This window comes from Ceratotherium simum, chromosome 4, assembly GCF_057802395.1.
Source record: "Ceratotherium simum simum isolate JZ-2026a chromosome 4, ASM5780239v1, whole genome shotgun sequence".
In the NCBI taxonomy this organism is placed as follows: Eukaryota; Metazoa; Chordata; class Mammalia; order Perissodactyla; family Rhinocerotidae; genus Ceratotherium; species Ceratotherium simum.
Genome location: NC_141903.1, coordinates 56,494,295 through 56,782,652, shown reverse-complemented (window position 1 = coordinate 56,782,652; position 288,358 = coordinate 56,494,295). Strand labels below are relative to the sequence as shown.

Here is a 288,358-nt window from a genome sequence, read left to right as displayed (position 1 = left end):
TCTCCTCTTTTTTTTTTTTTTTTTTTGTGAGGAAGATCAGCCCTGAGCTAACATCCGATGTCAATCCTCCTCTTTTTGCTGAGGAAGACTGGCCCTGGGCTAACATCCATGCCCATCTTCCTCCACTTTATATGGGAGGCTGCCACAGCATGGTTTGACAAGCGATGCGTCAGTGCATGCCCAGGATCCGAACCCTGGCCGCTGCAGTGGAGAGCGCGCACTTAACTGCTATGCCTCCAGATGTTCTGGCCCGCATGTTCTCTTTTTTCAGAGACAGAAGAGTAAAAGGAAAGAGAGGAGACCCAAACCTCTTTCTTTGTGAGCCTAGAGTGAAAGAAACAGCGGTTAGAAGATAGTTGTGTCTCATACCCCATTCTAGGTTGTAATCTACTATCAGGATTTACATCATATCCAAGAGAAGCTCTCTCCCCGGAGTGGAGACCAGAAATTGGTCAATTAATAAAGGAAAAAAAAATCAGTTAAATGGGAGATTATAAAAAACAATACACACATACCTTAAACATATTTTAACTCAAAACATGTAACTGCATATTCATTTGCAAATCTTTTGAGGTAGGCCTGACGCCTTTTCTTTGAATATAGAATCATTGCTGGGGCTAGCCTGGTGGGGTAGCGGTTAAATTCCCATGCTCACTTTGGCAGTCTGGGGTTTGCAGGTTCAGATCCTGGCGCAGACAGACGCACCGCTTATCAAGCCATGCTGTGGGGGCATCCCATATAAAGTAGAGGAAGATGGGCATGGTTGTTAGCCCGGGGCCAATCTTCCTCAGCGGAAAAAGAAAGGGATTGGCAATGGATGTTAGCTCAGGGCTAATCTTCCTCACACAAAAAAAGAATCATTGCTTGGTGTTCTGCTTCATGTTTCTTGCCTAAAGCACATCCATTTTCTATGATCTTCAGATTTGGTTTATTTAAAGTGAAATGAACATTTAAAGACTGAGGGCAAAACACTAGATGTTTAGTACTTTTTCTCCCTATTTCAAGAACATGTTTTAGTGACTTGTCCTCATTGAGTGTTTCTAAAAAAGATTCAATTTAGTTTCCATAGAAATAACAACTCTCTTCCTTTTTGCCCGGTAAATGTAATAATTAATTAAAATATGTAAATAGAATGACAAGTACAACTGGCATAAACAGGTGTGGGAGTAAAGCCAGCAGTCTCTTGGTAAGGCTACAACTCAGCTGGTGAGAGTGAAGTTGCCCTGTGCACAGGAGCAGTATTTTGCAAACTTTAGTGTGCATCAGAATCACCTGGTGGGCTTGTTAAAACACAAATTGTAGAACTTCAGCTGATCTGGTCTTGCATTTCTAACAAGTTATCAGAAGATGCTGATGCTTCTTGTTTAGGGGGCCATACTTTGAGAACCACTGTTCTAGAGAGTGACCTGGTAGCCAGAGTGGGCAACAGTTTGGATGTTTTCAGAGTGATTGTAGAGGGACGGATAATCCAGTAGGCTGATTAAATGAAGTTTGACTATGAGAGCTGTTCCTTTACTTCTCTATCAGTTGATCAAATTGCTTATCCAAGTGTTCCATGTTTAGCTGTAGAAGGTCAGTCACCCTTGGCTCTGGTGTTGTGTCTTCACGTAAATGACCATGAGATCTGAGATGGTCACTTAATTTCAACAATCCTCAGTTTATTTATCTGTAGAAAATGGGTATGATAATGTTTTTCCAGAGACAAAGGACTTTATTAGTCATTCCACAACATGCAGCACGAGCATCAACATGTTTGTGTTGGTCTCCTTTGCCACCAAGTCCCATAGGGGTGACACAATATGGGCCAGATGGATGCTATGCACACAGTGGGTTTGTGTTACAGCTGAGGAACACTGAGTTTGGAGAATCCACTGCTTTCATAGCAAGCACTAAACAAGCCTCCTCTTGAGCTAGAGAAAGGCATTAACTTATTTCTCAAGTTTACCAGCTATATAAAATAATCCTGAGACATGGTCCCACTAAAAGGGTGGGCAGGGTCTTGCAGTCTTGGCACACACAGCAAGAGGAGTACAAGAAGCCCAGGAAGGACTGTCTCTCCCAACACTGTGCACTTGTACAAAGTGCATAATTGCTGTATCCAAGCATATTCACATTTTACGACTTGATAGCTATTGTCAGAGAACCTGTACTAAGTTACATTCTCACCAAGACTGCACAAGAGGGCCCATTTCCCAACATTCTTACTAACACTGGACATTACCAACTTTTTACTCTCTGCTAGTTTTATAGGTAAAAGGCAAATTCTTGTTTCATTTGTGTCTCTTTGATCAATAGTGAGGTTGAACATCTTTTCATACTTACTGGCCATTTGTATCTCTTCTGCTGTGAACTGCATGTGCTTGTTTTCTTAAGACTAGTTGGCTTGGTTCTTCTTCTTGGACCCAGGAAAAGTGCATCCTGGACCATCAGTTTTAAGCATTGAGCATCTACCGTGAGCAAGATTCTGGATCTGTCTTTGAGCTTCCCCAGAGTAGTTGGGGAAATGAACCACACTCCAATAAGAAGGGAATTACAAAAACAATGCCAGCCTCTAAAAGCTAAGGATCAAAGTTGTAACACAATCATTTAGTCACTCAGCCATCACAGAGCCTCTTCTGGTGCCAGGTGTTTCTCCAGGCAATGGAAATATAAGCACCAAACAGACATAGCCACTATCCTCAAGGCACTCTCCCAGTCTAGTGGAGAACAGGCCAGTAGAATAGTGTGAGGAGAGCTATGATAATAAAGTCATACATAGGGTGTTGTGGCAGCAAATTAGGAGATCACAATTTTTATCTTTTCTAACTTAGGTAGCTGTTGTGTGTAATACATAAGAAAATATTATACAAATGTACAGCTCTAAAAAAAGATATCCTATATATTCTTGCCCTATGATTTTTGTTTGTATTTGGGTTTGGGTTTCAAGATCCCTAGTAGGAGACCAGAGGGGGAGAGAAGAGTACACTTGAGGTATTTATTCCCCTAGCTACCTCTCTTCAGGGTTGCCATGGGCTGGGGGCAGCATCTCTTGCTCAAAGATCTTATTTCCTCTCAGGCAACTCTCTAAACTAGGTTCTGCTGACTGCTCCCTCTCCTTGCCTCTTCAAGAATGAACCTCTACTGTTTATAGTCCCAGAGCATTACACTATATCTTGTGGTTTGCTTTACTCTGCCTGCACTTCTTTAAATAGTTCTTTTATAAACTCTCTTTACATTACCCAATTTGAGCGTGCCATCTTTTTCCTGCTGGGACTCTGATTGGCAGGGTAATAATTCTCTAACTGGCCCCAGGAAACAAACTAGAATCTTTAAAATGGTATCAGAACTGGATTGTGCAATATTTGAAGAGTATGGAGCAAATGGAGCTATGGGTAATCCTTGACATACAATAGTATCATGCTTACACAACCTGTCACTGGCGATGACGTGGAAGGGCAAGGTATTGGGAAATCAAGTAGCTGTGGAACTTGGTTGCTATGACAACAATAATGATTGTAGGGATTATGGTGTCCTTTGGGTTATTCTGATGGCCCTAGAGGGTAGAAGTAAGAAAAAGGAGAAATGAAATAACCAGATAAAAACTCCTGTGGACAATCAGAAAAGTTTGATAGCAGCTTTAAAAGAGTATCTTATTTCCTATAGTTGCAGGAAGATGTGGCTGAGGACCAAGCCTAGGGTCTGACTGTAAGGATTGCAGCGACAATTAAATGCTCAAACCCATGAAATCTGTTACATTAAAATAGGGGCACTTATGAGGAAATGAGTGGGACCTTGACCACTGAGTTATAGTGTGGAGACACACTTTACAGCAAAGAAAGTATGACAATGAGTTCACACTGCTGTAATTCACAGGTCTTGCCATGTGCCCCATCTCCAAGAAGTACCCGGATCACTAGAAGAGTGGAGTGGCCTACTGGAGACAAAATTTTGGCATCAACTTAAAGAAAGCATCCTCAAAGTGAGAGCACTAACCTGCAGGATATGGCATATGCCTTATATAGTGCATCTTCCTCCGCAGTTAGAATGTGTGGGTCTGGGAACCAAGCAACATGTAACATTCGCAACAATTCATCATGTACTAGGCCACAAAGTAGGGCTTAATAAATTCCTAGTAATTGATGTCATACAACTTGTTCTCCAAAAAGAGTGCAACAAAATTAGAAACTAACAACAAAAAGAGAGCAGAAACCCTTACATGTTTTGGAATTTTTACAAACATGTTACAAAGAAATTCATGGGTGCTGTAAGGCAAGAAGAAGAAATAAAAGGCATAGAGTTTGGAAAGGAAGCAATAAAATTGTCATTATTTGCACATAATGAGTGTGTATGTAGAAAATCCAAACTATCTTCCCCCCAACAAAAACCTATTTAAGTTCCTATGTGAATTTAGTAAAGTCACTGGATGCAAGGTGAATATGCAAAAACCAACTGTATTTGTATATATTAGCAATGACTATCAGAACAAAAAAATTTTTTAAATACCATTTTTGATAGCTAAAAAAATTCAAATATCCAGAAATGAACTCTGGAAAAAAATAAAACATCAGTGAGAAATTTAAAGTAGATCTAAATAAACAGGGAGATATGACATTTTCATGGATTGGAAGACTCAATATTGATTAAATGTCGATTCTATCCAAATTGATCTATAGATTCCATGAAATCCCAATCAAAATCTCAACAAGTTTTTCTTGTGGAAATTGACAAAGCTGATTTAAAAATCATATGGTAATGAAAAGAATCTAGAATGACCAAATCAATCTTGAAGAAGAAAAAAAGAGTTTGATGACTTAGACTACCAGATTTTAAGACTTGTCATAAAACAAATTAATTAAGAAATGTGATATAGGCACAAGAATAGTCAATTAAACCAATGGAACAAAATAGAGTCCAGAACAGACTCACAGATAAATACCACTGCAGTCATTTAAGGGAAAGGATTATCTTCTCAATATTCTTTTCAACAAGTGGTGTTGGATCAGTTGAATATCCATATGGAAAAGAAAATGAGCTTTGATTCCTATATATTACCATAACCAAAAATTAATATGAAGTGGATCATAAACAAATGTAAAAGGTAAAATAATGAAGCCTTTTTAGAATATAAGAGAATATCTTCATGACCTTGAGGTAGGCAAAAATTTCTTAAACAGGACACAAGAAGCACTATTATTGAAAGACAAAAAAATAGATTTAATTGAGTTATAAATTTTAATTCATCAAAAGATATCATTTAGAGACTGAAAAGACTGAAAGAAATTCACAGTACATATATCTGATAAAGAACTCATATCCAGAATGTATGAAGAACTCTTACAATTCAACGATAGAAAGACAATCCAATTCAGAAACAGGCAAAAGGTTTGTATAAACAGTTCATAAAAGAAGATATGCAAATGGCCAACAAGCGTATGAAAAAGGTGTTCAACATCATAGTCAGCAGGGAAATGCAGACTAAAATGACTTTGAGGTACTACACACAACCAAAATAGCTAAAATTTAAAACAAGGAAAAGAAAAACTGACAATACCAAATATTGATGGGATGTGGAACAATGAGAAGTCTCACATATTACTTGTGGAAGTGTAAGTTGGGAAAAACCACTATGGAAAACTGGAAGTATCCAATAAAGCTAAATATATGTCTACCCTATGACCTGGCAATTCTCCTGCTAGCTATATATCCAGAAGAAATGAGTACATATGTCCACCAAAAGACATTTAGAAGAACATTCATAATAGTTTTAGTCTTAATAGCCCCAAGCTAGAAACAATCCAAATATACATCAACAGTGGAATGGACAAACAATTATAATCTTTCCCAGTAAGAGAGAGAAAAGAAAAATCAACTGTTGCTATAACGTGAATAAATCTCACAGTCACAAAATGGGATACACGATTCTAATTTAGATGATGTTCAGAAGGAGGTAAAACTAATCTGTGATATTAAAGTCAATAGTGGTTACCACTAGGGAAGTATTTATTGGGAAGGGGCATAGGGAGCCCTTTGGGATGCTGGAAATGTTCTATATCTAGATCTAGGCAATGGCTACATAGGTGTATACATATGTAAAATTTGTTGGGTTGCTCACTTAAGAGTTGTGCACTTTATGTATAGTACACCTCCGTATCAATTTTTTTTAGAAGTCATGGGTTAAAGAAGAAATTATAATGAGAATTATAAGATATTTGCAACTGAATGACACAGAAAGCACTACATGTCAAAACTTGTGGGATACAGCTAATGCAGAACTTAGATGGTAATTTACAGCCTTAATTGTATATATTAGAATATAAGAAGGATGGAAAATTCATGAGATATTCAACTAAAAAATTGCTGCAAAAAGAACCATAGAGAAATTCTAAAGAAAATTGAAGGAAATATGTTGAAAGCATAAATTAATGTAATAGAAAACAAAATTAACAGCACAGAAGAGGAGAAATGCATAGAGAGAAAGCAATAAACAAAAGCCATTAGAAAAAGAGACAAAATGAAGAGCAGAAATGAGTTAGTAGCTACAGAGCAGAAGAAACAGAAGCACCAAAATGGACAAGTCTTACAAAGAAGGAGCATACCATAATCTACTCTATGACTCTGCAATGTGGCAATTTCTAGAGTGGCTGTTTTGTTCCAGAGTTGCAGTCAGACCACTGGAGCAACAGCTGTATCAGGAACTATGCTTAATTTCTCCATAAAGACTATCGAGACTGTTTTCTGCTTTCTCTTATTTCCACATGAATTCTTGCAATAAATAGTATCATTAGAGGTAACTTGAACTTTTCTCTAATTCTTACAACCTGCTGTGTTTATCTGACCAACATCCTTTCCCTCTTCGTTTGCTAACAACATACCCTTTAGCCTTCTGGGAGCCACTCCTCACACATTCTGATTCCATATGGTTTTGTTTGATGCTGACCCAATCCCCCAGTTCTGTGTTGGGTCCATGATCCAGGCATGGTTAAGTAAACACAACCTTACAGGAGGTTGGTGTAGGGATGGGCACCTCCACAGCCAGGCCAGTCAATGTCATTCCAGTGACTTTTCCTGAAACCATTGAGAAGAAGGCAATCTCTTTCCTTGAGGTTACCAGCCTTGTTGAATTAAGCCTGGAGTTGCTGATGACCATCTTTCCAACACAATGGAAAGAATGCCTTGCTTGAGAATGAAGCCAACATAGAGGAAAACAGAGCAGAGATGGAGAGTAAGAGAAGGTATAAGAGAGATTGCTAACAATATTGCTGGAGGTCCTGGATCCACCAGTGGCTGGATCCATAATCAATTGCTTTTGTGCTTAAACTAATTTGTTCTAGAGTTCTGCACTTGCAACTCAATATCCTAACAGCAACAGTTGACCAACACATTTAAAAAAAAATATCACTGCTCCTTCAGCAACCCACAGGATTTGTATACAGGTTTTCTCTTAATGTCACACTTATTTTTTTTCCTTTCAAATTAGTGCTTATAAGATGGTTTCTATATTATGCATCAACATGTATAAAATTTTTGCCGATTGCATAAGTTTTTATTGGAACTTTCAGAAGATTCAGCCAGTGGTTTAAGTTTAAATTTGGGAGATGAATAAAATAATTTGACAGAGCCCGTGTACATTTGGTAGTTGTAACACAAATATAGCTTCCCTGAAGAGTCATACTCCTCTCTTCTGTGGAGCCTCTTGGGCATAGGCTGTTAAGATGAGATTTATAATTACTGACACACTTAAAATGCTGAAAAGGATCAGGGCTCTTAGAAACTGTGTTGTGCTCTCATGATTTTTCAAATACTTGGAGTTCAACCCTTCTGAGTGTTATCCTCAATTTCCCCACAGAATCCATGAGTAAAGGAACTAAAATCTCAGCAATACGAACAGAGCCAACAGAATTAAGTGCTGAGCTAATCTCCCTTTCATCCTGTGTTCTGCTCCCAGGCCGAGCCCTCGGCTAATACTCGCACTGTGTGTGCCCTGTCTCACGAATGTGCTCTCCTCCAGAGAAAAGCCCGCATTCCTACACCATAGACGCTGAAAGAATTCTCTAGTGCTTTCAAAGAACACAACATGGCACTAAGAAAGCTTGCAGTTTTCATTGTTATGGTTTTCAATTCCAGTTGTAATAGAGTGAATTTTGACAGCAGATCTTTCTTCTTAATGCTAATTGGTGGTAATTGGACAGAACTTCAGAGACTGCAGATAACTGGATTATTCTTCCCTCTAAGTTAGAGTCTTAACTAATGAAATGTACAGCTTCCAGAAGAAGGCTATTCAAAAAACAATCCTGCAGTCCCAGAGCAAACAGACTCTCTCACAATGGCTTTGACGGGTCTTGTGTATAGATTTTCCCCCTCTGACTGGACTAAGCAAGATGCATTCCCATTTTAAGAGATGCTGAAAATGAACCACTTTTCAGCAAACAAGCAATAGGACTATTTCTTTTGACTTGCTGCCTTGCTCGTTTGATTTCTAAACACTGATACTGTTATATCAATGTAAGGCGATACACTGAATCAGATTTACAAATATTTGATTATCAGAATAAATTCAGATAAGATTACATCTAAATTTCTCTGAAGAACTGAAAAACAAGAGACATATCTGCCTCCTATCAGGAGTATCCAGGACTTAATAATTTGCAAGTAACTTTAGCTAAAAATACATTTTTTTCTTTTTATTAATGCTCATCATTACATCTCCGGTGTCTAACATAAATATATCTTGAATAAAAGAATAAATGAAAGGATGACTTCTAGTTCATCGTGGAAATTTTTTTTCTCTCTTTTTTAATCATACTCTGGGATTTAAAACAAAGTTTTCATTGTCTGTACAATTTTAACAACTGTAGTGTCAAGTAGTTTGTCATTAAACCGTTGCTGCTTGAGGTCATGAGCAGAAACCTTTGGTTTATCACGTGTCCAGATATCTTCCTTTTAAGGAATTGTTCCTTAGATTTTGTCCTAGAAACCTAAAGAGTGGCAACTGAGAGAGAAAATACAACATTCATCTTCTTTCTTAGGATTGGCAAGTAATTGCACAGCCTGAGAGAATTTCCATATTTTTTGATTGCTGGAACTCTTACCAATGGGTAAACAGTTCTTTGTAAAATGCTGATCTGCAAAATCAAGTCAGACACACAGTGTCAAATTAGAGGCAAAATTCCATTTCCTGAGAGGGACAATGTGTTCTGAAGAAATAGCAAAAGTTTCCAGAGCTTTTACATTGCTCTACACATCATGTCCAAGTATGCTCTCCTCTATAATTTATCTCATTAATTCCACTATGAATTTTTAATATAGAAAGAAAACTTTTTTCAAGCACTTTTAAGTTATTTGTTTCAATCATCTGTCTCTTTTGCATGGTAATTGCCTTTTAGAGTGAGGATTATGCCAATGGGGTGTGTGTATCTGTGTGTGTGTGTGTGTGTGTGTGTGTGTGGTTTTCAATGAAGGCATTTGTTTACTCGGTTTAGAGCAGCATTCCTTGCTTTAACAGTTTCAGTACCTTCCAACATCCATCACTACAAGGTTTTGCAAGACCTCAACTGTTGCTTGCAGACACTTGACCAATTGTCTTTTTAGCCTTTACTAAAAAAGCAAAATCTGGACACACCAGCATATCAGGCTTTAGAGATATGTCTTGATCTTTTTGAAGCATCAGAGTCAACTGTGGTAGTGATCAACTTTTCTCTCTGCTGCTATGCCACAAGCTCCACATTTTCTCTCAGCTGTCCTCACTCGAGAATCAACTCTGATTCCTATACAAAATGAGTGTTTTTTGGTATTTATTCCATGTAAACTATAACTTCATTTTAAGAATTAAAATTACTTTTATGAAATATTAAAGTGTTTCTTCTCCTCCACCACAACTTTGTTTCTGCCACATTCCGGCCTCCTGGTCACTCTCCCATGAGGTTTGTGCACTTGGCTCAGTCTTCCTCTTCATCCCTAGCTGACCACATTCTGACACATCTAACTCTCCATCGCCAATGAAATATCTTAGCTTCTGAATTCATCGACCTTCTCAATGCCAGTGATTTTCATCTATAGTTCACAAAAATAATTCCCATGGGGCACACTCTGGACCATGTCATAATTTAACGCTGATCTTTAACTGATGTCCTAAATATTAATAGTGTAACCTCTGTCAGCAATCTCATATTCTTCTAGCTCACTCTTTTGTTCCCAGTATATCTAATCTTTATTGGTGTCCAGTTCTTTGAGCCAGTTAATTTTCTTCCAATTTACCACCTCCCCTTAGATAACATTTTTGATCCATCACTGTATTTGCTGACTGGTCTTCATGTCCTTTTGTTTTACTGGACTCACAATACCACAGCCCAGGATCCATGCCATCATATTTCTCATCTACTCCTACTCATAGATGGGTGCATATTGTGGACAAGATTGTACAACACTATAGAGTAGAAACACTGGTAATGAATGGTCTCCAGTTACAATGCTGAGCCCTCTCCTACCTCTGGTCTCAGTCAGTAGATGACTTTGTTTCTGTCTTCATTGAAAAAATCCAAGCCATCGCACAAGCATGCCCTCAACTGACCACTCTTGCCACCTACAAATGCATCTTTCCTGCACCCCCCTTATCGCTTTCATCCTGTCTCAGTAAAAGAGGTGTCTTTCCTCCTAAAAAAGGATATTCTCTCCACTTAAGTTTTTTTATCCTGTCCCATCTCCCCTCTTTCCCTTAATTTGCCTGCTCCACTAGCTTATTCTTCCTCAGCAAATATTTACTAAACACTTAGTTCTGGCTTTATACCACATTTCCACCACCTTCTTCTGGGAAAATCACTGCCTTTCCTGAGAAATGCTTTTGCCCTGCTGTCTAACCAGGTAGCTCAACATCACTTGCCATGTTCTCACGTAATCCCATGTGCCAGTCACGGTTGATTCCCAAGGAAAAGTTCCTAGATCAGCACTGGGAACAACGAAGGTGAGACCCCAAGCGCCTGAGTATTCATTCACAGGTGCCATGTCTTCAGAGAAGTATTAAAGCTCTTCTCTCTGAGAGGATGGGGTGAATTGGTTTGTTGTTCTAAACAGGAGAGAGAAGAAAACCGAAAACAGAGAGAATAGGAGAATCAAGAGGGCAGAGTGGAGACCGGCTGGGACTAGGTGAGGAGTGTTGGTGAAACTCCAAAGGTGGGGAGGAGGGGGCAAGCAGAAGGGGAAAGAAGAGGGTGGAGGGAGAGGGAGGTGAGGGATATTTTAAGAATGGGAAACCTGTCCCTTTATTTGAATGTGTTCATGTTGCTGTATTTCACTCCTCATACATCTTTCCACACATCTTTCTGGGGGGATTTTGTTGTTGATGCTGGATTTATAGAGGGGACTGAGTTTCACATCTGCATTGCTGTGATGCAGCATAGAGACCTCTTGTATGGAAGAGAGAATCAAAAGAGATTATGAGACTGTAAAATGTGCCCACCCCTGAGACTTACAGAAATTATGAGGAAAGTTTTGGAATTCCATGTGATTGGGGCTCAAGTCAACTTTACCATTTTTTCTGAAAGGACAGGAAGATGGCCCTGTTGACACTGGGTTATGTGTTATATGCCCAAGTAGATAAATGGCAATCCAGGTACAGTTGCAAAGCAATGATTCTCAAAATAAGATTTGCCAAACACTAATGGGATTTGGGACTCCTCTTTGTGCAAGTCCCTTGTTTGTTATTATGGGTGACTAAAGCACAATTATATAGACTTATTTCACTAAGTGAATACTAAAATTAGCCAGTTAGCAGAGTTTACTGAAGACTCTAATACAAGACATCTGGCTACCACTGAATGCTGTAAAATTCCCGTTGAGACTAATGCACAGAAAGAGCAGAATTTCCATAATTTTCAGACTGAACGGTATTATCTGTATCATCAATGCTGGCATGAGTGGGTCATGATTTCAATTGCTGCTGTTCCTAATATAATAAATATAAATTAATGATGTTTTGCTTTTGTAGATCATTTTGTTTTTATGTAATTGCAATTTTGTGTGTAATTGCTGTAATGTTACCATTTTTATTTTAATTTGGGCCCTCTCTAAGTCTTTGTGTCACCAAGTTCTTTTTTCCAGTGGGAGGTGGGAACAGCTTGGGTAGTAGGCTGCAGTGCCTTTCGTCCTGACTATGTTGGCAGAAGTCCGAGGAATTTTAAAACTACTAAACTTAGAGGCTTTCAGTAATGCCTTTGTAAGCAGTTTTTCATTCTGAGCTTCAAAGAGACTGATACTAGAGGATAGGAAAGCTGTGCCCACTTTCACTTTGAGAAGATTGGCAGCCCCCTTCTGATGCATCCTTTTATTTGTATTTCTCTAGGGTCAGTAGTGATGTCTCCTCTTTTATTTCTAATTTTAGTAATTTAAGTCTTCTCTGTTCTTTTCTTGATCAGTCTAACTAAAGATTTACCAATTTTTCTTAAACTTTTCTAAGAAATAACTTTTGGTTTTGTTGATTTTCTGTATTGTTGTTCTATTTTCTATTTCATTAATTTCCACTCTAATCTTTATTATTTCCTTCCTTCCTGCTGCCTGCTTTAGGTTTAGTTTGCTCTTAAGTATCTTAAAGTGGAAGGTTAGGCTATTGATGTAAGATCTTATTTATTTTTTAATATAGGCATTTACCCTATAAATTTCTAAGTATTACTTTAGCGGCATCCCATAAGTTTTAGTATGTTATGTCTTCATTTTCATTCATCTCAATGTATTTTTAAGTTTCTCTTGTGACTTTTTTGACCCATAGGCTATTTAGGACTTACGCTGTTTAATTTCCATATATTTGTGGATTTTCCCAGTTGTTTCTGTTATTGATTTCTAATTTCATTCCACTGTGACTGGAGAATATGCTTTGTATGGTTTCAATCCTTTTAAATTTATTGAAGCTTATTTTATGGCCTAGTATATGGTTTATACTATAGAATATTCCATGGACACTTGAGAAGAATATATATTCTGCTGCTGTTGGGTGGAGTATTCAATAGATATATATTAGGTGTAGTTGGTTTTTAGTGTTGTTCAAGTCTTTTATTTTCTATTGATCTTCTGCTGAGTTTTTCTGTCCATTATTTTTTTTCAGAGACAAATGACTTCATTATTCACAGCACAGCAAGCAGCATAAGCATCAGGGAACTGGGGTTCCCTGAGCCTCAGCTCCCAAAGGACAATGTGAAGAAGGTCATGTGATACCTGTAGAGGTAATAGGGTGCATTATAATAGAGGAACCTCAAACTTAGGGAACCTGGATCTTTTATAATGGGCAGTAAGTCAGTCTGACCTTTGTCCCAGATGGAGGCATTATCTTGTTTACTCGAGAGTAAACAAATCTGTCTTTTGCTCCAAGGAAAACGTTATCTCTATCTTCCAAGACTATTCACTCTACAAACATTCTTGAAGAGATAGTTCTGAACAAAGGTAGTTAGTACCTCTGCAAGACATGTAGAAATGTGAGAGACTCATGAAGAATTGTTTCTCAACACTTACCTGTCTTTCTCATCGCTAAAAAAGGAAACACTCCTTGGCTTCCTTTCCCCTCCAGTTACTACCTTATCTCTATCCTTTCTTCCACAACCAAATATCTCAAAGTGTTTCCATTTTGTCATCACCCAGTCATTTCTCAAGCCATTGAATTTTGAATTTCACTGTCACTCCTGAATGCAAGAGACCTTTTGCCATTCCCATCTAATTTGTACTCTTAGCAACTTTCACACTTATGACAACTCTCTCCTTTTTGAGACTCTTTCTTGCCCTTGCTTTCCTAAAATGAAATGCTTGCACCTTTCTTTTTCCTCCTTCTCTTTATTCTCCCCTTCTCCTGCTTTTATTGAGATATAATTCACATCAAAAATTCACCATTTTAAAGCGTACAATTTAGTGGTTTTTGGTACATTCGCTGTATTGTACAATTATCACCACTATTTAATTCCAGAACATGTCCATTATTCTAAAAAGAAACCCCCCATCTATTAGCAGTCAGTCTCAATTCCTTCCACCCCCATCCCTGGAAACCACTCATCTGCTTCCAGTCTCTGTGTATTTGCCTATTCTGGACATTGCATATAAATGCAATCATGCAATATATAGATATGATCTTTTGTGACTGGCTTCTTTCAATTAGCAAGATGCTTTTAAAGTTTACCAAAGTTGTAGCATGTATTGATATTCGTTCCTTTTATGGCTGCATTGTATGGATATACCACATTTTGTTTATCCATTCATAAGTTGATGGATACTTGGGTTGTTTCCTTTTTTGGCTGTTATGAATAATGCTGCTATGAACATTTGTGTACAAATTTTTATGTGAACATATTTTCAATTTTCTTGGGTTGTACTCATTATTGAAGTCTCTAACTATTATTGTTGAATTGTTTATTTCTCCCTTCAATTCTTTCAGTGTTTGCTGTATATATTTTGGTCTCTGTTAGGTGCATATATATTTATAATTTTATATCTTCCTGATGGATTGACCTATTTATCATTATAAAATGTCCATCTTTATCTCTAGTAACATTTTTTTGTTTTACTGTCTATTTTGTCTGATATTATTTTAGTCACTCCAGCATTTTTTGATTGCTATTTTCATGGTACATCTTTTTCTGTCCTTTCACTTTCAACTTTATATCTTTGAATCTAAAGTATGTTTACTATGATAGCATATAGTTGGATCTTGTTTTTTTTTAATCCAGTTTGACAATCTCTGCCTTTTGATTGGATTGTTTGATCTGCTTATTTTTAATGCTATTACTGATATAGTTGGATTTACATCTGATATTTTACTTTTGTTTTTTATATGCCTCATGTCTTCTTTGTTTCACTATTTCTCCTTTACTGCTTTCTTTTGCATTAAGTAAATATTTTTAGTATAATATTTTAATTCTTTTAATGATTTTTTCACAATTTTTGGAATTATTTTCATAATGGCAGACTTACTGTATACATTTTAACTTATCAGCATCTACTTTAGATTTATACTAACTTAATCCCACTGAGATACAGAAATGTTATCCTATATAGTTCTCTTCTTCTTCCCCCCTTTTGTGCTATTATTGTTATATATGTTATATCTACATAAGTCACAAACCCAACAATACATTGTCATATTTGTTACTTTGTGTAATTTTATGTCTTTTAAATTAGTTTAGGGAAGAAAGGAGAGGAAGTATATATTTATACAGTTTGTTATATTAATTTTCTTATTTACCATATGTAGTTCTCTTCATTTGTTCCTGTGGAGGAACATTTGTTCCTGTGTTCCAGTTACCATCTGTTTTATTTTCTTATTCCAGCACAGCTTTACTCCAACCTGTGTACTTTGTGCTGTTATTGTCAAATAAATTACATTTCCATAAGTTATACTCCCCAAAATACAATTATATACATATTGTTTTATACAAGTGCTTTTTAAAAAGAATTTTCTTTTAGAGTAGGTTCACAGCAAAATTAAGGGGAAAGTACAAATATTTCCCTTTATATCCCCAATCCTCACACATGCATAGCCTTTCCCATTATCAACATTCCCCTACCAGAGTGATACATTTGTTGCAATTGATGAACCTACATTGACACATCATTATCACCCGAAGTCCATAGTTTACATTAAAGTTCACTCTTGGTGTTGTATATTCTATGAGTTTGGACAAATGTGTAATGACTTATATCCATCATTATGGTATCATACAGAGTATTTTCACTGCTCTAAAAATACTCTGTGCTCCACTTATTCATCCTTTCCTGCCTTATGCCCCCAACCCTTGGCAACCATTGATCTTTTTACTGTCTCCTTCTAGTTTTGCCTTTTCCAAACTGCCATATAGTTGGAATCAGTATGTAGCCTTTTCAGATTGGCTTCTTTCATTTAGTAATATGTATTAAGGTTCTTCCATGTCTTTTCATGGCATAAGTTTTTTAACTTCATTTATTTTTAGTGCTGAATAATATTCCATTATCTGGATGTGTCAAAGATTATTTATCCATTCACCTATTGAAGGACATCTTGGTTGCTTCTAAGTTTTGGCAATTATTAATAAGGCTGCTATAAACATCCATGTGCAGGCTTCGTGTGGACATAAGTTTTCAGTTCCTTTGGGTAAACACCAAGGAACATGATTGCAAGATCGTATGGCAAGAGTATATTTAGTTTTGTAAGAAACTGCCATACTGTTTTCCAAAGTGGCTTTACCATTTTGTATTCCCATCAGCAATGAATGAGAATTCCTGTTGCTCTATGTTCTCACCAATATTTGGTGTTGTCAGTGTTCTGTATTTTGGCCAGAAAATTCTAATACGTGTGTAGTGGTTTCTCACTGTTATTTTAATTTGCATTTCCTCACTGAGATCTGATGTGCAGCATCTTTTAGTATGCTTTTGCCCTCTGTACATCTTCTTTGGTGAGGTGTCTGTTGAGGTCTTTGGCCCATTTTTTAATTGAGTTTTTTGTTTTCTTATTGTTGAGTTTTAAGAGTTCTTTGTATATTTTGAATGACAGTACTTTATCAGATGTGACAATGCAAATATTTTTTTCCCAATCTGTGGCTTGTCTTCTCATTCTCTTGACATTGCCTTTCACAGAGCATAAGTTTTTAATTTTAATGAAATTCAGTTTATTGATCACTTCTTTCAAGGATTGTGTCTTTGGTGTGGTATCTAAAAAGTCATTGCCATACCCAAGGTCATCTAAGTTTTCTCCTATATTTTCTTCTAGGAGTTCTACGGGTTTGTTTTTTAACATTTAGGTCTATGAACCATTTTGAGTTAATTTTTGTGAAGGGTAGAAGTTCTGTGTCTAGATTTGCTTTTTCGCATGTGGATGTCCAGTTGTTCCAGCATCATTTGTTGAAAAGACTATCTTTTTGTGTGTGTGTGTGAGGAAGATCAGCCCTGAGCTAACATCCATGCCAATCCTCCTCTTTTTGCTGAGGAAGACCTGCCCTGAGCTAACATCTATTGCCAATCCTCCTCCTTTTTTTTTTCCCTTTTTCTCCCCAAAGCGCCAGTAGATAGTTGTATGTCATAGTTGCACATCCTTCTAGTTGCTGTATGTGGGACGCTGCCTCAGCATGGCGGGACAAGCAGTGCGTCGGTGTGCGCCCGGATCTGAACCCGGGCTGCCAGTAGCGGAGCGCGCGCACTTAACCGCTAAGCCACGGGGGCCAGCCCTGAAAAGACTATCTTTGCTCTATTGTATTAACATCCCCAGAGTAAGATATACAATATAAAGTTAATTAATTCTGATTGTACACTCAGAAGTCCCATAGTTTCTATTTGAATTTTACAAATAATTTAAGGGAAAGTTATTTTTGTCTTAAAGTATCCAGATTGGGTTTCTAATGGGACTATCCCTCTGTAAGTAGTTAAGAGTGTATGTTTTAGAGTCAAACTTGACTCTACCATTTCCCAGTTGTGTGGCCTTGGACAAGTTGATTAACTTTTTTGGATCTTAGTTTCCTCATCTTTAAATGGGGTCAATATTTTTCATACAGGATTGCTGCGAAGATTAAATAAGGTGCTTTTTGTAAAGTGCTTTTTACATTAGTAAATACTTAGCAAATGAGAACTATTGCTATTACTTATACTAGGAGAATGCTTCTTTAGCAAAGGATGTTTAAATATTGTTTTCTTCCCCTAGACACTGTAATAATTATGAATTTCAGAGTAACCTAATATTACATTTGAGCCTTAATCCATGGGAACCATGAATGTTCCAGAGAACTCTGGCAGGGGAACAACATCCTTTTGGAAGACAGGAGATATTGTGTGGAAGTTAAGGGTGGTGTATGTGCACAAAATATTTTGATGGCACTCTCTGTACCAAATAAAGGTAGGAGATGAGTATGATGAAAAATAAGAGCCCAGTATTTCTGAAGTTTATTTCTGGTGATCATATCATTCTGTTATTTTGCCTCTGACCTCGCTACCTCAGTCCTCCCTTTTCTGACTGCTTTGTTACTCTGGTAGTGCTATACTAGGGTTTCCTATAAAGAAGAGGTAATTGTAACTGCAGGAGAAATATTCCACTTTCCACTCTCAATTAGATTAAAAATATGGATCAACTTTGAAATTTATCCATACACTGAGGAGTTGGAATCTATTTAAAAAAGTCTCTATATTTAAGGAAATGCATATATACCAATTAGTTAATTAAATGAGAACTTAATGGGGCAGGATTGTTCAAGGCATTGGAGATAAATTGGTGAACAAGCTGGACAAAGAGTCCATGAAGCTTCTATGAGTTAATGTTATGAAATCATTAGAGTTGTTACAAATAGTTTCTTTGAAAATTTTTATTATTATGGAAATTGTCAAACATACAAAAGCAGGGAGAAACTGCAATATTCCTATCACTTGGTTTAACAATTATTAACACATGGCCAAACTTGTTTAATCCGTAGCTCCCATACTTGAAGATTTTTTGAAAGGCACCATGAAGATGCTTTGATTTTAGCTTATATGACCACCTTCTCTGGTTTGAGATTTAAAAAATCAGGACACAGCTCTTAATTCTTCCACCTTGGCATTATGAAAATAGCCTTTCATTATTCTCAGTAGGCCAGCCTCTCATGAGAAGGCCAGGAATATCCAGGGCTTAATCATCCAACCCTGCGGTGAAAGCCACTAGAAAACTGGATTGGCCTTATTCTCTGCTGCCTTGCCCCTGCCACGTGATAAACTTTGGGAATGAAATTAAACTTGGTAACCCAACAATCTGGTATGATCCTGGCCTTAGGGTATGACTCTCTCCATGCAGTTAATTCTAGACATAGGAACTAGTCCTTAAAAACTCATCATAAATAAATATATATATGTCATGCACTCCACCCACCACAGTGAGCATGACCATGGCACAAACATGAAGGATTTCACTCCCTTTGGGCCTTGACTCTGCTTTCTTCTCTAGTAATCCAGCATTTTACCATCTCAGTTGCTCCGGGTCACTTTCCTGAACGCAAGCCTGCCATCTCAATGGCTGCACTGGCTTAGGTCCTGACATGTCCTGCTTCATGCAAAACAGCCGCCCTTTGACCATCATGTCTTTCTGCACCTCTGAGGTGGAGGTAGTACTGCCCCTATAACTCCTAGGCCCACCCCCATTTTTTTCTCTAGGTGAGTGACGCTTCTTTTAAGGGTAAAATTACTCTGTTAGATGAAATAGATTGAAGAAGAAAAATTTATTTAAAAAACAGCATACTTTGATGTCAGCTTTTTAAAGAAAAAAAGAAGTGAAAAGCCTAATAGGAAATATACCAGAACATCAGCACGATTTGTTCAAGAATGTTAAGATTTGGGATATTATTTCTAATCACTTCTTTACTAAATTATGTAATTTTCCAAAATTAACATATATTATTTTAACAGTCAGAAAACAATAAGGCAAAACACTAAAAATCTCTCCAAAGTTATAGCATTAAAAATTGTAGAAAAATTGAAATGGTATTAAATCATTTTATAAGACTTATTGGCCAGAGGCTTGGTCAAAAATCTATTATAATAGACATCTCACTGTGAAACGGTATGGTGATAAAAAACTAAACATAAAACACTTTTGGAATATGATTGTGCCTGTGTTTTGTTTGTTTGTTTCTAATTTTAGAGGTAATATATGTCCACTTTAGAAGATTTGGAAAATACAGAAAAGCACTAGAAAAAAATAAACATCACCCTTAGTAAACATACTGTTGCAATCATGACACTGTGCCTCCCCAACTGACAGCCTCCAGTGGCCACACTTGCAGGATTCCCGGCAGCATCTACCCAAGGTCACTCCCCCCAGCCCCCTCCCAGCCAGTGACTGTGACGCAAGATTCCCCTAATTGACCAGAATATTCCTTTACAGTTTGCCCCAGGACTGTGTTAACTCCTCTGCCTGTGGTCATGATACAGTCTAAAGTGATCTGGACTTCATGGACATCCCACAGAACATTACACTGATCCACTACATTGATGACATCATGCTGAATGGACAGGTTGAGCAAGGGGAGGCTAATCTGCTAGAGGCTTTGCTGAGACAACTGCGCTCCATGGGGTGGGAGGCAAGCCCTAGGAGACTCAGAATTAAAGTTTTTAGAGGTCCAGTAGTCAGGAGTTTGCCAAAACATTCTCTCCAAAGTAAAAGACAAATTTCTGAATCTTGCATTCTCTACTTCAAAGACAGAAACATAATGCTTGGTGAGCCATTTTGGGTTCTGAAGGCAACATATTACACATCTGGGAATACTTCTCTAGCCCATATACTGAGTAATGAGGAAGGCTGCCAACTCTGAGTGGTGCCCAGAGCAGCAATGAGCTCTGCGGCAAATCCAGGCTGCAGTGCAAGCAGCTACATTGCTTGGGCCATGTGATTCAGGAGACCCTGTGGTGTTGGTGATGTCAGGGATGGAAAAAGTTGCAGCATGGCAAGCCCCAGTGAGAGAATCATAATGCAAGCCCTTGGGGTTCTGGAGCAAGGCCCTGCTACTTGCAGTGAAGAATTATATGCCTTTTGAGAAGTAGCTCCCGACATGTTAACTGGGCCCTGTTAGAGCCGGAATGCTTGACCATAGGACACCAAGAAACCATGCATCCAGAATTGCCCATTATGATGTGGGTTTTGTTAGACCTACCAAGTCATCAGGTGGAATAGGCCCAGCAGCATTCCACGGTGAGATGGAAATGGAATGTCTGGGATTGAGGCCAAGTGGGAACAGAGGGCATGAGTTAGCTGCATGAGCAGGTAGCCCAGATACCCATGTCACCCACCATGGTTAAACCAATGCACCACCCTTCAGCTTGCACATATGGCCACCTTTATGGGACTCTCATACAGCCAGATGAAGAAGGAGGAAAAAGCCAGGTTTTTGGATGAGTTGGCTTGGTATGTGAATGTAAGCTGAAAGTGGACAGCAAGTGCATTACAGACATTCAGGGCTGGCCTTGAAAGAAAGTGGAGACAAAAAGCTTCACAGTGGGCAGAGCTGGAACAGTGTATCTGGTCATTGTCTTTATGTGGAAGAAAAAGTAGCCCACAGTGAGATTCCTAGGCAGGTGCTAATGGCCCAGTTAATTGGATAGGGGCCTGGAAGGAAAAAAACTGGAGGACTAGAGGCAAGGGGATCTGGGGTAACAACATTTGGATGGAGTGAGCATGAAGTGTGAAGATTTTTGGATCACATGTTAATGTCCATCAGAAACCACCCATGGAAGAGATACTCAACAACCAACTAGACACAAGGACTTAGCCAGTTGACATCAGCCAGCCTTCCTCATTGACCATCCTAGAACTGGTACATTGTGCACCTGAATGGAGTGGCCACAAGGGCAGAGACACAGGCTATGCATGAACTCAACAGCATATATGCCCATCACTAAGGCTGATTTAGCTACTGCCACCTCTGAAGTTCCAACCTGCCAGCAATAGTGACCAAGCTGAGTTCCCTAAATGGCACTATTCTTTGAGGAGACCAACCCATCATTTTGTGACAAGTAAACTATACTGGGCCCCTTCCATGCTGGAAGAGCCAGTGGTTCATCTTCAAAGGGAAAGATAACTATTTGGGGTATGGGTTTGTTTTTCTTTCCCACAGAGCCTCAGTCAACGCCACTATCTAGGGACTTATAGAACGCCTGATCCACGAGCATAAAATCCCATACAACCCAGCATCCAACCAGGGACCCATTTCACAGCAAAGGAGGTGTGTGAATGGGCCCATGACCACATGATCCATTCATTATATCATATATAGCACCATCCAAAAGCAGTGGCCTTCCATTGGTGGCCTTCCAAAGGTGCAACTGAAGTGCCATCTTGAAGACAATACTATGCAAAAATGGGGTGCCTTCCTTTGTGATGCAGTATAAACACTAAATCAGAGAATTTTATATGGTGATGTTTCTCCTGTAGGAAACATACAAGCATCTGACACCCAAGGGGTGGAAGCAGGAGAGGCCTCACTTACCATTACTCCCAGTGACCCACTGAGGGACTTTGTGCTTCCTGAGCAACTCTGGGCTCAGAGGGGTTAGAAGTCAGTACCCAAAGGGGCACACTCTTGCCAGGGGTCACAGCAAAGTTCCCATTGAACTTCATGCTATGGCTACTTCCAGGGCCCTTTGAACTCCTTGTACCCGTGGACCAGCAGGTGAGAAGAAGAACCACCCTTGTCGCAGGGATAATTGACCCTGACCAGTATGGAGCATGAGGTAGAACTTCTCACCTCAGTCTCATACATTAGAGCAGAGCAAAACTAATGCGCAACCCAGGTAATCCGCTTAGGTTCTTCTTGGTATATGTTGCCAAGTTGGAACAGTGAACGAACATATGCAGCAATGCCAGCCTGAGGTTCTTCTTGGTATATCTTGCCAAGTTGGAACAGTGAACGAACATGTGCAGCAACGCCAGCATGAAATAGGTACAATTTCCAAGGGTTCAGTCCCTGCAGGTATGAGGGTTTGGGTCACAGCACCAGGTAAATCATCAAGACTTTCCCTCAGGATATTTGCAAACCATACTTCTGATAAGGGCTTAATCTCCAAAATATATAAAGAACTCATGCATCTCAACAACAAAAAAACTAACAACCCAATCAAAAAATGGGCAAAAGACCTGAACAGACATTTCTCCAAAGAAGATATACAGATGGCCAACAGACACATGAAAAGATGTTCAAAATTACTAACTATCAGGGAAATGCAAATCAAAACTACAATGAGATATCACCTCACGCCCGTCAGAATGGCTATAATTAACAAGACAGGAAACAACATGTGTTGGAGAGGATGTAGAGAGAAGGGAACTCTCATACACTGCTGGTGGGAGTGCAAACTGGTGCAGCCACTATGGAAAACAGTATGGAGATTCCTCAAAAAATCAAGGATAGAACTACCATATGATCCAGCTATTCCACTGTTGGGTATTTATCCAAAGAACTTGAAAACACCAATTTGTAAAGGTACATGCACCCCTGTGTTCATTGCAGCGTTATTCACAATAGCCAAGACTTGGAAACAACCTAAGTGCCCATCAAGGGACAAATGGATAAAGAAGATGTGGTATATATACACAATGGAATACTACTCAGCCATAAGAAACGATGAAATCCAGCCATTTGTGACAACATGGATGGACATTGAGGGTATAATGCAAAGTGAAATAAGTCAGAGGGAGAAGGTCAAATACCGTATGATTTCCTTCATTAAGTAGTAGATAATAACAACAATAAACAAACACATAGGGACAGAGATTGGATTGGTGGTTACCAGAGGGGAAGAGGGGAGGGAGGAGGGTGAAATGGATAATTCGGCACATGTGTGTGGTGATGGGTTGTAATTAGTATTTTGGTGGTGAACATGATGTAATCTATGCAGAAATAGAAGTACAATGATGTACACCTGAAATTTTTACAATGTTATAATCCAATGTTACTGCAATAAACAAAAAATTAAAAAAAAAAAAAAAGACTTTCCCTCAGGAAGAGAGGCCTGCAGTTCCTTGATTATATGTAGCAAAGGATCTGTGCAGCACAAGGGATGGGCTGCAGCAGTCATGAGGGTGCACTGCTCATATCTCTCTTCAAGGAAACCTGAGGCAATGAGCGTAGTTAACTGTCCAAGCTGGGGCAACGCCCTCCCCAGGCTGCACCCAGCCAGTGACTGACACAGTGAGGGTAGTAGAGACCATCCATTTCTGCTTGATGCAGGACTCATCTAACAGGCAACCTTTGCTCTAGGGTAACTGACTTTCTCAGAACTGTCCCGTAGTCTAAGGCTCTTCCACCCAATCTTCCTTCTCTGTCTCCTTTCACAGGTGTCGGACCTGCATCACAGTCTGAAGTCTCTCCCTGTGTATTCCAACTGCCTCTCCCTTTTATCTGCCACAGAAATTTCCCCCAATAAATCTCTTGAAGTTCTAATTTCATCTGGCATCTGCTTCCCAGAGGACCTAAATGACATACTGGTGTACAAGAATAAACATTATCAGTACTGTCAAGTGTTTGCTTTGAGTCATAAAGTATTTATTTATTTGGTGCCACACTGTATTGCTGAATTTATGCCCATAAACGAAAGATTCCTGATTCTAGAGGTCATTTAGGCTGGGCACATAAAACCACCCTAATTCCAGTGATACTACATGGTTGAGGTATCAGTTTCCATATTTGCCTTAGCTCTCTTGCCAGTGCCACATATTTAGTATTTCAGGGTAGATCTTTTCATACTTCTAATATTTGGGTCTCTAGTGTCACAATATCTGAGTTATTGGGCCAGAATCTACGTCTAAAGTTGATCTTACATTAAATAATGCAGAACTGGGAATAGCAAGAGCTGTAGTCACAAGTATGTGATATTTTACATTCATTCCTGGTTCTTGATGCTAAAAAGACAAGATTCTACTTTCACTTTTTAAAAGTTATCAAGTTACTAACTTGGGGCTCAAGGCTGGGATGCAGTTCAGGGATAGACGTGGAATCTGGGAAGGAGCAAGAGGTGGGCAAGAATCAGAGATTCACACGCTGGCCGGGGGTGGAAGTAGGAACTGAGTGCAGGATGATGAGGGTATCTATTGTGCACATTGTCTGGTAACTTAAAATAAAGGTGAAGTTTAACAGATTGTTTTTTTTAATTGCAAAGCTTTTCACACACACTGAGTTAGGATTGCTACAATTTTCAGATGAAATGCTTTTAACTGTGCATTATCGATGTTGGTTTGAATGGGCCAAGGATTTCAATTAATATGTAAGGTTTACATTAACAATATATTTGTAGGATTACTAATAGGTTTTACGTCTGTTGATCATTTTGGTTTCTTTTTTTTCCAATTACCATGTTAATTATAATTTTGGCCCTCTCCTAATTCTTTGTAATCCACAAGTTCTTTTCCCAGTGGGAGGTTGATCTAGGTAGACAATGGTCTCTCTTGTCTGAACAGAGTTCATTGAGGTCAAAAAAGTTTGAGAATATTGATCCAAGATACTTTCAATTATGCCTTTCTAAGTATTTTTGTCACTGCTCTTTAAAGAGACTTGTACTGGAAGAGGATTAAGTTGAACTCACTGTTATTTTGGGAAGCTCCGTTAAGATGCCCTCTTTCCTTCAAAACCCTGCTGTGTTTGTGATTGGTCTCCTCTGTGGTAGCCTTCAGGCACCTATTGCTGGAGGGACCTGTAATCATACACCACATCCATCGCGCTGTAAGACTTCCTCTGATGTCCATTTTCTAACACGAGAATATCTTTCACCCACTGTGGCCTGCCCGTAATCTACCCTTGTCAGAATCATCAGGAAACTGGGAAGTCTCATCAGTCCTGTTTTACCACCAAGGCTGAGGCCTCTAACTGCCCAAATGCCTTGTTCCCACCAGAAGATGAATTTTGGGGTGAACTGATATCCGGTGACCTGACAGTCTGATGATGTCCCTGTCCCCTCTTAGGCTCAGTCTTCTTTGTGCAGACACCTGGATCTCATGAACAAGCCCCTTGAACACTGTTCATGTGCGGAAGTCGTAGGGCGTTGTTCCTCCCATCCTAGCCCCCCAGCTTTTGGCACAAAGACTTCTGATGTTCACTTTTCGAGGGCCTGGGCTTAGCCCTGCTCTGTCTTTGAATTATTCATGCTCACAGTCATTTCCCCAGGGCACAGCCCATACCAATGTGTCTGGATTACAGGGAAAACGGGTGGTCTCCATCTTAAGTACTCAGAACCACAGTTCTTTAACCTCCATTTCCCTCCTCCAGACTCTGAGGGCAGAGGCATTGTCTTCCTCTCTCAGTCATTAGCGAGACTTCTTTCAGGTGAAAACCCTACACAGTCAGATGATACAATTACTGATAAATGAAAAAACAATCAAAGTACAAAATTGCATTTACAATTTAATCTGAGCTAGGTAAAGAGAAGAAGTGTAGAGAGAAAGTTCTGGAAGGAAACATACCAAAATATGAACCAATGTTCCTCTTGGGTGATGGGATTGTGGGTAATATTTTTACTACCTGTTAACAGCATTATGTACTTTCCAAATTTTATACAATGGCCACATATCTTTGATAAGCAGGAAAAAATGCTATAAAATTCTAGGGAACAACATGAAATATAGTGTTACAAATCATTGTCAACCAGGTAAAGCTGTAGTGGCAGAAAATGCACACAGTTCCTGGCATAAAGTCCCTTGCAGCCAGGTGTGGTCATATAACTACAATGTGGCCAATGGAAAGTGAAGAGGGGTGCACATTTTCCAGGGGTCATCTTTAAAGGACGCCTTTTCCCCTCCCTCTCTCTTGATGGCTGTAAGGTGACAGTAAGAGAGTGAGGGTCATAGACGGGAGTGGGAGTCAATGGTGGGTGAATCACAGAGAAGAGGGTGGAGCTCAGGGATAGGAGGAAGGATAGGGTACAACTCATGAATGAGGTGAGCCCCAGAGATGGGGTGGGGCTCAGGGGTAGAGAGAGGCTGAGATGTGGGCTGGAAGTAGTGAAGAGATGTGTAGAAACAGATCTCTCCATACACGGTTTCATACACTGAGATATGTTTCATGCACTACCTACTAATGAGAAAAACAAAATATAAAGTATATGTTTTAGGCCCACATTTTGACAAGGCTGTAACTCATTAAAATAAAAGTCTTATCAGTTGACTGTTTCTTGTCTAAAAGAGTATCTCAGGTATCCCTCAGAGGAGGATGAGAACCCTGCTTGGCCTGGGATAATGCCAAATTCTCAGCAAGGAGTCAAGATTGGAGAAAAGGAGAAGAGTGCAGGCAGAGGCTGGCAGGAATTATTCCACGGAAAAAGGAAGCATTGTTTTCTTCTTTGAAAAATGACAGGAATAGGGAAATAATATCATGTTTTCAAGAGAAGAAAAATTGGTCAAGTCCTCTAGCAGTGTTAGAGCTATTCTTAAACATACCTGCCTTTCACTGCAGTCATGTGTTAATTAATGACGGGGCTACGTTCTGAGAAATGAGTTATTAGGTGAAGTTGTTGTTGTGCGAACATCATAGAGTATACTTACACAAACCTAGATGGTATAGCCTACTACACACCTACACTATATGGTACTAATCTTATGGGACCACCTCCATGCATGCAGTCCGTTGTTGACCGAAATGTCCTTATGTGGCACATGACTGTATTTCCCCCAACCCTGTTCTAATTTCTATGTCTATTTTTATTAAATGATTTTATGAGTTCATGTTAGTTTCCTCTTCCATCATTAGCAGCATGAAAAGGAATATTAGTATCTTAATCAAGCAACCTATTAATATACATGGTTAAATAAAACCAAAGTGACATATAACGTGCAATATTGATGATACTTTAGTGGTAAATTAGGATTTTGAATGTATATTAACTTTGTTAATATAGGCAGCTACTTAATATGCTAAAACAATAACTTTCTAATACCAGAGTAATATTGTAAAGCAAAGAGTAATACCATGTTGAGTTTTATGCAAAAATACATGAATGTATCTCCATCCTCCCCACCTCCATATCCATAGCTGGTTAGCCAATGGTTTAGTGGTAATGAAAAATAATAATAGTAACAATAACTATATGTATTGAGTTCTTAGAGTCTTACTTAATTCTTTCATCAACTGTATGAAGTAAATATTATTACCTCTAGTTTGTAGATGAGGAATGTGAAACATAGAGATTAAGTAGCATGCCCAAAGGCTCAGTAATTAGTAATTAGTAGATGGAAATCAAAGGCAGAGCTGGCTGACTCCAAAGCCTGGACCATTAACTTCTACAGCTATGGTATCTGAAACTTACTCTCTCACCTAGAACTCCTTAAAAGAGATAACATGCAACAATGATGATAATCCTTTATATTTACAAAGTGTTTTATGGTTCACAAAGGGCTTTCAATTGTATCATCCTTGGTATTATTCTTTATATGAGGGCCACCAGGTCAGATATGATCATGTTCCCGTTTTCCAGGTGAGTTAACTGAAGACCAGAAAGGTCATCTGACTTTTCTAGAATTAATAATGAGAACTGCAAAGCTAGCAAAGTGCACAAGACCACTTCTGACAACAATTGCAAGTTCAGAGGTCTGAAAGGACACTCTCAGTTTCAATAATTCACCAGAAGGACTCATAGAGTTCACTGTAAGCTGTTATACTCATGGTTATGGTTTATTACAGTGAAAGGAAACAGATTAGAATCAGCTAAGAGAAGAGGTGAATGGGGCAGAGTCCAGGAGAGTTCTACACATGGAGCTTCCAGTTGTCCTCTCCCAGCAGAGCTGTGAATAGTGCTAATATGTTCTGGAAACAATGTGTGACCACACACACAGTACTGCCAATGAAGGCAGAGTCTTGACATTCAGAGTTTTTTGGGGGACTTGGTCACATAGATATCATTGACTGCCAAAGTGGCTGACCTTTACTCTCCAGTCCCTCTGGAGGTCGAGCTAATACCATGTGGCCCAAAATCCCCACCATAAATCACCTTGTTAGACCACCCAGTGTGGCCCATGACCCCCAGGTAAGCAAATACTCACTTCTCAGGCAGAATATTCCAAGGGCTTAGAGATCACCTTCCAGAAGCTCAGGGAAAAAATTAGACCCCTATTTGAGTAAAGTTAACTCTTTACTGCACAGAACACTGATGCTAATTCTGTGGTTTCCAGTCCAGGTTCTTGCTGTTGCAATTCATTGGCCTGGAGACTTAGTGCTATTAGATCCTTCTTAATCTACTGAGCTAAACAGTACCTAATTGACAGTGATATCTGTGTTCAGAGCCCCTTCTATGTATTTCAAAGTCATCCTGTGCTTTCCCTGTCACAGAGTTTGTCACTCCGTGTTGCAGCTGTGTGTTTAGTTGTCATAGTTACCCACCCAGCTATAAACTTCAGGAAGGCAGGGACCGTGTCTGTAGTGTTTACTACAGCCACAGAGCTCCAACACTCAATGAACCTCAGGCAGGAACACAGAGTGGTTAAAAGTGCCACATGGAGTCTGGCAGACCTGGACTTGCAGAATGTCTTTGCTACCTGTTAGCATTGTAAAACTGGGCATTTTACTTAACTTTTCTGTGCCTCATTTTCCTCCTCCATCTGTGGTGTCGTAATGTTGTAGTTCTTAGCACTTGCCTGGCACGTGACTAGTATTTGACAGGGTTCTCTTTTCTCTTTATCAGTTGGAGAAGTAACCAAAGCTTATGGACAATCTGGTCCATTGTTTTACTTTTATGCAATGAACTCTTGGAATCTTCATCATTTTTTGTCTTTAATTTAGTACTCCTTTTACATTAAAAACAAAAACAGAATTAAGGTTTCAGAGAGAGAGAATTTATGATGAGATCAGTTTTCAGCTTTTTAGTGGCCTTTTGGTCACAACCAGAAAAGCTCACACTCACAGCCCATCTGTGGTCACTGACAGAACCCGTATCAGGCAGCTTGGTCTCCCTCAGGCCTGAATCTGGTCCGTGGAAGGTTTCACTCCTTCACTCCAACTGAGAGCAAGGCTGCCTTATGATTTGTTCCTTTGTATGGGGGGTGGGAAAGGGATACAGAACCAGACTGATTGAAGCTACTTTTGAGAGCGTGTCTCTGTGCGTGTTGTGCAAAATACTGAGATAGAGAGAGTGCTGAGATGAAGAGATTGCCGAATGTGAGGTATTGTGGTGGGAGCAGCTCGGAAAGCACCATAGAAATGTCCCAAAACGAAGTCCAGTGTCCTGCTATCGTAACCAAACCCCATCTGATGTGCTGAGTAAAAATTAGAATCTTGTCACGTTCATATGCATTCTCTGACTATTAATGAGATTGAGTATATTTTCATATATTTATTGGCCATATTTTCTCTGCTGTGAATTATCTGTTTGTATTCTTTTATTCTTGCTCATTTTTTTTCTGTTGTTTTGTTACTAATTATGAACATTTTCAGAGTATTCCTTTTTCTGATCTATAAAATATAAATATTTTCTTTGTCATCTAACCTTTAACTTTTTTTGTCAAGCAGACCTCTAAATTTTAATCTGGTCAAAGTTATCAGTCTTTTATTTTAGGTTTTTTGTTGTTTTGGGCTTACTAGGACTTTCTTATCAAAAGGATATTTTCTTCTAATTTGTAAAATAATTCTGTTTTTCATGTTTAATTCTTTAGTTCTTCTAGTATTTGTTTGTGTTTATGGTGAGGGAGAAAGTGAATGCTTTTTTTCTTCCAAAATGGACAGGAAATTGCCCTAATACTATTTTATTAAATAGTCTTTCATGATTTGAGATTGATCTTTATTTTATATTAAACTCTCGTAGGTCTGCTTTTTAATCCTATTCTGTTTCACTGTTTTATATGTTTATTTTGTGTCAACAATGCACTATTTGATTCCTATAGCATTATGGTATATCATAATATCTGGCAGGACAATTCAAACTTCCTAGCTCTTTTTTTCAAAATTGACTTGACTATACTTGCAGACATTTTCCCCTATCAATTTTAGAAGAGGCTGTCAAGTTCCCCCCCAAAAAATTGTTGAGGTTTTGGTTGATATCACACTATATTTATGGATTAATTTAGGGATAAGTTGATACTTTTATAATATTGAATGTTTCCATTCATATTATGAATATGGTTTACTGGTCTATTTTCTTCAAAATTTTTTTCCTCAGTAAAGTTTACAGTTTTCGCCATTTAGACCTTACACAGTTCTTGTTAGGTCTATACCTAGGTGTAGTGCTATCGTGAATGTATTTTTCAATTATATTTCAATTACGTTTTCTAATTTGTCATTTCTGGTGTATAGCAGAGCTATTGAAGTTTTTTAAATGATCTTTTATTCAGCAAACTTGCTGAGCTTTCTTATTATTTCTAACCATTTTTCAGTTTATTCTTTTGAGTTGGCAATGTAGTCAACCATATTATTTGAAAATAACAAGAATTTTACTTCTTCCTTTATATGCTTTATTTATTTTTCTCATCCTTTGGCATATGATGAACTTCCAGAACACTGCTGAATAGTGTTCGGCAGAGATAGTGGGTCTCCGAGGCTTATTCCTGACTCTAATGGGAATGTTTGTATGTTTCACTATCAAATATAACACTTGCTGTGTGTTTCTAGTAAACACTTTAAAAAATATCTATACTAATACATGGTCTGACCCCTCTACCCCTCAAAAATAATCTGTTTATTCCTTATGTAACTTCTATTAGACAAATGCAGGAATTTTTTTTCTCTCTCCTCCTTACCTCAACTTTTCTTTCAAGTTTTATCTCTATTTGTACAGTTTCCTAGAAAATACCATCAGCACAATATTTCAGCTCACTGTTGTTTTTTATTTATCTGTGTCCATTCTTCTGTTTATATTTAGCGCCTCTAGTAGTTTTTTACTGTGATGTCCAGCCTTTGAATTTCTAAAATTTTTAGATGAATCTTCTTAAAAAAATGAATATACACCCTTTTGAATTTCCCTGAGGATATTATTAATACTAATTCTAAATCTCACTTAATTTGCTTTGTTAACTACTTTTACTCTGGAGAGCAAATCTAACGTTTGAATTTGCTCTTGGCTTTTTGTAGATATTGGATGACTCTCTGCTGTGTATCTTTTTCTTTGAGAGCCCCTTTTATTCCCTCTAAGTTCTGCCCCTGCAGTCCCAGCCTCCCTTCACTGACTGTGGGGAGGGGTGGGACTCACTGCAGGTGGGGTGCACTATGAGCTGTCTTCTAGATGAGGATGCTTCCCTACCTTCCTGGATGTCACCAACTCCCAGGCACTGTCCAGACTCTGCAGCTGAAGAGTCCCTACTATCTCCTCACACCTGGGCACACATTTCTGTTGTTTGCTTCTGGTCCTGGGGAGTAGGGAAGAATGGAAGGAAAAGCTGAGCAGGTTGGTTACTCCTCCTCGTGCTCCTGGGTAATCACCCTCTTGGCTGTGTCAGGGTCCTCCTGCTCCACCATCTGCCACCTTTGGGCTTGGAGAATCTCAGGAGCCCCTGCATCGTTTGGATCAGTCCTCTTTTGCATAGATTTTGGGGTGTGGCTCCTTCTGCCTTCCATCTTTCAGGAATTATTTAGTCTCTGGTCCACTAAGAAACCCCTTCTTTCGTTCCAGCATAAGTGTAGAGTTTTCAAAAAATATCTCTTGTCATGTCTAGGAATTTCAGGCACAAGACAGACTTTTCTGCTTTACATATTTTCTGGAATAGTTCCTTCCTTGATCATCTAATATTTTTATTCTAACCCACGAGAACTGTCCTTGGGTTGGCTTAGGCAGCTTAAGTGGTCTATGGGTTCTCTGAAATTATAAAGCAAAATATCATACGTCTGGAAACGTGCATTTTCCTAGAGCATGGGCCAATAATTCTTACTTTCAAAGAAAGCCACGAACCAAAAAATGTTTAATGACTGTGCAAAAACAAAAGGCAGTAAGATAATAATTTCAGAATTTTAGATCTGGTCTGGAATTTTAGATTTCCTTTTAAGTTTTATTTTAAGATCTGAGCACCTTTGATCTACAGAGGAAAAGAAAGCAGAAATCTCAACTGGTTTTCACATAGATTTGGAGCTGCTTTATGGGACAAACAATCTATGTTATCACTTTTAGTCAAAACTAGAGGAGAAAGGAAAGAAAAAGAAGTTAAGAATTGAGTCAGTGAAGGCTGAGCCGGAGCAGCTCTCCTGGAATCCCTCCGCATGCACTCAGCCTGGACAGTAGCGAGCAGCTGGGTGCTAGTTGCTTTGCCTTTTCAATCTTTGGTTTCCTTTAACAATGATTTCTTCAAGAGGTCACTCTGCAGGAGTGATCAAAGTTGTAAATAAAGAAAATGGATGAGAGAAAATAATTTGTTTTCTTCCCTTCTTCAAATAAGGCACAGAGTTTAAGTTTATGAGAAGATAGAACGGTCTCAGCATGTCGATGAACACATCTGTTTTAATAATTGCAATCAAGGTTCTGTAAACACAGTGAATATGGGGTCAAGTAGCGTGTAGCTTTTTGGAAACTGTTTAATGGATCTTTAGCAGCAGCCTACAAACAGATTCTGAATGGTGACAACGGTGGATAATGAGATACAGTTGGATTGAGGGAGAAATTAACTTTGCTAATCTCTACAACAATCAAGAAAATGTGTGGAATTCATAAATAACAGTGGAGACAAAGCATGAATGACCAGAAAGCTATTATTCTTCTGCTTGGCTTTTAGCAGTCTGAGGAATTTGCTTGGGTTATTTGAGAAATTCTTATGGTACTTATGATATAATCAGGCAATTTCTCAGAGCTCTGCTTGCCTTCCAGATGCTAATGACTGCTGGATGCGAGTTGTGTCCAGAAGTTATAAAATGAGTTTTCCTCACATCATCTAGGGGGCTGTTTGGAAGTGCGAGTAGCCTATCAAGAAGTATGCTGCAGGGGGACATCAAATCCCCAACCTCTTTTCTACTCTGGAGGCACTGAGATTAATCCCCAGGCCCCATTTACCTCCCTGATGCTGCCCAGAACTTTAGAGAAGTTCCAGCATCTTCAGTGGCATGACCACAGGCTCTGGTTTGGAGGCTGAGCTAGGCCCAAGAAAGCTTTGTCAACACAAGGACTTTTGCCTCTCCCACCCTTCCCATTTCTCAAGGGCTTTGCCCACAGTTTGCTTGGCCTCTTAGCAGCCTCAGAAGCAGCCAGCAGAAAAGCTCAGCACAGCAGAGCTTCCGCTATATGTGGAGAAACTCAGCCAACTACACAGCCTGGAGAGTACTAAGCATGCCTCTGTGCCTCCTAGAACTCACCCGCCTGGCCTGCCCCTGAGTACCCCTCTTCTCAAGGTTCTACACCAGGAGTCAACTTTGACTACAGAGAGGAAGTGAGCCTCTGAAAACACATCCTTCTGATGCCAGAGGTGTAGGCTGGGATAGTGAGAAAAGAAGACCTGGGGTGGTGTTTTAAAAGCCATCATTGTGATAAGCACTGTGCCCAGTGGTTCTCAGTCTTGACTGCACATTACAATCCCCCAGAGAGCCTAAACACTAAACAAAAACTATGCCTAGATCTCACCCCCAGAGACTCAGATTTAATCAGCCTGGCATGGGGTACTGGCACTGGTAGGTTATTAGAGCACTGCGGGTGATTCTAATCAGCAACCAGGACTGAGAGTCTCTGATTTAGACCTAGACCGTGGCCGAATTTTTTGGTTATAGAAACTAATTCATTGAGGTAACATCAGTCCCTGTTCTCTCATTTATGCTTGGGGAAAAGAACACAGGTAAACATGTTTGGGAGGACAGTGTATGCTGGGGAGGTAGAAAGGATGCCTCATCCTCAAGAGGCAGGTAAGGGGGCCTGCAGCTGCCCTCTGCCTGCAGCTCTACACGCAGGAGTTGGTTGAGGTGTTCAAATGCTTCAACATGTTATAGGGTTTTTTATTTTTTATTGAAAGTTTTATTCAGACAATTGTGGCTTCACATGCCAGTTGTAAGAAATGATACAGAGAGATTTTGTGTATCCTTTACCCAGTTTTCCTCCATGATAACATCTTGCAAAACTATAGTACAGTAGCACAACCAGGATATTGAAATAGACACAATTCAGATTTCTCCACTTTCACTTGTACTCCTGTGTATGTATTTAGTTGTATCCAGTTTTTTTTGGGTTTTTTTGGTGAGGAAGATTGGCCCTGAGCTAACATCTGTACCAATCTTCCTCTATTTTTTTGTATATAGGTTGCCGCCACAGCATGGCTTGATGAGCAGTGTCTAGGTCTGCGCTTGGGGTCAAACCCGCAAACCCCGGGCTGTGGAAGTGGAATGTGCGAACTTAACACTACGCACTACGCACTACGCTAAGGTCAGCCCCTAGTTGTATCCAGTTTTATCACCTGTGAATTCATGTGTCCATGGCCAGTCAAAATGCAGAGTGGTTCCATTACCACAAGGATCCCTGTGTTGCCCTTTTAGAGCCACACCGCCCCCCCACCATCCGGCATCCCTAACCCCTGGCAACCACTAATTTGTTCTTCATTTCTAAAACTTTGTCATTTCAAAACTGTTATATAAATGGAATCATACAGTATACAACCTTTTGGGATTGGCTTTTTTCACTCAGCATAATTCCCTGAAAAGTCATCCAAGTTGTTGCGTGTATCAATATTACATGGAATGGATGCACCACTGTTTATTCACCCATCAAAGCATCTCTGGGCTGTTTCCAGTTCTTAGCTATCACAAATAAAGCTTCTATGAATATTCATTTTCGTGTGAATGTAAGTTTTCATTTCTTTGGAATAAATACTCAAGAGTACCAATGTTAGAACACAAGGTTTAGTTTTATAAGAAATTGCCAAACTATTTTCCAGTGCTGCTGTAACATTTTATGTTCCTACCAGCAGTGGGATCCAGCTTTTATGCATCCTTATCAGAATTTGGTGTCTTCACTATTCTTTATTTTTGCCATTCTCATTGGTGTGTAATGACATTTAATTGTGATTTTAATTTTTACTTTTCTTATGTTTAATGACATCGAACGCCTTTTCATGTGCTATCTGTCATCTGGATGTCCTCCCCAGTGAAATGTCTGTTATGTCTTTTTCACATTTTCTAATTGGATTGGTTGTTTTTACTGTTGCGTTTTGAGAGTACTTTATGTATTCTAGATACTACTAGTCCTTTGTTGAATGATGTAACTTTTAACATGTTACTCATGAAATACATGATTACATTTTACGGTAAAAATAATACAACAGAATGGTATTTAGCATAAAAATATGGAAGTCCCCCTCACACCCCACTGTCTAATCTCACTCATGCCCCTAAGGGTAACCATTTTTAACAGTTTACTTCAAACCTTTTTTAAAGATGCACATACACAAAGTACTTGATTTGTATATATTTTTCTGCAACTTGCCTCTTTTTTTACTTAATATCTTGATGGTGTGTCTTTAAAAGGGAAGAAGGAAAAGAGATCTTTAAAGTATCTGTTAACTAACTTTTTTATTGAGATACCAGCTCATTTGGGAAATTCTGGATACAGAAAAAGTACTCATGTTAATGCCACCGCCATTTCCATTTCCAGAATGTGCAATGAGTTCGCACTTTTAATTCAAGGTCAAAAAAATGTTTGAATGTTTTTCCTTATTGTTTCCTAGGGTTTACCAATTTCGAATCCTCCTCTTATATTAGCTACCTCTAAATCTAGAGCTTCTAACAAGGCATTTTACATGAGAATTTCTATAAAAAATAAAATATAAAGAAATCAAGAGGACGAGGGCCAGTTGGCTCAGAATAAAAAGGGGAAATTATTGTGAATGATTATTCCTAAGAATCAATTGCAAAGAGAAACAGACTTTTTGTTGCTATTGTTTCCTAGAAAGTAATTCAACAGCATTTAATAAGTATCTAATTACTTCAAACAACCCTTTCCCCGTTTTCACTTGTTAAAATTGATCTGTTCTTCAAGGCCTTTTTCCTGATTGTTTCTTCCTCTCCTGTGGCACACAGATGCCTTGTGTAGGCAGATTTTTAAAAAAACCTTACCTGCTGCAAAGTAAGTTCCATGAGACCTCATCTATCTTGTTCACTGCTGTAGTCTCAGGGCCTAGAATATGTGCTTAGAAAATAATTGTTCCCCCACTTGCTGGTCTTTCTCATCAAACTGGTACAGGTACATCTTGTTTAGAGTTGCCCCACTGACTGCCGAATCATTAAAGCCCTGCTCAGCTAGCCCAAAAACATCTCCAAACTGCGTTGGATATACCCCAGGTATGCTCAGGATGGTCCACTGGAATAAGGGAATGTGATGGTTAATTTTATATGTCAGTGTAGCTAGGCTATGGTGGCCAGATGTTTGGTCAAACATCAGTCCAGATATTGCTATAAAGGTATTTTTTAGACCTGATTAACTTCTAAATCAGTAGACTTTGAGTAAGGAAGATCGTCCTCCATAATGTAGATGGCCTCATCCAATCAGTTGAAGGCCTTAAAAGAAAAAACTGGAGTTCCCCTGAGGAAGAAGGAATTCTGCCTCCAGACTGCCTTTGAACTCAAGACTGCACCATCATCTCTTCCCTGGGTCTCCAGCCTGCTGGCGTCCTGCCATACAAAATTCAGACCTGTCAACCCCCTCAATCACATGAGCCAAATCCCTAAAATTTTAATCTCTCAGATAGATAGATAGATAGATATAGATTATAGATATAGAGATAGATAGATATAGATTATAGATATAGATATAGATAGATATAGATATAGATATAGATCTCTCTCTCTCTCAATATACACACACACACCCGGTATTCATCCTATTTCTCTGGAGAACCCTGATTGATACAGGAAAGAAGGCAGAGGGGGAGATTGGCAGTGATGCTTTTATTTGTTCACTTGTTTTCCTTATCTTGCAACCTAGACAATTTTATGTGCACCCAACTGAGCAGGTTACGTTGAAATGATGGAGAGTGAACACAAAAATCTTTTGTGCCACATAAAAGTTCACCTTATGGCAAAAGCAAGTATATTGAAAGAGTTTTCACACTTAAAGGTAAGACCAAAAGGCAAAGGTTACAAATCTGACCTCTTCAGTGAGGACAAATTAGCTGGCAGAAGGATGCCATCTACAATATTTTAAAAAAGACAGACATGCAGTCTGTTGCTTCAAGGTAAAGGTGGTAGTTTAACACAGAGCAAGAAAGTAATAGTTCAATCATGCTACAGAAAGAGCATCTTGAAAGCAAACATTTGAAAATAATTTTTCTTACTGAAAGTAACTTAAAAGTTACCTATAGGGGCTGGCTTCATGGCCTAGTAGTTAAGTTTGACACACTCTGCTTCGGCAGCCCAGGTTCAGTTTCTGGGCACAGACCTACCCCACCTGTCAGCAGCCATGCTGTGGCAGTGACCCACATACAAAATAGAGGAAGATCAGCACAGATGTTAGCTCAGGGCGAATCTTCCTCAAGCAAAAAGAGGAAGATTGGCAACAAGTGTTAGCTCAGGGTGAATCTTCTCCAGCAAAAAAAAAAAAAAAAAAAAGGTTTATCTATAAAACCTGCATATCTATACACTTAAAAAGTTGGAAATAGAATGTTAAAATGCAGTATCTTTCAATTAGTTTGCAAGAAAAACTGGCTGTTTAATATCTCGATTTCAATAGCAACAAAACATTAGCATAACAGCTGCATGAAATTTAAAAAATGAGTTTCATTATTTTGAAAGCATTTCTTCCAACTAAGTCTAAGTCCTTTTTAAAAAACATCTTTTTCTGCTATGACAGCCATTAAAACTAAATCTCAAACCAAACCCAGTACTGCTGCATCATAATATCTTGAACTAAGACTGAAAAAAATAACAATGCCTATTCAGTTACATTGCTCTTATTTAAAATGTGATTAATAATGATGATGAATTTTTAGTGGTAACAGAGATGTTATAAATAAAATAATATACATTTTAAAGTCATTTACAATGTGTATTTCATTTTAAATGATTCTCTTTTATTTGCTATTTTGTGCATGTTTTATGATGTATGTGCCATACTAGTATAATAGCACATTATGAAGTTTATAAATAAGTGTACATACAATGGGGCCATATGCTCACAACATTTTGCAGACAAGGATTCAAATTGCTCCAGGTCGAATGAGGGCCAGTGGACATTCCACACAGTTCTCAGTGTGAGTGATACCCACAAATCCGCTCACTCAAACGAGATTCTTTGCCCATCTTCAAGTGTTTTCAGGATTTATTTTAATGGACAAAGTACCCACTGGATATTGAGATGTAAATATTATGAAGGTTAGAGTTGAGGGACAGTCAGATGATGGATGTTAAGTTACAGGCTTAGTTGCTTCCACCATTAAAACAATTATGAAGATTGCTGAGAAAATAAAGACAACTAATAAAACTGCAACTTGCATGTCAATCAGAAGTAATCAGTGATGTGACACCACGTCCTTAGAATGACTATGCTCTTATGATTCTACTTATTATGCTGAACAGGTGGTTTCATTTTCAAGAATGGATGCCCAATGCGAGGGGGGATTCCTTTGGAGAGAAGTATCAGTAATATGTATAGGTGTTAAGAATCCACTTAGCTAATTTTAAAGGGGAATTTCTACACAAAACCCTAAAAAATGTTTTTCTTCATCAGATTAGTTCTAGCTTATATGGGAGAGCTCACGGACTAGAAAAAGTAGGGCGAGATTTCAACATAGCTAGATGTTACTGTGTCATTAAAAAGAGGAAGTTTTTTTTTTTAATTAGAAACCTAACAATGTAGGAATTTCCCAATTGTAATATGCAGTTATGTCCCAGAAGAGACTCCCAGAGACAGCAGGAAAGAAAAGTTTTTCTCTGCCACATAGTGTTTATGATATATTCATGCGTAAATTAAGTCAAAGTCTTTTCAGGCATGTTCGTATTTTCTGCTGGGACTATTTCTTGAGGATAATGAGATCCATACATTAACTGTCAGTTTTGTCCCAAACGTATCATGCTTATAATTTCAATAATGAACTCTTACTCTAGAAAAATTAACACTTATGAAAATGCAGTGTAGTGAAAAGAGCATGAACTTTGAAGTTAGAGTAGTCTGGATTGAAATTCCAGCTTCACCACTTACCTACTATATAATCTTGGACACATTATCTAACCTCTGTGAATCTAGGTGCCCTCATGGTGATGAAACTACTAACCTTATTGTTTGTTTGTTTTTTTCATTGAGATAAAATATGCACAATTTGGCTCATAAATAAAGTAGCCTCCTCACTTCAATTAAAATTTTAACCTCCAAACATGATCTATCTTTCTATGCTTCTTCATGTTTTTCTCCATTGTATTTATCATTTACTTACTTTATTGTCCATCTCTTTGACTAGATTGGATGTAAAATGGTGCAGCCACTTTGGAAATAGTTTGGCACTTCCACAAATAGTTAAACATAGAGTTACCTTACGACACAGCAATTCCACTCCTAGGTGTATACCCAAGAGAAATCAAAATGTGTCCACACAAAAATCCACAAATGTTTGTTGTAGCATTATTCATAATAGCCAAAAAGTGAAAACAACACAAATCAATCAATGAATTGATGAAAGACTAAACAAAACATTGCATATCCACACGATGGAACATTATTCAGCAATTAAAAGGAATGAAATACTGATACATGCTACAATATGGATTAACATAGAAAACATTATGCTACCTTATTAGAAAGACTAAAATCTGAAACACTGACAACACCAAGTGCTGGTGAAAATGTGGAGTAACAGGAACTCTCATTCATTGCTGGTGGGAATGCAAAATGGTACAGCCACTTTGGAAAACAGTTTGGCAGTTTCTTATAAAATTAAATATGCTATCCAGTATCTATCCAGCAACTATCCAGCAATCACACTCTTTGGTATTTACCCAAAGGAGTTGAAAACTTATATCCACACAAAAACCTGCACATGGATGTTTATAGCAGCTTTACTCATAATTGCCAGAACTTGGAAGCAACAAAAATGTCATTCACAGGTAAATGGATAAATAAACTTTGGTACACCCAGACAACAGCCTATTATTCAGCACTTAAAAGAAATGAGCTATCAAGCCATGAAAAGACATGGAGGAACCATAAATGCATGTTACTAAGTGAAAGAAACCAATCTGAAAAAGCTACATGGTGTATGGTTCCAAATATATGACATTCTGGAAAAGCAAACTATGGAGACAGTAAAAAATAAAAGTTGTCAGGGTTTAGGGTGGGGAGAGGGATGAATAGGTGGAGCACAGAGAATTTTTAAGGCAGTGGAAATACTCTGTGTGATACTATAATGTTGGATATGTGTCATTATACATTTGTCTAACCCCACAGAATTTATAACACTGAGAGAGAACCCTAATGTATACTATGGACTTTGGGTGATGATGATGTGTCAATGTAGGTTCATCAGTTGTGACAAGTGTACCACTCTGGTGGGATGTTGATAATGGGGAAGGCTATGCATGTGTAGGTGCAGGGGGCGTATGGGAAATCTCTGTACCTTTCTTTCCATTCTGCTGTAAATCTAAAACTGTTCTGAAAAATAAAGTTTTTTAAAAATATTATGCTAAGTGAAATAAGCCAACCATGGAAGACCACATATTATATGATTCCAGTTACATGAAAAGTACAGAACGGGCCAATCCATAGAGACATCAAGTAGATTAGTGTTTGCTTAGGTCTTGGGGGGATGAGCAACGGGGTGAGGGGGCGTGGTAGCTAAAGGGTTTGGGGTTTCTTTTTGAGGTGATGAAAATGTTCTAAAATTGACTGTGGTGATGGTTGCACATAACTGTGAGTATACTACAAATCATTGAATGACACACTTTAAATTGGTGAACTGTAGGGTATATGAATTATATCTTAACAAAGCTGTTAAAGAAAGCTACATGTCCTCTGGCTGATTTTATTACAATAAAATGTGAAATAAGGTTGAAGTGTACATTCTCTTTTCTGTATGACTTGGGGTTTGGCTATTCCTGAAAAGACCTACTTAATCAAACTTTCTAAATTTCTTGATAGTTTAATGGGTCAGATAAGTTGTTTTTTCCACAAAATATTTAAGGTCACAAAAATACAAACGTGTTTGACTAAATTAAATTGTAATAATTATTGTACGTAAAGCTCCAATTACGTTGATAAATTTGATGTACTATATTCATAGTCATATAAATTAATGACAGTTAATATATCTGAAAGCTAAAATTAAAGCTTTAGAAGTTTCATCTTATTTTTATGTTTGTCTGTGTTTAAACTTACATATAGAGTTATATTAGAATTGTGAAACTCCAGAACCTATGAATAATAAGGAGGAAAAGGTAACAATTCAGGGGGAAATAGTCCTTGAATATTCAGTCTGTTCTTTAAAAAAAGCAAAAAAAAAAAAAATCATGTCTTCTTATTTGGTGGCTTTTATGGAGAACAGAACTTTGTTATCTCATAGAGAGAGAACTTCTGGAGAAGCTCCTAAATCTTTGTGGTTTTGTGTTGATTTCTTTTTTTTTTTTAATTATTTTATTGAGGTCATATTGGCTCACAACATTGTTTAATTTCAGGTGTACATTATTATATATCAGTTCCTATATAGACTGCATTGTGTTCACCACCAATAATCTAGTTTTTATCCGTCACCATACATATGTGCCCCTTTACCCCTTTCACCCTCCCCCCACCCCCTTCCCCTCTAGTAACCACTAATCTGTTCTCTTTATTCATATGCTTATCTTCCACATGTGAGTGAAATCATATGGTGTTTGTCGTCCTCTGTCTGGCTTATTTCGCTTAGCATTAATACCTTCAAGGTCCGTCTATGTTGTCACAAACGGCATGATTTTGTCTTTTTTTATGGCTGAGTGGTATTCCATTGTATATACATATACCACATCTTCTTTATCCATTCATCTGGTGATGGGCACTTGGGTTGCTTCCACATCTTGGCTATTGTGAATAATGCTGCATTGTGCTGATTTCTCACTTTGCTTTTTGACTAAAATCTTTTATTTCTGAAAATGTTAAAATTTCTATTAATCGTAACTTATGCTATGATTAATTTAAATGTTATTTCTGATTATTTGTATAGCTAAGACTTTAATCAATTTTTGTCTTTAGACACCTATGACTTATGTTTATATACTAATGCTATAAAATGCTTCTTTGATAATTATTTTTGTGTGTGTGTATGTGAGGAAGATCTGCCCTGAGCTAACATCTGCCAATCCTCCTCTTTTTGCTGAGGAAGACTGGCCCGGGGCTAACATCCCTGCCCATCTTCCTCCACTTTATGTGGGATGCCACCACAGCATGGCTTGACAAGCGGTGCGTCCATGCGCACTCGGGATCTGAGCCGGCAAACCCAGGGCCGCCGCAGCTGAACGCGCGCACTTAACCGCTTGCGCCACCAGGCCGGCCTGATAATTATTTTTGATATTGATTTTCCCAAATCTAGCCTCTAAATATTGCATAATGAAAATGTTAAGATGTTACTCTGTCTAAACTATCTCTGTAGTTTCCCAGGAGGCTTCTAGGAAAGGCTAAAAACACACCAAAGATTTCTTCTAGGAATTTATAAAATGAATAACATTAGAAATAATTAAGAATATGTGTTGTATGTGAATTTGTGAATTGTGTAGAGTTATATTTTTAATTAGCTCTACACAACTGTGAGAGCTGTCCTGTTACCAGTCTTACAATGTGGGGGGAAAATCCCTCTCAAATCAGACACTCAACCTCTCCAGGTTAATCACATGCAGGTGAAATATTATGAATATAAATATATTCTTATTTTTGGTACTTATAAATCACATATATTAATAGAGGATTCTACTTTTCTTCATTCTAGTAATTCTCACTAATATATTAACCAGAGCCATTCAATTTTGTCATCAATAGATGATTTCTGCTTTTCCCTTGAACTTGCCTCAAGAATCCTCCTATAGACCACAGATCAGAGATTCTGGACAAAATTTCAAAAGATCTTCAGAAAAGAACTGTTGGGTATTTGAGTCACCTGTTTTAGACAGCTGTTGCTGTGAAGGTATTTTGTACACGTGGTTAATAATATCTATAATCATTTGACTTTTTAAGTAAAGAAGATTACCTTGGATAATATGGTAGGCCTCATTTAATCGGTTGAAGGCTTTAAGAGCAAAATCTGAGGTTTTCCAGGAAGAAGAAATTCTGCCTCAAAACCGCAGCATCAGCTCCTATCTGAGTTTCAAGCAGGGCTGGCTGCCCTACAAATTTGAAACTTGCCTGTCCCCCCCAGTCACATGAGTCAATTTCTTAAAATAAATTTCTTTGTATCTGTATCTATATCTGTCTTGGTGTGTATCTCCCTACCTACTTACCTACATACTTACCTACCCATGTATTCTATTGCTTTTATTTCTCTGGAGAAGCCTAACTGACACAGGAATGGATTTGCATAGAAGTTGGCTAAGGTTAGGAGTACTGCCTGTGCCTGTAGAGAGGAGGGTTTCTCTATGGAAAGCAGACTAAAGCCATTTCAGGATCAAATCCACTAACTTGATCTCATAGGACCACCATCTTGTACAATAAGGACCTGAAGTGATGAGCCCAGACCAGACTTATCTTTTTTTAATAAAGCATTTTATTCTTTCATTGAATGATATATATTTGTTTTGAGGTCAGGACATGAGAACTCAGAAGGCTGTGAGTTATCACAGTGGACCTCTCTTTACCCCATGCAGCTTAATAACTGACCAGATAACTTTTCCAGTGACAGATCAGGCTGTTTGATGTGTCACCTGCCAGGGAGTGGACCTTATTTTCTATATTCTCTTCAAATATTGAATGTTCCAGAGAAACAAGCATTCCAAAATTACCAAGGCAGAACCAGAAAAACGTATTTCTTTTAAAATCATAACCATATGTGACCACAACACAGTTTTGTCTTCTTTTGGAGACCACATCTATTTCTGCTCCAACCACCAACACCAGTTGAAATGCTATTTCCTCTGTTCTCAGTGGAAAAAGCATTTCAATTTCATATTCATGTATATTCAAAGTCTTCACATAACAAGTTTTATTTAGAAAACTTTTTCTCACAACAAGGTTGTAAAATTAGTTAATTCCACTAAATACATGGAGGAAAGGGGGCAGGAGTTTGAATGACTTTTCCAGGAACAGTTACGAAGACTAACAAAGGATTTCCATCTCTCAAAGAGTGCTCAGTGCCCGGTAGAACAAGACTTCATTTCTAGCCTGCTATTTTGTTTATGTTGTTATTTGCATTTAAAATACACTTTTCTTTATTGTTTGAATTTAAGTATGAGACAATTAGTATATCCATTTCCTATGTGTTTTCTCATCTATTAGTTTCCCAGATCTGTGTGAGCATTTTGAAACAAAATCAGAAAAATGTGTTCCCTGCATTAATATCCCCTAGGACTTTGGTTCTGCTGCTTTGAACATCAACTACTACAGAAGCTTCTCTATGTAGAACATACTTTATCCTTTCCAGGGTACACAAATGCTAAATTAAACCTTCTACATATTGTCATAAAAGATCCCCAAATCAGATTGTTACATGAATAAAAGCAAGGTGCCCAACAATATTTATATTGTTATATAATGTATGTATTGTATGTGTATTTATTTAAACAGGAAAAATCCGGAAGGATGCAGAAGAGTTATCAGTGGTTATCTCAAAGGAGGGTACTAAGATGAGGGTAAAAGGAGATTTTTAGCTCCAGATTTTACCCTGGGGCTGAGGGTAAAAGGAGATTTCTTTTTTAATTCCATGTCAAAAACAATTAGGGGATAACTAATTAATACTCTTCAAAAGAGTCAAGATCATGAAAGATAAGACCACGGTACTGTTACAGTTTGAAGGAGGTTAAGGAGAAATGACAACAAAATGTAACTAAGTATCCTAGATTGGATCCTAGAACAGAAAAAAGACATTAGTGTAGGGCTGGCCCCGTGGCTTAGTGGTTAAGTGTGCGCACTCCGCTGCTGGCGGCCCCGGTTCGGATCCCGGGCGCGCACTGATGCACCGCATCTCCCGCCATGCTGAGGCTGCGTCCCACATACAGCGACTAGAAGGATGTGCAGCTATGACATACAACTATCTACTGGGGCTTTGGGGGGAAAAAATAAATAAATAAAATCTTTAAAAAAAAAAAGACATTAGTTTAGAAAATGTGAAATCCAAATAAAGTCTGTAGTTTAATTAACAGTGTTGTACGAATGTTAATTTCTTAGTTTTGATTAAGTGTACCGTGGTTACATAAGATGTTTGAAGCCAGATGAAGGGTATAGGGGAATTCTCTGCAACTCTTCTGGAAATATAAACTTATTTCAAAATAAAAACTTACATAAAAAAGGAAAAAGGAGGAGCTTGTCAAAAATACACATTCCTAGATTCCACCTCACACTTAATGATTCAGATCAAGCATGGAAATCTGCATGTTAAATATGCTCTCAGGTGATTCTGCAGCATGTTAGATTTTAAGAACTCTATTCCATGTATTTTGAAAAATGTTCTCAAAATTAAGAACCACGTTTGAAAAAAATTAACAAGAATGTACTTATGCGTTATTTGTTTAACTAAAAAGAACATGAGAACTGCCTAAGTCAGTGGTTCTCAACTTTTGCTGGATGTTAGAATCACCTGGGGAATTTTTAAAAACCCCAACCACCAGGGCACACCCCAAATCAATTGTGTCAGAATCTCTGAGGGTGGGACCCAGGCATGAGTAGTTTTAAAAGCTCCCCGGGTGATCCTAAAATGTGGTCAAGGGTGATTACCACTGACTTACATGTTCAAACCCAGATAGTCAAACGAAAAAAACGAGAAGAAAGTACGACCCACAGTGTTGGCGAGGGTTATCTTAAAGAGCAGGGAGATATTTTACTGCTGTATTGCACTTTAAAAATTTTCCAAAATTCTCAGTCTAAATTATGCATTACTTTTTATTCAGAAAAAGTAACATGGAGGTTATTTTCAAAGAAAATGAGCTATTGGTCCTTGATCATAACAAAGGAAGAGGGGAGCCTAATTCTCTCATTCTCCATGCAGGTCTCCATTCTGTTTCAGGCTGAGGACAAAGTGCTGTCACCCTTCTAAAGGTCGGTTGGTAGAGACATCTGCTCAGTTCTTTTTGAAGAACAAAATTGCTCAACTACATATTTACACAGTTGCAGCAGAAGCACCCATGTATTAACTTGATCCAACGCTGTACTCATCCCAGCCAGGTGACTGGACCAAGAGTTGGCATCTGACCCACGGTGGGTCTAAGAGAACTTTCCCAGGATTTTTTGCATGTGAGAGAAAATATAGCTAATCTTTCTTTGGGGACCTGAACATAAGATATTAAACTTCTTGAAATAAATTGAGTACTTTCTTTTTTCCCAGTTACTGCTAAGTACAATAATACATCCATGTTCTCACTGGCATATGAAGATCAGAAAATTATAATGTATCACACATAAATGCATTGTCAACAGTAATTCCCTTCTTGGCAAGACAATGGAAGTGGGGAGGGAGAGAAAACCTTTTATTTCACATTTAGTATATATACTTCAGTGTTGTCTAGAGAATTTTCAAAGACTTTGGATACCTGAATAATTAAAACTCCACAACCATCAGAGTCTTTGATTAATACAGTTTCTAGAATTCCATAGGAAGCCTAGAAGTGTTCCCCACAATAGGATGATAGCTTCCATTCACTAAAGGCTGTCTGATGCACAGAAATCCTTTTTTTTTTTTTTTGTGAGGAAGATCAGCCCTGAGCTAGCATCCATGCTAATCTTCCTCTTTTTGCTGAGGAAGACTGGCTCTGAGCTAACATCTATTGCCAATCCTCCTCCTTTCCCCCCCCCCAAAGCCCCAGTAGATAGTTGTATGTCATAGTTGCACATCCTTCTAGTTGCTGTATGTGGGACGCAGCCTCAGCATGGCCAGAGAAGCGGTGCGTCCCTGCGTGCCCGGGATCCGAATCCCAGGCCGCCAGTAGCGGAGCGCACGCACTTAACCGCTAAGCCACGGGCCGGACCAGAAATCCTTTTCTTGAATTCACTAAAATTTAGAGTTTATGAAAAGAAGCTCAGAAAAGGGGGGACAAAGTCAGCAGTGGTTTAGGCAGATTTTCTAAACCTGTAGTCCATTGACCCACAAGGATATCTATGGATAGAATTCAGGGAGTCTATGGACCTGGATGGGAATAATTGTATCTTTATTTTGATTAAACTCTATCTGAAATTTAGAATTTCCTTCAATTAAGAATGTAGACAGCAAACAACAGTAATAGACAACTGTGTCTTTATCTCCAATAGAAATCACGGACATATTCATACATACTACAGTTGCTGCAAATATCTCAAAATACTGTTTCTGCTCATCACTACTTTAAAATTACAGGAGGTAGTGGCCTGCTGCTAGACCATAATTAATGCATTATTAAAGAAGCACGTGTACTACTATATCACAAATTTGACTTAATATTTAGGTAATTATATTTGTAGCCTTAAATATGGTATTTTTAATGTATTTAAAACATTCTTAGAAGGGGTCTGTAGGCATTACCAGATTTCCAAAGAGGTTAATGGCACAAAATAAGAATCCCTGCTTTAGAGCAAAACAAAATGAAATCATTTAACAAATGAAAGCAATAATGGTCTTTTACTCCTGTTAAAAGAGATTTACAGTCCATATGTCAAACAAGTCTTTTTCATTTTGCAGAGATCTAGCACAAAGGAAATAACATTACTACAGTTATCTGGAGATACACCATCTTCCTACAGATCTAGAAAGATCTTTTGTTTAGAAAGAGGACCTAAGTAAAAACCGATTTCTACAACAAAGACGATATTTTTCCTTTTAATCAAGTAATTAATATTTGACAAAGACCTGATTTATGACACTTATGCTCTTTCAAATGATGCAGAGGATGCTTTGGAATTTCAACTGGATTTTTTGAAACAATAGATTCAAATCCCATTTTATCAGAGGAACCAGGATCCATACAGCCAATCAAAGTGATGTGATATGTACACATACTCAACTTAGGAATTCAATATTATTGCCTGGAATCACTGTATTGAGGTTTATGGCCATTTCATAGCTCAGATAAAAGATCTTTAGGAGGACAGAGCAGTAAGTCATTAGAAGTTGTCAGTGTCAATACATCCCAGTGTATCCTTTGACTTGAAGAGGGTTCACAGAAGGATGGCAGTGAAGGAAATAGAGAACAACAGAATTCCACGAGGGGATATTAACAGAGGTTGGGGGTGGGGAGAGGCTGCAATATCATGTGATGCCCTCAGTGTCCACAGAGCACATTGTGTAATTACCCTGCTTGTCCCTCAGTGGGACACATGGTTTGTCCTCGTGCCAAATTGCATAAGTAGACATTTCAGTGTTTTGTTTTTGACCTTACCAGTGAGGGTGCTGTTTATGATGGCAAAGGCATCAGGCCCCTTTGGACTTATGGGCTAGGGAAATACCACTCACTCTCCTCTCCTCTCATTTCTCAGTGGTCTGAGTTTGTGGCCAGTTTCAAGGCACCCCAGGTTACCATAGGAAGGCAGGGAAGTTCTGTCTGAGAACAAAAATGGGAGGGACCAGGGTGGTGGACTATTAGGGCTCAAGTATTCAGAAGTATGGCCCCAACTGTCAGACATGCTACATGTTTTTGAGGTTTGTCTGCTTCTGACCATCTTGGCTCCATTAGCCATATTTATCAACAAATAAGGAGTGATCCACCAAGGATACTCAAAGTGTGGCCTGTGGACAGGAAGCATCATCTGGGAGCTGGTTAGAAATTCAGATTCTCAGGCCCCAACCCAGACCTACTGAATCAGAATCTCTGGGGGCGGGGACCAGGAAGCTGTGTTTTAATAAACCTTCCAGATGATTCTTAGGCACACCATGATTTGGGAAGCTCTGGCCTATGAAACCCTCTCCAGTCTGCTCTTCTGAGGAAGAAGAATGTCACTGTGCCATTGGCAGCAGCAGTGTGATGTGGGTGTTTATTAAGTGGCCAAAGCCCCACAGCAAAGGGCACCAAAGCCATGATCTCATTGGACAAAGACCAAGGGGAAAAAAACATTACTTTTTCTTTAACTTGCCCATGCTGCATCCATGCCAATGAGCTTGCAAAACAGGACACACCCCCACTGTGACTAGTTGTTTTGAAATTGTACGCAAGAGGTTGAGTAGTTCAGAGAATTAAGGCAGAACAAGCTGTTTAGAGTCTGAAACCCTTTTCTGGTTCTTCCACTGACTTTCTGTAAATATGCTGAGAGTGGGGACAGGATCTTACTCATGCTTTAACTATTAGCAACCGGCTCAGTGCCTGGTTCACTATAGCTGCTCAGTGAATGTTTGAAAAATGGATAAATAATCCAATAAATGAATGAATGAAACTAAATGAAGCTTTTGTCTTTACCTCTGAGTATTAGTTTTATATTGCTGCCAAAACAAATTACCACTAACTTAGGGGCTTAAACAACAAAAATTTATTATTTTACAGCTCACCATGTCAGAAGTCTGGCATGGGTCTCGCTGGGCTAAAATCAAGGTGTCACAAAGGCTATATTTCTCTCTGGACATTCTAGAGGATAATCCATTTCCTTGATCATAGGGGTTGTTGGCAGAATTCATTTCCTTGCAGTTATAGGACTGAAGTCCCCATTTACTTGCTGGCTATCAGCTGAGGGCCTTATCCAGGTTCTAGAGGTTGCCTACATTCCTTAGTTCATGGCCTCCTTCCTCCATCTTCAAAGCCAGCAATAGGTTGAGTACCTCTCAGCTATTAAATCTCTCCTCTTTCTTATTCTGCCACATCTCTCCAACTGACTCTTCTGCCTTCCTGTTTTGCTTTTAAGGACTTACATGGTTAGATGGGTCTTACTCAGATAAACCAGGATAATTTCTCTATAACAACGTTCATAATCTTTATTACATCTGCAAAGTCCCTTTTGCTATGTAAGGTAACATATTTATAGATTCTGGAAATTATGACATGGACAACTTTGGTGGGCTATTATTTTGCCTACCACACTCTAATAGATGAAGTATATTAAAAGCATCTGAACCCTAGGAATTTGGTGGGGAACAGGTATGATGTTCTTGTAGAATGCATTAGCACAAGGTATCCACATCCATAGCTGGCCCTTTGCAAGATGATGTGTTTAGAGAAATACGTAGCTTTCCATTATCACCACTTTTAAAACTCTCCCTCCTGAACCTCCTCCCTCTTCCACAGAGTGCTAGACAGCACCCAAGCTCTTAATCCTTCCTCCTCTTTCCTTTTCCTGTCTCCCAATCAAAACAAAATAGTTAATAATTATTGATTGTTTTACTGTATGCTGAGTATTTTCACACAAACCATCTCATCAAGTTATCATATTATCTCAATTAAGTAATTGTATTCTCATTTTAGAGGAAGAAGAGGCTTAGAAAGTTTAGATTACCTGTTCAAGACAGTAACTAGTAGAGCTCAGATTCTATCACAAGCCCCTCTTGTTAACTGTTATAAGCCCTGCCTCCTGATGACGTCTTGTTTTCACGTTTCATCCACTCCAAGAAATAAATAGCAAACCTAACTCAGGCTTACATGTTCACTAGCTGACATGCAAAGAAGCCTGTAATAGTCAGGGTTCTCCAGAGAAACAGAATCAATAGGATATACATAGATATATATAAGAGGAGATTTATTATAGGAAGTGGTTCACACAATTATGGAGGCAGAGAAGTCCCACGATATGCCATCTGCAAGCTAAAAAACCAGGAAAGATGATGGTGTAATTCAATCTGAGTCCAAAGGCCTGGGAATCGTGGGGGCTGATGGTGTAAATCCTGGTCAGAGACTGAAGGCCCAAACTCTGGGAAAGCCAGGATCACCGATGTCTGAGGGCAAGAGAAGATGGATCTCCCAGCTCAGGCAGAAAGAGCAAATTCACCCCTCCTCCACAATTTGGATCTATTCAAGCCCTCAGTGGATTGGATGATGCCCACTCACACTGGTGGGGCAGATCTTCTTTACTCAGTTTACCATTCAAATGGTAATCTCTTCTGGAAACACCCTCATAGACACACCTAGAAATAAAGTTTTACCAGCTATCTGGGCATCCCTTAGCTCAGGCAAGTTATAAAATTAACCATCACAGGGCCTTTCATAACAAGATGTCAAGCTATAAAGAACAACCCCAATGGCAGAAATGGAGGTGACTTGTGATAGGCGAGGAGAGGAAATCCAAACATTTGGTTTCACTTGGTACACAAACATTTATAAAGCCTGGCAGAGTAGGAGTTTAGGAGAAGAGCATTGGGGAATTCTTTTTCATTCTTTCTATGCCAGAAAAACAAAGCACTTTGTGTGGAGTAGTTAGAAGGTCTAGGGGAGGTCTCAAGAAACTGGCTATTGCTATAGATACAATATGGGAACAAAGCCTCTCACTTCTAGATTGAAATTCTATTCCTACCCATATTGTATCCAAATTGGTCAAAATGTTCCCTCAATGTAGGAACCTGCAAATAGGAATAAGAACTGTTGAGTAAAGAGATATTTTGCCCCTCTTTTGAATATTTAACCATTTTTTGTCTAGTTTTATTAATTAGCATTCATTGACTCATTACTTAGTAAATACAGATAGAATATTTTGCTATTTGCAGGAACCATGGTAGGCACAGATCTAAAAAGAAGACATACAAAGTCCCACCACTGATTGAGACATACTCACTAGCAACCAATTATAATATGACATGATCTTATAAGGGTACCGTCTCATTTTTGCCCTTATCCTGGATACCTTAATCAAGAAACCCCAAGGAAACATGGCTTTAATTCTGAATAGCTTGCTCGTTTGGAGGCCAAGGCTTGTCCCTAAGAGATTCATTTTTAACAACAGGTCCATGCAGGGTGGGGCAGCCTGCTTCCCCCTTGCTCCTGGGAATCTTTGCTCCATCATGTTCCACTCACAAACAGGAACTGTGTTCCCAGGGAACGGGGACCAGATTGTAGTCCCAGCTCTCCACTCCTGCCTACCACTGGAGACTGTTTCACCCTTAGATTTCCCATTTGCTTTCCCAAAAGAAGAACAAGCAAATCTACTTCCCTTCAATGTATACTTTTATTGAAGCCATAAATAAGCATTTATTGTACCCTGTATTTACTATGTATATAATTTTCCATGAATAAAATCCTATGGGTATGGTGAGTGTTCATTGTTTAATTTTTTTGCATTAGCAGGACTGACCCTGTGAAAATGATAATTTTGGTGGCGTTTGTCTTCACCCATTTCTTCTGTTTCAGCACTAACTGACTCCTGAGACATCAAGAGGACATGGGCTGTTGTTGGATCCATCTTTTATAACTCCTACCTCCAGACTTCATCCACCTAGATTGTGCTTTTCCAGCATGTGTTATGTGGCTCTGGAATTTGTATTGCTGCTTTCAAGCCTCTACTCCATAACACTTCCCGTCTTGTTCGCCTTTCTTTGCAGAACTTAGACAGAATCTCCAACAGATAGAATAGGAACCAGCTACAGGGCAGGGTCTGTTTCTTGCACATATCTGTATTCCCTATGTCTAGGTCACTGCCTGTGCTGTAATAATAAACAACAATACCACAAACCATATCAATAATAATTGCATAGATTTGCATAGTATTTACAAAGTGTTAAGCAATTATTTACACAATTTATATATATTAACTCATTTCCTCTCATGACAACTGCCTGAGATAGGTACTATTATTATACTCATTTCATAGATGAGGAAATTAAATCTGTTTATTGAGCTAATGAATGAAAGAATGGAAAGTTATCAAATGTAATTAAATGGACTACCTTGAGATAATTCCTCCAATAGTGAGAATTTGGGATCTGGAAAGGTACTTGAGAGTTAGGGGGCTGGGATGGGAGAAGACAAATCTTTCAAGTCTCTTCAGTTACAAAGTGCCCAACTTATACAGTTTTTTAGTGATCTCTCCTTGTCTATCTCTCTTGAAGCAAGAGAGTGATCTCTCTTGCTTCAGACAACTCTGCTCCATCGTTTTTCTGATATTAAGGAGTTCCAGGAGTCAGGGAGGTTGTAAACACATTTGCCCAGGTCAGGGAAGTTCTGTGGAGAAGTTAGAACTCTGCAATCCAAGGATCCTAAGAAACATATGAATACGGGAAGCCAGCCTAGCCAGCTACAGGAGCTTGTGGGACAGTGCTGGGCCAGGTTACTCCTCTCGTCCATGAGGTCTCTGTAGTAGTTTTCTACACTACATAACAAATTACCTCAATCTTAGCAGCTTAAAACAACACACATATATTATCTCACAGTTTCTATGAGTCAGGAGTCTAGGAATGGCTTATCTGGATCTCATAAGAATGCAGTCAGAGTGTCAACCAGCCTGTGTTCTCATCTGGAGGCTTGACTGGGGAAGACTTCACCTCCAAGTGCACTCAGGTTGTTGGCAGAATTCAGTTCCTTGCAGCTGTAGGCCTGAGGGCCCTGGCTGCTTGCTGGTTAATGGCTGGCAGTTGCCCTCAGCACCTTATCACATGAACCTCCCAACATAGCCCCTTACTTCTTCACAGTCAGCTAGGGTGTATCTAGAGCAAATATGCAAGCAAGATGGAATCTTATATATTCTATTGTAATCACTGAAGTGACATTCCATCACCTTTGCCACATTCTAGTGCTAGAAGTTGCAAGTCTAGCTCACACTCAAGCGGACTCACCCTAGAGTCCACTTGCCACAGTCTCTCAGGACCCTCTTGAAGGAAGCTCCATGAGGTTAGGCAGAACTGTTATGTGCACTACATTCACCTAGCTGTGAAGGGGTGAGATCAGGGACCCTGGCTGACTTGTTCTTAGAGGTATCTCAAGTCTGAAACTCTGCCTCCTCCTCAATAAACAACTGTCCATGAATGAATGAGTAAATGACTTCCGGTATCATGCCTGTTGTAAAGAAAGGGAATAAACAGGATGGGCAGTAATGAGGCTATAAAACGTGGTTTCCACTAATCCAATGTGTAAAAGATGGCTCTTTATTACTATTTACTTCTGGGTAACTAGACGATTTTCTATTATAGAAGGCCATACATGAGGAAGTTGTTTAGAAAATTGGGCCAAGAATTAAGAGAAGAGGAAAAAGATCCTCTGTGAGGGCACCTTTTCTGGTGAACAGAAACGCAACCTGTTCTCAGGAAGGCTTGGCACCCAGGCTCCTGGGTCCTTCTGGTTGGTTCTGCTCTTCATAGACAAGCTTTGGAAGAGCTACAAAAAATGTTAGCAAGGGTGCTATGCCTTTCTTTTTCATAGTACTTACAAATTATAAACCCTCAGGCATAATTTTGAGTCTCGATCTCCAGGTGGCAACACTAGACACAAAGCAAAAACAAATGGAAAGACAGAGAGACTGAAATAAGAAGGGAAAATTTTAGCATTAAAATGGCCTCCAAGGGCTGACCCCGTGGCTTAGCGGTTAAGTGCGCGGGCTCCGCTGCTGGCGGCCTGGGTTTGGATCCCGAGCGTGCACCGACGCACCGCTTCTCCGGCCATGCTGAGGCTGTGTCCCACACACAGCAACTAGAAGGATGTGCAGCTATGACATACAACTATCTACTGGGGCTTTGGGGGGAAAAAAATAAATAAATAAAATTATTAAAAAAAAAAAAAAAGGCCTCCAAGATCCAGCCAAAGATTCAAGCCAGATGTTATTTGGAGCCACTGAGTACTTGACTGTTCTTCCTAGAGCATTTCCTGATGGGGCCTGTCACATTGTACTAAATTTGATCTAGGTGGTGAGGCCATGGGCACGGAAACATGTAGAGGCAGGGAAACAAAGACAAGAGCACAGTAGACATTCAAGATGTGACAGTTGCCGTTAATTTAAAACATGTAGAAATAGGACAGAGCTTGGTTGACAAATGGCCACACGCCAGCCAAGTTCAAGGGTTAAAACGTTGGTGGTTGTTGTGCCCATGTGCGAGTGTGTGTGTACAGGGGTAGATACAGGCATTAGGGAGGGCATGTCCAGCCTCACTTTCTATAAATCACATAGTTATAAAGGAGAGGAATAAGAAGCACTTTAAGAAGGAAGAGAAAACATTGGACTTCCCTGGCAAGAAAATCCAAGGTGTGTGAGGAGAAGTACAGGGATCAGAACTTGGAAACTGCCTTTGGCCTCCCCTTCAGTAGATTTTCTAAACTCCAACAGCACAGAAACTTTCAAAAGGGATAAAGAATCTATTCACAGGCTGAGCGTTCACAAAAATTTATGAATCAGAACATATTGTGTAACAAAGAGGTAGGCCCTGAAATCAGGCCAGGAAAAACTCTAAGAGGGAAGCATTTATTCCCAAGAAGAAACAGTGGCCACAGAAAAAAAAAGCAAAAAACCAGTGAGTAACCACCGTCACCTTTGCACCCAGGACTCTGAGCTGCTATTTGTACTAGGGGTTTCCAACATGCAATTCTTGTCTTCTGTGTCACTGGCAGATCACACTAATTTACCAGAGGCTCTAGGGACTTGAATGACCCACTATTTATCCGGAGGTCTGAGGTCTTTCTTTGTCTTGTTCCTTTTCCTCCTGTATCTGTCTCATGGTTGATGATGTGACATGTTTCTTATCTCTAACACTCACCCATTACTCCTGGATGAACTGGTTGGATGCAAGGCCTCAAAATACTTGTTCTCCTTCCACAAAACACTCAAACATCTTCCTGGCTTAACTAACCAAGTTGTTAGCCAAGAGGCGCTTAGAGCATCCTTCAGCACTGGCCTATCTGGTCAATGTTTGTGATCATAGGTGATACTCAAAGAAGTCATATTTGAACTTTGAACATATGGGGCTAGGAGAGCTTTTCTCAAGAGACAGAATGTACAATGGCAAACATTTTACACACTAATTAGGGACAGTCAGAATTCTTGGAGCTAGCTACAAAGATACACAGTCACAAAGAGAATTTCCCCTTAGCCCTAGGTAGGACAGCCTTTGAGATTCTGGCTCTGCTGCATTCTTTGGGTACACCATGAGCAGAAAGACTATATAATGAATTTAATGGACTTGAACATTAACCAGCACTTTAGTAGAGGGCTATGCACAAGAGTAGTGGGGAAGATGATGGTCAGAGCTTTAAGTTAGAGCCTTTAGTTGACACAACGATGATAAAAAGGAGGGAGAAGAAAAAGTGGGAAAAGAGAAAAGACACAAAAATGAAAAGCAGGTAAGTGTCGCCTCAGGACTTATGGACAAGACAGAGCTTCAACAAAGTTGAAATGTTGTTTTTGTGCTTGAGGAATAAAAGTGAGGAAAAGGTCAAAAGAGGGGGGGAGAAAAGGTTATCTGGGACTTGAGCAGGCTAAGAAACAGAATTTTATTTTATTTATTTATTTTTTTGAGGAAGATTAGCCCTGAGCTAACATCTGTTGCCAATCCTCCTCTTTTTGTGCTGAGGAAGATTGGCGCCGGGCTAACATCCATGCCCATCTTCCTCTACTTTATATGGGACACCGCGACAGCATGGTTTGACAAGCGGTGCATAGGTCTTCACCCAGGATCCAAACCTGCAAATGCCAGGCCAAACCCCAGGTCGCCGAAGCACAGCATGTGAACTTAACCACTACGCCTCCAGGCCAGCCCCCAGAATTCTATTTTGATGTTTAAGATAATCCAACTCATCAAGATTATATAAAACTTACTAAAATTCGTCCTCTAAGCTGACAAAATAACCCAGTATTTTCTAGACTTTTTTTTTCCCACTGAAGAATCTGGAGAGCCAGACTGAAAGGATGGTAAATAAGAAAACACATGCACAAAGTCAGATCATCTTGGCTCTCTCAAACACACCAGCCTGTGCGTGACATTGGAAGTCATTGCCATGAGTGATGAACTAGGTATTCAGCCCTTATCCCCTTCATTCAGATGGGAAGAATTGACTCTATATTAGTCTGCTAGGGCTGCTATAACAAAGTACCACAGAGTGGGTGACTCAAAAAACAGAAATTAATTTTCTCACAATTCTGGAAGCTAGACGTCCAAGATCAAGGTGTTGGCAGGGTTGCTTTCTTCTGAGGCCTCTCTCCTTGGCTTGTAGATGACCGTCTTCTCCCTATGTCTTCACATGGTCTTCCCTCTGTCTGTGTCTTGTCTTAACCTCCTCTTCTTGTAAAACACAAGTCATATTGGATTCGGACCCACCCTAATGACCTCATTTTAACCTAATTACCTCTTTAAAGACTCTATCTCTAAGTACAGTTACATTCTGAGGTGCTGGGGGTTATTCAGCCCATAACAGACTCTAAGGAGGTAGAGACCAGGAGGTGAGTTTTCAACAGGATTTTCCTTTCCAGTTTCTCCCAAAATTTGCAGAACACCACTCCTAGCTGAGAGCTCTGTAGATGAGCAAGAGTCCCCAGCCTCCCCTGAGGCCAGAAATGATTTCTCAATTTGAGAACTCACTGTTGGATCTGGGGTTTGACCTCAGGGTCCTTTGTGGAAACTCACGCAGTAGTCAGAGTGAGCCTACAGTCTCTCCTTTCCTTTCTTCTATGTCAAAACTGCACTTTCCAGGTAGACATTGTGCCTGTACATGATCCAGTACAGCTGCATCTTCGAGTTGCATCTGTCATTTCAGTAAGAAACACAAAATTTTATCTCAGCTTTCTAAAATGTGACACACATGCTATCGGTGATACGTACGACAATATTATGTGGCACATAAGCAGGGTATTAAGTTACATTGAATCAAATAGTAAAAATGTTATTCCCTTTTGATTCAGTTCTCTTGATTAAATAAAAAAGAAAGTGTCAGGTTGGGGCTAATATAACTTTAATACCTGACAGTAGTCTTTCTTTTCAACCAAGAGAGTAGACCTTAGGTCAGAGACTTTAGCAGGCAAAAATATCCAGCTGAAACTTAATAACATTGTCTAGTATCCATTATATTTATTTTTTTACTTAAATTCTATCAGCAGGGAGGTGATAACAATGTTCATTTACTGTTCAAAATTAATTTATATTAAAAATTGAGTTAATTTAAAGAAAACAATAAGGGAATAATAGAACAGATGGTATTTGAACATGGCAAAAGTTGTGCAGACAAATTGCAAATGGTTGAAATTTGGGAAAATCTGCTCTACTTCAATTAATTCTTCCAGCAACTCTATAAGGTAGGTTTTAGTCAGCACATTTTAGTGAAGAAGAAACTGAGATTCAGAGAGTTTGTGGTTCAGGATCACCCATCTAGTTATTTGCAGAGCCAGAGTTCACATGCAGGGGTGTTTGACTGCAAAGCTTATGCTCTGAACTACTAAACAACACTACTCATTCATCAGTCCCATAACAGCTTTTTGAGTAAAAGAAGGTAAGTGCTTAAAAGAAAACACTCGGGTATGAGAATGTGATAAAGGAGGGCTTGGGGTTTGACTGGTATGTGAATAATCATTTCTTTAGTCAGTCAATAAACTTTCACTGAGTGTCTGTCATCTGCCAGCCCATAAAATTGGTACTGAATTATGATTTTTCTGGGAGTAACCAAAGACATTATTTCCCAGACAAGAAAAACAAAAATCAAATAAAGCAAAACTAAACACAATACAGGGAGATTTCTTTCTCCACGGAGATCACTAAATGGCTTGAGAATGATAGAACTACCAAAGGAGCACCAAGACTTGTCTGCAGCAAAGTGTACTGACCTTCTGCTCTGGACCAGACAGGAAATATTAATGATTTCCTCTATAAAGGAGCATTGCACCCTAACTATTTTAAGGCATGGGACTTTAAAGAAAAAGGTAGGAGTTTCTCTCATATCCAATCTCTGCTAGAATGAGTTTCTTAGTGTTGGCAATAGTCCCAGTAATTTTGCCAAAAAAGTCACTGCAGTCTTTTAAAGATTTTACCTAGGAGGACAGCCAAGACAGAACATTCAAACTGGGACAGGGACCAAATCCAATCACTCATGATTCCCCACCCCCCACACACACATACTGCCATCCATTATAAAAGGAGGTCTTCTAAGAACTTATACTTGCTGGTTGGCAACTGACCATATAAGGATGAACAATTCCGTAATTTCTGTAGTACCAGGACAGCATCAGGGAGAAGAGAATCAAAGGCTTCTCTGCGACCTTCGTCCCTTTGGTGGGAGCTCCATCAGTAGCCACACCCAGGAGGCATCCACAGAAGCCTAGCATTAGCAACCACAGGTTACCCCCTCCGTTCTTGGGGATCTTGGAGAGCTTCTCCCTCTTTAGCTGGATCAGAGAAATAGCAGTTTGCTCTTGAACAGAAGGCCTTTCTGTGGGGTCAATTTGGGAGTTTCCCTCTACCTCTTTCTTCTTTGTGAAGGGTTCCCAAGCTTTTCGGGAGCACCTAGAATCTCTTTTGGTTAAATATTCCCTGAGAATCAATCTCCACCCTGCAGGATCTTGGTACTGACTGCCACTCTTCAGGAGCAGAATTTCCTCTTTGCCTAAGCACACATGATTATTTGGGTTTCTATCAGACTGCACTGTCCACTCAATCAGTAGATCCAGCCAATTTGACCATAAGAAGCTATTTTTAATATCCTCCAAAAAATGTTGGGGACCACCACATGATCACATTTGTTACCTTAACATTGGTTGAGATGATATGTAATGACAAAAAATCTGAAATAAGGAACACTTCTAAATGATTTATTAATCCAAAAGTAACTACATATGTTTTTAAAATGAAGTATATATGTGCAGGCAGATTATGTATTCAGTCTAAAGAACAAATAGATTCTCAGAAAAAGGCTTCCCCAGGAATCTCCAGTTTACAGATTGAAATATATCACATTATGTTATGAGCTCCTTGAGGAAAAAGCTGTGTTTTGTTCAGCTTTGTATCCTTAATGCCTAACCCAGTACCTAGCCCACAGCAGGTTCTTAATGAGAAATAGATTTCTGGAAGGTGTTTTCTTTTAGCTGACATTGTGACATTCATGGAGCACTCAGCATGTGCCGCACACTGTTCTAAGCACTGGACGTGTGTTAACTCACTTAACCAACAAACAGCCCTGGGGGTCGATGGTATTACCATCCATGTTTTACAGATGACAAAACTGAGGCTCAGAGATCTTCAGTGATTTAGTCAAGGTCACACTGCAAAGAATTTTATTTTATTTATTTTTATTTTTTTAAAGATTTTATTTATTTATTTTTTTCCCCCCAAAGCCATAGTAGATAGTTGTATGTCATAGCTGCACATCCTTCTAGTTGCTGTATGTGGGACTCGGCCTCAGCATGGCCGGAGAAGCGGTGCCTCGGTGCGTGCCCTGGATCCGAACCCGGGCCAACAGCAGCGGAGCGCACGCACTTAACCACCAAGCCACGGGACTGGCCCTGCAGAGAATTTTAAAAGCTAGGATACAAACTAGGATTTTATTGTTTTTCAAGTCTTTAAGCGCAACTTCATGGAGTCCACAGCTGTGGGTGTTCAGTGGGGCCTTGGGCACTGCCGACTGCCCATAATTCCAGAATGTTACTTGGGCAACTCTGCCCCATATGAGGAGGAATGAGTGCCCTTCATGAAGAGGCATTAATCTCCTTGTCTCTAGGCTACTAAGAAACAGTTGCACAAACATGTATCACCGTGTGTATACCCTGCAAGTTCCAACCTGATGTATTTTACACAGTAAGTGCTCACCTGATTTTTGAGAGAATGAGAGATTACATGAATGAGTGATTGAATAAATGAATGAATGTCCATTCCTGGAGGGAAGACTTTAAACAACATCGATAAATTTTCTGGCTGGGAGAGTTGTGGCTACAGTGTAAGCCCTTCCATGAAAGAAAAATTATGTCAGGGCTATTTATAGTGTTTGAAGAATTAGAATCCAGCAGTAAAAGAGACAAAGACATGAGGCAGAGAGGGGTGGGGAGGCAGAGGCCAGCACAACCCAGTCATTCTGAATCTATGGCATCCCCTTAGCTCTGTGTACACCAGAGTGCAGGTACTATGGGAGATGCAGAGAGAAACATGGCAGTGTCCTGCCCACGATGGAGTAGAGAAGGTGAAAAGGTACATCAATAAACACAATACAAGGCAAATGTGACCTGTGCTTAAATAAAACAGAGAAAGATTTGAACCAAGTGTTCTGGAAGCAGAGAGAGGGGCCAGATGACTTCCAGCTAGAGGAAGCAGGAAATGCCAGCCTCTGAACTAGCTGTCTTTTGATTAATAGAGATTAGAGGGAAAGGACTTTCTGCATAAGGCAACTCTCTGGAGATGCAGCAGGGGAGGGTGGGAGGAGGAGAACTGGCAGTTCCTTCAGGTTGATTAAATAGCGGTTGCACACTGGCCAACTCTGGGCTAATCTTCATTTGGCAAGTACATTACTGTATTTTTTTTAAGAGAAACAAATGTTGTGTTGGATACCCTGAGGGAAGACATGGATTTGTCTCAGTCATTGTTCTCCACTGTCTGATTCCCCTGCCCATTCTCATATTCATGATCCTTGATGTCTCCACAGGTTTTAGGACGAGTGACTCCTGCACTCAAGCCAAGTGTGTCTTGGGGCTTGTTGGGGAACTAGGGAATAGGCAGGAGTTCTTAACCCGGAATTAAGGCAGGGAAGGAGTGGGTGGGGGGCGGCGTGTGTGTGTATGGAGGGAGGTTGAATTTGATGGGGGAAAAAATACATCTTTATTTTCACTAACTTCTAACTGAAATTTAGCGTTCCCTTCCATTTTGAATGTGGACAAAAGAATCACAATAGTATTAGCAGTACGTGTGACTTGGTCACCCATAAAACTCACAGATGACTTCATTTCACATTACAGTTGTTGAGGATATTTTAAACTACTATTTACACTCATCAATACTTTGAAATTATGGTAGTTATGAGACATGCTAGCTCTTGTTATTGAATGTTAATAAAGAAGAACATATGATACTATATCACAAATTTTATGAGTATTGTGATATAATTGCCATATAATCGGTTTCTTTTGTACCCCAACACATATATGTTCTATTTTTTGCATTTAAAAACACTACCCTGATGGGGCCAGCCTGGTGGCACAAGCGGTTAAGTGCGTGCACTCCACTGTGCCAGCCCGGGGTTCGCTGGTTCAGATCCCGGGTGCGCACTGACACACCACTTGTCAGGCCGTGCTGTGGTGGCGTCCCATATAAAGTGGAGGAAGATGGGCATGGATGTTAGCCCAGGCCCAGTCTTCCTCAGCAAAAAGAGGAGGATTGGCAGATGTTAGCTCAGGGCCAATCTTCCTCACAAAACAAACAAACAAATAAATAAATAAATAAAATAAAATAAAATAAAAACACTACCCTGAGAAAGTCCATAGTTTTCACCAGACCACCAAAAGCGTCCAGGACACAAAATAGGTTAAAAACCTTTGCTGAAGGTAACTGGGGACCATATAGCAGAGAGCTTTAAATATCTTCTTTAGCAGTGTGAATTTAATCTTAATAGGCAAATGGGAGCCACTGAAGGGTTTTTTCTTTGTTTTGGGTTTTTTTTTAATGTCAATTATACCTTTTTAATAATCTGATTGGAGCATAATTATTTAAATCAATTTTATTGAGGTATAATTAAATCAAGGTATAATTATAATTAAGTGCACCCTTTTTAAGTGTAAGGTTCAGTGAGTTTTGACAGATATGTATTGTTAAAAAAGAAATAACATGCCCCAAATGGAATAACTTGTCCCCAGGACAGCAAATCAAGACTTAATTACAGTTGCAACCTCTCTGAGGAATGTGACCTTTAAACAGTCCATCTGAAGTTTCCCAATTAGCACTAGTGAGGTCATCTGTATGATAAGACCCCTGACTTCCCTTTCCCACGAGAAGGTAATCTTGCCTGAAACAATCCTTTCTTTTTTGATAATGACTTCCTCGCGCCCCACCCTTCTGCCTACAAAAACCTCCCATTTTGTACACCTCCTCAGGCTATCTCTCTACTTGCTAGATGGGATGCTGCCCTATTCATGAATTGCTCAATGAAGCCAATAAAATCTTCAAATTTACTCAGTTGAATTTTGTTTTTTAGCAATATACACTCACAACTACCACTACAATCAAGATACATTTTGAGTAGTAGGAAGCAAAATTCCAAAATTGTACATCCCGCTCTCCCATCATTAGGCTCCCCACACTGGGCTCACAAGTGCACCAGCACCTCACTGAGGGATCTGGAACCTGAGCTCTAGGGAGGCAGAACAGTCTCCAAAATGTTACCACACAAAAATGGGGTTCTCCTACCCGATGTGCATAAACAAGCCAATTAATTATGGCATCTGCTTTTTGGAAAAGAGATCAGCTTTATTCTGCAAGATAGATGTGCAGGAAGACGGGGGGCCGGTGCCATCGGATCTGTCTCCCCAATTCAGGATTTGGAGCAAAATTTAAGAGGTTAGAGGGAACAGGCTGACACATGGAAATGCTGGCAGGACAGGTTTTGATTGGTGGGCTTCAAGCATTTATGGTAATGTTCTAAACATTTATGGTAAGGTGGGGAAGGAATTTTAACACTGGATCTTCCTGAATGAGGGACCCTTCACTTCTGATAAGAGTCAACTTTTAAGTTCCAGTCGTGTCCTGGTCCTCTGGTTCCGTGGGGAAGAGAATCTTTGGTTCCACAGTCATTTCGGGTCTAGATTTCTTCTTCTGCGCATGCTTTGGCTATGTGACTTTGCAAATTTTCTGAAAGATAATTCTTAATCACTCTGTTGTTAAAAGATAGGGTCGGTTGAACTGGTCCTGGAGGGCCTGCAGTTACAAAAGCAGTTCAGGTGTACAAAGGGACGGCATATTGAACATCAAGGACTTAAGTATAGATATGTTACATACATGAACAGTCTAATTTCAGTCTTCAAATATCTACCTATATGATAATTTATGTAACGACTATCAAGGATTACAACTTTTTACTGGTTAAGAAAGGGCCGGAATCTGATCATCCATTCTTATTGGCTGATGGCATACAATGCTTCTCACCATATTGGCACATGGATTGATGATACCTGTTTTATATTAGCCACAACTTAAGCTATATCTGACTGAAACTCCTGAAAATTAAAAAAATTCTCACATCACCCTCTGTGACTCTGGGAAATCAGCCCAATTTGGTTTGTCAGGTTGGACAACATTTACCAAGATGGCATTAAGACAAAAGAAAATCATGAACGGTTTGCATTAGGAGTTGTTACTTTAGTGTGTCTCCATCACCGTAAAATAAACTAGCGTTTTCCCTTTTAAAGACAGAGAAGCTACGAAAAAAATCATTCAAATTTAGAACAGCTCTCCTAACCTTTTTAAGGAATTTTGAAGTTATTATTGAAACCCTCCAAACATATTTCAAAAATAAAATTGAAGAGGTAATTTTCTAGGAAGGTATGCATGAAGGTCTTTCCCCGACTGTTATACATGTCTTCTGTCATGTGCTTCCCTCTGTTATTCATGTTAGGCAAGCAAATTACACTAAATAAATACATTCATTCCAATATAAATTTTCTGCAAGAATGTTCATAAGCCTGTCATCGCACAATAATGATGACAACAGAGATAAGTAATATAATGATGCAAATGATTTTTTTCCCCAATGCAGATGGCGAGCCTTTTAGCATTTACTTTAATGACAATATTTCTCATTTATTGGGTGTGGGCTATGGCCCAACATTGTATAAGACACTTTATTTACATGTATGTTCTCATTTAATCCATACAACAATCCTAAAAGCAGTATTAACATCCATATTTTTTGCAGATGAGGAAACTGAGATAGTCAGAGCCATAGGGGGACATCTCACTATCTTACACGATTATATTCCTTCCATTTCTTTACCTTCTTCAACCATGCATTACTAGTTATCTCACTTATTGGAGTTTGTTAATTGTGCTTCAATATCTCATTTTACAACATCTGATTGAAAGGTATGAATAAAGAGGATGGATTTCATTTTGCAAGGGAGAATCTCATCGCTTGTAACTTGTGCGGGGTAAATTCTCACAGAAGGGATAAACCCCACTACTAAGCTCCCCAGGACTAGTTGGCTCCATTCTTCCTTCCAAGACCTTTACTCTGAGCTCCTTCATTTCTTGCTATAGGCTGAATTTTTGTGTTCCCTCAAAACTCATGTGTGAAACCCTAATCCCCAATGTGATGGTATGAGGAGATGGAGCCTTTGGGAGGTAATTAGATCATGAGAGTGGAACCCTATGATGGGATTCATGCCCTTTTAGGAAGAGACAGGAGAGACCTTGCTTCTTCTCTGCTTTCTCCACCAGTTAAGGATACAACTAGTAGAGACCCATCTGCCCTCACCAGATACCAGATCTGCTGGTGCCTTGATCTTGGATTTCCCAGCCTCCAGTACTGAAAGATAAATCTTTGTTATTTAAACTACTCCAGTGATGGTATTCTGTTATAGCAGCCTGAACTAAAAAACTTCTTTAACTCTCAGTTGCTACACAGCCATACAAACACACCTAAGACTATACCTGATCATCTTTTCTTTTCACTCTTACTAAGCTGTTCTTACTAGTTATTCTTCATAAGAGCAGATTTTCTAGATAATTTAACAATAATTGCAGAGACAGGCCATAGGATTGTTGCAGGGTCTGCTTTAGCTCTCAGTAATTGGTACATTGAACAAGCATATCCACGAGATGTGATCAAAAGGAAACTTGAACTTTGCCTCTCTCTGTCTCTTTAAAATTTGTTTAGTTTCCCCTTCCCCTGAATGAAATCCAGCATGTTCCATGACTTTTCTGCTCACTTTTAGAAATAGACCATTCTAGATCACTTTATGTCACAAAACAGTCTCCAGTCAATAATGAGAATGTCCAGGCCCATGTGATATGCAGAAATATTTCTTTGAATTAATGTTGAATCTATCCCTCCCCTAGCAAGAGCAGGCTTCAAGGAAGAGTGGTGGTGGGCCTTTCTCTCTCTCTCAACCTGCTAAGCAAGGCTCCTAGGCCCCTGGGGCCAGAGGGAAGTGGGTAGAGGAGTACAGAAAGTTCTTTCTTGACTAGTGTCATTCTAAAGGGCTTCAAGCTATCTGGCATGGCAGATGCTTAAAGCTGATTCTCCCACAAGGACTATTGTGGGTTCTTTAGACATTCCCCTGATAGATCCCTCCCGCTGCAACTCCGCTTGAGAAACCAGTTTTCCAATAATTCCTTGAACAGTTTATATTTTGATCTGCCTCATTATTCCCATTATGCCCTGATAGCTATCATACCTCAGAACCTTGGTCCAAATTTCTTGTTTAACAATCTATAACATTTTCCACTACATTAATCCTCTACTTTACAGCTCATTGTCACTTTGGTGGGTATGAGTGCAGAGTGATATTCCTTTCAGCCAGTAAAACTATACATAAAAAATGTTCGCTGGCCCTTGTTACAACACCTGAAAAATTTCTTATAATTATTACTTTTCATTCAAACTTTTTTTTTTTAATGGAGACTTTGAACTTTTTTTTTTTCTTTTGTGAGGAAGATCAGCCCTGAGCTAACATCCATGCTAATCCTCCTCTTTTTGCTGAGGAAGACCAGCTCTGAGCTAACATCTATTGCCAATCCTCCTCCTTTTTTTCCCCCAAAGCCCCAGTAGATAGTTGTATGTCATAGTTGCACATCCTTCTAGTTGCTGTATGTGGGACGCGGCCTCAGCATGGCCAGAGAAGCGGTGCTTCGGTGCGTGCCTGGGATCCGAACCCCGGGTTGCCAGTAGCAGAGTGTGCGCACCCAACCGCTAAGCCATGGGGCCTGCTCGAAACTTTTGTTTTGACTTCAATTTGAAAATAGTTTATAATATCTCTTCCATAGACATTAATTGTCTTTTCAATTTTTTCTACAGTTTAGTGGTTTTCAATAAAGAGATACCCTCAACCCTCATCCTGTTCCTAGACTTGAAGTCAGCTCTGTTTCTCCCTGCTGATGGAAAATTTTCATAAAGCTCATCATGTTTAACATTTTTCCATGTAAAAATGCAACAGAGAGCATAAACTCAAATTCCCATTCCCCAGAAGATTTGCATTCTAACTGAACTGCGCCATTCTTGGTCAATGCCAGCCGTACTGTTTCCCTCTCTCTTGCTCTCTCTTTCCCTCTTTCTCACCCTGCCTCAGGATTATGTCCGAGACCACTACGGCAATTGCATTAGCATGGCAGCGACTATGGTGAGGAGAAGACGGTATCTGAGGACACAAAATTTAAGGAGGTGCTCTCGCCCGTGGCCATATAAGCTCAGCGCCTGCTTACATTGTGCACCTCAGGTGCCTCCCTAGCCTTACCCTAATCCTGTCTCTGTGTATCACACCTGCACATATTCAACAACATTCTTGAGTACCTTCTGTGGGCCAAAACTGTTCTTGATGCTGGACATCCAGAAGAGGAGCAATCAGATGAAAGTTTCTGCTCTCAGTATTGGACAGCAGTCAGTGCTATAGAGAAAGACAAAGCAGAGAAAGGGAATAAGGAAGTGCCAAAGTGGCACAGGGGGTGTCATTTAAAATAGGGTGGTCAGGGAAATTCTAACTAAGAAGGTGACATTTGAGCAAAGAATTGAGCAAACACTTGACAAAGTGTTTGAAATATTTTATGAATTTGTTGCCAATAGTTTCTAATGAATAGATTTCACATAAATATAAGGCTTCTTGACAAATGCAAAGATCTGGCGACATGGAGCCACATTCCTGTATGACAACAACTAGATGGAGCTAAGAGGGGCTGGCACTGGAAACCAAGCCAGGGCCTTTATATTGAGCAAGAGTTCTCCAGTTCTGTGAGTCTCCATCTGCCTGCCTTGCTCAATTACATTACCTGTCTGTCCCCTGGAAGCATTTGAGTTTGCAGACTGTGGCTGGATTCCTTAAGAGAGACTTCAAATACTGCCACCCTCCCTCCAAGCAGTAACTCAGAGGCTTGGTGGCTACTGCAAGGAGATGGTCTGCTCACCAGACCACAGTGAAGTCACTCTACTAGTGAGGCAAGGAAGGCCTTGACTCCGGACCCCAGAAATGGTACTTAGTTGCTTAAAGCTAGGGGAGATAGATACCATTGGGCTGTTCTCTTGCACAGTGACTGAATTACCAGAATTTTGTTAAAACCCTGCTGTCCTAGTCCACATGTGTTCTAACCTTCAACTAGTCCTTTTCTTGGAGCAAAAGAAATAAATAAATTCCAGAATGTGCAAGGCACAATTTTTTTCTCTCTCAGCAGAATTTCAATACAACAAGCAGTCTCAGGCCTTTGAAACCCCACCTACCTGCTGGCACATGTCAAGGACAGGAATTTTCCACTTAGGTGAGATGCTCATTCCATTTACTGAAACCACCCTGAGGAAGAGATCTGTGGTGGCAGGCAGCACTGACAGATTCATCTGTGAGGCGATGACAGAGCGCCTTTCCCAACATAGCCAGGAGATGCAAAGGTGCATTACCATAGCAACTATCACTTATACTTTCCATCTTTAGGTGGATTTTTGTTTCTGCAACTATCTGCCTAAATTATAAGATTTTATGAAGCCAAGTAGGTGAGAACAAGTTAAGATTTCTCAACGTCAACTTATGCAAAAATCTCAGCTGTGAAATTGCACGAAACCAGTTTTGTTGTAAAATGAAAATTGCTGGCAGCACTCACTTTGAAGCAGAAGACATGGCATGAGTATCTGTTTGACAAACGATGTAAGGTTCTGGATATGTTTCAATCAACTTACTATATTTGCACTGGATGAAAACCCTGCCTAGGGTACAGAGTACATTATGTTTTTGCTTTATTTCACAATCAGTTGGGAAAAAAAAAAAAGAAAGGGAGGGGGTGAAACATATTTTCAATCTTGACTCCAAGAGGGGTATTGAAAAATTGAACTTTAATGTTAGTAAAAATGAAAACCATGGAAAAAAAATTAGAACTATTTTTAAAACAAGTTTGCAAGTAACTACCGGGCGATTCATGTAACTTGAATACTAAACTCACATGAATTGAAGGAAAACATTTTAGGGTGACCCTAAGAAAACTTGTGAAACAAGAGAAATTTCTCTTTCCTATGCAAAATCTCCATTTTCTATACTTTTCCTTCACTTGAGCAACTTCTCCCTACTGCTCGGCACACAGTTCCCATAACATACTCTCTCCCACCCTTCTGCCCCCTGTATCAACATGTGGGCCAAAGGGAAGACACAAACTTTTTTCTTTCTCTTTAACAAAGTTCTGGTTCAAAAGACCGCTTCAGATTTTAAGAGCATGAGGGAAAGAAGGTCAAGGGAAGGAAGACTGTCTCCTCTACAAATTCTAGGACATGTTTCTCCTCTTGAGCAAATTTTTCAAAGGAGGCCAATCATTTTTACAATGAAAGGTTTTTGTGGTTTTCTTTTGAAAATCAAACATGAAGCAGCAGCATCTGGCCTGCAGATTGTTCTGTTAACTCACATACCTTTTTGTTACATCCCTTGCATCAATAGAGGCACTTCGCAAATATTTTCTTGTGATAGCCTGAAAAAGCATATGCTTTAATTATGTAGTAGAACTGGGCTTAGCGAAAGAAAAAATAAATGAAACCCTATTTTAATAATTCCATAAAAAACTCTTCAGAGTTCTTTTTTAGCCTGTATCCCTTCTCATTTTTTTTGGTTTTACCTGTAAAACAAATTTACAAATAACTACTGGCCCATGCACATAGCTTGAATACTAAATTCATAGTATTTCAGGAAAACTTAATTTTATTGTGACCTTCCACTTTAAGAAAACCACACGTGAGATATTATTTAAAATATTACTTAAGATGCAATAAAGCCATTTAATAAGAAAAAGACTTTTTAGAGATTGAGGAAACAACTTTGGGTAAGAGTTTCTTTCCAGTGCCCCAGAAGTCACAACAATAGCAAGGGATAATTCTGCTTTTGCTAAGGTTCACCTTGCTCACCTGTTTCCTTCCATGAATCATTACTAAGGTGCAGCAGTGTCTTAGGATGGTCCAAAAATAGATAATGGAGACCAGCCCCTGTCCTCAAGGCTGCGCAGTATACAGGTGTGCACTGCACCTCCCTCTCCACTCCTCACATCCTTCCTTCCTGCTGAAGGAGGAACTTCTCTCCTCCGACTCCTGGTTCCATCCACTTCCCTTCTTCATCAGCTCTCTTCTCCTTTTGAGCATCTTCCTCCTGTCTCTTCCTTTCTGACAAAAAACCTGTGCGCATCTCCCCTGTTCTGAAAAACCCTGATTTAGCCTGTGCTGTCATCTCAAGATACCACCGTCAGCTTTCTTTCCCTACCTTTCCCCCTGAATAAGTACCCTGCAGCTTCTCAAACATTATTGTGCATGTGAATCACCTGGGGAATGGTGATAGAATGCAGGTTCTGATTCAGGAAGGGCCTGAGAGCTACACTTTTAATGAGCCCCGGGTGATGCCCATGCTAGAGGACGCTCATCAATACCATCACTCATGATGGGTCACTCTTCCCTCGCCAGCTGACGTCCGTTTCTCCCACTTCACTGAAATGGTTCCTAAATGTCACCATTGATCTTATCCTCAAACCCAATCGCTCTTTCCTTTGTCCCCACCTTTAATCTTTGTCCTCATCCTGCCATTCTTTTCTTGAAATTTTGTTCTCTTGAGCTCCCTGACACCATACTCTGGGCTCTTCTTCCACAGGCAACGCCCGTTTCCTTTCACTGCAGCTCTGCCTCCTCTCGCCACCTGAAGGAGCCTGATTACCACTCAGGTGCTGATCCTCAGAATCAGTATTTACTCTTTGGCTTATCCTTGTCTCTGTCCTTTCCCTCAGGAATTATCCAATTTCATGGCTTCAGTGTGCATTCTTCACATGTGTATTTCCAAAGGGACTTTTAACCCCAATTTACATTCCAACCTCCCATCAGCTATTAGTTATCCCCACCCAGATAATCCGCTCACGCCTGAAACTTAAGTTTTAAACCAAACTCGAGAACTAATTTCTTTTTTTTTTAATTTTTTTATTTGTTTTTATTTATTTTTCCCCCAAAGCCCCAGTAGATAGTTGTAGGTCATAGCTGCACATCCTTCTAGTTGCTGTATGTGGGACGTAGCCTCAGCATGGCTGAGGAGAAGCAGTGCGTCGGGGCGCGCCTGGGATCCGAACCCGCGCCTCCAGCAGCGGAGCGCGGGCACTTAACTGCTAAGCCACGAGGCCGGCCCGAGACCTAACTAATTTCTATGCCTAGCTTTTCTATTTCCATGAAAGGTGTCATCATTACTCCAGTCACACAAGCTCTCGGCCTCTGAGTTATCCTTGGTTTCTCCTGCCCCTTCACAATCCATCACTAAAATCTAAGCCAGAAGGACAGGAAAGGTGGCTCACAAGATCCAGCAAGGAGTGAGCTGAGAGCACTGTGAGACTTGCTAACTCTACTTCCAGCTTGAATTTAGTGACGGTTTTATGTCCTGATGATATTCTGGGTATACCTTAACTCACCTACTAGCTTAAACTCCTGCCTGTTCTTTGCTTCTGCTTTTTCTTCTTTCTCTTTTAATTTTCTTTTGCATCCACATCTCCTATTTCCTTTTCATTTCTTTCTTGTCTGCTTTCTTTGTTTTTCTTTCTCTTTCATTGGTGATCAATCATACTTTTTAAGAAGCATCACATTCCCTTTGCCTCTCCTTGTGAGCACTCATATATTAAACAATATCTACCCAATCCTATCCATCTCTCATCTATCTATTATCTATCTATCTATAATCTATCTGTCTCACAATATTTTCTGTCACCATACTCATTCTTGTCATGCTTCTTAACCTTAAAACAGTTCCAGGAGAACAAAGACCATTCCTATGTTATTCAATTATTTTATCTTGTATCCCATGGTGTCTGGCACTGAGTAGGCATTCAGTAAGTGTTTGTTAAAGGAAGGAAGGAAGGAAGGAAAGGGAAGAAGGAAGAGAGAGAATATGATCCCCATTTTGCAGATCAGTAATTAAGGCTCTAAGGGGTTAAGCAACTCGCCTACAGTCATACAGTTAATTGGTAGTGGAGTCAGGTTTCTACGCCCATTCTGCCTAAAGCTAAAGCCTGTATTAAGAACACTGCCTTTCTGTGTCCCCACCTCTGCACTAGGTGCCCCAGGAGGAGACAAATATGTGCAGGACAAAGGCTCTGCCCTCAAGGAGTACATAATTTAATAAGGGAGCTAAATACACAAATAACTGTAATATAAAGTAGCGTATAATCACGAGTTCGCAAAAAAGACTGTTTGGTACTTAGCTTCTGGGTAAATAATTTTAGTGTGTGACAGAATAAAACAAGTTAATAAACAGTGTTCAGACGGAAGGCTCTTCTTTCCACTGGAGTCTTGTGGTTGACATTACTAAGAGTCTTGAAATCCAAGCAAAGAGAACTCTCCATCGCATGTCAAACCCAGAGGCCCAAGTTAACGGAGATTCCTGTATAGTTCCCAGCCTAAAATCAGATCCAAGGTGCTTAGGAGCAGTTCTGAACTGCTGGCTGGCAAGAGCAGAAACAGTGTCATGAAAAGCTGTTGCCAGCTTATTGTCTTTTACAAGTTGCTACAAAAGAGAAAATTTCTCTAAGGCTTGGAAGAAACAGAAAGTGAATTCTTTTTTTTTTTTTTAAGTCTAGTGTAGACAAACAATGTAGGTCTCTCATAATTTTTTCATTTTTAAATGGTTTATCGCAAAACTGTTTGGTCTTCAGAAATAAAATTGGGCATGACCTTCTGGCTACTTAGTGAACAGACTATAAGGGTAGTATGCTCAAAATTATGCAAGGCTACTAGGGTATAATAAAAATAGCAAGCACGTATTACAGTGGGGTTAGTGTAGAGCGCAGCCCCTGGAATGCAAAACTTTGATATAATAAGGGTAGCATTAGCTGTGGACAGCTAGCTTCCATATGTGTTTCTTACGCTTCTCAGTCTCCACTAGTCTGAGGTCAAAATGAGATTGTCATAAATTAGATACTTCAAATCAGAGGGGATGATGGTTTTGGGACAACTGGCTAGCTATTTGCAAAAAAAATAAAGTTAAATCATTGCCTTAACCTTCTAGGAAGAAAATACATCAGGTATATTTAAAATTTTAAGTAAAATATCAAACTATAGAAGTGTTAGAAAAAATGTGGAATACGTGAATAATTTTATATTCTTTGGGTGAAAAAAGGTCTTGTAGTGTGACCCAAAGGCAGAATCACGAGTCACAAGATTATATGTGTTTGTTCAAAAAGGAAACAGGAAAAACTTTTATATTGCCAAAAAAATGCAATAAAGCAATGTCAAAATAAAAAATTGAAAGAACAGGGGCTGGCCCCGTGGCCTAGTGGTTAAGTTTGGCATGCTCCACTTCAGCAGCCCGGGTTTGGTTCTGGGGCATGGACCTACATCGCTCATTGGAGGCCATGCTGTGGCAGCAACCCACGTACAAAATAGAGGAAGATTGGCACAGATGTTAGCTCAGTGTGAATCCTCCTCAGCAAAAAAAAAAAAAAAAAAAAAACTGAAAGAACATTTAAATATATGTGATAAAGAATTTATATTTATACAGTCATTAAATTCAAAAAGGAGGAAATACATTCTTGCTATAATCAGATAAGTAAAAAATTTTTTAAAAAGATCTACAATTTCTCAGCTAACAGATTGCCAAAAATATGTAAGAATCATTACATCCAATGACAGCAAGCATATAGGAAAATGAGCCCTCATGCAGGATTAGTGGGAGAATAATTGCTACCATTTTTGTGAAGGACACTTTGGTAATTCTTACCACAAAACCTTTAAAATGGACATACTCTATGACCCAGCAATCTTAATTCTAGGAATTTATCCTAGAAAGTTATTAGAAAAATATAAATCAATATATGTGTAAAACATTTATTGTGGCATTGTTTATAATAGTGAAAAACTGAAATAATCTAAATGTTCAATCATGGAAGAGTTAAATATATTATGACCCATTCATATAGTAGAATATCATGCTGCTATTAAAAAAATCAGGATCTGGGTATGTTTTTGTTGACACAGAAAGTTAAGATATGCTGTTAAGTGAAAAAGAAATCACATTATATAACAATTTATATAATAATTTCTCTTTTAAAAAACACATCACACAACACGACTTATAATTTCTTTTAAAATTATATAGATAGACATATATCTATTATTAATATATACATATATATGTATTAATATATAAATATACACAGAGAGAGAGCAAGAGAGCGAGCCAGATAGCAGGTAAGGTCCCCATTGGGGTTGAATTGGCTTTGGATCTGGTGAAAGCTGGATTAGATTAACACCAACTCCAACACCTCTGAGAGTTCCACACCCTCCCCTGAGGTTTACTTCATGTTTCCATCTGCCTCTGCACTTCTGTACCCCTGTGGTCGGGTCTTGTTTCACCTCATAAAACTGAGATGTAAAACTTAGTCCTTTCCCAACAAATCCATTCCCAGTAAGCCTATTGGGAGTTTTTGCTGACTTGATTGAAGGTTTAAGGAGCACGGTGGTGATCACTTAGATTCCCAGCTCAATAGCTCTTCAGTCTCTCCTGCCTGATTCCTGGGAATTGTTGGTGCCAGCCAACATCCAGCCCTGAGTGGAGGGTAACAGAATAAGATTTTCTCTGTATCATTAGACATGTGTATTTACACTGATGTAATATGTGTATGTGTCTATGTACATGCATATGTGTGTATTTATAATGATGCATGTGTAAAACATCCCCTGGCTCCCTGGATATTTAAAAATCCGGGAAGCCATTATTCAAAAGTTAACAGTGGCTATTTTCATGCAGTGGAAGCTCAAATAACTTTTATATTCTTCTTCATACTTTTCTAAATTTTCTGAAATTTTTACAAGCATGTGCTACTATTATAATGAGAGAAAAAACAAAGTTATTTCCATTTTAAAGGATAGAGGCATAGTACGGATGACAAAGGAGTATTTTTCTGGATCTGTCTATACTTGCTCTGCAGAAGCCTGGCCGCTTCAAATTCACTCCAAATTGTTTGAGGAGCCTGGAGGGGGTGTTTCACATGCACCCTGAAACCAGCCGTCTTGGCTACCATGTGAGTCTCCCATTTGCTGCCTTTGCTGCAGTGACATCCCCTGCCAGTACCCAAAGGACAGCTCTCCTCACGTGGCCCTCACATGGCCCCACACAACTGCCAGCATCTCAGCCAAGGGACTGAAGGTCTCACAAGGCCACCACTCCCTATCTTTGCCTAAGTTGACCTTCTTCTATTGACTTTTCCTCTGCAGCTACCACAGATGACACTGCTACCCTCCAGAGCCATAGTGACCTCTTTTCCCCTTTTTCTACCTTTGATAAAAGGGAAAGATAAAAATAAAAAAACAGGGCTTAATGTCCAAACCAGTCCTGCAGTTTTCCCTCCTTCTCAGATCAGAGAATACAAAGGATCCCTGTATTCCTGCCTTCCTGGAAATCTCACTGCAAGGCCCTGTTAGGAGGCCACCTGGAGCAGCTAAGAAACCAGCTGGACCACCCACACAGAAATGATAGAAGCCTGTCTGACTCTCAGTCTGCTTATCTGGTGGAGTGATGGGGGACCAGACAGAAGTATCCCAAGTAAGCATCCCAAGTAGACTTATGACAACTGTCCTGCCAGTTCCAGTCCATTGGAGAAGATGTGCCAATATGTCCTTTCACCCTCCCAGAACCCAACCTTGCTATGGAAGGGTCAACCCCTTACAGTTGACTCCTGCCAAGGGTCCCAGGTCAGAGAAACACTATCAAGTCCATAAATTATGGCCTCCTATCATGGTCTCCACATGACTCAATAACCTCAAGTTGGTGAATACACAAAATCTGGGGTCAAGTCTCAAAGGGCCAGTGTAGCCAAAGAACCACGCTAGATACATGTGTTTCCAAAGAGAAAAACATAGAATCTCAGCATCTCTGGCAAACTGGCTGGCCACAGGCTGGATCTGGCTTGCAGCTATGTTTTGTCTTAGGCCACTCACCCGAATGGGTGAGAGAATGAGTCATGCACTGCATAATGATGTTTCGGTCAATGACGGACAACATATACAATGGTGGTCCCATAAGATTAGTACCATATAGCCTAGATGTGTAGTAGGCTATGCTATCTAGGTTTGTATAAGTACTGTAAGGGAGGAAGAAATTTTCCTCTACCCTTTTAGGTTCTTCTGGTTCGTCTAAGAATTAAATTGACATGACAGATTAGTAGGAGAAAAATAAACAAAAGTTTAATAACATGTATACATGGCAGAAACCTAGGAAAACCCAGAAGAGACTCACCAAAATGGCTGAAGCCCTCACCTTAAATACCATCCTCAGCTAAAGACAAATGAAGATGTTGGGGGTGAAGAGAGTCAAGGACTTCAATGGGAGGGAAGGCAATTCACAGGTAGGTGAAAAGGAGCAAATGTTTAGAAAACAAATGTTTGGCCACACAGAAATAGAAGAACACAGAGGGGAGGCAACAAACAGGCTTTTCTGGGTTCCTCTCTGTCTGCCACTTAGTTCATGTTATGCTAAGGTGATAGTTCACTTCCTGAGACAGGTATTTTAATCTGAATTCTTTTAGGCAGTTAAGAGAGAAGCAATAAGAAAACTTTCTGAGTCTTTTGTTCCTGAAAAATAATCAGCCTAAAATAATCTTCATGTAAAGAGACATATTTTGGGGTAGCAAACTTTGTTCCCCTTTAGCACACTCTATGATGTTTGCACAAGGACAAAATTTTCTAACGACACATTTCTCGGAACATATCCCTAAGTGACACACGACTATATACATCCCAGGAAAGAACATTCTAGCCAGAGGCAACAGTCCAGGGGAAGATTCTGAGTAAGGGAGGTTGCCCAATATCTTCAATCAAAAGCTAATCTGGCTTGGAGCAGAGTACATAAAATATGATATCAGAGAGATACCCAGATAGAGATGGTGTGGGGTCCTATAGACTATCGACAGGAGTTTGTCATTTACTAGGTAAGATGGGAAGCTATTGGAGGGTTTCGTTAATTATAATCATGCTAGAGTTATTGATTTTATTATAGTAGAGCTAAGAAGAAAGGGAAATATTTTTTATAACCATGTCATCACCGTGGCCCCTGTTGACATCTGAGTTTGCAATTCCTATCATAGTTTATCTTCATATCATGATACAGGACAAAATATCTGGCTTTCTCCACCCTGATAGGCAAGGTCAGTCATGTTGACTCACTTTCAGGAATATGTCACCTTTGGTGGCCTTCTTTCTCTAGCCTTGGGGCTTTGACCACACCATTCTGCTCTCTCACCCCTTAGAGCACACTCTTCCCTCCCTTTTCTTGTCATCCCCTAGCCCCCTCATCACCTGGGGTCTTCCCCAATCCCTTTTGCCAAAGCCATCACTCTAGAAGCCCCATCCAGGCACATATTCTAGGTCCTCAACTTGGAGCTGCCTTACTTTAGGATCCACATCATTGATAGAAAGACTTATGAAAGGGGACTTGCAACACCCCGAAATTTACTCAGCAAAGACACCTCATAGGTAAACTCTATAAATGGAGCCCATATTTGAAATGAGCTTTGAGATTAGAGGAAGCAGTTTCACTTCTAAACCCAAAGCAAACTTTTCTGAAATTATCTCACCAATTAGGAAAAAAGTAAATCCTCACTCAGGAGGTTAGAGACTAGAGACTTAGCTTGAAGAGTTACATATGATTTGGGAAAAGAAAGAAATTGGCCAAAAGTAATCTGGCAGAATGCAATTTGGAAAAGCAAATTTGACCAAAGTAACTGAGTTAATGTAAATTTGCTCCTAAATTAATATCCCCAGTCACAAATGACAACTCAAATTCAAGTGAATAGTTGATGGAACCAGTTGAACCAGGGATCCACATACCCACTCTGTTATAGAATTTTCTGGAGCTCAGTTATTTCAAAATATTTGGACCCTGAGGGCACATCAAAAGAATTCAAAATTATGACTGGAAGATAGAGTAGACGTACTTCTACTTCTTCCTGTAGGTACAGCTAGATCCCTGTACACTGTACATAAAACAAGCATAAGAACACTCTGAAAGGTTGAGAGGAGAAAACACACCAGGTAAGGACCTTGGAACCTTAGAAACAACATGGCAGTGAATTCTCTGGATTTTCTTTTGCTTTATATATCCTGGAGTGGGTGCTGGAGAAGGCTGGAACCCAGAAACACCAACAGGCACAGATAAAAAAAAAAGCCCCAAGAAAAATCTGTTCTCTAGTCAAAGGACCAAGAAAGGGTCAGCCTAGCAAGATAATTTTTTTGTGTGCGTGTGTGAGGAAGATCAGCCCTGAGCTACCATCCAATGTCAATCCTCTTCTTTTTGCTGAGGAAGACTGGCCGTGGGCTAACATCCGTGCCCATCTTCCTCTGCACTATATGGGATGGCGCCACAGCTTGGCTTGACAAGCAGGGTGTAGGTGCGTGCCTGAGTTTCGAAACTGCGAACTCCAGGCCCCTGAAGCAGAGCACGGGCACTTAACCGCCGTGCCACCGAGTAGGTCCGCAAGATAGAGAGTTTTTGATGATAACCACCCAACTCCAGCCAAACACTATGGGGTAGCTGTAACCCCACCCCAACTGCTGTCAGCAAAGGCCGAGTGGGGAGCCTCCTGGGCGTGTCAGTGGAGGCTGAATTAGGAACCTACACCTCCAACCCTATGTGGCAGGATCTGGGCAGCACCCCCTTTTCCCTGCTGGCATGATGTCAGGGGCCTGTTGAAACAGAAGGCTTCAAAAGGATGCAGATTTTTTTATATGCTATGTATTATCTTATAGCATAATACCCAAAATGTCTAGATACAATAAAAAAAATCACTCTTCATAACAAAAAACAGGAAAATCTCAACTTGAATGAGAAACGTGTCAAAACTGAGATGACACAAATGTTGTTAGAATTATCTGACAAGGATTTTAAAACAGCTATCATCAAATTGCTTCAATGAGATTTACAAACATACTTGAAACAAATGGAAAAAAACAGAAAGTCTCATCAAAAAAAAAAAAAAAAAGAAAGAAAAAGAAGAAAATATAAAGAAGACCAAATGGAAATTTTAGAGCTGAAAGATACAATAACCAAAATAAAAACTCAATTGATAGGCTCAACAGCCCAATGAAGAGGAAAGAGGAAGGAATCAGTGAACTTGAAGATAGAACAATAGAAATTACTAACTTGATCTACAGAGAAAATAGACTGAAAAAAAAATGAACAGAGCCTCAGGGACTGATGAGACTATAACAAAATATCTAAAATTCATATTGTTGGAGTCCTGGAAGGAGAGGAAAAAGAGGATAGGAATGAAAAAGGATTTGAAGAATAATGGCTGAAAAATTTCCCAATTTTGGCAAGAGACATACACCTACATATTGAAGAGGCAGCATGAATTCTAAATAGGATAAATCTAAAGAAATCCCCACCAAGACACAGATTACATGAACTTCTGAAAACTAAAGACAAGAGAACAACCAGAGAGAAATGACACCTCACCAATAAGAGAAAAACAATTTGACTGACATTAGATTTCTCATCAGAAACCATGGAGGGCAGAAGGAAGTGACTAACATTTCTCAAATGCTAAAAGAACTGTCAACACAGAATCCTACATTCAGCAAAAATATCCTTCAGAAATGACAGGGAAATCAAGACATTCTCAGATGAAGGAAAACTAAGAGAATTTGTCACCAGAACTACCCTAAAAATGGCTACAAGAAGTTCTTGAAACAGAAAGGGAATGATAGAAAAACATCTCTTGGAACACCAAGCAGGCAAGAAGAACAACAGAAAGAGTAAAAATACGGGTAAATACGATAGACTTTCCTTCTCTCGAGCTCCTAAATTATGTTTGACCATTGAAGCAAAAGTTATAACATCGTCTTATACGGTTTTCGATGTTTATAGAGGAAATGTTTAGGATAATTATGTTATAAATTAAGGAAATGTTTAGGATAATTATGTTATAAATTGGAGAGAGTAAAGGAAAATAAGGTTTTTACACTTCACTTGAACTGGTAAAATGTTGATACCAGGAGACCATGATAATTTATGCAGGTGTAATGTGATAACTAGAACAACCACAAAAAAACCTATATAGAAAGATACATTCAAAAATGCTAAATAAATCAAAATGGAATTCCAAAAAATGTTAAAGTAACTTATACGAAGGTAAGAAAAAGAAAACAGAAATGAAAAAACACAGGGAAAAAACAATATACAAATTCCAAAATGGCTTACTTAAGCCCTAATATATAAATAAATTTTAAAAAATGATTATGGAGGGACTGGGTGCTGTCTTATATTCCTCAGAACCCTAGCATTTTGTGCTCTAAACATTCATTTGTTAAAATGAAGGCTTGTATTTTCAGATACTCCCATAATGGTTCAATCATTTTTCCCCATGATTTTCCATTCCTTTGACTGGTTACATGCTCAAAAATGTTCTTCAAGACCACAGACCTTAGAAACTAGAGCAGTAATTAGTTGGGTAGGGTTTACAATTAACTAAAGCTATGGTATAATATTCAGCACTTCCTCCAAATCAAGGCTTTCCAAATATTTCAGAATTAAATTAAAACTTTATTTTTCTACCCTACCTTTGCCCCTTGACCAGGTGTGAGGAGAATGTTACCAGAAAGAGGTACTCTAGCTGGCTGTATCATACTGACACACGTTGTGGTTGCAAATGGGCTGAAAGAATCTAACATAGTCCATTTGTGGTACAAAACTTTTTTCTTTCCTTCTGTCATCTCTGAGGTTCGTGAGCTAATTCTTGGAGACTCCGTTTACATAAAAGGGAATTATATCTTTCTTGAGAATTAAACAAGTTTGGTAAATGTGAATGTATCTACTATATAGCAAAGTAAACAGTAGGTACTTAACATTAGTTTTCCTCCTTTCATCTTAGTTTTCTGTTGGGCAGACAAATCTAGAAATCTTCAGAATAGAAGTCTACCATATATTTTCATGTTCTCTTTTTAATTTTTTGTGAACTCGAGTATAATCCTGATATATACATCACTTGGAGAAGAAATTAGTACAGTGTTTAATCATGTTGATGCTATCACTCATCGGTAGGGTGACCATTTATTCTATTATTCTATCTGGAACACTTTAGAAAATGAAAAGGTACACTATCAATACATTATTCCCACTGTCAGGGAAAAATCAAGATGGATAGTCACAAATTGGAGATTCTGCTGTGACCCAAGAGATAAATCACGAAGTCATCAGAGCAGCCAAAATGAAGACCCCAAAATAAAGACTCCCCAAATTCACTCAAGGTCATGCATTGCATTAGTGGGAAAATTCCAATAGTTCTCTGCAAGCCCATTTACTCTTGTTTTACACCTAATTTATCAAGATTTCTTTTCTCTTTTCTAATTCACAAGGATGTTGGCTACAACAAGACATGATAAGGGATAGGAAGGCAGCAAGGGAGGGACTATAAACGTGAATAGAAGACATAGGATACCCAAAAGTACAGCACTTTAGGAGAGGGGCAAACAGTTACACACCTCAGCAGGCAGGAAATAGCTGGATTATAGAATAGTGCCAGCAATTATGTTCATAATGTTGACCCTGAGTCATAAAGGAAAGTTTGAGTCATGTTCAGATTATATTGTTTAAGGTGTTCATGAAGAATTAACTGCATTACTATCCAAAACTTTTTTGAAATTTTATTTTTCAATGAACAAACGTTTAATCATTTGAAACTCAGTCAATTAGAAAGTGTAATGGGGACCTTAGCTTGAACCCCAGCTGGGCCTGGCCTAGGACTCAGAGCTATGTGATCATGACAAGAAGGCCCATGGAGAGGACCACAGGGCTCCTTGAGAAGGAACTCACCTAAGGAAAAGCGAACACTTACAAGAGAAGGTGCCAGGAGAGTGGTGACTGAATGAGAGAGGGGGCATTTCTGACAAACTATGTTTCTTACCACTATCTCATCCACTTCCTCCCTCTCCCATGCACTCCTCCATGCTGCCGCCCCATCTGCAGATCTGTGGAGAGCCCTAGAGTGTGGAATTCTAACAAATACCCATTAGGTGGTACCTGAAAGCACTCTGTCTGAGCAACACATGAGACACCTCTGAGATTTGGAAAGGTCTAGAAACCCCAAAATAGTGGGTAGAAGCCAGAGCCAATGAAATCATGTGCTACCTTCCTGGAGCCCTGGACTGATAGAGACTAAGACATGCGGATCTCAGACTCACTGGGGATCTGGAGAGCTGAGATTTTTACTGTGCATTGTTAAATGGATCCTACTTCCCCTATGCTACTGTTTTTCACATGGGCAACACTTGAAGATTTTACATATAAACTTTTCTTCTGATGATAAGAGGAATATATCTGCAACTACCTGATATAAAAGTAAAATCACAGTATTAATTGTGAGGAAAAAAGAAAGATATAAATATATATTATATATGTATGTGTATGTGTATATATATGTAAATATGTATATGTGTATATATGTATATGTGTGTACATATACGTATATATGTGTGTATGTATGTATATAATGTATATTCTCTTAAGTAATGTGGGGAAATGTAGGAGGATAAAAGTAGAGCAAATAGCTTAAAAAACAAAAATCATAGAGATAATAGGATCTGAAAAACTGGTTACAGTGTTCTGAATCTGTAATTGAATTTTTTATTCATGCAGTTATGTGATTATGTGTACATGTTCAGTTTTTTGTGTCTCACTATAAGGGAAGTTATTTGGTGAATAATGTCTTTGGAGACTAAGACTCCAACAAAATTGTTATAATGTAGATGAATTTTGCTTAAATCACCATCCTGAGACCTTACACAAGGTTAATTTTTCTACAAAGCTATTATTTTTCTCGAGTAAATTATTAAAATATTTCCTAAGTTAGCTCTCATTCAAATATTGAAAACAAATGTATGGTGTACTTGTGTGTGTGTGTGTGTGTGTGTGTGTATGTATGGACACACCCTGGTTCTGGGATTAATTTTAGATTTAAAAGACTGATTTGGAATGTGATTGATTTATTTTGAATAATCAAGAGATAGTTTTAAATAAAACATTTATCATTAAATAGTAATGTACCATATTGGGATATGAGGAAAGTCCAAAAATGACACACTTCTCCTTAAGTTTTGAAATCAGATTAAAAAAACAGATGTGAGATCCAAATATTACCTTTATTACTGATAAAATGAGAAGGAGGCTTGTATCTGTGGAAAAGCAAGCTTCCTGATATTGGAACCAGAATTAGACAGCCCCTTTCCCAACAGCACTGGACAGGGCCATCCTCTGCACATGGAGGAGGAAGGCACATGTTCTCTTTTGAGCAGCTTGCTCTCAGAAGGAAGGGAAAATGAAGAGTCTATACTATCCACCCCCATTTTCTCCTGCCAAACTCATGGGTCTGATAAGTGAGGGGTTGGAGAAAGTGTTACCTAATGAATGGTCTTCACATAGAAAGAAACATCAGGAGTGTTTCCCAACCATATTCTCTAGTTTTGTGTTCTATTAGCCATTAATCTTGGGGTGCAGCCACCCCCTTAGGGGGAAAATATCAGCAGTCTGTCAGTATAGTCCCACGCTCCCCATCATGAGTTCTTCCCAATACCAATGTCTTCCCCTTTGAATAGCATCCTGGAACCATTGGTAGGCAGTTTTGATTCTGCCTCTAGAAGGCTCATAAATGCATCAGAACAATACACTAAGTAGATTAAGGCCAAGGCCACTTTCTACCCAATTATAGAACTTGACTCCCTATTTTGTTTCTCATCACAAATCCGGAGCAGCCTCGTTGCCCAAGATAGTTTGTTAGAGGTTCACAACGGTAGCAAATGACAACATTAAGGTAGTCCAACAGAAAATGTTCAACATAGAAATATGAATATAAACACTCTTCCATTAACAGTTCTCAAAGAACAATAGAGGTCCATAAACAAAGGCTTGCTTACAAGGTGAATCTAAAGCCATTATGGTCCAAAGAAATTACAAGTCCAGCATCAATTTCCCTTGCTTTTCAGTGTTAAAGTACAAAGACATTAAAGTTCAAAATTCATCCTTCCCAATTTCTTATCTTGCTCAGTTTTGATAGAGGGATTCTCCATTGTGGGGAAAATTGTGATTCTTTTGGCAGCTATGGCTTAGGCCGCTAATACCGTAATTAAAGTAGTCCATAAGAAATGGTATTACTTAATGCCAAATCTTTCACAAACCACTCTGGAAAAAAGTCCAGAGTTAATTATTAGTAGGACATACAAGATTATCATAGCACTGGCCCCACATCTACAAAGTTTAGAAAATAACTCAGTCCCTGGGGCAGTTATTGCAGAACAAAATTATATTCCCAGAACTCAGTACGTAAGCTAAACCAAAAAGGGTTGGCAAAGACCACAGCAGAGACTCAGCGGCATTGAGGGAAGGAGGATACCTCCTTGGTTTGAGCTGTGCCAGTGTACTAGAGTTTATGTCAGTTGTCCAGAGGCCATGACCTGTGAACTTCAAATCAATTGGGAAATATCTCTTGGCACGAGATTATTTTGGGAACTATGAATTTTCTAGATTGGGAGAGAAATCTTCCTATGCATACCATCTCCTCTCAGAAAAGGGCATTTAAAATATTGCTGCTTTAAGCAAAGTCTAGAAATTTGACCTGGTAGCATCCCCAGTCTTATTTGAGGTGCTTTTTTTCCCCATCTAGTATATGTAAAACCTCCTAAATTTCCATTTCTCCTATGAACTCCATGTTTCTAGTGTTAAAAGATATTTTCAGAAGAAGCAAAATCATGATTCACATACAAATATAAAATGAACATGTGTTAAAGATTTTATTTAACTGATTGATTAAATGGAAGAACCAGGCAACTGGTTCAAAGGAGAAGTCAAAGACGCACAAATTTTTATGGAGTAAGGAAATTTGAAATAAATGTGCAAATCGATGTAAAACTGGCTTTTGCACAGGGTAGGGGGTGGTGGGTAAGGGTTGTCGCTCCAGAGAAGGAATCATTTCCGTGTCTGTAGACAAGAATTATTTTGCACCACCATTAGTTATTTTCAACTTCCAGAGTTGTAAAACAGCTCCCATAGAATCAGAATCAGATAACCATGAAGATTGTGTGCTAGTCTACATGTGACATAGTTACATAGTTTTCCACTGGAGCACACATTTTCCCTCACTAGCACCCCAGTATTGAATTGAATGTAGGCCCTAGCCAGTTACACAGCATTCACATGCTTATGTGAGCAGGCTTTTCTGTCTTTGGCCACAGAGGTGGTTTCCACTACCTCTTGCTGCTCGTTCACTAGTCCTGACAACCCTGCCTTCTAATCTGAGCCATACTAAGATGACATGGTGGGGAGTGATGCTCAATCTGTGCACAAGCCCTGTGAATCCAAGGTTAGCTCCTTCACAGCTCACTCCTTGGTCCTGGGTGCAGAATGGAACTGAGGCAGCTCAGCTTGTGCTCCCTACCAACGTCTGGCACTCACAATTGAAACCTCCTACATCTGTGCACACATGCACACACACGCACACACACACGCAACTCAGCTGCATTGCATTTTAAAAGCAGCAAAAGAATGCTGCTTTAAAAGTATGTCCAAAAAAATCTTTTCCCTAAAACTGATGACTGCCTCAGCTCCTCCAGCTATTAATCCCTCTGAGGCCCACTGATATTGCAAGAAGCCCAAGAGGCCAGAGCACATATGCCTGTGTAACCCAAGGACAAGCTGCAGCCCGCACAGTGAAGCCACCACTTGGGGACAGTACCTTTGCTGAAGACAGCAAGGCCAGTGTCTGTTTCCTCACCAGACGCCTCATGGCTGTCTTTTGAGGCCAACTGTAGTTCCCACACACTTGCTGGGCCGCCTCCATAAAAGACAGCCACTGGCCTGCGGATAAAGCCTCATAAGCAGCAGTAACCAGCAAGTTCAAAATATCGCATGGCTGGAGGGAAAGAGACTCTGGCCTGGGCTGCAGCAGCTAAAAGTTAATTGTACAGCTCTTCAGACTGACTGCATCAAACCACCAATGTAAAAATATCTGTGTGACCTGGCCTCACCTAAATCTTCCATCTTGCTGCCATTTTGCTACCCAAATTATTTCTCCAGGTTTGCTGCAAATGCACCAAAGCCCAACACTCCTCTGGATTCAAGTCACCCCCTCCATTCTGCAGTCCCACGAGAACCAGGCAAAGAAGGGTGGGTCTCTGAAGCCCAGCTTCTACCATACTCTTCAGCTGGAGATGCTTTCCTCTGGAGGGGAGGAGGAAGAGAGGGGTAGAGAGGCCAGAAGCATCCATTCACATCCTTCACAGGAAATACAAGAGTGGGAAATAACTACTCACCCAACACAAAGGAATACCATCGGCGTAAGATGCATTTCTGTTTCATGTATCACCAAGAAAGAAAAAAGGGCTGTCCATTAAGCCTTGTCACACCATCTAATGCAAGATACATCCCAGTTAGAAAGAAGTGACAAATTAGAGAGAGAGAAAAAATGAGTCTTAGAATCAATGAAGTAAAGTAGCAAGAGTAATAATAGATAAAACTTGGGGGTAGTTACTATGTACTAGGCACTGTTGAAGCTCTTTACTTGTATTGTCTCATTTAATCCTTACAAGAGCCTATTATTAGTATCATTATCTGCATGTTACAGAAAGAAATGGCAGTAGAGTGAGATTAGTAACTTCCCCAAGGCCACATAGGTATTAGATAGCGGAGCCAGTCAGTTTGAGTCTAAATTCCTACTCTTGCATCATTGTAGCTCATTTGGAAATTACAGAAAATATGTAGAAGCAGAAAAAAGTCACTTGTCTTTCTACTACTGAAAGACAACATCACAGATTTGACACTGTTCCTTCCAGTAATAAAAATAACAAAAAATTTTCTGAGATTTTTAATGATCAGTATTTTTGAAGCAATAGTTTTTATAGGAACCAAATGGAACTATGTTTTGTTTTTTTTTTGTGAGGAAGATCAGCCCTGTGCTAACATCTGCCAATCCTCCTCTTTTTTTGCTGAGGAAGACTGGCCCTGGGCTAACATCTGTGCCCATCTTCCTGCACTTTATATGGGACGCCGCCACAGCATGGCTTGACAAGCAGTTCGTCGGTGTGCGCCCGGGATCCGAACCGGTGAACCCTGGGCCACCACAGCGGAACACACCGCACTTAACCACTTGCGTCACCGGGCCGGCCCCCCAAATGGAACTATTAATAAATATCACCTTGAAATTTCTGTCCAACATTTTAGAACAGTCCTACTATGAGTCCTCTGAGCTACAAAGTTTTTGTTGGGAGTCCCAGCCAATTCTCTTCTTGCTTTGCCCATTAATAGGTTAATCCAAGCCTTCCCATGGTTTGCCCCATTTCCATATGGTGCCCATGAAGGTCACCCAATAGTGTGTTTCTAGTGACAGTGCCAAGTGCCTCTCCTAGACCCTGGACACTGTAACATGATTCTGCTGAATTCTTGCAGAAAATGATTCCAGACCCCTTGAGACGCCAGATGGCAAGGAACCAGATGTCATCACAAAAGCATGCCTCAGATTGCAGGGCAGCCAGCAGCCTCAGAGGACAAAGCTCTTCCAAGGCTTTGGAGCTCTTGCAACTCCGATAACTGGATGGAATGGGCATCTCCAGGTCAGAGAACCACCCCCCAGAGGAATTCTGACACTTGAGAATGCAAGTGGGCATAAAAACTTGTGCAAAACATCTTGAAGACCTAGCATGTACCTATGACATCAGCCATTCACATACCCAGCAAACCCAGACAAATGGAGCGCAGATTAACTATTTTTTATAGGAACAAATTGAAAGCATTATGCTGGGATATTTTTCCCCTTCAGCCTGCGCAGAAGGAAATAGATGTGGCCCTTACACTTCCAGGGCCTCCAGAGACCCCATATGTGATTGGGAATGGTTTTGTATGGAAATAAACTTGTGGCTGGTATAGGTTTTCTCAAACTGGGTAGGGACTTGTGAGAGGGACTTGCTGCATTCTTAGAGGTTCGGGAGTTTTGTGAGGAATTTTAAATGTTGAGTTTTCATTTTAAAGATGGTATAAAAATCATCTTACTTGTTATAAAGAGATAATTCATTTGCAGTGATAATGTACATCTGAAAAATTCTTTCTGTAGAATAGGACTTTTGTTTCTTAATGTTTCTCCCATTGAAGTAAATAGACATATTCTTGGGACTTTATGAGAATTTTTTCTCTTTAAAAGGTTAATATAGTTCTCAAATTCAAGAAACATTGGTCTGGTACATTAAAAAAAAATTTAAAGTACAACACCTAACTATAATTCGGAATTAATCCCTCTTTATCTCAGTTTCTCTGTTACATGACTTCCTTCCACTGGTTCCCTTAAATGAGATATAAAATCAGGTGAAATTAATATGCTATAGCTCTCTCAGTGGAAAGGTAGGGATTTCACGGAGGTCATTAATTGTTTTAGGTGTAAATACAGCTCTAGGGTAGGAAAGCAAAGCACTATACAGATAAGAAAGAAATATATTCTTACTCAGAAGACTTCTGTGGGAGCGAGGGTGAGACAAGGGAACACGTGCTCAGAGCCAACTGGTCTGCTCCTTTGCAGGGGGAGAACACCCTGGGTGTGTTCAGCCTGGGATGGCTCCACAGGAGCAGCAGTGGGGGTTCATTTTGGCCAGATGAGCAAAGTAAATCTCCATGGAGAGGACTGTTGCAAAAAGGTGTGAGTGCACATAAAAGTACCTAGCACAGAGCCAGCCCTGACGGCCTAGCGGTTAAAGTTCCACTTCGGTGGCCTGGTTTGGTTTCCCGGCGTGAAACCACAACACTCGTCTGTCAGTAGCCATGTGGTGGCAGTGGCTCACATAGAAGAACTGGGACTTACAACTAGAATATACAACTACGTACTGGGGCTTTGGGGAGAAAAGAAAAAAAAGAGAGAGGAGGATTGGCAACAGATGTTAGCTCAGGGCAAATCTTTCCCAGCAAAAAAAAAAAAAAGAAAAGAAATGCTACATTAAAAAAAAAAAAAACTAAACTAAAAATTAAAAAAAAAAAAACAAAAAAGTACCGAGCACAGTGCCTGGCACAAAGCAGATGCTACATAAGTGTTTGTTCATTCTGAATCTTTTGTGTGTGTGTGTGAGGAAGATCAGCCCTGAGCCAACATCTGCCAATCATCCTCTTTTTTTTCACTGAGGAAGACTGGCCCTGGGCTAACATCCATGCTCATCTTCCTCTACTTTATGTGAGACGCCACCACAGCATGGCCTGACAAGCGGTGCTTCGGTGCACACCCGGAATCCGAACCCTGACCGCCAGCTGCAGAGCATGCGCACTCAATGGCTACGCCACGGGGCCAGGCCCCATTCTGAATCTTTAATTCCAGTTCTGGAGTTTTATACAGAACAATTTGGCTTGATGGAGCTGTTGTTTTAATTTATATTCTGCAGAAGCTTTTGTATTACACTGATGCTTACCTTGGATATAGGCCAAATGAACATATTCACATTTGGACAAGCCTACAATGGATATCTACCACGTGCCAGACACACATGCTAGGTGATTTACAGATGCGACTCCAGTCCTTCCCAAATCCTCCAAGGTCCTCGGGTCAACCCATCCATTAACACCCAAATAAGTAACTACAGTGCCATCCTGTATTACTCTGGAAGCCCAAAGCCCAAAGTTTCTGGGAGGAAACTCCCATTCTCCTAGTAGTTTTCTGTCCAGTTCACTTTATGCCACAATGTGGATGCAGCCTTTTCTCCATCATTCCCCAAAGCACACTACAGAAGGCTAGCGTGCTGCTAAAATGGATTCGGCTGCTTCTCTAGAAAACTGCCTCTGCATCAGGGTTCATATCTCAAACTCCAAGAGTGTCTTTCCGTTCCTTACTCTATCTTTAATTCCTGACCCCAAAGAAATCACCCTGCCTAGAAGGAGAGAAGCTCTCTCAGGCCAGCCCCCTGACTATTGACTCTGTGCCTAGATTCAGAATGCTGGATAAACAGATTTATTCTGATGCATATAAATGCCTAAATAGAAGCTAAGGATTATCAGAGAAGAGGAAGTTGCCTAACATTTGAGATTTTACAAAGTCTTTCTATTATAAGGCCCTATCTCAGTTATTTCATTTTGGAAATCAAAGTACTATTTGGGTAAGCGCTCTCTCAATACTGATTTTGGCTGCTAATAGCAGTCACCCAATGGACTTGCTGTCTTGCTGTTATGTGAATGTGTGCTTGTGGCTTGCTTGGGGATTGTGTTCAGCTGCATGTAATAGAAGCCTAACTACAATGGCTCCATCAAAAGAGATTGAATTCTTCTCACATGACAAGAAGTTTGGATATAAATATTCCAAGTCTGGTATGGCAGTACCACAATCTCATTAGGAGCACAAGCTCCTTTTCACTTTCCCTTCACCATCCTCATTGTATGGTTTTAGCCCTTGTGATTACAAGATGACAGCTCCACCTTCCAGTTTCACGTCCACATTCCAGGAAGAAACAAAAGGAAGGGTTAGGATCAGAAGGCAAAAGCCATAAAGTGCATGCGACCTGAGCACCCCTTATATGAAGAATTTTTCCTGAAGCCCCACCTAGCAATTTCTGCTTACTTCTCACTGGTCAGAAGTTGAACTGCGTTATGTGGTCAAGCCTAGCTGCAAGGGAGTCTGGGAAGCTGAGTATTTCTAACTGTGCACAATGTTCCACCCAGACAAAATTGGAGTTCCGTAGCTAAGGTGAAAAATAATGGTGATTCGAAGAGCAATGAGCAGTGTCTGCCATAGCATCATATGGAGGTTCAAATCATGCTATATTGCAAGCAGCTTACATGGAAGTGAAGATTGTGTATTCTGGAAAACAGATGACACTAGTGATTACATGACACTTATGTAGACCAGTGCATCTCAAACCTTAATGTGCAAACCAATCACCTGGGGATCTTGTTAAAATGCATATTTTGATTCAGTTGGTCTGGGGCAGAACTTGAGATTCTGCATGTCTAACAAGCTCCCAGGGGATGCCAATGCTGCTGATCTGTGGGTATTTGTAGCAAGGATGTAAAAGATGCACATGAAGAGTATGAAAAAAATGGTTTATTGATATGTTAGAGTGGGGAAAAATAACATTTCTAAATTAGTACACTATTTTATATAATACATAATTTAAAATACGTATCGCAAATTTAAAAAGTGAAATTGTATAACTAAACATTTAAAATTTTCGTCTACTTCAGTAAAAGTTTATAGGCTCAAGATAGCCCCTTAAAGTTTTTAAAAAATGAGAAATTAGGAAAATCTTTTATTTGGAGTTGCTTTCTATCTGGGGATATCGAGTAATTTTAGAATCTTGTACTATGTCCTATAAGTCAAAAACTCTTCCATACCTGATCCTGGGGTCACTGTTTGGGTCACACTCAATAAGATAAGCCATTTTTATCAGAGGTAGTGAAGGAAAAAAAGATTAAGGGATATGGTTCTCAAGTCAGACAAATCTGAGTTCTAATCTCAACTGTATTAATGATCTATTCCTACATCCTAAATTAACCCAAACTTTAATAGCTTACCACAACCACAATCATTAATTATCTCTTGTACTTTCCGTGGGTCTGGAATTCAGCTGTAGCTTGGCTGGGCAGTTCTGGTTTGGGGTCTCTTATGAAGTTGCTGTCAGATGTCGGCTGGGGCTGAAGTCATCTGAAGGCTTGGCTGGGGCTGGAGAATCTACTTCCAGGGTAGCTTGCTCAGTTGGTGCTGGCTCTTCATGGGAGGCCTCAGCTCTCTCCACAAGGAACTTTCCGCAGTGTTGCTTGAGTGTCTTCACAGCAGAGCGGCTGTCTTCACTCAGCATGAGGAATTCAAAAGATCAAGGTTGAAGCTGCAAAGTTGTTTATAACCTAGCCTCTGAAGTCACGTACCGTCACTTGTACCGTATTTTATTGGACACACAGACCAACTCCCATTTCAATATGGGAGTAGACTACACATGGGTGGGAATATCAGGAGGTAAAGATGATTGAGGCCTTAGAATCTGGCTACCGTAGTTCAGCTCTGTCACTTACTTGGAGAAGGTCGCATAACCCCTCTGAGCACCAATGTCCTTATCTATAAAATGGGAATTAATAATAGTCTCTAACTCATGAAGTGGTTTGAAGATGAGATAATATATGTTAAGTGTTTTTCATTTAGTAAGAACACAGTGTACATTAACCATGATCATAATGATACTGTCATCAACATTATTAGATGATGGCTGTGATATTGTGACTTATAACAAAAAATATAAATTTGGTCTTCCTCCCCTACACACAGCTCCTAAACCCTTGTAATTTCCTAAGGAATCAGAGGAATGGGAGTATCTTTTGTTCTTTTGTGCTGCTTCCTAAAATAGCAGCACAAAGGTGCTGCTTTTCACCTTTACATGATTGATTAAGACCACAGCAATAAAGGTGAAAGGAGTGTCTTTTGTTATGCGTACAGAGCCACTTTCAACCATACCTGAGTTTAATTTTTGAAACCCTCCAGACATCTACAGGATGGGGGGCTGGTTGCCAGGGAAACCATCCACATGATTAGAGGGTTTGAACTTTCAGTCCCACCCTCCAATCTCCAGGGAGGGGGGAGGGGCTGGAGTTTGAGCTAATCACCCATGGCCAATGATTTAATCAATCATGCCTATGTAATGAGGCCTCCATAAAAATCCCTAAAGTGTGGAGCTCAGGGCTCATAAAGCTTCTGGGTTGGTGAACACGTGGAGGTGCTGAGAGGGTAGTATGTCTGATGAGGGCATGGAAACTACATCCCTTTCCACATACCTTGCCCTATGCATCTCTGAGTTGGCTGTTCCTGAGTTTTATCCTTTCATAATAGACCAATAATCTAGTAGGTAAACTCTTTTCCTGAGCTCTGTGAACCATTCTAACAAATTATCAAACTTGAGGAGAGAGTTGTGGGGACCTCCAATTTATAGCCAGGCAGTCAGAAGCACAGGTGACAACTCAGATTTGCAATTGGTGTCTAAAGTGAGGAGGCAGTCTTGTGGGACTGATCCCTTTAACCTGTGGGATCTGATGCCAACTCCAGGTAGATAGTGTCAGAATTGATTTAAATTGTAAGACACCAGCTGGGGTTGAAGAATCGGTCAATGTGAGAAAAACTCCACAGATCTGGTGGCCAAAAGTGAAGTATTGAGAGTAGTGTTGTGTGTAGAGAAGGGAAACAGTAGAGTTTTTCCTTTCAATGGCTAAAAACCTTCTCACACTAAAACTATGTAAGTCCAGTTCACAGAGAATTCCACATTGCTTAGGTAGTAAAGTGGAAGGTGGCACAAAGCTGCCCATTCCTTCATAGATTCACAGACTGTTAGAGCTGCCCATCTCTTACACCCCTCCGCCTGCCCCTTAGATCACACACTTAGCTCTGTATTGAACAACTTACAATTCCATGTTATTCCACACTTTAAGTCTTTGTTCATGCTCCTCCCTCTGCCTGGAATACTCTTTCTGTCTCCCCAATACTTCACCTAACACAACTCAGCCTTCTTTTCTCAATAAATATATTGATTTGTTTTCCTATGCATTCTCTTTCTTTTTCTTTTTCTTCCCCCATATATGTATTTACTTTCTTCTTTTCCCTTTTTTCTTTCATTCATTCAACAAATAGTTACTGAATGTCAACCATGTGCTGAGAAAAACATTGGTCAACAAAAGTCCCTGTCCTCCTGGAACTTAGAGTTTAGAGAGGAAGATAGATAATAAGTACACTTCCCAAAATAAATACCTAAATATATAGTATAGTATAGTACATCATGTGATGAAAGTGCGATGAAGAAATATTTAACAGGGTAAAGAGATAAAAAGTTGTGCACGTGGGGAGCTATTTTAAGTCAGAGTAACTTAAATAATTTAAATATATTTATCTTCCTCATAGTCTGTGAATATCTCAGAGTCAGACATTAGGTCATTTGCCTCTAAATCTCCAGTACTTCATGTGTCTGGATCCAAGGATATTTGTTGAATAAAAGAAAGACAGAATGAATAAATATATGAATATTTGTTGAGTAAAAGAAAGAATGAATGAATAAATGTATGAATGTATGTTAGATTCCAGTATAAACACTGGATGAGAAAACTGCAACCCAAGATCAAATAGAAAGCAAAAAAGTAGAAATCTTGGGCTGGCCCAGTGGCGTAGTGGTTAAGTTCCCATGCTCTTCTTCAGCTGCCCAGGGTTCACAGGTTCAGATCCCAGGTGTGGACCTACACACCGTTTATCAAACCATGCTGTGGCAGGCATCCCACGTATAAAGTAGAGGAAGATGAACACAGATGGTAGCCCAGGGCCAATCTTCCTCAACAAAACAAGGAAGATTGGCAGCAGGTGTTAGCTCAGGGCTAGTCTTCCTCACCAAAAAAAAAAAAAAGAAAGAGAAAAGAAAGAAGTAGAAATCTTAACTCCAAGAGTGCTTGCTTCAAGGGCTACTGTTTTTACTATGTCATATTATGCATGCCTGAGACATCTTTCTTTTAATAAAGCCCCATCTGTTCCTCTTTCAGTGTTGACTAGACTTGGCTGCTTGAATGGAATTCTGAGAGCTTGTTTTTCTAGTTCTTACTTAGTCTTCATGGAACCATCACTGTTCACTCTTGAATAGACAAAGGACCTTACCAAAGTCCCAACAGTATATTTGCTCACCCGCTCAAGCAGTTGGTTGGTCATAAATCACAAGGATTCAGAACGTGCAGCAGATCAAGGACCAGGAAAGAGCTCCCATTGAGATCCCCTGAGATTCTTTTATAGAAGGAAAATAAATCCGGGACAACAGTTCTCAAAATTTTCGGCTCAGGGCAATTGTCTGAAAAATTATTGAACACCCCAAACAGCTTTTGTTTATATGAATTATATCTATTGATATTGACCATATTAGAAATTAAAACTAAGTAATTTTAAAAATATTTATTAATTTATTTTAAAATAACAATATAAGATGTATTACATGTGAACATAACATATTTTATGAAAAATAACTATACTTTTCAAAACAAAAAATATATAATGTAAAGAGTGGCATTGTTTTATGTTTTGAGACTCTCTTTAATGTCTAGCTTAACAGAAGAAAGCTAGATCCTCCTATCTGCTTCTGAATTCAGTTTGTTGTGCTAGCACTCATCATTTAGTCTCTGGAAAACTCCACTGCACATCCATGACAGAATGAATATGAAAAATTCAAATAATGTCTTAGTATTATAACAAAAGTAGTTTTGATCTGTGGACTCCATGCAAAGGTCTTGGGGATCTTAGGGGTCCCCTGGACCACACTTTGAAAACTGCTAGTTTCAAGAGCCATAAATTTATATAACAAACAAACAAGGAAATGAAATTAAATTATGTTTTGAGTTTTTATGCTAAAAATGTATGTATTTTCATATTCTTATAGCAGTGGTCCTCAACTTTTAATGCACGGCTTAAGAATCATTTAGGAGGCATATACAAAATCCTGATTCTGGGCTTCCATCCCCAAAGTTGCTGATGCACTAAGTTTCAACCAGGACATAGGAATGTGTACTTTTTTTTTTTTTAACAAATCCCCACTCTAGTTCCTCTGCCTCCAAGGAATATTAATCCATGGTGGATTGTTTGAGAAAAATTGTTGTAGAGAAAAAAAAAAATAGGTTGGGTATTTTGCAAAACTGAAACACATTTTGGGGAGACGAAATTGTAAAATTTGAAATGAAAGCAAATATCTGACCTAAAACATAGGGAGAAATCAAGAAAAGGGAAACCCATTTCTTGCAATACACCTGGGCCCATTCTGTGGTTATCGCACTAAGAATATATATTCTTGGTAGCATGTGGCATGTGGAATTTTCCTGTCTGCTGGATTTCACTGTAGCTAAAAGTCTCGTAAAGTCATCCAAACACAGTTTTGTAACCTACTAACAAGATATTTACTTTATACAATGAAAGTAAAAAAAAAAAAATGCTTTTTCCCTCAAAGGAGCTAAAGATATTATTAAAGCTTATGAAAAATAATTGAGAAAGTAAACAAACATGTTTTAAAATAAGGACTTTAAAAATCAAGGAACATTAAGATAGCTGCCTTCTGCTAAACACAGTGATGGCAATTAAATTCATCATTTCATTCATTCATTTATCAATAAGTCATAAAGCTTGCGTGCTAGGTCCTGGAAACAGCAATATCTTTACCCCGTAGGCTCTCCCATTTCTGCCACTGGCACCGTGATCTACCTAGTTGTTCAGGCTGGAAACCTATGAGTTACCTGACTTCTTCCTTTCCTTTATACCCCACTTCTCCTCTATCAACCAGTATTATTGACTCTAACTCCAAAAGATACCTCAAATCCGTTGACCCTTCTCTATCGCCATCACCTCCACTTTAACCAAGGAACCATCATTTTTAGCCTGGACTCCTGCAATTGTTCCTAACTGTCTTGAATATTCACTCATTCATCTATTGATTTGATTTTTATGCGTTCCTGCTAAGTACCAGGAACTTTTCAGCATTCTGAAGACAGAGCAGGGAAACAAAACAGACAAAATCCCTGTCTTTATGGAACTTTCATTTTAGTGGAGGGAGACAGACAAAAATCCAATTATAAAAATAAATGTGAATATATCAAATAGATAATCAGTGTACTCGCAGGGTTTCAAGGGAGAGGTCAGAATGTTTGTTACATTTCAGTCTTCTGGCCATTCCAGGAGTAGGTCCAGCACTCATCTGCTCCCAGGGCCTTCGCACATACTGTTCCCTCTGTCTCAGATGCTCTTCTCTTTAGATTTTTCAGGATTGATATCCTTTCACACTTCAACTTATATGACCTCTCCCTAGAGAGGCCATCTCTGACCACCTGATTTAAATTAGGTCCCTCCTGTAATTTCCTCTCCATAACCTGTTTATTTTCCTTCCTGGGACATACCACAATTTGCAAATATATGTTGCTTGCCTATTTATCGTTTCTCCCAATACTAAACTGTAAATTAGGTCTTTGTTTTGTTTGTCATTGAATATTTAGTGCCCATCCCATCATGGACTTGTATATCAGTCAAATTTCTACCAGGGAATAGACTCAGTAGGAGATTATATATATGACATATATGATCTCATATATATCTATATGTATGAGATTTATCATATATATCTGATATATATGTGATGCATATGATATAAATATCATGTCATATATATGTATATATGAGATTTATTGCAAGGAATTGGCTTATGCATTGTGAGTGCTGCTTAGGCAACTCTGAAATCCACGGGGCAGGGCGGTAGACTGGAAACTCTCTGGCAGATGCTTAAGCTGCAGTCTCAGAAACAGAATTTCTTTTTCCTCAGGAAAACCTCAGTTTTGCTCTTGAGGCCTTTCAACTGTTTGGATGAGGCCTACCCAGATTGTTGAGGATAATCCCCTTTGATTTATGGTCAACTGATTGTAGATGTTAATCGCATCTACAAAATACCTTCATAGCAATGCCTAGATTAATTTTGATTGAATAACTGGATACTATAGCCTAGCCAAGTTGACACATAAAACTAACCATCACAAGATGCAATAAATATTTGCTGGATGAAAACATGAATGAGTGAATTGTCCCTGCTTGCAGGGAGTAAATAGTCTCACAGGAGAGATGAACATATAAATAGACTATTACAAAACAGCAAAGCAACTATGACATCTTAAGGAATAAACTCAGTGCCATGGCACCCTGAATAGGGACAAAAAAAGTCACATATACTAAAGCTGCAATGCTAGTACTTATTTAATTAGCTATAAGATTAGCAAGAACTCCCACTAGTGTCAGGGGAAGTTGGAAGTCATTTATTTCTGGAATCATCTGGAGACTTTCAACTTGCTCTGAAACATTTTCCAGCATAACTTTGGTTCGTGGTGTTTTCTGGTTTTATTCACACTATCGATCAGTGAAAGAGTCCATAGGCCTGGAATCCACATCTTCCTTATCCTACAGTATTATACGTTAGGATCAAAGCCAATGAATAGACAGATCTTATGGTCAGAGACTAGTGTTTATAGAAAATATAGAATCTTTCTTGGAGAAAAGCGTTAGTGATTGTCAACTACATTGAATATCTTTGAAATGTTCTCTGTCACCACTTATTAAAAGAAAGGGAAAAAAATAAATATTTCTTCTTACAGACTTAAGAAGTCTTACATAAAAGTTATGAAAAAAGTAAAATTACAAGAAGAATCAATTATGCAGCTTTGCGTAGTATAATGAATGGTGCATTTTCTTAACACAAGATTAATTATGGCTTCATTTACATTGTGAAATATTCAAGAAATACATAATTATGAAAAATAAAACATAAAACTGGGCTCTTTCACTTCCGCCCTCACAATCCCACTTTCTTTCCCAGAGCTGTGTATCCTTCCAGTTCTACTTTTATGCGCTTGAATACAAATGTTTACATATACATAATTTTTTAAACATCAATGGGATTATGTACTACATGTATTGTTTCAAGATTTGCTTTATTCACTTATCAATGTCTTGAAGAATTTTGCAAATCCATGCACACAGATCTACCTTATTTATTTTAGTGAGAGCCTAATATTCCACAGTACGGATGCTATAATTAACATAACCACTCCTCTCCTTATAATCATTTAGGGGGTTGGCTATTTTTATCTGTTATTAACAGTGCTGCAGTGTGCATTGCATCAATTAGGATGCATTTGGCTGAGAGTGATAGAATCTCTGACTCAAACTGCTTTAACAATAAAGAAACTTTTAGCTCACATAACTAGAAATCCAGAGACAAAGCAGACTTTATTGCTGGTTGATTTATTGGCTCAAAACTGCCATCGTGGAGTGAGGTCCTTTCCACCTCTCTGCCCTGCCATTCTCAGCATGCATTTCATCCCAAGGCTGGTTCACCTCTGGACATAAAATGACTGACAATAGCAATCTGAGCTATATGCTTTCTTATTTGCATAGCCAAATGGAGCAAGATTTGCTTCCTTCGGTTCTCTCATAAATCAAAGAACTTTCCCAAAAGCTTCACTAAAGATTCCTCACATCTCATTGACTAAATTTAGGTCACATGCCCATTTCTGAACCAATCAGTGGCAATGGGGTTGGCATTACTCTTAGACCATTCAGGCTCACCATTTGTGCTGAGATCAGTTTGCAAATTGCTCTGCGGCTTTCAATAGTAGAGAGATGGAAGGGATGTTGTAAAAAGTGAATAAAAATCTCCACGTTTTCAAACTGTTACCTCACTGAAATACACCTTTGAGAACCTGTGCAATTAGAATTTTTTTAGGAGAGATCCCTGTAAGTGTAGTTGGTGACTTAAAAGGAATGCACATTTAATATGTTAATAGATTCAGCTAAATTGCCCTAAAAACAACAAAAAACCAACACTTGACTCAATTTAAACTCTCATCAAAAGGATAAGAGAAGTTAAGATGTCCATACTTCCTAAAGCCATCTATAGATTCAATGCAATCCCTATCAAAGTTCCAACAACATTTTTCACAGAAATAGAACAAAGAATCCTAAAATTTATATGGAACAACAAAAGACCCAGAATAGCTAAAGGAATCCTGAGAAAAAAGAACAAAGCTGGAGGTATCACACTCCCTGATTTCAAAATATACTACAAAGCTATAGTAACCAAAACAGCATGGTACTGGCACAAAAACAGACACACAGATCAATGGAATAGAATCGAAAGCCCAGAAATAAACCCACACATCTATGGACAGCTAATCTTTGACAAAGGAGCCAAGAACATACAACGGGGAAAAGAAAGTCTCTTCAACAAATGGTGTTGGGAAAACTGGATAGCCACATGCAAAAAAATGAAAGTAGACCCTTACCTTACACCATACACAAAAATTAACTCCAAATGGATTAAAGACTTGAATGTAAGACCTCAAACTATGAAACTTCTAGAAGCAAACATAGGCAGTTCGCTCTTCCACATCGGTCTTAGCAACATCTTTTCAAACACCACATCTGACTGGGCAAGAGAAACAATAGAAAAAATAAACAAATGGGACTACATCAAACTAAAAAGCTTCTGCACAACAAAGGAAACCATCAACAAAACGAAAAGACAACCTAACAATTGGGAGAAGATATTTGCAAACCATACATCTGATAAGGGCTTAATCTCCAAAATATATAAAGAACTCATGCATCTCAACAACAAAAAAACTACCAACCCAATTAAAAAATGGGCAAAAGACCTGAACAGACATTTCTCCAAAGAAGATGTACAGATGGCCAACAGACACATGAAAAGATATTCAAAATCACTATCAGGGAAATGCAAATCAAAACTACAATGAGATATCACCTCACGCCTGTCAGAATGGCTATAATTAACAAGACAGGAAACAATATGTGTTGGAGAGGATGTGGAGAAAAGGGAACTCTCATACACTGCTGGTGGGAGTGCAAACTGGTGCAGCCACTATGGAGGAAAACAGTATGGAGATTCCTCAAAAAATCAAGGATAGAACTACCATATGATCCAGCTATTCCACTTCTGGGTATTTATCCAAAGAACTTGAAAACACCAATTTGCAAAGGTACATGCACCCCTGTGTTCATTGCAGCGTTATTCACAACAGCCAAGACTTGGAAGCAACCTAAGTGCCCATCAAGGGACGAATGGATAAAGAAGCTGTGGTATATATACACAATGGAATACTACTCAGCCATAAGAAACGATGAAATCCAGCCATTTGTGACAACATGGATGGACATTGAGGGTACTATGCAAAGTGAAATAAGTCAGAGGGAGAAGGTCAAATACCGTATGATTTCCTTCATTAAGTAGTAGATAATAACAACAATAAACAAACACATAGGGACAGAGATTGGATTGGTGGTTACCAGAGGGGAAGGGGGGAGGGAGGAGGGTGAAATGGATAATTCGGCACATGTGTGTGGTGATGGGTTGTAATTAGTATTTTGGTGGTGAACATGATGTAGTCCATGCAGAAATAGAAGTACAATGATGTACACCTGAAATTTTTACAACGTCATAAACCAATGTTACTGCAATAAACAAAAAATTAAAAAAAAAAAGGATAAGAGAATAATTCTTACTCCATGTACTTGCCAAAATGGTCCTTTCCCTACTTTTCTGTCAGTCTTGGGAATGAAGAATACATCGGTTTTAATATGCATTTTGCTGATTATTGATGAAGTTGACCATCTTTTCATTTTCTCTTAGTCTCCCTTTGAATTTCTTCTGTGACTTGCTAATTCAGTTTCATTGTCTTTTTCTTACTTATTTTAGGAACTCCTTATATATTTGAGATATTAATCCTATGTTTCAGATATTTTCTGATTATCTGAAACATCTGTTGGTTGTTGTCTTTTACCTGTTTATGGTGACGTTTGTCCTGTAGAGTTTTAAAATGTTTATAGTTTAAATCTATTTTCTTTTTAATCTTCATGGTTTCTAAGCTTTGAGTCTTGCCTGAGTCATGTCTTTGTCACCTCAAGATCATAAAATTTATTCTCTATGATCTCTTACTGTTGTAAATAACATTAATATATTGTCTAACATGGAATTATCCCTGCATTTCTGAAATAAACACTATTTGCTAATGCACTGATGAGTTTCATTTGCTAATATTTTATTTATGATTTTTACAGCTGGGTACCCAGCGGACGTTGGCCTATATTTTTGTTTGTTTTTTGGTGGTGATGGTCGTTGTGGTATTCGGGCCTAATAGAATGAGATAGGAAACTTTTCATCTCTGTGTATGCCTAGAACACTTTCCATAATCTGAATTATCTGTTCTTTCCAGTTTTGGAATAATTTGTCCACAGAGTAATGTAGCTGGGTGACACTTCTGTGATGAATGCCTGACTATTTTTTTCTATGTTTCCTGTAGATACTGGTCTATTCAGATATTCTATGTTTCTACGATTTCTTCTGTTTTCTATAAACATTAGATTTTAAAATTTAATGTTATAAAATTATATATGGTATTCTCATAAAATATAAAATATCCTTTATATATATAATTAAAAGTCCCAAAACTTATTTCTATATTTTTTCCTTTTTTTCTTTATCAGATTTTTTAAAGTTGGATTCTTTTTCAATTTTTTTTTCTCTCTCTCCCTTATTTGCTTTCTTATTAAAAAGCATAAACACGGGCCAGCCAGGTGGTGTAGCGGTTAAGTTTGCGCGCTCTGCTTCCAAGGCCCAGGGTTCACAAGTTCGGATCCCCGGTGCGTACTGAAGCACCACTTGTCAAGCCATGCTGTGGCAGGGTCCCATATAAGGTAGAGGGAGATGGGCACAGATGTTAGCCCAGGGCCAATCTTCCTCAGCAAAAAGAGGAGGATTGGCATTGTATGTTAGCACAGAGCTAATCTTCCTCACGAAAAAAAAACGGCATAAACAAAACAAACAAATAAAACTTTAGCTATTTTTCCCCAAGGACCAGCTGGGCCTGGTTTTATCTGACCATTTTATCCATTAAATGTGAATGTGTCACCAATAATATGAAAACTATGCCTGTTAACTTATACATGTTGTCACTGAGAGGTGGGGGGTTATAGTATGTCTAAGATTACAGCATTTCTGATTATTTATTTTCTTAATCTTTTATAAACTAAGCTTTGAGTTTCTGAATCACATAATGTTATAAACTCTTATCACCTATATTGAACTAAATTCAATATATTAAAATGTTTATAAAAACTGTATTTTTTGGATGGTTTTACCTAATCAGAAATCTAAAAGTTTTGGTATCTCAAAAAATGACTGAACCATTGGTAAGAACAGTGAGAGACTGTAGAAGAAATGAGAATGCAACACTAGAGGGAAGGTTTGGTAGTAGACTGTAAGATTGAAATGAATGCTTCAGTAATGAAGGTAAGCAAGAGAATCCTGAAGAAAGAGAAAAAACATTAGAAAGGAGACCCATGTTAGAACCCATCAAATAGAAGTACAGGATGGAGATAGTCAATATGAAAGGGTGAAGATATGAAATAACTGTTCCATCTGTGATCACTCAAGGCTTTTGAATCTGTTTTCACATAACACATACCTCTCATTTCATCTGATCTGTATATTTCCCCGATTCAAATAAAGCGTTCCCTACATATATTTAGACTTCAACATCTATCAACAAGTCATAGAGGCACAGTTTGACAGAATCTTCTCATCCCTATCCAAAATGCCTTATTTTTAGATAATTGTATGTTACTCTTGCATAAGTCTGGTCATTTGACTTGTCTATTTATCTGAGAAGAAGATGATGTTATGTTACAATGAAGTCTATGAATAAATATATAAAATGTGTTAATATTTACTAAAATCTACTAAAGACCTGTTATTTCATTATTTTATTTTTATTAATTCTTTACTTAAATCTTTTTTTAAAGACTTGATTTTTTAGAGCCTCTCTCCTTCTCCCACTGCCCCCTCCCTTCTCCCTCTCCAACCCTCCTCTGAGGCAGACATCAGAACTTCTGGACTGTGCTAAGTTATAAGAAAATTCTTCATCTAGATCTTCTAACCAATATTTAATGTTCAATTTTGTCCATTTTTCTATGGAACTTATTTACTGAGCTTTTAAGTTTTCTCTGGTCATATTTTTAATTTGTAAGAATTTGGGTTTTTTTTCACAATTACCTATCTTGTTATATATGAACATGTATCTATATTCCTCTTTTATCACACAAGGATATTAATTATAACTATTTTGAAATCTTTTCTATTTGTTCTGTTAACTCTGTTTCTTTGAGTGTTGGTTTTTTGTTGAGGTTGCTGCCTCTCTTTCACAGTATTCCTCAAAAGGTGATTCTTGGTTGTGTGCTTATCTTTGTATCTGCGGCTCTGTGTATACATGTCTGTGGATTTGGCTTCTGTTTACTACAACTTGCCTCCAGGGATTCTGGGGTGGAGCAGGACATGTGGCTGGGAGGAAGTGTTCCAATAGGGGTCTTCTGTGTGAGAGGTTTTCCTAGTGCTCTCTTAAGTCAGCAGCTCTGTGGGGCACTGCTGTGCTGTTTCATCCCCCGAGTCCATTGTGGGTGTCAAAAGAGCCACTGCTTTGTGTGAGTGAGAGAAAGGGGAGGGGCTGACCTGCCCAGCTGCTCTGCACAGGATTCCCTAATCAATAACCATGGCTTCCTTCTGCTCCGTTGCATCTGTTGAATGGGCTTGCAGGTTCCTGGAACTACAGAGAGGTTTCAAAAAGTTACTTATAATAGATTTCCTTTAAACAACAACAATGATTCTAGAGAATTTACATATAGCATAAAATGAAGCACATTTATATCAATATTATTATTATGATTTGATCTCTATTAAGAGATCTATGAGAGATTTCTTGAAGCCTCTTTAAGAATGCCTTTGCTTTATGATCTGCATAAATTGTTTTAAGAAAACTTCTAAAGAAATACGAAATTCTCAACCTGCTGTTTTAAAAAGGTGACACTAGCCATTAATTACATTCCTGGTGATATTTATTGATCTCATAGAGAAAGGTGTAATTATAGCTTTGAATAAAGCAAAGAGGTAAGCAAAAGCCAAAAGGTTAAACACAGACTCAGACCTTATTGTAAGAATTTTTTTAGTGGGAAATTATTACCATCATCAACAAAAGAAAAACTAAGCACCTCCTTTAACAGAATAGATCTTAAATATCTCCGTATAGGGGAGATTAAATGAGAAAGAAAAAAAAAAGGCATAAGCTCAATTTAATTTGATGTTTTTAAAGAAACCCAGGTCATTCAAATGATCTTAAAAAAAAAAAAAAAACTAGGGGGCCGGCCCTATGGCTTAGCAGTTAAGTGCGCACGCTCCGCTACTGGTGGCCCAGGTTCGGATCCCAGCGCGTACCGATGCACCGCTTCTCTGGCCATGCTGAGGCGGCGTCCCACATACAGCAATTGGCAGGATGTGCAACTATGACATACAACTATCTACTGGGGCTTTGGGGAGAAAAAGGGGGAAGAAAAAAAGGAGGAGGATTGGCAATAGATGTTAGCTCAGGGCTGGTCTTCCTCAGCAAAAAAAAAAAAGAGGAAGATTGGCATGGATGTTAGCTTAGGGCTGATCTTTCTCACCAAAAAAACCCTAAAATTTTAGAAAGCAAATCTTTTCACTGTTACATAAAATATTTAATGTTTTTTATAGCTAGAATATTATATTAAAGTAGTGTTGTCAGTCATCCTGAATATACAGGACATGCCCTGTATTTAATTATGTTGTCCTTTGTCTGGGATTGACTTTGTCAGGACAACTTAAAGGCCCCGTATTTGGCTTTTTTCAAGAAATTACAAAAATTCAGCAGTTAAAGCTATTTTTCTGCTATAGTAAGTGGTGCTTAAATCACTTAAATAGCAATACCAGCTGAAAACCACACCTCCACAAACAAACACCTGGACAATCTCTTATTGTCTCTCCTGCAGGTTTGGCTGAGGGGAGACCAACAGGGGAACTGAGAATTAAAAGTATTTATTTTTCATACTCAAGAAAACAAAAGACTATTCTTCAGTCAAATTCCCAAGCTACGAACAAGAAACTACTGTTAACTCAAGATAATTTTGTATCAGGACACATGCTCTGAAAACCAGCCAAACAGCTAGCACTTCACTCCTGTGGCCCCGCTTCTGGAAATCAGCCAGTCAACAGCCTCACTCCAAGCATCTGAAAGTGAGCAAATTAGCAACAGCCCTGAGCTTCTGAAAGGCAATCAGTGATAAACCCCCAGTCCTGAAAGTCAGTAATCTGTGACAGCACATGCTTCTAGACAACAGCCGGTCAGAAAGTGCCTCACTCCGAGAGCCATGCTTCTGGAGATTATGGTCAGTTGGTCAACAGCAGCCCTCCTCCAGGGACCACACTAATGCAGCCGAACATCCTTCAGTCTCTACAGACTCCCCCTTCTGCAAGTCCACAAATCCCTGAATGTCACGCTTCTCAAAACCTTGTGTAAGATCGACTCTGGTTTTGTTCAAAGACACAGTGTCTTACAAGTATAGATCTCCCTTGCAGGCAAACAGGAAGTTTACCTTTTTGTCTCAGATATTGAGTTCAATTATTGTGAGTTGGCAAGCTAGCACCCCTTTGGTCCCTGTTTACGCTCATTATGAGTTCAGATTTGTGAGTGACTGATGGCACTGACATGGCCATAAGATGATCACATTCCATCATTTCAAATTTTGCAGTGATTGCTAATAGCAAGTTGCTAATTTCTTATTCGTGTATATTTGAAACTCCAAATGCCCAAACACAAGAGTAAGTTTTGTGATGAATTTCTCAACAGTGGACACCTTAAATGAGAAAAAAAGTCCTTTCGAAGCTCTTTGTGTAATATGCAACTGTCCATTCAATATAAAAACTGTTGGCTATACTGACAGCTGAGCATTAGAGATGTATCATTTCCTCAACTAGTACCAAAGAAAAAGATAAAATAATTTTTTTTGATTTAGAGAAATTCAGATAGAGGGAAAATAATCACAGCAGAAGTTGTAATGGCCTTCCACAGTCAGTCTTTCAATGCGAATGACTGTTTAGATGTACTGCTACCAGAAGTATTTTCTGATCCAAAACTGCAAGCAAATACCCAAGTGCCAGGACTTGAGTCTGGCTACAACAATAATAAAAAGTGTAATAGCTGCATTTACTGCTGCAGATTATCAAAGATCTAAATGCCTTCTCACCTTTTTTTGCAGCATAGCCACAGATGCAAATGATCACAGTCAGAAAAAATGTTCCTTTTGCTTGTACAATATTTTTCTTGTAAAAAAGTCTTGCTTATAAGGACATTGTGAGTAAAATCTCTTCCAGATGAGGCTTGAGAAACAGCAAATGTTAGCAAGGACTCTCTTATAAGCTAGGAATTAACGAGATCCATTGTATTGCTCTTGATATAGACCATGCAGATATTTGCATAAATATGCAGAAAAAGTTTATCCAAAGTTGAAGCAAAGCATGAATGATTCCATAGAAAGTGTTGGCTGTCTGACCATATTCTGCATACTGCTGCTCAAATAGCATATGATGTTCTTTCTGTTGACATTGCCATGAAATTGTTCTTCAGTGTTTATAGTTGCTAACAGCATTATACTGTTTGTACTGAGCAATTAAAAAATTTTATGAATTTATTGGCATTATTCAATTTTCTCAAAAAATCTACTGGCTCTCTTTAACAAATACATTTGAAGGAATCCTCAGTTTATCACTTAAAGTATGGAATCATGCTTTAATTATGAAGAAAAGGCCCCCAAAATTCTTGTTGAGTTTTTAATAATTTATTAAGTAAAGGCTACTTACTTCTTGTTCATAGTTTTCATTTTTGCAAGAAGATTGTGCAAATCAAAAGAAGAGCAATGTTTTTGAAGTACTCCATTGTTTAAAGGAAACTTTTGAATGTATTAAAGAAAGAATTGATGAAAAATTTATCCCTTTCATTATCAAAGCTGTTCTTAAAAGGGGCAACAGTACTTTTGAGCAGGTAAAGAAATTCCAACATGAAGTAGGTAATTACTATGGCATTTATAACCAAGCTTTGAAATCAATATCATGCTTTGAAGAATTTGAGTCTTTTACTGGATGGAACAAAATATTCTTCCAGGTTGGGAACAAGTGGAATCATGGGTATTTTTGGAGAAGAAAGAAATAAAAATGGACAACAATTCTCTTTCATACCAATAGACAACATTTTAAAAAGTTATTGAGGGACCGGCCCAGTGGCACAAGCGGTTAGGTGCGAGCGCTCCATTGTGGCGGCCCGGGGTTCGCCGGTTCGGATCCCAGGTCTGCACCGACGCACTGCTTGTAGAGCCATGCTATGGTGGCATCCCATATAAATTAGAGGAAGATGGGCACGGATGTTAGCCCAGGGCCAATCTTCCTCAGCAAAAAAAAGAGGAGGATTGGCATCAGATGTTAGCTCAGTGCTGATCTTCCTCACAAAAAATTAAAAAATTTAAAAAAAAGTTATTGATTAAGAGATGCAACATTATCTTAAAGAATAGAAAAGCAAGTTACGCCATGAAAGATGGTATATGCTTCAACAAATGAAATTTGAAGAGCAATTATCTGAATTTTAGCTTTATGCCAGTATATGTTTAGCATACTGGCTTATAATGCTAATATTGAGCATGTTTTCTCATTGATGAATGTTAAATGGACAAAAGAACAAAATAAGTTGAATGTGACCACTGTAGATTGTATGTTACAATGTAAATGGAACCACAGGAATTTTATAAGCAAATAAGGCAAAACAAGGAACTGTTAAGGAGAGCCAAGATATCAGGAAAATAAAATTAAAGCAAATCGTATGTAATTTAGATGGTTACAATTTATTTCAGATAAATAACACTTATTTTTCTAGTAAAATATGTCCCATGCAATATTTTGCATTTATCTGAATGTATATATGCATAGGCAATTAGAAATAAATCAAATTTAACTGGGCTTCCTGTATTTTTATTTGCTAAATCTGTAACCCTATATTTAGGTCAAATTTAAATTTTAATGAAGTTTAATTTTTATGAGTTATATTTATATATTATAATAAATTGTGGCATTTTGTATACCAATGTGTATATTGTAATTTGCCCATTTTACAAGGCTTTGGAACATTACTTATCTTTTTATTGGTTACACAGGCTTGGGGTAATTTTAATCTTTGTTCTTATGCAACACCATTAGCAATATTATCATTTTTCTCATAATAGTGTATTTTTTGTGTGTGTGTGAGGAGGACTAGCCCTGAGCTAACATCCGATGCTAATCCTCCCCTGTTTTCTTGAGGAAGAGTGGCCCTAAGCTAACATCCGTGCCCATCTTCCTCTACTTTATATGGGATGCCGCCACAGCATGGCTTACCAAGCGGTGCATCGGTGCGCACCTGGGATCCGAACCTGTGAACCCTAGGCCTCTGAAGCCGAGTGCACGCACTTAACCGCTTGTGCCACAGGGCCGGCCCCATAATAGTGTATTTTTTATAAAAGCTTTGTTGAGAGATAATTACCATATAATCCACTCATTTAAAGTGTACAATTCAGTGGTTTTTACTATATTCACAGATATGTGCAACCATGACTACAATCAATTTTAGAACATTTTTACCATCTCAAAAAGAAACTTGTACCCTTTGGTGATTTGCTTTTTTCCCCCATCTTCCCTCTCCAGTCACTCCCACTACCACCCAGCCCTAAGTACCACCAATCTATTTCTGTCTGTAGATTTGCTGATTCTGTACATTTTGTATAAATGGAATCACATAATATGTGGTCTTTTGTAACTGTATTCTTTCAATTAGCATAATATTTTCAAGGTCATCCATGCTGTAGCGAGTATTAGTACTTCATTCCTTTTCACAGTCAAATAATATTCCATTGTATGGATATATCACATTTTGTTTATCCATTCATCAGTTGATGAACATTTGGGTTGTTTCCGTTTAGGTTGTTACTTAGGACTGGAATTGCTGTGTCAAATGGAAACTCTAAGTTTGACTGTTTGAGGAACCACCAGACTGTTTTCCAAAGAGGTTGTATCATTTTACATTCCCACCAGTGGTGTATGAGGGTTCCATTTTCTCCACATCTTCACCAGCACTTGTTATTATCTGACTTTTTGAATCTAGTCATCCTAGTGGGTGCGAAGTGGTATCTCATTGTGGTTTTGATTTGCATTTCTCTGATGACTAATGATGCCCAGCATCTTTTCATGTTTATTGGTCATTTGTATATCTTCTTTGGAGGTATGTCTATTCAGATCACTTACTCATTTAAAAAATCATGTTATTTGTCTTTTTATTATTGAGTTGTAAAAGCTCTTTATATAATCCAGATACAAGTCTCTTTTTTTTTTTTTTTGAAATTCATCAAATACATTTTAAAAATGCATGAGTCCATAATAATACTAAAAAGAAAATAAATCATTAGTTTCCTCTAGAAGATGCTAGGAAACCAATTCATTCTGAAAACTGGTCAACAAAGAAAATCAATCCTGCCTCCTCTATACAAGTTGTACTTCAGGATACCAAAGAGTGATGAAGGCAGGTTCTTCTTTTTTTTTTTTTTTTTTTCCCAGAGATCACATCTTTATTTTCTTTTTCTTTTTATTTTTTTTAATTTTTTGTTTATTGCAGTAACATTGGTTTATAACATTGTAAAAATTTCAGGTGTAAATCATTGTACTTCTATTTCTGCATGGACTACATCATGTTCACCACCAAAATACTAATTACAACCCATCACCACACACATGTACCGAATTATCCCTTTCACCCTCCTCCCTCCCCCCTTTCCCTCTGGTAACCACCAATCCAATCTCTGTCCCTATGTATTTGTTTATTGTTGTTATTATCTACTACTTAATGAAGGAAATCATACGGTATTTGACCTTCTCCCTCTGACTTATTTCACTTTGCATTATACCCTCAATGTCCATCCATGTTGTCACAAATGGCTGGATTTCGTCGTTTCTTATGGCTGAGTAGTATTCCATTGTGTATATATACCACAGCTTCTTTATCCATTCGTCCCTTGATAGGCACTTAGGTTGCTTCCAAGTCTTGGCTATTGTGAATAAGGCTGCAATGAACACAGGGGTGCATGTACCTTTGCAAATTGGTGTTTTTAAGTTCTTTGGATAAATACCCAACAGTGGAATAGCTGGATCATATGGTAGTTCTATCCTTGATTTTTTGAGGAATCTCCATACTGTTTTCCATAGTGGCTGCACCAGTTTGCACTCCCACCAGCAGTGTATGAGAGTTCCCTTCTCTCCACATCCTCTCCAACACATGTTGTTTCCTGTCTTCTTAATTATAGCCATTCTGACGGGCGTGAGGTGATATCTCATTGTAGTTTTGATTTGCATTTCCCTGATAGTTAGTGATTTTGAACATCTTTTCATGTGTCTGTTGGCCATCTGTATATCTTCTTTGGAGAAATGTCTGTTCAGGTCTTTTGCCCATTTTTTAATTGGGTTGGTAGTTTTTTTGTTGTTGAGATGCATGAGTTCTTTATATATTTTGGAGATTAAGCCCTTATCAGATGTATGGTTTGCAAATATCTTCTCCCAATTTTTAGGTTGTCTTTTCGTTTTGTTGATGGTTTCCTTTGCTGTGCAGAAGCTTTTTAGTTTGATGTAGTCCCATTTGTTTATTTTTTCTATTGTTTCTCTTGCCCAGTCAGATGTGGTGTTTGAAAAGATGTTGCTAAGACCGATGTCGAAGAGCGTACTGCCTATGTTTTCTTCTAGAAGTTTCATAGTTTCAGGTCTTACATTCAAGTCTTTAATCCATTTGGAGTTAATTTTTGTGTATGGTGTAAGGTAAGGATCTACTTTCATTTTTTTGCATGTGGCTATCCAGTTTTCCCAACACAATTTGTTGAAGAGACTTTCTTTTCCCCATTGTATGTTCTTGGCTCCTTTGTCAAAGATTAGCTGTCCATAGATGTGTGGGTTTATTTCTGGGCTTTCGATTCTATTCCATTGATCTGTGTGTCTGTTTTTGTGCCAGTACCATGCTGTTTTGGTTACTATAGCTTTGTAGTATATTTTGAAATCAGGGAGTGTGATACCTCCAGCTTTGTTCTTTTTTCTCAGGATTCCTTTAGCTATTCGGGGTCTTTTGTTGTTCCATATAAATTTTAGGATTCTTTGTTCTATTTCTGTGAAAAATGTTGTTGGAATCTTGATAGGGATTGCATTGAATCTATAGATGGCTTTAGGAAGTATGGACATCTTAACTATGTTAATTCTTCCAATCCAAGAGCACGGAATATCTTTCCATTTCTTTGTGTCTTCTTCAATTTCTTTCAGAAATGTTTTATAGTTTTCGGTGTACAGATCTTTCACCTCTTTGGTTAAGTTTATTCCTAGGTATTTTATTCTTTTTGTTGCAATTGTAAATGGGATGGTATTCTTAATTTCTCTTTCTGCTACTTCGTTGTTAGTGTACAGAAATGCAACTGATTTTTGTATGTTGATTTTGTATCCTGCAACTTTACCATATTTGTTTATTACTTCTAAAAGTTTTCTGGTGGATTCTTTAGGGTTTTCTATATATAAAGTCATGTCATCTGCAAATAGTGACAGTTTCACTTCTTCCTTTCCAATTTGGATCCCTTTTATTTCTTTCTCTTGCCTGATTGCTCTGGCTAGGACTTCCAATACTATGTTAAATAGGAGTGGTGACAGTGGGCATCCTTGTCTGGTTCCTGTTCTTAGAGGGATAGCTTTCAGTTTTTCACCATTGAGGATGATATTAGCTGTGGGTTTCTCATATATGGTCTTTATTATGTTGAGGTACTTTCCTTCTATCCCCATTTTATTCAGAGTTTTTGTCATAAATGGATGCTGGATCTTGTCAAATGATTTCTCTGCATCTATTGAGATGATCATGTGATTTTTGTTCTTCATTTTATTAATGTGGTGTATTACGTTGATTGATTTGCGAATGTTAAACCATGCCTGCATACCTGGAATAAATCCCACTTGATCATGGTGTATAATCTTTTTAACGTATTGTTGTATGCGATTTGCTCGTATTTTGTTGAGGATTTTCGCATCGATGTTCATCAGTGATATTGGCCTGTAATTTTCTTTTTTTGTGTTGTCCTTGTCTGGTTTTGGCATCAGGGTAATGTCAGCTTCGTAGAATGAGTTAGGGAGCTTCCCCCCCTCCTCAATTTTTTGGAAGAGTTTGAGAAGGATAGGTATTAAGTCTTCTTTGAATGTTTGGTAGAATTCACCAGGGAAGCCGTCTGGTCCTGGACTTTTATTTTTGGGGAGGTTTTTGATTACTGTTTCGATCTCCTTACTGGTGATTGGTCTATTCAAATTCTCTACTTCTTCTTGATCCAGTTTTGGAAGGTTGTATGATTCTAAGAATTTATCCATTTCTTCCAGATTGTCGAATTGGTTGGCATATAGTTTTTCATAGTATTCTCTTATAATCTTTTGTATTTCTGAGGTGTCTGTTGTAACCTCTCCTCTTTCATTTCTGATTTTACTTATTTGTGCCTTCTCTTTTTCTTGGTGAGTCTAGCTAAAGGTTTGTCTATTTTGTTGATCTTTTCAAAGAACCAGCTCTTGGTTTTATTAATTTTTTCTATTGTTTTTTGGGTCTCCATTTCATTTATTTCTGCTCTGATTTTTATTATTTCCCTTCTTCTACTGATTTTGGGCTTTGTTTGTTCTTCTTTTTCCAGTTCCTTTAGGTGCATTGTTAGATTGTTTATTTGAGATTTTTCTTGTTTGTTGAGATAGGCCTGTATTGCTATAAACTTCCCTCTTAGAACCGCTTTTGCTGTATCCCATAAATTCTGGCATGTCGTATTTTCATTTTCATTTGTCTCCAGGTATTTTTTGATTTCTTCTTTGATTTCTTCGTTAACCCAGTCGTTGTTCAGTAACATTTTGTTTAATCTCCATGTATTTGTGGCTTTTCTGATTTTCTTCCTATGGTTGATTTCTAGTTTCATACCGTTGTGGTCAGAAAAGATGCTTGGTATTATTTCAGTCTTCTTAAATTTATGGAGACTTGTTTTGTGGCCTAATATGTGATCAATCCTGGAGAATGTTCCATGTGCATTTGAAAAGAACGTGTATTCTTCGGTTTTTGGATGGAATGCTCTGTATATATCTACTAGGTCCATCTGTTCTAGTGTGTCGTTTAAGGCCAATGTTTCCTTATCGATCTTCTGTTTGGATGATCTATCTGTTGGTGTAAGTGGAGTGTTCAAGTCCCCTACTATTATTGTGTTACTGTCTATTTCTCTTTTTATGTCTGTTAATAATTGCTTTATATATTTAGGTGCACCTACGTTGGGTGCATAGATATTTACAAGTGTTATATCCTCTTGTTGGATTGTCCCCTTGATCATTATGTAATGCCCTTCTTTGTCTCTTTTTACAGTTTTTGTTTTAAAGTCTATTTTGTCTGATATGAGTACTGCTACCCCAGCTTTCTTTTCATTGCCATTTGCGTGGAGTATCTTTTTCCATCCCTTCACTTTCAGTTTGTGAGTGTCTTTAGGTCTGAAGTGTGTCTCTTGTATGCAACATATATATGGGTCTTGTTTTTTTATCCAGTCAGCCACCCTATGCCTTTTAATTGGAGCATTTAGTCCATTGACGTTTAAAGTAGCTATTGATAAGTATGTACTTATTGCCATTTTTTAACTTTTTTTTTCCCCTCAGTGTTTTAGTAGTCCTTCTCTGTTCCTTACTTCTTCTATACAGAATTGATGGTCACTTTAGTTTGACCTCTGTCTGAAAGCTGTACTCTTTAACTACCCTCCTCCCTCCTTTTATGTTTTTTATATCATATCTAACCTCTTTTTTGTGCATTTGTATCCATTACGTTCTAATCATGGAAATAGATAATTTTTCCTATTTGTGGTCTTCTCTTTTCCCCTTAAATCAGTCCCTTTAACATTTCTTGTAACACTGGTTTCTTGGTGACAAACTCCTTTAATTTTTGCTTATCTGGGAAAATTTTGATCTCTCCTTCCATTTTGAATGATAACCTTGCTGGGTAGAGTATTCTTGGCTGTAAGTTTTTTCCTTTTAGCACTTTAAATATATTGTGCCATTCTCTTCTAGCCTGTAAGGTTTCTGCTGAGAAGTCAGCTGATAGCCTTATGGGGTTTCCTTTGTATGTAACTTGACATTCTCTTGCGGCTTTTAGGATCCTCTCTTTATCTTTAATTCTGGACATTTTGATTATGATGTGTCTTGGTGTGGGCCTCTTTGGGTTTATCTTGTTTGGGGCTCTCTGTGCCTCCTGTACCTGGATGTCTGTTTCCTTCCTTAGGTTAGGGAAGTTTTCATCTATTATTTCTTGAAATAGATTCTCTGCCCCCTTGTCTCGCTCTTCTCCTTCCAGGACACCTATAACACGGATGTTAGTGCGCTTGATGTTGTCCCAGAGGTCCCTTAGACTGTCCTCACTCTTTTTAATTCTTTTCTCTTTTACCTGTTCACCTTGGGTAATTTCTTCTAGTCTTTCGTCCAGCTCACAGATCCGTTCTTCTGTATCCTCTACTCTGCTTTTGAGTCCCTCTAATGAGTTTTTCATTTCCAGTATTGTATTCTTCATTTCTGATTGGTTCTTTTTTATATCTTCCATTTCTTTGTTGACATTCTCACTGAGTTCATCTATTATTCTCCCCAGATCAGTGAGCATCCTTAACACTCTTAGTTTGAACTCTCTGTTGGGTAGGTTGCTCATTTCTGTTTCACTTAGTTCCTTTTCTGGGGTTTTGTCCTGTTCCCTTACTTGGAATGTATTCTTTTGCCTCCTCATTTTGCCTCTTTCCCTGTGCTTGTGTCTACGTATTAGGTAGGTCAGCTACGTCTCCTGCTCTTGGATAGGTGACCTTATGTAAGCGATGCCTTAGGAGGCTTCCAGTGTGCTTCCCTCAGTTCTCAATGTTCCAGGGGTGGCCCCTATGTGGGCTACGTGTGTCCTTCTATTGTGGCCTATTAGCTCTCCCTATAGGTGCCCAGGGAGGCTGAGTTATGCTCCTGGCCAGCTGTTGTAATGCTCAGCTGCTTGTAGTTGTTGTGGGCCCTTCAGTCTCTTTATCAGGTGTGGGGAGCCCCAGCACATTTGGCTGTAAGTTCTAATACCACATTTGTGTTGCAGTATTTCTTTTAAGTGAGTAGGCCCCCAGTGTGGCAGGTTGTTAGGCTCAGGGCCTTACAATTGCTGTAAACCTCTAGCCTATTAGGTCTCTTGTCAGCTCTCTGAGGATTGCAGCTGGGTGGGGCTGCCCTCAGGCACAGGAGCACCCAATTGTTTCAGGCTTTGGAAGGTGGGGCAAACCTCCTATGTGGGTCTTTGAGAAGCACAAGTCTTCTGCAGCTGACAATCCCTGTTACCCACAGGTCCACACACACAGTCAACACAGTCCTGCCCCGTGTGAGCGCCCCAACCTCCCCCAAGCGGACCCAGTCTCTCCACAGCAGGAGCCCCACACACTCCGCCACCACCCCACACTCTCCACCCGCTCCTTGTGCACACCCTGCCCCGCTCAAGTCAGCTCAGTTGCCAGGCTGCAGAGAATCCAGTCACCAATCTATGCAGGCCCACAAGTTGCCTGAGGGCTTGTTGTTGGGTGGGGCCAGTCTCTAGGGTGGGCTGCCTGCCCTGGCTGAGCTGGATTAAATCGGTGCTCTAGCGGGTGGAGCAGACCCTGGGCTAGCAGGTCTCAGGGAGAACTCCAATGGTGTCTGTGTCAGCACACTCACACCAGGCCACAACAATGGCCGCCGCCAATGTCCCAGTCCCTGGAGAGGTCCCACCCCTCACCAAGATGCACTCAGGGCCTATTAGGTGAGTCTCTTGTCACCGAAGCACTGTGTACCTTTCTTTCTGGTGATTTTAGGATGCTTTCTGGAACGGGTGAGTTTGTGCGCGGGCCCTTTAAGAGCCAGTTTTAGTTTCTTTGTGAACCGGGTTTTCTGGGGGTGCTCCCCAATGTTTTAGTAGCAGGCAAAGTCAGATATTATGCCACTGGTGTCGATTGTGCTGGGTCCACAATATGCCCACAGCGGGGGCGCTCCCCGGCTCAGGGCCCCGCGCCTCCAGGGAGGCTGCGTACCTGTGAGCTGCTCCCGGCGGCCGTGACGCGGGCGGCTTGTGAAGGCGGCGTTTTTCCTCTCCGGAAGGGAGTCTCTGCCTCTTCTACCCCAGTTAGGATTGTCCGTTGTTGCAGGAGTTCCTCTTATCCAGTTTTCAGCTCTGTCTCAGGGGTAGTTTTTCCACGAGTAGTTGTAAATTGGCTGTGTCCGCGGGAGGAGGTGAGTTCAGAGTCTGCCTACGCCGCCATCTTGACTCCCTAAGCCCAGATACAAGTCTCTTATCAGATATATGATTTGCAAATATTTTTTTCCCATTCTGTGTGTTGTCTTTTCACTTTATTGATAGTGTCCCTGGAAGCATAGAAGTTTTTAATTTTGATTAAATTTAATGTATGTATTTTTTCATTTGTTGCTTTTGCTTTTAGTGTTATATCTAAGAATCCATTGCTCAATCCAAGGTATTACAGATTTACCCCTATATTTCCTTCTAAGAATTTTATAGTTTCAGCTTTTACATTTAGGTCTTTGATCCATTTTGGGTTAATTTTTTTATATTGTGTGAGATAAGCATTCAATTTCATTCTTTTGCATGTGGCTATCCAGTTGCTCTGCACTATTTGTTGGAAAGATTATTCTTTTCCAGTTGAATAGTCTTGGTACCCTTGTTGAGAATCAGACCACATCCTGAGAAATATGGAGGAAGAATACTTGGATGAGGATTGGATCTTAGGGAGAGACTGCCTTGAGGAGATCTGTAGATCTCCACCTGGGAGGACAGACGGTGCCAACCTGCCTCCAAGTGGCCCAGGAAAAACCACTGGACTCCTTGGGGCAGCTGAACAGGGGCACATCCTCCCCTCTTTCCCTGAGGAACACCAGCCTTTACTGGTGAGAAGAATGGGAGCAGAAAGCTCCTCTCTGGTCCTTGACCAAGGAAGGAGTCATGGTTTGCCTGCTTGTCCATCACAGGCCCACCATGGCAGAGAACACTGCCTCTGAGTATCTCTCACGGCTTCACCTCTGCTTAACGCACCTCCATAGCTTGACTAAACCTCAGGGGCAGATAGAGCCAAGAGTAGACAAAGGAATGGTCTCAGGCAACCCAGCAACCAAAAAAGAATAAGGAGCAACCGGAACACCCAGAATTGGGTTAGCTTCCACTGTAGTGATTGCTAAAGGAGACAGAAGACAGTTTTAACAATAAACAAACAAACAATAAATAAGCACTCATTCAAGGAGATCCTATTACAGTGTTAAAAGGACTTTCTTGGCCTAAAATGCATTATTTGAAGCTAAATAATTCAGTGAAAAAATGGAAAAAGGAAAGATGAAACTGAGAATGCAATTAATGGTGTGATAATTAAGCAGAAGAAAAATTTCAAGACAAAGGACAAAAGTTCTTATTTAAATATACTGAAGTCATCACGTTGAAAAGATTTACTGAGTTCTAGGCAGGATTAGAAAAATAAATAATATGTATTTTCCTGGATATATCCCGGTAAGTTTTCTGAATTGCAAGCATAGAGAAAAATCTTACATGCTTCCGGACAAAAGAGAAAATATCACACTGGTACAAGACTACTGCTCACCTGCAATAATGGAAGCCAGGAGATGGTGGAATCACACCTATGGGCATCAGAAGGAAGGAATGCAATCTGAAAAGTCTACTTTCAGCCAACTTGCCATTCACCTCCCAGAGTAAAGAGAAACCTATTGAAGAAATGTGATGATTTAGATTATATATCCCACATATATTCTAGCTGAGGAAAATACTAAGAAAGAATGTTTCAAGCTCAGATAAGCTCAAGAGAAGATGCAAGATTGACGAGCAATGAACCTTGAAGCACATATTGTTAACTCTAAATAAATAGTAGTAGAGAGATCGGGAATTTGTAATGTAAGTGTCAAATAAAGAGCTCAAAATTGAAGAATTTGAAGACATATATGACAAGAGAAATATTAATAATAATTTAGAACAAAAAGTACCAAAGCATCTCAGCAAATAAGAATTGGGAGAGGGTGAAAGAGAGGGGAAATGTTAGCATTCTAAAGCTCTAGTTTATAGAGTGAGGAAGCAAAAACATCATGAGGATGAGCAGAAGGGCCATAGAACCCCTTAGCGTCTAGTTTTTATATAATAGTAGAAAAATATCTATTTTATTAGGAGTAGGAGAAATTTGAAAATAACTTTCAGTGGAACGGAAAAGTAAGTAAGAACTTCTAAAATAAGGGCCTTATGCCAAGGCATTTGGAAAGAGTCTCAGTTTTATGCCCAAAGGCTTAGTTTCCTGGCTCTCAGCACCTGAACAGCTCAGCCCGAAGCCAGGATACTTATCTGGCCTCCTGCTCAAGTGTGTAAGAAAAACCTGTGGGAGAGGCAGAGCAGCAGGATGCGTGGAGCACAATTTGGAGTCAGACAGAACTTGGTCCCAATCAGAAGTCTACCACTTTGCAGCTTGCTCTGAGCCTTTGATGGTCCTTATCTATAAAATGAGGCTGAAAATACACTCTTACAAAGGTGTTGTGAAATGGGGTGAAACAATATGTGACTACGCAATGCAGTGCCCAGCATTAGTAGCTGTGCTGCAGTTGCAATTTTTACCTTAATTATTTATTTATTTTTTTTTTGTGAGGAAGATCAGCCCTGAGCTAACATCCGTGCTAGTCCTCCTCTTTTTGTTGAGGAAGACCGGCTCTGAGCTAACATCTATTGCCAATCCTCCTCCTCCCCCCACCCCAAAGCCCCAGTAGATAGTTGTATGTCACAGTTGCACATCCTTCCAGTTGCCGTATGTGGGACCCGGCCTCTGCATGGCCGGAGAAGTGGTGCGTCAGTGCGCGCCCAGGATCCGAACCCGGGCTGCCAGTAGCAGAGCGCGCGCACTTAACCACTAAGCCACGGGGCCGGCCCCTTACTTTAATTATTGTTCTTACTATTTCTTGGGACTACCCCAGCCTGTGCAGATGCTCTGGAGCCCAGGAGCCAGGTGGGCTCAGCTGGTTAGCCAGGGTCTGCAGTTTCAGTGCCCTGACCCCTGTGTTAAATCTTCCCTATGTGACTTGGCTCTGCAATTCCAATTCCAGGAAATGACTTTCCTAGGATTTCACCTCCTGCCTGGACGCAGACTGGACTGGCTTTTTGGACCTCTGTTCACATGAATCTTTGAAATATCTTTTAATAAATTTGTTCATCAGTTTCTTTACATTTTGTGGAGTGAGGACATGGAAAAGGGAGTAAAAAGAGATCATTTTTTGGCTATTTTGAAAAAAATATGTGAAAATTATAAAATAGAAGAATTCTATGTTTCCAAACATTTTGGATTTTGAAGTTTAAAAAATTGAAATTGGGTTTGACATTCCCAGACTTAAAGTAAAACCTGTAAATTAAAGGCAAATTATTTTTTCCCAGTTGAGACTACTGCAAATTCTGCCAATATCTGGTGTGGGTAAAGTAAGTGCGTCAGACTCAAAAGCAGATTAATTGCATTGATCTTAAAATATCGTAGATGGAGAAAAACTTGATGTTCTTGCAAACAAGGGCTGAGTTCACATATGCAGACAAGCTTTTATCCTGGAGAAAGATAAGGATAAAACAAAATAAGTAGAACTAGATTTTCATGCAGTATTAAAACCACCTTTAATAATTCACATGGAGATTTTTTTTTCTGGAAGAAACTAATGTGACAATTCTTCCCATCATGTGCCTAAGAATTAGACTCTGTTTTATACACTTCATAACAATTTACCCAAGTAAATTAAATAAATCTGCTTACATGTGTAATTAAAAAAAAGTCAAACTCATATAGAAACAGAGAGTAGAATGGTAAAATGGTGTTTGCGGGGGGCTAGGGGGTGAGGAAATAGTAAGAGGCTGGTAAAAGGGTACAAACTTTCAGTTATAAGATGAATAAGGTCTCAGGATTTACTATATAACATGTGACTTAGTTGATAATGCTGGATTTCTTAACTGAAATTTATTGAGAGTAGGACTTAACTGTTCTCACCCCCTCCCCAAAAAAGATAAATATGTGAGGTGATGGATATGTTTGTTAATTAACTCAATGGTGGGAATTTTCATAGTGTATACGTATATCAAATCACCACGTTGTACATTTTAATATATTACAATTTTATTTGTCAATTATACCCCAATAAAGTTGAAAAAATAAAGTTATTAATAGAATGGAAAAAAATGAATTAAGTGACTCTGTACCTCAACTGGGTGAGTCACAGAACAGGCTGTCCCCGTAAAGCATCTTCCATCCCTTGGCTGCATGCATTTTCCTCACCCCAGCGCACTCCTGTTTCCCTTCAGGCTGTATTCTACTGATAGCAGTGCAACTCAGTATGATAAGAGAATTAACATAAAGCGGGTCAGTTCAGAAATTCTATTTCCTTATGAAACTACCCAAAATCAAGCTTAGTTTTATCTTCCCAGGATATGTTTCATCCTGACTTGTCTGTGTTAAATATGTCAGATCCCTTCTCCCTGAAGCCTGTGGAGATTTCAGAGTCATCTTTGAATACTCGCTCCCTCCAGCCAATCCATGACCAAGTCCTGTAGATATGACCTTGGCAATGGCTCCTCTAACCCTTGCCTGACCACTTCCAATGCCAACTCCTAGTCCAGATCTCCCTGTCAACACCCCTGCAGAGGCCTCCAAAATGCCTTTCCTATCTTCATTTCTTTCTTTCCCCTAACCCACCTCACACTAAGAACCAGGTAAAACTTCCTAATGCCCAGCTCTGATCACTAACCATTCTGCTTGATCACTCCCCGTTGCTTTCAGAATTAAGCCCAAAGTCCTCAGCCTTTGCCCTCTGCTTTTTCCCTCAGCCTTCCACTCCTACCCTGCCCTCTAGTCAAATTAGATTCACAGTTTTCCTAGATAGTAAAGCCTCCTTAAATGTATGTGACGTGGAAGGTTGTGAGCCTTGGCTATTGTGAGACTTTCCTTCTCCCTACAATATACTATCCTCCACGTCTACCTGTAAAAATCCTACCCATCCTTTGAGCAGGAGAACTCCCTGTCAACGCAAATAACCAATAACCGTTCTATAGGTGAGAGAGAGAAGGTGAGTTTTACTTGAGCTAAGCTGAAGACTAGCCTGGGAATGCAGTCTCTGCAAAGGAAGAAAGCATTCTGGAGAAGCATGGTTTTCAGTACAGTTTTATACCTTTTTAGGACAAAGAACATACATCAAACATGTCCAGAATACATATTCATCAAAGTTCCAAAGAGATATTTAGTTACAGATTAGCAGGTCAACACAACCCTCACGTCCGGGAAAGGAAATTTATATTCAGGAGTACTGATACTGGCTAGGAAAGGAAGTATGCATCCTTATCTTCAAAGAGTGCCTTCTTTTATTTGAGATGTTTAATGCATTCTTTACTTTAATGGTTAAAGCAGATGTAAAATGTATGTTTGATAGGCCATAAGTCAGGCTTCTTTAGTTCAGGCTGAATCAGGTTTAAACCAGAGTAGCTACCCCATATACCTCAATATGTGAAAATTTCTTATCATTCCCATTCTCAATTTCCACAGTTTTTTGTTTATATCTCTTTCATGACATTTATTATTATTCTTATTAGTTTGATTATTATTGTGTATGTGTGTGTGTGTATATATATACTCCTGTTCAGGGTGAGTACTGTGTTCTGTTTGGATTTGCTACAACTTCTCACATCTAAGAGGGGCCAATAGACGTCTGTTGAGTAAATGAATTCATTTATTGAATTGGGTTTTGCCAAAGCAGATTTTCTTTCTACAACATATTTAAGCCCAAAGTTTAGTTTCCTAATAGAGTTCCCTAAAATTTGGGCAAAGCTTATTGCATTATAGATAAATAAAGTTTTAATTATATAGAAGCAGGTTTTATATATATGGATGGTAGCTTTTTTTTTTTCTGTTGGTGACAATCTGAACAGGTAACTTAGGGGCTGCCTATGATGATGTATGTCCTACTGGCTAGGAGATGAGGACAAGTTAGTCTAGGGTCAGGTAAGTGCTCGTGGCTACTAGGCTGTGTTCCGTAGAGAAGGTGTTTGATGTGGAGGACAGAGCACTTCCCAGCAGGCGCTGATGCTGGTAGTCTGGGGCTGGTGCCATTGGTGTCTTCCAACATGTCCAGAGATAGCAGGTGTTTCTTTCTACCGCACTTTCCTTATTTATACACATGAATGGAAAAGATATCTCCTGATTATTCAGTTAATAGAAGTCATCAATCCCTTCAGTACCTCAATCCCTCTGGCCAAAGGAAGAACTTTTTCTGCTCCTGCTAAGCTGCAGGTGCCTCACCCTTTCTGGTTAGGTGATTCTGGTTAGGTGACATTACCATAGCTGAACATGGCCACTGCTGCCTGACCTGGGTGGATGTCTTCCTTGTTTGCTGCCCAGTGCTAGGGCCTTCCTGCTAGGGTGATAACACATTGTTCTTGAACAGAGAGAAGAACTCAGAGGGATTATTTTATCTTGTCTTGAGATGATATGATGCCTCTCAGAGTGGAACTGTACCCTTTAAATGCTCTGGGTGTCCTCTGGACAGTCTGTTGTCTCTGTCCACACCACAACTTATAGACAGTTTATCAGGGACATCACTGTGAGGGGGATAACAAGGAGGGGAAGCGGTAACTCTAGTGGAGACTGAGCAGAAGTAGATGGAGCATTGTCCTTCTCTGATAATTAGGCTTAAATGACTCTTGAGTTGATCCCCTGGTAAGCACAGATTGACACAATGCCCATATCACCCACTCACACCTCTGATTCTTAATACAACAGCTTCCCCAAAGTGAATCCTTTCTCCCCAACATAATAAAACTGGCCACCACAGATTGGGCACGGGATGGGGCAGAAAAATTCCCCAAAGAAGAGCTTGTGCCAGAGATTCCATTCAGGGTTTCTGGAATCATACGTACTAAAAATCAAAGAGACTCTTTAAAGACATCTTTAAATCCTGTGGACTAAAAAGAAAAAACAAAACAAAACAAAACAAAACAAAAAAAAAACCCCAGCAGTGGGGTCTCTCCCCTGCCCAAACAAAACCATTATTAGAATTCCAATAAATAAAGTAAAATTTCAAAGCGGAGCTGGTTTGGTTGCTGGAGGAGTTGCGGGTTGGCGGGGCCTTAATCCAAGACTATTAGTCATCCTTCACCCCTCATTAAATCATTGGGTTTGGGGAAAATCCAAGAATCCTGGGGTTCTGTGGAGCTCAGTATAAAAAATATTCTTTTAAGTGAAAAATAAGGAAACCAACACCCAAAGAAGTTAGAAGCCCAATATCCCAGTACAAGCTAGTAACAGGGCAAGGCCGGAACTGAGGTCTCTTGGTTGAGTGTTCTTTCTGTTCCTCCTAGAATAGAGCTGTGATTGCATAGGCTGGAAAACAAAATCAAAGGAGAAACAGACTGAAATTCAGAAGAGTCACTAAGAAATAATTTAGGCATATGCACTATAGCAGAGAAAGTCCCAATGATAGTAATGAGAGTGGTGTTTCTTCAAGTGTGTTCTGTAGATCTTCTGCATCAGAATGCCCTGGGTTTCTGGGGAATGTTGTTAAAAGTGTAGATTTCTGGTCCTTGCTTCAGACCCAAAGAATTGGACTCTCTAAGGGTGGGCCCAGGAGACTACATTTTTAAACAAGCTTCCCCAGTTGATTCTCACACTTGAACAATCCATCCCTCCAACAGCAGCCTTCACACCAAGGTGGGAAAGTGTAGCACAGAACAGGGTGTGTCAACTACATGCCACCTCTTGTAGCTGCTACTGCTTTGTTTTTGACTTTGGTAATATCAGTTTTATTTATTTATTTATTTAGGTATATTTTGGTTTTATTACCTTTGGTAATATCGGAGAGAGGCAGAGTGGACCCAAATTTCAGAAGTATTTTCCTGTTTTCACAGTTGCTTTAACTGGATGAGCTTCCATAACTGTTTCTGCTCTTTCTTTGACAGTGTCCTCCAAGAGATAATTATCTAACCTTCAGTTGGATAGGCCCTTCTTGGTGAAGAAAGTTCAATATAGAAGGTGGCATTATCCTGATCCTGCTGTCACTGCTTTTTACTTCTATGGCCTGGCTGGTTCACCCTCCTTGTTGCAATGAGTCAGTATGGCACAGAAAGAAATCAATCGAGAAGGACACACCAGTCTGGGGCCTCAGGGTGAAAGGAGATGTTTTTCTGTGTCAAATTTATATTTAAATCACGTATGGAAACAGCCTTAAAAGACCATTATTAGCAACCGAGAACACTTTAACCATCATCTTGCTATGGTTCCACGACTACACTCTAGGCTGGCAGCTCCACTCTGACTTCTCCCCAGCAGGCTCCAGACGTAAGGAAAGGAAAAAGGGAGATAAAAAGATATGGAGCAGCAGCTGTTGTCATCAAAGTTGAAGAGAGCGTATGTAAGGCAACAAAAATTTACCTCAAAGGCTCGTAGAATGGCAGTTGGGAAATGCACTAAGGTTCAGAATCCTTAATGACAGAATCATTCCGCATCATGCCCACAATGCTGGAATTATTGGAAGAATCAGGTGACTCCATTTTAATGTAACATCATTTCTAGTGCCTGCTTCAAGTATCTTCTGCTATCATTCTACCTCAGGATTGTACTGTTGAAAAAAAATAATAAAATGTAATCTTCTCTAATTTTTTTAATTCAACATCAATTTTCATGTCTCATGTTTGCCTTTGACCAAAAATTGAATTACATATCTGCCTGAGTTGGAGCTTACTCATTTTGTGGGGTGACTTGCGTCAATTTCTCATAGCATCATTTCCCCAAGTGTGATACACGTCCATGGACATAGATGAAATTATTTTGGATGGCACATGGACAATTTTTAATAGCTGAGTACTTATTTTAATGTATACTGGAAAAATATATAATTAGCAAATCAAACCCCTGATTTCATGGGAGTGTTTGCTTAGGAAAAGGCTAAAGTAGAAAATATTAAGGGAACATAAATAATTAATAACAGTATGGCCAGAGGTATGACATTCATGCTTCTGTGTGCAAGTTGCTCAGCTGCACTAATACTGTTGATGTCTTTCCCCACCCCTCATTCTGCTGGGAGGAGGAGGGAGTGATTTGATTAGTGAATTTGGGAAAAGGAACTGGGCATTCTCACTTACCCCCTTCCTCAGTGTTAGAGATTGTCCTCTGCCTTCCCACAAGTGACCTACCCCTGGGGAAAGGTGTGTGGGAAGTGGGTGGGGGAGGAGAACTGCTGTTACCCAGTTGGGCTAGTACCTGGGTTAGTGACTATGTCTAATGGAGGAGTGAGATATTAGCAAACCCACTTGGCCACAGTTCCAAAGCCATATTCACCAATCAACATTATCAGCAACAAAGTTGATATTTTCATCTCTATGTGTCTGACTCCTAAGAATATCTCTCAACTTGTTCCAAACTCAGGCCCCCTGAAACTTCCACTATGTGTGCAGCTATGAAAGGAATCTCAGAAATATGGGAGTGTAAATTCAATGAAGGACATGGATTCAATTGATATCTATATCTCCACTCTACCAGCATGTTCCAGTTATTATGGCTGGGTAACAAATTACCCCAGAATCTAATGGTATAAAGCAACCATTTGTTATGCTTATGATTATAAGGGTCATGAATTCAAACAGGGCACAGAGGGAATGGTTTTTCTTTGCTCTATGATACCTGGAATCATCTGAAATCTCATTCACTCACACGGCTGGCAGTTTATGTGGGCTGTTGGCTGGGGGCTTCAATTCCTATCTGCAAGGGCCTCTCTGTGTGGTCTCTCTGCTTGGGCTGGTATGGGCTTCCTTGAAGCACAGTGGCTGGGTTCCATGAGTGAGCATGTTGAAAGGGAGAGAGAGAGAGAAAGAGAAAGAGAGAGAGAAGGTAGAAAGTGGTAGTCTAGCCTTGGAAATCACTGAGTATCACTTCTGCCACATTCTATTCATTGAAGCAATCATAAGCCTCACCTAGGTTTGGGGAGGGGGAGGAGGAATAGGTTGTGGAAGAGCATGTGGGTCCAGAAATATTGCTGTAGCCATTTTGGAAAATACAATCTGCCACACGGAGTAGCAGAGTATAAGAGAAATTGTCTTCCTCTTAATAAATCTGTATAATTGCTGTTGTAAGAACATGCTACAACTAGGCCATTGCTTATGACATTGTGGGTTTATATCGTCCTTCCTGTGTCAGTCTACTCTGAATTGTTAATCAGTTCTGAAGAAGGTCTGTCCTTCAGAATAGAAATGAGAAAGTGATAGGCGTGGGCAGCATGGTGGATGACTGGGACGAAAAAGAGATTAAGTCATTCAGAACACCACTGTTGTGCGGTAGAGAATATGATGGCACTTGTTCCATGGAGACAGGCTGGAGCATAGAAATAGAATTCAGAGGAGATGTCTGTGAAATTGCTCCAGCACTGGAGTGAAGTTATTATAGGATCTGGATCTCCATATTGAAAAACTTTGTTTTATTTGTAACGTTTATTTTGGAATGTATTTTTTGCCGCTATTTTATTATGAAAAGCTACAAACACATAGCCTAAAAGAATTCAGCCTGCTTATAATTAATTAAGAGTTCAATATTTGTTAACAAATCTTTTTTGAGGTAAAATTTAAAATTTATTTATTTTAGTATGAGTTAACTTCTTTTAGTATTGAGATGATACCATGCTCAAGAGATTCAAGGAGAGATTTAAGGAGAAAAGCTTTATCCTTGATTAGGCCAAAGCGTTGAAGAGGGAGCTCATTCCCTGGGACCAGGCTGGGTGGTGGCAGCAGGAACTAGAATGAAAGGGTCTCACTGGAAGGGTGGGACCTGGGGACACAGAATGAGAGCTTCTTGGCCAGGTGGCCTGCCTGTCTTGGAGATGCTGCTCACGTAATAAGTCCAAATAAGCTCTCACTAGCCTGCAACTGTAACCTTAGATCATCACATTTCTATTAAATATCCTCAGGATGAAACTTCCAGACCCCAGCAGCATGATTTTGGACTCTAGTCCTTAAAAAGCAACCCCCAAGTATTTTTTAAAAATTATTTTATTGAGGTCATGTTGGCTTGCAACATTGTGTAAATTTCAATTGTACATTATTATACATCAGTTTCTGTACAGACTGCGTCCTGTCCACCACCAATAGTCTAGTTTTTATGCGTCACCATACATATGTGCCCCTTTACCCCTTTAGCCTTCCCCTCATCCCCTTCCCCTCTGGTAACCACTAATCTGTTCTCTTTATCTATATGTTATTTGTTTATCTTCCACATATTAATGAAATAATATGGTATTTGTCTTTCTTGTCTGACTTATTTCGCTTAGCATAATACCCTCAAGGTCCATCCATGTTGTCACAAATGGCGCGATTTTGTCTTTTTTTATGGCTGAGTGGTATTCCGTTGTATATACACTACATCTTCTTTATCCGTTCATCCCTTGATGGACACTTGGGTTGCTTCCACGTCTTGGTTATTGTGAATAATGCTGCGATGAACATAGGGATACATAAATCTTTTGGAATTACGGATTTCATGTTCTTTGGATAAATACTCAGTAGTGAATAGCTGGATCATATGGTATTTTTATTTTTAATTTTTTGAGAAATGTCCATACTGTTTTCCATAGTGGCTGCACCAGTTTGCGTTCCTACCAGCAGTGTATGAGGGTTCCCTTTTCTCCACATTCTCTCCAACACTTGTGACTTCTCGTCTTGTTAATTATAGCTACTCTGATGTGTGTGAGGTGGTATCTCATTGTACTTTCCATTTGCATTTCCCTAATAATTAGCGATGTTGAACATCTTTTCATGTGCCTGTTGGCCATCTGTGTATCTTCTTTAGAAAAATGTCTGTTCAGATCCTTTGCCCATTTTTTGATCAGGTTGTTCATTTTTTTGTTGTTGAGTTGTATGAGTTCTTCACATATTTTGGAAATTAACCCCTTTTTGGATATGTGATTTGCAAATATTTTCTCCCAGTTGTTGGGTTGTCTTTTCCTTTTGCTGGTGGTTTCCTGTAAACTGTACAGAAGATTTTTAATCTGACACAGTCCCATTTGTTTACTTTTTCTTTTGTCTCCCTTGGCTGAGTAGACATGATATTCGAAAAGATACTGCTAAGACCAATGTCAAAGAGTGTAGTGCCTATACTTTCTTCTAGGAGTTTTATGGTTTTAGATCTTACATTCAAGTCTTTAATCCATTTGGAGTTAATTTTTGTGTATGGTCTACTTTCGCTCTTTTGCATGTGGCTGTCCAGTGTTCCCAACACCATTTATTGAAGAGACTTTCCTTTCTCCATTGTATGTTCTTGGCTCCTTTGTTAAAGATTAGCTGTCTATAAATGTGTGGTTTTATTTCTGGGCTCTCAATTCTGTTCCATTGATCTGTGTGTCTGTTTTTCTGGCAGCAGCATGCTGTTTCAATTATTATAGCTTTGTAGTATATTTTGAAGTCAGGGAGTGTGATACCTCCAACTTTGTTCTTTTTCCTCAGGATTGCTTTGGCTATTTGGGGTCTTTTGTTGTTCCAGATAAATTTTAGGATTCTTTGTTCTATTTCCATCAAGAATGTCATTGAGATTGTGATTGAGATTGCATTGAATCTGTAGACTGCTTTAGGTAATATGGACATTTTAACTGTGTTTATTCTTCCAAACCATGAGCATGGAATGTCTTTCCACTTCTTTACGTCTTCTTTAATTTCCTTCAATAATGTCTTATAGTTTTCAGTGTATAGGTCTTTCATCTCCTTGGTTAAATTTATTCCCAGGTATTTTATTCCTTTCGATGGGATTGTATTCTTGATTTCTCTTTCTGATAGTTTGTTATTGGTGTACAGAAATGCAACTGATTTTTGTATGTTTATTTTGTACCCTGCAAGCTTACTGTATTAGTTGATTATTTATAGTAGTTTTTTGGTGGATTCCTTAGGGTTTCATATATATAGAATCATGTCATCTGCAAATAGTAAAAATCACATGATCATTTCAAGAGATGCAGAGAAAGCATTTGACAAGATCCAACATCCATTTATGATAAAAAAAAAAAAAACCTCTCAATAAAACGAATACAGAAGGAAAGTAGCTCAACATAATAAAGGCCATATATGACAAATCCATGGCTGACATCATAAACAATGGTGAAAAACTGAAAGCTATTCCTCTGAGTCAGGAACAAGACAAGTATGCCCACTCTCACCACTCTTATTCAACATAGTACTGGAAGTTTTAGCCAGAGCAACTGGACAAGAAAAAGAAATAAAAGGGATCCAAATTGGAAAGGAAGAAGTAAAACCTCCAGGTATTTTTGAGACTATGCAGGATGGTGTCTCATGTGTGCAACAAGTCCGCTTTGTTCTTCCTTGCTGCCTAGCCTAATACTGATGCCAGTGATTCTTGGAGATGACTGGTCCTTGGGCCCATCACTGCATCTCCAACTCTGATCTCAGGGAGAGGATAACACGGCCCCTTTGTGAATCCAATCCAAACCTTGCCTTGATCCCTCATAGCCCCCCAAAAACTAAACTGACATGAACAAGACATTTCTGAGGGTTTGGATACAGCGAAATGAACTATGTGTAGTACAGAGCCTCATAGTACTGCTAGATGTGGTTTCTCTGAGACCCCAGGCTCAGACCTACTGTGAGGTCCCTTAAAGGTCCACCTCCTGCCTCTACCTGGAGGTAGCAGCCCTGTCCTGCTACAAAAATGCTTGGACTCGCTCCACATTTTACATCCTTCTACTGGAGAAGAGGAAGGAATTTTTTGCTCCCTTCCAGTCTGTGGCCTCTTCTTTCCCTCAGCCAGAATCTGCCTCTTCCCAGATTGACTGAGAGGAAATGGACATTCCCTTCAGGGAAATCCTGCCTCACCCCATCCCCTACTCCCTACCTCTGGATGTGATCTGGCCCTCTGGCCCCAGCAGGACACTCATAACAGAAAACAGTCCAACAGCAATACCTTGCCAATGTTTGGCTTATTCAGACTTGAACAACACCGAGAGAGGAAGGCCTGCAGAATCACTCCAAGCCAGTCCAGTTTCTTTCCACCATCTCTTCTGCAGAGTGAGGTGACCATGAGGCTGTCTTGTTTCTTCTATAGGTTTCTGCAACTAGTTTCCTGTGGACCCCAGCTTGACCAAACACACAGCCCGTACAGAGAAAAGATCCATTTATTCCAAAGTAACAAAGTTTGCAGAGACATAAACCCAATTCATATGATCACCCAGAGCATTTAACTTATTTATCTCAATGACTGTATAGAGATAAGTGATAGCATCACAGTTTTCCCAAAAGAGAGATGTAGGGGCTCCCTGGTTCCTTGACATATTTATGTTATTAAAAGATTGTATGAGAATATTTTCCAAGAACAAAGAGTTAATCTTTCCCAAAAGTACGTTCAGAAAGTGCTTGCTTTAAATCATATTTTTTCCCAATTTTTTATTGTCATTAAAGTTTCTAAAAATACCAGGGTGTCCCATAACACGTATTCATCTCCTACCTGACAAAATTTGAAGGCTTCGATGTTTAACACATGTTTATAGGAAGTACTTAACTACTGTGTTTGTTGATGATGATGTACCTTTTGAACCTCTAATAAGTGCGTGTTGCCTCCCAGGAACCAAGAGTGACTGTTATAAGCTGCCATAATGCAGGATGCAGGTTTCCAAAAGGAGGCAAGGCAAACTGCACCTCTCAGTTCCACAGATCAGGCTCCCTGATCCCTGGATGGCACTGTCCTCTATTTTTACACTATCTGTCTGCACTCTTTTGCTCATGATTTGGACTTTTTTTGAATTATAAACCCAGATGTTCTCAGCAGATTCTTGCCCTGGGGTCCAGTGGAGCTCAAGTCTATGAATCTGAACACAGCTCGGAGAAAATCCCTTTTGACTCAGTTCACATTCAGTTCACAGCAGCTAGGATCTTATCCAACATTGGAAGCGGTATTATTTTATTTTTCTGTGAATCAAATTAATTCTAACTCTTGGCCAATATCCCACCAGGCTGGTGGGAAATTTAATTTTAGTTTTTATTTGAGGGAGTTCCTTCCTCTTCTCAGGATTACACAAGAATTCAAGAAGCTTATGTGATGCTGAGAAAGTAAATACCTGTAGGCTTCAGTTCATCTTGGTTGTCACTAATAAAGTCATTGCTTAAATGTGTATTGTCCCTGGAAAGATCCTGCTTTGTGCTAAGGCTGGAGGCACTAGTTACCAGAGTCTAGCCTTTCTAGGTGCACCATAAATCTACTGTTTTTGAAAATACTTCCAGGGAATGGAACACAGGTCCTACTAAAAGAAACCATGTCCTTTTCCATTCAGCTGCCATCCATAAGGCTTCTAAGAGCTTGCCTCCCCACCCTACCCGACCCCTGAACACCCACCAGAATCTCCTCAACCAGTTTAGGCTTTTGGGGAAAAAAAAGACCAGAAGGAGAGGTTGTCCTGAAGCCACTTCTTTGGCCCCTAAGGCAAGGGAACTCAAAGGCAGACTGCTCTCTTGGAAGGAAGCAGGGAAAACACAATCAGAAAAAAATCTCAATGGCTGGTATTCTTTCTCATTTCTCTAAAGCAGCAAAAACAAGATACAAATTATTATTGTAACAAAACCACAATTGTCTTGCTACAACTCAATACAACAAGAATTAGCTAGGGCCCACTGAATGGGGCTCTGTCTTAGGGACTGTACAGCACCTCAGAAGTCTGTTATCTGGTAGTGGATCTAACACAAATTCCTGAACAGAACAGAATGTGGCAACTGCTACAAGGAAGTGAAAATGAAATTCTATGGAAGCTCAAAGATGGAGAGATTCCTTCCCACTGGGGAAACTTCTGAAAGAATTGATATTTGAGCTGGGCCTTGGAGAGGAGTTGCTGTTTCCTCCAGAAGGCAGGTACTGGGACAGAATGCATTTTAGGCAGGAGACAGGAGAACAAAGCCAGTGAGGTTAAGACAGTGTTATTTGGCCAAAGCACAGGGAGACCTAAGAACTGAATGGAAAACCTGGCTCAGTTGGGGTTGGGGGGGTGGGGAATTAGAGTATGGGGTGGGCAGGTGTGGTCACCATAGGAGCTGGAATGTGGTTCTAACAGACTTAATGCAGTCATATAGACTTAGTAATGAACATTAGGAAAGGGATTTGAGCAACTCACAATGGCAATGCAAGGACTCCAACTCCTAAGCCTTATCTTATATAGACCGAGGAAGGGTGATGGATAGGGTTGTTGCTGGGAGAGCAGGATCTGCCACCTCCTAGTAAGTCCTGAAGGGAAATGCCTAACCCCAGCCTCTCCGTGACTTTTGTCTGTTCTTTTTAGAATATGAGGGTATTTGATACCTTTTGTTTCAGCCTTAGGATTTAGCTAATTCTGGGACAATAGAAAGAGCCCATTTGTCTCCTGTTACACAGAGCTGTAATACTGGTGGAAGAATTTTGACATTGGTTAGGAGTGATGGAGGATATTTAGATATTGGAGCTTTCCTTGGAGAACACTCGTGAATTTATCGGTAAAGTCCTCTGATTTTGGAGTGATGGGGTTGTCTGTAGGTTTTACCAGTAGCATTGAATTATTTAAATTGGTATTAAATTGGTATTTTATTGGCATTAAATTGGTAAAAAGGTGATGGCGATTTAGTTGCTATGATTTTTCTTTCATTCCTTTATTCACTCTTTCAACAAAAATCTATTGAGCTCCTATGTAATGGAAATCTGTTGATTTTGTCTGCCTGGCGTCTAGTCTCTCCTTTCTCCTTTCTTCTCATAACAGAATTCCAATTTTCCTTGGTGACATTCCCCCTAATCCCCCCAATAATCTATTTGATTTGGTGGAACTGGTTCCACCCATGACACCAGAGGCAAACAGGCAACTCAGGCCAGGGCAGAGATCATACCCTGCTGCCATAGTGAATGGGTCAGGGATGGGATGGGATGCAATCAGAGCCCATATAGCTAACTTCCTTAACTCCTACAGAAAGACTGTGAAGAAATAACCCCTTATCCTCCAAAATTGAAATTGAAGTTGTAAGCCTGGAGATATTGGGAGTCATCCTAACACCACAAGGGTAGACTTTAGAGTCAAGAAATGAGGATAACAAGATAGAGTTCTAAAAAGCTGTTTGAATCCCTCCGTCTATCCTTTCCTGAGTATCCCCTGGACTTCATAGCCTGTTTTGTTCAAGTCAGTTTGGTTCACATTTCATTACTTGCAGTTGAGTGAGTTGTAATAGAAATAACCTGGGATACTGTCTGGTGCCGTGGGGTATAACTATGAACATAGTCCCAAAGTTTATAATCTGTGCCCTGTCAGATAAGTAGGAATAAAGCACAGCCCAGTCCCAACCTTTGCTATGACATAATAATTAGTTGGATCCACTTGGGAAAAATAAGACTCTTCACTGTCCCATCCAGCCTGAGTACCTCATGAGTATTTTTGTTTAAACTGTGATGTCAGGAACCAGTTGACAGATTCCAGACAGGAAAGCCATAGAGTCATCATTGCGTTGGCCACATTGTTGACTTTCTGTCCCTGTTTAACAGTTTTTCTCTTTTGCCAAAGGTTCAATGTGTCCTGGGCAGAACCAACATCTATTTTGATTTTTCCATTACCTAGCTATGTGTCCTTGGGTAAAATATTTCATCAACATGTGTCTAAATGTCTTCATCTCTGAAATGGAGCGGGGAAAAATAATATCCCTGTCTCACCTTAATGAATTTCTCTGAAGTGACAGTAACATATATATCTATATATGCAAAAGTGATCAAAAAATTTAGAAGTCCAATAAAAATGAGAGGATAAAAATGTATATTTAAATAGTCCAGGCAAACCTTGTCTTTATTTTGAATTGGCTGGATTGCCTTAGATACAGTGGTACGCTGACAAACGTTTAACAAAGGCTCTCTGGGGGAAGCGAACTACCCTGATTTGCAGCATTGACCGATTTCACAGTGTAAATACTCCCACTATGGCCAATTCTAATCTACCAATCAGCTTTCAAAATTCCTGAATATCAGCTCCCATGGGGCAATATGAACCTGCAGCAGCACAACATTGCTCAGGTATGTTGGTTAACCTTAACCTCACCTGCCTCAGTTTCTTCATTTATCAAAAGACTTGTTTGGCTAAATGCTCACTCAAGTACATTTCAGCTTCATGATTCCATGATATTATTATTTTATATTTATTTGTTAGATGAATCCTGCATAATCTAATTATAATCATACAGCTTTCACTGAAAGGTGCATTGTGGTGATCTGTTGTTGCAATGAGATGTTTTCTTCTTGCTGTGACATGGCTAGGAGGGCTCTTGGCATCAAAGGCTAATCGATCTTCAGTTGCATTAGATTACTTTCTAGTTCTTTCTATCCCTCATGTGCAAGGAATTTTTCTGGTTGTGCTTTTAGGTAAACATTATACATGTCACTATAGTATATGGATATACAGATACAAATATTTTAAACAGATTTTCTTGAGCTTGTATAAGGATGCTCCTCAGATTACTGACACGCTTAAATCAGTGCTCAAAACCATATTAGGTAGATCTCAGTCTCTCACAGTTCCTTTATGTCTTTCTGGGAATTACTTGGAAGTTAAACAAAATGCCCCTCATTAAGCAACCTGTGAGGCATGTTTTCAAATAGCACACGAAGCTATCTTATTGTCTCCAATTACTCAAAAAGCACAGTGGTAAAAACAAACATCAGGAATGCATCAACCCTCCTACTGAGCATGGGCAGAGTTCTAAATTGACCTTGACTAGATCATTAGTTTTCTCACAAACATGTGGACTTTCCTTGGGCTTTCTTGCTTGTGATAAATAATCTCTGTGAGTGTCAAGCTTCTGACAGCACTGGAGGCTTCACACGAACACACTTGACCAAGGAACAGAGTGGAGGGGGCTGAATTGAAGAGGGATGACATCAGGTGACAGGTTCTGCACTGAAGGGGTACTCTTCAGCCAGGGCAGCTTGCCATGACCTTCTGCTGTTACCTCATTTCCTGGGGCTGAGTTATCTTGGCTTTTTTGTAATAAAGAAATATGTCAATTGATATTTGTGAAATGACATGATGTACCTGGTTATTCAACGCAGAATTGTTTGTAATTGTAAAAGGTTGGAAACCACATCCAAGTCCATCAATAGAGGACTGGTGAACTAACCTATGGTACGTTCATACGATGAAATACCATGAAGTCAGCAGTACAAATAAATGAATGAATGGTTTGTATTCTGATATGGAAAGATCTCCTTATAAGTGCACAACATGAACTTTAGAATGGTACCTTCTGTATAAAAACTGAGAAAAATAGATAAGGAAAAAAGAAAGTGGTAATATAGGTTACCTTTAGAGAGGGAGACTGAGAGCCTGGGATGGGAATGGAAAGGATACTTCTCACCATATGCCTTTCATATCGTTTGCATTTTCTATGACAGTATGTCTTACCTATTCCAACACACACACACACACACGTACACATTTTCCCCCCCACATGCACTTTTTTTTTTTTTTAGAAATAACTTTTTTATTGTGGGAAAATATACATAACATAGTACTTATCATTGTAACCATTCGTAAGCGTACAATTCCGTGGCATCAAATACATTCACAATGCTGTGGACCCGTCACCACTACCTATACCCAAATCATTTTCATCCTTCTCCACAGGAACTCTGTACCCATTAAACAACAACCCCCATTCTCCCTCCCCTCAGCCCCTGGTAAGGTAGCCTCTAGTCTACTTTCTGTCACTATGGATTGGCCTGTTCTAGGTACTTGGTATAAGTGGAATCATACAATATTTGTCCTTCTGTGTTTGGGCTTATTTCACTACCCACGTACACTTTTTAAAGAAAACATCCACCAACTGGATAAATAAAGTTGTGAAAGTCTGAAGTGTCTTTCATGTTTTTAGAAGCAGAGAGAACAGATCTTGTGAAATGTGTGTGGACGTGCCTGGATAAGGCAGCACCAGCTGCTAGTATTTCCTAGAAACCCCACTGTTACGTTTAAAAGGTTAACTAGTAGCCCAGCTTGCCAGTGCCCTCCTATCGCAGAAAATGAAGTGAAGTAGCCACAGTTTCCCACACGCCATAGCTCATGTCGACTAACATAAAGAGTCTAGGTGATACTAGTGAAGGAATTTATTCCATAATCAGAGTGAGGAGTTCGAACTCTGGGAGAACAGTTCCACAGAGCGCTCTGATGGAACTGCTCCGAGGTATGTGAGTTTAAGTGCAGCTTATATCTCTTTCACAAAACACGTACATGCAAGGAAGAGGAAAAGAAAAAAAACCCTACAACTAGATTTCAAAAAAAGAGATGGAGTACATCTGGGCTTTTCTCCAGCTTATACATTGAAGGTAACATAAACAAGAATTCTTTGGTTACATATGAAACAAGTTCAAAGGTGCTGACGTTTTCTATGTGTGGAGGGAGGCAAGGACCAGGGTAGTTAAGTAGTCCCTCAAGCTCTAAGAAATGCAGCTGGGAAACATGAGGGCGAGGTACCCCTTTATCTTTTCCTGTTGTGGATCTGTCCAGCTGGTGTCTTCAGTCATGAGGTGTGGGGTTGCAAGGTCATTTTGACACAGGAGAAGGTGGCCTGCATGGCTGCTTCACACTACAGCGTGGATTTTTATTGTACTGACTTAAAGCCTATGCAGTTTACTTGCTAGAAGGCCTGTTAAGACCAGGAAGACGGGTCCCGAAAATCTGCCTACTCTGCTCACATAGGGCAGAGTTCTTTAACTGGGGCCCTTAGGGACCTTCAGAAAGTCCAGAAATCTTTTCTGAAATTGTATGCAAATTTGTTGTGTGCTAGCCTTTCTGGAGAGTTCTTTAGCATTCAGAGATTTTTCAAAGTGTGCTGTGAGTCGGAAAAAAAAAAGGCTCAGCACATTTGCTAAATGGGAAAAATAACGCTGTCTTCTCCCACGAAACACACGTAAAAGCCCTTCATTCACCAGCTAGTTTGTTTAAGTACATGATTAATGAACTCACCCCACAAGATAAGCCCCTGACACGGGCCTCACGAAAGAAGTCTGTGGCTTAAAAAAATGATTCTTAGAATTTCCATACTTGATAAAAATAACATGCACACCTGATTTGGTGGCACATAGAAAAGACCATAGCATCAGGGTATGTTAATACAAAATTATTAGGTAAGGAGATTCAGGGTTTTTTCCATTCATTTCATAACTATTTATTGAGTACCTCCTAGGTGTCAGGTACAGTTTCGTGCTCAGGATACGGCAGTGAATGAAACCATGTCTCTATGCTTATGGGCCTTGCATTCTATTGGTAGGATTTAGATGATAAAGGAGAAAGGAAATGACGCTTTTCAGATAACCAAAGTGTTTTGGTGAAACTGAATAGAAAGCGCCTGGAGATTTCGCTTTTAGATTAGGTGGTTGGGGAATTCCTTTCTGGGGAGATGGCATTTGAGCTGACATCTGAAGGGCCAGCCATGTAAAGCGCTTGGACAGGGGCATTTCAGGCTGGGGGAACAGCAAGCGCAGACGCTCCAGCTGCAGGTGAGATGGGAGGGACTGTGTGCTAAGGTGGTGCCCGGGCCCACCGCCAGCCCTGCCTTTCACTCTCTCCTCACACACAGGGCTCGTTCCTCCTCCTCTTCTAGACTCAGGCCCTTACCTCCCCTTCTTTTACCTCCTATTCATCTTTTAGCAACCAGCACAATTCCAGCCTCAATGTTTCTTCTCCCTCCTACATAATCCATTTGTTCACTGCCTTGCCACGTGTGCAAACACGTCATCCACTCAAGTGAACGTTGAGCTCCTCGAGGAGAAGGATGTCGCTCCTTCCTGAACATTGTCATGGGTAGTAGAGAACGGGGCCAATCACATAGGTCAGGGTGGGCAGGACGGCCAGAGTGGCCACTTAGGTTGAGCCTCACATTCATAAGTAACCTCCAATTTAGATTTGACCTCTACTCGTCACACATAGGGTATTACCCCATTTGTGTGTTAAAAGTGCTATTTAATAAACATTTAAATATACTGTATATATGACGAAAGTATGCAATAATTTTAAAAAAATATAATAGGAAACACAAAAACTGGAAATGGCCCAGGTTTCTCTTAACCTGAAAGGCCTGAGTATAGAGAACTTTTTTTTTTTTAATTTTATTTATTTATTTTCCCCCAAAGCCCCAGTAGATAGTTGTATGTCATAGCTGCACATCCTTCTAGTTGTTGTATGTGGGATGCGGCCTCAGCATGGCCAGACAAGCAGTGTGTCGGTGCGCGCCCGGGATCCGGGCCCGGGCCGCCAGCCGTGGAGCGCGCGCACTTAACCGCTAAGCCATGGGGCCGACCCTAAAGAGAATGACTTTTAAAGGAAGGTTGCTTGGGATCAAATTCTTAGCTCTGTAATATCTTGGCTGGATAACTTTTGGCAAGTTTCTAAACCATGCTTAATAGGTCCAAATATGGAGGAGAACTGTGTCCTGGAATGAATTATAATAGACCTTTACCCACACCTAATTTAAATGATATTTGGAACTTTTGAGATGACGAGATTCAGATTTTTGGACTTTCAGTTGACATTGTGATGGATTGAGACTTGGGGGGTCTTGGGTTGGAGTGAATCTAGTTTGCATGTGGGATGGACATGGCTCTTTGGGGGCAAAATGGTGGACTGTGGTAGGGAGAATCATCCCCAAAGACATCCACATCCTAATCCTCAGAACCTATGAATATATTACCTTACAGGGCAAAAGAGACTTCACAGATATGATTAAGGGTATAACCTAGAGATGGAGATGTTATCACCTGAGTCCCTCAAAGTAGAAAAGGGAAGCAGAGAGTAGGTCAGAGTGCTGAGACATAGGACTAAACCTGCCACTGCCGGCTTTGAAGATGGAGGAAGGGGATCCTGAGCCAAGGAATGCTGGCAGTCCCTAGAAGCTGGAAAAAAACCACAAGAAAACAGATCCTACCCAGAACCTACAGAAAGGAATGCAGCCCTCTGACATGGTGATTTTAGTGCTGTGAAACTGTCAGACTTCTGACCTACAGAGCTGAAGGAAATAAATTTATGTTGTTTTAAGCAACTACATTTGTGGTAATGTATTATAGCACCAGGAGAAAAACTTTACTAATTCTTAAGTTGTATGGAATTAAGTTTGTTAGTACATCTAAACAACTTATAACAATGCCTCGTGTATAGTAAGCACTCAATAAATGTTGATATCCTTCTCAAAATGAGGAAGATGTAAATAATTATACAAAGTGGTGTAAACAACATAATCAATGACCTGTATAGAAACTATCTTCAAAGGACTTTACCTTCTAAGTTTCCAGAGATGATCAACTCCAAGATTATGACAGATATTCCTAAGAAAATTGCCTAAAATAGGGGCAGCGAACTCAAATGCATATATAGGCTTGCAGGAAAACAGAAATAAGGGAAACAGGCAAGTTGAGGCTGCTGCAGATTGCAGGGGTGGCCCCATCTAAGCGCAGACCCCAGCCTAGCTAATGGATGTCAATGAAAGCACAACACAGGTCCAATGTTGCCAGATGCTTCAAATTTTCAAGAAGCTAGCAATCTATACCTTCTATGAAATCTCCAGCTTTTAAATGTTGAAAACCAATTCACATCTAACACATATAGACCCACAAACAATTTCCAGGCAAAACCGATTGTGTCTACGAGCCGCACTGGGGCCAGAGGCCCTCAGGTTTGTATCTCTGGCCCATCAGTGAACACATGTAAAGCCTGAAAGGGTAAGCTGCTTTTGCATGCCTTTTTTGGCCCTCTCATCTTCTTACATCATAAAAGCATCTTTTGTAGTACTTTTGGCAGTCTACTTAAATCTAAGAAACCATGAATTATATGAAATTCTCATCACCTTAAAAAGAAAGACAACTTCAAATTGTGTTCAAATCCAATTTTATTAAAATTATTTGGCAATTTTTGTAGCAGTACAAAGTCTTTGACTGTGACCACTGGACACACTGACACGAATTTATGTTTTTGGTTTGTTGTGGGCTTGGGTACATGTACTTTTCTAAATCCTCTGCCCTTCATTTTATTACCAAATGGCAAAGTACCTTAAGTTTTTCTATCTACAATACCCTATTACTTATAGAACAAGAATTTGTAAAATAAGATTGAAAAAATAATATCCACAGATTCAAAAGATTCTCTTCAAATATTAAGGAAATACAAAGTATATTAAAGATATCTACATTTAGTCCTCCAAGTAACAAGGCAGGCATTTGATGTCTGTGGTTTCTTGTTTTTATTTATTGCTAATTATAGTTCAGAGACCAAAGTGTTTCCAAAAGCTATAAAAACCTTCATTGACCTTCCCAGTATGGTTCCACTGGATTTAGAGGATAAAACCAGGAGAGCACTTGATTTGGCCTTTAAAATTACAAGCTTTTTTTTTCTGTAGTGGGACTTTTTCTCCTGCAGTAGCTCAGGGCACTCTTTGCTTACTTAATGCCTTACAATCACATCTACCTTACAGTAGATCTAAGTATTGGCTTTGTAAAGTATATTACTGGGCAGCAAATGGTGGAAGGCCCTTCCTGTCCAAGGCAAAACTTTCAGCGGACCTTAAAGTACAACTTCAGAGGGTTTCGTATTCCTTAGTTGTTCTCCAGAGATCCAGAAGTTGTCTGTAAGAAAGAAAAAAAGAAAGATGAGTAAGAATCTTGACACGAGACATTTTGGCTTGTTCTAAGTTCTGCTTTTCTAGCAGTGAATGAAAACTCAGCTATGGCACTGGAGCCCTGTGGTTTTGTTGCTGTGATAAGAGCATCTCTTGGGGTTGGAATGCAGAAAACAAAGCAAGGCGGTCACTTCAGAAAATTCCACCCCAGCTTCTCTCAAAGGCTGTACTTTCTTATAATTCATGAGAATTGTTTTCAGGCTCTGTTTTCATGCACTGTCTACTTTTAGACATTCCAATTACTAAAAACCATCCCCCTAAATGGCCAACTTATTTCACCAGAGAAGACTGCCATACCATATTACTGTTGGTTGCCTTATTATTTTAAGGTGGAAACAGGTGTTCCTCAAGGCGGACCATATTATAGTCTATTCTCATTCATTTGTGGTCTAAATAGCATCACTACTCAAAGAAAAAGTAACCTGGCCATCAAAACAAGCAAGTTTCTTTATATCATCAGAAAAGGGTCTCCACTTTGCAAAGGTTGACTATGCAAGTTATTTGCGTTGTCCCAGCAAGTTAGATCTATGAACACTAAAGTCAGAGCAGTAGCAGTTACACCAAATAATATTGTTTTCACTCTTATTTCTCTAATAAATGAAGAGAAAACATTTTCTTTAGGAATGGGCATACATTTTGAGGTTTCTCAATAAACAATTCTTTGCATCTAATTTAAGTTTTTTATAAATTGAAAATATACTCTCCAAAGTTAAAGAAAAGAATTAGGATATCAGGGGCCCTTCTTCCAAGTTAAGGTTCAGCTCATTCTTCAATTCAAGAACACTTAAAACAATATATTAAAATAATATCTAGAACAAAAAAAGCAATGCATACGGTGTAATGTTGCCAACCCATAAAGCACTTAAACCTAGAAGAGAGAAATTATACTTACAAGTGCAGTCCTGATTCCAAATTTGCTATGGAATGTCATGGTGACTTTGCTTTTATGTCCTGTTCTTTGATCAAAGGCATGGCATGTATCAAAAGGAGGACTGTACAAGTGAAGGCTCACGGCAGGTTCCGTATGGCTAATATTCTCTACTCGATGTAAGCCAATGGAATCTAAACAATATCCACGAAGGAAGAACAGGAGCTTAGATGACAGCTGTAGGTAAAAATTTTGTCTATCACCTAAGATGGTAAATCAATTTGATACATATGGAATTAATAGAAATTAGAATTGAACTTCTAGTTAAAGATTGTAAGCAACAGGCACTCTGCTCTTTCCTGAAAACCTACAATTGCAGTAAAAGAATAAAAAAGGCATCCACATACAAAGAAAAAGAAAATGGAAAAAGAGAAAATATTAATAAAAATTTGAAAGCTTGAAAGTAGATGGATGGCTTTGCAGAGGAGAGAAAGCTAAATCCTCTCCTACCCATGGGACAGCTAAGAAATAACCTGATTTATATCTTAAAACTCCCAAACAGTTCAGGAATTGGCAGCACAGGCACTTCTGAAAACTTATTTAAGTAGAGTCTCAAATCCCTTTGAACACTCCCGCCTACCCAGCTCCTTCCCCTGCTCCGTTGAGTTCTGAAATCTCTTCTCTAGAAAGAATACAGCAGATGAACTCAGGACTGGTGAAAAGCAGGTGACAAGTGAAAATTTACATCTTGAATGGCAGGATCCCCGCTTTCTTCACCAGCTAGCTGCCGGAATGTCGCCAGACAGGAATTTTTTCTCCAGGCAGGAGACGAGAAGCAGCTTCTTGGGGAATCTGATCTGATCAAGAACAAAACCCTCAAGATACTGCCATTGGTTGTCCCTCAAGGAAAAAGGTCTGCCCAATTATCCTAGAGTGAAGTCCAGTTGACAAACACCATCCATGTGTTCAGAGCTACCAGTTAACTTTTTTGTCCCTGGTTTTTAAATATTAGCACACAGCCAAGGCCACCGGACATTGGAGCAAGGCCTCTAGTATGAAAGAGAGGCCAGCACAACCCGAAAAACAGCAACTTGAAATGGACACCACTCAGGAGAAGACTTACGTTGCAAGGGTTGAATATAGATATATGAGGTATCAAAAATTTACTTTCCAAGAACCCTCTCTCATAGAGCCGTTGGAGGATATGCTCCACCAAAACAAGGGCATGGACCAAGAACAAAGCAGACACGAGGTCAGGAAACAAGGGGGTCAGTAACAAGAGAGAGCAAAGGGAAAGCCTGGGTGATGTGAGGGGACCCCAGGATGACAGCTGAGCCCTGGCCTAGCGATCAACCAATCCACACTGAAGCAGGTCAAAAGGCCCTGGGGGAGATGTCTTCAAGATTAAAATACTCAATTTTTAAAAAATACGTTGAGAAGAAATTTATGTATTTAGGAGAGGGTTTGAGGACTAATCCAGGAAGAAATGCAGTGTAATTAGTGTAGTTAACGTAGGCCCCTAATTTGGCTTTATACCTTATGATCTAGCTCCACGAGCTTGCACGATCAAGAATAGTAAAGCCTAGAAGCAGAAGACTTAGGTCCTACTCTCAGCTCGAGTAGCTAGCTAGACTATCTTTGAACCACTCACTGTTTCTAGGATCTTCAGTTTTCCTCATTTCTAAAAATGGGGCTTAAATCTCAGATCTGCAAACTCTTTGATTCTATAGTTTACTGCTTTCAAAATGTACTGGGTTAAGCACAATTTTGAACAAAAGTTCAACATTCTTAAGAACTGACTGCTCTTTACACAAATAAATTGTTTCTCCAACTGCAAGTACATACACCACCCAATGCATGCTGGACAATCCTGCAAGCAAAGACCCCACAAAAACTAGTCACCCATCCCTTAGAAAGGGAAGCCCTGGAGGCTCATGGCTGACCCCTACTGTTAATAATCCCAGCATTATTATTATTATCATTATTTTGCCTCCTTTCTTTTATACCCATGGTGTACTCTCTGTCACAGTACTATTAGATCTTTCATGGTGATACTAATGGATACCAGTTTGGTCTAGGCCATGTCCGCCTTTTGCCTATTCTTGGTCTCCTTGCCCCAACTCTGCCTTTCCTCCACTCTGTCTTGCACACAGCTACTGAACTGATCAAGATATTACAGAAAAAATGCTCTTGACCAAAGCAAGCTCTTACTTTAAGCTGGTCTTGGAGGCAGCCCAGGACCTGATCTCACCTTTCTCTCCCACTACTCGTGTGCAAGCCCATTCTTCCTTCTTCCCTCCAGCTAGATCATTTCTGAATAGTTTTCATTCTTTGCAATAATGGTGCCTTCGTTCATGCTCCTCCCTATACTTGAAACATCCTTCCCACTGATCACTATCCATCTGCACTCCTACTCCTGCATCTGTAAAAATCAAAGGCTTAAAATTTGTGGTTTTTGATTATATGGGTAATTAGTCTACAGAAATATTTAGCTTATCACACCTGATATTTTACTGACTGGCAAAATTCCCATAAAAATTGGAATTTCCCACTTCTATGGAAAAAGAAATCTGGACAATTTAGCTGGAGCTGAGTGGCCATTGCTACCCTCTTAGTCAGCGTGGCTCACACACCAGCTCCCACAGTCTTATTCCCGGCCTGCACCACTCACTCACTTTACCTGCTTGGCTCCTGTAGGCTTTTGCATTGAAGACTTGAGAAAAGCTTACCTATTCTTCAAGATCTAATCTAGTTTCACAAACATTCTGTGACTCTAGCTGAAAGTAAGTTTTTTGAAAGGCTTTTGGCTTTGTTGTGAGTGATACAGGCAGCAAACTTGTTCTTGGAAATCTGACGTGCCTATACACATAGCATGCCTCAAATAAGTTTCCTGCTACACAAGAAACTAACAACTTTGTGTTATGTGAATGGGGTAAAAAACTTTCTATACAATCTGACCTTTGTAAGTGGCTTGCATTTTTAAACTAATGAATAAATTTAGGCCAAGTATCAAGGTCAATACTGGACTTTAAGATATAAGAACAAAGAACCTGCTTTGCCAGAAAAATCTCTGTAATATATGATTTTATATAAGTGGGATAGCATCCTGATCAAGAGTACAGGCTTTGGAATCAAATTGCTTGGTTCAAATCTTGGCTGCCATTTGAAAGCTGAATGACCCTAGACAAGTTATTTAATCTTCCTATGTGTTGGCAATCTCATCTGTAAATGGGAATAAAAAATAAGCTTTAATGAACTTTTTGGAAAGTTATTATCCCCCTTAGGAAGATGGACGTTAATCACCGCCTCTCCTGAAAAGCTTTTGGCTGTCCCATATCACACTGAGGGAAAAGAATGAATTCTTGGTAAGAGATCTATAAATCACTGCTAAATAACATGCTTTGCAAAGTTTCCCTAGAGAATACTCTTTTAAGTATGCTGTATGCATTTTGGAAAAACAGGGACTAGCTAGCATTCTTTATCACTTCCAAAACATTTCTTTACATTTTCTAACACAGAAACTAATATTTCCAACTTGGCCTCACTCCTTTACTAAAAGACTCTACTTACATAAATTCATCTTCAATTCTAACTGTCCTAAGACTTGGCAGGTAAATGACTTTTGCAGTGGGTGCTAATCTACCTGCATAAGCTTTTAATAAATGATTCCAATCCAGATGCAAAGCTTTAAAAATCAAAACCCACTGCTTTTAGGTCCTTTCGCAAATATTTGAAATCATGACTCCATGATGCAAGTTGTATTGCACACGTGTAAAAAACCAATATTTCGGGGCTGGCCCCGCGGCTTAGCAGTTAAGCGCTCACGCTCTGCTACTGGTGGCCTGGGTTCGGATCCCGGGCGTGCACCAACGCACTGCTTCCCCAGCCATGCTGAAGTGGTGTCCCACATACAGCAACTAGAAGGATGTGCAACTATGACATACAACTATCTACTGGGGCTTTGGGGGAAAAAACGAGGAGCATTGGCAATAGATGTTAGCTCAGAGCCGGTCTTCCTCAGCAAAGAGAGGCGGATTGGCATGGATCTAAGCTCAGGGCTGATCTTCCTCACAAAAAGAAAAAAAAAAAAAAAAGAAACCAATATTTCAGATGGGAGTTCAAGGTTTTTCCCACTTGCCCTTAGAAAAAGGTACTGGATGTTACCGTTGATGTAGGCACACTGGTTTTCCCTCAGGATTCTTTCTGACTTCTTGATCATTTCATTGGATTTTTTGTCTGGCCAGGCAAATAACGTCTCCTTTAGATTTCCCTGTAGCATCTTCAGAAAGCAGTGGGAGTCAGTGTGATCATGGATACTGCTATGTAGACACAAAGTGACAACTGAACTCAGTGGATGGTCTAGTACCCAGATCTGCAGTAACAGTCTGCCCAGAGCTCACAGCTGCACACTGTCAACAGGACATCTCCCAGGCCAAAATCTATTTCAGCTGGATTTTTAAATGTCATCAATTCATAATTCAACACTGTTCAGGGCAAAGTAATAAAAAAAAAAAGTCTTCCATATCAATGCATATAAGGGGTACAGTTTTGACATATACCTCTACTAAAGAACAGTTAATTTTTTAAAACCTTTTTGTAATACTAGTTTGATAACAAAACAAAACTAGCAGTCTTATCTTGTTCAAAATATAGCTTTTAATAATTCAGTTAAGCTGGGCTAGAACTTGATTATAAAACCACACTAGAGAAATTTTAGAAAGGATAAAGATAATCATCTATAATAATTGCATCACACTTAACATTTAGTGTTTTTGCCCAGGCTTTTTCTCTTTTCTCCTTCCTTTGGAGAACAAAGGGTATGTGTATGCATTACTACCCTAAAATTATACAGAAAAGTATATAATGTTAGCATTTTGTAGATTTAGAGTATCCTACCTTTGATTACCTCTCAATATTGGTGGGAGAAAATAAATTGGATTTGGGGAAAGGATTTATTCATGTAATCTTAGAGTAAATAGTATTTAAGTTTATTAAGTAGTATTAGCTGTAGGGTTGATTAAAAGATATGAATTGGTATACATTATTGGCATTTATTTCATATGTTGAATTCTATTAACCCATATACAATCCATAAGAACTTGTTTCCTAAATCCAGAGCCTAGTCCTACTCTTGACATATAATTTGCTTTCAAAAAATACTGAATGAAAATAACTCAATCTCATATGAATAAATGAATGTACTCTATAAACCTAACTTTCCAAAGTCTTGTAAATTCATGTTTCCTTTCTCCCATCAAAAATGGGTCTGGATTATTGTTTTCACCATTCTCAAAAGACCAAGAAGGATCTGTTTCAAGAGATAACAATACTCAATTGGCGGGGCTGGCCCCGTGGCTTAGTGGTTAAGTGCACGCGCTCCGCTACTGGCAGCCCGGGTTTGGGTCCCGGGTGCGCACTGACGAACCGCTTGTCCGGCCGTGCTAAGGCGGCAACCCACATACAGCAACAGGAAGGATGTGCAACTATGACATATGGCTGTCTACTGGGGCTTTGGGGAGAAAAAGGGGAAAAAAAAAAAAAAAAGGAGGACTGGCAATAGATGTTAGCTCAGGGCTGGTCTTCCTCAGCAAAAAGAGGAGGATTGGCATGGATGTTAGCCCAGGGCTGATCTTCCTCACAAAAAAAAAAAAAAAAAGTTGGTAATAAGATTGGCAAATGTGTAAATTTAGGACAAATTAAGGAACCAAGTTTCAAACAATCAGTATTAGTTTAAGTTGCCTTACCTTCTATATAAAGAAAGTACACAATTAACTTGAAGTAGAAAGAAATTTTCTGAATTTGTGAATTGCTTTTCTAGCTCCGAATCTGCACGCTTTGGTCTTTGGTCCCATCATTGTTTACATACGTCAAAGCACCACAAAGGTCAAGTTTTAGCACAATTCATATAAAGTTTAACTCCATAGAAGACAAAGATTAAGTTAAACTGGTTACATGTCTCCTTTGATTTACTACTCATTTTGGGGGACTGTTTTGATATGCATGGTGTACACCTAAACCCCTCAGGCTAGTTCACATGAGAATTTTTGTTGGGATTAGGGGATGTTGTGAACAAATAATTATAAAATGAGATTTGTTAGTGCTCACAAGAGTTGTTGCCAGCCTGGACTGTACTTTTCATATCCTAGAATAGATACTCTAATAAATATCTGCAAAAGAATAGTTGTATTACCTGCCATGTCCTTCACCCCAACATAGAATCATTAGATTAAATTTTCCATTTCCTTGATCCACAAGATTTCGGGTATACCTAAAAAGAATACATTCAGAAGTTTGAATTTGGTTGATGAAACAAGCACTGGGAAAAATCAGTGAGTCACAAAGTATCATTCATTTACAAATGTTAACATTTCTACCTCTAAGCAACTTTGCCGTTTTCTAATTAGAAATCCAGCACAAATGAAAACAAATATTTTTTCACAGTTCATTTTGGACATTTCTGTATTTTTAATCACTGCATTTACAGCTGCTCAGTTGTAATTAATGGCACTGAAAAGGCACCAGGAAAAGAAAGCAAATTCCACGATTCTACATGTGACAGCCTCAAACTGATAAAAAGAATAAAAGTTTCTCACAGAAGGTATTTGCAAAGTGCATTACTGCTCTAGGCAAGAATGTTACTACTGTTTTGTTTCTTCCCTCCCTGTAGCTAAACCAGAACTTGAGTAACAAGGTTTTGTTAAATAGCTCTTCTAGAATTCTTCTTAGTTTTACTATAGCCCAGACACAAATCACATTCAAAAGCATATGAAAAGTCCTAATGAAGTCCTCCACAAATAGGGTGGCAGTCGACCTAAGTATCAGAGCAAAGGAGGCTACATTAGGGAAGCAAATGATGCTCTAAACCTTTTACAGTGAGAAACCAGTTAACTGGCCAAAAAAAAAAAAAAAAAAAAAAAAATCCTAAACCAAAACTACAACCACTAAGAAAAAAAATCAACTTTAATGCTTCTATTGGTCCCAGTGGTATTCCCGATGCCATCTAATTAGCATCAATAAGTTTGATAATTATGACATTCATTTAGACTGTCATCGTTAAGGAAAGGACTCTTTACCCCATTTTTGGGGTAGTGTTTTTTCACATAGTCATCTGTTCACTTCTGTTCCACATGCCTCTTCCTCCCCTCTCCTCCTCCAGGCTGGAGGCCAGGTGCTGGCAGAGCAGGGTCACTGAGGAGGAGATTAGTAAGTGCTTTTTAGACATCAGTCATCGTTGTTTTGTAGCCCTTTATACCCTAGCAAGGGGCTGTGCACCCAGCCTTTAATTCACAGTAAACTCCGTTCCTGTACCAGGATCCTACATCTCCCTTCATTACACTTTGGGTCACCAGTCTTGCTTTGTAGGTCTTCTTCCAGAGAATTTACTGTCTGGCCCACCCTGGAACATATTCTGTCTTTGTTCTTCTGCATTGGCTTTCCCAAGGGCAGAGATCAGAATCCTTCACAATGCTAGGACATCTATTACAAACGAAAACACTATCAAATTGATTTCTGATTTCCCATCTCCCCCCAACCTCCCCCAACTGCCCACCCAAGACTGCACCCTTTTTCGGCTGTGCCTCAGATACCTGTGGAATAGTCCAACTGATTGCATTTCAAATGGTTTAAAGCTTGTCAATCAAGAGGAATTCAAGGCCCCTAGAAATGCCGTTGTTCTAAAGATTAAGAGCTCTTACAACCTACCCTGGTTAATTAATTTCACTTGGTCAATAATAATATATTCAGACAGAAGAAAACTATTATGGCACCATGTCTGCAGGAAGTTTAGTTGTGGTTTAGAGTGTGGGCTCTGAAACAATGCTAATTTGAATCCCCAGAGTTGCTACTTGATACAAGTACGACCTTGTGCAGGTAATCCAACTTTTTTACCGCCTACCATTCCTCACCTGTAAAATAAGGGTAAGAACAGAACCTCTGTCTTAGAGCTGTTGTGAGGTAAATGAGTTAACACGTGTAAAGTGACTGGATGAGTACCCGGCCCATAACAAGCCCTCAATTACCTGGAGCTAATAGCAAAATTAAAAACTAGACTCTGGTAGCTTTATTGGCAGGCACAGAAGGACTTTACGATGAACTGAGTTGATACAAACCAAAGGAATTTCCTAGAGTCACTTGCAAGTGGAAAATGGGATGGATCCTAAGTAGGCTTCACTTTATTTCAAATCCTAAAATACAGTTGAAACAGCCCTTGCCGACAAAACCTTACCAAACACACTGTGTATGTTTAGGTGAGGTGCCTAATGGACTGCCCCCAAGGAAAACTTCATCTTCTTATTCTTCTCTTTCAACGATCCCCCCCACCCCCCACTTCTCTCTACCGTCAACCTAACCATCCATAAAGGCTGCCCTTCGGAAAAGAACCTATTACCCTTCAGGGTGATTCAATTTTACTTCTCGCCCAGAGGGTTGGTAGAGAGATCAGTTTTACTTAATAACCAAGCCGAGGCTGTAAGGACCCAGCCTGCCTGGGCATCACACTCAAGCACATCTAGGAAGCATCGGTCTTCAATCTACAGGCCAGATCCTCAGAACTGAGGATAAGGGCAAGTCTATGGCTTGGGGGATGGAAAAGCAGCAGTCGTTTAATTCGCGAACCTGATAGCGGGTTTAAATAAACCTGCATTCCGGGAAGTTACAATGGTTTGGGAGAGGAGCAGTATAAATTGAAAAAGAGCAGCTGACAACTCCAAGACGCTATTTTGTATCAGATAAATGCCTGTTGGCAGGTGCCTGGTTGCAAGCGACCGAGGGCGAAGCGATGGAGGAGAACTGGCGTCGGGGAATTGCGTCCTCCGCCGTCGGCCCTTTGTCCGGATGGCTGATGCAGTTCTCTCCTGGGAGCACCTCCGTTAGTCCAGCCAGTCGGTTCCTCAGGGCGGACGGCAGGGTAGAGCCTAAGTGTGTCCGGCCACCCGGGTCGCCCCGCATCTCGGCGTCCGAGGCGAGCGCTCGCTCCAGAGGGGAGGGCATTGCTCCCGAGGCCGGGGGCAGGAGGAGGAGTGGCGGTTTGGAAGCGGCGAGATTCACGGGCGAGAAGAGAATAGAAAACCTTGCAGGCGCGCGGTGGCCTCCCCTCCGCGAGCCTGCCGCTCTGCGGCCAGCGGCCATCAAGGCCAGAGGAATCCACCTTCGGCCCAAAGCGCCAGCCCGGCCGCCCGCGGACGAGGAGGCGCGGCGCGGCGGTGCATCAAAGGCTCGGGAGCGGTGGGCGGGTGGGCGCAGCGCGGCCCGCGCTCTCCCGGAGCCAGACCCCCTCCCCCACGCCCGCTCTTCGAGGCCGGCGCCCGAGATCCTCGGCCGGCAGGGCTAAAGCGCGCTCACCTGTACTGGTCGAACTTGGCGTACACTGCCCACTCGGCGGGGTCGCTCTCGTAGGCTTCCAAGACGGCCTGTACCTCCTCCACGTTGACATCCTCGCCGGCGAAGAGCTGGTGCAGGATGCGGATCAGATCGGCCAGGGTCCGTGGCTTTAGGACCTCGGTCTGCTCCATCCCTTGCGGAGCTGGCGGCGCGCGCTGCACACTGCGGGGCTGCGGTGCTAAGCCAGCCGAGGGGCCGAGGGCGAGGGGCCCTAGCTGCGAGCAACACAGCTACACACACAACCCCCAAACGCTAGAGCGCCACAGCGTAAAGAAACCTTCGCCAAGATATCAAGACTCCCCCGGCAGCTTGGCGGATCTGGGCGCGCGGCGGGGGCGGGATGAGGACACGAGCCCCGCGCACAAATGAGGACCAAATCCACTGGGCGCAGCCTCACGGGCCCTTTTAAGCTCTCGGAGTCAGCGGGAATGTACCAACGTCCCTTGGAGGGTGGGGAGAGGCGGCCAGCGACCTGAGAAAGGCGGCGGAGGCGGCGAGAGCGTGCGGGCACGGCCCCCGCACGCGGCCCCGGCCTCTCGAGCACTGTGGCCCTCGCGGGAGCTTTCCCTCCCGTGTCTCTGCGCTGGCGGTGGGCTTCGCGCAGTCTCTCCCCCACCTTCACAGGGCGCGTTTTGGCCGCCCATCCCAACCCCTCTCTCCGCGCCCCTCGCCGCCGCCGCTCTGTGAGGCCCCTCTCCGCGTCTGTGGTTTCCGACGCTAGGACAGAGGCAGAAGGGGTCAGGAGAAAAAGACTGGGGAAATTGAGGAACGAAGCGCAAGGAAAGGGACCCTTCCTTCCAAATAGAGCTGAGGAATTGTGAGGAGCCCGCGGAGGTTGAGGATGGATTCTACTCCCAAGCTGGAGAGCTACTGTTTTGTCGATTGAAACTATGGATAACATGCTCCAGGCTAGGTGAAAATAAGTCAAGGACTTCCTTTAAAAAATTTCAAACGTACTGTACTGAAAGTACATTTTGACAAAGGAGACTTGGGTCTCGAGCAAGACTTGTGAAACGATGGAAGGCCTGGTATCCCTCTTTGATTTTAAAATCAAACATTTCCTAAAAAATAACATATTCATTGCAAAGACCTGGTGTTTCAATTAACGGTGAAAAAAAAACACGCTTTTTTTGGTCCCCCAATTTAAAGGGTTTTAATTAGACTACTTAAATCCTTTAATTGTATTGTAGCCGTGCTTGAAGGGGCCTACTGGTAATATACGTAGGGAAACGCATTTCTGTGCCGAGCACAGCACTTAGCACGCTTTGAGAACACCACACATTAAATATGAATGAAAATATGAGGGACAAAAGAAATGCAAGTATAGATTTCTTCTTTCTTATTATACACGGGCCCAGGGAATAATTTGGATTCAAAGTTATTAAAGGTCAAGACATCTGGAAGACTGGTCTGTTTTTTCTAGACTTTGCTTCAATGTATGCATGTATATACATATGTGTGTCTATATATAATATATTATATTTAAATTTACTTGTGCCACTTGAAGTCTTACTTTAAACTGATTACACTATAAGTATTCTAACAATGCTGTTAGCAAGTAAAAACGACAGCTTAATAACCATTGTTCAAAAGGGCTATAGGTAGAAAGCACTCCAGAAGCCAACGCTTTGTGATGTGTGTTGCAGAGAGGTGGTTATTTTCGGACAGAGTAACTTCTACAATTTTCATTGTTTACTCAAATTTTTTTTTATTCTTGTCAGTGTTTTCTGTTGAGTCTCAATTCATTTCAGCTATTCTAATCCATGAATATTTGGAATGAACAAAAATCAAATACAAGCTTAACTTCTCTGCACTTCATAGTGGATTACACTTCTCTAAATTTTCTGGACAATTCTTTTTCTACTTTCTCTGGCTCTGAATAACCTTCAAAGACCTCAAGAATCTTTGCTAATACGCCATATGCACACATTCACATTCATTGCTCTTCTCTAAACCTTTTTCTGAACCCACAATTTTATTAATCACTTCTATGAGGATGCCTCCCACATCTCCCTAATTTATATGTGGAGAGCAATCTCTATTTAACACCTTTTGGCACCTCAGATGAAATATATTTAAAATTCCTTTCAAGCATGCTTTTCAAGTCCTGGAGGTTCTATTTCTGTAATGAGGCTACCTATGCTCAAAAACCTCATCCATCACTGCCTCCTCTTTCCTTGCTTCATTCTCAAGCCTTTTTAAGCAATTGCTAAATTTTGTATCTCCATAGTATCTTTTGTTTTCCCACCTTTCTATTCCTATTGCTACACCACCTGTTCAAGCTTCTATTCTATTTTGGCTGGATTACTGCACTTGCCTTCTAAACTGGATTTGTCGGTTCCACTTTTCCCCAACACAGCCATTAGATTAATTTATCCTAAAGCACAAACTGATGATGTTTCCTGGTCAGAAACTTTCAGTAACTCTTATTTCCTACACACTAGGTTTGCCAGTCTGGCATTTAAAGTTCTCCGTGTTTTGGCTCTAAAAATATCTTTTTCAACTTTCACCTTATACTATTCTGTATAAATATATCTTTCAGCCAAATTGAATTAGTCACTATTTCTTTTTTTGCGTGTGTGTGAGGAGGACCAACCCTGAGCTAACATCCAATGCCAATCCTTTTTTTGCTGAGGAAGACTGGCCCTGGGCTAACATCCGTGCCCATCTTCCTCTCCTTTATATGGGACGCCGCCACAGCATGGCTTAACAAGCGGTGCGTCAGTGCGCGCCCGGGATCGGGGCCGGCAAACCCCCATGCCGCTGCAGCTGAGTGTGCGCACTTAACAGCTTGCGCCACTGGGCCGGCGCGAATTAGTTACTATTTCTTGTGCTTGCCAAATCCATTCTTTTGCTTAAGCTTTTCCTTCTGCCTAGATTCTAGAGGGCCATTTCAATATGTCCAAATCTTATCTTAAGGTCTTAGCTCAGGTGCTTTCCTCTCAAATAAGCTATATCTCCTCCTGAACAACTGGGGCAGTAGTCAATCTTTCTTAGGCACCTACCACTTTGCAACAAGTATTACAGTTACTTATGTAGATCATCTTGACAGTAAGAACCTTTAGGATAGGCTCCACTTATATTTTATTTTTATATCCTCCTCTATGCCCTGCACACAGTGCCTTGGGTATGCATGAATGATGAATTTAGAAAAAGCATATTGGTAATTGGCTAGAGCAATTCAATTGGTAGTTTTTCTTTAGAAATCCTGGGGTTATGAGTTCAAATCCAGAAAACTTGTTTCAAGTTTTGTTTTCTCTGCAAAGGACACCCAAATTTTTCCTAAGAGTTGCACACTGTAACCTAACTACTGTCAAAAAAAAAAAAAAAAAAAGGTGCTTAACATTACAGGCTCTAATAACATAAGCAGGATACCTATATCCAGAGGGGTAGTAGTTCTACTGCACTCTGCATTGCCCAGGGCAATGACTGTCACATTTTAAGACAGATATTGACCTGGGGTAGATATCCAGAGGAGGAAACTAGAATTATTAGAGGTCTGGAAATGTTCATCTATTCATCCGTTTAACATATTTTTAAAAGTACTGTATGCCAGGCACTGCTCACAAAACTGCTTCTGCCCTCAGAGGGCTTATGTTCTAATGGGGGGAGGGTAGACAGGTCAACAAATATTATATATGTACACAGGGAGAAATGGACACACGGTACTGTATACAATATACAATGGAGAAAAAGAAGGGGAAGGAGGGTAGTGAGGTGGTGAGTCGTCATTTTAGAGGAAGTTCAGGGGAACTCTTCCTAGATGAAGTGATATTTAAGGAGGGACTGAAGGATGTTAGTGAGACATGTAGTTGTCTGAAGGGGGTTTCCAGGTGGAGGAAACACTAAGTACAAAAGCCCTGGAATGGGAGCAAGCTTAGTGTTTGAATAACAACACAGATGAACATAGATGTGGGTGGCACGGTGTGGAAGGGGGGACTGCAGATCACAGGTCCTTGCAGGACAATGTAAGGTCTTTAGCTTTTATTCTGATATGGGAAGCCATTCAGGGATTTGGGCCAAAGGAGAGAGGAGATAAAGGAACAACAATTTGAGTGAAAGACTGATGGGGGCTTTGGCCAGAGTGGGAGCAAAAGAGATGAGAAATGGTTGGATTCTGAACATGTTCTGAAGGTAAAGCTGTCAGGATTTGCTGATTGATTGGAAACAGGTTGTTAGAGAGGGATCAAGAATGAGTCTAACTAACTGGAAGGAATGGATTTGCCATGACTAAGAGAAGACTTAGGAGAACCGGGGTGGGAACAGGGGAAAAGATATGCTTTGTAGATCTAGATACTACAACTGGGAACAAAGAGTTGGAAGAGGCAGGGAGAAAGTAAGGAAGACAGTTCTGTAAGGAATAGAGCCATCACAAAATGGACAGGGCTTTCTTTGTGGCCAGCACCAGAAGTAATCAACATGAGCTTCATGTATATCTGATATGAGGACATAGAAGGAACTATGGGAGTTGATTTATAAGGATTCTTCTAACTTAAGATTCTAATCACACTCATATACATATGTTTTACCTTTCATTTACATAAGAAAACACAGGTAAATCTAATATCTGGTATCAAATATCTTTTTTACTTTTCATTACTTCTAAAATTCAATTTAAAAAATTCAAGAATTATTTAAATTCATATCTGAAAATCTGCCTCCCAATTAGAATGAAAGCACCATGAGAAGAGGAATCTTATTCCAATGCTGAGGACACAGTTGGCACTCAATATGTGAATGAACAAATGGAAGCTTATACTCAGTTTCAAGGCTTTTGATAAAAAAAGCCAAATTCCCCCCTAAAAATGTATACCAATTCACATTCCAGTCACCAAGAATATGACAAGACTTATTTCCCCACAACTCTGCCAATACTAGTAATTACATTGTTTTACATTATTACTTCTATGATAGGTAATAATTCATAGTTTGTATTTTTAATAACTAATGGAGTTCAGCACTTTTCATGCTTTACTGGCCTTCTGTATATTTTGTGAATTGCTTTTTAATATTTTTTGCCCATTTTTCAGGTGGTTTGTTTTTCCTTATTGACTGAAATGAGTTCTTCACATCTGGACATTAAAACCCTGTCATATGTTGCAAATATTTTCCTTTATCTTCTGCCACACAAAAATTTAAAACACACCAATTTCCATGATTGTTGTTTTTCTAAGTTAAATCATACTTTCCAAGCCACACTTAAATTCATTTATTCAATATGTAATGAATTACTAATTAAATGTGTGTAAGGAAATGTACTATTATATGTGTGTGGGTACCAAATAAAAAACCAAAAAAATCCTATTTTCAGGGCCATTTCAATCATGAAAGGGTCTGGGACACATGCTTATAAGGTAGCATGCAGTAAGTGCTGTAATAGTGGTAGTTTGCTGTTAAGTGTTCTTTTGACGGAGAGAGTATCTCCTTCTTGAGTGACTCAGATAAACTTTAAGAAGAGTTAAAAACTGAATTAAGCAGAACAGTAGGATTTGAAGGGGTAAAGTGGTAAGTACATTTCCAGAAGTGAACTGCATGAGCAGATTTAGGAAACAGAAAAACACAAGGCACATTCAGGGAATACTGAATAATCCAGGGTGGGCTGAATAATCTTGTAAGAAAATAGTATTTGTAAGACTAAACCTGCTGAACTGTTTTCTGAATACTTTTCCTTCCATTATGTGGTCTGTTGCTGACTTCCCTAGTGCCAGAAGCTTACCAAGTATATTATAATCCTTGGAAAATGAAGCAGAAACTGTATGAAAGGTGATATTCATTTTCATATCCCTTGAACACCACAGACTTTCCCACTCTGGGTTACAATGCTATATAATCTAAGACATAGTCTGCACATCTCTTTGAGTTTTCTAATCTGATTAGAGTAGATGATATTTAAGGTCCCTTCAGGGTTTAGACTTCTAGAAAATCAAAGATTCCAGGAAGTATCCAATCTTATTTTGATTACAGATAAACATTCTTGGCTTACCTTATACTCTAATATGGGGGACTCATTATGAAGTCCTTGGCACAGGTACCTTCAAAGATGGAAGCACAATATTCTAATATTATATACATTCTGTGTGCTACCGGTCATCTTTGCACAGGAAAATAAAGTGTGACGTTATTGACATCCATTTCCTCATAAACGTGCAAAACTTAAAATATAACCTGAGGATTCAGTTTCTCTGCCGAGTTCAATTACAATTAGGTCAGTATAAACCAGACACCTGCAAAAATATCTGTGAACTGTGTTTTAGGTTCTAGTTACCCAATAACTTATGGGATCCAGGCTTACAAGTAAATGTTGCAGTTAGCATGGAATGATTAATTGTTTGGGTAAGGATTAAGAGATAAAAATGTAAATATGGTTTGAAAAAGTGTAAAGCCCTGTACATTCTTCAAGGTTATTAGGGAAGAAAATAAGATATATATATTTAGCTAACCTTAGACTTAATAAATAAGTTATTTAGATCAAAAAAGGACAATTAAATTGGGGGCCAGCCCGGTGGCGTAGCGGTTAAGTGCACGCGTTCTGCTGCCGGCGGCCCGGATTCACATCCCGGGCGCACACCGTTGCACCGCTTGTCAGGCCATGCTGTGGTGGCATCCCATATAAAGTGGAGGAGGATTGGCATGGATGTTAGCTGAGGGCTGATCTTCCTCACAAAAAAAAAAAGGACAATTAAATTGATGTCACAAATTCAAACTCAAGTAGTTTTGATTGAGGTAGTAAATATTCTATCATCTGAAACTGCAGCAGCAAACATGATGTGTAAATTAAACACATTTTTGCTATTTGTTAAATAAGATATGCATATAAGTAAATATGTTCACATCCTTCAGTAAACTGTAAGTGGATGAAGCTAGAGAACAGATCTTTTTCATATCCAACTTATTTGACTCAAAAATAATACATTTCCAGCTTTCAACACACATATTAACTTCTTACCTAGTCTTACAAGATAAATTTGACAATTCAATCCATATTATTTCAGTGCTAACTACTAGCTGTATTAATTTATTAAACAGGGACATGGGTATAAGGGGACTTAAGCATTTATTCTTGGGCAGAAAATGAGAACTGAACAGCGATTTCATCACCGTAAACTGAATTGTTCCTTAGCCTTCCCTAAAGCTAATGTATGGCAGATCATTAACCATAAAGTACATTCTGGGGTTTAGGGGATATATGTGTAGTTCAAAGTCCTTTGACAAAATCATATCATCCCATTATCTTTGAAAATAAACACTTAGAATTCTCATACGCACCTCAGATCCTGTTTGGATATTCCATTCAATTTACTGGAATTTTTTTTTTAATGCTGCATTACAAATATAATATAGAATGAAGAAAAAACATTGAATCTCACTTCAAACAACCAGTCTAATAGCATCAGTAAAAATGGTACTTTTAGTCATGGCATGAAGTACACACAAAATCTAAGACTATTTTTCAATTATTCTTTGAGCATTTTCAAGTTGGAAAATGCATTGTAAAAAACTTAAAGATGTTGCCAGGTGTACTCACTGAGTGCTTTTGACACTGTAAAAGTAAGAGACAGACTAACACCACAGTTATAACCATCGGGACTCAAGAATCATTATATGGTAGGACTGAAAAGAGCTGTATGAATCATTCGTCCAGAATTTGTAAAATTCCTTCTGTTTCCCAATACAATAACTACAGCATGCATTTTCTCTAAAGCAATCTTCCAGTGTGTCAACATGTGTGCTCTCTTGGCTAGATGTTTGGTAGAAATGAGCAGGAACAGCTTTTTTCCTCCATTATCATCTGGCAAAGATCTAACACCAAACGGCCTCTTTCTGCCAGCTGTGCTGCCCTCTACTGGACTGTGTAAGGTATAGAGCCAGCAGGTCAACGCAGCTTTGTTTCATAAGGTGACAACTGTAAACAAACATGCAAACGAGAAAAGGCATATCCCATATCTCAAACAAATTGAACTTCCCTGGACAAGCACAAAACGAATCCTTTAGTAAACTGACTTTTACAGTAGGAAAAAATCAGCAGAGCGCTAATTCTACAAACAATTTCAGTCATTTTGAGAACTGATAATAAAGAGGCTTTATACAGTCTTATTTTCCTTTTCAATATCTTGGAGGCAGATCTGGAGCAATACCTGTAGTAATGGGTATACTCTGTCAATCTTTTATGATGATTTGTGTTTTAATACAAATCACATTTTTTTGAGTCCATCTACTCTATGGATTTTTTTATGTATAAACATGGGTCATAGTAGATACATGCTGAGTAGATCATATCCATAAGTCTCTTGCCACAAATATCAAAACTTTTCACAGCTGTTTCCTTTTTGACAATTCATTTTAAGTAAGCAAGATCTTTTTCTCTGTAGTTCATCCCCATGCCTGAGATTTGCAGTAATGCAGGACCAGTTTACCATCACTGCCAAAACACTACGAAAAGAAAAAAGGCAACCAATTAAACTCAATTTTTGTTATTTCTCAGATGAAAGTAAGAAAAAAAAATGTATCATAAATAACCCTACATGTACATGTAAGTTATCTATAAGGTATTTCTTTCAATAGATCCAAGTTACTATCAGACACTTATTAGTAATCATAAATGTTTAATAAAACCTGTCCTTTAAGTATCTTAGGCATGGACAGCCTTACATATTTTAATCTTGTCCCTTTTCTACATCTCTGACTATAATGTGCACGCTATTTTCTAGTAGTGGTGCTACTGTGTATATTCTAACAATTACTGCCATGAAACTGTAAGAATGTTGAATAAAGTCATTCTTTGCAGTCTCCTTTTCAATTTCTTGGAGGCAGATCTAGATTACTGATTATATAAACAACGTAGAAGAAACTAGATGTAGGTAAAAAAGGAGACTTTACTTTCTGGGCATACTTCCAAGTTAGCTTCTGTTTGTATTATTCATTCCTTAATTCTTCAATCACTGTATAATTTTTTGAGATCCAACTATGTTCAAGGTGTTAGAGATATAACAGAGAACAAGAAAATGATTTCTTCTTTGCTGACAATTAAGAATGGCATATCATTGTTTTTTTTTGGTGAGGGAGATTGGCCATGAGCTAACATCTGTGCCAATCTTCCTCTATTTTGTATGTGGGACGCTGCCACAGCATGGCTTGGTGAGTGGTGAATGGGTCTGCGCCCGGGATCCGAACCTGCGAACCCCAGACCACCAAAGCGGAGTGCACAAACTTAACCACTACGCCACAGGGCCGGCTCTGGCACATCACTTTTTAAAATGATGATGTGAATGAATGATCATACTATACACAGATGTGCACATTCCATTAAGAAAATAAAGCAGTAATGTTTTACCTCATAGAGGGTTCCAACTTCCTGGTCTGGGGAAGGGGCAAAGGACTGATTCACGTAAATAAACTGCAAGAAAGAAAAAAAATTATGGCAATTCACTTTTAATGGCATCCTGATTAATCTGCATTTTTCTGGGTTCCCATTAGCCAGCTATTTCAAATTATTTGTCTTCAGTATTGAAGAAAGCTTCCCTAAACTTCTTTCTAATTCTCATAAATTAGTCAACTAAATGAGATCTTTATGAAGATCATGTCTTTCCTCTGGAGGAATAAAAATAACAGAATTTTTATTCCTAGAACAGTGCTTTTCAACTTTTTATAACTAAGAAACTTTTAAATATTATTTTTACAAATAGCTTTTGAAGGTTTAGCTAAGAAATTACATTATTAAAAATATCAATTTTCTCATTTACTCATAATTAAAGACAGAATTTCTCCTAACAAACTTTCACAAACACAGCCCAAAATCAAGAAATCTAATATTTGAGATAGTCTGTGCATTTTTCTTGGGTAAACGACATACATGGTTGGATTTTTTTGACCTTTACCCTTTGAAAACTCTCAAAGGTACTAAACTTCTGGCTGGGTGCCACTACTGTAAAGTCACTTACAGCCAAATCAGGTAGAAAAAATGTAACATAGCTGAAACCTAATGTCCTTACAACCTTGTTCTTTAAATAATTCATTGCTCAATGTTTCAGTTTAGTCTGTTTTTCCTAAAACATTTCTAGTACTTAAAAAATTGCTGAAGATACTGAAAGGAAAGGTCACAGTATCAAAGTGGCTTTTGATAATTTTCTTTTTAGAAAACAAAACATTATTTGCAGGTAATATATTCAATTTTGCTTTGTCTATAATTAAATTCTAACACTAAAACTTCCTGGGCTTAACATAGTCTTAAAAAAGAATATCTATATCAATATCTACCAGAACAGTTGGTTGACAGATACTACTTGGCCCACCAACTATAATAAGAATAAATATTGCTTACGTTTCTCCCTTAGGCAATACAATGTGGTAACTAAACGTAGAGGCTCTACTGAGACAGATCCAGGTTTGAATCTTGGCTCTAAATTCAAATAACTTTTCTCAGCCTGTTTCCTTATTTGTAAATATGGAAAATAATAGTACCTATACTTCTTGGGGCTGCTGGGAAAGATAAAATGAAATAGTACACATCATGTAATGGTGCCTGGTATACGTATTAATTTGACATTAGTTATAACTATTAAAATATTTAAAAATAGTTCATGCTTAAATACCAATTCATGGTTTAGGCTGAATAAGGTTCTAACATAATTTCAGAAACTCACCAGAAATCAGTGTGCATTTTAATGTGAATTTCCTGTAATACAGACATAATAATTTGTGTTTAGCTCCTGGCAGTTTAACTATGAGTGAATATAGAGTTTACTCTTTGGTATATTTTAAATTAGGAGAAGGGCTCTTGGTGACAATTCAGTTTATTTTAGCAAACATTCTCTGAGCGTCTATTATGTGCTAGGAACTGTTCAAGGTGTGGAACTATGAAGATTAATATGACCTCTCCCCTCACTGACTTTGTGATCTATTGGAGAGCCCAACACATATGAAGAGAAAAGACTATAGATGGGAAAAGAGCTTCTGACAAAGTGTGCAGTACACAGACACATGTATAGCCTAGCAAAAAGCTCAGGGAAGGCTTCCTGGAAGAGATACCTGAGGAATAAACAGGATTTAACTAGGTGAAGAGAGTAGCAATCAGAATTTTGTAGGCAAAAGGAACAAAAGTAAGATGGTGTGAGAGTAGAGGACAGAAGAGTAGATGTAGTAGGGAACTACAGGAACTCAATGTGATTTTGTAACAGGAATTAGAAACTGAAAGTGACTTTAATAAAAAAGAGCAATTCAGCTAGTTTAAACGGATGTTCCATGGAAGTAAAATTTTCAAAATGCAATCTTCTGCTAAATGCTAGAACTTAGGAAGATAAAATTATTTTAGTTTTAAAGAATAATGATTTTGTTTTTAAACCACCAGTCTTTATGTTGATGTCTCTTTAGTTATTTTGGTTGTTACAAAGCTTTCTCTAGTAGATTCCTCAGGAAGAGTTCATGGGAACAGTATTCCCTGTGTTCTTGCACATTGCTAATAGTTTGTGCCCTGATTAAAAAGCCAGTTTTGGGGGCTGGCCCCGTGGCCTAGCAGTTAAGTTCAGCCTGCTCTGCTTCGGCGGCCCAGGAAAAAAAATAGTCAGTTTTCTTGCACGTAAAATCCTTATCTCACACTTTCCTTGTATCTTTCTTGTCAAAGTTTGATGATAACCTACTTTTCTTTCTAAGTCATGTCTTCCTTTTCCCCCCTAGATGTCCAAAGGATTTTTTTTTTTACTGAGCAAGATTCGGCCTGAGCTGACATCTGTTGCCAGTCTTCCTCGTTTTGCTTGAGAAAGATTCGCCCAGAGCTAACATCTGTGCCAGTCTTCCTCTATTTCATATGTGGGTCGCCACCACAGCATGGCTGATGAGTGGTGTATGTCTGCACCTGGGATCCGAACCGCGAAACTGGGCTGCTGAAGTGGAGCGTGCAAACTCAACCACCACACCACAGGGTCAGTCCCTCAAAGGATGTGTTTTGGTGCTCGTTATTCTGGGTTGGTATTCTCAGGTACTTATTTAAATATGTAGTTTCAAATCTTTTTTTAAGAAATTTCCCTTGAATTATAGTTTTTAAGTATTTGTTTTGTTCCTTTGCTTTGGTTTTCTTCTTCTTTGTTCATACTCAGTATTTGTCACTTTCTCTCCAATCTTTTTTACCTTTCATTTCCCTTTGATTAAAACAGAATTTTTTTGCCTTCTATTTTTCTTAAGGCATTATCTGTTATTTATTTGCTCTTATGTTACTTCTAGGTAAGTCTCCATTTCTGAAATAACTTTTATTTGTAATTCTTTTCCTGAGCTCTGTTACTTCATTTGAGTTTTATACTAATGTTGATTTATATTGTTCTTTCATGTCTTGTATCATTTTCTTCGTGTCTTTTAGCTTGTTTTGAAATAATAAGTTACAGTTATTGACATGTCTTATACGTACATTTTTCTGACATGTTTTTATTGTCTTTAGGGATGTTATATCTTGTTCTCTTTCTTTTTTCTTATGACATTCTATGGGATTCGACCTTGATACTTCTCTGTTGCTTGATTTTTTGTGTGTGTGTGTGTGTGTGAGGGAGATTAGCCCTGAGCCAACACCTGTTGCCAATCCTCCTCTTTTTATTGAGGAAGACTGGACCTGGGCTAACATCTGTGCCCATCTTCCTCTACTTTATATGAGATGCTGCCACAGCATGGCTTGACAAGCAGTGCATGGGTCCACACCCAGGATCCGACCCTGTGAACCCTGGGCTGCCAAAGTGGAGCATGCAAACTTAACTGCTACGCCACTGGGCCAGCTCCTCTGTTACTTGTTTTTATATGAAATTAGTTTTCTTCAACTTTTAGAATCAAGTGGGTTAGTGCAGTTCTTTTAACTCCATAGAGCTCCCTCTTTTGTTGTTTTTGGTATAGTGTTCAACAATATGCAGGCCTGCTTTCTGAGCTCTCCAGGTTCTGTTCCCCTCCACTTTGGTCCAGTCCTTTTCTTTCCTTCCTCTCATATTCCTACCCTCATCAATTTTGTTTCACTTCCAGAAGTCCCTCCTCAGTGTGGGATCTTGTCCTGGAAGAGAGCCTTACTGAATCTGTTTTGAGAGCTTTCAGGGGCAGACTGCTCCAGCCCCTTCAGTCCTCCTTAGTGCAGATATACTGTAATCACTCGCTACTGGACAGAATAAAACCCTCTCAATCTCAACTATTCTTAAATTGGCCTACTGCAGTTTCCAGTGAATACCTGTTAGCTATTTCCAGGTTCTCCTTTCCTCAGAGCTGTCAGATGCCAATCTTGTTTGCTTCTTTCAGCACATTTGCTGATATCATGCAGATCCTGTGGCTATTGATGGTCTGTCCCCACCAATTTGCATTTTAGGGTTCATGAGGATACTTTATCATCTAGTTTTGTTATAAATACTGATCACGGGTTTTTGGTTTTGCTATCTAGTTGACTATGTTTTTGTGGGAATTTGGAAATTCAACTACGCCTTCTAACACTACTGCTATCTTCCCAGAATCCTCAGCATCATTGTTTTCTTTAACATCCATTTGGCTAAAATAATGTGGGTACAGCTAGATGAAAGCCAGAAGATGAGTTCTAATTTAATCTAGGAACGTGACAAAATGATTCTACTTGTTTATGTTACCTATTGCTTAAATGGGAAAGGATAATCAGATTCACTATGAAGGTTTAAGGTTGAACTATATGAAATTGCTGCTTTTATAAGTTAAAATGGTTGACTGATGGCAATTTTACATGGTTCAATCTAATACATGTTGATATCAATCAAGTCCTTTCAGATTGCTGGATATAGGCAATACGAAACGTCAAGACTCTAACATTAACATAGAACATAGCATCATTTCATCTTTTCTTCTATCTATAAATTTCTAAAACTAATGCCTTAATTACTTGGTAGTCTTCTGGTTTCCTACCTCTCCAACTCTTCATGTTGCACCCTTAGTAGGGATATAGCCTCTACTCATTTCTCTGAGGCATGTCATCATTCCCCTAACTTTCCCATTTAGATGTGAACTCTAGGCAAGGTCTTTTGCTCCCGAGGTTTTAGCTAACATATGTATTATAGTGGATGACACTACAATCTTGCCCATCTCTCATAGTGAATTAAATTCTATATGGCACTCTTATTATAAAACAGATGATTTTTTCACTCTGATCAAAAAGGGAGATGTTCACCTATAAAACTCAAATATTTCCAACACTTTTCCCAGACAACATCCTTTGGAGGAATCCATGCTTCTATGCTATTCTTGCCTCAAATAACTTCTAGTGAATAACCTATCTTGCCCTTATTTTTGCACCCATGTCCCTTTTGTGAGAGCCCCTTACAGCCAAACTCTTAGATCAGAGTAGTTCTTCCTCTTCACTGAGAAAGAGAAACAGATTCCAAAACGTCTCACTTTAATAATCAGTTCATTCCTCTTACCTGTTCTCACTCCTGTGTTCACATGCAACTAAATCCCTCTCCAATACTTATACATACAAATTCTTAATTGTATTTTAAAAATACTTAGTGATTTTTCAACTACCTATCCACTCATATGCTATCTGTATTAGTACTGACCAAGATTGTGATCTGCAGATAAAGGCGTCTAATATATTAATATAACATGTGACAAAATGCCAAACACATGTAGCCATTTAAATTTCTATAGTCGAATACCAAGTTAAAAACCAGTGGCATTTAAAACATGAATCCTTACAAATGCCACCAAGAAGTGCTTAACATGTACCATAATATGAAATAAGTGTATCTCTTAGTTCTTCCACAACATATGGTAAAGATATCTTGCTTACCTCAAGAAGAATAGGAAGGAAGTAGCACTGACATTGAAACAAGTTAAAAAACTCCAAAACTTTCTATACTAATGTTCTATGATAGATCTTTCTGCATGGGCACTCAGTCACTTTTTGAAGAGAACAACCAATACAGTAAGTAAAATAAAATTGGTTCACATTGTAACAGCAAATCTAAAATTCATTCCATTTCAGGGTTCCCCAGAGAATCCCTCAATAAAGCACAGAAATTCCACCAACATAAAAAATAAAAAGACATTACTGAAGTAGCATATGTGGCTCTATATGCATTTTTATATATAACAGTTATTCATTGTTGCCTAGGAACTACTGTGAATTTTTGTAGGGAAATGATCACCATTGGTTTCATACCAACTGTTCTGAGGCCACAAGTTTTAAGAACTTTTTGATGAAGTCAATGAGTCCTTGGATGGTTCGAGTTCGCTCTACAGCCCACTTCTTTGTTTTCATTATAGGGGTGTCTCCCACAGCCTTTAGCAGAATGTCAACTGTAAAAGAAAAAATTAGTGACAATTACCCTAAAACATCTAAAGAAAATGTGATATAAAAGACTTTAGAAAACTTAAACCTTTAATCTACCTACAGTTTGTGTATTTATGATACTGGAGGTATACCCAAGATGTAAAAATGTTAGTAAGATTCTTTTTCATCATATTTTTGTGGGTTTTTTTCCTTGCTCCTAAAGTCCCACAAGGTCTCCCCATGAAACAAATCTTTAAAATGCATTTTAAGATAACAGGCGATTCCAAAGAGAAGAAATATAAATGGTCAATTAAGGTATGAAAAACATAAAAAATAAAGTCATGGCCTTTTTCATCTACCAAACTAGTAAAGATCAGAATAATAGTGTAGATGATACTACTATTGTGAATACAAAATGGTATACCCTTTCTGGAAAGCAATATGGTAATACATTACCAAATACTTAAAGATATATTTGACTCGAAGAGTCGTCTTAGGAATCTAAGAAAATATGAGATGTGAAAAGATTCACTTGCAGGATTTCACCTTCACTGAAACATTTATAGAAAAAAACTGGTAAACCTAAATATCCAACAAAGATATTTAGACGGGATTGGTTAAATAAAGAATATTATACTCTATGATAGAATTTACATAATGTAGTAAAGAATCCACACTCTAAACTCCCTGGGTTCAAAACCCTGGCTTTGCCACTTGTTAGGTATATACACCTGAATAAGCTCTTTAATCTCTCTGTATCAGTTTCTCCATTTGCAAAATGGGGATAATAGCGCCTACCTCACAGAGTTGTTATGAGGATTAAATGAATTAACACATGTAGAGAGTTTAGAACAGTATCAGCTCATAACTCATACTTACTGAATATTAAGATTAAGCTGCCTTTAAAGAAACATAAAAGCATATGTAATAGTATGAAAAAGTTATCAAAATGTACTCAATATAAAACAGCATGTATATGATCTCAATTTCATTAAAATCATCACAAGCACGTATTCACATAAATGTGGCATATGCACCAAAATGCTATTTCTTAGTAGTGACATTATAGGCAATCATTATTTGGTTTTACTTGTGCTTTTTGTAACCACCAAGTTTTCTACAATACACTTTTCAATGAAGGAAGACAATAAAAATAATTAAAAAGAAAATACAAAAATTAGGGGCCAAAAAGTTTTCAGATAGAGAAATCAAAGGTTTCAATAATCCAAAATACAAAGATGCAAATGCAAAGACTATGAATCTGTCTCCTGAAGTTCCTTTGCTAAAAAGAAAAAAAAAAAAAAAAAAGACATCTACAATCAAAAGCAACAATGAAAGCAAAATAGTGTTCTGCTGCCCCCTCAAGTTAACTCTATTCTATTACATCCTTCTTGTCCCATTCTTTGGTACTAAAAACTGGGACCCAATGGGGTCACTGAGACCAATTTATTCAAGTTTACCCCTCGAATGAGGCACCTAGAACATATGATGCACAGTTTATCTTCCTGCTTTAGTTTATTTTCCTTCCTCCACTTAATAAGTCTAGCTTCTGTTATCTAGGGAATAGAGATGAATTGGGAGATAACTAAGATTTTGGTTAATTCACCTTCTATACTTGCCCTTCTCTGCTCCTTCAATCTCCTGGGGCTATCAATAACTCAACTGCAATTGGGCATTTCAAGAAAGTGAACCAGAAAATACTGAGTTGTACTACTGAAGAAGAGAGAGAGGGCAAGAAGCTGGAGAAGGAAACGTATTTTCTGTAATTATAACTGCACTCTTTTTTTTCCCTTTAATTCTAAAGGTGATTTGCTTGTAGTTCTCAACCCTAGCTACTTTAGACTCAACTGGGGGAACATTTACAAGAATACAGGTGTCCACATCAATTAAATCAGAATCTTCTGGAAGTAGGGACTTGGCACCGATATGTGCAAAAGCTCCCCTAGGTGATCCTAATGTGCCAACAAGACCAACAACCTTGGTCTGCTTCCATAATCTTTCTTCTTCTGTAGATTAAACCAAAGGCGGGGTATAGGAAATATTTAAGCTTCTTTCATCAGAGGTCCTCAAAAAAGGACGACAATTTCAAGATAGAAATTCAATAGCTAGAAACTAAATTCTAAATCAGAGAGGCAAACTCAAATGCTCACAGGAGCCAGAAAATGAAAATCTGATTTTTAAATGATGGTTTAAAGATATATACCATGCAGACCAAAGAAAACATGCCATATAACCTCAGGCCATATCTGGGCTCTGGGCCATTGTTTTTTAGCCTCTGTTTTACACAGTTATCTTCAGGGTCAAGTAAGCTTTTTACTAAGACTATCAGAGTTTAAAACAAACCCTTTGAAAGTCTGTTCCTGCTTATAGTAAATTGGACAGAAAAAAGGGAACAAGAATCTGTAAAACTCGTGGGATTCTTTAAGATTCTAATGGTTACCTATAGAAATAACCACACGTTTCTGTTTCTCTACTACTGCACCACATGGAAACGACACAATAGATTTCCCCCAAATGTAGAGGCAGTCTGATTTAAAAGGGAGACAGTGCTAGGGGAGACAATTATCCTCCACAGCAGCAGAAACTGAAGTTCGATGAAAGGCTGTGAGATCACTGACCAGAAAACATGCCATCTCTACACTTTAAGACTCTGGACTGAGAAAACCTGTCTAAGGTCCAGGGTCAACCTCTTGGAATCAGAGGTGTTGATCTGCTGCTTTTCTCATGGGCAACTCTACATACAGTGCTCCATTTAGGAATTTCTGTATAACGGCGAACTACTTCTCAAGCAATCAAGAGGTGAGGACAGCTAGTTCAAGCAATGAAAATGATTCGCTTACAAAGGTTCCAAAATGGTGTTTAAAAAACAAAAGGCGACGCCTATACCTTTAGTTTTCCCTTAGTGTTCTTCGTACTGGGTAAAACTCCAGTTTTTTGGTTCAAGGAGTGAATTCCCACGCAATTGGCATAAAAAACAGCCAACCGGTCGGAAGGCGTGGACTCTAATCCACACTTGTCACCGACCATTCCTATCACCTTAAATCATCATTCAAATAATTAGGTCGCACGTTAAGTACCTGGAGCTACCAAGATCCCACTCAACCCCCACCTTCAAAGAGCTCGCCGTCTGGCCAACTCAAAGGAAGATCACAGTACAGGGTGATAACTGCTGTGACAGTCAAGTACTGGGCACCCCACAGAGAAGGTGCGTCCAGGGATAGCTTTCTTTAGAGGCTTTCAAATCAAAGGTCTTGAAAGCCGAATAGTACACTTCCTCTCTTCTGACTGGTCAAAAACCAGGTCTGGGACTGGCCCTTCTCTAAACTTTGCTTCTTTATACTGGCCGCCATCCCTAATCGGACGCAATCTAAACCTCCTGCCTCTGCCCAGAAGGAAACTGCTCTCTCAAAATTACTTTTTTTCTTGGTGTCGCCGGCAGGTTCCTCTGTTCCCGGGGAGACTGCAGCGGAAGAAGGGGGCTCCGGAGTGGCTGTTTCAGGGGAGACCTCCGTAGGTCCTTCGCCGTCAGCCGCAGTTGAGGGTGGGAGCTGCAGAGCGGACTCCGGCTCCTCAGCCATCTTGCTCGGTGGGAGCCGAGGGCGGAAGTGGTGGGCGGCGCTCAGAGCGTGCGGCGGGCGGGCTTGGCGCCAGGGAGCGTCGCTAAGGAGGCGCTGGAGTAGGGGGACGCAACCCACAGGCGACAGTTGGGGTTGCTGGCTGGTCCTCTGTGTGAACCTGTCGCAGACCCCTGACCGTTAATGCCGCAACTACCGTTTTCCCTCAGCAACAAGCCTCCGGAAAGAGCCTTTGAGCATCCTCCCCGCACGACAACCGAGTGCGCAGGCGCCCCTCCGGCAAGGGAACTCCAGCCCGGGGATGTTTCCGCTTCCCTCCGCGCCGACCCCGCCCAGGCCCCGCCCCTCCCAGGCCCCGCCCCGCGGCTCGGGAGCGCGCGCGCGCGCGTGCGGGAGGGGGCGGGTGGGGAAGGATCGCTGGCGAGATCCCGAGGCGAGGCTCGCGCGCCCGCCCCCGCCCTGGACCCTAGCGCCCACCCTGTCGGCTCGGCTCAGCCATGATCAAGGCCATCCTCATCTTCAACAACCACGGGAAGCCGCGGCTCTCCAAGTTCTACCAGCCCTACGTGAGTATCCCGCCGCTGCCGATCTGGGCGAGGGGAGTCGTTGGCAGCAGGCAGCGCCCTGAAGGCGACCCTTTCAGGCGCGCCGCGGCCCTTCTCGCGCCCCGGGCTGTCAGCCTCGCGGTGGGTGTGGGAAGGTGCCCACCTCCCGCAGCGCTCCTATCCTCCGACGTGGCTCTGCCGGGGCGCCTCCTCCGCCTGTCTGTGGGCTGGGTGGTTTCCCAGCTGCACGGGCGAGGCCCTGGAGACTTCCCGGTGCGGGGTCCTGGCCGGTCGGGCAGCTGCAGCCCACCTGTGCCCGCGAGCCCACCGGCGCCCTTGCCTTCCTGCCGCCCGAGGCTTCTGTGAGCCGCTGAGGACAGCGCGCTCGCGCGGGTCTCGCAGCCCCACCTCCCTGACTCCCAGCCTCTCCTCGTGGACTTCTTTCTCTTCTCCTAGGGACGGATGGGCTAGTGTTTTTCACCGTAGTCCTCCCATCGCGCAGGAACTTTGGCTTCCTGCGTTTTGATAACTGCACGCTCCGTAGTGTCTCCTGTGTGTTGCGATAGATGGTCGACTGCCAAGTGTGACGTGCAGGTGTCTCCTTATTAAAGAAAAAGCTAAGTGAGGACCTGACATTTTTATCGGGCTTTTGCCCTAGTGGCTGTAAATTATTTACAACGGCCGTAACTGGCGACATTTGTAGTTGACCCATTAGAACTGTGGTTCTATACCTGAAAGTTTTCATTTCAGCTGCTGGGTTGGCATTTTTCTACGTCAGGGAATTTGCCCTAATTTGTAGTGGTTCTTCTGCTTATGAAGAATAGTAATATTTGTAAAACTCTTTTAGTACTGTAAATATTCTTGGAAAATGCAGGAAGTTTTAAGGTAGTAAAGATAAATAATTTATTAATGATTGAAAGAGGGTTATAGACAGATGTGCCTATCTGAGGGCAAAATTCATCACCGGGTAAAACACATAAAATCGAGCTCTCAATGGTAGGATTAATGTAGAGATATACCTATTGTGTAGTAGTGGGGCATTTTGCTTAGAGCCAGAAATGACCTTTCAATTAAATGTTGAAATTTTGCCAAGGCTAACACTTTTATGCAGATAAATCCCAGATGGAAATCATTCCTGCCATTAAAAATTAAATGTGAAAATGTCACTTTGCCTAAAATGATAATGCAGTCTGTGAAGGTGTTAGTTGAAGTGAGAAATCTTGAGCTTAGTCCTCATTTCCTTTTCGAAAAAGTGGTTTTGCTTTTGCTGGCGATAAAGAATATTTTCTACTATTCCTGTTTGGTTTTAGTATAGTATAATTTAAATACTAATGCTCTATTTATGAATTCTACATCATTTTTAAATCCAGGATAGAATTCTAGTTGATCCTTCTGAGTGCAAAAAATGCCCTTAACTCTACATTGTTAGCCATTTGCCTAAAATATAGTCCTAGCCTGTATGGAAGGAATCTTTCTCTTAACAAAAGCCTGTGCCATTCGCTTGCAGTGTAGAAAAGGTATGTTCCAGTAGTAAAACAGAATTCAAAAATGTGTTTTTCCATATCTACATATTGCACTTAATAATTAAGCAGTATTCAAAATAGTAGGTTTCTTGTGTAATCCATAATATCATTGTAACCACTTCTGTAGTGTAGAATATAACTATCTACAGAAAAATGTATTTAATTTGGAAATCCAGGAATACGTCTTTTTCTTGTCCAACAGTAGGAACAGAAATGTCTTTTACTCAGTAGGTAACAGTGAAGGTTAATGTGGGAAGAGGCAGTTTTGGCAGCAGTGGTAGCTCTAGTGTCATTTTTGGCCTTTGCATAAGTGGCAGTGTTACTGGGGACAGGGAGCTGGGAGGTGTAAAAAGAAGAATCTGGTGGTCACTGGACGTGTAGAAGTGGGGATGCCAGGAGCTGTTTCTGTGTATTAGTCTTTTATAAATTGGGTTTTGCTAACTGTATTTGTTTTTGTCATTCAGGAATAATTTAAGATTATTTATTTATCTGTTTGCTTCCTCCACCAGATCATAACCTATTTGAGGGAAGAAATCTTTTTCATTCATTTATTCCATCAGTCAGTTTGTCAACAAAAACTGATTTCATGTCTACCATGTGCAGGCAGTGTTTAAAATCTAAAAATGAACAAACAGGTAACTTCTCTTTTGGCAGGGGAATAGACAAAGCTAATAAGAAGTAGAATATATACCATACCCAATAGTAACAAGTGCTGTGGAGAATTTAATAAAAAGGGAAGGATGATGGAGAGTGTGAAGGTGACAATTTAAAATAGGATAGTCAGGTAAGTTCTCACTGTGAAGGTGACATTTGAGCAAAGACTTGAAGGAGGTAAGAAAGCCAGGCTTGCAGATATCTGGGGGAAGATCATTCCAGGCAGAGGGAGCAGCAGATACAAAGGCTCTGAGGAGGGAATGTCTGTTTGAGGAACCTGCCCTGTTTGAAGAACACCAAGAAAACTGGCATGGCAAGAGCAGACTAGTAAGGGAGAGTAGTTGGAAATGAGGTCTGTTTGTATAGGGCATCAGAGTTTATTTTATTCTCACTATCTGGAATGTCCTTCCTTTCCATTGCCAAATGTCCAGATTCGACCCCCTGTTCCAGGCTTATCTCAAACATCACTAAAGCATGCCCTAAAACCTTTTATCTTGATGAAAAACTCCTCTTGGTTCTTAGGATTTTATTTTTATGGTACAGTATTCTGTTTCACAGCCTATAATTCTTTGGGGTGATGTACAGATTCCTTGAGGGAAGATATCAGGTTTTAGACATATTTGTGTCACCCCCAGCAATCAACATTGAGTCTTGAATATAGAAAACTCTCAATTAAGCTTTGCTAAATGCATTCATTAGAGTCTCCTAGCTTGAGATGGAGTTTGGATGAGAAGTGGCTTCCTAATATTCCTTCCAACTCTTAAAATTTAGTCCTTCATTAACTAGAGGTTTTAAGAATCCATGCCTTTAGGACAAAAGTAATAGTGGCATAGCTGTTATTTCAACTGTTTCTGTTTTAAGTTAAGAGAAGTATATATCTAATAAGATTGACAGTTTGGAGATTAATTTACTAAGCAGTATCTAGGAGTCTGGCTGCATTAACAGTTCGTACCCTGATAGGATGCCGAGGTTTGGGTCCAACAATAATGTTGTAACACTGAGCAGTTTGAAAACTGTTTAACCACTTGCTAACCAGTTTCCTTTACTGCATTGGATTTCCGTTCCTCATTTATCTTCCCTCATGATACAACAATTTATATGTTCATCTTTACCCTTTAATAGTGCAGATTTGCACTGCCTGCTGTAATAGATTTTTAGATTTGATTGTGCTTCCAAACTGCTGTTGTGTGTGAGACATAGGAAGTCACACACCTGTTTTGCTAAATTGACGTTTTTGGTTCATTCTGCTAGAGTTGGACATTAAGAATTCAAGGGTGGCCTTAGAATGTGTCCTCTTTTGTTTTTGCCTTCCATATCCTTGAGCTATGACTGCAGAAGTTCACATATTTTTCTTGGTTTAATTGTTTCTTTTATTAATGCTTAGCCACAGCAACTTGGCAACAATAAACTTTAGTCTTTTAATATTTGCCTGGCAATATTTGTGTATTACTATAAATGACTAATGAGACTTATATTTCACAAACCAGATATATTTTTACATAACAATCAAATAAAAAAAACCCCTTGGGTTATGATTCCTGTGTTGTTAAGAACCATGGCATATCCTTTGATGAATCACTTTAATAAAGTAAAAGTGTTTTTCTTTTATGTGAATTATCTTAGTTGTTTCCACAGATAAAAGAGATTGTGTGTTTATATGTGCACACACAGTGCAAACAGGAAAGTTTTCAAACTGTTATGTACATGAGTTGCCTCAATTTTCTTATAAACCGTATCTGATTATTAAGTTGTTTTCAATCACATGCAAGCCCTAGAAGGGACTCTAAGATTGTCTTTGCCTTTTTTTGAATTTGTTTACATGAAAAATATAACTTATAAGTATGTATAACTTTTTTTTTTCCTTTTTAAAAAATCTTTAAGAAAGATGCATCCATATTGACTGATCTTTTTTTGGTGACTATTAAGACAATGTGGCAGATGGGATAAACTTATTTTTATGATCAAGATATAATTGTCAACCATTCTAATTGTTAATTAAGGTGTTAACACGTAGCATTTGAACTGTTTGTTAAGAAGATAATTCCAAATGATTAGATTTCCTTCCATATTACTTAAGATGCTTTTGGCTACATATATTTGATATAGTATAGCCTGATTCAAATTTGCTTAAAAAAACCTATGTTAGGTTACATAATAGAAAATGCAGAATAGTAGACAGATTCCAGAATTACTTGATTCAGCAAATCAATGACTTCATCATAAATCCAGTTTCTTTCTCTTTCTCTGCCTTGCTGTTTACAAAGTTGATATCCAAAGGCTGATTTCCTCCTTGAAATCAGTGGTAATCAATTCAGTTCACAAGGAGAAAGTGATCTGTTCCTGGACTATGTCTTTTCCTTCAGTCTGGGTAGTTCTACCAAGACCAATAACAGCTTACACTAATCAGGATCCACCCTTGGAGCTGAGGATGAGAGTGGAAACGTGAATAAAATTGGTATTCTATTGGAAAGGTGGAAGAGAGGAGTAGGTGTTGGGTTGGCAAACAAGTGTCCACTATTCCCTCTTTATTAGCTCACATTATTTCTTTTGAATAGATACTATTTTTTCTCTTCTGTAATTTTAGATTACTTCTGAAGTTGTTAATATCCGGAATGGTTCTTGATAATATGTAGTTCTGAACATGTGCCACAAAAGATCTTAGTTCAGGGTATTCCTTATATCAAAGGATCATTGAAAAATTCAAATTCTAATATGATCACAATTTTTGTAGGTAGTATGCTTGAACACTTGCTTTTAAAAAATTAAGATAAAACCTGTTAAAAATTAAATTGTAAAGGAGGAAATGAAATATTCAAAATGACAGTGATTTTTTGGTTTTGGGGGAAAGGTTATAAATAGAACAATGTTATAGTTCATTCCTCTGCCTTTCAAAACAAAGGAAAGCCTTGTATAGTGTGGCTATATTATGTTTCTTTAGTAAAGTTGTTGATGTTAAATTATTTATTTATTTTTTTATAACTTTCTGTTTGTGATTATGTGGAAAATATTTAAGTATTAAGATCACTGAGGTCCTCCTTGATTTCACCATCCCCAGATAACTATTAACATTTAGTGTATTTTCCTAGTCTTTATTTTTCCTTCCAGAATGTCCAAATGAAAAGTATACACCTTTTAGACATTAATAACACAAAATGCATTGAAGCTGTTGGTAGATTTTTGGAACATTTGTGGGTTTAAGATAACCAAATATGTTAATGTCTGAATGTTTAAAATGTTTAAAAATACATTCATGTATGTTAATAGCACTTTAATAATTTGCATATATTTTTTCTTTGTCTATGTCTTTTTTACAAAATCGAACTCATGTATGTAACCTGAGTGTATCAGGGCCCTTCCATTTTCTAATTCCGACAGGAAATCTTTGCTAATTTTGGTTGGAGTCAAGGAATTCATTCTTGTCTTTAGCACTTGGAGTCATTTTTGTACTTTGAGGGTTATGGATTTCTTCACTGCTGCTGACAAGCCAAGGTAATTCTGAGTTGTAGACCACCTAGAGGAGGCCCCCTTCCAGGCTCTTGTTATATAAAACTCTCAATTGCGATAAATTACCCATGTTCTTTCCTTGCCCATTCTGCCCTGTCAGCCTTCCCCTTACCAAATCCTTTGAACTGCAATATAGATAAGGAACTTCTTTACTGAAGGATCAGGCAACTCTCAGAAGGATATTGGAGTGTAAGAAAAATAAAGGCCAACATTCTAGCTAACAGGTGTTAGGTTCTTAAGACTCTAAGGGGAGGCACTTCCAAACTTAGTCCTTTGAGAGGAGGAATGGCCTTTTTGAATACTACCTCACCTGTCCATTGCACTCTCCTTTCTCTCTTTCCCTGCTCATATTCCTTCAACAATTTTATTTGTTGTTTGTATGGCCTTGTTCTAAGCACTAGTAATATTGTGATGAGAAAGATGGATGTCGTCCCTGCCTTACAAGTGTACATTCTAGTGATAGGAAATAGACAGTAAACAAATTATGTAAAATTGGGATTAGTCTGTGAAGAAAAATGAAACAATGTAAGGGAATAAAGAGTGATAGGGGAGAGGCTGTATTAGATAAGATCATCAAGGAAAGCCTCTTTGAGGAACTGACATGGGAAGAGAGCTGAACGAGGTAAGGCAGTGTATGAGAACAGCTGAGGAAAGAATGATTCAGGCAGAAAGAGGTGCAGGATCCCTCAAATGAGACCAACTTGATGTGTTGAGGAATAACAAGAAGGCAAGCTGAGTGATCACAGGGAAGAGTGGCAAGAGGTGAGGTCAGAGAGAAAGACAGGGCCAGATCATGCCTACATGCCAAATCTTAGAGCCTTCTTCAAATCTTTCAGTCTGATGACATGCATCCCCACCCTGCTCTCTACAAGGAGAGGTATTTCTCCTTGAATCCTACTTGTGTTTTGTGCAATTGAACAATGCCTCTCGCCTCTGCAGGAGAGGCAGTGATGCTGTCCTCTGCTCTGTTATTTTCTTCTCTACCAAGTTATCATTAGGCTCCAGAGAGGTAGGAGTGCTAGCCCAATGAATGAAGGTAAAAGTGAGCGCCCCAATTCTGTGCAGCCTCTATGCTTATGAGACTGGTGATCAAGCTGGTTCCATTTCCTGCATTCTAGTTAAGCAATGCAACTCAAGAAGAAAAGCATTTATTTTTCTCAGATAACTCGCAGCCTTAATTATAGGCGAGCAAAGTTTATGTGAAGCCCTCTAGACCACCACTATTATTGTGGTGACAAGCATTTACATCTTGCCTCTCTTGCTTGAAGCATGGTGTAATTCAAGAATCACTAGCTGTCACTCATTGTTCCTTTTGTTACCCAGGAGGAAAGGGCTCTTTTTCAATGTGCCAGACCTATTGAATTGTTTTGATTCCTGTGTGCTATCTAATTAAGTGGGGAAGATTGCCAGTTCCTCCTACCTCATATACATTCTGCTGTTTCTTGTCATTAATATATTTTAGTGTGATTGTTATAAAATAATTTTTTTATGATGGTAAAATATACATAACATAAAATTTACCATTTTAAGTGTACAGTTCTGTGGCATTAAGTCCATTTACATTGTTGTGCAACCATCACCATCATCCATCTCCAGAACTTTTTCATGTTCCCCAATTGAAACTTTGTACACATTAAACACTAACTCCCCATTCTTCCCTTCTCCTAGCCACTGGCAACCACCATTCTACTTTCTGTTGCTATGAATTCGACTACTCTAGGAACCTCATGCAAGAGAAATTATACAATATTTGTCCTTTTGTGACTGGCTTATTCCACTTAGCTTAATGTCTTCAAGGTTCACCCATGTTGTAGCATGTATCAAAATTTCCTTCCTTCTTAAGACTGAATAATAATCCATTGTGTGTGTACAGGTACCACACCTTGTTTATCCATTCATCTGTTAATGGACCCTTGGGTTGCTTCTACTTTTTGGCTATTAAGAATAGTGTTGCTATTAATGTGGGTCATTAGGTGTACTTGGGACCGTGGGTGTACAAATATCTGAGTGTTTGCTTTCACTTCTTTTGGGTACATACCCACAAGTGGAATTGCTGGATCATATGCTAATTCTGTGTTTAATTTTTTTAATGACTATGCCATTTTCTACAGCAGCTGCACCATTTTACATTCCTACCGGCAAAGCACATGGGTTCTAATTTCTCCACATCCTTGCTAACACTTTTTATTTTCTGTTTTTTCATAATAGCCATCCTAATGGGTGTGAAGTGGTTTCTTACTGTGGTTTTGTTTTACATTTTCCTAGTGACTAGTGATGTTGAGCATCTTTTCAAATGCTTACTGATCATTTGGATATCTTTGGAAAAATGTCTATTCAAGTCCTTTGCCCATTTTTTAACCTGGTTGTTGTTGTTGTTGAGTTGTAGGAGTTCTTTATATATCCTGGAATCAATCCCTTGTCACAGATATGTGATTTGCAAATATTTTCTCCCAATCCATGGGTTGCTTTTTTGTCCAAGGAATGGTATCCTTTTTTAAAGGATAGCGTACTTTGACGCACAAAAAGTTTTTAATTTTGGCGATGTCCAACTTATCTATTTTTTTTGTCTCCTGTGGTTTTGGTGTCATATCCAGAAAATAATTTTTTAATGACAACATAATAGTTTTTTGTATAGTGTACCATAATTTATTTAACCAGTCTTCTACTGTGGCATAAAGTTTTTTTGATGAAGATTGAATAAGAAACATACTTGTAAAATCTGACACATAATAAAGATTCAGTAATTGTTACCTAAATTTATAAAAACAATTACTTTTAGTATTACTGCTACTGGCTGCTGCCTACCCTTGCTTGGAAGATTATGTAGCTAAGGAACTGTAGAACATTCCAGAGATTGTTCTCGGATACTCTTTGTATTTTCTCAGAATGAATCGTCTCTTTGTAGGCCTTGTTTTAGAATGAACTTCCTTATTGCAAAATACAAAGTCCTCCAAGATTTCGTCCAGAGAAGAGTTCCATAAGGAGACTTTTTTAGGAGAAAGTTAGCTATGAAACTTGCTCCAGCTTTTTTTTTTCCTTTAAATTACCTAACCTTAAAAAAAAAAAAATCTTTATTAAGGTATAAATCACGTACTATAAAATTCACCTATTGAAAATGTATAATTCAATGGTTTTTATTCATGATTGTACATCCATCACTATAATTTAAGTTTAGAACATATTCATCAAACCAAGTGAAACCTAGTACCCGTTAACAGTCACTCCTCAATCACCACTCGTCTCAGCCCCTGGTAACCACTAATCTATTTTCTATGTTTGTAGATTTGCCTATTCTAGACATTTCATATAAATGAAATCTTGAAATATATAGTCTTTTGTGACTGGCTTTTTTCACTTAGCATGATGCTTTCAAGATTCATCCATGTTGTAGCATGTGTCAGTACTGCATTCCTTTTTATGGCTGAATAATATTCCATTGTATAGATGTATCACATTTTGTTTATCCCTTTATCAGTTGATGGATGTTTGAGTTGTTTCCACTTTTTGGCTACTATGAATAATGCTGCTATGAACATTCATGTACAAATTTTTGTGTGGATATGTGTTTTCATATCTCTCGGGCATATATCTAGGAGTGGAATTACTACATCAAATGGTACCTCTATGTTTAATTGTTTGAAGAACTGCTAGACTGTTTTCCAAATTGTCTATACCATTTTACATTCCCATCAGCAATGTATGAGGGTTCCAATTTCTTCATATCCTCATTAACTCTTGTTATTGTCTGTCTTTTTGATTCTAGTCATCCTGGTGTATGTCAAGTGGTATCTCATTGTGATTTTTTTTCCCCCCAAAGCCCCAGTAGATAGTTGTACGTCATAGTTGCACATCCTTCTAGTTGCTGTATGTGGGACGCGGCCTCAGCATGGCCGGAGAAGCGGTGCGTTGGTACGCACCCAGGATCTGAACCCAGGCCGCCAGTAGCGGAGAGCGTGCACTTAACTGCCAAGCCACGGGGCCGGCCCTCATTGTGATTTTGATTTGTATTTTCCTAATGACAAATGATATTGAGCATCTTTTCATGTGATTATTGGCTATTTGCATATCTTTTTTGGAAAAAAATCTATTCAGGGGCCAGCCCTGTGGTGTAGTGGTTAAGTTCAATGTGCTCCGCTTGGGCGTCCTGGGTTCGCAGGTTTGGATCCCATGCGTGGACCTACACCACTTGTCAGCCATGCTGTGGCAGTGACCCACATACAAAATAGAGGAAGATCAGCACAGATGTTAGCTCAGGGCTAATCTTCCTCAAGCAAAAAAGAGGACGATTGACACAGATGTTAGCTCAGGGAGAATCTTCCTCACCAAGAAAAAAAAAAATCTATTCAAATCCTTTGCCCATTTTTTTTTTTTTTTTGGTGAGGAAGATTGGCTCTGAGCTAACATCTGTTGCCAATCCTCCTCTTTTTGCTGAGGAAGATTGGCTCTGAGCTAACATCTATCCCCATTTTCCTCTATTTTGTACATGGGATGTTGCCACAGATGGTTGGATGAGTGGTGCATTGGTCCATGCCCGGGATCCGAACCTGTGAACCCTGGGCTACTGAAGCAGAGCATGAAAACTTGACCGCTACACCACTGGGCCTGCCCCCTCCCCCCCCCCTTTTTTTTTGTGAGGAAGATTAGCCCTGAGCTAACATCTGATGCCAATCCTCCTCTTTTTGCTGAGGAAGATTGGCCCTGGGCTAACATCCGTGCCCATCTTCCTCTACTTTATACGGGATGCTGCCACAGTATGGCTTGACAAGTGGTGCATTGGTGCATGACCAGGATCTGAACCCTCAAACCCCGGGTCGCTGAAGTGGAGTGCGCGCACTTAACTGCTATGCCACCAGGCCAACAGCTCCCCTTTGCCCATTTTTAAGTTGGGTTGCCTTTTTATTATTGAGTTGTAAGAGTTCTTTCTATAGTCTGGATGCAAGTTCCTTTTTAGATATATGGTTTGCAAATATTTTCTCCCATTCTGGTTGTTTTTACCTTCCTGCTGATATCATTTGCAGCACAAACGTTTTTAGTTTTGATGTCCAGTTTATCTATTTTTTTCTTTGCTTGTGCTTTTGGTGTCATATCTAAGAAAGCTTTGTCTAATCCAAGGTCATAAAGATTAACAGTTATATTTCCTTTCAAGAGTTTTGTAGTTTTAGTTCTTACATTTAGGTCTGTGGTCCATTTTGAGTTAGTTTTATATATGGTGTGAGGTAGGGATCTAACTTCATTCTTTTGCGTGTGGCTATCCAGTTTTCCCATCACCATTTGTTGAAAAGACTATTCCTTCTCCACTGAATTGTCTTGGTACCTTACTCTAACTTCCCCCCCTAAATTTTGCATTGTTTTTGAATTCTGAGACCTTTCAGCTGTCGTTGTGGTTCAGACTCTCTCTAAATATTTCAAACTCAGTCTATCACCTTCTCAGCTGTTTATTTAAATAAAATAATAGGGTCTTTGTCACTGAAACTGGGAAACATCTTAGTATGGAAGATGATAGTTTTAGAGTGTTCGTAATAGGCAGCCGTTTATTGAGTGCTTTCTTTGTTGTGCTAAGCATTTTAAATACACTTTTATACATTATGAGGGAAAATAACAGAGGGTTCTTCTCTAAAGAAATTTAATGAAATGTCTGGGCAAGTGTTAATGCAGTTTCTGTTGTAGGTGCCCTCTTCCCTCCTTGTTTAAGATTTAAGGGTGACTCTATCCTGATTGCTTGTTCTTTATGCACTCAGGCAAAAGTGAGGCCTACCCACACACACCAACTCTCCAGCCAGACTTCCTGCTTGGGAGCGGCCTGATAAAAAGAACACACTCACTGGATTTTCTTTACTGGAGCCTTCTCTTTTTCATGATTCCTAAATGTTAGAGTGCTCTGAGGCTTAGTCTTCAAACTTCTCTTCCTTTTAACGCAAAATGAACTAATTATTATTCCTCATGTATGCTCCTTGCTTTCCTGATTCCATTCTTTTCCCCAAATTTTTCCTTCTGCCTCGGATATCATACAACTTTACATTCCCTATTCTCTACATTTTTGAATTCTACGTATTCTTTAAGGCCCTTCCTAGATATCTGTCACTTTTGTTTGAAGATGATAGTCTTGTGGCTGAAAATCATTATTCCTCTTGACTTCTTATAGTATGTTATTTGTGCTGTTCTTATGTCAGGGATTGCCCTCTATCTTTTATTACAAAGACATCTGTTTCTTTTTTGGAATATAAAAAAGGCAAGATATAGAACACTAAATAAAAATTTTAAATAGTTTTATTCATTTTATTTTTTGTTTTAAGCTCTTTGAGAACAGGATCTGTTTCTCTTTCGTCTTGGTAATCCTCTATTCTAACATCTGGCAGAGTGAATGAACACACTTAAAGAAAAAAATTCTCTGAGTGTGTGTGGGAGGGAGGAGTGAGGATAATGACATACTTAACGGTTTGATTAGAGGGAAGTTTTGGTTTTAAAGTTGGCTTTTATGACATATGCATAAGGACAGGAAAGGAACATAGGAAAAGAGAAAGTTTTATTAGTGGATTACTGAATTTTTAAAATTTAATTTTCGCTAAGGCATTAAGAATTATTTAAAATAAAATTTGTTGCCTTTATGTTACTCTAGTTGTCTTTAGACTGGTGTAGTCTAGGAGTTATGACCAACTGAAATGTATCTCTTGACTTCTGTTATGAAACCGTAGTGTTAGGAAATCTGAAGCAAACTCCAGGCTTCTTTATGAAAAAGCTGTTAAATTGATTATTAAAGAAAGGGAAATTGTCTTATGTGAGCAGAGAATTGATTTGTTTAATCTTAGACTTTAGATGTTTGATTAAAATTTTAAGGCATTCTTTCCAATATTGATTCTCACAGTTGGGTATTGCTGGCATTTTAAGAAAGACTATTCCAAGTGGTGGTGTTGAAGTTCACATGAGAAATTCTTTTCACTGTTAAAATAATGAAACATAGTTAAAGTTTAGCATATTTAACCTCTTTGTTTATAAACAATAATATAATGCAAAAAGATAGCTTTCCTTAAAAGAAAACTTTTATAAGATCTTTACACTATCCTTAGAATTCTAGCTTATTTTACAGATGATGACAAGGTTCAGAGATAGATATTTTAAAGTCAGTGTTAATCCATGCTTATTATGTGCCAGGTATTATTTTTAAGATCTTTATGTATATTAACTCAATCCTCACAATAACTCTATAAGGTAGATATTGTTATTTTTTCTTCATGCTACAAATGAGGAAAACTCGGGTACAGAGAGGTTAAGTAACTTGCTCAAAGTCACGCAATTAATAAAGAGCATATCGAGAAATAAACCCATATAGTTTGGTTGCAGATTCCATACTCTCTTCCCTTCCTTCTTTATGTTTAGTTTGTTTATCAAAGTTATACATACATATAGCTTAAATAATCTAATAGTTCTATAAAGTTTATTATGAAAAATACCATTCTCTCATTTCCTGCTTCCTACAGGTAAATACTTTTAGCTGATTACTCAGTACTTGTATACACATCTCTAAATGGGATGCTTGTTTTGCTGCCTGATTTTCACTTGTAGGCATGGTCTGTTGACTTCTGCTATTGAAAATGATTATTTAGCTCTTTTTTATCCCCTCCCGCTCAACATCTATACCCTTCCCAAGCCCTTCATAGTTATTTCATAATTTTGGTTAGATCAGTATTTGGTCTTTACATTAATTTGCTGTGTAAACACTATCCTCAATTGAGCCATGTTATAAACTGTGCTTAGTTTTTTCTTTCCTAACATTTTATTTTCCTTGGAGATACAATTGCCTTTTCCTTTGGTCTAGTGTTTTATTTATTTATCACTAATTTATGTCTTTGCTAATTGTCTCCATCATATGCATCTTCTATCAGTTTCATGTTCCTGAAGAAATCACTTCTGGAATCTTTTGACTAGGGCCAGTCTGGACATGTTGTATGGCAATCATGCTAGGATCTTTGTTATCTTAGAGATTCCTTTTGCCTGTCCCTGTGTTGGGTCTCCTATTGCTTGATTTCTTGGTTCATTACCTTACCATGGTGGAGTGCATCCTCCATAACTTCTTGAGAAAGGTCATGGGAGGTAGATTTTTTTGAGTTTTTGCAGTCTGAAAAGAGTCTTATTATAACTTCACATTGTCTGCCTGTAGAATTCTAGGGTGGAAATAACGTCTCAGAATTTTGATGGCATTGCTCCATTACCTTTTAGTTTCCAGTCTTTGCTATCAAAAAGCCTGAAGCAATTCTGATTCTTATTCTTTGTATATGATCTGTTTTTACTGTCCAGAAAGTATGTAGACTGTTTGTCTGCAGTTTCTCAAGTTTCATAGACCCTTGCTTTAAGTCTGTTTTCATTAATTGTGCTGAGTACTTGATGGGCCCTTTTATTCTGGAAATTCTTGTTTTCTCTGCTTGCCAAATTTCTGTTTTCTCTGTTCTCTTTTTGAATCTCCTTTTATTCAGTGTTCCTCTGGACCATTCTTCTACTTTTCTTATCCTTTCTCTTCCATTTTCTATCTTTTTGCCCTTTGGTGCTATTTTCTGTTGATTTTTTCAACTTTATTTTCCAGTCTTTCCCTTGAACTTTTAAATTTCTCCTTATATTTTTAATTTCTATGGGCTCCTTTTAAAATTTCTGAATGTTACTATTTTATAGTGTGCTGTTCTATAGTGTTTTATTTCATAGTTGCATTATCTTCCTTACTTCTTGGATATTAATGATATATATTTTTAAATTTTATTCTCCCTATTTGGTTTATTTCCTTTGAGTTGCTTTCACCCCCTATTTTGTCTTCAGCTTTTATGTTAGAGCTATCTTCAGATGTCCACTAATCTTTGGTTAGCTGCTTCTGTCTAAAAGTAGGATACTAAAAGTGAATTGGAAGCTCTGGATCCATGATTAGAGGTTGTCTGTGTGAGCTTTACTTGAGGAGATCAGGCTAGGCAGTTTAGTTAGTATAAAAATTATAGTTGTTGTAACAACAACCCCCTAAATCTTAGTGGCTTAACATAATAAAAATTTGTCATGTAATGTCTAGTATTGGTGTTTTTGATCAGCTAGAACTTTCTGTGAGGGCATTTGTTTGTCGTTCTTGAGAAGGGATCAGAGGAACTTCTGAATCTAGCTAACATGGGAGATTGTGCAGGAATTTTTATGGGTGAGGCTTGGATGGTATATTTTTAACAACCAGCTCGCTTGGGAAGAAAAAGCTCTAATTTGTAGCATTTGCTACATGATGTTAAGTAGTCCCATGATGGTCAATTTCAGGCTACCAACGTGATGTCACTGAATGCAGAATTGGGAAGAGATACACACAATCGGCTTTCAGTTGTGTCAGCTCTGGCATACCACTGCAGCTACCAACCACATTCCATTGGCCACAACTGAGTTGTATGGCTCCACCTAAATTCAAAGGAGAATGAAACATATTGTTGAATTGTGTGTCCAGGAAGTAAAGGAACTAGATTTTGGAGAACAGATAACAGTTTCTGCCATAGCTGAAACCTCCAGTGTCATTATCTTTAGATCTAGATAGAGTTCCCGGAGAAGTTTGTTCCAGGATCTTGCTGGGTGGGTAAAGAAGGCCTGACTGTAGGTACTTTGGGAACTGATTGAATAAAATCAATCAGTTTTTGCTAAGGATTCAGCTTCAGGTATGTGTACATTTTCTTAACCCCCCTGTTTTCAGTAAGGTGCCTGTATTCAGTTTTTATTGCTGCTCTAACAAAGGACCACAGACTTAGTGGCTTAAAACAACACAGACAAACAGTTCTGTGAGTTAGAAGTCTGACGCAGGTTTTACTGGGCTAAAATCAAGGTATTGGCAGAGCTGCATCCCTTTCTGGAACTCTAGGAGAAAATCTCTTTCCTTGCCCTTTTCAGCCTCTAGAGGCCACCCACATTCCTTGGCTCATGGCCTCGTTCCTCCACCTTCATAGCCAGCTGAATAGAATTTCTCTGACTCTTCTCTAGTCACGTCTCTCTCTGACCAAAGCCCAGGAAAAGTTCTTCGATTTTAAGGAACCATGTGATTAGATTAGGCCCATTTGGACAGTCTGGGGTAATCCCCCCATCTCAGGGTTATTGATTTAATCACTCCTGCAAAGTCCTTTTTGCCACGTAAGGGGATATATTCACAGGTTCCAGGGATTAGGATGTTGTCATCTTTCGTGAGCCATTGTTCTGCCTACCATAGTACCCTTTGCTCTCCAAAGACCCTCGGTTTTATCTACTCCTAGAAATAAATTTCCAGACTTTTGGGGATGATGGAGGGAATTTAGTGGTCCTTCTACTTCTTAAACAGTCCTCCTTATTTTATGCTCTTCTCTTCATCTTCACTTCCAGAAGTACCTAAAAGTAGAAATTCCTGAGCCTTTGGCTATTTTGTGACACAAATTGAGTTAGTGCTTGGGTTTCCCTGTCACCAATTTAAGATTAAATTTTCTGAAGTTTACTTAATATTTTACCACTCATTCAGCCACTTTCTAAATTTTGTTGCCATTGTCTTCCTTTCCCAGTCACATCCTTGTGGGTTTATGCCTTTTGAAAAAAGAAAACAAATCCCTTTAATATTATTTTAGCTGGGGTTTGAGAAGGCAACAAAAGTAAATGTGTATTTAATCTACCATTTTAATTAGAACAGAGCTCATACCTTTAATTGCTATATCATACTGCCTTTACTTTATTGCCTCTTTTGTGTGTGTGTGTGTGTGTGTGTAATGTAACCAGATATTCCATAATATTAAATGGATGTGGATCCTAACTTCTAGATTATAGATTCATTTATTCAGTACACTTTTGTTGACTACTCTATGCCAGCCACTCTATTGAGCATTTCAGATTCAAAGAAGATCTGGAGGAGCTCAGATTCTGGTAGAATTCAGATATTTACAAAGGAAATTTGAGCACATGGTTAAAAATGTATATAATAGGAATAGAAACAGTACCAAGGAAGCACTGAAGAAAAGGAACTAATTTTTCCTGGGAAAGTCAAAAAAGATTTCATAGAAATAATCATGTTTAAGCTGAGTGTTAAAAGGGTTTTGCTAGAGAATGGGGTGAGGAAGTAGGAAAATATGAAGAGAGTGAATGGTGAGAAGTTCAGTGTGGGTGGAGTAGATTGTATGGGGGAGAAGAAAGAGGTGATGAAACTTCAGAGATAGGTCTAGATTTGATTTTGGAGGGCTTTTTATGGCATAGTTGAGAGTTTGGATTTTAGGTCAGATGGAAACTGGAGATCTTTAAGAAAGGAAGTAACATACTGTTTTTTAGAAAGTAATTCTGGAGACATGTATGGGATGGTCTAGAGTAGAGATACTGGTGGCAGAGTAAATGTTTTGGTGATTTTTATAGTATCCTGGGTGAGAATAAGAATCCAAGTTGAGAAAATATCTGAATTTAGCTTTACTGTTGTTTCTGAAGTAGAATTAATACAACTTGTTGAATGAATGGACATGGGAAGTAAGAAAAGGAATCATCAAGATTTTTGGCTTAAGAGACTGGATGAATGGTGATGCCATTAACTAAGATTAGAAGTATAGTAAGAATAATAGGTTTGAGAAAAACTGTAATGTTTTTGGTCTTTAGTCTACAACATGTAAGTTTTAATATAACTTTATGGAATACAAGTGGAGATGTCTATTTGCAACTCAGAAAAGAAGATAGGCTTCTTTTAAGCACTAGGGATACAGGAGAATTAGAAATTAGGGAGATAATAACATGGTGGAAGCCACAAGAGTAGGTAAGGTCATCCTCGGGACACCGTTTAGCTCTAGATGAAGACTAGAAGGAGGTGGTGCAGGGGATCAAGCAAACATAAGGAAAGAAGAGGGCAGCTGTCTTATACAGTGCTCCCCCTCCTTTTCTCCTCTTCAGTATTTTTATGGAATATTGAATAGATACAAAAGAATATTTATATGTAAGATGTAGGAAATAATACCCTAACTACTATGTGTTCACCACTCCTTTTTAACAAAAATTACTGATACCTTTGAAATCTTTTTGCACCTCTCTTGTATCCTATCCTGTTCCCTTTCTACTCAAGGAGATAATTACCATCTTGAGTTTTTGAATTCATTCTCTTGTTTTTGTTTTACCATATTTGTTTTGTCCTTAAACAGTTTATTGTTTAGCTTTACATGTTTTTGAACTTTAAAAAAATAGAATCATAGTGTTTATATTCTTCTGTGACTTTATTTTTTTAAAAAATTCAACATTTCTAAGATCATTATTGGCATTGTATCTAGTTACAGTCATTCATTTTCATTGCTGTATAATATTCCATGCATGAATAAACCACAGTTTATTTATACATTCTAGCATTGATGGACATTTATATTGTAGGTTTTTTCCTATTACAAACAGTACTGCTGTAAGCATTCTTGTAAACATTGTTTTGAATTTCTCCAGAGTATCATTAGGAGTCGAATAGCTTCATCCTAGAGTATGTGCATGTTCAGCTTTAGTAGGTAATGCGGATCTGTTTTCAGAAGTGGTTTTACCAATTTGCAGTTCTTTCAGCAGTGTATGAGTGCTTTGTTGCTCCACATTCTTGCCAATACTTGATATTGTTCGACATATTTATATATCTTCACTGATAGTATGGGTACTTAATGTTGTCATTGCAGTTTTAACCAACAGGGTTTTTTGTTTTTTTCCTATTTTTCTTTTTTACCTGTATGGACTTGAACGTCTTTGATAGTTTATTCACCATTCTGGTTTCCTTTTTTTTAATAACTTCTTATCTAAGTCTTTTATTTTGCCAACTCATTTTTATATTGGAATGTTGATCTTTTTCTTACTGACCTGTAGGTGTTCTTTGTATATACTGGGGACTATTCTTTTGCCAGTTTTTGTGTATTGCAGATATATTCTCTGTGTTTGTAGCTCTCTTATTTTGTTTTCTGGTGTCTTTGGAGCATTAGAAGTGTCTGCTTTTGATGTGATTGAATTTGCCAGTCTTTTTCATTATGGTACCCTTATTTTTGTGTCTTATTTAAAAGTTCAACACTATTACAAGGTTATAAAGATATTTTCCTGTATTATATTTTTAAAAGTTTGTAGTTTCACCATTGACATTTGTTTTTAATCAACATGGGATTGATTTTTCAATATAATGTGAGAGCTAGAAGTTCGTTGTATTAAAACAGAACAAAAACAACAATTTTTATCAAGCAACAATTATTATCCTGGTGCCATTCATGGAAATACCCTTCCTTTCCCTACTGATCTGCAATACCTAGTCTGTTTTAAATTAAATTACCTTATATATATGTGAGTGTGTTTCTGGTTCTCTATTGAGTTCCATTAGTCGATTTCACTATTTCTGCATGAGTATCATGTTATCTTAATTACTGTGGTTTTATAATAATTTTTATCTGGTCAGCAGGTCCTTTCACATTCTACTTGATAGTGTCTTGTTATTCTACTCTTCTGATCTAATATGTAACTTTTGGAATCAGATTCAGGTTTTCAGTTTCTCTCTCTCTCTTTCTCTCTTTTTCTCTCTCTCTCTGTTAGGATTTTGATTAGAATTACCTTGACTCCTTGGAGCATTTTGGGGAGGTCAAGCATCTTTATAATATTGAATCATTCAATCTATAAACATTGTACATTTTTCTATTTACTTCGGTCTTTAATTTTTTTCAACAAAGTTTTATATTTTTTCTGTAGAAATCTTGCATGTCTGTTTCATTTTTTCCTAGGCACTGCATGTTTTTTGGTGGTATTGTAAAGGATATCTTTTTAAAATTACATTTTCCAACTGATAGTTGCAGAAGTTTAGAATTGCAATAAGATTTTGTATACTGGCTTTCTGTTCTTGTTAATTCTATTAATTGTAGCACTTTGTGTATATGTTAGATTTTCTATGTGGAAAATCCTTTCATCTGTGAATGACAGTTTTGTTTCTTCCTTTTCAAAGTCTTATATCTTTTATTTCTTTTTCTTGCACTGGTGATAACTGGTATGGCACTGAATAGGAAAACCAATATCCATTATCCCTATCTTGTTTCTGATCTTAAAAGGGAGAAACTGTTTAAACATTTTGTTTGGGAGTATGTTTGCAAAAGGTATTTTATAGGATACCCTCACTAGAGGCAATTCTCTTTTTTTAAGTTTGCTAAGAGCTTTTTTTTTTTGTTTTATTCAAGAATTGAGGTTGAATTTTATCAGATGGTTTTTTTTGCATCTATTCAGATTTTCTGTTTCTTCTGTTAATGTGTTAGTTAATGTAGAAAATCATATTAGTCAGTTTTCTAATATTAAATTAACCTAGCATTACTGGAATAAACCATTTTGGTCATGATGTATTAATTAAAAAAAGTATTTTTTTGTATCTATGTTCTTTAGTGAGATTGGCTTGCAATGTTCATTTCTCATACTTTCCTTGTCTAATTTTGTATCACTGTTAGCTTAGCCTCATAAAATGAATTGGGGATGTTAGTTCTTTATCTGTGCTCTGGAAGAGTCGTGAAGATTGGAGTCAACTGTTTCTTGAATCATCGGTAGAACTTGGTGTTAAAGCCATCAGAGCCTGATTTATTTTTGGTGGAGATATTTTAAACTACTGTTTACTTTCTTTATGATTCTAGGATTATTAAAGTTTTTCTATTTCTTCTTGAGACAGTTTTATTAAATTTTTTTTTTTAGGAATTTTGCCATTTCATCTTAGATTTTTAAATTTATTGTCTTATGTTTATCATACTGGCTTATTATCTGCTAAATTTCTGCGTCATGTATAACTGGGTCTCCCTTTGTGTTCCTTAAGTTGTTGATTATTACCTTCTTCCTCACCACCATTTTCGTCGTTGTTGGTTAATCTTACTAGAGGTTTATATATTTTAAGTCTTTCCAAAGAATCAGCATTTAGCCTTATTTATCTACTCTGGTATACTTCATTAACTTGTGTTAACTTCATTAACTTGTGTTCTTTATCCTTTTCCTTTATTTGTGTTTTTTTCTGGTATAATTTTTCTAAAGAATTTTGAGACTTCTCTCTTGTTTTTAAGTGTGTGTGTGTGTTTCTGGGACTGTTTATTTATTGGTGTTTCTGGAGACTTCTTTTCTTATGTGACCTACAAGTTTTAATTCTCAGATTTTTTCTTATTGTTGAGTTCTAATATCCATTATGTTAGGACTCTAACACCTGTTTATAACATTCATTATGATTTTTCCTTTGACCCATGATTTGTTTTTTAAAGTATGCTTTTAAATTTCAGAATGTTTTAGATTTTATTTTTACTATTTAAAATTTTTTTTATTGTGGCAAAATACATATAACATGAAAATTTGCCATTTTAACCATTTTAAGTGTCCTATTTAGTGACATTAATTACGATTCATAATGTTGTGCAACCATTCCTACTGTCTATTGCCAAACTTCTTCATCCCTCCAAACGGAAACTCTAGTACCCCATTTAAACAATAGCTCCCTGTTCCCCTCCTCACTGTATGCACCCAGCTCCTGGTAACCTCTAATTTGCTTTCTGTTTCTGTGAACTTGCCTATTCAGAAACCAACCATGCTGGCACCTTGGTCTTGAGCCTCTAGCTTCCAGAATTATGAGAAAATAAATTTCTGTTAGTTAAGCTATCCGAGTCTATGGTATTTTGTAATGGCAGCCTGAGCTAAGATACCTCCTCTTTTCTGTATTAAGTTCTTGAGAATCATTCATACTGATGGGTGTAATTTATTTTTTTAATTTTTACTTCTTATAGGATTGCATTGTTTGAGCGTACCATGATTTGTCCATTCTGTTATTGGTGGACGTTTGGGTTATTTTTAGCTTTTTTTGTTGTTATAGTGCCTTTATGAACATTCTTCCACGTCTCTTGGTACACAAAGTTAAGAGTTTATTACATAAGTGTAATTGCCAATATTCTATTTTTTTGACCTTCCAAAACAATGATTTCCTTTGGTTTAGCAGAGTGTCTAGGAGTGGATGTGCTGGATTATAAAACTGTTTTCCTAAGCAATTGTATCATTTACTCTCTCACTGGTGGGATGAGAGTTTCTTTGGCTCCGCATGTCTGCCAGCATTTGATATTGTGACATTTTTACACTTTGCTAGTATGGTGCTTGTGGAGTTATCTCATTGTTACTTTAATTTGCATTTCACGTAATTACTAATGAGGTTTAGCATCTTTTCATTTGTTTGTGGACCGTCCTTTCGTGTGAAATTCCGGTTCATGATTTTGCCTAATTTTCTATTGCAATGTTTGAGAAGCTGACACTTTTTTTTTGCAGGGATATGAGTTACTTGGTGAGTTTAATAAATATTTTTTGAGCCGATTCTTGGTTTTATGTCAAAAATTGCTTATATAAGGATGCTTATCTAAGGATGAATAGATGGATGGACTCATTAATTTGCATTTAGTTAAACTTACTTAATTGGAAGCTCTAAACTTCTGTATCTTCTATTAAAATATAGATTAGCTATATGAGTTATTTATAATTTATCTCTCTGTTTCAGTTTACTCATTTGTAAAACAATGAGCTTTGACTAGTTAATATCTAGTGTCCCTTTTACTAATGTCTGTAATTCATCTAATATTTTTCTTGTTAGTTTTTGAAACTTAGAAATAAGTTAGTTTTATTGTAATGGTAAACTAGAAAATGTTAATTTTTTTGTTTTGTATTTGCTTTTGTTTTTCATAATAAAATATTGGGTTTTGTTTCTGTAGATTGTGATATGTTGGTTCTCCAAGGACCTCTCTCTTAGATGAATTTCCAAGACTGATATTATTACCTTTTATTTTTTAAAATTCTTAAAATACTGTTAAACCTAGAAAATCAATCCTAATGTATACGAATTGTTCTTTCTTAGAGTGAAGATACACAACAGCAAATCATCAGGGAGACGTTCCATTTGGTATCTAAGAGAGATGAAAATGTTTGTAATTTCCTAGAAGGAGGATTGTAAGTAAAACATTTCGTGGATATTTCTAATCTTTAATCTTTGATTAAAATATATACTGTTTAGGTGATTCATTGTAAAAGTTTCCTAATTTTGATTAATTAGATCAGGTGAATTAATTACCACCTGTGTTAGCTATACATCTAACTTATTCTTTTTAAGATATGCAGTTTTTTTTCTTTTTACAAATTTTTATAAAGGCATTTTATATAAAGGTAATATATTCCAATGGCAAAAATTCAGACTTTACAGGAAATTACAGTAGTCCTTCTTATTTACCGTTTTGCTTTCCTCAGTTTCAGTTACCTGTAGTCAACTGCAGTCCAAAAATATTAAATGGAAAATTCTAGAAATAAACAATTCATAAGTTTTAAATTGCGTGCTGTTCTGAGTAGCATTTCTTCTCAACGTCTGTCCCGCTCCATCCCGCCCAGGTTGTGAATCATCCCTTTGTCCAGCGTATCTGTGTTGTATGTACTACTCGATACTCACCCGTTAGTCACTTAGTAACCATCCTAGTTATCAGATCACTTGTCATGATATCACAGTGCTTGTGTTCAGGTAACCCTTATTTTACTTAATAATGGCCCCAAAACACAGGAGTAGTGATGCTGGCAATTCGGATATGCCAAAGAGAAGCCATAAAGTGTTTCCTTTAAGTGAAAAGGTGAAAGTTCTCAACTTAATAAGGAATGAAAAATAATTGTATGCTGATGTTGCTAAGATCTACAGTAACTTTTATTAGAGTATATTGTTACAATTGTTTTATTTTATTTTTAGTTACTGTTAATCTCTTACTGTGCCTAATTTATAAATTAAACTTTATCGTAGGTATGTATATACAGAAAAACAGTATATATAGGGTTCAGTACATCTTACAGAAACATCTTTCAGGCATCCACTGGGGGTCTTGGAATGTATCCCCTGCAAATAAGGGGGGACTACTGTATAAACTATAAACTAAGTCTCCCTCTCCCAACTTTAGTCTTTCTTCGCAGTTATGTATTCTTCTAGGCAATTAATTTTGCATTGACTAACATATAAAAGTAATTTTGCATTGACTAACATATAAAAGTATAACCTTAAAAATTTTACTTATGGGATCACACTATATACGCTGGTTTGAGTGTTGCTTGTTTTCACTTAATATTTTGAAAAGCTTTGCATGTGTAAACACATCTAGAGCAACCTCATTCTTTTTAATGACTACAGAGTATTCCTTAGGATGCATGAACCTGTTCCTAAAGATTTAGATTACATCTTTTATTTTATTATTATAAACAAGAGTGAAGTCTGCTTTTCAAATATATATCTGTGTGTGTGTGTATATATGTATCTATATATAGACCTATCTTTATGTAGATAGAATTCGGCTAATGGATTTTTCTATTTTTAAAACGAATAAATAAGAGTTACTTATAATTAGCTTACCAACTGTTATAAATAAATACTTTTAAATTAATGGGTTTCATGAAAACAGTTTGCTCTCAAATCGTTTCATAAATGTTCCCTCCCATATTTATGTAATTAATTTCATCATATTTCTTCCTTGACAATTTAGAAAGTAAACTGTAGCTGAGCTTCATTGTGAATAATCACAGATTAGTCAGAGAAACCTACACTTTTCTGTATTTTAATATGTATAATGCATATTATGAAAAATAGTTCGGATAATAGAGAATTCATTCCTATCTGATCACCAGTTTACTTTTTATCATGTAGAGAGTTTACTTGCATTTCTTAAAATTTTATATCATGCTACACTTAAATTTGCAAATATGCACTTACAATTTGTAAATTTTGCTGTTAACTCAAGGCCTCCAATTTAATAGTTGAGAAGGGTGTACCTAGTTTCTTTTTTGTATTTTCATTGTACTTTACTTATTTCTCTTAAACTTCTGGAGGTGTTTAGTTGTCTTGGCCGTTACTATCACTTCCCTTCATCTCAGCCTCTTAATCTCTTATCTCATAGGAAACTTATCACCCAGCACAGTGCACTGTAAGTGGTAGTCAGGCAAAAACCTGATGGATCTAACCAGGGTCTGAACTAGAAATTATGGCTTGAATTTGTGATTATTCTTTTCTAGCCTTATAAAAAAGTAGAAAGCAAATATTGCATCAGAGATGAAGTTACACATCTGCTTTAGTCCTGGTTTTGTAATAACAAGCTGGTTTTCTTGGTCAGATCACTTGAATTCTTGTACCTCAGTTTTCTCTTTAAAATGAAATATTTGGACTAAGATGATTTCTAAAATTCTTTGGTTTTATGTGGTATATTGCATTCCATAAAAGAGTTTCTATCAGTATTGTACTGTAGTTTAAAGAATAAATTGTATTTTTAACGGCAAAATACATACTTGTCATATTACATAGTAATATCTTTTCTTTCTTTTAATAACATTAATAGCCATTTTGAAACTTACAGTTTTCAAAAGTTTGGTCTTTTATTTTTTATTTTTATTTTATTTATTTATTTATTTATTTTTATGAGGAGATCAGCTCTGTGCTGACATCTGCCAATCCTCCTCTTTTTTTGCTGAGGAAGACTGGCCCTGGCCTAACATCTGTGCCCATATTCCTCCACTTTATATGGGACGCCGCCACAGCATGGCTTGCCAAGCAGTGTGTCAGTGGGCGCCCGGGATCCAAACCGGCAAACCCTGGGCTGCTGCAGTGCAGCGCCGCACTTAACCGCTTGCGCCACCGGGCTGGCCCCTGGTCTTCTTTTAAAGAAGAGCAAAACAAAAGTTTAAGGTAATCACTAAATTACTGATTCAGGATGAAGTGAAGCCTGCTGTTTGTGCTCTTTTTGTCTCTTTTAAGGAACATTTACAGTCATAGTCTATAAAAATAATCTCAGAGAATCTTTGAAGTGCACGTACATATTTTTTAATTGAGTATCTTTTTTAGAAACATGTCTAGCATAGTAGGAATTTTTAATTCTCTTCAAAGATTATTTCCACTTTTGCTGTTAGAGGACATAAAGGTAGTGTATACTTAGAGAAGTTGTTTCAATGAACTTGGGAATTCAGTGTTACTTTTACCGAGTAAGAAATAGATGCCCTTTTCCCATGTCCTGTTTGATTTGTTCAATTAGCTTTGACTACGTTTAGCCTTGATTTTATATATGCTAGTGTTAAAGGATCTTTTGAGAAGGTGAACTAATTATTGTAAATTTAACTATGAAATAGCTAAACTGTATTTAGAAAAATATAAGGTGTTTGGAGTGATTCCTAAATTATTATATTAAAAATGCTGACATTCCAGTCAATATAAATAAAAATATTTGATTAGAGAATTGAGAATGTCTTAGCTCAGTTTTTTTTGCCTTTGTATTCTAAAACAAAATGTATTTTTGGAGGAGATCTTGATGGCAAATCTGTCCAAAACTTAAGAAACATCATTTTTTTTTGCTCGTTAATAATCAGTCGTAAGCTGTGTGACTTACTGTGACCTCTGGTGTTAAATCTAGTAAGCACTTAAAAATGCCCTGTGATCTGATTTATGCCTACTTCTGTGACCTCATCGTTTATGAATCTTTTCTTGTCACCAGGCCTTCTTTCTCTTTCTTGAACATACGTATTTTGTTCTTAATGAAATAGGGTTTTTGTTATTTGTTACCTTTGCCTGCAATGCTCTTCTCTAAATTTTTAGTGGCTGGCTCCTTATCATTAGATCTCAGCCTAAATGTCACTTTTTTCTGAACAACTAATCTGAAGTAGAGAATCCATCAATATGGCATCATCCTGTTTTGATTCTCTATGTAGCACCTTCCACTCTGATAACTTTTTCTTATTTATTTGTTTGTTTGTTGCTCCTTGCCCACTATCAATGCCTGGCACACAGTAGGTACTCAGTAGATAGTTTAGTGAATGAATGAACTAAAATTAAGCACCAGCTTCTTTTACTTGCTATCTGTGAAGAAAGTAGCCATCTTAATTTACTTAGTCTCTGATGTAAGTTCACTTAAATGCTGTGCCTTTAAATGCTATGACAAAACATTTATAAAAGGTTTCAAATAAATTGTCAGTTTGCTTGAACTAATGAAAATGTTTTTCATTTTGTTCCTATAACATTCCAATTGTTTTGTTTTGTCATGTAGATTAATTGGAGGATCTGACAACAAACTGATTTACAGACATTACGCAACATTATATTTTGTCTTCTGTGTGGATTCTTCAGAAAGTGAACTTGGTATTTTAGATCTAATCCAAGTAAGTTAACGTTTGCCTCTTAATGTCTTAAATAACAATTTTGGCATTTATGTTTTTTCAAACTTGTGTGTTCTAAATTTTCAATAAATGATATTTTGTTTGGTAAGAAAGAAATTGTGCCATAGTAGATATTGGGTGAGTAAAAGAGGGACGAGGAATGTAGAAACATGTAGACTAATTTAATGTGATTAAGACTAATCACAACTAATTTCATCATGTCCTATTCATATGTCACCACAAGAAGCCTAAGACTCATAGGTCTCTTACCATATGTATCCAGATCTGACCCCAAAACCCATCCCTCCCTGTTTCCTGAAAATCTTTCATAATGTCTCTGGAACTCAGGGTCAGTCATCACCAAATTCTTCTTTATCTTCAGTCTCTCCTGTTAATATTACCTTCACCTTTTTGTTCCAAATTAAATCGGGCTTCTCTAATGCCACTACCTGCAAGTGTCAAATAGTAGCAGTTTTCTCTCTTGCTTTCTTCATATCAGTGAGCCTGGAGGTGTTCTCTTTGCTTTGTATTGCTTTTTTCCGACCATTCTCTCTTCTCAAATGTCTCCAGACTTTAACTCATGTTATCAAACTGTACCACCTTCTCTTCATCCTGTTGCAGTCATCTCTTATCCTCCCCTCCCATTCACTGGAGATTTTGTCAAAAACTTTCAAGAGTCTGAAATTTGACCCTACTTGTAAGCTAACAAGTTAACTACCACAGTTTTGTGGATGCTGGCAGAAGACAGGAGACTTCTGGGCCAGAAACAAAGGACTTTATTACTAATAGCAAAAGCAGCTGCCAGAGTAACAGCTTACACTGGTTCCCCAGTTCCCAGTTCCCAGAAGGTGACTTGAAGAGGGCCAGGTGATACCTGCATACACAGTGGATTGAGTTACAAGAGAGGAACCCCAAGCTTAGGGAACTGGAGTCTTTTATATTGGACACTAAGCATGTCTGCCCATGTCCTGGAGGAAGAGAATATCTCCCAAGGGTATAGGTAATCCTACTCTTTTATTTGGAGAAATATTCTGTTTTCTTTTTTTTTTTTTATTAGCCCTGAGCTAACATTCCTTGCCAATCCTCCTCTTTTTGCTGAGGAAGATTGGCCCTGGGCTAACATCCATGCCCATCTTTCTCTACTTTATATGTGGGACGCCTGCCACAACATGGCTTGGTAAGTGGTGCGTAGGTCCACGCCTGGGATCTGAACCTGTGAACCCTGGGCCGCGGAAGCAGAGCACACGAACTTAACCACCATGCCACAGGGCCAGCCCCAAGATAGGCTATTTGCTATACAAGCTTGCTTGAAAAGATAGTTTGCAATAAAGGCAGTCAGTACCTTTGCTCACATTATGTGCAGAAATGGAAGACCCATGGAGGATTGTCTCCTTACAGATTTTAGTTCAGTTTACTGACATTCACTCCGATACTGCTTGTGGTGATTTCAGTGTCCATGTGGCTAATTCTTCCAGTATCCTGGTGTCTTCAAACCTTCACACAATTCCAGGTTGTGTGAATTTTGCCCTCCACACCGCCTCACTACTCATTTCTAGACCTTGTCTTTATCCAAACTGCAATCTGCCCATAATCTCAATTTCACAGTTTCCACTCTCTGTCTACCACCTCTTATCTTTTCTTCTCACAATTTTTATAACTCCAACAATTCTTTGAGCCTATTGGGACCTTCAGTCTTTGAAATCTGTTATTTTTTCCCTGTCCCTGATCTCCTGATGTCTTTCTTTCCTTACCCAGCTTAAATTCCATGGTCAGTCATGATAATCATAGTCACGTATGTACTCAGCTCCTTCCCTGAACCCGTACATCTGTACATACGTAGAGGAAAAAAGCATAACCGTGCTTACTGGTCTTACTTTAAATTTATGATCTCTAACCTCAGTGAGTCCTTAATGGTGCCCAGTAATCATATTATATTTCCCTGGTCCATTCACTTTCCTGTATTCCTAGACAACTACTGATATGGTCTCCTCATACCTCAAGCACCTCTAGCTTTTGCTTTCTAGTTCACTGAGAAAATTGAAGCAATCAGAAGAGAGCTTCTCCAGACTGTACATCTGTGTCCGTGTACTTTACTTACTCTTTTGTGAGAGATGAACTCACTAGGCTCCTAGCTAAGGCCAACATACCCACTTATATACTAGTGTCCTTCTCCTCATTGCTCTAGCAGTTCTCCCTCTTTCTTCTGTATTGTTTTTCTTTTCTCTTCTAGATCATTCCCACTAGCCTATAATATGTTCTCTCATCTTAAAAAAAAAGTCCTGTCCCTGCTTTCCTTTCCAGCCACTGCCTTATTTCTTTCCTTCTCTTTATATCAAAATGCTTTTAAAAAGTTGTCTGTACATATACACTGTCTCAAATTTTTCTTCTCCTATTGTCTTTTGAACACACTTCAGTCAGGATTTTAGCTCTACTATTGCTAAATCCAAAGGTTCTCATCAGTCCTCCTTTATTTGATTAAGATTGTTTATTAATCTCTTCTCCATGAAATATTTTCTTCACTTGGCTTCTAGGACACCTTACTTGCCTGGTTTTCATCTACCTCTTTAGTTGCTTCATTTCAGTTTCCTGATCTCTCTTACCTATTCTTCAGCAACTCCTGTAGGATATACAGAATATGACCACTTATTACTCCCTGTGCTGCCACCACATTGGTCTAAGCCAGCATCAGCTCTTTCCTGGATTATTAGAGTAGTTTCCTGACTGGTCTCCCAGCTTCCACTGTACTTTTCCCTTTCATCTTTTCTCAGGAAAACAGCCAGAGTGATACTATTGAAATACGTCACATCTTAGATTCTGAACTCTTCAGTGGCTTCCCTTCTCACTCAGAGTAACAGCCAGATTCCTTACAAATGACCCATGAGGCTTCACATGATCTGACTCCCTTCCCCATACTCTGCTGCTTATCTTGCTTCATCTTCTGTTCCTTTCTCCTCTGCTCCAGCCACAGTGGTCTCCTTGCTGTCGTCAAATATACCAGGCATGCTTCTACCACAGAGCCTTTGTACTTCTGGTCTTTGTACTTGGATTGTTCTTCCATTTGATATTCCCGTGGCTGGCTCCATCATTCTATCAGGTCTTGACCCAGATGTCATCTTCTCAATATGATATTTCCCTAACACTTCTTTCTAAAGATTTTCCCTCTCTTTGACATTTTCTAACCCCTTTCCCGCTTTATTATTCTTTTTTTTAGTACTTGTCATCATCTAATATACTATATATTTGACCGGCTTTATCTTGTTTGTTGTCATTTACCCTTACAAGAATGTGAGCTCTACGAGGGCCAGGGTTTTTGTTTATTTTGTTCACTGATTTAACCCCAGTGTGTAGAATAGCACCTGGCACATAATAGGTCCTTAACAGATGCTTGTTGAATGAATGAACGTATTTAATGCCTAATATTTAGCATTCATGATAAAATAACTGACAATACAACCCAAAGGTTAATTAGAAGAAGGAGAGTTAGCTAGAAAAATAAAATATAGTAGTTGCTATATGCTAGTAATTGTTTTTTTTTTCCTGAGTGCTGGTTACATTGGTTTGTTCAATTTGTGAAAATCGTTAAGCTCTGTGTACACTTAAGATTTTTATATTTTCTGTTTGTCTGTGATATTTCTGTAAAAAGTTAAAAAATTACCTCTGCCACAATAAAAAAAAACGTAGTTGCTACAGATAATTATTTTGGGCTAAGATTATCCTGAGGGAATGCTCTGAACTTATGTTTTCTTTCTCTCTCTTAACCCTAGACAGGGCAAAAATGTAGAGGTATGGTGTAGGCAAGTCATAGACTAGAGAAAGCTGCATGTAAAAAGGAAGTTTTCTTTGCCAAACAAGTTTCATGTTTTTGAAATCAGCAAGAAGGAGGCATGGTTTGGGATCTAGTTAGTGTTACAGACTAAATGAGAAATTACCCAAAGCAGACAACTTTGGTAATAATTCTGAGTACCAAAGCTTAAAAATATTAGAAGGGGAGAGATTAAGGGTTTTGGTGTCAAATATTGTTAATAAAGGAAAAAAAGGCAAGTGATAAATGGAGCTGTGACTATGCCAGATTATTCTAAATCTGTAATTCTTAAACTGGGTTTTGAGGAACAGCTAGATATCTGAGTTACAGGAAACCATGAAGTAATCATGGCAAACATTCTTGGTATATGTTTTTTTAATTGGTGGTAAGGAAATGACACTTCTAAGATAAACGTGTACATTAAGATAAACATGTATATATTATGAGGTAGAATAGAAATTTTTCATAACATTTAAAACTCTAAGAGGAGACTTCAAAGAAATTTTGAGCTTGAGGCAGATATGTCCCCAAGATCCCTTGGATATATATTCACTTTCCTCCTGGGGACTACTTGAGAAACACTGCTAAATTTTGTTGTGTTTTGTTTTCCCAAAGGCTTTTCTAGTAAAGAAAGAGAAGCTAACTTTTACTTATATATGAATTGGTAACAGTTAAGGGTTGATCACAAGTCTGTATTGCATTGCCTTTTAACTTTGTTCATTATTTCATTTCTTGGTTTATCCCATATAGGTAGTAGTTAGTTCATTAGACTGTTATTTCAAAGAAATTTTGTGTTTTTTAGAAAATGATTTTTTAATATGGACTGTGCTTTCTAGTTTCTCTCTCAATTATCCACAGCTGACCAGAGTGGTAGACACACACTAAATTCCAAAACGCTGTTCTTTATTTTCCTTAGCTAGCTACTAGTGTTACAAGAGGAGAAACAGGAGAAAAGTAATCTGTTTTATTGAAGAGAAATATTGCAGTTAAGAAAGACTAAAATAAATGTGAATTTTCCTAGAGGTAAATCAGAAGTATTTTACACTTGTATTCTGAGATTTGTCGTCATTATTGATTATTATTTTGATGCTGTGGCTGATCTTAATGGTTATGATAGCATAGTTGTTATCTCTCAGAAGGGAATTATATGGGGAGTTGTCAAAGAACAAATATCTTACATCATATCTGAAGTAAATTCTATCATGTGTTTGTGGAAAGTGGAAACTGTGTCTTGTGTTTCACAAAATTTTTTAGCCATTACTGTTCAATTGTTGATAATGTGCCTTCATATTATATAAGATACAGAAAAGAGGATTTCAGGAGGATTGTGTCATCTTCCCATTAGTAATGTAGGCTAGAGCTGTTTTTACAAAAAGATCTTAATGAGTGATCACATGTTGATCTATCATGTCACAAAAAAAGAAAGGTTCTGTTATTGACCTTACAGGGACTAATTCTGTTACTGCCACCAACATGTTGGAAGTTCTGTAGTTACTGTCTTTCCCCTGTGATTACCACAGATCATTGAATACTTAAGAGGGAGTGCAGAGCATGCATGAGTCAGTCACTTTAAAAATATTAGCTGAGTGAACAAAGATGGAATGGGGTAGCTCATTGTTTCTGATTCTGTTTCATGAAACAGCTATTCAGAGTTTATTTAGAACTGCTTTTCTTGCTTTGTCCATCCTCTAGTTTTGAGAAAGGTAAGTGTAATGTAAAAAGTAAAAGTGGAAAATTATAAACCAAGAGAGTTTGGATCAAAACCTCTTGGTCTTGGGTATTCTTTAGAGAATGGATTAAGAAAACTTAATAAACATCAACATATAATTACTAAACTTATGTTTAATTCTGACTTGTTGAATATTAAAAGTGATAGCATTCAGATGATCCTTGGAAGCCTATATTTTTATGCAAGATTTTGTGTTTCTAAGGTATGCATATATTGTCCCAGATTTGACTTTATGTCTTAGTATAAAGTCTGAGAGAAGGCATTGTTAGTAAATTCCATATGGAATTTATACCAGTTATGTCACCAAATTGAATAATCAGCTTCTGATTTCTTTCTTTTTTTTTAATTTCTTTGTAAGTTGGAAAAAAGGAGATCCTTTTTTGTTTCTGACATGTACTATTTTATTGTAGTATTGACTGTCGTATAAGCAAATTTCAGAGTTGATAGCTAGCTTTTTTTTAGAGTCCTTTCTGTTGTAGCGTATCTTCATTGGAATTGTTAAAATATTTACAGAATGAGAATAGAAGTTCATTAAATATTAATGTTGGTTGTTTGAGTTATTTATAAGCAGTCATACTGTCCTCAGTTAATTTTTGCCAAGCTGATAATGGAGGCATAAAAGTTCACTAGGTAATTCCAAATTCTGTTACAGTTTTCTGTATCACATGTGGCAATTATATCAGCATCAATCTTGTTCAGTTGTAGTTAGGAAAAAATTTAGAACTAACAGCTAAACTTGTCTTTAGGTTTAGAAAGATAAGTTTTGACCATGGTGTTAGAATATGTATATAAACTAGAGCTCCATGTATAGATAGCATTGGCATTTCTATGGTACTGTGTTAGACTAGATTTTGTGAAATTATTTTACTTATGGATGCTAATGCTTATTTGTTATGAGGTTGAGCAAGTCATTTAATCTTTTTAGACCTTGAATTTTTTCACCAGTAAGGTATGCCTTTTTGAATATACTGCCTACAGACGTCACGAGGTTGTTAGAAAGATCACTGAATTAAAGCAAGCTAATAGTGGTTAAAGCCATTCAGGTTCTACTTTGTACTGGCTATATAGCTTTGGGCAAGTTATTTAATCTCTGACTCTAATTTTCCTTATCTGCAAAATGGAGGTAATAGTAATAATACAAACTTACAGAGTAGGCGCAAGCATCAAAAAAGATACTGTACATGAAGCCCATGGCTAAATGACTGATATGTAGTAGTCAGTGGTATTTAGCTAACATTATCATTAATGCATATATTTATAAGGAAAGCATATAAAGTATTATTTCATTAGTACACAAATTAAGTTGAATACAGAAGTCCTTTTATCTTTCTTTTTCATTTTTATAAGAATTTGTGAATCCTATATGTTGTGTGATGGCTTAGGATGAATTCTACATGGTGACAGAGTTATGTGATAAGAAACAGGCTTAACTGGGGCAACTTAGAAGCCAAGAATACTTAAGTGAAGAAAGATCCCCTGATCTTCCTGTTATCGCATAGGAAATTATGCTGAGGTAGGTGTTACTGAATGTAGAATGGTGTGCCAGTGGAGGCCTCACCCCCTCCCACCATTCTCTTTTATTATAAGGGTAGGTTTGAAAGCACCCACATCAATGGGGTGACATATACACTACTTAGCTTTGAGCTATATAGGTTTAGGTGCCATCTGTTTTTAAGCATTGTTTGAAAGAACCAGCTGACCAGCACTTGGGGACTGTGGGAAGTTGCAGCTTCTCTACTAGGGGGTTGGGGGGGCAGTTAAAAAACCTGTGGTCCTATGGGAAGATGAATTCTGGTACAGTTGCTCTTGCTGGAGAAGAAGCGAGCCCTGGCCCAGTTGGCTTATTTTCCAGGCAATCCAGAGTGAATGCCCAGGATCATTTTAGGAAAATTGTGCTTGCTGCACCACACTATATTATCAGAGTATTAAAACTCTGTTTGTTTATTATATTGTATATGTGGGAAACCAAAAAATATTTCTGTAAACAATTTGAAGCACACTGTTGGAGTGATTCAGCATTCCTAAAATTCTTTTCCTATCTTATTTTCATTGTTGAGAAGTCTAATTTCCAATAATTGGAAATATAATGTTCACTTTTCCATTATTTACACTGCTGCTTCTTCGTGATGAATCTTGGTATCAAATTTGATAATACTTACTATTCTAATTTATGTGTTTTGTTGATATCTCAGCAGTCTTCTTGGGAAGCATCATAGTGTCAAGTTGGTGTTTGGAGTCAGATGGTATGGGTTTGAATATTGGCTCTATCATCTAACAGTTATGTAACTTTGAGCAAATGACTTAGCCTCATCCACCCCCAATATTTTTATCTGTAGGTGCCAATATTCATATCTGTCTTTCCAGCATTGTTGTAAGAATTAGAGCTAATATATATAAAGCAGTCAGTATAGGCCCTAGAATATAATAGACACATTATTATTATTTACTTTATAGTGGTGGAGGAAGTATTTTGGAACTCAAGTACTTAAAGTCAGAATTTTGGAGCTGGAAGCAACTTAAAATTTATTTTTTCCCCTTCTAAGTAGATTTGAGAGAGAGAGAAACTCAGTTTATGTTGGTGGTTTCGTTTGATTTAAGGTGAATTCTTTTATTTCCTAGTGTGGAATGGTAGGTTTTCAGGGAGGAATTAGATATAGAGGAGGAGAGTGCCCTTTGAGCTTGGTTTTTCAGAATGTTTTTTTCTTTAAAAATTTTTTAAAACTTTCATGTTGAAATTATTCAGACTTAGAAACAAGTGGCAAGTATAATATAAAGAATTCTTGCATACCATATCTTCACCCATATTCCCCAAATTTAACATCTTCCATAACCACAGTACAATGATTAAAATCAGAAAATGAACATTGATATAATACTACTATCTAACCTGCAGACTTGATTCAAAATTTGCCAAAAGTCTCATTAATGTCATTTTTCTTGCTCAGAGTTCAATTCAGGTCACATACTGCATTTAGTTTTCAAGTCTCCTAAGTCTGCTTTACTCTGTAATAGTTCTTCATCTTTGTCTTTCATTCATTTCATGTCTTTCATATGTTGATCCTTTGAAGAGTACTAGCCAGTTATTTAGTAGAATATTCCTCAGTTTGGGTTTGTTTGATGTTTCTTAGTGATTAAATTCAGGTTAATGTATTTTTGGCAAGGATACCACAGAAGTGATGTTATGTCCTTAATGGATCATATCAGGAGGTCCATGGTGTCATTTTGTACCATTACGTGTGGTATTTATTCTGATCCCTTGGTTAAGGTGGTGCCTGCCAGGCTTACCAACTGTAAACTTCCATTTTCCCTTTGTGCTTAAAAGTATCTTATGGGGAATAATTTTGAAACTGTATATAAATATCCTTTTTCTAACCATATTTTTGATCATTAATTTTAGCATCTCTTGATGATTCTTGCCTGAAAGAGTTATTATTGTGGTGTTTGCCAAATGGTGATTTTTCCATCATGCTTTCTGTATTTATTAGTTGGAATTCCGTAAGGAAAAGCCGTAATATTTTTATTCATTTTATTTTGTTTTAAGTCAGTGCTCAAAATATCAATAGTACCATATTCAATTACAGGTAGAATAATATCTTTCAAAGTCAAATACCATTTTTAAAATCAACTTTTCTTCCATCTGTGTCAAAATAAGTTTTTTTAAGTGTTGTTGCAAGTAGCTTTTGTGCACAGAAAGAAATAATTCGGATGCTACTTTCATTTTTAAAAGTAATATTTGATTTATTAGCCTTACAAATTCAAAACCCTAGCTCTTCCTTATACTTCTAAATCCAACATACAAATCATGTTAAGTCACTTTAATGGAGGGCTACAGTGTAGTTAAATTTCCTATACTCTAGGAAAAGCAGTCTTAGCACAATACTGTGTTAATGTGGGTGGTAGAAGTATGGAAAGCTAAAATTTTTGCTTTATACTTTTCTGTATTTTCCAAATTTTCTAAATAATCACGTCTTACTATGTTAAAATTAAAATTGTTGTTGTTGGAGGGAGTATGCGTAGTGAATAGAATGTGGGTTCTGCGATGAAACTTTCTGGATTTTAATCAGGACTCTCCTACTTAACTGTGTTAGTAGTTAGTTAAATTTTTGCTTTAGATTACTCTTCTCCAAATAGTTGATGATAAAAGTACCTGCCTTATGGGATTACTGTGAAGGATTAAATAAAATAATCTCTTTAAAGCACTTGGAACAATAGCAAAGCCGTAATAGTATATACTCAATAAATGCTAGCTATTATCATCATTAACCTTTTTTTGTTGTTGTTGAGGAAGATTAGCCCTGAGCTAACATCTGTTGCCAATCCTTCTCTTTTTGCTGAGGAAGATTGGCCCTGGGCTAGCATCTGTGCCTATCTTCTTCCACTTTATGTATGGGACGCCTGCCACAGCATGGCTTGATAAGTGGTGTGTAGGTCCATGCCCGGGATCTGAACCTGCGAACCCCGGGCTGCTGAAGCGGAGTGTGTGAACTTAACCACTACACCACTGGGCTAGCCCCCATCATTAACTATTTTTAAAAATGGAAATAAATTACATAAAAAGAATCATTAATGTGAACTCTTTGAGAATCATTATGACATGAATATAGAAGACAGTCCTTTGATCAACTCTTAAATTCTTCATATTGAGGTCAAGAGTTTAATATGTGTAAAGTGCCTGGTACATAATAAATGCACAATAAATGTCTGTTTTTGCTAAGATTGTCATCATTGGCATATGAGTGTCGGGGTCAGATTTAATGGAAATCCAGTCCAGAATCCAGTCATATGCTGAGTTGAGTGCTATTCACACACCATAAATACCATATACCTTAAAGATTCTGAATATTACACGCAGCAGTACATGTTGGAGAGTGTACCTAGGCTACATTCTTAGTTGTTCTTCAAAGGTAATTGATCTGATTTTAAGTTCGATCTGTCTTCCCTAGCTCTTTTGGTACATTTTTAGTGGTATTTTTTGATTCTTGGCTTGAGCTAAACCAATATTTCTATAGAACATCTTGCTGCTGACTGAAAAACAAATTTTTTTTAGATCTCTTGGCATATTATTAGTATTCTTAAATTTTTGCCTCCTATTCTTGGGCTTAAGACTTTTCCTATCTCATAACATGTCAGTTTAACATTTATGTATTTCATTTAATATTGTAGATTAGAAACAGTAGGATCAATTCCTCCTGAAATTTAACAGAAGTCCCCAAACCTAGAAAAAAAATTATTTTTTTACCTGGAAACTCTAAGAGGGGGGTCTGCCAAGTAAGTGATATTGCTTAAGGATGTTTTATGGCATCTGTTTTACCTAGTGCACATTTTTATTTCTCCATATGTGTATAGTATTATAATACTAGCTAACATACCTTGAGTACTTTTTTTGGCAAGGCACTGTTCTAAGCTCTTTTTGTTTATTCATTTATCACCAAAACAACTCTATGGCATAGGTACCACTATTATGCCCAAATGAAAAAACTGAGGCTTAAGAGTTAAATAACTTGCCCTAGATTTCATAGTTAGAGGCTAAGCTGGAATTTTAATAGAGACAGGCTAAAGCTTATGCTCTTAAGTACTAAGTACTCTTAAATACTGAGCTGCCTCATAATAGATTCCTGTTATCCTTTGAGGCCCAGACATATAGGTTTGTAATTAAAGGTAAAGAAAGCACAGGAGGTTCTGTTGATAGAAGGGCATGGGGAGAGGAGACTGTTTATATGTGGATGTGGCATTTTTCTGAATATCTCTATCTTTTAAATTTATTTTTAGAAAACTAGGTAATTATTAAAATGAAGAAAAACTTAAAATATGATTCTCTTAGTAAATTAAAAGTAGGGCTGGCCCTGTGGCTTAGCGGTTAAGTGCGCGCGCTCCGCTGTTGGCGGCCCGGGTTCGGATCCCGGGTGCGCACCGAGGCACCGCTTCTCTGGCCATGCTGAGGCCGTGTCCCACATACAGCAACTAGAAGGATGTGCAACTATGACATACAACTATCTACTGGGGCTTTGGGGGAAAAATTAAAAAAAATTAAAAAATTAAAAAAAATTAAAAAATTACAAGTACTTTGTCTCCCACTAGCCTTTGAATTCCTTGAGGCCAGAGATTAATGAGTAGCTACTTAGTAGATAATTATTATATTGAAATTGACTTTAAGCTTTATATCTTTTTAAAAATGAAACACAAGAGGGCCTGCCCCGTGGCTTGGCCATTGAGTGTGCGCGTTCCACTGCTGGCGGCCCAGGTTCAGATCCCGGGCGTGCACCGACGCACTGCTTCTCAGGCCATGCTGAGGCTGCGTCCCACATACAGCAACTAGAAGGATGTGCAACTATGACATACAACTATCTACTGGGGCTTTGGCGGGGGGTGGGGGGTGGGAGGAGGAGGATTGGCCATAGATGTTAGCTCAGAGCCGGTCTTCCTCAGCAAAAAATGAAACACAAGAGAGTGCCATTTACCACTTCTAGTTCTTGGCTCTTTTGATCTTTCTCCTTGTGAAATATAATGCAGCAGCAGCTTTATTATTTTGTTGTTGCTGTTCTGGCTAGAACCCCCAAGCCCATAAATTTGTTTTCCTTAATTTCTTTAGTTCGGTTTGTAAATTATTAGTTTTGTATTGGTCTTGTCTGTGTAACAGGTCAGCGGTGTGTATCTATCTACCTTGGGGCTCTAGATTTCTAATTATATTAAGTAATTTTTGCCAAATCAAAAGAAAATAAATGGAAAGTTTTTTGAAGAGGGTTTTTGATTTTTTTTTAGCCAAACTTAGCATTTGAATGCCTTAAACCTTAAGAATTCTTTTCCTAAATTAAGAACGTGTAGTTATAATGATATTTTGCTGCAGGGCGCTTTTTTTTTTAAGTATTTACATTTTCATAGCTGGTATTGTTCTGGTTTAAATATTGACAACATTTTTCTTTCTAAGTTAGTAAGCAAATCACTTAGCAGCCTCAGCATGTATTCAGTGTTTATCAGCATAATTAGAATTTTCTATTTCTATTTTAATTCTATAATCCTCGCATGTTTCAAACAGCCAGATAAGCAATACTTTATCTAAATCATTTAACTATTTTATAGTTCTGAGATTTGGAGGAGTTACATGTGATGCTCAAGCTCACATAGCTAGGTAGCAGCAGAGTAGGAATTTGAAGCCAGTTCTTTCTGGTTTCCTCACCACTATACCATACTGCTTCGTTAGGCAGCCCATATTTTTTGCCACTGCATGGTTCACCAGAGCCACACTTAATGCTACCAAGAAAAAATTTTTTTTTCTTTACCCAATATATAGTCTGCACATTTAGTGGGTTCCACCGATCTTTTATCCACGTGCATAAGTGAAGGGAAACTATTTAGACAGCATTTTCACCAAGATAGTCATCAACTGCTGGTTAAAAAAGAATGGCTACAATATATGGGTAATCAAACCAGTGGATCTGGAAAAAGTAAGCATGAAAAAATAAAGGCATACTGAAAACTTTATTCTGATTAGTAAGTCTAATAATGATTTAAATTAAGGAAGACCACTTCATCCATACGCAAAAATCAGTTCCAGGTAGATTTGATCCAAACATGAAAAATAAAACAATAAAGCTTTTGTTTTCTTCTGGGATAATATCTTCCTGACCTTACTGTAAGCAAAGATTTCTTAAATTGGGCATAAAAAAATTATTAACCATAAAGGGAAAAAGCTGCTAAATTGGACTATATTGAAATTTAAAACTTCTGTTCTTCCAAGAGCACTATTAGGAGAATGAAAAGGCAAGCCAAAGTGGGAGAAGATGTCTGTAATATGTATATATGACTGGACTGTATCTAGAATATGTGAAGAATTTCTGTACATCAATAAGAAAAAGACAGACCAGTGGAAAAATGAGAAGTCTTGACCAGATATCAGGAAAAAGGATATCTAAATGGCTGATAAACATGAAATGGTGCTCAATCTCATTAGCCGTCAGGGAAATACAAATTAACATCACAATGACATATCACCACACACCCATAAGAATGGCTAAAATTAAAAGATTGACAACATAAATTGCTGACAAGGTTGTGGAACTGTGGGAACTCTTATATACTGCTCTTTGGTGTGTAAATTTTTATAATCGCTTTGAAAATCTATTTGGCACTGTCTACTAAAGCTGAATATTTGCTACCCTATGACCCAGCAATTCTACTCTAGGTATGCATTCAGTAAATATGTGTATATATGTTCACTAAAAGACATGTATAAGAATGTTCTTAGCAGTACTAAATGTAATGGTCTCACACTGGAAACAACCCAAATTTCTGTCAGCAGTGGAATGGGTAAATACATTGTGGTATATTCATGTGATGGCATACTGTACAACAGGAATGAATCAGCTATTGTACTATGTAATAACATGAATGATTCTCACAAAAATAATGATAAATAAAAGAAGTCACTCAGAAAAGATTGCATACTATCTGATTCCATTTAAATATAGTTCAGAAATAAGCAAAATGTATCTGTAGTGTTAGAAAGCACAGTAGCGGTTACCTTTGGTGGTAATAATGACTGATGGAGTAGGAGGGGGCTTCTACAGTGCTGATAGAATTCTAATACTTGATTTGGGTGTAACTTGTTGGTTACACAGATATGTTTACTTTGTGAAAATTTATCAGATTATACATTGTTATGATTTGTGTACTTTTCTGTATGTATGTTATACTTCAGTAAAAATGTACAGAAGGGGTATGGAACTTAAATGGCTTTATTTCCCATAACTTATTTATAAATTGGTATTCAGACCATTTCCAAGTTAAAGACACTGTTTCAGAAGTTAATATTTTCTTTCTCAATGGGAAAAGTTTTCTCTTTTTGGCTCCCATTCTTACTTTCCCCAAGAAGTAAATATTTGTTAAGTGCTTACTTTGTGTTCTGGCAGCATTATCCCATTCAATCTTCATATCAAGAGTCTGTTATAGCAAGTATGAAAATGACTTTGAATTAGTTAGAAATAGAATGAATAAAGTCATTTCAGGGACTTGTCACCTCAGGCCATGTCACCAAGGCCTTGAGGAGAAATAGATAAAGTTGGGAGTTTGGGTGGATAATCAACGATATTTATTTTCTACCTACCACAAAATTGAAATAAACTAGAAACTCACTTGAAGCTGACCTGTGTATGCCCCATACTTGGTCATCTTAATAACTTGACTTTTTCTCATAAATGAAATTATGAGTAAAACTGTATATTCTTGGTTACTACAGACTTCTTATTTCTCCTAGTGACTTTGGTATAAGTCAGGTGTCAACAAACTATAGCCTGCAGGTCAAATCCAGCCTGCCACCTGTTTTTGTAAATAAAGTTTTATTGGAACAGAACCATGGTCATTTGTTTATGTATTGTCTATGGCTGTTTTTATGCTACACTGTATGGCCCACAAAGCCTAAAATATTTACTCTCTGGCCCTTTACAAAGAAAGTTTGCCAACTCCTGGTCTCAGACAATGTTGATTAAAGTCATATAGTTACATATCTACATTGTTTCGCCTGTCTTATCCATCTACATTAATGCCAGGAAGGAACCTTGGATTGTGGATCTGTGTAAAATGGCCTGAGGTTGGAGCAGTTACAGCAGGAAGCCTGCTATTTAGATTTTACTTTATTCCAAGGGATCACCTATGAATAGGGTGACCATATATTTCAGTTTGCTTAGAACAATCCTGGTTTACATCTGTTGTTTCAGGCCGTTATTATGATAACATTACGTACTATTATTATTATAATAATAATATTAATAGCTAGCTGCTCCCTTTTACTCTTAATACCACCTAGTTCGGATGATAAATTGTATGATCATTCTGTCTATGAAAGTTACCATTGAGAAGGATAGTGAGAATAGAAATAGAAATAGGAATAGAATAGAATAGTCAGTGACAGCTCTGCAAAGTGGAATTTAAGAGATTGATTTTTGAAGGTTTGTGCCAGAGGTCCGCAAGACCATCTCAGTGATTTGCTAGGATTCACAGGACTCAGAAGTTGCTATGCTCATGGTTAGGGTTTACTACAGTGAAAGGATACAGAGTAAAATCATCACAGGCACATGAGGGGAAGTCTGGAGGAAACCAGGTGCGAGCTTCCAAGTGTCCCTTCCCACTGGATTCACAGAGATATGCTTAATTCCCTCAGAAGTGATACATGATGACATGTGCAAAGTGTTCCCAACCAGGGAAGCTCACTCTAGCCTGGGCGTCCCAGATTTTTAGTGGGGGTCAGTCACATACGCATGTAGCACCTATATGACTGACCTTGTTTACTTAAGCTCCAGAACTTCAGAGAAAAAGAGATGTTCGCCATAAATCACATTGTTAGCATGAACTCTCTGCTCAGACTGGTACAGTGTGGCCCAAGGACTCAGGCATGCAAAAACGTTCTTATCAGACAGAACTCTCCAGGGACTCAGAGCTCAGTTCCAAGGAGCCAGCCAAGGGCTAGTCTGGAAACAGGCCATTTTGGGGAATGTGTAGGGTTTGAGCAACCCAGGCCTGCTGAGTTAAGCCTTTCCCACAAAAGGTCATACAAGGTATTGGAGCCAGAATTTGAACTGAGGTAAATCTGATTCCAAAGTTTGTGCTCTTTCCATAAGTAATTTTTAGTGAGCTTTTATACTGATTTGCCAATTAAAAATTAATGGCTACATTAGGTGTGGTAGGGACTTGAACTATGCCCATCTATCTTGATAAATACTTTGTAATAAGCTTTCTTTTTCCCTCGCATGAAGAAAGGGAGCCCGATTTGAGTATTTTTCAGTGCTTTTGTAAGTAATGGTGCCAAGAATTTCTAGTTCTTAGTTATTTTCAGGAAAGTTTATTTTATTTTGTATATTAATGTATTGAAAAGTAGTTTACATGAAGAATAGTCTATAATTATTTCTTTTGCACTTAATACAATTTTTAATTTAAAAAAGAGAAATGTGATAATAGAAAAGTTTTGGTTCACAATTAAGAATTGTCTGCCTTGTACATAATACATTTGAGTACACTTATACAGTTCTCAAAAGCTTTTAACCTGTTTTTTTCTTTTTCTTTAGGTATTTGTGGAAACATTAGACAAGTGTTTTGAAAATGTCTGTGAACTGGATTTAATTTTCCATGTAGACAAGGTACTATTTCTATGTTGTCAAATCTTCTAAGCTTTTTATCTAAGAAAAATATTCATTTGTATTTGTCAAAGTAAAAATGGATTTAGTGACTAGTACTATTTTTATACCTTTATTTATTTATTATTCAGTTCATAAGTTATTTTTACTAAGAGCCAGGCACTGTGTTTAGTGAAGAAGATTCAGATCCTGCCCTAGAGGAATCACGTCTAGAGAGGGTAACAGTGGGTCAGAGTGTTAATGAGAATACAGCTGAACCACCTACCTCTGCCTAGGAGGGTGTGAATGGAGGAAATTACATTTAAACTGGATTTTTAAGGATTAGTAGATATTTCACAGACAGAAAAGGGGAGGATGGCTCTCCAAGCAGAGAGATAAAATACAGGCTTTTTGTTGGGGGATGTTGATACTGATCAAGAGGCTTAATTTTAAAGTGTCTTTAGTGCCATGGATTTTGGACTTCATTCTGAAGCAATTTAATATTTTTAAACAAGTTTTTATTGGCATTATTCTTGCCTTATACATTTTTTGGGCAAGATCATTTTTTTCTACATTATGGAGGTTGAATTGGTAGGTGGGAGATTAAAGACAGGAAAATCAATTAGGTGTCTGTTGCAGTAGTCCAGGAAGAAGTGAACTGAGGCAGAACAGTAGGGATGAAAGAAAGAATTGACAGGGCTTGATGACCTATTGAAAGCTGGAGGTGAGAGAAAGGACGAATGACTGAGTTTTCTAGCTAGTGTTACTGGGTATTGTTGATATGGAATTGAGGAGGAAGAGATTCCACTTTTACTCTATACAGATTTTTTTATGTATTAAGTTTATATAATGCAACAGATTGTTTTGAATGATTAAGCCATTGAATAAAATAGTCTGAAAATAATCTGTTGAAAATTTTAGCAAAAAAAGTGATTTTTATTATTTATTTATTTATTTATTTTGGTGAGGAAGATTGGCCCTGAGCCAATATCTGTTGCTAATCTTCCTCTTTTTTTTTGGCTTGAGGAAGATTGTCACTGAGCTAACATCTGTGCCCATCTTCCTCTATTTTGCATGTGGGACACCACGACAGCATGGCTTGATGAGCAGTATGTAGGTCTGTGCCTGGGATCCGAACCCATGAACCCCGGGCTGCCAAAGTGGACCATGTGAACTTAACCACTGTGCCACCGGGCTGGCCTAAAAGTGATTTTTAAAAATCAGCTTTATTGAGGAATAATTTACACACATGAAAATTCAGCGGTTTTAAGCATACAGTTAACTGAGTTTTGGCAAATGTATGTAGTTATGTAACCACTACCACAATAAAGATATAGCATAAGGAATGCATTTTATTATTTGTGAACATCAAAAGGATACATTTATCATTAGCCGATCTCCTAGATCATATTTCTTCTTTGCTAAGTGATTGGATTTCATGTATTAACTCATTTTGGACAGAGAACTTAAACTTGCTTTTTTTTTTTTGTGAGGAGATCAGCCCTGTGCTAACATCTGCCAATCCTCCTCTTTTTTTGCTGAGGAAGACTGGCCCTGGGCTAACATCCGTGCCCATCTTCCTCCGCTTTATATGGGATGCCGCCACAGCATGGCTTGCCAAGCAGTGTGTCGGTGCGCGCCCAGGATCCGAACTAGCGTACCCCAGGCCGCCGCAGTGGAGCGCATGCACTTAACTGCTTGCACCACTGGACGGGCCCCTTAAACTTGATATTTTTAAGAGTCTATTTTTAGTTTTCTACTGCTTTTCTCTAATTAATCTATCTTTTTCACACTCATAAAGACTCCTGTTATTTTTAGTCATTAGGGTTTACAATATTCGAAATTAGTTTTGGTACATGATTAAAATGCTTAGAAAAGCTCTTTTTAAAATGATTGCTCAAAGATCATTAGTTTATATAATGCATCTAGCAATTTTTTAAGAAAATTGAGGATTCTATTTTAAAATATTTTGGTAAGAGTGAAGTTTTCACGTTTATACTAGAGAATAAAAGTTTTCTTTAATAGAGAAATTAAGCTCTCCTCGTCTACAACTTCCACATATGACACACAGTGTTTTTAAAACTTTTATTGTACATTAATTTATATTCATTTTAGAAAAATCAGAAAATACAGATAAAAGGAAAATAAATAGAAGCCATCTCAATTTCAGAGATTGCCTAGTGTTAAAAGATAAAATGAGGCATATTAAATTTACGAGTTTATTTGAGCAAAAATTGATTCAGGTAGGGTAGCACGAAACGGGAAGTGGTTAGGAGCACTCCACCGACAGGAGCTAGGGGAAAGACTTGTATAGAGGAGAGGCAGAAGCAAAGCAAGGAAATGATCTGATTGGCTACAGTTTAACCATTGCATTATTTGGGAAAGCCGAGTTGGCTGTTTGTGATTGGTTGTCCTTCGGTTTTACTTTCTTAACCTTGAGGCATTTACAGGCTTAGTTTGCTTACATAGGCTGTTAAGGTGTTAGAACCACCTCAGACTAATGGCCTCCTTGTTTAATTAACACTAGTGTTAACATTTTAGAGTATATGTATTTCTAGATCTTTTGTACAAATAATTACAGAAACAAATATGTCTTTAAAAAGATAAAAAATGAGATCATACAATATATAATGTTCATTTCACACAACAGTGTGTCACTACTTTAGAACCTCCCTAAATTAGCTGTGTCTCTTTTTTCTGGGCTAAGCTCTTGTTTTAATTTTTTTCAATGCAATGAGAAAAGCTTCAGAATACCAGGAGTCAGAGACCAGAATAATAGACATTTCCTGTCCCTACATTCTCCATCTAAAACCATGCTAGTCTTGTTTTCAGCCTTTCTGTGAAAGTAGGATTATTTTCAACTTTCAAGCAGCCCTGGACCTTTCAACAGCCAGGGATCTCCTAACTGGCTCAATTCATTTTTTCTTAGGGGCAGATACGGAGACTTTTGCACACAACCCTCTGCTTGCTTTTGGACCACAACTGGGTCCAAAAGTTGTTTTAATCTACTGCAGATATTATTTTTTTGATGCTCAAATTGCCCCATCTTTAGCCAATGGGAATCCCTTCAGGTTGTCTTCTGAGTCCTTTTGACATGACCTCCCCACAATGGACTTGAATAGCTGCTTTGAGTTCTGGTACAGATGTTCCAGACTCATTTTGTTCATTTGACCTCAGATAAGTTCAATGAACTCATTTTGTTCATTTCCTGCTTTAGACGTTTATCAGCCATTCTAGAGCCTGATTCCTTTTAGTGGGAAATGGTATTTAGAGACCACAGTCTGGAGGTGCTCATAATTATGAGGCTGGTCATTGTTTCTAGGCCTTTCTATGGAGAGAGCATCTTACATATTTTCTGCCCCAGCCCTTGAGACAGCCATTTCTTCAAGGAACCGTTGTTCCTTTAGTGGACAATGATGTTTAGAAATGACAGTCATAGCACCATGTATGCTCATTGCTACAGAGGTGATATAATAGATGTTATGTATACACACACACACACCCCTACCTATTTCTATACCTTTATAGATATTAAAAATCATCGAGTTCTTCTTAATACCTCAGAGTCTAGTGCAACACTGCAGAATTTATTCTAGCCTTCTCCTTTTCCATATTTGCAATTTGCTACTCTGACAGTGAGAGTTTGCTCTGATTATTCTCATTCCTATTATTCCCGTTACTCTTGATGCATTTACTTATTTGCTCAATCCTTCCTTTCTGTAACCAAATTCCTGGCTGGGCCATTCAAAAACTAAACCCCAGAAATGCCAGGCTCACCCTGCCCTGCCAGCACCAGTCAAAAGCTGGCCCTGGACATACCAGCCCCTACCCCATCTACTGAGCAAGTTGTTAGAAGTCAATGCTGATAAAAATTGCAGTGAATAAAGTATATATATTAAAAAACAACCCAAATGACATGGAAAAGAACTTAATTTCTAGAAGAGGAAAAAAATGTCAAAATTAAAAATTTCGGTGAATGAATTTAAATGTAGATCATACACATATCTGAGTAAATGGAAAGATAGAACACATTGTTCATAGTGCTGCATAAAAATACAAGAAAGATTGGAAATATGAAAGAGTTTACAGGGTGGGGAGGATAGAGTGAGAAAAGTCTAATGAACAATTATTCTTAGTTTCAGAAGAAGAGGAGAGAAAGAATGAGGCATATTCAATATCTGAGTATCTAATGGCTGGGAATTTTCCAGAATTAATGAAAGATACCAATCCACACATAAAAGAATCACAAGCAGAATAAATAAAAAGAAATCTACATCTAGACTAATGATAGTAAAATTGAAGAGCACAGAAAGAGCTCTTAAAATCATCCAGAAATAAAAGACACATTACCTTCACAAGAGCAATGGTTAGATTGGGAACTGATTTCTCAACAGCAACCACAGAAGTTAGAAGATAACTATGTTGAAAGAAAGTAACACCCAAGCTGAAATTCTAAAATCAGCAAAAATATCTTGCAAGAGTGTGGGCAAAATAAAGATGTTGTCAGAGAAATTATGAGATAATTTGCCACCAACAAGCCTTTGCTAAAGGAAATTCTAAAGAGGGTACTTTACACAGAAGGCAGTCTGAGATAGAAGGAATGAATTGAAGAAAGAAGAAGAGCAAAGAAAGTAGTAAATTTGTGGTTAAGGATAAAAGTTTTTCTAGTTTTTCATAGTATTCTCTTATAATCCTTTGTATTTCTGTGGTATCCATTGTAATTTCCCCTCTTTCCTTTCTAATTTTATTTATTTGAGCCTTCTCTCTCTTTTTCTTAGTGAGTCTGGCTAAGGGTTTGTCAATTTTATTTATCTTCTCCAAGAACCAATGCTTCGTTTCATTGATCCTTTCTACTGATTTTTTGTTTCTTTTTTTTTTTTTTTTTTTGTGAGGAGATCAGCCCTGTGCTAACATCCGCCAATCTTCCTCTTTTTTTTTGGCTGAGGAAGACGGCCCTGGGCTAACATCTGTGCCCATCTTCCTCCACTTTATATGGGACGCCGCCACAGCATGGCTTGCCAAGCAGTGCGTTGGTGCGTGCCCGGGATCCGAACCAGGGAACCCCGGGCCGCTGCAGCGGAGCGCGCGCACTTAACCGCTTGCGCCACCGGGCTGGCCCTGTTTTTTTGTTTCAATTTCATTTATTTCTGCTCTAAATTTTTATTATTTCTCTCTTTCTGCTGACTTTGGGCTTTGTTTGTTCTTCTTTTTTTAGTTCCATTAGGCATAGTTTAAGGTTGTTTATTTGGGATTTTTCTTATTTGTTAAAGTGGGTTTATATTGCTATGAGTTTCCCTCTCAGGACCGCTTTTGCTGCATCCCATATGAGTTGGTATGGTGTGTTTTCATTTTCATTTGTCTCCAGATATTTTTTTATTTCTCCTTTAATTTCATCGATGACCCATTGGTTGTTCAGTAGCATGTTGTTTAATCTCCACATCTTTATCAATTTCCCAGTAATTTTCTTGTGGTTGATTTCTAGTTTCATAGCATTATGGTCAGAAAAGATACTTGTTATGATTTCAGTCTTCTTAAATTTATAGAGGCTTGCCTTGTTTCCCAACATGGTCTATCCTTGAGAATGTTCCATGCGCGCTTGAGAAGAATGTGTAGTCAGCTGTTTTTGGATGGAGTGCTCTGTATATGTCTATTAAGTCCATTTCCTATAGTTTTTCATTTAAGTCCACTATCTCCTTATTGACGTTCTGTCTGGATGATCTATCCATTGATGAGAGTGGGGTGTTGAGATCCCCTATTACTATTGTGTTGTTGTTAATATCTCCTTTTAGGTTTGTAAATAGTTGCTTTATGTACCTTGGTGCTCCTGTATTGAGTGCATATATATTTAAAAGTGATATGTCTTCTTGGTGGAGTGTCCCTTTTATCATTATATATTGCCCCTCTTTGTCACTCATTACCTGTTTTATCTGAAGTCTGCTTTGTCTGATGTAAGTATGGCAACACCTGCTTTCTTTTGTTTGCCATTAGCTTGGAGTATTGTCTTCCATCCTTTCACTCTGAGCCTGTGTTTGTCTTCAGAGCTGAGATGTGTTTCCTGGAGGCAGCATATTGTTGGGTCTTGCTTCTTAATCCATCGCACCACTCTGTGTCTTGTGATTGGAGAATTCAGTCCATTTACATTTAGAGTGATTATTGATATATGAGGGCTTAATGTGTATATTTTATTGCTTATTTTCAGCTTCTTTTGCATTTCCTTTGTTTCTCGTCCTGTGTGTTTTGGACTACCAATTCAGTTTGGTAGTGCCCTATGATGACTCTTTTAGTTTTCTCTTTATTTATCATATGTGGTTCTATTCTGATTATTTGTTTAGTGATTACCTTGAGGTTTGTGTAAAGAATCTCATGGATGTGATAGTCCATTATCTGATGACCTCTTATTTCCTTACACTAAGTCGATTTGATCCCTTTCCTCTTCTAAGTTGTTATTGTCACAACTTATTCCATCTTGTGTTGTGGGTGTGTGTTTAAAGTGATGAAGTTATATTTATTTTTAGTGTTTTCCTTCCTTTAATCTTTCATTTTGGTATTTAAGTGTTTGCTAATCTATTCTGATAGAGAGCTACTATTTTTCTGATTTTGTCTACCTATTTTTATCCTTGCTCAAAGCTTTGTATCCTCTTTCTCTTCTTTTTTTTTCAGGCATGGGGGCCTTCTTGAGCATTTCTTGTGGTGGGGGTCTCATGGCTATGTATTCCCTTAGTTTTTGTTTATCTGGGAAAGTTATTATTTCTCTATCATATTTGAATGATATTTTCACTGGATAGAGTATTCTTGGCTGAAAGTTTTTGTCTTTCAGAATTTTGTATATATCATTCCAGTCTCTCCTAGCCTGTAAAGTTTCTGTTGAGAAATCTGAGAGCCTGATGGGAATTCGTTTGTACATTATTTGTTGTTTTTGTCTAGCTGCCCTTAGTATTGTTTCTTTGTCATTCACTTTTGCCAGCTTTACTACTATATGCCTTGGAGAGGGCCTTTTCCTGTTGATATATTTAGGCAATCTATTGGCTTCTTTTACTGGAATTTCCAGCTCGTTCCCCAGATTTGGGAAGTTCTCAGCTATTATTTCCTTGAATAAGCTCTCTGTTCCTTTTTCCCTCTCTTCTCCCTCGGGAATTCCTAGACTCCTTATGTTACATTTCCTAATTTAGTCGGATATTTCTCTGAGAATTTCTTCATTTCTTTTTAGTCTTTGTTTTCTCTCCTCCTCCATCTGGGGCATATCTGCATTCCTATCCTCAATACTGCTAATTCCTTCCTCCATATTGTCAACTCTATTCTTTAAAGATTCCAGATTTTTCTTTATCTCCTCCATTGTGTTTTTTTTTTTTTTGTGAGGAAGATTAGCCCTGAGCAACGTCTGTCACCAATCCTCCTCTTTTTGCTGAAGAAGAGTGGCCCTGGGCTAACATCCGTGCCCATCTTCCTCCACTTTATATGTGACGCTGTCACAGCATGGCTTGACAAGCAGTACATCGGTGCGCGCCTGGGATCCCATCCCCAGGCTGCTGCAACAGAGCGTGTACACTTAACCGCTACGCCACTGGGCCGGCCCCTCCTTCGTTGTGTTTTTCATCTCCAACAATACTGATTGGTTTTTCTTTATGGTTTCAATCTCTTTTGTGAAGAAATTCCTGATCTCATTGAATTGTTTATAGGTGTTTTCTTGTAATTCGTTGAGCTTTTTTATGATAGCTATTTTGAATTCTCTGTCCTTTAGGTTATAAATTTCTGCGCCTACAGGGTTGATTTCTGGGTGCTTGTCATTCTGCTTCTGGTCTGGAGATTTAATGTAGTTTTGCATTGTGCCTGCTGAGTTTGATTTGTTTTTCCTCATCCTAACAATATCTGGTTGCAGTTTCCACCTGGTGCCACTGGGTGGGAGTCAAGGGCTGTGTATTCTGAGCCCACAGCCATCCCCAAGCCGAGCATTCTGGCTGACTGGCTGAGCTGGAGTGCGGGGGGTGCGGGGTAGGGTGCCGGGGGGCTCTCTCTTTTGCCTGCCCCATCCTGGAGGGCTTCTCGCTCTTCCCTCGCTGTCTCCTCTCCTGGGGTGCTCAGATGTTGACGACACCCCCACAACAGTTCAGACTCCTCCATATGGGATTTTCCCACGGGTTGTGAGTGGACTTGGAAAGCGACGGTTTTCCCGCAGAGGGCCACCCCTCCGCCCTCTCTGAGAGCCGCGCAGACCGGGAGCCGCTGATCGGATGGGGAGGGGGAGGATTTCTTCTTACCTCTCCCCAATTCCTCTGGGGGCTCCACTCTCACATGTGCGGCTGTGTGGGTCTCTCAGACATCCCCTTGTGTTGTTGACTGTCCTTTGTTGGCATGTGAATGTTGTTTTTGTTGTAACTTATCCGGGGAGAGTTTACGGGAAAGCTCACTCAGCCGTGATGCTCATGGCACTCTCCTGAATTGGTAATTTTTGATCCAATAAATACCTTATGAAAAAACACCTGGGTTATATTATTTATCCCCAATGGAAGAAGCAGTTTTTAGTCATTGTAAGATGTATTTGATGATAAAAAATCTGAGTATTACATATAGGGAGGGCTTTGGGATAAAAGCATTATTAAAGAACCTACAATAAAAAGAAAATTATACTTTTTTTCGATCTAGAGCTTGTAGTAATACCACATAGCTTCATTAAATACTTTGAACATAAAACAACTTAGTAATTATTGTCTAAGAATCTGGTATAAAAGGCCTTTATAGATCATCTTTTTATAGCATGAAACTTGATACAATAATAATGGTAGCTGATGTTTATTGATTATTTACTTTGTTTTGGGCACTTCCATGGATGACCTCATTTAATCCTTTCAGCAATCTGTGAAGGAGGTACTATTATTATCTCTGTCTTACAGCCCATTAAGCTAAAAATTAAGAGGTTATATAACTGCCTAAGTCTTCACAGTAGTGATGAAAGTAGATTATGTGCCCTCACTCCAAATAATTTTTATTTTACAGCTCATACTTACAAAATAGACACTGCAGTATTTGAAACAAAAACTACTGGAAACATAAAACATTTTTGTAGTGAGTTTTCTTTATGGATGTGTATTGTTTTTTCCTTTAGGTTCATAATATTCTTGCAGAAATGGTGATGGGGGGAATGGTATTGGAGACCAACATGAATGAGATTGTTACACAAATTGATGCACAAAATAAACTGGAGAAATCTGAGGTAAGAATGGAAAGTGCTTTAGTTAATGATGAAGGTAGTAAGCATGATCATAAATTATGCATGAGTTGTAGCTTTCACTGTTTGTCCTTCAGTATCACCCTTTAGGTACAGATGGTATGATTATTCAGTTTTAAAAAATGGAATATACATATTTTAGTATGTTAAATGTTCTGTGACTACTATCTACCAAATAGTTTTGTATACTTCTTTTAGCCACAGTCATAACTGCCTTGGGTAATAAACACAATTCCAAATTCTTGTTGCTTAAAAAAAGAAACTATTTATTTGAATAATGGAATCAATATTTGCTTTATAAAACCTTATTTAGTCATTATCAAGGAAATCTTAGAACTGATATTTTGAAGATATATAAATTTAGTGTTACAAAACTATTTCTGGAAAAGGAAAGGATGGGAAATGGAATTCTTATGAGGAAGTAATTTTATATTATAATAGGTGCTTAGCAAGCCTGAGTACACACTGAATAAAGAAATTCAGTGCCTTAATCTTTTTCTGAATCCTTCCCAAAGGTCACTGACAAGTTAGCTAAGTTATATATTTTATACAATGATACATGTATTCATGGCCTTTACTGCATTCTATAAGAGGAAGATTTGGTTAGTTATACGTGGCTAACTTGGTGCTGTTAGACTGGGTGAATGAGGACCAGCCAGCACTTTAGCACTGTATAAAACCCTACTTCAGAATTTTAGTGACTCTTCCCTCAAGTCCTAGGTTGCATATCAATAACAGGTGCTGTAGCTCAGCCACTCAAGTTCACATTATTTTGGTTGTTTCTTGTTGCTATAGCAGAAGTTTAGAAAGATGAATAGTCTCAATATCTCATTCCACACTATGTTTGAGGATCGTTTTATCTTTGGTATTTATAGTCATAACTTGGATTAGAAAAATAAATTTTATTTATACTTAGTACAAATTCAGGTGTTTGGTTGATTTAAACTAAATATTACTATAAAAGCAGCAAAGTATTAAAAATATGCTAGCATTAATTTACAGCAGGTGAGTTCTGAAGAATGTTTTTCTTGTTGGCACTTTAAAGGATTAGTTTAACACAACGCTGTGCTCACTGGAATTGAATGAAACACAGGATGATAGATAAATCTGAAATCTGAGAGTTAGAAACATCGAAGCTTTGTATGAAAATGTTTTCCAAAATAAATTAAAAAAAATTAAAAAGGGCCGGCCCCGTGGCTTAGCAGTTAAGCGCGTGCGCTCCGCTGCTGGCGGCCCAGGATCGGATCCCGGGCGCGCACCGATGCACTGCTTCTCCAGCCATGCTGAGGCCGCGTCCCGCATACAGCAACTATAAGGATGTGCAACTATGACATACAACTATCTACTGGGGCTTTGGGGGAAAAATAAATAAATAAATAATAAAAAAAAAAAAAGGAAAGAAAATGTTTTCCAATGTTCTATTTTAAATTAAAATACTCCTGCACTTCTTATCTCAATTCACCATCCCTATTGGTTTCCCAAAGGAGAGGCTTATACTGGTGAAGAGCTTAAAATTATGACTCTTTCCAGTAACTGTATATATTTTGTATGTTCTATAGCCAATTTTTAGAATATTGATTTTTGAAAGGGAAAAACATACTAGATTAATAGAGAAAATTTTGTTGTAGAACAAGGAAAATGACTCAATCTTATTTAGTATAGTTGGTTTACAATACATTGTTTAGTATAGTAAAAGATTTACTATAAACTCTAAGCTATAGTTTTTAAAGTCTTAAAATGATAACTTGAAATTTATGTAATCTGTTAAACCTTGCTTTACAAAACTGTATGGATATTGATTTTAAATGCCGAGAGACAGACAGTGACACAGTCCATTAATCAGTTTAATATGAATGAATATGTGGTAATTTGTGAATTCTGTGTAATCATCTGTAAAACTATATTGACCTCTTGTCTGGAATTTTCACATTTCCAGGTATTTAACTCCTTTCCGTTGGTGGTGTCCTTTTTATTTTCTTTTTCTCCTTAGTTTGCTATATATAATATTGACAAAAGTCATGAAGGACCTATAATAATTGCATAACGGATATTTGCCTTTTGATTGTCCAGTAAAACTTTGTTAATGAGGCAATTTTTATCTATAAAAAGCAGTAAAATACAGAATTTACATTTCTGATGGAAATAGTTATAATACTATAACTTAGAAAAAAATCCTTTCACAGAAACAGTGCTATTTAAAATGGTTTTGAATACCAGTGAATACTTCTATTTTTCATCCACTGGTCATCTTTTAACATGTATAATCAGTTGTTATCTGCTACCAAATTAGTTTTTCTTTTTCTCCTTTACAAGAAAGTATGTTTTAAATTTGGGGGTAAACCACAACATATTCTATATTTATCAAGTTTTCCCTGTCTATGTAATGTCTGCTAATATTTTAGTTATAAAATAGGATTTTGAGGGGCTGGCCTGGTGTTGTAGTGGTTAAGTGCAGGCGCTCCACTTTGGTGGCCCGGGGTTCACAGGTTTGGATCCCGGGTACGCACCGACGCCCCGCTTGTCAAGCCATGCCATGGCGGCGTCCCATATAAAGTAGAGGAAGATGGGCACAGATGTGAGCCCAGGGCCAATCTTCCTTGGCAAAAAGAGGAGGATCGGCATCGAGTGTTAGCTCAGGGCTGATCTTCCTCACAAAAATAAATAAATAAATAAATAAAAATAGGATTTTGAGTCAAAGTGAAGCCATTTAGTCCTGATCATATTTTAAGAAATTGTGGTGAAAATAATGTTGACTTTCAAATTTTTCACTAATTTTCATTTATTTTAAGTATGTTTGGGAGGCTACCAGCTTTATTCCAGACATATTGAAATGTCTGAAGTTTCCATATGGGTTTCATTTCCATGTTACTTAAACTGGTTATATCTACCAAATATATGATTGCAGGATAATCCAAAAGTATTTGAGAGCAAACTACAAGCTTTTATTAATCTGACTTTTACTAAATTTTAGTTCAAATTTATTATGTGAGCAAAAACTTGCCAAGAAAGACCTGATTAAAATCCAGAATATCATGATTGATGACAAGACCTGGTAACCATATTTTTAAAATTAATTTAAAGTAATATTTAGAATAGCATTTATCTTTAAAAAATCAGCCTGGGTATAATTAAGATACAGCTTTTAGAATATAACATGTATCTATCTAGGTGCCTTTATTTTGTCACAAACAGAAAATATTATTTTGGCTTAAAGGTATTTCCAGTGACAGTCGAAAGTGAACCAGTTTAATTCCCCATACCTAGACAAGGTAGAAGCAAAGATCACCCAGATCTTTAAAGAGAGGAGAAGCAAAGATATGCTCGGAATGTATTTTCATCTATCCTGCTTTGGTAGAAAAATGGTTTCTTATAACATTGGGATCTTGGGAGAGGAGGGTTTAAGCTGGGAGGTTGGTGGGGATTTGGGGAAGTGTAAGACGCACCCAGGAATCTGCCTAGGAACAAAAGGACTCCCTGGGGGTGGAGGTAGAGGGGTGGGGTTGGGGAGACTTTATGTATTTCATGTTATTTTTAAAATGAATAAATGGGTCTGAATTTAGTCACTACTTTTTTAAAGTCAGTCCTCTTTTTTCCGAACATCCTGATCTTTCTAGCTCTTTCCATTCTTCTCTCTTACAGACCTTTATCTTTCAATCTCCCAGACAGGACAGGTAGACAAGGTATTGCTGACTTTGAGAAAAATGTACTTTAACAAAGGGAAAGCAAAATGATGTCAAAGGCAATTAATTATTTAGGCCAGACTCAAAAATTCTTTGTGTTAATGAACCCATATAGTCCCTGTAGCCTATTTTCCATTCTAGTTTCTCCTTGTAGTTTCATCTTTTATTGGACTTAGTGTATTTTACTAGTATATCATTGATGTCATGTTTGTTCTGTTTTGTCTGCCTGCATTGTAAAAAGAAAGTTTAAATTTTTTGTTCTTTTTTTTAAACATTGTCATTTAACTGACAAATTACATTTGTAGAAATGACAATTTACTTTGTATATAAAAATTTAGAGTTTATTTTGAGCATCATATGGCAGAACCAATCTTGATTTAACTCTCACAGATTTTTTTTCCCCATCTTTCTAAGTTAGGATTCTAACAAAATTGCCTGCTGGGTTTTGGAAGCTGTCAATTTACAAACCAAAAGCTGAACTTTTAGAGTTTTGCATACAAAGTGGAAAGCAGTGAAGGCTTAGAATAGTGACTGTTAACTTGGTACTTTTTCCCCCCATAATGGTTTTCAGTTTCAAAGTCTTAACAGAATTGCTTTTGCAGCTGTGACTAACAGGTGCATATTAAAAGTGTCCAACAAAACTAAGATCAGAAATCTTCTAAAATTGAATTAAATGCTCTAAAAGATGGAGTTAAATATATTAACCAAAATAAAATGGATTTCCACTGTAGCAACCTTCTGACATCCAAACACGTCATTAGACTCCATAAAATATTGTAAACCTTGAACATTTTTGCAAAGCATATTTTGGCAAATATTGGAAGTGTTTTTAATAGACTCCTAGCTTTACAAAATTAAATTTTCTCTGGTATTTCCTGTGCATTTTTTCACACCATAAGTTAGCTATGTGAAGTACTTTTTAAAAATTTCCATGTAGATGGTGATGAATGACTTTTTCGTACAAAGCCATTTTATGAAAAATGAAAATGTTTATAGGCCTCCATTTAAAAACTTCAAAATGAAAATGCTTTATTGAGTCCCATGGAGGAAAAAAATCTATAAACTTGACAAGTTTGACTACCTACCTTACTAATTAGAAAAATGCCACTGAGAATTTGGCATTGCTTTTTAGCCACTAAATTATTACTTTCTTGATGTGTCTGAGAAGCAGCAACATACAGGTGGCTTTATAATTTTTTATCTTGGATCATGGGCTAGATGATGAACGTTGTGGGTACCACTTTTGCTCCCTGGATCCTCATTATTTTGTCGCTGGAATAGAAGGTACGTAATGGTCTCATTCAGTCCATTGATCCAAATCACTGCCAATTTCTATGTTCCAGTCTTTAACTAATCTTAAATTGCTATTTTCTAGCAAAGAACCATCAACCACTTGGGTCTCTTAACTTCCATCGCTAGAACTAGTAGTTAGCTTTTTTTTTTTTAATTAATTATCTGTTTTCAAAGGGTAGAGAATAAGAAAAGTGGCCCTAAGATACAGATGAATTGGTTCTGCCCTCTCCCTTGACATGCAGTTATTCTTCTACAAAATTATGGTAAGGATCCCTGAGGTCACGAGTAATGGTCAAAACTAGTTAATTAAATCCATGAGTAACATTGATCTGCTATATTTATAACACACAGGCAAATCCTGTGGTAGAAATTAAAACTATAACTGAAGATTATATAAAATGACTAGTAATTTGGAAGGTTTTAAAATTTTTAAATATTCTAATTTTGATAAAATTTTTAATAAAGTACCAAAGTTCTTGCTCAATAGAGGATTGTCATCAGCATTTCTAACCTGTCTGTTTATAATTGCAGTATTAAAGCACTGCCTTTAAAGCAAAGAAGAAGTCTATTATAAGTTCCTGGATTAAAAGTTATTCTATCTTACATTCAGAAATTAAAATATTGACATTTTGTATTTTGCTCAAAACATGCTCTCCAAATCTGCCATTATTTTGTTAATGATTTTGAGTCTGAAACCATTTAATACTGTGTTTATTAATGTTGATGTTCTTTCACTTTGCTGTTAGGTCAAAATTATGAATGTGCATATAGCAACTTCCAGCAGGAAGGGTGGGTAAAGGTTTTAGTATGTACAAATTATCCCAACTACCATCTTATTATGCTATATTTCAAGCTTGAAAAAATATTTTAAGATGGTAGGATGGTATTTTATGTCTTAGATGAAATAAATATCCAGATTCTTTCCCTTTCCCTTCGAGAAAGTTAATTGCTTATTGCATGAGGAAAAGGGAGCTTTCAGATTCTTTCAATTATATTTTAGTAATGCTGCTTTTTCGGTTTTGCTTGCACATATTTTGTTTATTTTTGGGTCTGGCAATTTAAAAACAAAATCAAAAACAAATCATATCCATCCATTACTATCTTTGTGATTCAAGTGCTTGAAATTTCCGAGAGTATGTCTGTATAAGTCTTCTATCTGTTTGGCCTCATTTTGGTATACTTGCAGACTTCATTTTGTTTTCTTTCTCTTAATTCTGTTAATTTATTTAATCTCATGGGAGAGAAAACATGACCATTCTTTTATATACTGTACTTCATTCTTCCATCCAATTCATACTCTTACCTGCTTTGGATTCATATATTTGTTTTTGTTAGTGGAGTTGCTGCAGTCTACCTGCAATGGTGGTGCTCGAGTATAACAACCGATGGAAACAAGTTATTTCTCCAGTAGGGTTTCATTCTTTTTATTTCTGCTTTGTGTCAACTGTGTAATCTTAAATCTTTAAGAACTATATTGTACTGTCAGAAGTATCTTATTTTTGCATTTTAAGTTATACATTCCACTAACAAGTCAGGTAAACTTAATTTCTGTAAATTTTAGTGTTCAAAAAATTGTGTTAGTAAAGTTATCCTGCTGCTTTGAGTATATTTTACTGAAAAAAAACTTAACTAAGATGAAAATTACTTTACACTTTTGTGTTGGCAAACTGATTTCCTAATGGCGTATTACCTCTTTTACATTTTATTCTTTAATAAAAAATGTTTCAGACTTCACTTTCACGGAAGTCTGAAAATGAAATTTGTTTTATAGCAGTTCTAGTGTTGATTACCTGAGTAACATGAATCGTCTTTTTTTAAGCCGGAAGTTTTTATATATAAACATTGATAGCTCATTTAAGCATCTACTTACTGATCAACTGTCCTTCTCATATTTTTTTTGTATTTTATATTATGCAGAATCTGATTTCTTAAAATATTTAATTAAAACTTAATTGAAGTACACATTACAATTTTTTCATTTCCTACCATTTAAATTCATGACGTACTACACAAGAGTATTGAACATGCTTGAGAAATAATTTGATTCTCTTAATTCATTTGCGTGTTCTGAATAGTTACCATCCTTTGCATGTCTATGGCTTGCTGCTTATGTTTAGAAGAATTGTAGTTTGTTGTACTCAGAAATTTCTTTTGGTTTTACATAATAAGAACTTGACACATATATGCTATTTAAATCAATTGGTATATTGACTTTATGTATTCTCATTAGCAGCCAACAGTTAAACCCTCTTTGGTCACAGAGAAACAGCTTAATCTAATGAAATTTAACAGGACACATTTTTATTCTCATTTTCTTTGCTTAAGTTCAGTTTAGCTATTCATGGTACAGGGTATTATGAAAAAGAAGGCTTCTTGACAGTGACATTTAATTTAATACTGAAAAAATTATTTTTACTATTTATAAATGTAAACCATGGCATCCAGTAAAACACACACACACATACATACATACACACACACACACATATCTGCCTTCTCTCTCTTTCTCAATAATAAAATCCTCTAATAATTCATGTCTTTAAAAATATTTTTATTCAAATATCTTTTTAATACTTTTCTACAGTCTACTCATCATTTGTACCCTGTATAGAAATTCCAAAGTAAAAATAGTGACAAATTGGTTTTTTAATTAGAAAAATTATGAAATACTTCTACCTAGAAAAATGTTACTAGTTCTAGGATGTCTGTAATTTTGTAAAATAATTTTTGTTCCCTTGGCAGACAACATACTTCCTGGTAAAAGGAAGAGGGCCTAGATGGTAGGTAAAAGGAATATGGTAAAGCTGTCTGAACTGGATTCTTCTTTGGTCTTAAACCATTCTAAATTTTGGTAGCTAGACAATGAACTTGAAATAATCAAGTTAAAAACCCTTTTGAATATGATTCATGCCACCTTAAAAAATATTCATTTGTATCTCCAACATCTTTTGGGGCAGTGGGAGGGAAGTGGGGTACAACAAAAACTGCATTGCTTCAGGTAGGTATAAATGTAGAGGTCAAATTTTTAGTTATATAACAAAAACAACTAATCTCCATTTAATTACAAAAATTGAATTCTCCAGCCCTATTCATTCTTTAATTGGGTATGGAGTTTTTCATCTATATCACCCTTATCATTGCCTGTGTGAACCATATCTATTATTAATACTATTTTACTGATTTTTCTATTATTTCCAATTCTGACTTGATAATCCATGGCTTTTATTTCATTGCTTAACAATGTTTGTATCCTTTATTCAGCAAATAGTTTACACTGGCCTATTTTGTATCAGTCAAGATTTTTCTCAGGTAACAGCTTTATTATTACTATTTTTTTGATTAACAAAAGAGGTAGGATTACATAAAAGAAAAAAACCCTAAAATTACAGAAAGAAACTTTAAAACTCATGTTTCTAATTACACAGACACTGTCTCTTATATATGTAATCTAAGGAAAGTGGAAGATTTGTTTTTGTTACTTAATTGTCTGCTTTTGTGCAAGATGACGTATGCCACTGAATTTAGATGTTTTTGTTGGCTTTACTTTATTATACAGCCTGAATAAAATTGATGAAATCTAATTGGTATATAAATTAAACCTTAAAAATACACAGACTGTTGCTGTAGCTATTTGAGAAAAATGATATATATTCATTTTTATTTTGTTTTTTAAGCATATTTTCTTTCAAAATTATAAATTTTCCTACTAAGATGAACGACAAATATTATACACTAATTGTACTGGAAATTTTAAAATTTATTTATATATATATTACCTTTTGCATTTATGCTATTCTTTCTCTAAGTTTGTATTTTGTAAGATATGTTGTTGAATCTACTTTATATGACAAAATATTTTTAATCATTATATTTTTACTAATGTATTGAAGGGTTGGAATGATCCTCTTCTTGCAGTGTCATTTTTAGGTAGAACTGTTCTCTTTGGATTGAGGCTTCACCGTAAAAACCTGATTTTTTTTTTTAATGTTCTAGAACTTTCCTAGAAAAGTTTAGAGGAGCCTCCACAATTTTAAAAAATAAATTTTAAAAGATTTTATTGCTTTGAAATGTTTTAAGGGCTGAGCCCTAAGTCAAGAGACTAAGCAAGCATGATCTATTAGTTTTAGTTTTTTTATTTCACAGCATATATTGATAATAAATGCCATTTTAAAAGCAAAAAAACACCAAAATCTATCATGATTGTTGCAAGAGATGTTTGACAAGGAAACTAACGTAAAATATGCTTCATGGTTATATCATAAGTCAGTTAAATCAAGATATAGGTGAAGATCTAGCTTTTGTAATTTGAATATTGTGTGAGATATCTAAGTAGTACAAGTTAATTTGTATTTCAATCTTTACCTTGTTATCATTGCATGTATTCACTGTATTTTTTAATGTGTCAACTGTTTTCTCTTTATAGATTAGTATTTCAAAGTAACCATCCCATACCAATTCAAACTGCCATCTGGTCTCTAAGCTTATTATATGAAAAAATCTTTTGTCATTGTCCTCCATTTTTAGTGTTTTTTGATGAGCTACACCTGAGTTGTACATTTTCTTTTTCTTTTATTTGCTTCTGTATACAGGCTGGCTTAGCGGGAGCTCCAGCCCGTGCTGTATCAGCTGTAAAGAATATGAATCTTCCTGAGATCCCAAGAAATATTAACATTGGTGACATCAGTATAAAAGTGCCAAACCTGCCCTCTTTTAAATAAAAAATTTAAAAGGCCACTCCCAGGTAAAATCCAGGGGGAAAAGTCATCTAAGTTTACCATGCAGTTGTTTACCAAAAATAGAGGAGGAGAGTCTTAACTTTTGCTCTTGGATTTAAGTCAAGGTACTGTATAGAAGTGTAAAATCAGTATGGAAGTTCAACGTTGTTTTCTTGCTCAGTGATTTTGAAGAAATTGAGTAGTTCTAGTGTGATTTTTTTCTTTCTTTTCTAAACTGCATTCCTATGCCCACCTAAGGCATGCCTCTGTGTATTGGCTACTACAGTGTTTTGAAAAGTGTTTGAGACATTTCTTTAAATTATGTACAACCCAAAACGTTGGTGTTTTGTATGGATCACAGGTGCAGCATTCCTTAATTATTTCTATGTCACAATTGTTATTTAAAGAACCAAGTATGTATTGCATGAAAACATTATGACCTTTTTCTCTTAGTTTAAATAAACTCCAAGGTAACTGGACTTCTAAAGTACCTTTCTGTTTGCCTGATATCTACTTTAGCAATAATTTTTTTTACGGCCCTCTGACTCAACAAAAAATAAAAGTATATTTTATCACTGTTAATCAGCTGTTAATGTTGATTTATTTAATTTGTACTTTTGTTTTTGATAGTCAGAAACTCACTAAATTGTTCTAAAACTCAATTATTTCACAAATCAAGAGTAGTGTATCTCATAGCATGTTGTGTAGGATGAGATCTGGAGTGGGAGATAACAAATCCTTTTCGAAAATCTATATTAAGAAATTGCAAAATTTACTTTATACACATAGGTTTAAGCCTTGCATCTGATCCCTCTTTGCTAAAATGATGAAAAATAATTTCAGCAAATACTTAGTTGCTTTTGAACACAAAACCTTTTGGGGCTCCACTTGACTGTTCCATCCGAAAGTCCAAGCTAAACTGTTTTTGTAAGTCCTAACACTCTCATATTCTGATTTCTCATAATTGGCCCACATTTTCTTATTTGGTCTTATCTTGTGAACCATTAGTGGGGCTCCTCTTCCAGATAGACCAAGGTTTTCCTTACAGTTCTTGTCCTCCCTCCTCAAATGTTCTCTTTGGAACATTTCCTTAGATTATGGCGTGTATGAATGTTACTCCAAGAGCTCTGGGATGTAAAAGTCACTTTATTTTTTCTAAATAAAATTAGTCTGACTCTAAGCCCCATTCTGTTGAGGCCATAGGAAATTCAGTCTGTGATTATCAGGGTTTCTATCAGTTCAGAGATGTGTAAAAGTCCTAGAGGAAGGTTATGCAAAGCAGAACATTCAGGGAGGTCCTGGTCTTCATTCATTCGACATGTTCTTTAAGTGCCTACTGTGCCAGGTGAATGAGTCCTTGGCCTCGTGGAGCTAGAGACAGTATTGCACGGAGTGCTTGGCAGTATCTTTTTTCTCTTTTCACTTTGTTTTGGGGGGGAAATTATGAGAAGATTAAGTTATGGTTTGGTTAGGATGTGCCAAAATCAGGGAAACCTCTGGGCCAGGTCATAATTTAACCTCAAGAAACAGTCAAAAGAGTTTCATCTCCCGTTATATTCTATCAAATACAATGCCCAAACAACGAAGCAACCTTCCTTCTTTCCTTCCTTCCTTTCCCCCTCCCCTCCCCTCCCTTTCTTTCAGTAAATACTTAGTGAGCATCAGCCATGTGCCAGGCTTGTTCTAGGTACTGGGATATATATAGCAGGGACAAAACAGTTTACATTAGAGCATAAATTCAAATGGAAACAAATAATATATAATATGTTAGAGTGTGATAAGTACTCTGGAGAAAAAGGGATAGGGAGGAGCAGGGTGGGGGGTCCGTTGGGCTCTTGCTGTGATGTATAGAGTAGGTAGGGAAGGTGTCTCTGATGAAGTAACATTTGAGTGAAAACCTGAAGGAAGTGATGAGGGAGTAGTGAGGATTTGTTGGGCAAGAGTGATCCAGATGGGAAATAGCAAATGGCAGGGTGCAGAGGTAGGGGCATGCTTGAGGTGTTTGAGAAACAGCAAGGAGCCAATAGCAGAAGGCAAGGGGGAGAGTGAGTTATTTAATGGCCCTTATTATAAATCTCTCACAGTGTTTATTCATAGGTGGTGCACAATAAGAGATATTAACTTTTTTTAATATTTTAGAAAGTAACAGGGCAGAAACTTCCAGTTAAACATAGATTATTAAACACACTCATTTACATTTAGGCTCTCTCAAACCACAAGTGACTGTGAAGAATTTTTTTTTTTTAAATAACAGACCCAAAAGGACAAAGAGAATCAGAGAGATGGTAACAGCTATAAAATTTTCGAAGCTGGAAAACTTCTGAATGAATGATATCTAACTGAGCAAATCTGAGAAGGCTGAAATTTAAGTTGGCAGTGGAATAACCGTGGAAGCATGTGGATTTGCACTGCAGATCCCAGAAAGATTTTAGGATTTGGAGGTACTAGTAGGATTGAAAATAGGAGAATTACCTAGAAGTTTATATCGGAGCAGATAGACCCTCAGATCCCCTTTACCATATCACAAACCTTAGCAATTGCCATGGCCTCTCATTCACCCCTGCAGAAGACTGCAGGTACAGACACAACTGAGGGCAGGGGCACTGAACTAAGAGCCGGGAGATTACCCTAAAGATTACCTTCTCAGTGGTGGGACCTCAGCCCACTCCCCCCTCCCAGCCTTTGCTCCTGGATTGTTGGCAGCCAGGCTTATACCCCACTCCACCCTATTCTTGGCAAGAGATTCTAGCCTATTCTTCCACAGGGAAATTAGGCCAAGAGAAAAGAACTAGTTAATGATAGTGTAAGTTGCTCCATTGATATGGACTCTTCATATCCTCCTCCACTAAAGCCCCTCTGTTGAAAAGCCTCTCCCATACACACAGAGCTTCCAGTCATGTTTTTAGGGCCTCACATATCAGCAGACAGCCACAGGTCACCAGACACTTGAAGAGAGCTTCTAATATGAGGGGTAGAGACCAATGCAAACAACGTAATCAAACTAATAGGAAAGACATGAACAAAATGAAAAGTTGTCATTACTTTTCCTAGTATATCAGATACCCCTTATATATCACTTCAAAATCCTCTTGGCCCCACTGCTTAGTCTAGCCACTGTTGCCGTAACCAGTTCTTCATAGTCTTTGACCAACTTTACCCAACTGTGACTGGACATTGCCATGTTTTGGGCCCTAGCTATAACCCCCTTCCTGCCCTGGGACTTTTTCTGCCACCGCAGTTTGTTGTGGCAGCCCTCTTGGCAGTCAAGTACCCACAATTTGGAGGTGAGGGAAAATTAACACCATTCTGACACCTGTGAGTGGAATAGGTACTTCCTTTTGTACCTTACCTAGTTCTTGAGAATATTTCAAAAAGATTTCTCAGAAAGTCCCATAGGATTGATTGAGAGCCAGGTGCCTGTAGCAGTAACCAACTCCCTAATCCATCCTTGTTTTTTTGACTTTTCCTTCTTCTCTGTTTAGTCCTCGTCTTTGACATCTTGCTGGGATTACATTCCCCTCAAAATTGCCTGTGCATAAGCCTTTGTCACAGGCTCTGCTTTCAGGGAACCCAGGCTCAGACACCCAAGGAGATAAGAAAAGATCAAGAATAGGAGCAACAAAGGAACATTTGGGGATAAAATGAAGCTCTTGGATATATTTTAAAATATTGTAAAATTGAATATTTAATGGAAGGAATGGAAGATAAAGTTGAGAGGATTCCCAGAAAGTAGAAGCAAAAAACAAATAGAAGGAAAAGAAAAAGTAAGATAAAAGTAGAGAATCAGGTAATCAATATCTGACCAGTAGGAGTTTCAGGAGAGGAGTTATAAGAACAAAACAGAGAAAACATAGAGGAGGAAATTGCCAAAAACAATTTTTTTTCAAAGATTACTTAGATCATAAGAATGTGAGTTCCCAGATCAAAGGGCCCAACAGGTGCTTAGCAATGAAAGAAAAAAAGACTCATACCAAGTTACTTCATTGTGAAATTAAAGAATACCAGGGATAAGGAGAAGATTCTAAAATTTTTAGGGAGGGAGGGATAAAGACAAGTCACATACAGAAGATCAAGAATCAAAAGACAGAAGTGACTTCAGAGGTCTGAGAAATAGTTTTCAACTCAGAATTTTGTGCCCAAATTTTCAGTCGTGTGTGAGGTTATAATGACGTTTTCATACATGCACGTCTCAAAAAAAAGTATTTCTCATGCCGTTTTAGAAAGTTACTGAAAGATGTGTGCTTCCCAAGTAAGAGAATACATTATAAAAGAAAGACTTGGGATCTAGAAACCAATAAGAAAGGTTTTTTTTCTTATTTTTTTCCTCTATAAGAAAGAGGAAGGAAATTCACAGGAAGCTAGTGAATCTCAGAACCATAGCTTTGCAGCAGGCTTAAAGGACAATTAGTCTACATTGAGACAGGAAGATGGGGGATTCAGGGAAGGATATCTCTAAGAAAAAGAACACATTTCAGTTACTTTGGGGAATATAATATAAGGTTAAATTATTTAGCTTGATTCTTTTGTAAGTTTATTGATATAATTCCAACCTTTATATTAATGGAAATAGTTTTTACCTAAAAATAACTTTGATGTTTAATGTAAAAAATAGGGGTGAGGAGACTCTTCCTTTCAAATATTCATATTTTAAGACAGCTGTGCCTATGAAATGTCAGGGTAAATGAACTAGATATTGTGGCTTTTAGAAGCTTACTCCACTGTCTTATAAGCATGTGTAGAATTTCCAAGAAGAAAGAGCTTTGCCTTACCAAAGTATATAGCAAGATTTTGAAAGATTTTTTTTATGGATCTGCAAACTAAGTGATATAATTTGAAAAGGAGATTTGATATTTCTAACATACTAAGCTTACAAATTAGTAAGAAAAATAAAACCCAATAATGTGCAAATGACAGAAATAGGCAAGTCGTAGAAAACTAAATCTCAGTGACTGGTAAATATGTAGAGATGCTTCATCTCACCAGTAGTCAGGGAATGCAAGTTAAAAGAACAATTAGTTTTATTTTCACCTATCATATTAGCAAAAATTAGAAGAGTGTCAACAGGCAGTGCTGGAAAGGATGTGGGGAAGTGAAAACTGCCATATATTGCTGGTAGGAATGTAATTTACTGTAACACTTTTTAAAAAGAATATGCCAAGTTTTGTGAAAATTTGTTTAAAAATTAAAAATATACATATCCTGTGACCCACTTTGGGACTTTATATTCATATAGCATTCCTTGGTATCTTTATATACAAAAGTATTTATTGCATAAATTTTTTGTAAAGCAAAAAAATAATAAACTGGAGATATCTTAAATGCCCACTGGTAAGGAAATGGTTGAATAAACTGTAGTAACTACCACATTAGTTATACTAGCAAAAGACTGGAATGACCGAGATGTCCATTAGAAGGAGATTGGTTAAAAAGCAAGGTGTCATCCACACTATGGAATCCTATGGAGCCATCAAAATGAGAAATATCTCTGTATTGCTACAAATTGATCTCCAGAATATACTGTTAAGTGAAAAAAGCAAGATGAGAAAAAGTATGTATGGTATGTGTATTAGTCAGGGTTCTCCAGAGAAACAGAACCAATAGGATGTTTGTTTGTATATATATGAGATTAATATTTAAATAGGTACACTGAGTAAAGCAGATTGCCCTCCCTAATGTGGGTGGGCCTCATCCAGTTAGTTGAAGGCCTGAATAGAATAAAAGGGCTGACTCTTATCCAAGTAAGAGAACTTTTCCTGCCTGACTGCCTTTGAAGTGGGACATTGGCTTTTTTCTGCTTCTGGAATCAAATGGAAACATCAGCTCCTCCTGGGTCTCAAGCCTGCCAGCCTTCAGCCTGGAACTACACCTTTGGCTCTCCTGGTTCTCAGGCCTTCAGACTCAGACCAGAACTCCGCCTTAGGCTCTCCTTGGTCTCCAGCTTACCAATACCTTGCAGATCTTGGGAATTGTCAGCCTTCATAATCACATGGGCCAATTCCTTATATTAAATCTCTTTAAATAAGATAAAATCATGGTGTTGGTGATATTTTTTACATAAAATAAAAAAGATTTATTATAAAACTCATTTGAGTTTGAAAGCAGGAAAAAGCCAATGTCCCAGTTCGAAGGCAGTCAGACAGGAGAAGTTCTCTCTTACTTAGATAAGGGTGAGGCTTTTTATTCTATTCAGGCCTTCAACTGATTGGATGAAGCCCACCCACCTTAGGGAGAGCAGTCTGCTTTACTCAGTCTACTGATTTAAATGTTAATCTCACCCAAAAACACCCTCACAGAAACACCCAAAATGTCTGACCAAATGTTTTGGCATCCCCATGGCCCGGTCAAGTTAACACATAAAATTAAACATCACAGTATGTTAACAATTATCTAAGAAAAAGGGAGAGTGAGTGTGTCTGTGTGTATTGTTTATATCTTTAAACGGAAGGATAAACCATATATATTTTAAATATATCTATAGTGAGAAAAGAAACAGGGCAGAAGTTTGGGGTTAGCAGGACTCTTGGAATGTACCTTGTTTTGGAACCATGTAAATATTTTACATAATTAGTAATCAAAATTAAATTTTAAAAAAGTAACCCCTAAAAATTGAAAGCAAAGCAGATGAAATGAACTATGCAGTGAGTTGGTGACATAATCACCCAGAGGGGAACCGTTTCACATGACTTTAAAACACTTGACTTTACACCACTAAAGACAAAAAGACATGCCCTCTCCCCCACCCCCCACCCCCCAAAAATGAAAACGTTTTCTGTAATCCTGGTATTGGTGATACTTCTTAATCTGAGGCTGTGTATGTGAATTGTGGGGTAAAGCAAAGGAGAGTGCCTCGGTGCCTGTAGTGGATGCTCTGGGTGCATCGTGTAGGACTGAGGCACTCGTTCCCTCAGCTGCTGTCAGTGTTCATGGCTGACAGCACTCAGCTGAGTTGATCTTTGAGAATTGCCGCTGAAGAGAACCCTTTACCGAAAGTCATGACTGCTCTCCAAAGACATCCTACATCCAAGTTATAAAAACCCAGCCCCCTTGGCTAAGGCAGGACAACTCTGAAAGGCCATTCCAGCTCCAGTGCTACTGAGCATCAGCTGAGGCCTTTGTTGTGACTGCATTGCAATTTAACTCTTCTCTCTGCCTCATCCTACTTCCTTCAGACCCTCGCAGGCTTTGATCCCAGTGGTGTACCACAATGAATGTCTTGCATACAAATCTCCGTCTCAGTCTGTTTTTCAGGGACACCCATCTAAGACAGTTATTGCCAAGAATGGTATGAGGAAGCAGATTCTAAAATGAGATTTTGGAGCTGGATCACCCACTGGCAGGCTGGCAATGGAGGGCCCTGTTACTGGTGGCATGTGGAGCATGGATCACCACTGGCATGCCAAAGCATTGTAATTGTAGGACCTTTCACTGATGGTGAACTGGGACAGCATACTGGGAATGCCTTGGCTGGGACAATGTCTCAGGCATTTGAGAAGTTCAAGAGAAGTAGTAATTATAAAGAGTATGAGATTGGGTGGCTGTTGTTGGGGACAATCAGTATATTAGAGAAATGCTGAGGGTGATTAATCACCAATTAAAAGATATGTATGAAGCCACAGGGCCTCTTTGACAGCATATGAAGAGTCTCATCGCCTGCAGTTGGAGGACAGAAAAAGCTGGGACTCAGCCCAGAACTTAACTGTGAGATTGGCAGAGCTTGAGAAGATTGCATTCCAGCCCCCTCATGTCTGCTACACCAAGGTCAGGGACTTGATTGGAAAGGAGTAGGACCCTGAGACTTGGGATGAGGACATCTGGGTTAATGCACACAAAAATTTTGCATAGGGAACTGCAGAAGTAGCCCACTTCTTCCTGTTAAGCTACCACTCACTCGCTTCCTCTCCCTTGCTTAAAGAGGATGCAGAAGCTTCTGCCCTGCGGGATAACATGCACCCTCCTCAGGCTTTGCCTCACCTGCTCTGACCACCAAGCCAATAACTAAGGTCAATTTGCAACATAATTGGGCTAGGGAAGTGCTGAGCCTGCCCAAGTTGCTGCAGAACCTTGCCAAAATAAACCTGGAGGAGCCGAAAGAATACATATGGGCTTGGATCCTGAGGGCTCTGGATCAAGGGGGAAGGAACATAAAGCTGGATTAGGGAGAGTTTCTATGTAAACACTCTCCAATGATAAGAGATTTAATGCTCTGGCAGGGACCTGGGGGGACAGTGTTGATGTACAGCTGGGGTAGTTCTTGGAAGCCTGGAGAAAACCTGAGCCACTTAGCTTGGCCCAGCTAAGTGAAGTATGACAGAACTTCCAAACCAGACAAGAGGAAGAAGGGATCAAAAAGCTCAGAGAAGTGTGCCTGCTAGGGTGAATATACTGTGTATGGCAAGACAGCCCAGAGGTTCCTCCGTTAACCAAAGCAATGAGGCATGTGCTGTTTAAAGGGACACCAGCATCACTTAGAAGCTCAGTAGTGGCTGTCTTCTGAAGGCAAGCGCTGATGGTAGGAAATGCTGTTATAGAGCTGGGTGCCCTGATAACAATGGAGATAATGAGATCCTGAAATAATAGATGCCAGGTTGTGGCACTTAACGGCAGGAGCAAAGTGGGTAAATTATCTTAATGAACTGCAAGGTCAGGATGGCAGCTAAAGTCTTGATCTGCAGAGAGCTACAGAGATGGTTAATGGAACCAAGATAGAACCAATGGATGGTTAATGGTACAAGATAGATGGTCAGCTAGTAAGGATATTGCCCAATCTATATAATCAAAAGAAATAAAAAATGGATGATCAGGAGGCCGAGAGCAGCCACCACAATAAAAAGTCATGAACTCTTGCCCAGTTTCTGGTCCTGAGCCAATTCTCAGATCCAGAACTCATTGACTGACAGACCAAATCTCTAGGAGGAAGGACCCTGCATACCATGGCAAGTTCATGTGTTAATTTTCCCACTGCTTCCCCAAAGGGACTTACTTGGGTAACCATACACTTAGAAATGGAAAATACTCAATATTTTGAGGATTATTGGGCACAATTTCTGAGTTGACACTGATAACTAGGGACCAAACATTATCATGCCCCCTTGTCCCCATTACAGTGGCAGCCAATGGGGGCTAGGTAATAAATTTAGTTCCTGGCCCAGGTCTACTTCACAGTGAGTCTTCTGGGTCCACAGATCCACCTGATGGTCATTTTCCCCATCCCTGAATATATCTAACTGGCATGGACACACTTAGGGTTTGGAAAAAACCCATAGTGGTTCTTTAGTCTGTGGGATAAGAGCTATTATAGAAAGGAAGACAAAGTGAAAGCTTTGGAATTGCCCCATACTCAGCCAAGATAGTAAATAAATAGCAATATTGCATCTTGGGGAGAAGAGAGAGATTAGTGCCACATTTCAAGACCTAAAAGATGGCAGAATAGTGGTCTCCATCACATACCCATTAATTGACCGGTCTGTTCTCTACAGATGGATCCTGGAGGATGATAGTGGACTACCTCAAACTTGACCAAGTGTAGCTCCACTTGTAGCTGTGTGCTAGATTTGGCATCTTTGTTAGGGCATATTAACAAGGCCTCAGGTAGATGCTATGTGGCCATTGATATGGTAAATGCCTTCTTTTCCATCCCTGTTAGGAGAGAGGACCAGAAAGTTCAAGTTATGGATACTGTAGGGGGAAGAGGGAGAATCTCCCTCTGCCCTTTCCCTTAAGGTTCTTATGGCTGGCCAAATAATTAACAAGACAGGTTAGCAGGAGAAAATAATACCAAGTTTAATAACATGTATACATGGGAGAAAGCAGGGACACTGCGTTTCTCAACACAATAGCAGAAATTCTCGTCTTAAATACCATGTTCAGCCAATGACAAAGGAGGATTTTGGGGAGGATTTTGGGGGTGGGGGGAGTCAGTTACAGGAGATTACCACTAAAGCACAGTAAACAAGAGTAAGGTTTATTATGCAGCCCCAAGGCCTCACCTTCCACATTGATAAGTCTCTAGAAATGAGCTCATCCCCCCTCTTCCCAATACAGAGAGGGAGATACCTTTACAAATGGAGACTTCCCTTGTAAATGTAAATGATTGTCTGGCAACTCCTCGCAGGGTCATCCAGAGAATGTGGCCAGAGAGACAGAACTTCTGATAAGAGGGGCTTGTTGGTGCCTTTCCTATTGTAACATTTACCCTACGTTATCTTTACAGCCATCATGATAGATCTGTTCCAGGAAGGAGCCACCATGTCAAATTCTTTAGGCAGTTAGTGGAGGAGGTCAAATGTCCCTAGAGAAAACAACCAAGGTAAAGAGATAGATTTCAGGGTGGCCAAATCTTGATCTCCCACAATACACAACAGTGTACTATAAATGTTATCTTGCCTACCCTTAGTCATGATATAGTCAGAAGGGATCTCGGTCATCTGGACATAACATCACATTGGTCCACATGTTGATAACATTGTATTACTTGAACTGGATGAACAAGAAGTTGCAAGCATGTCGAAGGCCTTGGTAAGATACATGCCCTCCATGGGTGGGAGATAAGCCCTGTGAAGATTCAGGGGCTGACCATACGAATGAAATTTTTAGGGATCCAATGATCTAGGGTATGCCAGGATATCCCTTTCAAAGTGAAAAACAAAGTATTGTATTTCACAAATTCCCCACTCAGAGGCCAACAATGGTTGGTAGGCCTCTTCAGATTCTGGAGGCAGCATATTTCATACTGGGAACACTATTCTAGCCCGTTTACACAAACAGCTTCTAGCTTTGAGTGAGGCCCAGAATAGGAAAGGATCTGCAACAGGTCCAGGCTGCAATACAGGTGATCCTTCCTCTTGGACCGTACTACCTGACAGACCCAGTGATATTAGAGCTGTGAGTGATGGAAAAAGATGCCGTGTGGTGTTTATGGCATGCTTCAGTTGGAGAATTACAACATAAACTCCCTATGAGTCTGCAACCAGACCATGCCACCTGCAGTGGAAAATAGACATCTTTTGAAAAATACTTCCTTGGACGCTACTGGGCCCTGATTGAGACAGGCATCGGATCGTGGAAGTGATCATACATCCAGAACTGAGCTGGGATCTGTCAAACTCACAAAATCATAAGGTTATGCAGACCCAGCAACCATCTGTAGTAAGGTGCAAGGGGTACATGGGAAAGAATGGGGCAAGAAGGCACAAATAAGCTGCACAAGGCCTGGTCCCAGTTTCATTCTCCGCTGTTGGCCAGTATCTCTCCTTCAGCTCGAGGGAAAGATAACGGTGAGAAGAAATCCTTCCAGTGGGTAGAGCTTTGGGTTGTATACATGGGTATCCATTTTGTGTGAAAATAAAAGTGGCCCAAGGACTCATGGGCAATAGGTATATATGACTTGTAGGCAATAGCTAATGGCTTGGCTGGTTAGCCAAAGGTCTGGAAGGAGAAAGATTGGAAGATCAGGGACAAGGAGGTTTGGGGAGGAGACATATAGATAGACCTATAGGAATGAGCATTAAAATATGAAGATTTTTGAATCATATGTTACCCCTCAGAGATCATCTATCACAGAAAAGACACTATACTACCAAATAGGCAGGATGACTCAGCCAAGTGTCAGTCTGCCTCTGTTATTGGCCAGTGCAGTGTTGGTACAATGAGAGCTTGAACAGAGTAGCCTGGGATGGAGGCCACACATAGGCCCAACAGCATGGGCTTCTACTCACCAAGGCTAATTTAGCTACTGCTTGTGTCGAATGACCTATCTACCAGTAACAGAGACCAATGCTGAGCCCTGATACAGCACCTTCCCTTGTGGAAACCAACGGCCACTTGGTGGCAAGTAACTTTGGACCCCTTCCATCTTAGAAAGGGGAATGAATTAATCCTGAATAGAGTTGACACATATTCTGGGTGTGCACTTTCCTTTCCTGGCTGCATGGCCTCAGCCAACATCACTATCCAAGGACTTACAAAGGGTTTGATCAACCTACATAGAATCCTATATAGCATCACAAAGGACCAAAGAATCCTTTACAGCAAAGGAGGTGCAGCAGTGAATACAGAACCATGAGATCAACCGATCTTGTCATTTGCTGCCAAACTCAGAGGCTGCTGGACTGATAGAGAGATGGAATGACCTTTTAAAAAGGCACACCTGAAGCACCAGCTTGGTGATGATACCCTGCGAAGATGGGGCAGCATTCTCTAGGATGTAACATATATCCTAAATCGAAAACCATTATATGGTGCTCTGTTCCCAACAGGTAGACTACATGGGTCCAGGCACCAAGGGGTAGCAGTAGGATTGGCCCCATTTACACCATTCCCAGTGACCCACTAGGAGTATTTGTGTTTCCTGTTCTCACAACTCTAGGATCTACCAGTATAGAGGTCTTGGTTCCCAGAAGGAAATCCTTCCTCCAGAGGCACAATAGGAGTCATATTAACCCTTAATCTACAGCTGCCCTCTGGTCATTTCAGGCTCTTCATATCAAAAGACCAGTTAGCAAAGAAAAGAGTTCCCATCCTCCATTCCTCCACAGCTCATTGAAGTCTGAGCAAAAAAATGTCTTTCAGAGCACCAAAAATAGTAGCTATCGTGACTTGTCTAGTGAAAATTATAGCTATTTTGGAGATAATCAGATTTTATTGGGACGCTGCTGCTGGGGTTCCAGCCGCTGACTTAACACAGTTCACTCAGTATGACTCCAAAATCAGATATTAAAACATCATATCACGCACACATGCACATATGTGTGCACGTGTGTGTGTGTGTGTGTATGTGTGTGTGGAGACAGAGACAGAGACAGAGATATGAAACTGAAGAGTAACTTATGTTGATGCAAAATAACCAATAACCATTTTATAGATAAGAGAGAGAAGGTAAGTTTTACTTGAACCAAACTGGAGTTTATAACCGAGGAAGGTCTTTTCCAGAAAGGAGGAAGGCTTTCCAGAGAAGCATAGTTTTCAGTAGAGTCTTATATCTTTTTAGAACAAAGAACATATGTTAAACACATCCAGGATACATATTCATCAAAGTTTTGAAGCGGTATTCAGTTGCAAATTAGCAGATCAACATGACCCTGGTGTCGGGAAAGGGGCTAGGCGGGAAAGGGACCAGGCGTTACCAATAGGGTGTTACCAAGAGAGTGTAGGAGGGGAGGTATGCATTCTTACCTTAAGAGAGTACATTCTTTAATGGTTAAAGCAGAGGTACAATGTATATTTGACAGGCCATAAGTCAGGCTTCTTTAGTTCAGGCCAAATCAGTTTTGAACCCAAATATTTACCCCCAAATACCTCAATATGTGAAAATCTCTTGTCACTTATTATTGCAGGTCAAGAAGAGGTGAGGATACCTATTAGGCTACTACCCATGTAAGATCACAGAATTTGGAAAATGTAATTTCTATGTCTGAATAACCTCTATAATAGATTGCTCCCTAAGAACTCATAGGGAGTGACGTCAGCATCATGGCAACATAAGATGTTCTTCCTTTCTCTCCCCTTTTTTAAAACAACTAATTAGACTCCATCCATGAACAAAAGTGCCTCACTGGGAGCTGTGGGACCCAACACCCTAGGCCAAGGGGACCTGGGAGGACTCTTGCCTACCTGTGCTTCCAAAAATAGACAAACAGACTTGGTAAGGGCTGCAGAGCCAAGGAAGTCAGCAAGCCTGCCCCATCCCTGCTCACCTTGGTAGGGGAAAAAACCTGGAGAGTGCCAGCCTGTTCAGATCCCCATAGGTGTGTGAGAGAATTTGTACAAGTCCAGCCTGCCTGAGGGGAGATTCCAGCACACCATGGGAGCAGGAATGATGAGAATTTGTACATAGTGGAGCAGGAGGAACTCCACCAGACCCCCACCCAGGCGACACTCCATGGGGCTAAGCTGTCCGGTGTTGGTGACCTCTTCTGTGGAGGAGGTGAAAAGCCGTGAGTACCTGCCTACTCCAGTTTTGTGGGTTGTGGCTGGAGAAACCTGTTTCTCTCAGTAGCACCCAGAGTACTGAGATGGGACCTCCAGGACTGGGGGAAGGAAGGAGAAAGGGAGGGAAGCAGATAAGAATATCAAAGGGCGTTAAAGGAACATGGTGCCAGTGACGTGGGCAGGACGTCTCCCTACAAGGCTTTGGGAGTATCCCACTTGAGAATCTCCCTGCTGGGTCCATGGGCATCCCCATCTCCCCAAGGCTAAACCCACACCTCCCCCCACTCTGTGGCCAGATCTTTGCTCCCAAGTGCAGAGGTGAGAGCAGGTCCAGTTATTGGAGTGCTCTTAGAAAAAATGGACTAGGGTCTGTGGGCAAGGGAGAAACCACAAACTGGAGCTATAGTGCCACCTGTGGGAAAACGAGAGAATTTTTCAGCAGCCAGCCTGGTGAGTTATAAGAATAAGAAAAGATGTAAAAGCTTAGAATTCTGCCACAAGAGGGAGCAAGGAGAATGGAGCAGGTCTACCCTGAGGAACCTGAGGAAACCCCCAGTTATAGCAACACCAATGATCACTACCCCATCTGAAGGCAACCAATAAAGATTTAAGGAGGTGTCTGCTATTTCAAATGAGAGAGCAGCAACACAACAATATAAGGAACATGAAGAATCAAGAAAATATGTCACCCCCAAAAGATATAAATAATTCTCTAACAACCAAGCTCAAAGCTATGGAATACTGTGATCTAGTTGATAAAGAATTCAGAATAGCTATTTTGAAGAAATTCAGCAAACTACAAGAAAACTCAGAAAGATGGTTCATTGATAATACGGAAAAAAAATACATGAACAAACAAAATGAACTCTTTATCAAAGAGATAGAAATCATTAAAAAGAACCAAACAAATTATGGAGCTGAAGAATTCAATGAGTGAGGTGAAGAATATAATAGCATCTGTAGTAGAGTAGAGCAGGTGGAAGATAGAATTAGTGACTTAGAGGATAGGAATTTAGAAATAACACAGTTAAAAGTGAACAAAGAAAAAAGAATAAGAGCAAAGAAAGCCTGAGTGAACTATGGAACTCAATCAAAAGGCCAAATATTAGAATAATTGTAGTTCCAGAAGGAGAAGAGAGGGAGAAGGAGGCAGAGAGTTTATTTAAAGAAATAATAACTGAAAGCTTCTGAAACCTGGGGATAGACTTGGACATCCAAGTTCATGAAGCTAGTAGGTCACCAATTTACAAAGGTAGGCATAAACAGAGGGAAAAAGAAACAATGAAAATACAAAACAACCAAAAAGCAATGGATAAAAAGGCAATAGTAAGTCCTTACATATCAATAATTGCTCTAAATTTAAATGGATTCCAAAAGGCACAGAGTGGCTGGATGGATTAAAAAACAAGACCCAACTATATACTGCCTGCAAGAGACTCACTTCAGCTTTAAGGACACAGATAGGCTCAAAGTTAAGGGATGGAAGAAGATATTCCATGTAAGTAGGAACCAAAATGTTTATATCAGACAAAATAGACTTTCAGCTAAAAACAGTTACAAGAAATAAAGAAGGTCATTATATAATGATACAGGTGTAAATACACCAAGAAGATATAACAATCATAAATATATACGCACCCAACATTGGAGCACCTAAATATATTAAGCAAATACTGACAGATCTGAAGGGAGAAATAGACAACAACACCATAGTAGGAAATTTCAGTACCCCACTGTCAGCAGTCGATAGATTATCCAGACAGAAAATCAACAAGGAAACGTTGAAATTGGACTATACTTTAGACCAAATGGACTTAACAGACATAGACAGAACATTCCATCCAACAACAGCAAAATAAACATTCTTCTAAAGTGCACATGGAACATTCTCCAGGGTAGATCATATGATAGGACAAAAAACAAGTCTTAGCAAATTTAAGAAGATTGAAATCATACCAACTGTCTTTTCCAACCATAGTGGGATGAAACTAGAAATCAATGACAAGAGGAAAGCTGGGAAATCTAAAAATATGTGGAAACTAAACAGCATATTTTTGAAAAGTCAGTGGGTCAAAGAAGAAGTAAAAAGGTAAATAAAAATAGTTCTTGAAACAAATGAAAATGGGAACACAACATACCAAAACCTATGGGATGCTGCAAAAGCAGTTCTGAGAGAGACGTTTATAGTGATAAATGCATACACTGAGAAATTAGAAAGACCTCAAATAAGCAACCTAACTTTAAATCTCAAGAAACTAGGAAAAAAAGAACAAATTAAGCCCAAAGTTAGCAGAAAGAAGGAAATAATAAAGACCAGAGCAAAAATAAATGAAATAGAGACCAGAAAAACAGTAGAAAAGATCAACAAAACTAAGAGCTGGCTTTTCAAAAAGATAAACAAAATGGACAAACCTTTAGCTAGACTAACCATGAAAAAAAAGGGAGAAGACTTAAATAAATTCAGAAATGAAAGAGGAGACATTAAACTGATGCTATAGAAATACATAGGATCATAAGAGACTACTATGAACAGTCACATATCAACAAATTAGACAACCGAGATAAATTCCTAGAAACACATAACCTACCAAGACTGAATCAGGAAGAAATGGAAAATCTGAACAGACCAATAACAAAGAGATTGAATCAGTAATCAAAAACTTCCCAGTGCAGAAACTCCAGGACTGGATGGCTTCACTGGTGAATAACACCAAAACATTTAAAGAAGAATTAACACCAGTCCTTCTCAAAATCTTCCAAAAAACTGAAGAGGAGCTAGCACTTTCAAACTCATTATATGAGGCCAGCATTACCCTGATACCAAAGCCAGATAAGGACACTATAAGAAAAGAGAACTATAGATCAATATCCCTAATGAATATAGATGCAAAAATTCTCAACAAAATATTAGGAAACTGACTTCAATAACACATTAAAAGCATTATATACCATGACCAGATGAGATTCATCCAGGATGCAAGGAGGGTTCAACATATGCAAATCAATAAATGTTTTACATCACATTAATAGAATGAAAGATAAAAATCACATGATCATCTCAATAGATGCAGAAAAAGCATTTGACAAAATACAACATCCTTTCATCATAAAGACCCTCCGCAGATTGTGTATAGAAGGAACATACCTCAACATAATAAAGGCTTTATACAACAAACCCACAGCTAACGTTATAGTCAATGGAGAAAAATTGAAAGCTTTTCCTCTAAGATCAGGAACAAGACAAGGAAGCCCACTCTCACCACTCTTATTCAATATAGTACTAGAAGTCCTAGCTAGAGCAATTAGGCAAGACAAAGAAATAAAAGTTATCTAAAAAGGAAAGGAAGAAGTAAATTTCAGATTGAAGAACTCCTTTCAACATTTCTTGCAAGGCAGGTCTAGTGGTGGTGAACTCCCTCAGTTTTTGTCTGGGAAAGCCTTTAATTCTCTTTCATATCTGAAGGATGACTTCGCTGGATAAAATACTCTTGGCTGGCAATTTTTATCTTTCAGCACTTTGAATATATCATTCCACTCTCTCCTGGCCTATAGCATTTCTGCTGAGAAATCCACTGATAGCCCAATGGGGTTCCTTTGTAGGTTACTTTCTTTCTTTTCCCTGGCTGCCTTGAAGATTCTTTTTTTTTTTTTTATCATTGATTTTTGACGGTTTCATTATAATGTGTCTTGGAGAAGGTCTTTTTGCATTGAGGTAATAGCGTGTTCTATTAGCTTCTGGGATTTGTATGTCCAATTTCTTCCTCAGAGTTGGGAAGTTTTCAGCTATTATTTCTCTAAATACACTCTCTGCTCCCTTATCCTTCTCTTCTCTTTCTGGTAGAGCGATTATTTTTATATTTGTTTTTCTCATCATATCTATAACTCTTGTGGGGTTTCTTCACTTTTTTTTTTTTTTTGGTGAGAAAGATCAGCCCTGAGCTAACATCCGTTGCCAATCCTCATCCTTTTGCTGAGGAAGACGGGCCCTGGGCTAACATCTGTGCCCATCTTCCTCCACTTTTTATGGGACACTGCTACAGCATGGCCTGACAAGTGGTGCGCGCCTGGGCTGCCAGCAGCGGAATGTGTGCACTTGACCACTATGCCACGGGGCTGGCCTGGTTTCTTCACTTTTTAAAAATCTTAGATCTCTCTCCTGAGTCATTTCTCAATTCCTATGTTCCAGGTTGCTAATTCTTTATTCAATCTGATATGCCCTATTTCCTAAGCTCTCTAATGCCTTCTTCCTTGAATTCACTGAATTCTTCAGCTCCAGAATTTCTGTCTGGTTCTTTTTTAAAATTTCGGTCTTTTGGTAGAGAACCTCTGTTCATTAATTTTACTCTTGAGTTCATTTAATTGCCATTCTGAGTTTTTTTGTAGCTTGTTGAATCTATTCATAACAGCGTTTTTGAATTCTTTATCAGTTAGATGGCAGTATTCTGTGCCTTTGGGTTTGATTACTGGAGAATTATCATTTTCTTTTTCTGGTATCATATCACCGTGATTTTTCATAGTGTTTGATGAAATGTGCCTCTGCCATTGCATTTGAAGTAGCATACACCTTTCTTAGTTGTTTACTTTCACTGTTAATGGTTCAACCCACTGGCACTTAGGAACCTTTCTTTTCTTTTCCACAAGGTGGCATTATAGCTCAAGTTTTCGGTTTCTCCTTACCTGAACCGGCTCTGGGGCTGCACTCTGAAGTGCACGTTAAAAAAGGCCGGCATAGAAAAAGCTGGCGGCGGATTTCGGGGGAGGTGTGGGCTTAGCCCCCGGGGTCTTTGTGGGTGCCCACTGTCCAGGAGGGGGATCCTTGAATGGGGGGGGTACTCCCAGGGATTCATGGGCGGACCTCCTGCTGAAATCCCCGAAGCCCACTGCAGGGAACGCATTCCTTCAATGCCCTATGTTATTTCTTCTCCGCTTTTTTCGTGTTCCTCTCCATCACCCAAATCACGGAGGTCCCTCTTCAGACATTCGTGATGCTGGAGAAACCGGTCCCTCCAGCTGTGGCCCATGCAGCCGGGCAGTCAGTCACTCACTGCCTTCACTTTCCACCTCTTCTGTGCGGGAGGGGAGGTCGTAATTGCTGCCTGTGAAAGCTCAGCATGCTTGTTGAGTGTCCCCTGGGGAGGGGGACTCCTTGGGATTCTCCTTCTCCTCTGTCTCCAAACTCGTCTCTACCCTGCTCTGATGGTGTGCCTTATTCTCCCATCACGCTGGCTGGGCCTCCACAAATTCTGTCTCCCTTGCATGTCCGCCCTGTTTTGCTGTCTCCAGTTTCTCTCCTTTCCCTCTGATCAGCGCAAGTGGGGGTGGGGCAGGCTCACCGACTCTCTTGGATCCGCAACCCCTCCAAGATTCTACCCACCTCATTTCTGAAGCACATGTTGGTAGAAATCTCCTGTGCATTCTGGTGTAATGTGCAGAGGCACTTTTGTTCAGTTATGAATGATCACTCAGTTGTAAGTAAAAGGAGAGAGAAAAAAGGAACATCTCATGCCACCATGATGCTGTCCTCACCCCCCAGAGCCATCTATAGATTCAACACAATCCCTCTCAAAATTCCAATGGCATTTTTCACAGAAATAGAAAAAACAAATCCTAAAATTTGAAGGGAACCGCAAAAGACTCTGAATAGCTGAAACAATCATGAGAAAGAAGGACAAAGCCAGGGGCATCACACTTCCAGATTTCAAACTATATACCAAGCTATAGTAATTAAAACAGTATGGTAATGGCATAAAAATAGACACATAGACCAATGGAACAGAATAGAGAACCCAGAATTAAACCTCTGCATATACAGTCAACTGATAGTTGCCAATGGAGCCAAGAACACCCAATGGGGAAAGGATAGTGTCTTCAACAAATGGGAAAACTGGAAAACTGAATAAACACATGCATAAAAATGAAATTGGACCCCTATCCTATACTACTCACAAAAATTAACTCAAAATGGATCAAAGACTTAAACATAAGACCTGGTAACTGTAAAACTCCTAGAAGAGAACACAGGAAGAAGCTCCTTAACATTGGTCTTGGCAATGACTTGTTGGATATGACACCAAAAGCACAACAAAAGTAAAAATTAACAAGCAGGACTACATCAAACTTAAAAGCTTCTGCACAGCAAAAGAAACAATCAACAAAATGAAAAGGCAACCTACAGAGTGAGAGAAAGTATTTGCAAATCATATATCAGATAAGGGGTTAATGTCCAAAATATATGAAGAACTCATGCGACTCAATAACACAAAAAATCTAATTAAAGAAATGGGCAGAGAGACTAAATAGACATTTTTCCAAAGAAGACATCCAAATGACCAACAGATACATGAAAAGATGCTCAGCATTACTAATCATCAGGGAATTGCAAATTGAAACCACAGTGACATCACCTGACACCTGTTAGGATGGTTGTCATCTAGAAGACAAGAGATAACAAGTGTTGGCAAGGCTGTGGAGAAAAGGGAACCCTTGTGAACTATTGATGGGAATGTAAATTTGTCCAGCCACTATGGAAAAGAATATGGAAGTTCCTCCAAAGATTAAAAATAGAACCACCATATGATCCAGCAATTCCACCTCTGGGTGTATACCCAAAGGAAATGAAAACAGGATATTGAAAAGATGTATGTCCTCCCATGTTTATGGTAGCATGATTCACAACAGCCAAGATATGGAAACAACGTAAGTGCCCATCAACAGATGAATGGATGAAGAAGATGAGGTTGATATACACACACACACACACACACACACACACACACACACAGACACAATGGAATATTATTCAGCCATAAGAAAGAAGGAAATCCTACCATTTGTGATAACATAGATGGACCTTGAGGACATTGTGCTAAGTGTAAGAAAGACAAATATTGTATGATATCACTTATATATGGAATCTAAAAAAAGCCATACTCATAAAAACAGAGAGTAAAATGGTGAATACCAGGGGCTGGAGGGTGGGGGAATAGGAGAGACATTGTTTAAGTGTACAAACTTGCAACTAGTAGAAAAGTAAGTCCTGGAGATCTAATGCACAGTATAATGATTATAGATAACAATATTGTATTACAAACATCAAACTTGCTGGGAAACTAAATTTTAATTATTCCCACCACAAGAAAGAAATGATAATTATGTGATGTGATAGAGGTGCTGGCTACAATGGCAATCATACTACAATATATAAATGTATTAAATCAACACATTGTACACTTAAACTTACACAATGGTATATGTCAAATATAATTCAATTTAAAAAAAAAAAGAGAGGCTGGCCCAGTGGCGTAGTGGTTAAGTTTGCTCGCTCTGCTTTGGCGGCCCGGGATTTGCTGGTTCCAATCCTGGGCGCGGACCTACGCAGTGCTTATCAAGCCATGCTGAGGTGGCGTCCCACGTAGAATTAGAAGGACCTACAACTAGGACATAGAACTATGCACTGGGGCTTTGGGGAGAAAAAAAAAAAGAGAAAATTGATAGGACTGAAAAAAGAAAAAAGAAACTCCCAGACTTCTCTTGTTTCAACCATCCACACCTTAACAATTCCCTTTACTTTGAGCCCATTGTAAAATAAACCTTTGGCAGTGCTTGAAAGAATCCCATGCACCGCATGTTCCAGGATGATTAATTGCCTCTGGAATCAAATTGCCTGATTTCTAATCCTAGCTTGGTCTCTTGTTAAGCCAAATACTCAATTCCTCTAAGCCTCAGTTTTCTCACGTATAAGTGGGGATACCAATGGTACTAACCTCAGAATTACTGTGATGACTGCATGAACTAATCCGTACCTAGCACAGTGCCAAACACAAGGTCAGCATTTAACGAAATGGTCACTTTTTTTTCTTTCTTTCTTTTTTAATCTATGTACCTTTGCTCCAAAGGGAAATACATGCAAATACAGAAGGAGCCTGACTGGTTAGTAAAGAATATTTTTCACTTTCAAGGGTTTGTTCTGCTTGGAACATTGCCCTTCTGAAACCTTCTCTTTCAGACACCTTCCTTAACTGTCCAAGCTCCTGAATTTTGGTTTGTTAAGACCTCTTCTCACCACTACTCCAGCCTCCCCTGGGGTTCGGGGGGGCTGCCTACTGCAACTCAGACATTAAGATAGAGTATTTTCCGCAGCAAAGCTATCTTACTTTCGGAAGGCAGAAATTCTAATTATTATGTTTAAAACTCTCTTTGTAATGTATCTTCCACTTCCTGGAGTTTATTTTTATAGGTGCTTTCATGTTACTATGAAACTAGAAGAGACAATAATACCCAAACCACAAAACCATTCATTTTGGAATTAACAATACATGTGATATTTTTTTCCAAAGACCCCCCAAATATGAAGGCTAAAGTAGATTATTTTCACAATCCACCCTTTCACACTAAGCACCACCCCTCCCTCTTGTATTTGTACCATTGCCCACCCCTAACCCAGTGAGCTGATCCTGTTAATGTGGCCTGGGCCTCCCTTAGAAAGTTGTCTCATGTTGGCTTTAATTAGATGTCATTTCCTAAACATATGGTATATTTTTACCAGTTATTTGTAGAAACAACAGAAGCTGGTTACTGACTCTTCCTTCTATCCTTTTCTAGTGCTGTACAATGGAATATATAGAATTAGGGACACTGGGAAAATTATCTTTAGAGTGAAAAAAGCTCCTAAACAGCTTTATAATGTGAAAGTCATTTTCTTTTCAGTTTTCAATGGACCAGTGCTACCTGTGTCTCATTCGAATGATTTTCAAATATACTTTACACCTGACTATAGTAAAATTTCATAGCCTAAAGCAGTAAATTTTCGATGACTAGATGAGCTACCTTGTAGTTTTGGAATTTGGAAACAAGGTGCAGATGTGGTTGTGTAGTTCGCTGAGAGCAGCAGCCTGGAACGAGCCACTGTGTGCCAAGAAGCTCTCTTGCACGTTTCACCAATCACTGCTTTCAGATTCGTTAATAAACTGTTTTAAATGCAGCTGTCACTCATCACAAGCTGCTATGGTCTAAATGTTTGTGTCCCCTAAAATTCTTATGTTGAAATTTAACACCCAAGGTGATGTTATCAGGAGATGGGGCCTTTGAGAGGTGATTAGGGCATGAGGGTAGAGCTTGCTTGCTTCTTCCACCATATGAGGATACGACAAGAAGTCTGTGACCCAGAAGAGGGCCCTCACCTGACCATGCTGGCACCCTGATTCGGACTTCCAGCCTCCAAAACCGTGAGAAGTAAATTTTGGTTGTTTATAAGCTACCAACTCTGTGGTATTTGTTATAGCAGTCTAAACGGACTAAAACACAAACCTAATTCACTAGAGCTGTGAGTGTTTTATGCTGGGTAGGAAAGGCATAATTTTGGACCATAGGACACAGGAAGGGAGGACAAGCCTGGAGAAGGGCTTCAAAAGAGACTGACAGAGTCAATCTGGACGTAGCTGACTAAGAGAAGATGCAATTACAGCTTGGTTTCCCGACTTTGGCACTGAACATTTGGGGCTGGATAATTAATTCATTGTTGTTGGGGCTTTCCTGTGCATTGTAGAATGATAAGCAGTAGCATCTCTGGCCTCTACCCACTTCATGCCAGTAGTGGCCTCCCTCCCAGTTGTAACAGCAAAAATGTCTCTAGACATTGCCCAATGTTTCCTGGGCTGCAAAATCACCCTCAGTTGAGAACCATTGAAATAGAGAATTCAGAGTTCTAGAGAAAAGCTTTGCACTGTCTGTAATTTTTTAGGCCCCTGATGGCAGTGGCAGCAACTATGAATTACTAAGAAGCATTCGTCATATGCTGTCAAGAGGTTGTCATTTAATGCCCATCTCAGCTGGATCCCAATCTACCCTTCTTAGGGCCTAGTCTCTTCCCTGAACTCCAGTGTTTTTCAAGATACTCATTAGGAGATTATGAAATCAATTTAGTGGGTCCTAATCAGCATTTGAAAAAAAATGGAATAATGGAATAGAATAAAATAGTACAGAAGATGTCAGAGTATACTTTGTGGAATAAATATTGATTTGCAAAACTTTCGATTATGTATTTGTGTGTGTACAACTGTGTGTGCTTGTTCATATTGGATATTGATGTACAATGTATTTCTTACCAAGAGTTGGCAATTAAAAGAGTTTGAGAATCACGGTTCTATTTTAACATATCCCCTGGACATACACTTCTCTCCTAATGTGAAATGTATTAGTTTCTCATTGCTGCTGTAACAAATTACCACAAACTTAGTGGTTTAAAACACACAAGTTCATTCTCTTACAGTTCTGGAGGTTAGAAATTCAAAATTGGTTTCACTGTACTAAAGGCCAAGTGTTGACAGGGCAAGGACCTCAGTCCTGTAGCTAGCTGCGGGAACTGAATTCTGCCAACAACCAGTGAGTTTTTAGAAGAGGATCGTGAGCCTCAGATGAGCTAGAAGCCCAGGCTGACATGTTGACTGCAGCCTTGTGAGACCCTGAACAGAGGACTCAGTCAAGCTGTGCCCAGACTCCAGACCCACAGAAACTGTGAATTAACAAATTCGTGTTATTTTAAGTCCCTAAGATTGTGGTAATTTTTTATGCAGCTGTAGGAAACTTATACAGGAATTCAAGGGAATCATTAGAGCAAAAATCTAAACTATGCTGATGTAGTACATGGATATTAATATTAAAATGAAGTGATTTTATGCAATAACATGGAAGAATTTCAAATGCATTTTTGCTAAGTGAAATAAACCAGGCCCAAAAGGCTGCATATTATGTGATTCCATTTACATGACGTTTTGGAGAAGACAAAACGATAGGGATGAAGAATAGGTCAGTGGTTAACAAAAATCAGGGCAGGGGGGGTTTGACTACAAAGGGCAACAGGAGGGAATTTGGGGGGTAAGTGAACTGTTCTGTATCATGACTGTGATGGTAGATACACATCTCTCTACATTTGTGAAAAGCCATGGAATTGTACATCACAGACAGTGACTTTTACTCTGTACAAATTAATTTAAACTCAAGTGATTTTGAAAGGATTGCAAATTCCTTACTTGGAGTTCCTTGCCCTGGGAAAAGTTTTTCTCCCAGCTGGACAATAGGAGAGGCTGAAGAGAACTTGTCTCAGGGTTGATGCCACCACCGTGGGGCTTAGCCTGGGAATTGTGGAGAAGGTGGCTTCCTAGTCTTGTCCTCTGAACACTCTGTCCCTCTCATGGAGTCAGGGTCCAGACAAAATGATCAACTCCAATATATGGCCTGGTGAAGTTACTGAATTTCAAAGATAACCAAAATTGTTAGGAAAAGTGAGTTATGTATTAGAGGGGAAAATCAGGTTGCTTTACATTTCTCCACAGTTGCAATATCTATAAAATGTGTGATAATGGATTAAAATTGGAGACATTAGTATGAACTCGTGTTTAGCTTAATATAGATACAGACAGATGCATATAGAAATCTTGATAGATATGTGTACATACACTGGTTAGTATACACACATATATTTTTTATTCTTTCAGCTAAAAGGGTCTAGAAGGAGCAAAGAGGAAAGAAGTGCCACACCCTAGTGGCAATGAGCACACCAGCACGCAGATCTTGGATTCTAAATACTGTTCTTCAATAAAGGGAAACAGGGCTCATTGGAGAAATGGTTGATTCCAGGGCTGGGGCAGGGAATATACAAGATGAGCCTGGAGCATCTTGTGATGCCAGAAAGTAAGGAAATACTCAAAAAACAAGACAATGGGTGAATGTCCAAGGGACTCAAGAGCCAACTGAAAGAGCTCTCAGTGGTCAAAGCTGAAACAATTTGAGCAACAAAATAAATAACATAGTATTGGAGTATAACCCAAAGTATAAAAAAAATACCTTTCAGTCCATACTGACACAAAAGTGAGTAAATAAATAAGAATAGACAAGTCTTCTGTACAAAAGAAATTCGAATAATTTATGTAGGTACTATACTCTCAAATCGGTAGAGCATAACTGCCTGTCCTTTAAGTATGGGCTGTGCATAGCGACTTCCATCCAGAGTTCAGTGTGGAAAGGGGAACAAGAGCGGAGAAACCTGACAGATGCTGCCTCAGCCGTGCAGTCAGGCTTCACAGCATCAGTGGGAAGTCGTGTTGGTAGCACGTACCCTGGATGTGTTGTGGTGAGAATGGTGCTTTACCTTTGCCAGCTTCCTCCAAAAAACCCAAACCCCAATCACGAGCAAAACACCGGACAAACCCAAATTGAGGGCCAGTCTACAAAATGTCCTGACCCAGACTCCTCAAAACTGTCAAGGTCATCAAAAACAAGAAAAATCTGGGAGACTGTCACAGTCCAGAGGAGCTTAAGGAGAAATGATGAAATGTAAAGTGATATCTTGGATGAGATCCTAGGCCAGAAAAAGGTCATGAGGTAAAAACTAAGGAAATATGAATAACTTTAGTTAATAATAATGTATTGGTTCATTCATTTTAAAAAATGTATCCTAGTAATGTAAGATATTAACAGTGGGGACAACTGGACGCGGGGTATAAGGGGACCCTCTGTACCACCCTTGCAGCTTTTTTGTAAATCTAAAACTATTCTAAAATTTAAAAATATTTAAAACCACACTTTAAAAATCCAACAGCATATATAATATGATTTTCTTTCCTTCTTTCTTTCTCTCCATCCATCCATACATCTGTCTGTCCTTCCATCAGTTCTTCTCTCTGTATACATACATAGATGCCTGTAAGGCTGCCCACTGCATTTTAAGGACTACTGTACTGACTAGTGGAATTTGTGGTGATTTTCTGAACTGCTTGAATTATTATTATCATTTTTTTTTGTGGAGGTGAGGAAGATTTGCTCTGAGCTAACATCTGTGCCAATCTTCCTCTTTTTTCTTGAGGAAGATTCACCCTGAGCTAACATCTGTGCCAGTCTTCCTCTATTTTGTATGTGGGTCACTGCCACAGCATGGCTGCCAACAAGTGGTGTAGGTCCTCACCCAGGCTCCGAACCTGCAGACCTGGTCCGCTGAAGCAGAGTGCGCCAAACTTAACCACTAGGTCACCCAGCCAGCCCCTGAATTATTTTTAATAATTATGTTATTTATATCAAAGTATTAAAGTCACTGTGTCTCTTAAATGAGGGAGTTGGAGAGAGAAGTGCCAATCATCAAGATCTTTTTATCTTGAAAATATTCTAGTTATGATAGGAACCAACATACTGTTAGATTTTATAAGAATTTGCAGGATATTTGGCCCAAGAGAGGGCTTGCTAAATTACCATAATCCATCAGTATATTTAAATTCAGTTAGTTATATAATCAAAACCAGCAACAAAAAAAGCATGTTCTTAATTTTTTTCTGTGGGAACTTCCACAAAAAATAAAGGACCTTGATTGTGTGATTTTGCTGTTGAGACACATAACATCTTTTACAGTCAGCCACTACAGGGAGGAGGGTTACAGTCAGCCACTACAGGGAGGAGGGTTACAGTCAGCCACTACAGGGAGGAGGGTTACAGTCAGCCACTACAGGGAGGAGGGTTACAGTCAGCCACTACAGGGAGGAGGGATGCTCAGCTGTTCCTACCTCAATCCAGCAGAGCTCAGTTTATTTGCAGCCAAGAAGTAAAGCATTTCTAGAAGCAAACATTGCATTTAATCCATAGCAGAGCTTTGTCTAATGTGAGAGGTGGGTCTGGCTTAATATGAATAATTATTATTTCAGGTGAATATAATTGCAATATGGGGTTGGTTTTGAATAAATGAAAAGAAGACAAAACTTGAGAATAATCACTCTACTTTTTTCTCCCTATCCCCCAAAGCAGAAAAGATGGCCAAATCTCTCAATTTCTAAAATTTAATGTTAATTGGAGGTGGGTTCTAAAACCTTATATATATATTTTTTTTTTTTGGTGACAGAGATTGGTCCTGAGCTAACATCTGTGCCCATCTTCCTCCATTTTGTATATGGGATAACTGCCACAGCATGGCTTGATGAGGGGTGTGTAGGTCCATGCCTCGGATCCGAACCTGCGAACCCCAGGCTGCTGAAGCAGAGCGCACAAACTCAACCCCTATGCCACTGGGCCAGCCCCGAAAACCTTGTAATTTTAGCACTGGGAGCAATATCCAAAATCACAAAGTCCAACCCCCTCGTGTTGCAGATGAGGAACAGCAGATCTGTGTGCTGTTTTTGTTTTGTTTTGTTTCCTTTGTGAGGAAGATTAACCCTGAGCTAACATCTGTTGCCAATCCTCCTCTTTCTGCTGAAGAAAATTGGCCCTGGACTAACATCCATGCCCATCTTCCTCTGCTTTGTATGTGGGATACCTGCCACAGCATGGCTTGATAAGCAGTGTGTAGGTCCACGTCCAGGATCTGAACCTGAGAACACCGGGCCGCCGAAATGGAGAGTGTGAACTTAACCACTATGCCACTGGCCGGCCCCAATGTGTGCTCAGTTTTAAGGAAACCTGATAAACCCCATTCTGCTTGCAAAACAGAGAAATCAGGAGGTAGATATTAATTTTACAAAATGATCCAATGCAGTATTCCTTTAAATGTGCTCCCTGTATGTTTTTAAAGTATGATTCAACCTATAAAAATGGAATTCACACACAACCTTTAGGAAGTCATCTAAATTTAGCAAATACGCATTCCTGGAATGTCTTCTGTGTGCAAGGGTCTGTGCTAGGCACTGAGGCATTGTAGAAACAGACCCCAACTCTACCGTGAAGTAATATATGACCTTGAGGAAAACGTCATTTATCCTGGAAACTGATGTTCTGTGTAAACATACAAAACAGGTTGTAACAGTTTTCAGAAATCATCAGAGTCTAGGGACAAGCAACAAAAATCATGGTCTGAGTCTCACTCCCATTTGCTGGTGCCTACATCTTCCTCCCCATTTTTCTCCCCATCACTGCTTTTCTGTGTACGGGGCCAAGAACGCACAAACATCTGACTAAAACAAGTCAAGTGTTCACATATGTAGATTTCCAAGAAAACAAACCACCCAAAACAAACTGGAAAGGAGAAAATATTAAAATTCTTCTAAATCTTTTACTCTTCAATTGGCCTTCATTTTGGATTTCTATTATATGGTGGGTATGTGTCTTAATGCTTTAATTCACCCACATTACTGGCTTGTCGTTTTCAGGAAATCATACATTCTGACTTTAAACATGACTCTACTGTTTGTCTTCTTAGAAGGAGTGTGTTCAGATTTTACTGGCAAAGGAAATGCTAAAGCCTACCTAAGAATCAGCCAACACACTCTTCTGAAGGCTCTGCCCTGGTGAAGGAATTTGCCTGTAGACGGTCACAGGCTGTCAAAGTTCTTGAAGAATTTGTAAAACGAATAGACCAACTCAAGCATTAGGAATAAAATGAAATTTAAATGTAAATTATGTATTTAATTTAATCCTGTATTTATAGCAGCAGAGCAGCTGTGTGCAAGTCAACGTGATTATTTGTGAAGGGTTGATAATTTGGGTAGAATTGATAAAAGTAAAGTGTTTCTTATACCACACCAGGGGTACCCCTGAGGCAATTATGGAAATGGAAGGATCCAGAAAGATCCAGCAGGAGTTTCACAGAGGTTAAATTCAAATGTATATAAAACACAGATCTGTTTCTAAATAATTGATGTTCAAAATGCATCTGTTCCTGGTTCTCTTCCTGAAGCTCCTGTCTTCCAGGCTCACAGAATCTGCAATGGCAGCATTTTTCTTTTTGAGTGTGTGTCCAGGTTTAAGGTTTGAAGTAGTTATGAAGAAAAACAAAGCCCAATAACAAAAACAACTTATGAAAGGGGGAGAAAAGTCAAGGTGAATTTAGATTTCTAAAGACGCTATGTTTCTGGCCAGAGGAAATAACGTATTTTGCCAGTTGGCTTCATGGGATCCCAGACTGGGCCCCAGATACACATGGAACAGATGTTGGAGCTTCTTCCTGGATTGTGTGGCCAGATTTACATCCCTTAGAATCCCCAGATGTAATTCTCTGAGAGATCGGAACTTGTCCACGTCCTCTCAGTTCATGCATGTTCTCGTTCAGAGATGATAATGCCAAGACTGTACTGTCTCCTGGTGTAAATGAGGCTAAAAAGTGCACCGTGTTCCTGGCAGTTCCGTGTCCTAATATGTCTCTTTGCAAATTCTGCCACTTCTGGGAAGACCTGTTGCTGTTCATGTTGCAGCCTTGCCCATTCCCTCCCTCTTCCTGTCAGTCAGACCCCATTTCCTCACCACACAGAGTACTCTCCCTTGGTTTTTGCTAGAAAGAGTCAGTCACAGCTAACATTTGTGGGTCTGACCCACATCCACATGCCCTGAGCAAAATAGGAATCTTGTTAGGCTTGAGAGGAAGTTAATGAAACACAAACTAACCATCCTAACATTTTACAACCTGGAAGGACTCACAGAAACCAAATGTAAAATGAATTAAAATGTCAAGATCGAGGCTTTAAAAAAAAATGTGAGAAGAACATTGACATCACATGTGGAAAGCATAGGGATCTGTTCCAATTCTTTTGGAAAGAGCCCACAATCTGAAAGAGATGCTCACATCCAAATGGTCTGAGCAACTTGCACACTGGAACAGGGGGAGGAGGAGCAGGAGAAGAAGAGGTGAACCTGAACATTTTAGGTTCAGATGTCAGCTTGAGCATTTCAGGGCCATTCATCTCACAGAAGGGCTCCTGGACTGATATGAACCTTTAATTCAAGCTTAGTCATCTGAGCTGGTTCTTTTTTTTTTTTTTTTTTTATAATTTTATTTATTTATTTATTTTCCCCCAAAGCCCCAGTAGATAGCTGTATGTCATAGTTGCACATCCTTCTAGTTGCTGTATGTGGGACGCGACCTCAGCATGGCCAGAGAAGCGGTGCGTCGGTGTGCGCCCAGGATCCGAACCCGGGCCACCGGCAGCGGAGTGCACGCACTTAACTGCTAAGCCACAGGGCCGGCCCTGAGCTGGTTCTTAATACCAACAACAACAACTTATATGAATCATATTGTACTTAATTTAAGTTTTGATTGCTTTATATAAGCTTCTCTTTCAAATGACTTAATCTTATCTTCCCAACTAGACTTTAGATTGCAGGAGATCAGAGACTGAGTCTTAGACTTCTGTTTCCTCCGTCAGTGCCTAGGCCACTTCAGCAACTAGGAGTAGGTGCACAATACAGAACAGAGTTCAAGTTACTCACACAGCTAGAATAGCCCTAAATAAAAATCTTCTCCAACCCCCTATTAAAGCAGTGCATTCTTTAACTCTCTGGAAAAGATATTTCTCTCTCCCCTTCTTACATATCCCTGGAAGTGAGAGACTGTGAGCACCCCATGATCTTTCAGTTAGGCTTGACATGCAGCGTATAAGAGCTTGTATGCAATGGGACGGCCAAACTGATTGGTAAAATACTGAAGTGCTTTCATACCCATTGGTAAATAGGCACTGCCCCAAGCCTCCAGATGTTCTTCCTCTGCCACCCAGGCTCAACCCCTGGGGTTCCCAGACCTCCTCACCATCCGGATTAGTTTGCTAGGACTGCTGTTACAAAGTACCACAAACTAGGTGGCTTATACAACAGAAATTTATTGTCTTATGGTTCTGTAGGCTAGAAGTCCGAGATCAAGGTGTTGGCAGGCTCATGCTCCCTCTGAAGGTGCTTAGGGAAGGATCAATTCCAGGCATCTCCCCTAGCTTCTGGTAGTTTGCTGACAAGCTTTCGTGTTCCTTGGCTTATAGACACATTGCCCTAATCTCTGCCTTCATGTTCACATGGTGTTCTCCCTCCATGAGTGTGTGTCCAAATTTCCCCCCCTTTTTTTTTTTTTTAAAGATTTTATTTATTTTTTCCCCCCAAAGCCCCAGTGGATAGTTGTATGTCGTAGCTGCACATCCTTCTAGTTGCTGCATGTGGGACTCGGCCCCAGGATGAACGGAGAAGCGGCGCCTCGATGCGCACCCGGGATCCGAACCCGGGCCACCAGCATCGCAGCACGCGCACTTAACCACCAAGCCACAGGGCCGGCCCCAAATTTCCCCTTTTTATAAGCACACCAGTCATATTGGATTAGGGGTCCACCCTCTTCCAGTACGATCTCATCTTAACTAATTATGTCTACAGTATCCCTATTTCTAAGTAAGGTTACATTCTGAGGTACTGGAGGTTAGAACTTCAACATGAATTTTGGGAGAGACACAAGTCAAACCATAACAGTATCTACCAACTAAAAGTCAACATCTGGCACAACAGGACGTCTCCAGGATCCACTCCAGTCCCTTACCCATTTTGATTTGTCCATTCACGTGATGTAGTACTTGGTAAATATTTTGAATATTACCTTGCTTCCAAGAAGTTCATTCAACGCTGATTGATTGACTAACTTCCCAAAAGGTATGTTTAAAACCTTTTTGTTTCACATTTGGATAATACCAGGAATGCTCCAGATTAGTATATTAGTGGTTCTGAGCCAGCTGCATGCTTAGAATTCTACCTTTATATTTTACCAACTGGTGAATCAGCGGGCACCAAATAAATCTGCCTAACCCCCTCCCCAGGGTCTAAGGAAAACCAGACCCTCAGAAGCTAATGGCAGTATGCAAAAGAGAGTTTTGACATCCAGCTAAGGGGGTCTCTGAATTCTTGATCTGTTGAGATCAGCCAAGGTGAAACAAAGGTGTGTTTAAAGCTAGAAAGAAGACTTGCAAGGAACTGAAGAACTATCTTGCAGAGCAGAGGAGACCTTGGCAACCCTCTAAACCTTGAGCAAATTAAGGATCTCAACTACAGAGCCATGTGTAGGGTTCCAATTTCCTCCTATCCAAATTCAGAATATACCAACTAGGACAAAATTCCTCAATACGTTTTCTCCTCCTGTTTATCAAAGGTAATTCCCATTGTGGCTACATTTACAACTAACTGTCACAAAATGTGGCACAGATCATTTTTCATCTTCTTTTCTGCAAGAACAGAATAGTCCTAATATTTGAATATCACTTTGCAACTTTAAAATTCACTAGGGTGGATCAATGATGCATGTATCTGGTGGACAAGATATCATCTGTTCAGGGGAAGGTGCAGGGCATAAAGGAGGAGTTCTTCTGGGCATTTTCAGTCAGAGGCTTTAGCAGTCCTTTGGATCAGTAGTTTTCTTTTTTTTTTTTTTTGGTGAGGAAGATTGGCCCTGAGCTAACATCTGTTGCCAGTCTTCCTCTTTTGCTTGAGGAAGATTGTCCCTGAGCTAACATCTGTGCCAATCTTCCTCTATTTTCTATGTGGGATGCCACCACAGCATGGCTTGATGAGTGGTGTGTAGGTCTGTGCCTGGGATCCGAACCCACAAACCCCGGGCCGTCAAAGTGGAGCACACCAACTTAACCACTATGCCACTGGGCCGGCCCCCGGACCAGTAGTTTTCAATTGTTTTCTTTCCAAGTTTAACAGGAACAGTTCCTTTTTTTATATTTTTAAATCTGTTTTGAATAGAGAGTGTTATACTTTACAACAAACAAGTTTGAAAATCTCTTATATAGGCTAACACCCTCATTCTCGGAGATGAGAATTTTCTGCAGCTTTGAGAGGTTTGGCCCCTGTTAGGGTGCTCACAGACATCTCTCCTTGGGAAGCGATGGACTAGATTCAACTAGCCTCTTTCTCGGCCTAGTGCTGTTGCTTCCACACCACTCTGTCTCTGCTCCCAGACCCTGATGTTTAATTCAAATGGAGCTGGTCCTCCTCTCGTTTTATTTCTCCTACCCATTAGGAAAAGATGTCCTTTGAAAATAAGGTCGCTGTTCACAGAATCCTGAAAGGAGCTGTGGCCACAGAAGGAGAGAGCACATGGAGCCCAAAGTAAGGAGACATTTAAGTGCAAACATCTGGACAGCTGTCTTGGGCCTGTGCCTCGGTGCAACGACAGCCTGAAGTTTTGACAAGCTCTCTTGATCTCTTATTATTTATTCTGAGCCTCCATGCTGAACTTTGTGGTCAAGCTTCTGTTTCTGTACTGTTGGAGGATTGGGAGGGAAGGAGAAGGAGATGAGGAGATAACAGAGCTTGTCTTCCACAGCTTAGGCAGTCCTAATGAGTCCTGCCCTCTGTCCCTTGGGTCCCAGCTCATCCCTAGAGTATGGGTGCCTCACCTTCTGGCTGAGGGTAACAGCAGGTGCTAACCAACCCTCAGGTGTCCAGGTGCCTCAGGGCTCATGGTGTCTGGAGGTGGTCTGGGGTGTTCTGGGAGTGTAACAACCTTGGACACCAGAAGGCTGATCCTGCTCTCTTTTCCAACAATGGGACCCTAGCCCTACTCCAGCACTTCTCCCTTCAGATGGAACAGCTTTCAGTGTTTAAAATTAAAGAGGGAGAAAAATACACACTTAATCTCTAGCAGGTGATTCAGCTACATTATCGCACATTAGGTGCAAATCAACTGCTGAACTATAAGTGACACTTGAAAATAAGCTCCGTTGCCAAGAGGCTCCATTTGGTCCATCACATTGGTCTGGTAATAATCTATTTGGAATTGTAAACTGTATTGCTTGGTATAATAGACTTCAGTTTTCATTTGGCCCCGGTCCACCGCAGCCCCAAGGAATTCTACATAAAGGCACATCTGAAAGTGCTCTTGTGGATGTGTCAGAGGCCAGATATTTGACTGAACAATGGGAGCAATGTTTCTGTATCAAACACGAGGTACCAGATGAAGGTTCAGGATGTAAAAACATTTCTTGTTCTCTATCTTCTTGAGTTGCCCCACCTTAAAAGAAGAAACCAAGCACACTTAATAGTTCCAGCATTCTGAGTTGGGGAAAAAATGGCATAAGTACTTCTCTGAACTTTTAATTTCTTGGCATACTGAAAGACAAGGGATTAAGGCAAATTTACATGCATTAAAGCTCTGATTACAAGGGAAGTGGGAAGGGGCAAGATCAGAATCTAGATTTTCCCCTTGATGCAGGGGGGAGGACGGTGGTTGGAATGAGGAGTTTCTTTCTACACTGCAACAGTCTTTAGATCCTGGACTGGCCATGACATTTGCACCTCTGGTTGTTTCGCTGCATGGGAAATTTTAAGCCTGAGACATTTTGCCCTAACCTAAGAAACAAACCATCTTAGCCTGGGTTCTTCAAAGAGCAGAGCCTGAGAAAGAAGCCTGTGTACTACAGCTTTATTAGAGAATGAATCCCAGGGAAGGAGTAGAGGAAACGACTGAGATGGGGAGGTAGGAAAGCCAGCATGATAGTGTATTACCAGCTCCACAGCTGGTGCCAAATGCAACTGATTGCTCAGTGTCACAAGACTGTCTTCCAAGAGAAGGGCAGAAGAATTTCTATTCTGCCTGCTATTGGTCAACAGGTTGTCAACTAGGACGTTAACTGCCCACTTCCTTAACGCTCCCATTCTGGGTTGTACAAGTGTGGGCACTGAGTGGTGCCTCCTCAACACTGAGGAAGTTGAGGCTGAAGCCAAGAGGACTGAGTTACAAGAGGCAAGGCCTGTCTGGTTGTAGGAGGCTCCACGGAGTTGGTCATTGCAGTGGATGCTGGAAGGGAACAAGTGACCTCTGACTCTAGTGTCTTCCCAGGCCCAAAACTGAGAGTGGGATTTGACCTCACATTCTAGGTGGCTCCAGTTTCTTCACTCCTTGTCCCATTCACATCTTTTTATCTTCTCATCTCTTTCCCCTCCTCCCTTGTTTGGACTCACCCATCAATGTGGTAGACAACGATATACACCATCGAGATCCCTCTTCGAGGATTTGTTGACCAGTAGTGGGAAGTGCAATCAGCAGACAGCCTCCAGCTATCAGTTACTTCGGTGTCTGTCTCATCTATGGAGTCACTTTGCCTGAGGTCAGATCCATCCCGGGGTAGTCTGCATCTGGTGTCTGAACAAGGGCTGGGCATTTATTTTAGGGATATATAGTCCCACACATTTGTTTTGAGTCAACTCCGAAGGGCAATATTCACTCTAGAGCTCCCCACTGGGTTGGCCTATGTCACAGTTTGACTTCTCCCTCTGCCCAATTCTGCTTCATCCCTCTTCCTATTACAGGTGTGGATTTCTAATAAATATCTTGCACCCCAAACTCGTTTTGGGATCTGCTTCTGGAGAATCCACCCTGCAACAATCAGCTTAAAATATTATATGCCCAGCATGTGTCAAATATATATGATAAATTGGAAAAGTTAGGCCATTCAAGAATGTACAGCTTGTCTTCTCCATCCCGCCCCTGGCCCCCACTAGCCTCAAGGGACCTAGTCCTGAGTTTATTCCAAGATCAGTGGTGTCAGTGACAGCAGTAAATTTCTGATTCATGTTGGTAACACCACTGGGAAGCTATCTGGGGCCAGAGAAACCCTTGACAGAAAACACTGGAATTTCTGCTACTAAGTGCACAAAGCATTGTCTTTGGGGCATTACCATTCATGTGACCTCATTTATATCCAAAGATTGGATATATCCAAAAGCCAGGACATACAGATATATTTATGTTCAGTATTTGGTGGTTGTAGAATTCCTGAGCCCTTGTATTTCCTCTCTAGGTTACTTACACTTACCTGGCTTCCATATTTATTAGGCCAGGTGGGAGGCAGAGAGCCCCATATCCCTCTTTTCTGCCCCCTCTCTGCTCTTCCAGAGTGGCCCCATTTAGAATTACAGTGGCTTAGGGAGTAGTGGTGGGGAGCTTTTGTGGCAGAGGTTGAGGCAACAGGCAATGATAGAATATTTTCCCTGATGGTCCCTAACTCTGTTTGATCACAACGTTGGACACTGTGAGAGGGCATCATAGAGGGCATACCTTGTGCAGCATTGCAGGCTACCTCCTTCCATGAATGAAACTCACAGAGAACATGTAGGGCGTGCTTATGTGCTCTTGCACCCATACACTCCTGCATGCCCTCCTTAGGAAGTTCATCCTGCCTTCCATCAAATTTTACCTGGAACCTCTTTGCCAGCTTTCTCTCCCAATAAAAATAATATATCCTTCTTTAAAGAGAAATGGAAAAGGTGATTGAGAATTGAGCATCTGTTGGAACCATCTTCTCTCAGTTTCCGTGTTACTTGATCCAGACATAGTGTAAATGATGCAGAGACACTGAAAGAAAGCTCCCTATTTGCTCCATGTTGTAGCTCAGGCCTGATGTGGTGTGTGGGGTGTCCTTCTGTTGGAAATTCCTTCTATGTCCTGCTTTAACTGCTGATTCATTTTGTGGAGTTGGAAATTGTTGGGAGATCACTGATTTAACTCAGTGAATTGACAAGAAACTAGGCCAAAGAGACCCAAAGGAATTCAAAGTACAGGTATAGACAAGGAGGTGCTCATGGCAGAAACAGTTGGGGCTCACCAATTGTCCACGTACTTCTCTACACTTCCCAGTCTCCCTCGCAATTAAGTTGGGTCATGTGACTAGTTCTGCCCAACAGACTATGAGGAGAAGTCATGTATGGCACTTCTGGGTTGCAGCAGTTAAGAGCTGGTGGGCCTCCACCATAATCTCTGTTTTCTATTCCAATGAACTTGAAGACCACAGCTTCAAAGTGGTGAAGTAAAAGATGAATAAAGACCACTCGAGTCACAATAGACCTCTTTTCTCTTCCCATATTCCTTGATTCCAATATACATTCCATGATTCCTTGGTCTTTCTCTCCTGCCCCTATTCCTCACATTACATCCTTCCTTGGTAAAGAGGCTAGGAGTAGCACTTGACAGATATGTGAGTAATATGAGACTCAGGGATATACCAACCAATGTGGAATTTGTCCATGAGACAATAGTCTCACGGTCTCCTATGTTGTCTGTGTCTCTGTGAGGCCTATGATGTCACAGAGGAACCCCATCATGCATTTTTATTGTTACTTCCACAACTTATCCCTTAACTAGGAATCACCTAATTTTAATTTTTCTCCAGGATAATGCCCCTCTGGTCATATTTCATACAGTATCAGTCTTTGTTCTCCATTATCTACAATTAATGATAGAAAATATTTACATTTCAACAATTTTAAGAACAATTTATTTACTCTCATTTCTTTCAAGCTAATGAAATTTTATTTCCCTTTTGTGATGTTTATTACAATTGAAAAAATCCTTAGTCCTTTCTAAATCAAGATCAAAATAAACATATAATAAGGTACTACATTATATAGGTCTCTTCAAGAGAGTTATTGTTTAATACACTGATTGTGAAAAATTAGCTTTCTACACTCTTTTTACCTATATCCCAGACCGAGATTCTGCCATAGCCCAGCAGAAGTGGAGACCTTTTCATATGACATTTGAACAAATAGAAGCCTCTGGACCCAGTCACAAATTTTCAGTTTTGTATAAAATATGGATCTAAGTCCTAGCTCTGTTGACTTCACAGCAAGAACATCTAGCCTTTGACTTCACAACAGGAACATCAGGACTCCAAGAACACTGTGTCTCCTGGATTCGTCGAGGGACCCTGCCCTGGCCTGGCTTCCTGATGGCATCCCTATCAGTTATTGTCCTCTCCTCTCATTCCACCCCACCCCCCTTTTCCAGCTTTTCATGGATTAATACTTGCCAGATCCTTGCTATTATTACTCTTTGGGGCCCTTTCAGAATAAGGAGTGGGCAAGTTTACAATTTAAACCTTATGGGTTTGATTTTCAAGTTGTGAACTTAAACCTTTTGGTGATTACTCTTGTCCAAATGCAGCTTCCTGCCTTCATGAAAAAAATCGTCTCCAAAGACATTTGGACATCTAGTAGCTATTGCAAAAGAACATATCAGTGATTTAAGTGTAAAAGAACCAGAAACATATGGATTACATTTTCTTTTAAACAATCATGGTCTTCAAAATGAAGGGAGTGAATGAATTATTTGGCAATATCTAGTTTAGAGGTGGTCAATATTAAAGTATTTGAAAGGTAAAGCAGAGCACCAGGCCTGCTTTCAGGATTCTCCATTGCTGAGTGGCAGGGAGCTGCTATACTTGGTTCTGTTGAGGCCACTCCCCAGCTGTCAGACCTGTCGTGCAATGCAAATACTGGCATGGGTTGGGAGACTACCACGGTCCAAAGGCATTATTGAGTGATGGCTCATCACTCAAATGCATTGAACACTCATTATTAAGTGGTTCATAAATGCAGGACATAACAGTAATGGGGTATTAAATGCTTGAAGCCATTGTAATATATCAGTTACCAGCCCAGTCTTTGTAAACAGAAAGATCTGGTTTCAAATCCTAGCTAAGTGACCTTGGGCAAATCCCTTTGCTTTTCTGGGCCTGTTTCCTTATCTGTGTGAGCATTAAATGAGACAATGTACATAAAGTGCCAGGTTTAGACCCTGAATCATTCATTACTGTGCAGATTTATTTGATTCCTCAATAGAGGGAAAAGTGAGTTTTTGTCGCTATAGCAGGAAGAATGATTATAGACTTTCTTGTATCAGACCCAATCTGACACAGGTGTGTGTTTCCAAGTTTTACACAATGTGTAGAGATTGCATTGTGTAAACTGTGTTACATTTTGTAAATCGTGTAAATTACATTGTGTGACACAATGGTCAACGATCTGATTTAACAAACATCTTCAGATCATCAGGTTGGGCTTACCACCTTTCTCTTTAGGTATCATCAGTTATTGGTTTTCCTTGGATATTTGTCACAAAAGAAGGCAAACCAGAAACAAGGAGGCCAGAAATGCCACAAACACTGAGGATGAAGTCATCTAAAACATGTGATGTTGTTCCACAAACACAAATGTCTTAGAATCAACAAGGACAATCTTATAGAGGATGCAGAATCACGAAAAGGCAACTGAAATGTCTACGCAGAGTTATGGGGGTACACAGAGGGAGCTGAGTGGATATGGGCTGATGGTATGGACTGTCTTTGTATTTAAAATGTTTAGTAGATTGGTGAAACTGGAAATCTAAATTTGAAATTACTATAGGAATTATTGAGCAGGCCTTAATTGCAGGACAGCAAGCTAGCTGGGGTGCAGAACGCAGATGTGGAGACGAGCCAGCCAGGACCTGCAATCAACAGACAGAATTCAAGAAAGTACTGTAATAACAGCAAAATCATATTATGAATAACCAGCCATCTAGCCCTGTGGGGAAAATGAAAATCTTCCTTCTACTTCTAAACTTGTGTGGAATTGGCAGCCTTTTTGAAATCTAGTCCCGATGCATTCCTCTGTCATTCTAAAACAAGCCCAGGTCCCCAGGAAGAGGGACCTTAGCTGGCTCAAGAGCATTCTCACATCCTTTGTTTCTTGGTTACTTTAATAACCTACATGGCTCTTAAAGTTTAGTCATTTGAGGAACTGCCAGACTGTTTTCCAAAGAAGCTGCACCATTTTTGATTCCCACCAGCAGTGTACAAGGGTTCCATTTTCTCCACATCCTCTCCAACACTTGTTGTTGTCTGACATTTTGATTCTAGCTATCCTGTTGACGTTTGAACAATTCTTTTTCTCTGAAAAAAGGCAACACGTCCCTTACCTAGACCTTTTTGTCTTGTCCCAATGTCATCACTCTAGTCTAGCACTTCATTACCTCATGCTGAATTCTGGAGTCTAAATTCCTTTTTATTTCTCCCCTTTCCAAATCACACTGCTCAGCCTTGCTGAACTCTGTATGTGAAATGTGTACTCATCTCCCTTTAATCTTGCTAGGATCCCTTCAGTGGCTTCTAAGTTCATATCACACCAACTCTGAACTCCTCTTGTTGGTTTTCCAGGTACCCCTGGAAAATCTGGCCCTCCCCATCCACCTCACCACAATCCTCTTTCTCCATGACCAGTTTCAGGCAGCTCTCACCCTCCTCCCAGTAGTTACGCTGCTGCTCAGTTTTGCCTCCTCAGCTTTAGGCTTCTCACTGTGAACGCCCCTTTTTCTCTTCCCCTTGACCAAAAAACACCACAGCTTCCAAGAAGATTTCTCTGACTCTTTACCCTTTCCTTCTCCTGTCTAAGAGGTGGGTGTGGCCAAACATGTGTCCAAGATGTACACAATCTTGTACTATCCCCCTGGGATGTAAATCTGAGCCAAGTGATATTAGGATTGAAAATTGGTGACAGGGGTCTCCTTAAAAGACTCTTCATTCATTCCTAATACAGAAATCCCTGATTCTGTTCCCTTCCATGACCTGATTCTTTAACTCTTTTCTTGAGTCTATAAGCTATCCCTTAAACTACCAATACATTGCTTTTTATTTGTTTATTTGCTTACATAGCTAAAGTCAGCCTTTATTGATTAAACCTGGTAATCCTAACAGATACATCAAGCACAATAATACTAGTATGAATGTTTCTTCAGCGCTTGCTACGGACCAGGCACTGTCCAAAACTCTTCACCTAGATTATTTCAGTTAATCTTCATGATCACCCTCAGAAGTAAGTAGCATTTTGTCTCCCTTTTATACATGAAGAAATTGTAGCTTAGAAGGCAAGAAACCTGTTCCAGGTAACACAGATGATTAATGGAGGAGCCAGGTTCATGCTCAATTCCTGAGTATGTGCCCTTAGCTAGTATGCAGTTAGGCCCCCTGGGGCATCTGTCTGGCAGCCAGTGAGGGCTCTTCTCCACTGAGGGCCTTGTCCATTCTCCAGTACTGAGGATAGTTCACATTTCTCTGAAGGCACTTAATCACATTCTACCTTGTATTATAATTATTTGTGTATATGTCTTAACTTCCTTAGCCCATAATCTAGTATATATATAAGAGGTAATCAATAAATATTTCTGAATGGATAAATAAACATATAGTTTCATCTAAAGAAGACCAAATGAAATTTCCAATTCTAATCAAAGAAGTAAACTGCTTTAGGAGAGCAAGTAGAGGGACCTCACCCTGGCAAAGATGGTGGCAGCTACCCTCTTCCCATGAACATATTTATAATTTCTTCTTTAAAAAGTTTGTCATATTATTACAAAATACTGATCTCCTTTCCAGTATTTTACACACAAACCTTTAATAGTGGATTGTGGTTTCAGTGACCAACGCTATTTTAATTAAATTCAGTAGTTAGCAAAGACTTGCGGCAAAAGTTCTACCCAGTTATATCTTTGGCCAGTGAGGCAAACTGCTTTTTACCAGTGTCTCTCTGCTGGGATGTTTTCTTCTTCTTTTTTTTTAACATTTTGTTTTCCTTCTTTTCATCTTGCTTGTCCTAGACTCTCATTATGGCCAAGCTGAACTAGCTGCCTCTCTCCTTGTAATCTTAACGTTACATCCTGGAAGGAACTGGAGGAGAAACAATTTCCCAAATGGTGACTATTGTGTAAGGATAAGAATGGAGGGAGGGGAGCAGCCCTGTTGGGACAGGCTGATGCCAGACTGGCTGGCTGATCCTGGGTAGAATTACGCAAGGTGGCACAGGCCAGCACAAACGATGTCAGTAATAATGTTATAACGTTCCCACAAACTGTATGAGTTGTCTAATTGACGCAATTTTTTTAAACTTCCACGGAAAAGATGCAAAATCAAACTTTTCCTTTTAAATATCCCCAGCTGCTACCCTTTACTCTCCAGGCTTCAGTGATTTAGGATTTCTGTCCCCCTTACAAGGACCATGGAACACAACATTTGTATGTTTTGTGTCCCCTATAGAACGCTTTAAGCTGCCTCTAGCAGATTAGCTATGTGATAGAAAACAAACTAGAACTCTGCAGCTATGGACAGCGGAGCTGATACTGTAGCTGGAGAAAGGCTTTGGCCGACCACAGAATCAGGTAACTTCAAGGAAAGATGATACCAATTAACGAAGAGCAATAAGGAGAATGAAAGAAGTGAAGACAGTAAGACGTTTCCTTCATTTCAAAAAGTGAGTATATTCTACACACTTGAAAAGTTTCTTTTTGTTTCATTTAAATGTTCTTTCCCAACATTAATAAATAAGCAGAATGGTTCTTAAGAGAGGCATGCTGAATAATGGAAATATCATGGACTTCTGGGCACACAGACCTGGATCTAAGAACCAGCTCTGCCACTTCTCAGCTCTGTGTTCTGGAGAAAATTGCTGAAGCTCACTGAGTCTCAGTCTCCACGTTTATACCATGGAGATAAAAAGAACTGAGACTTGCTACAGTGAGCTGCATGTAGTAAGTTGCTTGACATATGATAGCAATATACGTGCTCTTCTACCAATGTGCAGACCTGATCCCCAGCCTCTTTCCTCATAATGAAGTGAACAGATTCACTATGTCCGATGCAAAGAGAGATGGTAAAGCAAGTTAAAAGATTAGGTAGAAAGGCTTCTATGACAAAGAACGTTTTTTTAAAAAGACAACATATTTCTCTAATGTGAAGTGTTCATGGCACTGCAAAAGTATCTGGACATCTCTTTTGTAAGATATGATGCAACTGTAGCTTGCAAACAGAAGTGCAGACAAAGTCCGTCAAGGACAGTGGAGGCTGCTCAGTTTGTAGGTACACTATGACCTCAATACAATTCTAAAAATTTTGATTTTTGCTAACTCAAGCCTGTCTGAACACTCAGAAAAGCTAACCTGAGGGGCCAGGCCGGTGGCGTAGTGGTTAAGTTCGCACACTCCACTTCGGTGGCCTGGGGTTCACAGGCTTGGATCCCAGGTGTGGACCTACACACTGCTTATCAAGCCATGCTGTGGCAGCGTCCCACATATAAAGTAGAGGAGGATGGGCATGGATGTTAGCCTGGGGCCAATCTTCCTCAGCAAAAAGAGGAAGATTGGCAACAGATGTTAGCTGAGGGCTAATCTTCCTCAAAAAAAAAAAAAAAAAGCTAACCTGAGTTCCAGAAATTAAAAAAAATGTTTGAAGAAATGATGAGTTTATATTATGCTGAAAATAAAAGGGACAGTGTAAATGAACCTTACTATGAAAACCAAAGAGCTTTAATAACCTGCATTATAAGTCAACAATCAGCCTTATAATATGAGTTATAAAGCCACTGGATAATAGTTGAATAACTGGTTACATAGTCATAGCCAAAAAGCACAGGAAGTCATAGAACTTTGATTTTATCTTTAAATACAGATTTGATTTGGATATGAGCATTTAAATTATATGCTATAATGTCATCTTCCCCAGCCCCCTAGTTTTTGGAAATGATTCTTGGCCTTAGTAATAACATTCTTGAAGCTGATTCTATGCTAGTGGATGTAACTTCCATGGAAATAAATAGATAGAACATACAGGAAAAAGCAGAACTGTTTAAAATTGTTCATTGAATTTGCAACTTTTTTCTTTAAACACTAATTTGTATTTTATCAGGTATTGCCAGAGAATGAGCAGCTCTACTTAAATTTTGTAGGCAAGAACCAAAAAAGTTTTTTTTAATCTTAACTAGTTTTGTGAGGAAATCTGTTACATTTTCAGCTTCCTTAAGCAGAGTAAACAGACTATAACAAAACCTTTGTTGACTTTGACTTGTATGACTCGGGGTAATCATGCTGAATATCTAGACGTCAGAGAAATGACACATTAAAAAAAGCACAAGATCAGGAGATCTAGTCATAACTAATTAACTCTGTAAACTTGGACAAATCACTTCATCTGGGTCTCAACTTTCTCATGTTTAAAATTAGGTGTTGATTTTCAAGGTTCTTCAAGAATTGAAATCCTTTATTTCTGAGGTCAATTACGGGATTATGCTCTGAAGCTATATGCTGTAGCTAAATCCATGTCCTCATCTTAACCCTTCAGCAGCATTTAACACAATTGATCACTCTCTCCCCCTCAAACACTTCCTTCACTTGGGTTCCAAGACTCTACAATCATCTGGATTTCCTCTTACTTCACTAACCTCTTCTTTTCTGTGTCTTTTGTTGAATCCTCTTCATCTTCCCAAAGTCTAAATATTGGAGTGCACCATCTCCTCTCTATGACATCTACCTAGATTATTTCACCCAGTTCTTTGGCTAAAGCCACAAAAATATCCCAACTGTTGATAACTCCCAGATTTATTTGTGTAGTCCTAACATCTCCCCTGAATTCCAGACAACTTACTCAACATTTTCATTTGAAGATCCAATAGGCATATCAAAATCCACAATCTAAACAGAACTCTTGATTTTTCTCTACATGCCTTGCCAAAAATTTTGGATGTCAATAAATGGCACTTCCATTTATCCTGTTTTCTTAGGTCAAAGCTTTGCAGTCAGTCTTGGCTCTTCTTTTTCACTCACATTCCACGTCTTCCATTAGCAGATCCTCTTGACTGTACTTTCAAAATATATCCAAAATCCAACCACTTCTCAACACCTTCACCTGATGGCCTCCTAACTGGTCTGCATCAACAGCAGAATGATCCTTTCAAAACAAAACCTGATTATATCCTTCCCCTGACCACAAACTTCCAGTGGCTTCCTGTCACGAAAAGAAGAAAATCCAAAGTCCTTACCTTGCCCAGGATGATCTCTCTCCCCTCTCACCCACTCTAGCCATGCTTGCTTCCTTGCTGTTTCTCAAACTCAGTAAACACATTCTTGCCTCAGGGGCCTTGCTGTTCCTTCTGCCTGAATGCTTTCCCCTACTTCCATCATTCTCTCCCTTTAGTGACTTCATATTTCTTTAAACCATTTATTTCTACCCAGTATTATTGATTTGTTTGCTTGTTTATTGTCTGTTTCCCCTGACTAGAATGTCATCTTCTTGAGGGCAGGGACTTTGGCTGTTTTGTTCACTGCTACATCCCCAGAAACCACAACAGTGCCTGGCATTTAGTACGAGCTCAGTAAATATTTGTCAGATGAATTATGAAGGTATTGGACTGTTTGCATCTAACTTAATTTGTCCCAGAATGTTTGCAAGCATAACGCTTGATGGCTCTGTAATCTCCTTACTCTCAGTGTGCTAGCTTCTACTCCCACTCCCACCTTATACTCTGCTGCTCTTCGTGAACTATAGTTATAAACCTACAAAGAGTTCCAGGGTCTCCAGGGGAAGCTAGATAAGTAAACTTGTTAGGACACTGAGATAATTTTATGTGTAATGCTGCATTAATAGGTTCTGTGTGTGGCAATGTGGAAAAAAGAGACCTGAATGGGAGCCAGAAGCTTGGAGTTCTAGTTATTACTCTTCTGCCATCCAGCTGCGTGACGAGGGCGGGTCACATGGCTTCCCATCCCCTCTTCTGTCCTGCAGTCCTGTAGATATCTTCACATGGTTGCTGAAAAGCAGAGTATGTAAATTTGTGACATCTATTTCTATCAATTCTGGCAAGATATTTTTCTTGCTTTTCGATTTTGGGCTGAGTGATAGATGTATTTGCTTGAGGTTATAGAATAGTTGATTGCAATTCAGGAATTTTATATTCCTTCATTACTTTAATAAAAGATTTATTAGGCAATATACTGTGCCAAGCAGTGTAATAGGAACTGTAAATAAAGTGGTAAGACAGTCCTTATCTCTGCCTTCACGGATAAACAGTCCAGGATAAGATAGGCCTCAAATGAGCAATCACATGCCGGAGACCAGTTAAGAGGCCTTTGCAATGCTCCAGGTCAGAGACGCTGTTAGCCTGGCCTGGGAGGGTATAGAGACACGGAGGAGAGAAAATATTAGAGAGATATCCTAGAGGCAAAACTGATAAAACTTGGCAATTGATTGGATGTGAGGAGTGCAGAAGAACGGAAAACATGAGTAACTCCCCAAATTTGGTGACTGATTCCATGTGAGAAGCGAGGAAGAGGGAGGAAACATGGCTGACTCTCAACTTTCTGGTTTCAGCAAGTGAGAGTGGGAGTGGGGATGCCATTTCCCAAGACAGGAAACCTTGGAAGAGGAGCAGACGTGGAGTTGAGAGGTCAGGAGAAAGAACAAGTCCAGTTCAGGCCGAGGAGCCTGTGAGACAGTCAGCAAAGATGCCAAGGAGCAGGTGGGTACATGGGGTCAAGACACAAATGTAGGATTTGTCAGCATAGGTGATATTTGGACCCGTGGGACAGGGTGACATTACTTGGGGAGAGAGAGCACAGTTAGAAGAGAATAGGGCCCCAGACCAGACCCTGAGGAACTCCTGTATTTAATATTCAGGCAGAAGAGAAGGTTGAGCAAAGGTGTCTGAAAAGATGGGCCAGAGAGGAAGGAACCAAGGAGAGCTGGGTCCCAGAGGTCACGCAGAAGGGACTGGTCAGCTGTAATGAATGCTGCAGAGAGGCCAAGTAAGGTCAGCACTTTAGATTCAGCAACACGGACACAATAGTGCAGTTTCAGGAGATGAGAGGGTTGGAATTTCAATTACAGTAATTGGAAGAGTGAGTGACAGGTAAGAAAAGAGAGACAGTAAAAGCACATAACTTTTAAAAGAAGTTTTACTATAAAGTAGAGGAGATGGAATAATAAATGGAGGGGCACAGGAAGTCAAGGGGAAAAAGAAGTCAAGGCTTTTCTTTTTTTTTTTTTTGGTGAGGAAGAGTGGCCCTGAGCTAACATCTGTTGCCAATCTTCCTCTTTTTTGTATATGGGACGCCACTACAGCACAGCTTGATGAGTGGTGTGTATGTCTGTGCCCCAGATCGGAACCCACGAACCCCTGACTGCCGAAGCAGAGCTTGCAAACTTAATCACTATGCCACTGGCTGGCCCCAAGTCTTTCTTTTTTAAAAGTACAGACTTGAGCATGTTTAAATGGGAAGAAAAAGGACACAGTAGAGAGAGAGAGGAAAGAGAGTGGGAGCAAGAGTGAGAAAGAATGAGACTAATAGCACAATATTTCCAAGAAAATACAGTAGAATAATATTCAGCGCATAAGTGGATGAACTGACTTTAGATCAGAAGCAAATGTTATTTGTTATGTCCAGAGGGAAGAAGAAAAAATGAGTGTGGATGCAGATAAGTCTGGCTGGAATGGAAAGTTGAAGTGGCTCCTGGCTGATGACTTCTATTTTCTCTGTAAAGTAGGAGTTACAGGGGAGGAGGAGGGTTATAAGTAAGGAGAGTGGAGAATGTGTGGAGATAGTTTGGTAGATAGTGAGAAAGCAAGTCAGAGAAAATGGTAGGACTGAGGACTCAGCAGAGGCTGGTCACCATGAACTGACAGTGTTACCAACATGCCCAGTCATGTTACCTTCTCCTGGAGTCCTGGGGCAGGTGTGGACACAGGGAGTATTTGGACTCATGAGGCTTTGTGGACTTGCCAAGTGGTACAAGGAATATACACTGGGAGCTCAGGGGTATAGAGAGGGTGGTGGGCAGTTGAAGAAATACCCCAAAATATTATGGCTGATTTGTATTTGCTTTTTCATACTTTTCTCTGTTACTTTTACAATACAACAAAACAAAACAAAGCAAAAGCTTGTGACAGATATTTGTTGTTTGCATACCAGCATCCATCTCCCCTTGCTCAATGTTGATTCTCCCCCACCTACTCTCAGTAGGTGTGGTCTGGATGGGGCTTGAGGACACAGAGCAGAGACCACATGACCCATCCTGGCCTATCAAAGTACCACATCTCCCTGGCCACTGTAACAGGTTCTGGTATTGGCTGATCTCCAAAGCTAGCCCGATCAGAGTGAATATTAGGCTGTATGAGGAGGCCCTGGGAAAGAGGCCCTTCTGGGAAGAGGTCAGGCTGAAACTGCTGCAGTCATCTCGCAACCATGAGGAAGAGCCAACTGAGAACTGACTAAAAGAGCAAATTTGCTGCGGATGGAGAGAGAGAAATTGGGTCTTGATGACATTGAGCCCTGGACCTAGCAATGCCTGAAGTGACACCCTGGGCTTTCCAGTTCTGTGAGCCAGTAAGTTTCCCCCTTTCACCTGAACTAGTTTAGATTGAGTTTTCAAAACGGTTTTTACCTGATGCAAGATTTTAATTTTTAAAAAGGAGCCGCCTTCTCCCTCAGTCATCTCTTTTTGGAGATGTCTTTGCTGTCCGTGTGAGTAGTCAGAATCAACAGGGATGCAGATCAGAGGAATATTATGCAGCTACTAAAAAGGTTTCCAAAACTGCTTTGGAGTGATGTAAAGTGAAAAAAAAAAGCAGAATTTAAGTTATATATAAAGTATAGTTACAATGCAGTTTTTATAAAAGATGAAGTAAATTCAATAGAGTCTTACAGTGATTGTTTTGGGTTATGAAACTATGGTTGATTTCCCAACCTCTCCCCCTTTTTCTGTTATATTCTGCATTTTTTCTTAATAAGCATGCATCACTCATATGCATTTATGTACTTACTTTTGAAATTTATATTTTTACCAAAGTAATGTGAACGTATATTTTTTCTTTTAAATCAAACAATATTGAAAATCTTATAATAAAAAACAGCAATCTCCTACCACATCCCTCTCCACCCACCCCTAAACCTGCTTTAACTGTTTCTTCTGGCTGTACATCCATATTTCTAAATACTATGCATAGACGGCTATTTTTGATTGTCAGTTTTAGAAAGTATCTTTGGACATCGAATTAGGAATTTAGCTCTTCTACAGAATCTTCTTTTAATCCCTTTCTTCCCATCCTCCTCATATGGTTATGCCACTGTTTAAGTTAAATAGGTAATCATTGATGTGCATGTTATGCACTACTAAAGCAATAGTGTAGCCATGAATGTATTTTTGTTCTTAGATAATTTTTTCCTTCTTCCTGGAATTAATAATTGCCTTGTTTTTTCATTTGCTTGTATCTGTTTATTTTCCTGTATACATTGCAATTTTCTTAAAAGGCTCCAATAGATCAGTCAAACTTTTGGTAATAATGTTTGTCGAAAGATAAAACACGTCAGATAATCCCACCATCACTCCCATGCCTCACCTTGGCCTGGAGATAATACAGCCCTTTCTCCTCCTGCACTGGTTTCTCTCTAGGTCTGCTGCACAGCCCTCCCCACTGGGGATGTTGGATCCATTGCTTCCTGAGTCCCATGTCTTCATCTTTCTTCTTTTTTTTTTTTTTTAATAATTTTATTTATTTTTTTCCCCCCAAAGCCCCAGTAGATAGCTGTATGTCATAGTTGCACATCCTTCTAGTTGCTGTATGTGGGACGCAGCCTCAGCATGGCCAGAGAAGTGGTGCGTTGGTGCGTGCCCGGGATCCGAACCCAGGCTGCCAGCAGTGGAGCACGCGCACTTAACCGCTAAGCCACGGGGCCGGCCCTTCATCTTTCTTCAATGTGTGGGGAAGCACATCTTTCACTGGCTTCCTAAGAAAGTGCATGAAAGGTAAGTTTTTTTAGTCCTCGCATGCGTGAAAATTTTAGAAATTTCGTCTACTCTCCTAATTGATAGATGCTTTGGCTGGATATAGAATTCTAGGTTGAAAATAACTTTCACTAAGAATTTTGAAGGAACCGCTGCATCTTATTCTAGCTTCTAGCAATGTTGTGGGAAGTCTGATGTCATTCTGATTCCTGTTCATTTGTTTTTTTCTCTCTGGAGCCTTTTTAAGACTGTCCCTTTTAGATGCTCTGAAATTCACAATGAAATGCCTTGGTGGGGGTCTTGAGTTTTTGTTTTTGTTATTATTTTCCAATTAATTATGCTGGTCACACAGTGTGCCCTTTCAGTCTGGATTTATATTAATTCACCAATAATTTTCTTGTTTTCTCAATTCTTTCTTTCTATTCCTCTAATTTCTTTACCTTTTTTCTCCAGTTTTCCATCTCCTAGGCCATTTTGTTCCTGTTTTAGAAGATTCCTTTGATGTTAATGTCTAAATCTTTACACTGAGTATCTTATTTCAGCTACTATATGTTTAATTTCCAAGAGCTTAATCTTGGCTTTCTATTGTTTCTGTTTTCATTCTTGTTTTATGGTCACAATATCTTCTTTTATCTCACTAACAATATTAATTGCAGAGTTAAAAAAATAACTTCTGCTTCTTGCATTTTCTGTCTCATAGTTTCTTTTTGATGTTCAATTTTTTTTTTTTTTATCTTGGAGGTTTTCCTCAAGTGAGCACTGATCATTAGCTATCCATTCATATTCAAGCATGAGGCTCTACATTGCCAATTAGAAGTCTTGTGTGTGGTGGAGGGAGGATGTTTTGGAGTGACTGGTTGACTAGTGTTCTTCACTGAAGGATCATCAAGACATGAACTGCTCTTTCTGTCCAATGTCTCCTGCCAGAAGTCTTTTCTGCAGGGCTGTTTAGTTTCTCAAGAGACAACTCCTCATCTCGTGTCTGGGATATTTGCCAGGCTGCTATAATTCTGGGAGCAAGACAGGGTAAGGAGCGGCAGCTCTTCCTTTTAGTGTGTAGAATTTCATTAAGCCACTCATTATTTCATTTAGCAAATATCTGTTGAATACTATTATGTGACAGGCACTATTTTAGGCACTTGGGACTCATCAGTAAACAAAACAGAGAAGGATTCTTGCCTTCATGGAGCTTGCAGTCTAGCAGCCTGGAGATAGACAAAAAACATAGATATAAGAAAAAGGAAATTAAATAGTATCTTAGTAGGCGATAAGTGCTGTAGAAAAAGGAAAATAATTGAGCAGGATAAGGGAGATTAGGAATACTACATGGTTGCAATTTTAAAAAGGTGCAATTTTAAAAAGGCCTTTTTGAGAAGTTGGTTTTTGAACAAAAAGACTTGATGGAAGTGAGGGAGTTAGGCACATGGGTATCTGGACTATTTTTACCTACGATACTTCTGACACCAAACGTGTGGGTTTTTTCCCTCACAACTAGTACTTCAACTCTCTCAACACCAACTGGGTGTCCTACAATTTAATTCAATTCTGATACTAACTACTCAGAGTTAGTGCAGACCCCACAGGTTTAGGGCTTGGTCCCGCTAGACTCCCCTTATTTCAGATGCCAGTGGAAAGTACTGGGCCTTCTGTACTTCTAACCAACCAGCTATAAATCAGGGGTTCCCAGGACCCCCTCCTAAGGTTGGATAATTTGTTAGAACGGCTCACAGAACTCAGGGAAAGCAGTTTACTTACTATTACTGGCTTATTATAATGGATATTATAAAGGATACAAATGAACAGCCACATGAAGAGGTACTTAGGGCGAAGTCTGGAAGCACAGGAGCTTCTGTCCTTGTAGAATTGGGATACGCCACCCTACTGACATGTAGATGTGGTCACCAACCCGGAAGCTCACCGAACTCCGTCATTTAGGGGTTTTTATGGAGGTTCCATTACATAGGCATGATTGATTAAATCATTGGCCATTGATGATTAACTCAATCTCTAGCTCCTCTACCCTTCCTAGAGGTTGAGGGGAGGGACCAAAACTCCAGCCCTCTAATCACATAGTTGGTGTCCCCGGCAACCAGCCCCTATGCTGAAGCAGTTTGGGGCCCCCAGACGCCAGTCATTGCGTTAGCATATAAAAGATACTTATCACTCGGGAGATTCTGAGAGTTTTAGGAGCTGTGTGCCAGGAACTAGGGACAAAGACCAAATATATATTTATCACAGGATATCTGGGGCAAGGCTGAGGCATGTTAGTTGGCAGCAACAACCAGTGCAAAGGCCCTGAGGTAGAAGCAGGTCTTTCATGTTAGAGGAATAGCAAGGAGGTCAGTATAGCAGCAGGAGAGTGATTGAGGGGGAAATAGGAGGAGAGGAGGTCACAGAGGTAAAAGGAGGGCCTTGCGTGTGATGGGAAGCTTTTGCTGAGTATAGAGGGGTGCCATTATAAGGTTTAAAGCAGAAGAGTGATGGGATTTGACTTCAGATGTCAAAGAATCACTCTGGCGCTTGTGTTGAGAAAAGACTGTAAGGAGCAATATTAGAAGTGAGAAGACGGGTTTGGAAGCTATTCCAGTAATCCAGGAGAGAAATAAGGAGATGATGGCTTGCACTAGGGTGGCTGTAATAAAGATGGTGAAAAGTAGTTGGACTCTGGATTTATTTTAAAAGTAGAGTCAACAGAATTTCCTGATAAAATGGGTGTAAGAGAAAGAGAGGCGTCAAGGAGGAATCCCAGGTTTGCAGATTGTGCAACTGGAAGGAAGAAATCGCCATGTGCTAGAATGGGAGGAATGTCTGGAGTTCAGTCTGGTTGTATTGTCTTCCTGTGGCTTACCCTGGCCTTCTGCTGGGTGCGGCGTCTCAAGGTCAGAGCCACCTCAGTTTAATTCTTCCAAAGAATAAACCTCCAGTTCCTTACATGTATGTGTGGAGGTGGAGTGGGGACGGAAATGTGAAGTCTTTGGGCCATAAAAAGTGAGTGAAAGGACATGTGGGATTTTGAATTGTTCCACATGTGTTCAACCAAGCCCCCTGTTTTTATTCTCACATCATATCTCCACCTTCGATGGAAACAGATGCTTCCAAATCCTCAGCCTTCCTGGGGTTCTGTGGAGATGGGTTTCCTTGCTTCTCATTATTATTCCCCTTTGCAGGCACTTAGGTTTTAACTTTCTCAGCTTTTTGAAGTGTTCCAAAAATTTGTTGAAATTTCTTATCCACTCTTACCTTTTCTCATCCTCGTGTGTGTGTGTGTTTGTGTATGTGTGTGTGTGTGTGTGTGTGTGTGTTTGTAGAACAAGAGGGTCTAATGTGTGTGACCAATCTGTGATATTGAACTGGAAACGTGCAAAAGGGAAAAAAATCCTTTGTTAAAGCCTACATGATTTTGATATCATCTCAAATTCTAGCTTCCAGAACTGTGAGAAATAAATTTCTGTTGTTTAGGCTACCCAGTCTATGGTATTTTGTTGTAGCAGTCTGAGCTGACTAAGACACTAGCCCAATGTCACTTAGCCAGAAAGCCGTAGTTTGACGGTTGAAACTCCTGTCCATCTAACTTCAGAGCCTGCTCTCTTTACTGTGCAATACAGCCTCTCTGATGTATAAATAAAACATGAGGACTCCAATAAATAAATGTGCAAAGGAATGGAATGAAGAGCTAAGTTCTAAAAGAATCCAATGGGTATGAGAAAAAAAAATCTTCAACCTTACTAATAAGGCTGAAGGTTAAACATTAAAATAGGAGTGACAAAAAAAAGTGAAGGCTCTCTTTCCTTTTCAGTTACAGAAATTTTTAAATATATATAAATAGTAATAATACTGTTAAGGGTACAATTTGGTGGCCCTGTAAATTAGCACAAGCAGGCTAATACAGGATTGGTGTGCCCCAAGTCTCCTTTATAGGTTATTGACGGCAGAAGTCTGTTCTGATTGGCTTGTGTCCATACTAGGTGGTAAATATTTTGAATCCACCCCTAGCTGGAGGACAATTTAGTGACATTTATTTAAAAACATAAAAATGGTCACATTGTAGTACCCTGTAATTCTGAGTATCATTCCAAAGGAAGTAATATAATTTTGGAACTAGAAATATATCTCATTTAACACTTCTTAGCTTTGCTTGTAATAGCAAATATTTAGAAATAATCTAAATGTACAACAGTAGGAGAATGGTGAAGTAAACAAAAAAATCTATTATATAGATATTTAAAAGAATCGTGAAAATAGTAACACGAGGAAATGCTCATGATATGATTTGAATTAAATAAAAAAGGACTCTATTTTATGTGTACTATGATTGTGTTCACAGCTGGTTTGTTTTTTAATGGGTAGATAGGAACACAGTTGGAAAGAAGTAGCCCAAAATGTTCATAGTCATCTATGTTAGTATGATAGACATTTCTTTTCCTGTTCTGTTTTCTAATTGTCCACAATGTGGGTATACTTCATTTAACACAGAAAAAATTATGAAAGAAAAATAGGCTATCCTCAAATCAGTTCTTCCCATGCCTCTTCATAGAGATGCAAAATGGCAAGTAAAACATCATTCCCAGGAAACTGCACACTTATTAGAAAATATTTCATTTTATTCTTTTTAAAATATATAATGGAGGTACAAAAGAAGTGTATTACTCTTTACATACATGAGGGGAAGAACACATGAGTGCTCTCTTCTGTATCTCCTGTGTCCAGGCACAATCAGTGGGAAATAACACCCCCTTGTGAGGCACAGTCCAGAGCATTGGTTTTCTCCCAGTTAGT

At 38.9% G+C, this 288,358-nt stretch overlaps 3 protein-coding genes and 1 long non-coding RNA gene across 5 annotated transcripts; 2 read left to right on the top strand and 2 right to left on the bottom strand.

Annotated features, from left to right (window-relative positions):
• The first annotated feature begins 116,502 nt into the window (after positions 1 to 116,502).
• LOC147917299 (uncharacterized) lies at positions 116,503 to 125,651 on the top strand. The gene is made up of 2 exons (XR_015551980.1): positions 116,503 to 116,676; positions 124,882 to 125,651. It is a non-coding gene; the product is annotated as an uncharacterized LOC147917299 (long non-coding RNA).
• Positions 125,652 to 140,808: 15,157 nt separating this feature from the next.
• On the bottom strand, positions 140,809 to 152,384 carry CDO1 (cysteine dioxygenase type 1). The gene is made up of 5 exons (XM_004420293.3): positions 151,820 to 152,384; positions 148,671 to 148,748; positions 146,645 to 146,799; positions 142,505 to 142,674; positions 140,809 to 141,559 (listed from the first exon to the last, which is right to left on the bottom strand). The coding sequence occupies exons 1-5, from the start codon at positions 151,987 to 151,989 to the stop codon at positions 141,530 to 141,532; spliced, it is 603 nt and encodes a 200-aa protein (XP_004420350.1). The 5' UTR covers positions 151,990 to 152,384; the 3' UTR covers positions 140,809 to 141,529.
• A 6,511-nt stretch (positions 152,385 to 158,895) lies between these two features.
• Positions 158,896 to 170,976, bottom strand: ATG12 (autophagy related 12). Of its 2 annotated transcripts, XM_014796620.2 has the most exons (4): positions 170,524 to 170,954; positions 166,998 to 167,134; positions 161,190 to 161,252; positions 158,896 to 160,288 (listed from the first exon to the last, which is right to left on the bottom strand). In XM_014796620.2, the coding sequence occupies exons 1-4, from the start codon at positions 170,684 to 170,686 to the stop codon at positions 160,229 to 160,231; spliced, it is 423 nt and encodes a 140-aa protein (XP_014652106.1). In that variant the 5' UTR covers positions 170,687 to 170,954; the 3' UTR covers positions 158,896 to 160,228. The 2 variants fall into 2 exon arrangements, with proteins under 2 accessions (XP_014652106.1, XP_087286037.1); XM_087429911.1 differs by lacking the exons at positions 158,896 to 160,288; positions 166,998 to 167,134 and having other exon boundaries at positions 161,191 to 161,252; positions 170,524 to 170,976.
• Positions 170,977 to 171,067: 91 nt separating this feature from the next.
• On the top strand, positions 171,068 to 234,167 carry AP3S1 (adaptor related protein complex 3 subunit sigma 1). Its single transcript, XM_087429912.1, is given in 8 exon segments — positions 171,068 to 171,249; positions 193,741 to 193,832; positions 197,933 to 198,044; positions 214,627 to 214,698; positions 223,775 to 223,882; positions 231,726 to 231,820; positions 231,822 to 231,868; positions 233,460 to 234,167. Coding segments are annotated over 8 exon segments (657 nt in total). The 5' UTR covers positions 171,068 to 171,180; the 3' UTR covers positions 233,522 to 234,167.
• The last annotated feature ends 54,191 nt before the right edge of the window (positions 234,168 to 288,358 follow it).

Coding starts and splice junctions, on each gene's coding strand:
- CDO1 (XM_004420293.3), bottom strand. CDS start 151,989: ATGGAGCAGACCGAGGTCCTAAAGCCACGGACCCTGGCCGATCTGATC. Junction 146,800..148,670: donor TGGGGTGAAGGACATGGCAG/GTAATACAACTA, acceptor GTGTCTACATAG/CAGTATCCATGATCACACTG. Junction 142,675..146,644: donor CCAGTGTGCCTACATCAACG/GTAACATCCAGT, acceptor GATATTGTTTAG/ATTCCATTGGCTTACATCGA.
- ATG12 (XM_014796620.2), bottom strand. CDS start 170,686: ATGGCTGAGGAGCCGGAGTCCGCTCTGCAGCTCCCACCCTCAACTGCG. Junction 167,135..170,523: donor CGGCGACACCAAGAAAAAAA/GTAATTTTGAGA, acceptor TTTCTTTTACAG/TTGACATTCTGCTAAAGGCT. Junction 160,289..161,189: donor AAGTTGGAACCCTCTATGAG/GTAAAACATTAC, acceptor TTCTTTTCGTAG/TGTTTTGGCAGTGATGGTAA.